Consider the following 246,708-nt stretch of genomic DNA (forward strand, 5'->3'; position numbering starts at 1 on the left):
CTTTACTGATCGCTACCCAAACGTCCAGTCGTATGACATTACAGCATGCACCTGGCACTGCTCCCCCCGCCCCCCACCCCCCACCCAAAAGGGTACGTTGCACCATACACCACAACCCTGTGTTATTTATGCCACAATCTATAAGGGCAACTTTTAATAGTTGCACAAGAACTGAGTGCTAAATGACAGAGATGACAAATGTTAGTATTATTCTCACCACGATAAAAATAAAATCAATAGCTGTGCTTTTGGAATCGGGGAAAAAATAACAGAACTATTTCAGGTCATGTGTTGTTCATATATCTCCTATTTTCCTGTACAGGAAAAAATTATCAAGCTGAGAATATTCATGCTCCATAATTACCAGATCTTTTGATTCATCTTTATTTAAGTGAGTGAAATAAATCACAGTGTTTTCTGTGATCATGCTGGGCACACATATGTGTATTGAAATGCCCGAGGCACTTTCTGTGAGGCCCTACTATGCGCCAGACTTTAAGTGAGGTGCGGGAGACTTAAGATAAACACGATTGCTGCTCTGGAGGCATTTGCAGTCTTGTTGCTGAGCACGATACTAAAGCTGTGTGGCAGCAAACTAGTTGCCTTCTTGACTCATTTCTTTCTCTTATAAGCCACATCCAGTTCATCAGCAAATCCCGTTAGCTCCAACTTCAGACGTATCCAGCCACTTCTTGCCACTTTTATTCCCTCGTCTTAGCCCAAGTCGCTGCCCGGTCTTACCTGGACTGTTGTCATAGTTTCTGTCTTCGGTAAGAGCACGTGCAATACCACACTGTAGGACCCCTATGGCAGGACCACTCAGTGCGCCTGAGCCCTTTGCTTTTCGGCATCCCACTTGAACTTGGCAGCTTTTCCTTTCACCCAGAAAATGGATTGGAGATATAATATACATATATATATATATTTTAATTCAGAGAGGAAAGATGAGGAAGAGAGAGATAGAAATATCAATGATGAGAGAGAATCATTGATTGGCTGCCTCCTGCACATCCCCTACTGGGGATCAAGCCCACAACTCGGGCATGTGCCCCTGACCAGGAATCGAACTGTGCCCTTCTGGTTCATAAATCAACACTCAACAACTGAGCCACATCAACTGGGCTTGCTCACTGTTTTATCCCCAGAGCCAGCCATAAGGCCTTGGGAACAATAGGTACTCGATAGATATTTATTGAATAAAAAATGCAATTAATTAATTGATTAACCTCAAGACAATAGAATTTCAGATGATTATGTTTGTCTTCATATTTTTCAGAATTGTTTCAAGCTGTTACAATGATCAAACAAAACTTCCATTAGCATTTAAAAATATACATGCCTATAATGTATACATATATATGCATATATATTTCAGTTCAGGCAGTTTTGTCTTTCTTATCAAGAAAAGTTGTCTTGAAGAAGGGGAGAAGGCCAGAGGATCATTTATTGATGTCTTTAAACACTGAATGCCCAATAAATGTTGTCTGAGAAGCCACATACGGTCATTCTCAATATTCTTCCGATGATGCAAGGACATAGTCAAAGCAGATGTGCAGAGTCAGATGTTTTAGAGAATGTGTGATATTTTTATCACAGAAAATGACATCGGTTATCTTCCTTTGCACTCAGGAATTTATCTCGTCTGTATTAGTGCTTCATAAACTCCACCCCCTCCACGCCCCCACCTCCCACAGGTAGTGTTGATGCTGTTGGTAACTCAGGGTCAAAATTTTATCACCAGGGACATTTTAATCACTTATGGCTGCATGTTGTTCACAATGGGCCTTCGTGTTCCCTTTAAAGCAGGGCAAGTTAATGAGATTGCATTTCTTGGGAATACACATCTCCATGGGAGCTTGGGTTGAGAATTTTATGATTCAGTTATTTACATAATAAAAAGTTTGAAATGAGGAACAATAGTCAAGCCAATATGAAGAGTGTCAGCAATTTACCATTTTGAAGGAGTTCTTTTATAACGATATAAAAATAGCTGGGGAGAAAAAGCAGTTATAAGATTATAAATAATCTTGGTACTCTGAACAGAAATAGAAACTGAATCATCATGAAATAACTTCAAAAACATTTTTAAAAGATTTCCAACCTTCCAGTCTCCCTATAAAGAGATCATTGGGAAATTATCTCATACGAAAATGATTTGAGTGTCAGCCCAAACCACATTCTGCATTATTTAAGCAATTTTATTTTGCATTACACATGCCCTTCACGGCTTCTCTTGGACTGACCTCAGCCCTGGGCTACAGCTTCTCTGTAATGCCAGGTCACCTAACAAGTAATCATTATGCTCGATGCAATGAAAAACACTTTTGGAAAACCTCTGTGTTTTAGTTGTCCTCTTCCAGTAAAGATAAGAGGAATCTATCACTCACCCTTAATCATCACCTTGAATCTTTTCATTCATTGCTTTAGTCAAATTCTCCTTGGAGAGAAAATGATGAGTCCAAATTAACCCAAGCAAAATGAAGCACAGCAAAACTTATGAAAAGCTGGCTCTAAACTGTCACTTTGCAAGCCTAGAAGGAAAACTGGCACCCTGTTTAGCCTCAGAAATCTTAAAGTCCAGTGTCTCACAAGTATCCTTCTCTCTCCCTCATCTGAAAATAGAGGTGTTCCTCTCCCTTCAAATGTTAATTCCTCTTTCTTGCTCTAGATTGCCATGGTCGCTTTGGTAACTCCACCTGTAGTTATCCCTCTATTTCAGTATTTTCTAGTTTTTCCTCTCTGTTAACTCCTTTCCCTCAGCCTAGTTATGCTTTTAAGTCTTCCATTCTATGCAGGAAAAAAATCCACGAAACCTATTGTTACCTTAAAACAATACTGTACCTGCCCCCCTTTCCAATTACACTCACTCTTTCCAATTTCTCAATTCCCATTCATTTCTCGGGCCACCAGGCATGTCATTTTCCCTCCATTGTGACATTAAATCTGTGTTCCAATGATTTTCAAATCATCTCAGCCAAAGAACACTGGTGCGTTGAAACACTTTTTCTATTTTAGCCTGGAATGCGTCACTCAGTGGTTGAGCATTGGCCCTACATCAAAGGCCGCAGGTTCTATTCCCGGCCAGGGCACGTGGGTTTCAGGCTCCATTCCTGGCAGTGGGGTGCAGGAGGAGGCCCATCAATGTTGATGTTTTTATCTCTCCCTCTCCCTTCCTCTCTTTCTAAAATCAATAAAAACCTATTTTTTGAAAAGAAAAAAAGGAACACTTTTTCCATTCTAAACATCTTTTTTCCCTCAGCGTCTCTGACACTACCCAACAGAGCAATTACATTCACTCATGTATTTGATCATTTCACTTCATGCGAAAAGGCTATCTCTCAGAAGCTTGCATTAGCCACAGTATGACATTTACATTCCTTAACATGTTGCCTGTCTAACTTCACCAGCAGCAGGGCCTCCTCTACGGCAGCTGGGGCAATGGCTGGCCTCTTCACAGACTGGCTCATACTTTAGAGACAGCGCCGGCCTTGAATCTGCCTCTAGGCACCTGCATGAGGCCCGGGGGAAAGGTGGGTGACCATGGTGCTGGTGGTGCAGAAGCAGGACAGACTCTGGCCTCCCGGGTGGCCTCTCTTGCCTCCTGTCATCACTGGAGCTCTCAGAGCCAGAGAAGCAAAGTCTGGGTTTGGGCACGAGGGATGTCAGAACACCCACCTTGCCAGCATCTAACCTAGTTCTTTCTTTTTTCCTTTGAGAGTATTTTATTTTATCTTAATTGTGGTAAAAGCAAACAAAATAAAACCTAACAAAAATTTACCATCTCAAACATTTTAAAGTGTTTCACAATAGATATAGAACTTTTTAATCTTGCATAACTGAGATTCTATACCTGTTGAAAAACAACTCCTCCTCCCCCCTCCCCTCAGCCCCCAGAACTACCACGGCAGGTTCTGTTTCCATGACTTGGACGATTTCCGATACCTCAAAGAGGTGGAATCACGCGGTGTTGGTGTTTTTGCCATTGGCTTGTTTCACTTAGCGCAATGTCCTCAAGTTCCACCCATGTTACAACATGTGACAGGATTCCTTCTGTATCAGAGGCCGAATAGCACTGCATTGTCTATGTTGACCACGTTTTCTTTACCTCCTTACATCAGTGGACATTTGAATCATTTTATCAAACTTGATCCCCGATGAGAAAAAAAGTCCTTCTGTCCCACAAGTGACTCAGTTCCCTGCTGGAATTGGGCTTGAGGAGCTAATGATAAAAGTATATTCCTCTGCAATTGTTTCTCTCTCCCCAGCACTTTCCCCCCTTTTACAGGGATAGTGGAGGAAACCAGTCTATTTGCTCAAACAGATACAATATGAAACATCCAATTTCATCTTGTCTTGCTTTTTAAAAAATTTTTAAATCAAGTTTTGCTTTGCTAATTATTCTATATTGACGCTGTTAAGGATCCAAAATGCATCGGCCACAAGAGTCCTGGGTTTTGCTGGGTTTGGTGCATTATTTCCCTCCGCATGCATGCTCGGGTCGCCTAGTCTATGCTTACTACTGGAAATACGAAGAAGACGACATTGCCCTGCCCTTGAGAAGCTCAAAATCCAGTAGTAGAAATCAGGGTGTGAACAAATCATTAAAATACCATCAGCCAGTGCCTAGATAGGAAGGAGAGGAGCCCTAAGGGAGGCACTTGTCCCAGCACAAGAGGGCAGCAAGAGGGTCACACATGAAGGGGTCCTGGAGGACGTGACACTTGAGCCCAGGATGCTAAGATGCATAAGAACCAGTGACATGTGGGGCGCACCAGTAAAACCAGCGAGTTAGACACTCCCAGAAATTTAAAGACAAAAATGGGCGTGGGAAGATTGGTCAGCTTAGGAAGGCGAGACAGAACTCTGACTTTGAGACTTGAATAGGAAGCAAGTAGGGGAAACTGGTTTCTTTAGGGCACACAATTTAGAGCAAAATAGTATAGAGAGATGACCTGATCCATCGAATATGTGGAGGGGAATCCTTCCAATGACAAGAAATCCCTACTCACCAATAAATTAGTGGCATAGTTATATCAACCCAAAATTATGCACTATTTGCAATGTTACCTTCAAAATACTTCCAAAGATCATTCAAACTAACCTATTTTTTTTTTTTTTTTACTTAAGGTGGTGCCATTTAAAGTCACGCCTTGCTAACTGGAGTGAAACAGAGTAAGAGGAAATTGAGCAGAACATTAAAGTGTTTCTTCTGAGATGACCAGAGAACAAGGAGAGAGTGAGACAGGCTAGTCCACGTAGCCGGAGCCTGGCGACTTCAGTCATTTGAAAGCATGGTGGGCAAACCTCTCAGGAATATGTAAACGAGGCTCCTCTCGGATTTTCTGGGAATGGATCTGAACACCAGCAGGTCTTTCCATTTAGCAGTCAGTAAAGCTGCAGCTCTCCCTGTGCGTGGGGAGGTGTGCAACTGCTGACTGGATGGGAAAGCAGGTGACGTCATCTGTCACCATGACAACAAGGTGATCATTTCCAGTCATTGTGCGAGTGGCCTGAGAATTCTTTCCATGCGGGAGCGCCATCTCAGGAAGAGACGCCAAGGAGGAGACCGAATAATTCATGCAACGTGCTGGTTATGTGGCTGCAAAACAATATTTCATGTGGAATTTTGTTTGTATTCCCAGAATTTCAAAAATAATGCGCATAATTCAAAGTAACACTTTTAGTTAGCAAAAATGAAATAAAACTTAATGAATAACGAATCAGAGCTAGAGCTGGGAGGTCTGACACACAAACATGACCAAGAACCTTTCTTCAGACATCACAGAGGAAACTTTTTTACATTTTTAACATTTAATGAATGTGAAAAAAAGGAGCAATAACTGCCTTTCAGTGGCATTAAATAGAATAAAGGTGCTGGGGTTTTGTTTTGTTAAATGGCTATCTACCAATGAAATAAAATTTAAACAAAGTGTCTCTCTTTTTCTCTTCTCCTCTGCCTTCCACACAGGGCGCACGGGGCTGGCCGTGGCTGAGCGTGCACACCCGGTCGGTATGATTTGTGACGCCAGGCCGTTTTACTCTCTGGCAGTGCTGTCTGTCTCCTCACCTTTGAGGAGTTTCACCCGTGCCTCACAGAGTTCAGCTCCAACGCACCTCATAGCTGGTTTCAACATGACACCTGATAACGTCTTCACATCCTAGACCTTCCCTCCCTCCACTCTTCCCTCCACCCTGAGCTTTGGCTTTATGCTCCTCTGGCAACCCGCGTGCAGGAAGCCACACATGACATGCTCTGCACACTGATCGATGCTGAAGGTGACACTCCAGTCTGAGAGTAACGCCCGTCCCTCCGCCCCGTCTGCCCCTTCTCACACCCACGCACCGTGCTCGGGCCTTTAGACTCGGGCTTGTCTCTAGACGCTTCCCTGCTCACTCCCCTTCCCTGGCGCTAGTCAGCTTCTGCCTTTGGTGGTCCATTTGTTTAGCGACTGGCCTGCTGGTCATCATCACCCATTTCTCCTCCTTTCTCCTCTCTCACTAGAGACAAGAGTGCTCTGACCATCTCCTCCTTCCTCTGCAGCTGTCCTGCCACCCCGTGCCCCACGAGTCTAACCCTACGACTTCCCTGCCCTTGTTATCTCGCCTCCCAGTGATACTGGAGCAAGTCAGGAAACTGCCAGTCGGCTCCACTACAAATTTATAACTGAGCTCAGTTGGCCCCTCACGCTGCTTGGAAGTCCTTTGATCCACAATGAAGTCTCCAAATTCTTCCAAACTTCCTCCATTTTCCTCAAACCCTTCAGGCAAATGTGATATTAAAAACCTCTTTCAGGCCTTCCCTACAACATCAACAGGATTCGCCCATGCCCCACTCCCGCCCCCACCCCCATGAGTGAGGCACCCCATCTTTTCAGCATTCTTGGTCCCTTGATTCCTGTACTGAGACTCAGTTTGGGTGTGACATCGCTATTGGTTTTTGTGTCTGTGTTCCAGAACAACTGCCACTCCCTCTCCTATCCCATATGGGACTGCAGCTTATCTGCCTCTGGCTTCATGCTCTGCACTAGGGAAAGTGACCAGATACAAGTAATCTATGAGAACAGCTCAAGAGGTGCATGTTGGATCAGTCCCCTAAGGGAAGTGGGTGAGAGAGTGAAAGGGGTTGCCTTACGAGTGTGGAATTTACAGGGAAGGAATTATAAAGAATGAAATTAGAATATGGAAAATATTTTAAAAGACTTTTTAAATTTGTGCTGAGTTAGGAAAAGAATAACCAAAGGATAAATCCACTAATTGGAGACAAAGGGAAAGCACAATTCCTATTGTGTCTCATTTATTCACTGATTCACCAAATGAACATTAAGCTCGGCCGCAGGTGGGCCTTATGGCTACAGAAGAGCGGCAGTGGCCCTGTCCTCAGGTGGCTCCTGTTCCCTGCCCAGGACATGGTCCTCGGACTGGAAAGCTTGGCAAGAGGCCCAGACCAACAGCAGAGGAATCCGGAGAGAACCCTACGAGTTCAAGCTCTCAACTTCAACCTCTCGACCTCAACACGTCCCGGGGATGAGTTGGCAGAAGTGAATGGCACATCCCACTTACTAAGTTTTGAAATGGAAGATGGCAGGAGGGATGCTAGAAATGGCAGCATACACGAGCAAGGCTTCAGAGCTTTTGTTCTTCACTGTGAGCCAATAGGAGCCAAGGGTGCCGCGCCATTGGCCCCGAAGCTAAGACAAGCCCACATTATCTGAACAGAGAGCCAATGGTCTCGTCCACCCTGACTGGTGCAGACCGTCCACCATCCCAGCGCATTGCAATCTATCAGCCTGAGCACAGAGGAGAAGAACAGTAAGGAGCGAATGCAGGAAAATGATCAAGAAAACAGGAGACAAGGAGAGCTTTATATCCTTGCGTGCCGGGAGCCGGTCCATGCTTGCTGTTTCAAGGGACCTGGCATATATGGCATACTGTTCTTAATATGTTTGCTCACCTTCTTGGCACTATGTATTTTAACCAAGGTCTCTGAGAAAGGGTGTTTCCCCAGGTAGGGATTTTCCCCTGAAGTTAGGGAGGGAATAAAACCTCTTAACTAAGTGCCAGGCGGGTAATTAATCACTTTAACTATGAACAATCATGCTTAAGCTACATAATCTTTACTCCCTGGAATGGAGATAAGAAACGCCCTAACCTTTGTAATAGAGATTGATAGGATTGAATCAACTGGTATAAATACAGATGTAATAAGACAGCAACACAGAACTTAGAATACGGAACCAAGAGAGACGGGACGTAGGCACAGAACCTACACAGAACGTTCTCTAGAGACAGAAGAACTTCGCTGGAGAGAACATGGCAAAAGATACTGGACAGAAACTGGCCTCAGAACCTAGAGACAGAACCTAGCGAGAGAACATGGCAAAAGATCCTGGACTGAACCTGACTACAGAAATTGGCAAGAGAACCTGACTAGAACCTGGTGACTGAACCTGGCTGGAGAACCTAGCGAGGGAACTTGGCTACAGAACCTGGCTGGAGAACCTGGAGAACCTAGCAAGAGAACATGGACACAGAACCTGGCTGGAGATACTAACCAGAACTTCGCTGGAGATCCGGAGATACTAACAAGAACTTCGCTGGAGATCCAGAGCAGAACCTCTCTGGAGATCCAGACCAGAACTTGGCTGGAGAACCTAGCAAGAGAACATGGACACAGAACCTGGCTGGAGATCCTGGCTAGAGATCCTGGCTAGGCTGCTGATCAACTGAACGCTGTCTCCATGTCATTCCTTCTTCTCCGACTCAGTCTACACCTTTGGGGAACCCTGGACCTGCTGGGGTTGGACCCCGGCACTTGCGGGGGCGGGGGGGGGGGGGGGTAGAAAAGTTTGTAAGATGCCCCCTATGGGCAAATTGTTAAAGAATGGCTTCCCAGGCAGACTCCACCCCAGGCACATTCTGCCTCGTGAGGAGAAAATGGCACCCCTTCTTCTGAGTGGACACATTCCTGCTGACTGGCAGAGCTGGAGCTCAGCCCTCGTTGCTCCCTCGCCAGGTGTCTTTGCAGGGGAGCAAGCTGCACCCCTACCTGTGTGCCGTCAACTCTCAGGTACTGTGGTGATGTTTCTTCCCATCCATTTCCACTGCTTCCATTTGTAAATCAGCCCAGGCCTCCTCTGGCCCCTCATTTGCACCTCAAGGGGTAGGGTAGGAGAGTCATCTGATTGGTGAGTTTAGAAGGAAAATTAGACATGCACAGCTCAGCTACTTAAAGGTAATATCCATTTGTCCGCAGACAGTGTAGACAGCTGGGCCAGCAATATGGCACCAAGTTCCAGGAAGAGATGGAAACTAATGCTCTCGATCTCCTCTGAGCTGGACAGGATTAACTGTAGGCACAATGCTGGGAGGTAGATCTGCAGGACTCACTCATCTGGGATGATGGAGACTGACTAAACCACCCCATTTCCCTGTTTTCCCTTCCCCCTGCCCTTGGCAGTCACTATGAGTTTGACTTTTTTAGATTCCTCGTATAATTGGGAGCAGGAGTATTTGTTCTTCTGTGCCTGTCTCATTTCACTTAGCAAATATCCTCCAGGTCCATCCGCATTGTTGAAAATGGCAGAATTTCCTTTCTTTTTTAAAAGGCTGAATAATATTCCATTGTATGTAAATACCGCATTCTCTTTATTCATTCATCCGTCAACGGACATTAGGTTGTTTCCAGGTCTTGGCTACTGCAAACTGTAAGTATACGCTTTAACTTCTGTAACTCTGTGTCGGCTTTTCATCATCTTTTATATTCAGCGTCTCCTGACCCAGGTCTCTTCAATGACATTAAAGAGGTCACACTTACTTACAGAAACGGAGAAAAGCTCTTTGCAGATTTGTTCAAGGAAGAGAGAGCAATAAGTCATCAGAACATCTGCCCCCACCACACAGTCAGGTGCCTATGCCACACCTGCGGGAATTGCTTCACTGTGTCTCCTCTGGGGCAGCGTGGCCTTTCCAGGGGCTGTGCTCTACCCTCATTGTGAGGTGGAAATGGACAGGTGCAGAAGAGATGCTCAGAAAGCGGGGAGAAGCACCTCTGGGTTCTTCCTGGCAGGTAGCTGCAGTGCTAAAAGCACACATTCCTTGGAAAACCTCAGTCTTTAAACATGACACTTACAAAGGTCATGTGACATGGATCTTTCTGGAACCATCTCAATTTCAAATATCTTACTACGTGTCTGCATCTGAAGTTCAAATAGATATGGATTAGATATATGTTAAATACGGAGATATAGGTGTAGACAGGCATAGATATATAGACGTAGATTATATATATATTAGGTATAGATATATAGATATAGCTATAGATATAGATACAGATACAGATATAGATATAGATATACAGATACAGATATAGATGTAGATATACAGATATAGGCACAGATATAGATATAGATACAGATATAAATATAGATTAGATATATAGATATAGATACAGATATAGATATAGACACAGATATAGATACAGATATAAGTATAGATTAGATAGATAGATATAGATAGAGATATGGCATCACATGCAGAAGTAAGAGGAGGAAAGGAAAGGGAAAAGATTCCTCTCCTCTCCTCTCCACAGTTTAGAGGCTGCCTGGAGGTTTGGTCTGGAATCAGAGCGGGCAGATTATGTCCCTCTCTCTTACAGCTCATGGTATTAACGGTAGGACTTCTCAGTGACCCTTGAGGAATCGTGGGCAGGAGAAATCTCTTATTTACACACATGGGCGCCAATGGCTCGGCAGTATATACACAGTTTCATTCTGACAGCAGAATAGCTTTTGAGAATTCTGAGATATAAATAAAAAATCAAATAAAGCTGATAACGCTCCCATTAAACAGAAGGCCAGTGCGCAGCCACGTCACGCGCAGTGCTGCCCTGACGGCTGGTGGCAGGTGGCTGGGCCCACGCAGAATGATCCATGACGCGCACGTGCGTTTATCAGCGCGGTGGTGCGGCTGCTCCCCGGAGGCCGCTGCCCGTCCCCCCTCTCCATCCTCCCGGGTCCGCAGGACCCCGCCCAGCGCCCGGCCGACAGCTGCCTGACCAGGACAGCGCTGTAACTCAGCGGAATGTGCGTGTCAAATAAACTGTCAGAGCTCGTCCTCGTCCCATAAATTCCAGCTGCTTGCGGCTCCCGCAAAGGAGGATGGAATGGACTGGCTTTTACTAATACACTTAGATCATGAAAATAGGAGTATGGCTGTAAAGCCGTCTTACATGCTCCTCGTGTTGAAGCATGTCAGCCACCACATGGGCTCTGTTCTTCCCACACGAGGCCTCTGTGCAGGAAGGAAAAATGGGCCTCACGGAGGAGAGAAAGGGGCCGGTGTCAGAGCCGCTAACACATCGCTGCGGCTGCTGACGAAACACCCAAAGGGTAAGACATGCTGTAACCTGACACGTGGCATTGTCTCCGCTCATTCTGTAATCAGGGCTCATTTATTCGGGACCTACTGTGTGCTCTACGCTGTGGGACCCGTGGAAGGCAGAGCAAATATTCTATAGGAGACAAGGCTTTTATAGGAAAAAATCAGCGAAATAGCCAAAGGCCACATAGAAGCAAATGGAAGATGGGCACCACTCACCAAACACCTGGGCAATGACATCAACAAGCACCTGACAGGGTGGTTCTGTGGCTGGGTCACTCGGGGAACCGAGGGCAGGTAGAGTCCAGCACATCCGCCTCCCATGGGAACTGGTGAGAAAGGAAGGGTCCAGACCCCACCCCAGAGCTCAGGAGCCAGGAACGCTGGGCTGGAGCCCCGCAAGCTGAACTTCCCGCCGCCACCACCCCCCCCCCCCCAGCCTTCTAGGTGAGCCCTGGCCCCCGAGGCTGAGAAGCCTGCAGAGAAAAGGAAAGCTCCCTGTGAGCGACACTCCCTCACTGGGTGACGCATCCGCAGGGCCGCGTGCAGGACAGGCCCATGAACCGGCCTTCACCCAGTGATTCCCGGCACTGCCCTGGGTACCCATGCCGGTCAGCCCCACCCTCCCCTGGAGCATCGCTAGGAGGAGAAACCGACCCGGGGCACTCAGCGGGTGTTGGTTTCTCCCAACACAAGGCCTGACCTGAGGGGCCGGCTGCTTCCTGCTGCCGGGATGCTAGTCGGCGATGGGCGATGGGCGTGCGTACACCGAGCCCGCTGCAGCTTTCCGCTCTGGAGAGATTTCAAGTCAGCCCACGATGATGTGTTTCCTAAATTCACACGGGCTGTTTCAAATGCTACATTTAAATCAGGTGGGCGTTGACCTAAAAGGGGAGTCTCTCTCTCTCTCTCTCTCTCAAACCCACCTGCACTGCACTTGGATTTCCTCTCTCTGCCTCAGATTATTATTTAAAACTCAAATTTACTTCCTTTGTGGAATTTGGAAGCTTTATGCATGCGTGTGTGTGTGTGTATGTGTGTGTGTGTGTGTGTGTGTGTGTTTAATAGACTTAGGCTATTACAACTTTATCTTTGGATCTGGGGTTGTTTTCCATTTACCTGAACCATTTGGCAATATGTGCTATGAAATACAAAGAGTTTCTTATTTATTTTATCTGGGCTCTTTGGACTTCCTGACTGGGAGATCTACCTTTAATTTAGGCTCCTGGTTCTCAATCAGGTACGACTTTTGCTCCCTGGGGACATGGGGCCGTGTCTGGAAACATTCTTAGTGAGGACAAATGGGGGTAGGACAAGTGGGGAGTAGGGGAGTGTGTGCCACTGGCATCCGGTGGGTGGAGACCAGGATGCTGCTAACATCCACTGTACACTGGCAGCTGTGTAGAAGACAAGACACTCTGGTTTATGTGGTTTCTACTCTGAATCAGAGAGAAAGCTGGCCTGGTCAATGTAGCTCAGTGGTTGAGTGTCGACCTATGAACCAGGAGGTCATGATTTAATTCAGGTCAAGGGCACATGCCCGGGGTTGCAGGCTCGATCCCCAGGAGGGGGCGTGCAGGAGGCAGCCGATCAATGATTCTCTCTCATCATTGATGTTTCTATCTCTCTCTCTCCCTCTCCCTTCCTCTCTGAAATCAATAAAAAAAATATTTTTTTAAAAAAAAGAGAGAGAGAAAGCTGAATGACCCCAAAAAAACATGTGGTCAGGCTGAGCAATGTGGGCGCTGCTGAGTTTTGAGGGGTTCCTTATGCGACCAATGTGGATTTTCCCCTGTTAAAATGGAAATCCTTTCTCATTAAAAAAAAAACTGGACGGACAGACTCATTACTGGACACGGGAAAGAGTTGGCAGTAAAGATTCTGGTCATAGAGCCACAGGGTCACAAAACATTCAAATCATAATCTTAGAGCTCCTCTAATCCGTCACCCCCACTATCACCTCTCTGTAGATTGAGAGCAAAGGTGAACTGTCCACTTAGACTCGCCTGACTGCCCGGTGAGAGGGTCATTCCAGTCTCTCCTTCACCTCGGTGCTCCTCTCCCTCCCTCCCCAATTTCTATCTTCTTGCCCCTCTAGCATTATCATTTCTCCTCTGCGCTGCCTCCTCTGTTATCTCCTTTGCCATTTCTTTGCTCTCTCCTGTCTCTCCCCTTTGCCCACATTCCAACATATTCTGCACCTTCTTCTCAACATCTACATGTCTTAACCTTTAGTACCACGCACTTTGTAGGCGGGCAGGCGTCTGGACTGGGCAATGCACAGGAATCCATCCTTTGTGTAAAGTAACACACTTGTAATACTCAAAAATTAAGATTATTTCACTCTGGTTCTCATTTTGAAAACTGATTGCTCTCTTGCTCCACGTAGGCTCCGGTCCTGGACTTGGAACACAGGGAAAGAAAACAAAGCCCAATCCTATAGAATAAAAGCCTAATATGCAAATCGACTGAATGGCGGAACGACCAGTGGAACAACCGGTTGCTATGACGCGCACTGACCACCAGGGGACAGACACTCAACACAGGCGAGTGGGTGGCGCCAGGCCAGCCAAGGCGGGTGCCGGCGGAGTTGTGGGGGGCAGTTGCCCCACAGATCAGCCCTGATCGCGGCCAGGCCTAGGGACCCTCCCAAGCACAAATTTCGTGCACTGGGCCTCTGGTGTTAAAATAACCTTGGATTCCCAGTTAGGAAAAAATTAGGAGGTAACTGAGCGCTTCTCTCTGTGCTCCACTCACTCTAATCCCAGGCCAAGAAAAACAAAAATGTTTAGATCCAAAGAAAATTAGCTTTCTGCTTGTTACTTGCCAGTGACAGTGAGGAGGAAGTTTGGGCGAGCCGGGCACCTACTGGTGACTATCGATTGAATACTCAACAAAGTAATTGGCTTCCATTTATCTGCCTGTCTGATTCCTTGATTATCATTAGTCTCAGCTAAATTCCATCGCGTTTTTACCTTTTCTGTGCGCTGTGCTGCCTGCACATTTAGGATTCTGCAAAGCCAAACACTGATAAAGATCAGTAATCCTTTAAATACAATGATACCATGTTACATGGCATGTGTTATATCCGCATTGGGTTCTGTGTTTGGACGCACTACATTTTCCATTTTCCATCGCTGCACACCATGCTACTCACAATGACACAGAACGTCGAACCTGCCATGTGCTGAATATTAATATTGACTCCACTGGCTTGTATTTGCTGGGATCATGAAGATTTAATAATTTAACAATAGGTCACTCGAGTTCTGTGATGCCATCCAATAAGTACGGAATTTCTGTTTGACCAGTGGCAAAAGCGCCTGTGAATTCTAACTCCCACTTAGCGCCCTTTAGCTGATGCTCACGGTGCCCCTGCCTCGCCGTGCTCGCCGTGATGAAAACGAACCCACCTCTACCTTTCTGGAAAGAAAACAAAGGGCTCCCCGGCCGAGCCACTCAGTACCTTCATGACATGTGATCTAACCGGAGCCCAGGCAAAAGCCCAGGCCTCTGAAGTGTGTGCTAATCTGATTAACACGCGGTTACATCCTGTTATGATGCACTTTGCCTTCCGCGTTTTAAATGGAAAATGCAGAGTGGCTTCCATTTGTGTGAAAAGCACAGCCCAGTACAGGAGCGGCCCTGAAATCATGTGTCATGACAGGCCCTGCGCCACAGTAAACACCCAGAAGGTTATGGTTTGTAGGTTAATGATCATGAGAGTTGTATGAAGATACATGCATGGTTTTACAATAATTAAGATGTCAATAAACATACCGGTGCGGTTAATTTGGCTGCCCTTCAAAATATTTATTCTACCAGGAATGTAAAAGTAATTCTGTAGATATCCCAATATAGTTGCCTAAGGTATGTGCGTATGTCTCTATGGGTGTACATAAGCAATCCATAAATTCTTAGGGAACAATTGCCTGAGTCAATCCTAAAATACTTACGGAGACAAAGGGAGATTACATTTCTACAAAGAGGCTCATGTTTCATGCTTATTTCTGAAAGGACACTTGGGCATTTCCGGGTTTGCTAGGTATGAGAGAGCTACTTTTGTGGGGGTTGTACTAAGATTCAGGGGCTCAGGGGGAGTTGATGAGAGGAAGAGAAAGCACTCATTTTTTCTCAGCCCGATTTTCATCTCTCCAGCACTGGAACGCTTGTAACACTGCATTCTCAATACGCATCTAATGAGGCTGCTGCTGACCTTACAGATGCATACACATGTATCTCAGTAACATGGCAAAAGTTGATGACTATCTTACACCCCTGTATTTGAAGACACATGCTTAACTAGTTTTCCATTTGGAACTTACATTGTGATGATTACAAAGGTTTTCCCCTTCCATGTCACTTTTTACAATGACTCATAGTGGTTTGCAATAGCTTACGGTGGCTTAAAATGGCTTAATCTCTTTTAAGTACTTTCATTCAGACTTTTTCGGCTCCCATGCCAACCACCCTGGACCCTGCACCCACAGCTATTGAATGACCCTGTGGCAGTTGGTTAAAATTCATGACCTCGCTCTCCACTGAGCCAGATAATCCGAGGGAGCCAAGGAAAGCGGCCAGCACTTCCATGAGAGCTCACCAGCTCTGCTGCCCAGCGATCGCTGTCTGTCCACCTGCATTTCTCACCCAGAACCGTTCAGAAGAGAGGAAATAGCTGCCACCTTTTTCTTAAACATAGAAATAGTTGCTGGTACTTAAACCTAATAACAACCAGAAGAAAACTTTCTGTCAGTGAACTTCCGTCTTATTTGTGTTCTGCAAAGTCATCCACAAAGTCATCTACTTTGAAGTGGAAGCAGAATCTTTTGTACATACTCCACTGTGGACTATTTGAGGTTGAAATACAGTAGCAGCGCGGTCCAGTAAAGTTTATGGGGCGTCATTAGCTTTCTATGTCCACATCTCTTATTAATCAGTTCTGTGGCTTTGGGGAAAGATAATTTTCCTAGACTTCAGACTCATTATTTTAATGGCTACCCATTAAAATGTATTTTGTGATGTTCTTTAAATATTTGTGACTACTGTCCACAACAAGAAATATATTTTCCATGCTGGCTAAGAACAAGCTAACACACACACCCATATGCAACTAAAGCAAGATTTTCACAAAACAGTACTTACTCTTACAAATTGCATTGACTGCTGCTATTTTTATGCTATTCTTTTTTTTTTAAATTCTGGTTACAACCCATTGGATTTTGCTCTTGGTGCCTGGGAAACATTGGCCTATAAAGCACAACCTCCTCTCAATGGATATGTGAACGCACTGTTGCTCATGGACCTGATAAGATACAGTAAGTCCTCACTCAGCATACTAGAGAGGTTCTTGGAAACTGCGACTTTAAGAGAAATGACATATAATCAAACCAATTGGACCACAGGCTAATTGATGTAAACAAGAAGTAAGTTTATAGGGCATATTTCTGATCACAAAAACATCACCAAACTTTTAAATAAAGACCCAAAACACTTCTAATATTAAACACTAAAATAAATGTGAGCTATACATACATTTAAGAATGATAAATAAAAATAAATAACCCACTTATTCCAGTTCAGGTCTCAGGTGCCTGAGCCCCCCGCAAGGTGCCTGGCAGGACCCCAACCTGGACAGGACGCCCTTCCACTGAACACATACAGGCACTCCCACTGAGACAATGTAGACACGCCCATTCCCCTACAGTGCACACCTTTGGGGTGTGGGAGGGAAGCAGACCTGGAGAAAACCCACGCAGACATGGGAGAACATGCAAACGCTACAGAGACGGGGCCCCGTGAAGTCGACGTTGTAATGACATGAAGTTGAGCATCATTCAAGGAACTGCTCTACTTGCTCCCTTTGCCATGGGTGACTTTGCACATGTCAATTCCTTTGGTTTGGGACGGGTTTTCCACTTTTCCATGTAGAATGTGTGTCTTAGCATTACAACTTCTTGCTCAAGACTGCCAACCCTTGGTCTCTGTTCATGTTGGATCATTTCTTTACAGAGCTTTGGTAGGCTGTATTGTGGGTTTTAAAGAATATTCCTTTTAAAATGTCAAAGGAAAAGCTGTTACAGACATTAGAAGCTGTTGATGTCATGGAAAAAATATTTCACGTAATAATCCACAGGCAAATAAATGACTGATCTGGGGTATCCTAAGGATTCAGTATTTGGCAACCACAGATCAATCTGAGTCTAATTTCATCATCACATTCTTCCCCAAGAAAAACCAAATATAGCACATTTGTTCCAACTATTGACAATTCATCCATTCCAACTGCTGAGATTTGATACAAGATTTGCCTAATATTCGATCCCCCTACGCTCCAGAAAAAACATAGCTAATACTCTCGGTAAAGTAGAAGAAAGGGAGAAACTTTGAGGGCTGATGTGAAAGTGCAGAGATGGTTAAAGCAAACAGATGCAGGCATGGAGCAGTCAACCCACCTAATTCATAAAGACGCAACTCTGTAGTGTCATATGTCCTTGACCTTGTCCCACCTATTTTGTTTAGATATACTGGGTCTAATAGATTAAATAGCTTCATGTTCTCCTATTTGCCACCTCCTCCGTAAAACATGAAATATTTTCATGACTCAGCACCTTGCACATAATAGGTGTTCAATGATCATTTGTTATTAAGATTTGATCTATCACCTGAATGTTTTCTCAAACATGAATGACTTCGCTTTAGCTCCAGCAAAACCATCTCCGAAATTTTCCCTGAACTAGTGAAAATCGCCTTTAGACTGTTTATGAAAGCTTATCAATTTTCTGGATAGTATGGTGTAAAGAGGGAAAAATGGATTCAAATAAAAATATCTATCACTTAATATTTCTGCCATTCTCTGCCCCTGCTCGGGCCACTCAAGCCACAGCTGCATCCTATAACCGCAGCTTAAGTCTGGGAGTCTCCTACTTCACTGTAAATTAGCATTACAATTAAATCAGGGTGCGAGCCCAAGCGGACCTAGCCTTCGGGGCGTTTAGGTTGCTGCTACCTGATAGAAAGATTCTGCAAGCTACATGTGCACTTTGTCTCGCTAGTCTGGTCTGATTTTCTACTAGTCTCGCTCTTAAAAATCTAAGAAGTCACAGTTGAAATTAATTTTAACACTATGTTATTTACTCTGATACACCCAGAATATTACGGATTTAGCAGGTAGTCCACGTAAAATTACTAATTGAGTATTTTATATTCTTTTTTATACTAAGCCTTCTAAATGCACAGTGCACGGCTCCGAGAGGACTGGCCACACTCTGAATGCTCAGGAATCATGTGTGGTCCGTGGCCCTCATTCTGGACAGTGCACCTCTAGACCATTCTTCCTGGTGACTTTGGGGGTGAACCAAGGCTGACCTCCTCAGTCAGAGGTAACAGTTCAAATGTTCAAAGTTTAAACGCCAACTTTCGGTGAGTTCTTGAAAGGCGGCGCACCCTTGTCAACACCAGGAGATTGTGTCCTCTCCCTCACACACTCACGTCCTTTCCAAATTCCCTATTGATTGCTTCCCCAGCATTACGGAGGCAGGAAGCAGGAATATCCTTTCATGGATGTGGTTGCCATCTTGACTGCTGTGGTTAGCACTAAATCCATTAGCATTAACACTCCCCCATAAGAAGCTTTGGATAAGTAGCTTTAAAATTCTGGATGATCAACAAAGAAATGGATTTTCTTGGAGGAGAATGAGATTGTTAGAGGAGAAAGAAGGCAGGAAGGGGGCAGAGCCGCTGAGTCACTGCACACAAAATTGATCCTGAAAAAAATACAGGGACCCAACCAAGGCTAATTGGAATCGTTGCCAGGTTTGGGGAAGCCCTGCCCTCCTATTGGCCTCATTTTCTTCCTCCCACCCTCCCTGCCTCTCTTAGACAAACTCAGGGTGTGAGCAGCCCCGGGAGCTTGATGGGCTGTGTCTGAGCCAGGGGCAGTCAATGTGTCCAAGGTAATACTAACCTTGATTCCTAGCATGTCACGGAGATCAGTATGGACCCCACAGAGCTTCTTAAACTTTAGTGCACACACGAATCACCTGGGAACACTTGGTAAAATGCAGATTCTGATTCTGAAGGTTTGGGGTGGGGCAGGAGACTCAGTCTCCCAGATGATGCCTGTGCTATGGCATAGCAGTGGCTGAATCTCCTCAAGGAAGATGACCAGTTACAAAAAGGAACTTGAAATATTGAAACCCAGGTAAGGTTGAAAGGACAGCAGGATGGAGGGGGACGGGTTGATACGACTTATTGGGACGATCTCCAGGGCTTAACAAACTCAGTGACACCAATCACAGAAAGGGACGCGGTGAGGAAGAGAGGTTTGCTTGGCAGGAGAACAGGATGAGCTCTGAGTTGACTATACCAGACTGGAAGTGCCCTCTGAAAGAAAATCCCCTGAAGACTTCCCAATATGTGAGACTGCACAGAAGATGTCAGGTAGTGGAGATAAAGAGTGCGCTGGCCTAAATCACTCCATGCGAATGATGTAGAAATGTGGACAGCAGGAACAATTACAAACATGAGACAGAGCCCTCAAATCCTGTGTCCTTTCCTTCTACTGAGAGGTAAATTCACCCTGTCCGCTGACTTCTCTACCTTTCCAAAAACTGAACATTAACGGATCCTGTGATCATTTGGGGTTGGCCTCCGAGACCCCAGGAGTGGAACACCTGGCCAACGTGGGCCAACACTGTCCACCCTGAGGAGGAGTTTCCAGGGGCCTCAATTCTGCAACTGAACCCTCAGCTTGTCATTCCCATTTTCCAGCTTGTAAATTTCCACAGCACCTTAAACCAGAGGCCAGCGTTCAGGAGGACGTTTTGCTTGTTGGTGAACGTAGCCACCAGGGTGTGTCCATGCCCCAACTGGCAGAATTAGTTCTATATCAATTCCTGGTTTTCACTTGACAGATGCAAGTGCTTTGGACTGACATTCGTCACTTCCTTTTCTCTGGTCTTTCCGAGGTGGCGGAGAAGACCTGTAGCCCACTCAACATCCTCAGTGGCGAGACGTGAGATTTGGTCGATGCCAACATGTCATCAAACTATTTCTTCGAACACGTCTAGCTGCGTTACTTCCGTGTATTTTTTTAGTGTCCATTATAGCACTTTTCCATGAAGATGTACCAGCAATAATCCGGGTCAGACTCGGGAACTGCTCGCTGGAGAAGGGAAGTAAAATACTTCTTTCTAGACAGCCTGGTTTTGTGGTGCCATTAATACAGCCGTATAGTCATGGGAGAAAACAGTGCGTAATAGGGTCAGATAGTGGTTAACATTTCAAATAATCCTCATTTTCAGTCATTATTGGTCCTCTCTGTATTGACACCATGCCCAGCAGCACACCGTGTGCAGAGGAAATCAATGCCTCCTGCGTATTTCTATGTAGTTTTATGCTCTAAAGAATATCTACGTGGCAGAATCATTTGTCCTTCAAAGAAAATAAACATAATTGAGAGAAAGACGTGTATAAATATTGAAAAATACAGAAAATTAATGCCAGTAAAACATCTGTAAGTATCTGATTGCAGCTGATACTGAGTTTCTGCCAATGACATAAAATTGCAGAAATGACACAAAGCACTGTGGGAGAAGCACACTGCTCACCAAGTGTGTCAATGTATCTTCGTGGCTGAGAGCTAACACGTAAGTACTGACCTAAATTTTACTGGAAAGCATTTTAAAAGCATTAAGCATACGCTGTTTACTTAGTTGATGCAATAAATATAAACATGCTTTGAGTTCACAGTAAATCTAAAGTACAGACCTTAAATAATTCCAGCATTTTAAATCAAATTGATTAATCACTAAAATACATTAGAAGAAACCATTTCAGCAAATTTTGGTGAAAAAGGTCTTTTAGTCAAATTCCGTTCCTCCATTTATACCCACTGCATGTGTAATTCATGAGCCTTTAAACAGTTGCGATTATAGATAGCACACTGACATGGGTGCTCCCACTTAGCAGGCCTGGAGAGTCGGCGCGCCGAGCTTTTTAAATGGGAAAGCAGTCATTGCTTTGAATTCATCTTGTGATGTCATTGCCACTAAGCACTGACATCATAAATTTGAAGTGTCTGAGAGCTGGGAAGGAGTATCAGGACAGGGCTCATTTTAAATACATAACAATTCAATGATGCGCAGCGAGGAGTATGTCCCGACCCATCTATTAATGAAATGCTCTTTACACGTGTGACAGATCATCGCTGTTTCTGTATGTCTGAGCAGGCGGGGATTTCCATGAGAATGTGCTGGGCTTTGTGGTCAGAGTCAGAAGGAGTAGGCTTCCTATGCACATGTGAGAATGTGTGCACAGTGTGACTGAATGTGTACTAACAAGTGTGTGCATAGGAGGGAGCTGCATTGGCACCTCCTGGAAGGAACTGCAAAGGCACGCGAAGTACTGGTAGATGCGGGGCCGAAGCTACACTCTCCTCCTCACAGACGGAAGGGAGCGGCAGTCTTTCATTATTATGCTAAAGTAACTCGAACTGGTAACCAGGGGCTTTTGCTCTTGAAAATGCTGTGTGTGTGTGTGTGTGTGTGTGTGTGTGTGTGTGTGTGTGTAACTTAGAAGCTGAATATATTCCTACATAGGAATTTTACCCGTTAAATGGGGCCACCCATGTAGTCAGTCAGGATTCCTCGAGCGAATCTGTTTATTTCTGCTTTTAAAGATGGGCAATAACCAGCCATTTGGAAGAGAAATATAACAGTCCCGTTTCCATTATCATCCGAGGTGTCTGGAGGACCCGCGTGGCTTACTGACTCTTTCCCAGCCCACGTGGGCCCGAGGAGGGCTTGTTGGTACAGTATTTCCTCCACTGGTCCGGGTCCCGATTAGCCATACAGGACCACCATGTTTTTGTATTGTATGTGTCACGGTAACTGGGTATCGAGGGAGTTGGCATTGCATTTCTAAAAAAGTTTAGAGATACTCTTGTCTGATGAGGTGATTAATTTCTAGCATGTCCTGCTATCCCATATCCCTAACATTTTAAGCAAATTGGGCCAATTGGCAAAAGCATGCAAACAACTGACCCAAAATAGCCACACAGGATTATGACCTTTCCTCCCGAAAAACACGAGCTACTTTGCGGAGCTCACCCTGGACGCAGACCGTCCTTCAGTGCCCACGCCTCACTCCAGAGCTGGTTTCAGATCGTATCCCTCCTCTAACTTGATATCCCATCATCCAGAATCTGTTCATCCTCCCACCCCCAGTCATTACACACTTTGATTTTTCAACTTTTTGACATAAAATTTAAAAGCTGGTGGAACGAAGCTGTTTTAAAAATGAACTGAGAAAGTAAACTCCCTCAAGCTGAAAGTCACTCTGGAATCCTGGCTACTTGGAAACCAAAGTTAAGCTGATTTAGAAGGTATATTTTAAAGTCTCATTAAGGACAGACTTATTTATTCTGATTCAGTAGAATACTATTCAAAATTCTTCCATCATTCTCCTTGATAAAGGTCCAAGTCTCTCTCTCTCTCTCTCTCTCTCTCTCTCTCTCTCTCTCTCTCTCTTACCTCCCACCATCCGTACCTCCCACCACTGCCCTAGCGGGGCCCCTACCCCTACATATATCCACCACCCTAACTGTACCATCTCTCGTTGTCCATGATATTTCTGCCAGAGCCTCTCCTACTGCACTTTACACAGCTGCCATACTTTTCCCATATTTCCATCTATATGTATAAAAGCCTAATATGCTAAGTGTCTGACTGATAGGTCAACCATTCGGTCAACCGCTCAACCAGTCACTATGACATGCACTGACCACCAGGGGGCAGAAGCTCAGACCAGTAGGTTAGCTTGCTGCTGGGATCCGGCTGATTGGGACTGGGGATATGAGCTGGACATGCCCTGGAGTCCTCCCGTGGTCCCTCCCCAGCCTCTAAAATATTTCTTTGAATTAATTTCCTTTCAATGTGTATGCATTCGTGCACTGGGCCTCTAGTTTTATAATAATACTCCGCACTCAGTTCTCTGCAGTGAGCGCCTACTTTATTCCACCCCAGGACTGGTCACGGACAAGGTGCAAGGCATACGGACTCTGGACACACATTGGCATCCACCACCACTCAGTACCAGCCACAGACACGGTCCCGGTCACCACTGTGTGTGCAGCACTGGCTGCTCCTGTCCTGAGGGTCACATGGTGGAGCACCTCGCTGTGCTCTCATCTCAGGAAGGTCAGCTGTGGCCTACCCTCCCCACAGGCACCTGAGGCCACAGCCTCTGCAGAACCGCTGTGTGTCATGATGCATAAATCTCAGGTTGTGCTTGGAGAAGCGCCATCTCATCCCCTCACCTCTCCTGCAATGTCCTCTGGGATTTTTGCTCTACACCCTCCCTCCCACCCCATCGGCACTAAATATCTTCTTCTCCTTCTACCTCTTTCCTATTTTCTCTCCCTCCCTTCCTCAGTACTTCATTTCTGCATGTATCAGAATAACCGGGAACGCTTATTAGAATCCAGTTTCTAGACCTCACCCTTAGAACTTTGGACTTAGTAGTTGTGGGGTGGATTCTGAGCTTCTAACCAGTTCCCAGCTGATGCTGAGGTGGCTGGGCCCCACGGTTCTACAGGTTACTGGTTGCAAAGGGAGGGGCTGCATTAAGCCTGAAGGCAGCTGGGTCTGAAATTTGGAAACAATATCCTCTCTAAACAGTGAAGGAAACCACTTTCTGAAGCCTCCAGTACAGCTCTTGATATGAGAGCTAAGAAAGAGCTAGAAATTAGGGATTACAGGGACAAAACATTTTTTTTTTTTTGCAAAAGTCCAAAAATATCCTCTCCCTTTACAGCAAGGCAAAGGGTCACTTGTGGCAGGACTAACGGGGCCATTTCAGCAGAAAGGAGGACAAAGGGCAGAGTCCAGGGAGTAGACAAAGGAACAGGCAGCGAGGAGGGGCCAAGACAGTGAGCATAAACAAGGCTTTCAGAACCTTGACTGTGAATGGGAGGAGGCGGGTGGCCTTTTCTCTCTCTTTTCATGGGGGTCGCTTGAAGAGGGGAGACTAGCACTCTTGTGGCAATGACTAGCAGGACGGGTTCAAGGCACAGAAGAGCATTTAAAATGGAAAATTTGAATTCCCTCCTGAGAGGAACGGAAGTAGACTGCAAAGCCCAGGGAGGGAAGTGCCCTGGGAGGAGAAAGACACCACACCCAGGTGACCGAAGTTGCAGGTGAGTTTGTGTTGAGTGAGGAGTTTAACAAGCCTTAGGCACCCCAGGATCTTGCAGAGCCATTCTGGAGAATCAGAGGAGACTGGCCACGGGAAGACGGGGTGCTGGGAGGTCCAGGCGCCATTCGTAAAGATTTTAGTGATTCTGTGCCTTTCCACGTTCTAGTTGGTCCCCGATCTCTTCCCAGGCTTTCTTTTGTTTTCGCAACAGCCGCCAGCCTTCCATCTCCCCAGCCTAGGGGCCCAGTAGCTTCCTGTTTCTCTGTCTCTGAGTTCACGTGCAACTTCAGGTGAGTGTTCAGTTCTTGGTCATCAAACTCCCCCTTAAATTCCCTTGTTTTAAATACTCAAGTGGGCTCCCCTTCTTTGGCCAGACCCTCACTCATCCGGCACTAAGATCTTTGGTTGTGAGATCCTCCCGTGTGTGTGGACAACTGAAATAGCCCCTGAGGTATTGCCAACAAGGAGTGATGGGGGGGCAGAGGGACAAGGGACGTGATTAATGGCGAGACACTGATTACAGTCATAGATCTTGCGTTTCCGGTCCAATTCAGGAAGGCCATGACAACACTGTGTAACACAAGAAAAAGGCCACAGGCACCCGGAAACCACACAAAATAAATCCTCCGCTGTGCCTCAGTGATTTAGAAATCAGGTATAAGTGTTTTCTAAAAACCCTGCAGGGGTTGTAATTGCTTAATACAATCATTACATGACTTACAGAATTATGTTTACATTGACCAGGCTCTGGAACTTCTGAGAGAAAAGGTTTTTCTCAGAGCTGACCTCACTAATATTCTAGGACTTGTGAGTGATAGGGGGGAGAAAAGCTCATTTTTTCTCTCTCAGACTTTCCGCGGAACGGCAAGATTAGGTGATTTATTTCTATCTGACTGCACAGCCCTGAAGCAGAAATCTAGCACAGTGCTCTTGTTTCCCAGAGCGTTAGGGCTGTCTGGGGTAATGGTGGGTGCAGGGGTTTAAATGACAACTCGAAGCCTCATCACCATTTCTCTTGGCTCCTAGGCAGCCCTTCGTCAGTCCTGCTGCGTGCGTGTGTGTGTGTGTGTGTGTGTGTGTGTGTGTGTGCGCACGCTACTCCAGTTTCTTGAGCCAGGATGTTGAGTAATAAGTGAGATAAAGTGGTGTGTGTGAGATATGATGAGACCAGCACAATCTGCTGGGTTGCAGAGCATGAAATCAGTTCGCACCGATAACACACATACATGCGCGCGTGTGTGTGTAAATTACAGCAGACATTTTGAGGGGGAAGAGAAACTCAAAAGGAGCCAAGAAAAATTCTTCACAAGGTTGTTTCCAATAATAACAATGGAAAAAATAAAAATGTCATTAGGTATTTCATACTCAGGGTTTGACTGTTTGTTAGCTTTCTAACCTGATAAATAATGTAAACGACAGGTGGTGATTCTACCTTCGCTGTGACTGGGAATTAATATTTGCTTAAGTGGTTTCTGCATGTTTGAGAGAATGATGTGGTTATAAGCTATAAAAGCCTGTCCCTGCACAAAATAATCTTCCATGGAAAAGATAAACAGTTATGCAGCTAGTCCTAAGTCTCTCGTTGCTTTGAATGGTACTGTGTACAAATATAGGTCCAACTGGCCCAAATAACAGGGTGTTCTTTTTTTAAAAGCTTCTAAGACAGTGGACACATTAAACAGATAGTTCTGTGTTTCTTAAACCAGAGACATTTTGACAGCCGAAGAGTCGCTTGTGGTTTTTGTATTTATTTTCTCCCATAATTCATTTCTTTTTTCCAAGATATTTATTTTTCCCACAAAAGCCCTTAGGAAGTACTCCATGGTGAACTTGCTCCTTCGTTGTGAAGGTTCTTTTCTCCCTGTTTAATAGGTAACTCATCTGCAGTAAAAGGGTAGCCCAAGGTGTAAATCCTTGGAGATTACTTGCATTCAGAGGGAAGCAGATGCCCAGTGGGGCAACTAGGTCCACAGAATGCAAATCCTATTCCTAAACACCTTTTCCTAGAAAATGAAAATGGTTGATTTCTGGCTAATGGTCATGACAGAAAGGAACATTTACCAAAATACTGACCATTCCTTGACTGATTGTGTAAAAGTCTAAATTTAGAAGCTAGGAACTTCAATCTGGGAGAAATCATTAGCAAATACGTGCATATTTGCAATTCACAAATATATTTGAATTTCCAAAGTCATTCCCGTCTCACCGGGGAACAAGACTGATGCTATGTGTTCTAGCTACTTTTGTACAGATAAAGAGCAGAGGTGCTTTTAAATAAGAGTTGTGAATGTTCTAGATGAACTGCCCCTGAGATCCAGCCAGGCTGGCTGCTGGGATAGCTAGGCATAAAGTACCCACCTCAAACTGCTCTCACACCTCCCTTCTCGATGCTTTTAGTGGCCAGGGTCCTATCAGGAGGTATTTGGTAATCCTTCAATAAGTGCTCAATCACCTATTTGGTTTGACCGTAGCAAGGAGGTCATGGGCAAGGACTAATAAGTGTCTGTAATTGAAATCTAAAGCTACACAAACATGTCCAAATGTATTTCAGAAAAGAAAACAAGACAGGAGAGAGAAATCCCCATGAGCAAACAAGAGCTCGACTCAGCAGCTGAGCCTGGCTAGCTGTAGGAATGGTGGGCGGCTCCTCTTGACCATCCTTGACCACCCCAATTCCGCCCTCTCCACCATCAGGGAGAGCCTGTCCCACAGAGAAGGTCAGCCTCTGCTAGGAACGGCCAGCATCCATCCCTGGAGGTCTACAGGCTCTCTCTGTGTCACCCTCTGTCTCCTGCCCCTCCCATCATAAACAAAAACAAAAGCATTTGTACAGAAGAGCTGACAGTTTCCCAGACACCAGAGAGAGGAAGGACAAGGTGCAGAAACCCGGAGGCGCATCCTAAGAGCCTTTGGAAGTGAGAGCTCATAGATGCCCGCGGCAGAGGTCCCTGCCCAGGTGGTCTGAGCAAAGTACTGAATCAACAGCAGGCTGTGCGGTGCCCCAGAGGCAACATGGAAGTCAGAGGCTCCAAAAGAAATTAACAACTGGTGCCCATGGTCCAAGATCAGCAACACACAGAACAATGGAATGAGAGATGTGGATTCCAGGAAAGTGCCCTGAGACCCTGAGAGAGGAAGCAACCATACCAGCCACTCAGTGACAGGGTTACGCATACACAACCCTGGGGCACCTCAGAAGCATTTGGAGAGAGGATATAATTTCTTCTCAAATATTTTCGGTGTTCCCAAAGTCTACTTGGAGCATCGGATATATTTCTTTGTATTCCTCAAAAGCCAAGCCCAGACACTGTTGTTTCCACACATCAAATCTTTCACCGCTTCAAGTTGTGGAAGAGCAAGAAGAAATAAAACTATAATGGACACTTCTCTAGGATCAGACTATAGAGAGAGCTAAGCATGACAGGACTCTACTGTCACGTGTGAGCCAAGCTGACACTTAGATGGCATTCAAAGTCTTCGCAGGAGACCCTGAAGTGTCTTAGTGGCTCAGAGGTACTCATTCCTTCAAGGGTTTTCCTATCAAGATACTGTGTTTATGTGACATGTTTTAATTTCCAAAGAAACTTACAAAAATTTATTTACAATACTCTATCAAAATCTGGGTTGTTATTGTTCACTATGTAGATTAAAAAAAATTTGTAAGAAGCAAAATATTCAACTCAGGCTATAAAACAAATAAAACAGATTAGTGTATGACAGTCAAACTACCCACTCTGCACTCTCTTAAACTCTTCTACTGAGATTTCTCTACGTATCTTTCCAACATCTTCGGAAATGTTTGAGGTAATGTTTTCTCTAATCTTTTAACAAAGAAAAAAGAAAAAAGGGGGGAGGGGGAGGGAAAGGAGAAAGGGGAAGGAAAAAAATAGAAGAAAGGAGAAACTACTAAACATTAAAATTCCATTTTCCCCTTCAGCACTTTCCTTATAGTTACTTAGATGAATCATTTAAATATTTGCCATTCATAAAACCCTGAGTTTCATTTCCTGAAAGGATAGTCCTGTTGGCAGCGACTCAAAATTTTTAAAAAGAGTAAATGGCCTTAATTTTTACAAAGAAAATGCAGTTCCTCTTTTATTCCAGGGGCAGTCACAGGCGGAGTGAGTGTGAAGCATGAAGGCCCTTCAGAGGCGCAGGGGCTCTGACTGCACCGCCTTCCATTTAAGTGTCACCCAGTCACAACTGGCAGCTGACTAACAACATTCTATAAACATGATACTAACAAGTTTATATTCTGTCATTTCCTTTCTGTAAGTTCAGTACAGTGTCCAATTCTTTATTTGACTCTTTTGTTTATGACTTTGGAGTCTTTTACTTATTTTTTGTTTTAAAAACCTTTAAACCCTCCATAGGCTTTGGGAAGAGCCTAGGCCAGGGGTTCCCCACCTCTTTCGGCCACGCCCCCTGAGCATCTCTAACGTCCTGATGCCCCCCCCACCCCCACCCTGACCTATGATTCTTATTATTCAAAAAGTGACTCCTATTCACATGGAGGAAGCCTAAAAGGCCATGAACTTGGTCTAAACAAGCTTCCGAAGAACATGGCATCCACCAAAGAAAAAATAAAAGAACAAAAGGACAGTGGAAGCCCTGAGGAAGAAATCACTAAGAAATTGTTAAATAATAATAATAATAATATGAAAAAAATAGCAAATAAAGTTTCAAAACATACAATAAAGAACTGAAATGCATGAATATGTCACTATATATATATATATACATATATAGACGGTACATGAGGCCCCTAGAACCATAAGAAATGCAAAAAATTCACTGTGAATAACTCATTCTCGAATTGCCCCCTTAAACATCAAATTGTGCCCCACGTTGGGAACCACTGGCCTAGGCTGAGCCTGATGGCTCTCTCATCCCTGGAACCACTGTAACAATGGACAAAACAGGAAGCCCAGCCATACACAAAGAATTTGTCAGCAGTAATTTAAAGGCCCTTTAACCCTAAAACATATTTCCTGGTGGTCATATTTCCTGGTGCTATTGGTGAAGATGAAAATATTTCTCCACTCTACCAGCCTCCGAGGGCATAAATAGATAATAAATAAATATCTGTTACCGACACTGCATTAACAAATTACTCCAAATTTTAGAGATTTAAACAATTGTAAACATTTATTCTCCAGTTTTTATGGGTCAGAGTTCTAGGAACAGCTTCACTGGCTGGTTCTGGCTTCAGTTTCTCTGAGGTGACAATCAACAAACACATCAGCCAAGGTCAAGGTCACCTGAAGGGTGACTGGGGCTGGAGAACTAACTCTCCTGCAAGGTGGCTCCCGCACATGTCTGGGGAGTTGTGCTGGTTGTTGGGAGACCTCAGTTCCCTGCACATGGACCTTGTTTTCCCACGGGCTCCTGAGTGCCCTCATGGCATGGCAGCTGGCTGCTAGATAAGATGATCCGAGAGAGAGCAAGGCAGATGCGAAATGTCTCTTAGGACTGACCTTGGGGGTTACATACAGTTCCCTCCACCATATTCTATTCGTTAAAAGTGAACCACTGACTGTAACAAACAGCCCACATCCAAGGGGAGGGGAAATAGTCTCCACATTTTGAAGAAATGATTGATGGACACATTTTTAACTACCACACAGAATATGTAAGAATTCCAAAAGCATTGTCCTTAATGAAGACAACGCTGAAACTCAGATCAAGAGAGGCTAAGAACTGTCATTTATTTCCATGAGCAAACACAAACCTGTCTGGAGGGTCAGAGACTCCATTTAGAAAAGAACCACTCATTCTTAAATATGCACATACATTTTTAAGAATGGAAAGTCTTCCTTTTAAAATAACACCAAGCTCAATTCTTCGGTGACCTTGGAATTACATTATTTTTCAATAATTTATGTTCATTGATCAGCTGAACAGTTTGACACTTTATTTATGGGCTACCGTGATGGATCACATCTGCTCCCAAAGTAAAGTAAACAACTTCTCGGTTTGGATAATTAGAGTAAAAGCCCGCAGTCTTTGATTATATTTTCTTTTATGCTGCAGGAATATTTCAACTTTGAGGGTATATTTTTATCTTTCGTTAGCTAAAAAAATTAGACACAAACCTTGAGTAGATCATGATATATATCTTTAAAAACCTAAAACATAGTTGATAATAATAAATGTATGAATTGCTATTTACGTATGTGTTAATGTTTTTACTTTTTTCCTAAAAAGCATCAAAGATTTCTTCCTAATTGGTGATTGCGACAATGTCATCTATGTACTATTTGTCTGAGGGACAGAATGAGTGTGTGCATTCATGCATGTGTGTGCGTCTATGGAAACAGAGAGCGAGGTCTCACCGTCCGTGCTTTGGACGTCATGGGAAATTTAACCCACTGGCCCCTTGCAGTTGAACTTCCAGCAAAGTGGCTGCATCAGCAGAACACTGACAAATGCAAGTGGAACTCCTCGTGTCCCGAGTTATGTCCCCGCACACAACGCAGCACTTTGCAAACACATACTGAGTGTGATGGAGCTTCTCTGAGAACCATAGCTTGTTAGCCCCTCAGTTACACAGAAAGGAACCCACCTTCACATGCCCTTTGGTTGGTAAGCATTCCCACCACATCATGACAGTAAGGCCCCTCCTGCCTATCCGAGCTCGCCGGCCTCTGAGATTGTTTAAGTACAGTAGGTCCTCGGGTGACGTCGGAGACCCGTTCCTATGGCAACATAAGGCGATTTTCGCTGTAAGTCAGAACCCACCTCCATAAGCACCTACGTCACTCACATGGAGCACAGACACAGCAGTAATGAAGAGAAACAGTAAAAAAATTAAAAGAAAGATAACAATTCCTGACCTTTAGTTGTGTGATAAGTAAATAATAAGAAACATAAAGCACATATGTACATACGTCGAAATGATGGAACTTTTTTTATAAATAAATGGGAGATGGCGATGTAACCACGAAACGACCTACGTTGAGTCCAACGTAACCGGAAGACTGTCTGTATACTTAACTTAAGGCCAAATATTTTCTTCCAAAATATAACACTGAAACATCTTAATGTCTTGAAAATTGAAAATTAAAACAGTTTAGTTGGCCCGGCCGCATGGCTCAGTGGCTGAGCGTCGGCCTGTGAACCAGGAGGTCGTGGTTTGATTCCCGGTCAGGGCACATGCGAGTGTTGTGGGCTCGTCCCCAGTGTGGGGTGTGCAGGAGGGGGCCAATCAGTGATTCTCTCTCATCACTGATGTTTCTATCTCTCTCTCTCCCTCTCTGAAATCCATAAAAATATATGTTTTTTAAAAGCACAATGGTTTAGTTGTAGGAAATTTCTATGCCCCTATTTTGCTCCTTTTTCTTCTCCTTCGAATCCATATCCAATAAATGGCTTGGCTGCGGGGGAAGCACTTGATTGAGGTTCATGAGCCAGAACTGGATACTTTTTGCCTCAAAAATGCTTGTGAAATCATCTGTTATCTCCATCTGCATTCTTGTGCCAGGTGCCTGCAAGGACTCCTGCATATCAAGTGCCAGATAATCTTTTGAAATGTTAATAATTAAGAGATTATATATTTATACACATATACACGCTTACATATATTATATACAAGGAGATAAGATAGAAAAGATCTCCTAGTCTTTAACATTATTTTTCATCTAAATCTGTCCTTCCATGCTTCTTAACTGATCTGACACATTAAACTACATTTTTCCTGACTCAGGCAATGGAGAGCAATGAGCCCTGCTTCATGAAGTACTGGGAGAGACAGAGACGATGCCAGGTGGTCCGTAAGCCAGCGGGGACTGCCCCCCGCCCTCCCCGTGGACAGCTATAGTTAACCCTTGCTCTTCAGAACACCATTCATCGATGCAGCTGGGAATGGACTGTTGAGCCCACGGGAAAACTCGGGTGCAAAGGGCAGCCTGAGAGGGCTCACTTGTCCTTAAAACAGCTCCTGCAGCAGGACTTTGCCCCGTCCTGGTCTCCACCTCCTCCAAGCTCTGCCCCGTTCAATGGCAATGGCCTATGTGTCAGCGCGCCCTGCGGAGCTTGCAGAGGAGGCTTTGAAAGCACAGACCGTCTGGTTCACTACTGAGCCAGGGGAGCCGACAGTGTACATCCTGGCCCACGTCCCAAGGCCTGAGAGCCGAGAGCACCGATGTCCCCACTCAGCAGACAGCAGAGGTGCCCTTCCCCCACCTGTTTGTTCTATTGAGGCCCCAACAGGCTGAAGGACGCCCACCTGCATTGGTGACAGTGATCTTACGCACTCTCTCTAGCCATTCAAAATGTTCACCTCTTCTAAAAATACCCTCCCAGACACACCCAGAAATCATGTTTTACCAGCCACCCGGGTGTCCTTAGGATAGTCCAGTTGACACATAAAATTCACCATCATAAATGCGAATTAATTAGTTAATAAATAAATGTTGGATCCTGAGGGGCAGTGCTGGACAAAGGGTGATGACCATGGCAGGCGAAGGGAGAAGGAAAGAAAATGGGAGAAAGTGTTGCAGGATTGCCAGCAGCGCGGTTCCTCCCCGCTTCCCCCCCCCCCCCCCCCAGAACCTCAGGGAAAGCTCCCCGAATTTGGTCGCACAGTGGGGCCATGCTCCCTCCACAGGTGCCAAGGAAGAACCCTTTGCCTCTTCTCGCTTCCAGGGGTTGCTGGCTATCCTTGCTGTTCCTTGTCTTGTCCAGTGACCCTGCCCCTTATCCGATGTTTCACTTTGCCATTTCAGTTACCTTCAGTTAGTGGTGGTCCAAAAATATCAAATGGAAAATTCCAGAGAAAAAAAGGATAACTGTAAACCGTGTGCCATTCAGAGCAGCCTGCTGAAATCCCGCTGTCTGCTCTGTCCCACCTGGGGTGTGAAGCACCCCTCTTCCAGCAGCTCCACCACCCTGATGTGCTATGCACCCATCAGTCCCTGAGGAGCCAAACCGGTTATCAGCTCCACGTGGTGTCACAGTGCTGGTGTCCAAGTCACCTTATTCTACTTAATAGTGTCTCGTTCACCTCCCTTCATCCATCATGGAGGCACTGTGTCATCTCACAGCATCGCAAGAAGACGGGCCAGTCCAGTCCAGTAAGATGGTTTGAGAGAGAGGCCACATCCCTGTTGCTTTTATTACAGTAGATTGTTCTAATTGTCCTACTTTATTATTAGTTACTAGAGGCCCAGCGCATGAAATTTGTGCACGGGTACAGTCCCTAGGCTTGGCCTGTGATCAGGGCCATCATCCCCGGCTATCCACAGCCAGCCCCGCCCCCACCACCACCCACCCCCAGGTCCCCATTCGCCACTGGGAGATTATAGCCTGCCGGCTGGGGGAAGGACCAAGAGGTCAGCTGTTCCCGCCCACTCGCTGGCCCCACCCCTGCTGCGGGTCACCTTCTGTGTGTGGGGTGACCGGTGGGGCAGGGGCCTTGGCCTGGTGCCATCCACGTCCCCTGCCACCCACCCCCGGTTCCCCGTTCACCATCGGGCAAGGAGAGCCTGCCAGCTGGGGAAAGGGACCGAGAGGTGGTCATGGCGTTTCATAGTGACTGGTCAAGCGGTCGTTCTGTTCGTTCTGCCATTAGGGTCAATTTGCATATTACCCTTTTATGAGATAGGATTGCTGTTAATCTTTTACTGTGCCTAATTTGTAAATTGAAAATTACTGTAGGTGTGTATACAGGGTGGGGCAAATGTAGGTATGCAGCTGTGAGCTTTGAAAACAGTTTATTCTTATATTATTATTTATTTATTGTTGTATTATTTTCCATATGAACAACTATAGATCAACTTTTGCCCCATCTTATATAAAGGAAACCTATAGTGTATATGGAGTTTGGCACTACCCTCAGTTTGAGGCATCCACTGGGGGCCTGGGAAGGTACCCCCCACCAATAATGAGGCTCTACTGTAGCTGCATTGCCCCAATCCCACCTCTGTCTCGTTGCCTCTGGGTCCAAGTCTCCCGCTTCTTATAACACACAAGTCATTGGATTTAGGGCCCATCCTAATCCAGCATGACCTCATCTTAACTGCATCTGCAAAGGCCAGATTTCCAAATAAAGTCACTCACACATTGTAGGGGGACATAAATTTTGGGGAGGGACACTGTTTAACCAGGAAGAGTAGATAAACCAACATAAAAACCAGCCTATGCTTATTGGTTGGCCCTCGCCATTTACAAGCTTCCCTGTGGTGGCCTATAATGCCTGCATCACCAGAAAGGGGGAATAATGCACATTCAAGGCAGATGTAGACTCCAGGGCAGGCAAATCTTAGAGAAATGGCCTTTTATTCTCTGTCAAATTATTGCAGCAGAGACTGATGAATAACTAAACCTGATTTAAGATTTTTAAATTCAAAATAATATTTCTCCAAATAAATGGCTACAAATGTTCATAAAGATTTGTGCTGTAGAACAGCTACATGGCTTAACTGGGGAACATGGCAGCCCACGGAGACCAGGGCAAGCCCAAGCTCTGCCACTTCCATTGGGCAACTGTCTCTCTGGGCCTTGGTTTCCTCCTCTGTTACGTGAGGGTAATAACAGAATCTCCTAACATTGGTATAGGATCTAATGAGTTGGTAAGTATGAAGTGCTTAGAAAAATGTCTGCAAGCAAGCAGCACTCTCTAAAAGTTAATCAAGCTTATTAAAGCCCTAGCCGGTTTAGCTCAGTGGATAGAGCATCAGCCTATGGATCAAAGGATCCCGGGTTTGATTCCTGTCAAGGGCACGTACCTTGGTTGCAGGCTCCTCCCTGGCCCTGGCCCTGGTCGGGGCTCCTGCAGGAGGCAACCAATCAATGTGTTTCTTTCACATCGATGTTTCTCTCTGTCTTTCCCTCTCTCTTCCACTCTAAAAATCAATGGGAAAATATCCTCGGGTGAGGATTAACAACAACAACAAAAGATGATTAGGAAACTTCAGGGGGAAACATTCATATTGAGGTCACCATCACGATGATTAATACCTGTGTGTTGCTAAGTTCTTTTATGACAAACATTTTCTTAAACGACAGTTTCCTTGCTAATCATTAATTTGGAGAAAAGAAGAATTCACCATTATTATAGCAACAGCTAAGCCCAGAGTGCAATTTTAGATTGAGATGGTTCAACTTTTTTGGTTTCTATGGAGATTATCTACTGAATAGTTTACTTACTGCCCGGAGCTGTCAGCGCATGCTGTTTAATTTATAAAGCTGATCTAAACCTCCATGGGGGGAAAAGCCACCAATATTTCTCCAAACTTACTGGGATTTATTTTCAGTGTCAGACGAGACATAATATTTATTATGATTCACCTCAGCTTGATGACATTTCATTTTTCTTCTTGAAGAAGATGTTCCAGAAAAAAAAGAGAAAAAGCTCCCTCCCTCCTCAGTCTTCTGGTTGCCTCTGAACAGATGAGGGGTCTGCTCTTTTTCAGCGTTTCAATAGCAAGAAGTGTTTATGTTTCAAGACGAAGCCCCCACCGAATATTTACAAAATTTGTTGCGAGGTGTTGAACAATAAATCTCAAGCTGGAAATCTACATCAAATATAAGAGAAAAACCCATTTTAAAAAAAGTGTAAAACAAAAAGTCAGAAGTAAAAGGGTAAATATTTTAAAGGCTTATTTAAATTCTTAAGTGTCTTTCTTATAAATAACACATAAAACTTATTTTATCAAATGTTCTGTAGCCTTGTCATTCAGAGTGTAAGATACTGAGTTATCTCAGGGATGAGGGACGCAAGGCTTCGATTATTAGAACTTTAAAGGTATCAGAGGGTTTAGCACATCAATAATGCATATGAAATTTTACAGTTTTGAAAAGTAAATCAGATCGTATATTTTGAGCTTTTATAGAGGAACTCATACCTGAAAATATTTTTTTATAAATAGTAGTGCGAAAAATCGGATTCCTCATTGTAACACCTCAATGAAGGTTTGAGATGGGCTTAGAAAATACCCACTGAATATTCCAAAGCAGTGATATTGAGTCAAATTTTCCATGTTAAATTTGTTGTATAGTGATCATATATTATAGGCATCATTCCCTCATTTTAAACTCACATTTCTGGTAAAACTGTACCCTACACACACACACACACACACACACACACACACACACAGCAATTTAAATACCTTAGACCACTATTTACTAAGTATTTTGTATTTTTAAACATTGTGGCTCTCAGATTATTCCAGGACTTGCATTTCTTCTGAACCAGGAAAATTAGTAGCTTTGCAGCAAACGCTTGTTGACACAATAAACTGATTAACAGTACAGACTCTCTTAATTGCCAAATAAATAATAAATGGATGGGAGTGAGCTGACACAAATGGAAACCTCATAAAAATTTCACGTTATGTCATGTTTCACATTTACTAAAAAGAGGGCGTGACAGAGAGAGGGAGGTTGGGGAGGGAAGACACTGAAAACAAAGAGGAAGGTTCGAAGCACATCTGTATGGAGCCCATTAAATAGTGTTTTATCTTTTTAAATCATGTTTTATCTTTTTACTTTTGTTTGTTCCTAGAGAACAAAACAATAGATAAAGAAGATAGTTTATCTGTATCACTGTCATCCCAAACTGGCCTGATAAGGTGGCCCTCCAAAAACTCAGTCCCCAGGGAAATGGTAGATTCCGAGGCTGAGCACAGCCATGGCCTTTTGTCTTGGCACACACACACCCCCGATCCCCCCACCCACCCCATCCCCCCCACCCCCCCGCAACAGTCACTGGGAGGAGTTAATAAATGACCACGCCATTTCAGCAACAACTTGTACATAATTCATTTCCTAAACAATAGAGCATGAAAAATTACACTCACGCTCCACCTTCCCTAAGAAGGAGTAAGTGAGGCTCCTATTATGGGTATTCAGAGTTGTTCTCTAATTAAACATATTTCTCTCGGAAATACATTTGTCACTTTCTCTGCACTGTTTGCTCATGCATCAGCTCACTCAAACTCGCCCTGCCAGGGTCAACTCCTATCAAAAGCGAAAAGTGAAACTTAAGCACGAGCTGGACGTTTTGAAAGCAGCCCAGGAGGCCCGGGCTTGCCGGGAGCAGGGAGAATTGGATGAGGAGCCAGAAGTCGGCTCTGGGTCTTGTGCCTGTTGTGTTTCCAACCAACCAACCAACCCGGTGCGGCTGCCAGTAGCTTGCTGGCCTTCTCTGAGGCTCCAGCTCCGAAGCAGTTTGCCCATGGAACTGGCTCGTGTGCATTAGCCAAGCCAAAGCACTGCTGGGAGGGGGAATGAGTTGCCGTTTGTGGAGACCAGAGGGCATGCACGTGGCTAAGAAGATCGCTGTGCTGAAGGACCAGAACCATGGACCCAAATGGCCTGTGTTAAAAAAAATAAAAATAAAAAAGCAGGCAGAACTTCAGGCATCCTTGATCTGGCATGGACTCGGGGCTTTTATGACTCAGATCCATATTTCCGGAAAAGCCAGTCGCCTGGGATGAAAAGCCGGGCTTCTCCAGCGCGAGCAGCCCTTTTCCTGCGGCTGCGATGGTGCAGACGCGGCTCCCGCTTGCTGAGCAGTGAACCACAGGCCGAAACACAGCAGTGACCTCATCCCAGCATCCCTCGGCCTGCTGGCAGCCGGGACGCCTATCGAAACTAGAACGTCTTTGCAGAAGAGCCTGTCATTTTTCTAGTAGTTACATTTGGAGTGAGTGTTTTCTCTTCCCTGAGTTATGGTGGCCTTGTTCTAAGCAATCCGCTAAGAAGTCAAATATTTAAACAAGAAATGGGACACACGGAGCCCCGCCTGCCAAGCGGGCTGGTTGTGGGAACACTGCAGCGAGCAGTACCTGGAAAATTCTGAGCTTACTCACCGAAGTGTATTTTTGGTTTACAAGTGCATGGCCAATCATGCAAACCAAACAAGGAAACTTAAGTGTAAGTGTCCCTTAAATAAATATGTTCAAGTTTGCCATCTCTAAAGCAGCCATGGACAAAACTATACTAAAATAGAGAATTCTTCCCAGTCAAGATGCCCCACAAATTTTGGAGCAATAGAGCAGCTTCCTAACTCCTGGGAGGAGCTGAGAGAGTGAAGTTTTAATCACAGTCTCAATCTGAAACGTGTTTTTACCTAGCCTGTATACTTAGACCAAAAAGACAGACGAATTCGAGGGTGTCCCCAAGCAACTTATATTTTATGCTTTCCATCTTTTCCTCTTTGAAATCTTATGTTCGAATTTATTTTTTTAACATATATTTTTTGAGTTCAGAGAGGAAGAGAAAGGGAGAGAGAAACATCAATGATGAGAGAGAGAATCATTGATCGGCTGCCTCCTGCATGCCCCACACTGGGGATCAAACCCACAACACTCGCATGTGCCCTGACCAGGAATCGAACCGTGACCTCCTGGTTCAGAGGTCGACACTCAACCACTGAGCCACACTGGCCAGGCTTATGTTTGAATTTATATAGTCTGCTAATAATGAGCCAGCCAGAGGAGCACCTATTTGAATGAATACACAATCCAAGTTAGTGGATCCAATTTCAATAATGGGGTTTTACCATACATTATTTTCTTTGAACAACTCCCTGGAAATTGATTAGGTTGTCAATGTAAAGAATTTGAAGTGATTCTGCTCAACCTCCTAAGAGGTGCTAAGGAGGTCCTTCATCTCCTCGCACTTGGGGGCCAGGACTCTGGGGAAGGACAGAGTCCAGCCACCTCGTCAGCTGGCTGTCATCTAAGGAATGGCGGGCACAGGGCCACACCAGAGGGACACGGGGCTGACACTGGGCCAACTCAGCATAGCTAAGGTGTGGGCTCTGCTTCCATTTCCATAAACCTGCTTCCAGAATGGCCCGGTGCTAACCTCACACTCTGCAGGGATGGCGAACCTTTTGAGCTCGGCGTGTCAGCATTTTGAAAAACCCTAACTTTGGTGCCATGTCACATATAGAAATTTTTTGATCTTTGCAACCATAGGCAAACAAAGACATATTTTTGATATTTATTTTATATATTTAAATGCCATTTAACAAAGAAAAACCAACCAAAAAAATGAGTTCGCGTATCACCTCTGACATGCGTGTCAGAGGTTCACCATCACTGCTAGGGCCTCCAGGTTCCACAGACCACGACACCCGCACTACCTTCCCGACCCAAAACAACCCGAGACACTCCTCTGCCATCCGCCGCCCATACAGCGGCCTCCTCGGGGCCCCTTTGCGCGGGGGTTTCTCTGTTGAAGCTCATCCAGGAAAAGAAGCGAAGGGATCCCCGCAAGGAGGCGCATCCATGGCTCTGCTGGACAATGCGTGGAAGAGAGTGGAGTGACTGCAGGCGCCACGGCATCCTGGTGAGAAATAAGGCGATGACAGTCAAGGGCAGGACAGGTATGTGTCCCGAGGTTCGTACCATCCACTGAAAATGGTCAGATGGCGCACATCATGGCAACTTTGATCCACAGCTCTGATTCCTTGCCCTCGGGGGTTGGGGGTGGGGGTGGGGGAGGGGGGTGTTGTGTTTAAATGTGTACACACGCCTGATTGACTGTGCACAGTGTGTGTGTGTGTGTGTGTGTGTGTGTGTGTGTGTACGCGTGTGCGTGTTGACCAAGAGCTGGTTGGATTGGAGTTTTTAATCAGTTACTTTACATCGTGTAAATACAACCTCACGCCACCTTCCCCGCCCTGCTCAGTCTGAAGAAGCAGATTGGCATCGCTGAAGGATTCTCTTGCTTTTTCTATGGGCAGTGCTAGCTAATTGCGGAAATGCAGAAAGAAAGGTGACGCCCATGTTAGGGCTAAAGGTCTGTGTCCTCCCCAAGCCCATAGGTTGAAACCCTCCATCCCCGCAGTGTGATGGTATCTGGAGGCGGGCCCTCAGGCCCGAGGGTGGAGCCCCATTAATGGATGCGAGGGCTGCTAAGAGACCTGAGAGTTTCCTGGGAACCAGGAAGAAGACTCTCCCAGACGCCAGGTCTGTGGCCTCCTTGGCCTGGGACTGCCCAGCCCTGGAACGATGAGGAATCAGTGTTTCTCGTTCCCGTCACCCAGGCTATGGAGTCTGTGACGGCAGGTGGGAGTGACTGACCCAGGGGTTACCTCTCCTCCCTCAGTGACCAGGGAAATCTTCAGTGCTCCCCGGTCGCTTCATTTTTATGAAGACATATCTCAGTAGAAAGTTCAATTCTGAAAAGACTGCTGACTTCAATCGGAACTCCAAACGTCCCGAGCAGACATTATTCATGGGCCCATGTTTGCAAACGCAGCTACCTACTAGGGACATATCAGAAAAGAACACACTCCATTTTCTTCTCAAATGTGGTAGCGATCACAGGAGTGACTTCAGCATCCAACATGGGGACAAAAGGCCAAATAATTCTGTACTCAGTGACTTAATTTTAGCAAAGGACCTAGGAGAAAATGCCAATTATGAAAATAATTCAGAAAACATTTGTAAAAAAGTTAAAATTTCAAGGGAACCTAATGATGTAATTCTGCCCTCCTATAACCTATTCTACTCAAAAAGATAGCTTTGGTAAGAAGCAAGTATGTCTATGTGAAGAAAGAGGAAATACTACAAAATGTGACAGAACAGGTGTAATAAAAAAATAGGTAGCTGAGAACATGGGGTGCACCTGCCCCCAGGATGTGGCCCTGCTTCTCCCTCAGGCATCCTCAGCTGCCACCATCTATGGCACCAAGACTTCTAGAACAAATAGCCCTCAAAATGTGTACGTAATCCGCTTCCACGGGAGGTAAGAGAGGCCACCACATCGCCAGAACAAGCACCCGCTGTTACGGAAAAGAACCAGATCGAGAGCTTGGAACCTGATCGGCAACGTGGAGCCACAGAGAGAGGGAAGCAGCGAGCAGGAAATTTGAGCTGAATAGTTTTCCCAAAAATAGACTCCACAAACATGAGTGAGAACACGACTGAGTGCTCATGTGTGCAGCATGTCTGACACAGGGCGTGCCAGGGAGGAGGCGGCCCGAAAGGCCAGGCTGCTTCTCCTTCCCTAGATCTTTAAATTACGTGGTCTAACTTGAGATGTTTCTCTCTCCCCTTCTCTCTCTCTCTCTCTCTCTCTCTCTCTCTCTCTCTCTCTCTCACACACACACACACACACACACACACTCACACACACCACAGACCTTCAAATGAAAGAAGGAATCATTATTCCCCCCTGTAACATATGAAGAAATAGAGAAAGAACAACTTATCGGGTTCATTGCAGTCACACAGCAAATGCTAGTGACAGCGCCTGGCCCAGATCTTCAGATTACTGCCTGTGGCAGTTTCCATCATTTTACACACATTAAAGCAGCTGCAAACATTGCACTCCAGATGGAAGAAAAATAACAATAAAGCCGAAGGGCTTCTTCAATTTGAAAACATTGGGGAGCACCAGTTGTCACAACAGTCCGGACGTAATTAACATGAACAAATCGCCCAGGTGGGAGGATAGCCATGTCAGTATTTCTTTAAGAAACCTTCGATGTGAAACTGAAAAGTTTTTATCACAATATATAATTTCTCATGCAAATCCTCACTGAGGTGCAGGTCTGATGGGTTGCCAGCACAAGATGCCATCTATAAAATGAATGTAGAGATAACCAGAGAGTTTTGCTTCAATTCTCAGTAATTAGAGAAAATGTGGTAAAATGCAAAAAAAAAAAAAAAAAAGTTAAGGGAAAGAACAAGTATCAACTATTAGGAAAGGAAGCGTGGAATGTATCAGGAGAAACCATGACTCCCTAATAAGGATGTATCTCTAGGAGGGCTGGGAAGAGGGGGCATTAGGAGATATAATTTAGGCAGATGCTTAAAGGAACTTCCGTACGAGCATTTAAAGAACACAGCTTAGTTACCAAGGGTGAATAGAGCATTGGCTTAGATTCTAGAAACCAGATCTATCTGAATTCATTCCTAGTTGAAAACTCAACAATCCCACAAGTCTTTGATCTTCACGTTTCCTCCCAGCTCCAGGATTCAGAGAAATGGGAAGAGTAAGTAAAACCGTGAGCAGCGACATGAAAAATGAGGTCACCAAGAGATCGATGATGGATTGTACCTTCTTGAACTTCGTTTAAATAATTTGTAAGAAGAGTTGCACGGTGAAAGCGCCGATCTCTGCGTTTATATTAGAACCCTGAGCATAAACAACTTCAAGGAATTGTGTTTAGGGGGAAATAACTTCAAATATATTTATAAGAGGAAGAATTCTAAGCTCTTAGCTACAAGAGAAAAAGAAGAAACAGGTGTCAGTGTACCCCATCCCTTACAAGTTTCAGCCACGGGACATCTATGCTAAAAATGGTGGTGACGAATATATTTTTCAGTCAGTAAGTGCCAGACATTGCGCTAAATTTTTGACATGCTTCCTCTGATTTAACCCTCTCACAGAAACCCTCTTAGAAATGGGAATTATACTTTCACAAAATGTAGGTGCATGCCTCTCTGAGCTAGTGAAAGTAATGTAGAAAATTCTAACATAAAATGTTAAACAACAGACCACTTTTATAATCAAGAGATGGAAATGCTTTCTTTGGGGACACCTAAATGAATTTGGCAGCTCCTTTCCCTGAAGAAAGATAAGGATTGCTAAAATGAGGAACTAAGATTATAAAATAAAATCTATGTGCTCACAGAACAGCAGAGTGGAGCATCCAAAGAATATTCAATTCAATTCAATTAAAACATAAAAGGACAAGCATACATGACAGTGGTAGGTATCAAACTTCACGATTTCAATATTTGGGAGCGGCCAAAGCTATCATCAATTTCAAAAATAATTTGGATGAATTAATTTTTGATAAAAGGCGGGGACTTTTGTGATTTTTTGATTTGCCCATTTTGAAAATAATTCTTAGACCCTCCCAAGGTCTGGGCACTGGGAGATAGTGGCACATTTGCAGTCTGTTGAAAGTTGGGCAGATGGTCAAAGAGATACCATTGTCACCAGGAGGGTGTAACTGGTCCTTGCTCCCCATAGCCCAGTGCTGATCCTCAGTCTCGCATATGAGAAATCAGACTTCTTAGCAAATCACAGTGACTGTCGGAGTAGAATCACTTGACCAAAGTCATTATGACCAACGTTAAAACCGCGGTGCCCGTTCTCACACACACTCGCCCACGTAATATGAAACATAAATGCTCACGTTGTCATAACTCAGTAGCTATGACAGCCATCAGTTACACTCAGAACGCTGCTCAGTAAACATGGAATCATCATGAAGGGAGTTGGGCCGGACTTTCCTCGGCCTGACTGGTGATTGGATGAGGACAAGTTTTCATTTGTGTCTCCTGCTCTTGTCCTCAGTTCCTCACGGGCCTTGCAGTCTCACCTGCGTCAGCTCAGAAGCCTTTCTGCCTCCTGTCCTTTTCTCGGGTCCATTCCAGCTGGGTTTGTAGCTCGTTATTCGGAGGGCAATCACTGTTGCTTATTCCAAGTTCTATTTATTAACTCGCTTCTGCTCACATGAGAAAGACACTATCCTTTGAGACCAAGAGGGCTTCCTATCATTCCTAAGAAAGAGACCACATCCCGGGCCAGCTGCAGTGTTGCTGCCGGGGTGGGTATTATCATCCTAGATATCAGGGCAACTTGTGCTCAGTGACAAAGACAAGAGTCCAGGAAGCCAGCTTGGGCCAGTGGAGCAGCTTTGCTCTGAAGTCAGGGTGCTGCCTTCAGGCTCCATCTTGCTTCCTCAGGAGCAGGCTGCCCTTGCAGCTCACAGAGCATCCCGTCCCCACCTCAGGGTCCCTAGTTACAGCCCTGAGCTTGGTGTAAAGAGATGCTACACCCAAGAATAGACCCCTTTACACATGACAAAGCAAATGGTCTAAGCAAAAATTACACGTGACTCCACCATATATCTCATAACTAGTTATACCCTTTCATGAATTTTAAATGGCGTAGAATCTGATATTGCTGAAAGGGACAGAGTTCTTAATGCGTGTGGAGATGCCCATTGTCTGACTGGTGGGTGAAGTGTGGTGAAGTTTCTGATGGGATTTTCTTCAGAGGCAGACAAATGGTCATGGGGTCCAGTGTGCCATCCGATGGCCCAGGGAGTGTTGCCATGGAAACCTGAAATTGACACCCAAACGAACACTTGCATCGACATTTTAAGAGTCTTAGAATCTAAAGTTCATCTTGTGTGGGGAAATTATGTAAAGGAAAGGCCTCGTGTGGAGGAAGCCACCACCAGCACCTAACTTCATTTTAAAAGATGAAGTCTCACTGTGCGCATTTTAATTGGTGCAATGACAGGATCATCTACACGCTCCATGCCGCTCAGCCACACTGAATCATGATTTAATCCGGCGAAGAAACCAATCAATAGACCAGCAAGGCCCACTAAGAAGGCGGAGACTATTCAAGACCAGAACTCAGGTGAGCATCATGGGGCCAGAGGAACCGAAGTAACTCCCTGTTGCCTGCAATCGGGGAGGGGGGGGGGGGGGGGACCATAGTGTGCCTGGGCTGGGCAGGAAGCATCTTGCAATGCCTGGAGGTAGAGGCTGGGAGACTCTTGGCACCACACCCCCTCTGCAAACTCTGGCATTTTTTTCCTCTAAATCAGTGGTTCTCAACCTTGGCTGCACATTAGAACCACCTGGGAATCTTGTTAAAATCCTGATTTCTGGGCCTCATCCTCCGGAAATTCTGTTTCTTTGTTACTAATGTTGTGGCCTCACCCCATAACAAAGAAACAGAATTTCCGAAGGAGGAGGCCCAGAAATCAGGATTTTAACAAGATTCCCAGGTGATTCTAACGTGCAGCCAAGGCTGAGAACCACTGCTCTAAATCCTAGGAAGGCCAAGGGCTCTTTGAGTCAGTCCAGAGCCTGCAGAGGCCCCTGTTGTGCCCTAATGAGGGCGGACCCTCCTACCTGCCGTGGTTCCTCTAAATGTCTGTCCTTTGCATGTTGGGCTATGGAGTCACCCAGGTAAGCAGATGCTGAATCCTGGGCTAGGAACAGAGGAACTGATTTGCTAAACAAATGGTCTGTAAAATCTGTGCACCTGGAGTGGCCAGTGACAAAGGAAACAGCAATCGGCCCTGCACTCTCCTTCCCGCGATTGGCAGCCCGGGTCCAGGAGGAGCTGGAGCATGAAAGGGGCGGACGGGTGCTGAGGTTTGTGTTGATTTCTAAACATCATTTATTAAAAATAAAAGTGCGTGTGCGCGCACGCGTGGGGTGGGGAGGGGGACGGGTCCCAGCGCGGAGGGGCCGGCAGACAATGCACACGGGAGAGCGCGCTCCCCGACCCTCCGCGCCCTGAACGCACACGCTCCGCGCTCAGCGGCCCGCCCAGGCCGGCGGCCTCCGGACCGGAAGGCGGCCCGTCCCCGCTCCCCGCTCCCGGCTCCCCGCTCCCCGCGAGGGGGCCGCCGCACCGCACTGGGACCTCCCGGACGCCAAGGTGAGCCGCCCCCGCCCGCCCCTCCCCAGGGGACCCGCCACCGGAACCAGAGCCCGTCTTCCAAGAGAACCCGCGCGCCGTGGGCCGGGGGCGGAAACCCTGCGGGGAACCTGGGGGACCCCCCCCCCACCGCCCCGGGACTGCGGCTGCAACAGGCTGAACGGTGGATGGAGCCACAGAGCGGGCAGCCCCGCCGCTGCTCTGTAACGCTGGGGTGGGGGTGGGGGCGCCCAGCGTCCCAGGGATGCCACCCGCCACCCTCCCCGGCTCCCCCAGACTCTCTCCCAAAGGCGCGTGCGTCCTGGGGACTGTGGGGAAACTGAGGCAGAGCCTCCGGACAGAGAGCAGAACCCAGAGCTTCCCTTTCGCTGCTCGAGCACCATCCCTGTCGCCCCAGGACCTCCTTGGCCGGAGTCCTGACACCCTCGGCCTGCGCCCGCCCTGGGGGGTCCCTTCAGGTCCCGGCCGCCCGGGGCCCTGACTCTGCGGGCCGGGACATGCGGGACGCGGGTGCCTCCTGCAGCTGCGGGCGCTCAATCCCATGCCTCCGGACGCTCTTACTGATGTTACATCTTCTCCCCCCCCCCCCCCCCAACCAACTGGCTTTTCTTTTCAGGCAGCATCTTTGGGGGACCACGAGGAGGACCCGGTATCGCTGATAATCATATCACCTGACTCCCTCCCCCGGGGACACTCCTGCCTCCTAAACCTCACACTGTGTGCCCCTCCCCCCCCAACCCCATGGCCCCGCCCCCTCCCCCCCCCAACCCCATGGCCCCGGCTCCCCCCATCCCTGCCCTGAGCCCACTCCGGCCAGTGCGGGCCTTTTGTGAGGCAACCTCAGACCTGCACACCAGGCTCTGGTTCTGGGTTGGGTTTGGGTCGGGGTGCCGGCTGCTTTTGTTGGGGGATTGGTGTTTGTTTAGTGATTGTTTCTCTTGTGCCCCGCACGCAGTGAAGGGACCCTCCATGTGTTAAGGAAACTTGCTATTTCTCCTCACCCTCCGGACAGGAGTTCCAGTCCTGACACCTCTGCTCCTCCCCTACCGGCAATTAGTGTCCTGAGGAGGGTTTGTCCTTGATCTTTTCCCGGACGCCCTGCCCTCCCCCGCCCCATGGCCCCGCTTCTTTCATTCGTCTTGTACGTTAGCGCTGGGTCAGCGAGCCTTTTGTGCTGCCCCGGCCAGCGGGCGGAGTGGTGCTTCTTTTGTTATTTTCTCCCCGAACACTGCAGAAATGAAACGCACATGCAGCTCTGTCGCCTCCGATTTTCAGATGTTTTTCACACGATTGTCTGCCCCAGCCCCAGGAAAGTGCAAAGTGAAAACAGATGCATGGGGGGAAAAAACGGTTTTGAAAGGGGACAGTCCTGGGCCGGGGACTGAGCCCTCAGCGAAGATAAGTAATAAATACGCTATCAGATTTACAACGTGCGCCCGGCAGCCTCGCTCCGCACGCAGGTGAGCTCCGGTGAGATTTTTATCATTTCCATGTGTCTGGACGACAAGGAGAAGCCCGTGGGGGAAGAGGTCTATAACTCAGCATTCGTGTCAAGACAAATCAAAATAATGCCTCTATTATTTCAATCAATAAACCATTTTTATTCCCAGCATCTGATATACACAGTGTGAGTCCATCTGTTTGTGGGTGGAATTGGCAGCTTCGCCTTATACCCACACACCCCTTCCCAAGATGTGTCAATAAGATTAAACATGTAGAAGGAGGAACCCGGTGGGTCCCACCTTGCACCCATTCTAACCCTCGCACCCTAAGTCCACAGGGGAGCTCTGCAAACGAGTGTGCAGAGAGGGGCCAGGGGCCAGGGGCTGGTGGCAGGCGCTGGTTGGTAAGACAAACTGAAAGCCACCACAGACCAGACCCGGGCTGAGGAGAGCCTGCCCAGCTCCCGGCTCCAGATCTTCCCGGACAGGATCCTACCCGGGTCGTGGGCTTGGTGCCATGGCAGGACCCCCTTCCCCCAGCTCCACAGAACACCAAAACCTCTGCCCTGAGCTACCAAGATCCCAGCAGCAGGTGTAAGGCCGGCTGGCTGCTGGCACTAATTGGGGAGGCGCGGGAGGAGAGGGGCGGAGGGCAGGAGGGAGGGAGGTGCGGGGAGCCGGCTGGGCTTTGTTAGTTCCAGGCAGATTTCAAGCCTGTGTCTCCACACGGCTTGCAGTTTGGGCTTCCCTGGCGCCGGGTAGATGGGCCCACAGTTTTGGATGGAGAGGAAACTAGAGGAGCAAAGAGATGATTCATTTCTGACTCAGCATCGCCAAGGCCCCGAGTGCTGGGGTCATTACAGCTTCCCTGGCTGTTCTGTTTGTTTCCTAATTTGCACACCCAGAAACCACATCTCAACCACCCCTGGTTGCCTGGCGTTCCTTCTTCCCTGCCCCGTCAGCCTGGCGCGCACGCATCAGAGCTGACAGCCTTCCTTCCCATGGGAGTGGGGAGAGGGAGGGAGAAGCCCCCCAGGTGGAACCCCAAAGGGCTTGGGAGCTGAAGGGTCTTTGTTTGGATTCAACAGCTGTCCTCCCACCACGCCCTCCTGTCTTCCCAGACCAAAGGAGACCAAAGCGCATTCTCCCGGTTTCATTTGGGCAAAGGAGGAAAAAAACAAACAGTAAAATAAAAAATAAAAGAATCGGTATTTTTACAAGCAGGATTCCACAATCATTGGAAACTTTGAGACGTTAACGGTGAATCTCTCAGGCGAAATGGTCACCCCAACAACTGTGCCCAAGGGAACCCCCGCAAATGGAAACGCAGGCCGGTCATCCGGCTGCTCGGCTTGTCTTTCACCCTGAAAACCGCGTCGCTTTTGTCCCCCTGCCTCCCTCCCTCTCTCCCTGCTCAGCCTCAGGGCGGTGTGCCTGGAAGGGGGCAGAGGAGGGAGAAGGGACAACTGAGGGGAAGGGAACCCCGAGGCCCAGAGCTTTCGAGAAAAGTGAAGTCAGCCAGGAAGGGGGGTGGGGAGTGCGCGCTCTCAGTTCATTCCTCTCCGAGCGCCTCTCCTGGGGCAGAGCTAATGCTGACCTCGCTCCTGCGATTAGGACTTAGGGCGCGGAGCTTTCAAACAAAGGGTGCCGGTCCTCTGGCTTTTCCTGGGTCTGGAGCCCCAGCTTCCCTGAACCTTCCTCCTCCTCCCGGCCACACACACCCACCCACCTGGCCCCAGAGCCTCCCTCCCCGTCCCCAGCCCGTGCGCGCTCCTTGGCCGCCTACTGTCCAGGCGGGATTCAGTCCATGATCTGGCTGCCCGGCGGGCTCCCTCGGATTTCCAGTCTCCTCTGCTCCCGCTCAGGGCCTGGATTCACAAGTCCACAAGCGACCCTCAGGCTTCTCTCCCAGCCGCTGGGAGGGGCACCTCCCAGGGCCTCCTCAGTCCCCTCAGCCCTCAGGGTGCCCACAGCGGCTTGGAAACTCGGCCTGGGCCCTGCCCTTCGTAGATGTTCACAAAGGACCCAGATGCAATGAAAGGACGGGTTTCCTTGGAGAAAAGTCACGGCGATGAGCGTGAATGTGGGGTGCTCTCCTCGCTGTAGGTTCTGAACGGGGACAGAGGGGGATCCCAGGCCCAGATGACCCAGTGCCGGCTGTGAAGGCAGGCAGGGCAGGCAGTGGCCCCCTGGAACGCCCCAGCCCGGGGAGGCTTGGCCACCTGCTGGTCCTCCCCCAAGGCCCTGGGCGGACTTTCCCCAACCCGGGTCCACATTTTCAGGCCCCAAGGCGACCCCTTCAGCCCCAGAGTTCACGGTGTGCCTGGTTTCCTACCAAGAAAGACAGAGGGGCTGGAGCTCTGTGCAGAGCTGTCTGAGGCCGTTGGAACTGAGCTGCTGGGAGGGGGGTGCTGGGGGCGCAGTTAGAAGAGAAATCCTCGGACAGGAACCCCTTGGCCTGCCCTTGCCCCACGCTCACAGGCGGCCCAGATGGCTCGGAGTTCCCAGGCACCGGTTGTGAGAAGCAAACCTGGTCCCCAAACCCTGACGGCCCTCCTTGGAAAAGTACAGAGAAAATTGCTGTCAAATTCCACACTGTTCCTGTAAGCAACTCGGGAAAGCTCAACTGTAAACCCTCCCAAAATTAAGGCTTTTATAGGTTTTTAAACGGAAGAAAGATAAAGGGGAGATTATCTATCTATCTATCTATCTATCTATCTATCTATCTATCTATCTATAATATCTATCTATCTATCATCTATCATTTATCAATCATCTATCTATAATATCTATCTATCATCTATCTATTTATAATATCTATCTATCTATCATCTATCTATCATCTATCTATCTATAATATCTATCATCTATCTATCTATCTATCTATCTGTCTATCTATCTATCTATAATATCTACATCCTAGAATTGCCCCAGGCAGCAATTTCTGGGAAAAGGGGAGGGGCGTGGTTGGAGGGAGTTTTACTTGCTCTTGCTTTTTATTTTATTTTATTTTGGTTTCAAATATTTTTCTCTGGGTTTCTTTGTTATTTTGAAGTGCATCTGAAAGACCCCGGACTCCACTCTAAATAAAGCTTTTTTTTTTTTTGGTTGTTGTTTCAAAATTTCAAGCTGACAGAAGTGTTGGGTCATCAGTTTCCCTCCGCCTGCCCCGGTTGTAAATAATGTCTTTGAGATTAGCTAATTAAGGGGCATTAATCACTGATAGAAAGGGAATAAATCAAACCTTGTTCTAAACCTCAAACTTGCCCGCATAGACTGCAGGCTACTCTATCTGGAGCAGATAGGTGCTGTTTGAATTACTGTTCTTCAGAGTAAACCAACTCCACTCCGCTTTTAAAAAATGAATATTGTATTTATACAGCCCGGTGGCTCCGTGAGAGTCAGTCTCCCTCCCATTCTTAGTCCATTTCATAAACAAAGTGTAGAGACGACAGCTATTATGGGTTAAAAGAGCCAAATCTCCACTTTTGCCTCGAATTATGCTTACCTTGTGGGGGGCGGGGGGGGGGCAGAAAAAGAGGAATAACCCCTAAGCGGATACAGATGGATGGAGTATAAATAGATTTGTTTTGAGGTTTGTTTTTTTATCAGAATGCAGTGTGTGGAGGAAGTCTTCGATGCTTGTAGTATTTCAGGCATAATTTTCTAGACTGCATTTCCCCTAGCCCTCTGCGTGAGACATTAGAAAACATTGGGGTCTGGTTTATGAAAAAGAAAAGCGAGCATTCAGGCCGCATGTGTGTGTGTGTGTGTGTGAGTGTGTGTGTGTGTGACTGTGTGTGTGAGTGTGTGAGTGTGTGAGTGTGTGTGTGTGAGAGTGTGTGTGACTGTGTGTGTGAGTGTGTGTGTGTGTGAGTGTGTGTGAGTGTGTGAGTGTGTGTGTGAGTGTGTGTGAGTGTGTGAGTGTGTGTGTGAGTGTGTGGGAGTGTGTGAGTGTGTGAGTGAGTGTGTGAGTGTGTGTGTGTGTGTGTGTGAGTGTGTGTGTGAGTGTGTGAGTGTGTGTGTGTGTGAGTGTGTGTGAGTGTGTGAGTGTGTGTGTGAGTGTGTGTGAGTGTGTGAGTGTGTGTGTGAGTGTGTGGGAGTGTGTGAGTGTGTGAGTGAGTGTGTGAGTGTGTGTGTGAGTGTGTAGTGTGTGAGTGTGTGTGTGAGTGTGTGAGTGTGTGTGTGTGAGTGTGTGTGAGTGTGTGTGTGAGTGTGAGTGTGTGAGTGTGTGAGTGTGAGTGTGTGAGTGTGAGTGTGTGTGTGAGTGTTGTGTGTGTGAGTGTGTGTGTGAGTGTGTGAGTGTGAGTGTGTGTGAGTGTGTGAGTGTGTGTGTGAGTGTGTGTGAGTGTGTGAGTGTGTGTGTGAGTGTGTGGGAGTGTGTGAGTGTGTGAGTGAGTGTGTGAGTGTGTGTGTGTGTGTGTGTGTGAGTGTGTGTGTGAGTGTGTGAGTGTGTGTGTGTGTGAGTGTGTGTGAGTGTGTGAGTGTGTGTGTGGAGTGTGTGTGAGTGTGTGAGGTGTGTGTGTGAGTGTGTGGGAGTGTGTGAGTGTGTGAGTGAGTGTGTGAGTGTGTGTGTGTGAGTGTGTATGTGTGTGAGTGTGTGTGTGAGTGTGTGAGTGTGTGTGTGTGAGTGTGTGTGAGTGTGTGTGTGAGTGTGAGTGTGAGTGTGTGAGTGTGAGTGTGTGAGTGTGTGAGTGTGAGTGTGTGTGTGAGTGTGTGTGTGTGAGTGTGTGTGTGAGTGTGTGAGTGTGAGTGTGTGAGTGTGTGTGAGTGTGTGTGAGAGTGTGTGAGTGTGTGTGTGTGTGTGTGTGTGTGTGTAGCATCAGGCTGGTGTCTGCGTTGCATTTTGCTGCGCAGTGATGCTCAGAGCCCTGCACAGGACTTGGGATCATTTCAATGCCCACAACAGAGGCTTTAAGTAAGTCCACGCCATAAACAACACGCCGTCCCGGGAGCAAGTAAAAATTTATGCGTTTCACGTAAAGCCCTCGGAACCCGTAAACCCGCAGCAGCTAATCCCGAGCCGGGCAGGGGCTCTGCAGGCTCGGCGTCTGCGCCGGTGTGTGCGCCTCCGGCCTCCGGGGAACCGCCACCGCCACCCCCTCCCCCAGCCCAGGGCGGGTCAGGCTGGTGCTGTCAGGTCCCCGCACCCCCTCCTCGTTGGAGGCCGCCTCCCCTTTTCGCAGCAGCTCTCGGGGAAAGGTTCCGATCCGGATTCGTGCCTGGGAAATGCGCGTTGGAGCGCCGAGTAGGGTCCTTGGGGTGCGCTCGGGTCGCCGCCCCCACCTGCCGGGAGAGCTCCCAGCCCGAGATGTGCACCCCAAGAGCGGCTGGTGGAAGGAAAGGCCGTCTCCAAGCCCCTAAATGTCCCCCCACTTTGGGGTCTCCCTCACCTGGAAACACCGGCTGCCACGGGCAGGTGCCCATCCCCGGAGGCAGAATCCTTCCAAGCCTCAGCCTGCGCCCACCCCTCCGTCTGCGCGGCTGCTCTTTCACTTTTATTTTTTAAGTCAATCGCTTTGTAAATAATGTCCAGGTACCCGGTGTGCTTTCAGCCGACAGGGCTGGAGGGCTGCGCGGAGCCCGCGATGCAGGGGGAGGGGGTCGGCGGCGAGGGGCGCCCGGGATGGGACGTCTGCAGCAGCTTTGTCCTCCCTGCTTCTGGGGCGCGGGGGTCAGAACGCTAATTACGCGAGATTAATGGGGAGATCGCTCCCCATTGCTCACCGAGATTTATGGGAACAGTGAACCGCTCGCATCCAGAGCCGTAAACCCTCGCACCCCGCCGCCTGCGCCGACTTTGTGCCCACGGGCGGGGAACTGTCTCCGGCACGAGGGGGGGGGTGGGGTGCGTGGGGTCAGAGCGCAGAAAAGTCAACCGCGGGGGCTGCGGTGCACACGAGCACATGGCGTGGGATTCCCTGCCTCTGCCCTCGCCATCCGCCTCCCACCGAGGGCCTCCCCTGGGTGCTGCCTCTGGGTTCAGGGCACTGGGTGCTCCGGGGACAAACTCGGTGCCGGAGCGCCCCCTAGCGCCTCCAGAGGGGAGGAGACACGGGACGCGCGCCTAGCGGGTTTCTGGGTCCCCTACTGTCCCTTAGCAACCGGAGGCGCCAGGAAAATGCTCTCACCTGCGGCTCATGTTGTGATCACCTGGGGAGCTGAATGTAGTCCAACCTGAAACACACACACACGCGCACGTACACACACACGCATGTACACACGTGCGCACGCCCAGATCTACGTGCAGGGGATTCTGATAGTGAGCAAGCTCATTGGCTGAACACGTAATTTTTATATATTTTACATTAACTATTTAATATTTACTATTAGAAATCGGGCGCCCATGGTTATCCCGAGCTGCTTGGGAGATGTTATTTCAAAGATATTTTCCAGATTATTGGGGAATGTTGCTCCGAAACTTAATACCAGGTTGTATCTTAAATAAATGAAGCATTGTGCAGACTAGATGCTTGTTTTCCTCCTTCACTTGTCAGAGTAAACATATGCGATGAGAATTCCGGAATGGTGAGAGTAAAGGTAATAGGAAAACATCGTGGTGAGAAGGGCTGGAGAGGACACCCTCGCTTCCACTCTGCAGTAGGTTGCTGTCTCGCTCTGGGACAATCTGTGCATCGAGATAGGTCCCGATGTCCTCTTCTGCAATTGGAGTCATCCCTCGGATAACTTTAAAGCACTTTCTAGACTTCGTGGATTTATAAAGCTGAGCGCAGCTAGAGAAACACACAGGGTGAAAAGTGACTGCTGGTCCTATTCCTTCTCCTAAGGACAATTATTACTGTGGAGCCAGATTCTGAAATGTGATCTTTTCTGTAATCACCACATCCCTAGAAATGTTTGCATGGGACCCCAAAAAATCATTATATATACATATGAGATATATGAAAAATAGTTCCCTAACAACACACTAAAGTAAGTGGCATACAACTTACTACCCCATTCACCCGATCTAAACCCCAATGCTACAATTCAGGGATAGTGTCTTTGAAAAATGAAAGTTTTACAATGATCCCCACAAATAAGTGGCTATAAAGGCGGGAACAAAGAGCTGAATTTCTGGGTGGTGAGCAGAGAGCTGTGGGCGCCCTTGGCAATCCCGCTACAGAAGATCTTTGCAACTTTTTCTGGGTTTCAGTTCTCAAAAGGCAGATCAGTGTCACTGAGAGAGAAACTCTGGCAGGGGAGGCGCCGCTGATTAGTCATGGCAGAAGGATGTGCTGGGAGGAAGCAATTAGAGATAAAGTATCTCGAACCCCCCCGCCCCCCAAAATTGTAAACAGCCCCAGAACGTGAGGTTTTCGCTTCATCCCAACACAGTGCTGCATTTAGACGATCTGTAGTTGCATTAATATGCATATTGCGAGGATCTTTTTAAGTATCAACCATATCAAATGCAGATATTTTTCACCGTAAGAGATATTTCTCAAGGTCACCATAAGAACAAACATTTCAAAGACACGCCATGGAAACTGCTCACACCCCATACGTCATCCAAGAGACTGACAGCAACGTCAGAACTGCTTCCCGGGCTTGTGAAATTTCCCGAGTAAATAAGTACCAGCTTGATCGAGGGCCTTGCTTTGAAGTCTTGCTGCTATTTAAGATTTTCACAATATCCTTGGCAGCTTGGTGTTTTAAAAAATGTTATTTTTCATGGTTACTTTAAAAAAAATCTCATCCGTGCCCGGCTGGTTTGGCTCAGTGGCTGAGCCTCACCTATGAACCAGGAGGTCACGGTTCCAATCCTGGTCAGGGCACATGCCTGGGTGCTCGATCCCCAGTAGGAAGCGTGCAGGAGGCATGTGATCAATGATTCTCTCTCATCATTGATGTTTCTATCCCTCACTCACTCTCCCTTCCTTTTCTGAAATCAATAAAAGCATTTAAAAAAAAAAAAAAAAAACCTCATCTGTAACATTTAAGCAAAATAAGAAGTGCCCATGAAGAATTTGTTTTCATTTCACGGTGACTATATGATCATCTGAGAGACAAGAAGAAGACTCTGTGAGGGCGTGTGTGAATGTGTGCAGTCTTAGTGTTAGTAGCACTCACGGTTCAGAGTGACAGTCCACTCCCTCTGAGAACGCTGCCTCGAGCTACAGACGTGGCACAAGGCAGCTTGTTTCATGGCGGAACCCACTCAGTTACCCCCATCTCCCTCCACCTCCCCACAACTGACTGGGAAAGGCTGGCTCTCCTTTCCAGGAATTCAGCGGGAAATCAAAGTCTCGCACTCGGGAATAGGAAATCAGATTGAGGTGGTGGTCTCTGTGGCTGGGACACAGGGCTGTGGCCAGCTTCACGTCCGTCATCTGCTCAGCCCTGCTGTCAGCATCCGCCTTGGCCACACCACACAAGTCCCCAGGAGATTTTGCTCCATCTGAAGGCAGAACCATTAGGAATGTTCGACATGGAGGCTGTTCATGAAAGACGTTTTGGAGACATCCTTCAAAATACCTCCACACCTTTGGGCATGTTCCTGAAGAAAGAAGCAGTTATGACTTGACTTAATTTATACGAGGGAAGCATCTTGATACAGGGTCTTATTGAATCCTCACACTGCCTGGCGCATCCACTTTACATTCAAGAAACTGTGACTCTGGAGATTTCATAACTTGGACAACATCACATAGGGTTGCGATGGCATTTGGAACCCAGTGGGTGTGGTGACAGAGCCTAAAATCCCTCTACTGGGTGCCTTCTTTCTTGGTTACTTTAAATATCTTGGGAAACACTCGCCTCCATCCCTTAGTCCCCAGTCTGATTGGACACCAGCTAAAACAGATAACATCCCAGCGGAGACGCGGATAGGTCAGGTGTGGCCTTCTGCCAAAACCCATCTTCTAGGATCCTCACTGATTTTCCTGGGAACCTCGAAGCTGGTCCTGATGCTGGAACAGCTCTGACATCTGCTTGTCAGAAGATCCCCTGTGTTATGAGATCCACAGGTCATACCCCCCTCCCTCTCCACCACACGGATGCATCCTGGTCTTGGTAGTATTTTCATCCTCCCTAAGTTCGGATCCTTCAAGAAGACCCAGGAGTTCTGTGCTTCTATTTTGTTCTCAGGCCATTATCACATTCTCGAGGAGCCCACCTGCACCGAGTGCTGCTGTAATGTTTTCTTTGCTCATATCCTTTCTTCGAAGGATATAAATGTCCTTCCATTTAATATTTCTTCTGAGCCGACACGCAAATCGCCTTCCAACTGGCATATTTCCACGCAGGTCTGGATGATCACTTTTATGATAAATATTGCATGCCATGTCTTACGACAAACATCTCTCTGCGGCATAAATGTCCATTTTGTAAGAGGATTAGTTGGGCTCTGCTGGGGGATACTTGTGTTTTCACTAAGCTTTTTTAATCCTTTCATTTCGTCGGAAGGCGATTGAAATGACAGAAAAGCATTTAAACCTGGTTATCAGGATCGCCCTTCCCAATAGATTTCTTTCTCGCATCATGTGCTTTGCTTACAAGAAAGAAATCGCCCTGCCTGCCTTCTCTGCAGCCACCCTAACAAGGTCTCTACTCCTCCAAGTCAGCTTCTCTTACAGGAGCCTTTGCTGCCACCTGCTGTTCGACCTGCGGTTATGACAGCTGTGCCCGCTGCCTGTCCTCCAGGGTGCTTTTGCTAACCTAAGGGGTGGGTGCAAAGAGAAAAGCTGATTCATGCTCCACCTTTCACATGGTCACACTTGGGGATGCTCTTTGAACCATTTAACATCCACGTCAGTTGGGTTTTCTGTGTCACGCCTTCTCTTCCAAATTGACAGGATAATAACAACAGAACCCCTATTTCTTTTTTTCTTTCAAGCACATCAGACTGGTCAGGAAATGGTCTTTAAAATTTCCTGAGTATCTACTATGTGCAAGGCCAGAATTAGAATCTGGGCCCACCATTTGTAACTGTAACAATCATTAATTAGTAGCATTTGTTTAAATATATATATTTGATTTCAGAGAGGAAAGGAGAGGGAGAAACATCAATAATGAGAGAGAATCATTGATTGCCTGCCTCCTGCATGCCCACTATTGGGGATCGAGCCTGCAACCCAGGCATGTGCCCTTGACCAGAATCCAACCTGGGACCCTTCAGCCCCCAGACCAACTCTCCATCCACTGAGCCAAACTGGCCGGGGCAGTTGGTAGCATTCCTTTTGTCCCCTGGACCCCGAGCTGCCCTGTACACTGGGCTCTCATCACTTTGACCGGAGACGTTGGGACGCAGCAACTGTCCATTCCCTGCTGCCCCTTGCGCCCTTTGTGCTGCTTTAATCCTTCTCTAACTGCGGCGTTACAAAACGGGTTGATAATAGAGACTGAATACTCGCAGTCCCCAGCTCCGTTGTGCTGGCGCTAGCTGGCTAACCGTATGAAACGCTCCTTTCCCTTGTCACGCTGCCCAGCCCCAGGGATTCATGTAGCAGAGCGGTCTCTGCCCAGCGTCGTGGGAGCCCTGCTCACATTTCCAGTGCGCCTTCTAGAGGCGAATAAAGCACTGGAGACAGACGTCGCACCGGCAGGCTGGCCCCTGCTTATGACACTTCACACTTCTAACTAAACGAGAAGGCACCGAGGCGCTGGGCTCACAATGTAGAGAACGGTCTCTTGCGTTCTTCGCTCGCCACCTGTCGCCAGGCTGCCATACAGAGTCCACCCCTGGCTGGCTTATCAACAGCAGGCATTTGTTTCTCACGGTTCTGGAGGCTGAAGTCCAAGATCAAGGCGTCCCAGATTCGGGGCCGGTGAGGACCCGCTTCCTGGTTCATAGACGGCCGGCTGTCTTTTTGTTGTAACCTCACCAAGCAGAAGGGTCAGTGGAGCTCTCTGAAATCTCTCAATAAAGGGCACTAATCCCACTCCCAAGGACTCCACCCTCGTGACCTAATCACCCCCAAGGCCCACCTCTAACGCTCTCATGCCCGCGGGGGTGAGGATTTCAGTCTATAGCACCATCCTTTTCCATCAAACTCAGCAGCGGCGGGAACACAGTGGTCCCTTCTGAGAACGCGGCGGCCGATGCCTTCTTGTATAAATGCTCACTTTTTCATGGAAGAATCATGTTTTTCTCAAATGCCATATTCAGGCTCACAAAAGTCACCCAACTTACCGAAGCATTTCAAAACCACCGGGTATCCTTCACTGTTCCTGTGGCCAGGCCTCCAGCACCCTGGAGGGCAGACATCCAGCGGAGAGAAGCCCTCCAAAGAGGCACAGTTCTCTCTCATGCAAAAAACTCCGGATCCGATTTGCCTTTCGAATTTACTGCAGCCTTTCAAGGGGTGGTTTTGGCAACGCCTGGGGGTGATAACAATCAGAAAGCTGTGAAAATGATCGAGTGGCCCGGGACTTTGAAGTGCCCATTAAAGACATTAAACCAACTTTGTCTTCCTCCTGCATTTTCTCCAAAAAGCGTACGCGTGGAAGTTTTCCAAATTGCTTCTCCGCAGAGCAGGACCATGGTTTTTATGTGGGAGGCAGGAAATTTACGGCTATCCAGGTCCCTTGCTTCCATGTGTTTTTCTTCAGAGCTCACCCAAGTCACTCCTTTTCATCTTTTGCTAACAAATTAAAAGAGCTGGTTTCCTTGATTTCCTTTTGATACGTTATATTGTGAAGGCGAGCCCTCCTTCCCTATAAATCTCCCTGAGACTCAAAGTTCAACAACAGGCTTAGGAGTCTAAGTCAGGGAGCTGGGGAGGGAGGGAGAGCTAACGTTTTAATCGCTTATCTGATGCTGAGCACTGACCCTTCATTTCATCAAGATGGGCTCAGTGCAAGCATGTGCTCATTTGGTAAACTTTGATTAAGAATAGACTAAGACCTGGGCATTTTTCTTTTTTTTTCCTTTTTTTTTTTGTTAATCCTCACTCAAGGATATTTTTTCCATGGAGTTTTAGAGAGAGCAGAAGAGAGAGGGAAAGACAGAGAGAAACATCGATGTGAGAGAAATGCATCGATTGGTTGCCTCCTGCATGAGCCCCGACCAGAGCCTGGGCTGGGGAGAAGCCTGCAACTGGGGTACATGCCCTTAACTGGAATCGAACCCAGGAGCCTTCAGTCTACAGGCCCACGCTCTATCCACTGAGCCACACCGGCCAGGGCCTGAGCGTTATTCTTGGGGCTGAGCTCAAACCATCAATTTATTCATGTTCCAGTAGGAAAAACGTGCAAGTAAAAGGTAAGTATCAATGCAATATCCGATGCTTCTTGAGAGACCGCTCGAACAACGTGACTGAGAACGTGGGCTTTGGGAGGCAGGGGTCTGGGTCTGAATGGAGCTCTGCCACTCGCCAGCCCTGTCCCCGGGTGCGGTGACTCCCCCTCTGTGCCTCGGTGTCCCCGTCTGTAAGGAGGGACAGGGAAGAGTCTCTCCTTCGGGGAGTCGTTGTGAGAAGGAGGGGAGTTGATACACATCAGTGCTCACACGAGGGCCCAGCGCTGAGCACTGATTCCCACTCAGATGCCCGGTGCTCGGCTGGCATGCTCCCCTCTGCCCAGGGCTGTCCTGAGCGTGTTGTTGGTTCCCTGTGCCCGGATCACTGTGTGAAATCACTTTTCCTCTTGTCAGCTTGTTGGCCATCGCCTCTCTGGCTCCACCAGAGGGTACCAACCACCAGAGCAGAGCCCGCACGATTCTGGTCACTGCTGCCTTTCCGGGGCTCGTGGAGGATGCGGCGCATCATTTGTGTGGCTGGAAGCCGGGAGCTTTGGCAGGAGCTCCGGAGGCCCCCCCCTCCGGGGGTCTCCCCGGGAGGGCGTGGCAGAGACGGTTGACCTGCAGGGACCCGCAGACGGTCCCTGGTCAGGGCCAGGAGGGTAGGGGAGTTCGGGGGGCCCAGCGCACCCAGGGAGGAGGGCCTGGCACCCTCGCTGTGCCGGTTTGGGATGCATTTTAATGCCCGTTCCCTGAGGTGAGAAAAGGAAGTGGAGGGAGAGCTACAGAAGCCGCCGGAGGCCAGGATCAGGGTCAGGCCAGGATGCATCATTCCTGCCCTGACCCTGCACAGACCGTGGCGGGAGGCCCTGGGAGCCGGGGTGCGACCTCACGCCTGGCGTGGTTCTCAGGGACCAAACTCGCACAGGGACAGGGACGCTGCGCTGCTGCCTGCGCCGCAGGGACAGGGCCCACGCGCCCTCCCTCCAGAGAAGGGCGTCTCCTTTGGTGCCACCTCACCCTCTTCACACTCTGACTCCAGAGCGGCAGCTTTCTGAGTTCCCCTTTAAACAAAGCAAAACACCGGTTTCCCGAATTCCTGCGTCCGGGCATGCTTGGTCCTGTCTGAGTTGGTAGTATTCCTCCGACGCCCTCACGACGGGCGATTTTTATGTTTGGCGCGTGTGCTTGCACACACACGTGTCCTTCTGAATGATCATCCTCTCATCCCGCACAAGGACAGCCACGACAGCCGAGGAGGGCGATGGCTTGCACATGGTGATTAATATTAGGAAAATACGCCTAAAGGTAAAGTCGCCAGGGTCCCGCAACCTGCTAATTGCCATCTCCGGGGCTACGCAAAACACTAAACGCACATAATTACTGGTAATTTTGTGCGACAGTCATTAATCTTGTCACAGAATAAACAAGCTGAACTGGAAAGCCTAAAACAATAATTTCAAAGACAAAAGAGAAGAATAATTACACATCAATGAGAAAAAAATTTATCAAAGAACAAAGAGCACTTCGCATCTCTCCCCTCTCCCCAGGCTGCCATTTCGGGTTGTCATTCATTTAAGGGCACTGCGCCTCGGATGCGTTTACTCCACCACAGCCGCCTGTCTCATCATTCCTTAAAATCTGCGCATCCATCTCTGTACCCATCCGCGCTTCTACCAGGTAACTTGAAATATGTATTGTGGGACAGGGACCTCCCCACGCCAGGAACACCGGAATTCTCACCACACTGGCCCTAGAAACCGTAGCTGCTTCCTGAGCACCTGCCGTTCTTGGTTACATGCGCGCTCTTCAGGTTGGCACCAAGCTGTATGCACCTCTGTTCCCCCTGCATCTGCTGTGCTTGCCTCATTGCTCCCTGCGTGTCAGGCCCCAGGTGCTTGGACGCCGGGTTAGGTAATGAGTAAAGCACCGGTATCCCGGGCCCTCACCCTCTGGAGCCCCCATGTGGACCCAGGGCCAACACTGAAATGGAATTACACAAGTGAGCATGTGCTTACAGGTTTGGTGAGGGCAACAGAGGGAGAACACAGGGCATAAAGGAGAATGAGCCTACTCGGGGCGAGAGGAGGCTGAGGCGGAGAGAGTGGCATTTAATTTGAGGCCAAGGAAAAACGTTTCAAGTCGAGGGAAACGCAGGGGTATGGGGTATGGGTCACACATAGGTTGATGCGTATTGAATATTTGGTTATTCCAATAATGATGAGAGTGAGGGTGGTCCCTAGCGAGGTACTCCAACCCATGTTTAAAGGCCCACTTCAAGCGCCAACCCATTCGACATTGATCTTCTGCCTTGTTTAAAACAATTCTCAATGCAAAAGATAGCCCTGGCTGGTTTGGCTCAGTGGATAGAGCGTCCGCCTGTGGACTGAAGGGTCCCGGGTTTGATTCGGGTCAAGGGCACATGTCCTGTTTGCCGGCTCCATATCCAATGGGGGGCATGCGGGAGGCAGCCAATCAATGATTCTCTCTCACCATTGAAGTTTCTACCTCTCCCTCTCCCTCTCTCTTCCTCTCTAAAAATCAACAAAAATATATATTTTTTAAAAAGAATTGTTTAAAAAGTGCAAAAGATAGCCTTTATATCAGTATATTGTTTTCAATCATTTGTAATTGCTTCCATCAGTCTGCAGATTGTATGATCTTTGAGCACAAGAACCATGGTTTTATATCTTCTGTGTCCCAGTCCAAGGTCTAACACTTTGTTGAGCAAATTTGGTCTCTGATTGACTTTTTGCTTACATTTGCTTATATTTGTAGTTTTGTGGGTGTTTTTTTTTTTGTTTTTTTTTATCAAATTGGTTCAAAACTATCTCTGGAAATGAAATAAATAATAAAATTTACTGTGTGAAAAATAAATGTAGTTTCCATATATGAGCTGTGAAACTATATCATATATATGAGAAAACTGAAAATATCATCATGGAATAGAAAATCAACTTAGAAACTGGGCCAAAGAAGCTAACTCATTTCCAAGTGATCTCAGTGAACAACAGGCCCAGGTTTGTTGAGAGACCCTGTGAGGTTTAGGATCTCGATGGTGTAGACAGCTGAAGAACCACAATGGTGTGCGTGAGGACCAGCTAATACCTCTTTCTTATTTCCCGTAAGAACCATGGGAATAGCTGGGCAAAGCAGAGATGTTTCTTGTCTCTGGCTAAAATAAACCACGGGGATCTAGAGCTACATCATTTTTACCTGCGTTTGATTTAAACTCAGCTCTTTTCCTCTTTAAAACAAATATAACAATGAAATCTCTTCAAAATATAATAACTGTTCACATTCTCAATATGCAGGGTAAGAAGAAGGTGGCCAGGAAAGAGTGCTCACAGCTGAAAGTTCAGGGCCAAACAAGTTGAAGAACCTATGCATATACTTAATCCTTCCTTCAGAGGAGATACATTCAGCAGCAGCATCATTGCCATAATAATACGATTCCATTCACTGAGCAACTGTTGTGTGCAGCGCCTTTTGTGAAACCCTAGCGTGAACTTCAAGAAGCAACACACATTGGTTCTGCTGGCCAAGGACGGACGGTGCTCTGGGTTGAAGCAATAAAGCCTGCAGAGCACACCGCCAGGAGAGGCCCCCCACAGAGAACGCCACGCGAATGGTGCCCCCCGAGTTCTGCAATATGATGACCCTGGACAGGACACAGTCAGAAAAGGGACAGGTGACTATATCGCATATGCCCAGAGCCCAGAAATACTGCAGAGGCGCGTGGCCCACAGCTGAAGCTCAGTAGCCACCCAATGACTGCACTGTGACGCGGAATTGTCAGAGACAACTGACAATTGTCATCCGGAGTCGGTGAGGTGAGGTGAGGAGAGTCTTCGAGGAAAATAGACTTCTATATTCTTCGGCCAGGAGCCCTCCGACCAACAGTGTTGCCCTGAGGTATTTGACTCAGACTTGGGGGCGGGAGCCTGTTGGCCGGAAGGCTGAGTCTGTCTTTGCACTCTTACCCAGGAAACCTTTCTGCTATCACCTCACTTTCTCCCTGAACCTCTTTCTGGGAATGAAGCACTTCCCCTGTGTGTGAATATGGGGAGTCATTGGCCCCAGCGCAGAGGTCAGTGCAGACCTCGACCTCAGGACATCCGACAGCGGACAGTGGCTAGAAATGAGCAGTGTCTGCAGGAGAATTTCCCAGCAGCCTACTCCAGTCCCCACACTGACACGGCTTGTACACGCATGTCCTTCCCCACGAGGAGGACACGGCCTTCCGAGAAAGCAGGACACCCCCGCAGGGGGTCTCTCTGTAGGCGCCACACAAGCAAAACCTTGACCTTCTTTTCCCTGGCTCACCCAAAAGAGCCTCCACATCCACCATCAGACCTTGCTCTGAGCAGCTGCTGGCTTATTTTCTTTCCATTTTCTCCCTGGGCAGGCTGAGCCAGCCAGACCGGCTTGCTGGGCACACGTGTTCCTGTTTTGCTTTGCTTGCATAAAGGCAACTGGGCTGTGGGTACACTTCAACCATTGCTTTCAGGCCTTCGCTGCTTTGACCTAAGTATTTCCCAAGCTCTACTAGCGTGAGTCACGTGAGCGCCACATCGATTCCTTTACAGCCCTCACCGACTGAACTAAACAGATTTGTTTTTATAAAAATATTAGTTTTTATCTAATGTGCCATGAAAAATCGAAGTCTTTGTTTACAGATATATAGTTCCTAATCCAGTATTTACACATCAACAGCTTGAACTGTGATAACCATGGTCCCAATCATAGTGCTTATAATCAAGACTTTTTTCTTCTTCTGATACTCTCTTTCCTTCAGGGAAGACCCCCACTTGAGTCATGTTCATTCCACAATCTCATACTCCAGCTGCCTTGGCTGGTGGACATGTCATGTGGTGTCAGAGCTGAGAAGAGGCGGGCTCATCAATCAGGCACCATGGGCTAGCCCAGGGGTGGGCAAACTTTTTGACTCGAGGGCCACAATGGGTTCTTAAACTGGACCGGAGGGCCGGAACAAAAGCATGGATGGAGTGTTTGTGTGAACTAATATAAATTCAAAGTAAACATCATTACATAAAAGGGTACGGTCTTTTTTTTTTTAGTTTTATTCATTTCAAATGGGCCGGATCCGGCCCGCGGGCCGAAGTTTGCCCACAGCTGGGCTAGCCCCACCCCAGTGAGCAGACTCAGTCCTCTGCCTGGGGACCATGCAGTGGTCAATCACACAGCTGCTCTGTCCAGCCTCATCATCTCCCGGTTCTCACAGATTCCAGCATCATGGCCACCAAGACAAAAAGCAAGAGAAAAGGATCGAAGTCCACAAAATCATGTGTCCTGAAAGAAACACTCATGTGACCAGGACTTTTCATCTAATTGACTTGGTATTAAAGACTATTTGCATCCAATACGTGACAATCAAATGCATATGGTTATAGGAAATCAGAAGTTGAATGTTGCTGTTGTTGTGATGGTGGTTCTTTCTGGTTGCTTTGGTCTCCATTCATAATGTATAGTAACCTTGCCTTTTTATGTTAAGGCCAGTTCTCTAATCCTCCATAAACCCATTATTTGTTTAAACCTCATTCTCAGAAAGCAGTGACTTCAGAAACAATTATTGTTGCTCTACTCATATGTTCAACATGGTTTTGTTTTTAAATATATTTTTATTGATTTCAGAGAGGAAGGGAGAGGGAGAGAGAGATAGAAACATCAATGATCAGAGAGAATCATTAATCAGCTGTCTCCTGCACACCCCACACTGGGGGTCAAGCCTGTAACGTGGGCATGTGCCTTGACCAAGAATCGAACCGTGACCTCCTGGTTCATAGGTCGACACTCAAACACTGAGCCACGCCAGCTGGGCTCAACATGGTTTTTACTCTGAGGCTGATGTTGACTCAATAATTTTGCAGGAATTATTTATCAATTTCCTGCCAATTGATTTACACAGTAACTGGAATCATCTGGTATTTGGTTACACTTATCAAATTGCAAAGAAATATAATACGACATTGCTCATTTTAATCATCTTCATTTTATTTACAAAATATTTGTTGAACACTTTGATGTGTGTGATAGTGTCATGAATAATACTTGCAAACATCTTACTGAATTGAGCTGATGACAATCAATATTTATTACATAAGGTAATGTGAAATAGTATTTTCTGTAAAAGAATGGTAATGTCTTTTGAAATAGGTTTCTATAAAAACTTTATTTTTGTAATCTCCTAATCTTGATGAAAGGAAATTTTCAAGCCTAGTAGAAGTATTTGCTATATCTTTCTCCCTGATGATAAAATGATACCTACAAAGGTGGTTTTCAAACAAAAATAAAATTTAATTTTTCATCACAACTTCTCAGTGGTGTATTTAATCATAATTGCAAATCATAATGAAAAGACTTGGAAAGTCATTTTCCTACAAAGAAGAGTTAAATAAAATGAACGTCAGTTAAAACTAATTTACTAGTATTCACAGCCAACCCACTTGGCCTTTCCTTTACATCTCTTTCTCCTGGAATTCCAGCTTCATGTTCCAAAGGAGCAGCTATGAGGATGAGATTTATACTGAATCTGAAAATCTCTTCTTCTTTTCCTTTATTTCACAGTGAAAAAAAAAAATGGCAGTGTCTTGAATCCATGTGACTTGAGGGGATAGATGGCTCATTCTCTCATATGTGAACTTCTTCGGGACATAAGGAAGGTAGAGAATAATGTTTGGTCACGTTCCTGATAGTGACATGCCTTGGTAGTAAAGAACATCTTGGATCTTTCCTCAGGATAAGATTGGAGAGTTAACAAGATGGAGCTATCAAAAGGATAGTCAGTACCTGTGGGGCTGACAAATGTTTACACCAGGCGGATATGTATGTGGAATCAGGTAGCTGTTGTTTCTAAATTTCATGTCTTTATATAAGACTAGAGGCCTGGTGCAAGGATTCGTGCACCAGTGGGGTCCCTCGGCCTGGCCTGCAGGGATCGGGCCAAAACCAGCTCTCTGACATCCCCCGAGGGGTCCAGATTGTGAGAGGGCGGTTCTCAGGTGACACACCCCGGAATCGGGCTCCCTCCTCTCTGGTCCCGGTGTGTCACCTGAGAACCGCAGCTGCCAAGTCACCGCAGCTCAGCAGCTCCTGCGTTGAGCGCCTGCCCCCTGGTGGTCAGTGTGTGTCATAGCCACTGGCCTGGACCGTCTGCCCCCTGGTGGTCATTGCCCATCATAGCTACCGGTCAGATGGTCAAACAGATGGACGATCGCTTAGACTTTTATATATATAGATTAGCCATTTTAGATGTTTCCTGAAACTGGCTAAATTCACATTTTTAACTTGCTAACCTCTCTTTTAATGCCCCTCTCACCACAAATGATAACTTTGCTGTGGAATAGACAGTGTTGCGTTCATTATATTGTTTCCTGTGCCTGGGCTTACGGGGAGGTATTTCCCAGTCTTTTCTGTATGAGGTGGACAGTGAGACCAAGCTCTGATCAATGGGACATGAGTGGAGGTGACCCATGCCATGTCTTTTGGCAGAGACCATGGCTGGGCACCATTTGAGAAGACAAAGCAATAAAAGGGAAGCAAGCTGGTTTCCTTTGCTAACACATGGACAAAAAGTGTCTCCAGAGTCACAACCTACTTGGCAACCTTGTGTGTGAGAAACAAACCTTATGTAAAACCATTGAGTTTTTAAGATTTATATGCTACCATGGCATAGAATATTCTATCCTGCCTAACATATTTGCCTTCTATTTTAATTTTTTGTTGTTGGACAAATTCGACATGTAACATTGTATAAATTTAAGGTGCATATGACATTATTTTTGTACAGTGACATAGTGGAAGGCCTATTTGCCTTCTCTGTTTAACATCCTTATCCATGAACTTATGTTTTTATTCATAAGCTTAAAGATTCACCTCTCCCAAGAGATATTCTAATTTCAATCAGATATTCCTAAGAAGCAAAATAGCATCAAGCCCTAAAATGTAATCTCTAATAGTAAAAACTTCATTGCTATGACAAGGGAAGAGAAACTCATTTATGGACAGATAACTTCTGAGACCTTCTCCAGCAACACCAGTGACTCCGGTATTGTCTAGGCTGTCGTTTAAAAGTCATATTTGTTCTCCAAGTTTCTATAGTTGCTTTCTCCTAGTCATCAGAGAGCTATTTTAGCAGGGACCAATAGAAGAAGAAAGAATAGCTTTTTTTTTTCTTGTCTAAACATTTTTGACAGTTGTAATTCTATCAAAAGAAAGGATTATAAAGTGATTTATTCTAACAGGTGCATGCTCCAAATAACTTAGCTTCTTAAAATAGTTCACATTGAAATCATTCAGATAATAGGCATTGTGTGAGTTCAGTAATATGCTCAGAATCCTTTTGTGCTTCTTTCTGTAATATACTAGAGGCCCAGTGCATGAATTCATGCACCAGTGGGGTCCTACGGCCTGGCCTGCGGGGTTAGCCAAAACTGGCTCTCCAACATCCCCCAAGGGGTCTCGGATTGCGAGAGGGCACAGGCCAGGCCGAGGGACCCCACCCGTGCACAATCAGGGCAGGGGAGGGATGCAAGAGGTTGGCCAGCCAGGGAGGACTGCAGGAGGGCTCCAGAGTGTATCTGGCCTGTCTCATTCAGTCCCGATTGGCCAGACCCCAGCAGCAAGCTAACCTACCAGTCAAGAGTGTCTGCCCCTTGGTGGTCAGTGCATGTCACAGTGAGCAGTTGAGTGGCCTTAGCATATCATTAGCATATTATGCTTTGATTGGTTGAAGAGATGACTGGATGACCAGACACTAAGCAGAATAGGCTTTTATTATATAGAATAAGTCCTTACAAACAACATTTCAGATTTCCAGTCACAGTTTTTGAGTTGTTTTTCCCACAGCTCTATCTATGTTGGCCGCATCTACAATTCCCAGGACTGTTTATTTTGTCCTCAGGGACTGTGAGAAGCCTTGATTATGAAAATGTGACAGTTTGGGAAGACTGGGTAGGTTTGGCACCAGACCTTGGCTTAAATATAATTTCTGTCATCACTAGCCATATAAGTTTCATGGAGTTAATCCAAAGAGTGTCAATTGCCTCATGTGTTAAAATAAGAAGGAAAAAATAGCCTATCCCAAAGGATTAATAGATTTATTTATAGGTACTCCTTATGAAGCCACTAGCTCAGTGCATGGTAAATAATAGGAATGCAAAATATAAGAATCCACTAGAGAATTATTTTTCATTGACATAGAATCAATGAGAGAAATCTCTACCTAAAAAGAAGTCTTCTTCTAAATGCATTATGCTACTGGGTTTTACATTTAAGTCTGTGGCCCGTCTTGAATTAACTTTTGAGTATGGGGTGAGATAGTAATCAAGGTATTTGTTACCCACACAAGTAAGGATGGTAATGACTTCATTCTGGGTTTACCAGCTTGGGTCTCACTATTTGTGCTTTGATACTAGACACATGAAAACATATTACATTGTCCTCACAGTATTTTAAGGCAATGTTAAAAGATTTCAATGGTTTTTTAACCAAGTTTAATTGTATTAGGAAAATCCTTCTTGAAAATGTTGTTAAAGAACCAAATTTAAGCAAAATTGACATCAGTGACGGTTTCCCTGGAATTTGCATCAAGTCCCTGCCCCAGTATTTTATATTCTACTAGGGGCCCGGTGCATGAAATTCATGCACGGGGGCGGGGGGGTCCCTCAGCCCGACCTCTTTAATCTGGGAGCCCTCAGGGGATGTCCTACTGACAGCTTAGGCCTGCTCCCCATGGTTCTCTGCTCTCTGCAGACCTGCCTGCTTGATGCCACCGCAGGCTCTGGTGTCTGCTCTCTGTGGGGGCCTGCTTTCCCTTTGCCACCGGGGCCAGGGGCAAGCATGGCCCTGCTGTCTGCTCACTCACTGTGGGGGACGTTCCCGCCTCACCTCCGGCTGCTTGTGCACATGTTGGCTCGGAGCGCCTGGGTCCCAGAGATGTTCCCGCCCCATCTCCGGCCGCTCAGCGCCTGCAAGTGTAGGCCCGGAGTGGCCAGGGGTGTTCCGGGACCCCTGCCGCTCTGGGCCTACATGCAGGCCTACAGGCTCAGAGCAGCCTGGGTCCCGAGGACACCTGTCCCCGGAACCCTGACCAGTTGGTGCCAGCGTGTGCACAAGCAGCCATCTCGCCCCCAGCCACTCAGCACCTGCATATGCAAATCAACCCGCCATCTTTGTCGGGTTAATTTGCATACTCACTCCTGATTGGCTGGTGGGCGTCACAGAGGGATGATCAATTTGCATCTTTCTCTTTTATTAGTGTAGATGCCTAACCTTTTAGAGCCTTCCTATCAAACAAGTGTCTGGGTGCTCTTGCCCTGTGTGGTCAGCAGGTCAGCCATGCAGATTAGTTCTCCAGGCAGCTCCTATTCCAGGTATTGCATACAGCGTGTCCCTGTCTCTCCAGGTCGGTGACAGCAAACTTAGCTGATAACTAATAGAAGCAAATATATTCGTGTTCATTAACTCACTTAGCTAAGTAACCTCTAGAGGAGCGGTTCTCAACCTGTGGGTCGCCAACCTGTGGGTCACGACCCCTTTGGGGGCCGAACGACCCTTTCACAGGGGTCGCCTAAGACCATCGGAAAACACATATATAATTACATATTGTTTTTGTGATCCATCACTATGCTTTTATTATGTTCAATTTGTAACAATGAATATACATCCTGCATATCAGATATATACATTCTGATTCATCACAGTAGCAAAATTATAGTTATGAAGTAGCAATGAAAATAATCTTATGGTTGGGGTCACCACAACATGAGGAACTGTATTAAAGAGTTGCAGCATTAGGAAGGTTGAGAACCACTGCCCTAGATAAAAGAATTATGTCTTCTGGACATGATGTCAGCTCAAAAATGGGAATTTAAAGATAGAATTTTCAGACCCCATGTAAGTTGATGGATAGAAAATGTGGGGCAGCGAGCTCTGTGATGGTCCTAAAAACCCTCTTTGGGGAAGGGGGAGCCCATTATTTGGCTTTGCCACAGCCTGGTCCTGATGTTGTAACATGGAATCACTCCTACTTCTGCCTGTACACTCACCACACAAGGGACTTATTCTTGATTTGATCAGAATGACACCAGTGTGATTATATGTTACATCATTTGCCATCACTTTTCTAAAGGCCACAGCCCTGCAAAGTAAAATAGCTATTGCTTTGACTGAGTTTATAGAGCTTAAAGTGAATTCGAGGACTGTTCATTATCTCCTGATTGCTTATTATGTGGTGAATGCAAATACATAAAAAGTCAACCTGGGTAATTTTGTACCTGTGCCAAAAAAGGAATTTCCAAGGTTCATCAACTTCAAAACGTCTGTGTGATGCTCACATTTATTGTCTTGATTTCACTACATTGCTCATAACCCTACATAGAGTTCATGCTGGTAAAAGTCACTGAAATCCACAATTCAATGCAAACTGGAATATTTCAGTATTTATTATCCCCTTTGCTAAATTTCCAATTCCATCTTTCATTTTAGTTCACAAATCCTATGTAACGAAAGGCTAATATACAATTCGACCGAACGGCGGAACGACTGACCAGTCACTATGACACACACTGACCACCAGGGAGCAGACGCTCAATGCAGGAGCTGCCCCCTGGCGGTCAGTACGCTCCCACAGGGGGAGCACCGCTCAGCCAGAAGACGGGCTCACGGCTGGCGAGCACGGTGGTGGTGGTGGTGGTGGTGGTGGTGGCGGGAGCCTCTCCCACCTCCACGGCAGCGCTAAAGATGTCCAACTGCCAATTTAGGACCACTCTCAAGTCATTCGGACATCCCTCGAGGGCTCCCAGACTGCAAGAGGGTTCAGGCTGGGCTGAGGGACCCCCACAAACCCGCCCCCCCAGTGCATGAATTTCATGCATCGGGCCTCTAGTGATTTTATAATTGAGTGACATTTTTGCTGAGAACATTTTCTTGATAAGCCTAAACTTTTCAAATTCTTTCTTTCCATGTATATTTCCTATTGCATTTTGATTGCTCAAAAGACGAATCCAGCAGCCATGTCTCCTCAGCAGCCTCCTTCTCATTATGGGAGATTCGAACGATGCACCCCTGGTTTCACTCTTTCTGCCTCAGACACTCCACCCTGGGTATTGCATCCTGCAGTGTTCTGAGGAAATTTCCCGTCAATCAAATTCTGCCATTGACCCCCTGCCTAATGCTCACATCAAGGGAAGAACAGGACAGGAACAGCTGCTTCGGTGTTCTCAGGCATTTGAATAAAACTCACTCTGACCTTCAAGTAGCAGCACCCATCTTTGGCCACCCCCACGCTCCTTCTTGGCCCCCTCCTCTGACTTTGTTCTGCAACAGACCTTACTCTATGCCCCGGGGATGCCGCTGCTCTTGAATATTACCACGTTCTTGCCACCAAGAAAGGAGCTGACCTATAAGCTGACCCATATGATAATGTACTTTGGGCATTGTTACTCCCCGAGGAAAGATATGTGCACGTTGTAAACTCCACTCCGTTTTAAGGGAGATCCTTTGGAGAGGGCACTCCTACCCTCAGAGCCGAGTGGTGGGAATTTCACCACCGGGAGCTCTCTATGAAGGAGATGTGTATGGACTGAGGTGCAGGGAGAGGGAGTTTTTTTTAAGCAGCCCTGAGATCCTTCAGACGACTCCACCTGTACAAAAAGCCACATTTAATGTCCACCCCTAATGAATGAACAAAGCTAGAATGTCACTTGCCTATTATCATATGAATAAATAATACTATTGGCTATATTCATATTGATGATAATAACAAGAACTATAGTAATAATAATAATGGCAGGTTGCACTTAACTGACCACTTACTATGTATCAAACACTGTTAGAATGCTTTTGACATATTTTTTTTCTTTTATCCTCATAGCACGTCTCTGAATCAGATAATGTAATTATCCCCTTTTTACAAATAAGGAAACTGAGGCACAAGGTGGCTAAGTAATTTGCATACGGTCACACAGATAATACTGGAAGTGTTTTTATAGCGGCCCCAGAAGTGGTACTTTCCAACCAAGATAGCGACAGAAATATAAAAGATAATTTTATCAGCTAGAATATGAGAGGACAAGGAATCTTTCTATTTACTTTATTACTGCACCCAACTGCCAAAAATAATATCTGGAACAGAATGATGTTTAAAAATGGTTTTGAATGGTCTTTCTAATTCTCAGACATAGCCCAAGAATGTAGAACAAAGGCTGACACATAGTAAGTGCCTAGTATGTATTTTTGAATGAGTGAATATCTTAAAATACCTATTGCATTGCCTTGTACTTAGTAACAACTTGATAAATATTTGTTGAATTATTACGTATTTTAAAAGTTTTCAAAAATAACTTTTTATTTTAGTTAATTAAATGATTATTTTCCTTAAAAATTGCACGGAATTTAACAAAAATTATTCTAGGTTGTTATTCTCTCTATTATTTTGATTTGTCTCCAAAATTAGATGGATGGTATTTCTTTTTCTTAATCAACCAACACCTTCAGAATTTATTAATGAAATTATAGCTAAAAATTGTTGCATTAAAATCACTTGGAGATAGCAATATTACCATGTGATATTGAAAGAATAAAAAAGCTGCTTCAGTTCGAAAAAAAACTGGAGATTCTAAAATAAGATAAATGGGCTTTCTCCCTAAAGAATGTTCCAGAAATAACAGCTGTTTATTCAGTCACATTAACGTCACCCTTTCTAGCCTTTTATTGGCTACGATGGTAATTCAGACATGAATTTACAGCAGCTGTTTTAAAGATATTCAATGAGAAAAACAGATTAAATTAATAAAATAAGTAACATAGGTTGTCTTCCTTCATTAAAAATCCTACTTATCCTGAGTAGTAAGTGCCTCAGGACATTCACGTTCTACTTCCTTGTATTTCTTATTAAAGGAATCATAGAAATGAAATAAACATTGGCTGGATTTGTTATTCCCTGTACAAAACAAGAAGGTACAGTCTATCCTATTGCTGAAATGCCTTTCCAGGGAACATATTGCTCTAAACATTTACCAAACCAATCCATTCACTCTACTGAAAGGAATTTATTTGGAGATGATATCTAGAAAAAATATGCAAGACCTGTGATTCACAGATGCTACTGAATGTCTATTGAGAACTTGGTGCCATCACGGAATTTGGGTTAATCCCAGTGTTCTCAGGGTCTCATTTAAAAGCTTTTCTGTGGGGAAAAGAGCCAAGAAACACAAGCATCCTATGGTGTAGTCAGAGAGGGGTCTTTTGTGTGTTTTACATGCAACACTACGAACAGCAATGACCTAGAAAGAGGGAGACTGCATTCTAAAATGCAAATGAAGAATGAGCAGAAGGAGCCACGTGACTTTCCCAAGGCACAGACATTGTTTCGATCGCACAGTTAGCCCCAGGTCATTGTTTAAAGACCCAAAAGAACAATAGAAAAAATTAAAATTCTCCTTCTCAACCCGCTCCCCACCGCCCCCGCCATCCCCATCCCCACCCCCACCTCTCCCACTCAACTTCCTTCTCCAACCTAACACTTGTATCGTTGGTCCTATATCCTTCTAGGACTTTTTCTACGTATATATTTCAAATCTTTCTTTTAGGCGATTTTATGCTATCTTATATGAAAGCTATTCCCAACCAATTCTTGAGCCCCAAAAGAAAATGTTTTGGCGGAACTCAGAAACCAAGTCAGCCAAATAACTCAGCAACTTCCATAGTCTACCCATCACTTTTCAAAAGAAGGCCGCAGTCACATATGAGCAACATTACCTGACAGCATTAAATGGTCAAAAAGAACATTACTCTTTTTCCTACATAAACAAAATTCACAGTATCTCCGTGCTGAAGAATTGCATGGAGCAAGTTAATGTCACAAGAATCCATAGTACGTACTCATGACTAGAACAACCACAGAGGGCGTGGTGCGGCCACCCCGCTTCAGACCCCTGACAGCTGGGGACATGATGAGTCAAAAAAGACTTGCTGTCGTCACCGGCCAAGTGAGATATATGTATTAGATCGAATATGATATAATAAAGAGAAGGCATTTCAGGTCATCGGTACTGATTTTCCAATCAGATTGGTTGTGCAGATTGATCATGGACTTAATAAACAAGAGGATACAGGGAAGGGCCATCCCCAACTGTGATTTTATTCAGCAACGGCATTTCTCTCTCTCCTCCAAATCCGTGTATCTGTCCCGCGCACCAGATTGTCTTTTAATTTAAAAAATGGCACAGCTGGTGGGGTGGCAATTTCCTGCTTCGAGGTGACAGATAGAACCTTCTCTCACTAACTGTGTTCCGACATCCGAGATTACGTGCAAAGAAATCTGAGCTTCCTTGACAATGCCTTGAGCACCGTGATTGGGGCTTGCATTTCCAAGATCCAATCACTTCCCTTCCTTGAGCTTTTGCTATGAACCAGGCTTTTTGATATAACTGTAACAACTGTCCTAAAAGATAAACACTGCTTTAAAGCCACTTTAGAAAGGGTGAAACTGAGTCTTCTGGAGGTTGAATCACTTGCTGAACTCAACACAACAATTAAGCAGAAAAGCTGAGACTCAAGACCACATCTTTCTGTTTCCAAAGGCCATTCTGTCCCTGGGCTATTTTCCCCATACGTTAGTATCAGATTCTCTGTCCAAAATTTCTCAACAAACTATTTGTAGATGTGTATCTGAATTACATTATTTTAAATTATTTTTAGATGATGCATTTATTTTGAACACTGTATAGACTCCTTGGGACAACTTTTCAGTTTTAAAAGTGGGATTTAATGACGCTCTAGGAACCTGAAATTCCCCTCCCCTTGCTCTCCCCATTAGTATTCCACGAACTTCCCAGCGCTTTTATTCATCTGCTCGTCCATTAGACGTTGAGCTCCTGGTGAGTAGCAATCCCATCTTGTAGAGCCTGAATAATTATCACAGAAGCTTACATGTTGTGCAGAAAGTGGCTGCTATTAAACGGACTGCCTTATTAATTGATTAACCCACGTCAAAGAACAACTATCACAACAAACATTACGCTCCTGAGTGAGCCTTACTTATTGCAAACTACATCCTGCAGCCATTTGTAATTCAAATTAAAGCCGGCGCGGAAAAGGAAAAAGAAAGTAAGGGCTCTAAGTCTTAGGAGACTGCGCTGTTAGGTACAAACTTTCTGATTTTCCATAGAACAAGTAGGCACGCTGAGTAATAAGCACACAGCAATGATGAATGTCTTATGGGTTCGCCCCTTAGTGGAGCTTTCCCTTGGAATTGAACTCTTTCCTATTTTTAAATGAACAACAACAACAAAAACACAAAAAGGCTCATTGACGACCTTTTTTCTCACGCTCCATCTCCTTTTGCACAAACTTCCCAAAATGCTGCCTGGATCGCACTCCCGCTCCATCCCCACCCTCATGGCTCCCCAGTTCTCTGTCAGAGCTCCCCCAGTTCTGTCAGAGTTCCCCCAGTTCTCTGCCAGAGCTCCCCCAGTTCTCTGCCAGAGCTCCCCCAGTTCTCTGTCAGAGCCCCCCCAGTTCTGTCAGAGCTCCCCCAGTTCTGTCATAGCTCCCCCAGTTCTGTCAGAGCCCCCCCAGTTCTGTCAGAGCTCCCCCAGTTCTGTCAGAGTCCCCCCAGTTCTGTCAGAGCTCCCCCAGTTCTGTCATAGCTCCCCCAGTTCTGTCAGAGCTCCCCCAGTTCTGTCAGAGCCCCCCCAGTTCTGTCAGAGCTCCCCCAGCTCTGTCAGAGCTCCCCCAGCTCTGTCAGAGCTCCCCCAGTTCTGTCAGAGCTCCCCCAGTTCTGTCAGAGCCCCCCCAGTTCTGTCAGAGCCCCCCGCTCTGTCAGAGCTCCCCCAGTTCTGTCAGAGTTCCCCCAGTTCTCTGCCAGAGCTCCCCCAGTTCTCTGCCAGAGCTCCCCCAGTTCTCTGTCAGAGCCCCCCCAGTTCTGTCAGAGCTCCCCCAGTTCTGTCATAGCTCCCCCAGTTCTGTCAGAGCCCCCCCAGTTCTGTCAGAGCTCCCCCAGTTCTGTCAGAGTCCCCCCAGTTCTGTCAGAGCTCCCCCAGTTCTGTCATAGCTCCCCCAGTTCTGTCAGAGCTCCCCCAGTTCTGTCAGAGCCCCCCCAGTTCTGTCAGAGCTCCCCCAGCTCTGTCAGAGCTCCCCCAGTTCTGTCAGAGCTCCCCCAGTTCTGTCAGAGCCCCCCCAGTTCTGTCAGAGCTCCCCCAGTTCTGTCAGAGCCCCCCGCTCTGTCAGAGCTCCCCCAGTTCTGTCAGAGCCCCCCCAGTTCTGTCAGAGCTCCCCAGTTCTGTCAGAGCTCCCCCAGTTCTGTCATAGCTCCCCCAGTTCTTTCAGCGCTCCCCCAGTTCTGTCAGAGCCCCCCCAGTTCTGTCAGAGCTCCCCCAGTTCTGTCAGAGCCCCCCAGTTCTGTCAGAGCCCCCCCAGTTCTGTCAGAGCTCCCCCAGTTCTGTCAGAGCCCCCCGCTCTGTCAGAGCTCCAGAATACAAGGGCTTCTGCAGACTCAGGTGGTCGGACTTCCCGGCCTCTCCTTACATTGAGGGCGCTGCCTCCTTTTCAAAGTTCTCTTTTCAAAATGGCCTTTCCTGGCTTCCCTGACCCGGTGGTGTCCTGGCTGAGGTGTCCGACGCCCGCGGCCTGGTGACTAAAAGCCTCTGGGAAACACTAGCCCGCAGAAGCCAAGCCCGGGGAGCCCGACGGCTCCGCTGTTCCCCAGGGCCCAGGCTTCAGTCACCCTCCCGCTCAGGCTCTCCAGGGCGCACCCCTGCAGCTCCGGCTCGGCGCCTGCGGCTCCCCACCCGGACCTCCCCTGCTTGGGCTGGGGCTTTCCTTTCCTGGTTCTCAAATCTGCTCGCCCACGGCCACTGCTCAGCTCCGGAGGAGGCCTCTTCCTCCAAGCGACCAGGCTGCATCCCCAGCGGGTTGCCAGACTCCCCGCCGCCCTCTCCACGCCCAGCCTCCAGCACGCCGCCGGGGTCATCGGTCCAGAAAGCAAAGCTGATCAGCCGCCATCCGCCCTCTTCTCGTCCCGCACACGTTACACACCCGCCTGAGGCCTCCCTGCTCCACACAGAGTCGCATCCCCGGCCTCCTTACCTGTCCAGGCGCCTCTCCGTCCGGCCTGGGAGCTGCGGCCAGCCCACAGCGCTCCCCTTCCCGGGGCTCCACTCCCGCCGCCCCGGCCTCTGCGCAGGACATCCCTTCATCAGCACCGGCTCCTTCCCGCCATCCTCTGGTGACCTCTGACCCCTGGGAGCATTTCTTGGCCTCTGCTGTGTGCACGTGACCATCAACACAGGGGCTGGAACACCACCAACTCATCGCCTCAGAGTTCAGGGTCAGGGTCTGAGTGCAGGCCAGCTGAGTCCCTCTCAGGGCTGAAGTCCAGGTGATGCTTGTGCCGATGCACGTGGGCGCACCATCCCAGCCCCAGCTCATTCCGGGCGCTGGTAGGATTCCCTTCCTAGTGGGGGTGGGGGTGAGGTGCTCGTTTCCTTTTTTTTGCTGGCCGTCATCAATAAAAGAACGGATAGGCAAATCACGGCATGTCCGTACAGCTGCATTCAGCTCAGCAATAAAGGCAGCGAACGATTAGGACCCACAGCGCGGGCAACTCGAACTAGTTGTTCTGAGTGAAAAACAGCCAGACCAAAAAAAAAGAACACACACTGCATGGTTCCATGTGTACACATGTATGTAAACAACTAGAAGACGCATCCTCTCGCGGCAGAAGCAGGCGGTGGGTGCTGGGGTGTGGCAGGTGGCCTGGGGGAGGAGTTACAGAAAGGCACACGGAAACTTGGGAGTAATGGATGGGTTTGAACCAACTTGGAAGGTCCAAATTCGTGCGGTTTATTGTCTGTTGATTACACCTCACTAAAGGGCGGGGGGAGGAGGAAAGAAGAACCAGCAATGGCTGCAGGTGTCTCTCACTGGCCTCAGTTACTGGCTTTCTCTCACCTGACCGTGATCGGGGCCCCTGGACTTCTGAATGCTTGCTGGGCCTCAGGCCCTGAGACGTGGTGTTGGAGGCCCCAGGCGCCAGATGACCAGCGTTTGTCTGAAATCCCAATCAGGGCACCGACAGGTATGGAGCCTGAAGACAGGGTGGAGAATCGATGCAAATGTTTTAAACCCATCCTCACACTTCCATCTCCACCACAGGGAGCCTTTTGTGCAGCCCTCAAACCAAAGGACACCTGGAGACAAACATGAAGTGTGCTATGAACCTCCCAGTGAGATCAAGTTCAACGTTTCAGATTTCTTACAGAGGGACCAATAAACCCATTTCACCTGAGCTGAGGCTTTTCCAAGTGCATGCCCAGTAAATTAATCCTAACTGGAGTCAAAGTTATACATGTTCCGAAACCCCTAAGAAGAGCAGAAATAGAAGCGTTAAAATGTCACTGCAGCACTGAACTTGAACCTAAGTTTCGTTGGTTCAAGTCCCTGCCCCTAACCTTGCTCCCCAAGTTACAGGTAAAACCGCACCCACACTCTGGGAACATCTCCGTGGAGCTCCCATCGGATGCTATCTTGGGAGAGGCGCGTTCCTATAATTCCCTGAGGTGCGTGGAAGAATTCCCTAATAACCACAACCGACTAAATCCCAGTGAGAGCCAGCCCGGGCCGCCAGGCATCACCGATAGAAATGTGCACCTTCACTCCGAAACCTGAGGCGCGTTCCTACCTCTCCGGCAGAAACTCGCGTTTCTGTGGACTGCACGAATGAAAGCACTCGAATGCCACAGCGTGGACTCCAGTAGCTAACAAACCAGCTCGGTCATTATCGGAAATGAGGAAAGCGGGAGGGAAAGGACGTGCTTCGTGCCAGGCACACGTTCCCCCCGAAAGCATCGCCCCCGGTGATGGGCACCCCGTGCTCGGGGAAAGGCCGCTGGACCTGTGGGCTAAGGACGTGGCTTCCAGCTGGAGGGGAGCCCGGGCAGGGCCGGTACACAGGGGGCGGGAGGTGCCGGGGGATGCGGGAAAGGACGACAGCGGGCGAGGGAAAGAAGGCCTTCTAACGAAAAGGCACGTAAAACACACTCCCCCGTGGTCCCTTCCCCCGTGGCTGTTCGTTGTGGAGAGAGAAAAGGGAAGAGGACTGTGTGGCACATCCCGAAGCGGCAGGGGGTGTGACGAAGGCTATTTTGGGACAATAGAAAGCCTGGTACTAAATCCTAAAGCGGCCGCTGCCTGGAAGCTCGCCACCTTCCCGGTTCAGCCTGTGACCTAGAAACGGCCGCTCTCGGAGCCCTGAGCGCCCTGAGGCGGGAGCCGCCTGCTCTGGCCTTTTTAATCAGGATAATGGATTCTGCACGAGTCAAAGATGCCCAACGGTGGAAACAAAGACGCATTAAAATATGAAATGAATGGAATCAAAGAATCGTAGACGTTAAGGGCTGGGAAGACCTTTACAGGTGACACGGTACAACTTCCTCTCATGCAAACAGGACAAGCAAAGGCTGAAAGGCACGTAGCAGCCCGGCCGGTGTGGCTCAGTGGCTGAGCGTCAACCCTTGAACCAGAAGGTCACGGTTCAACTTCCCGTCAGGGCACAGGCCTGGGTTTCGGGCTTGATCCCCATTAGGGGACGTGCAGGAGGCAGCCAATAGATGTTTCTCTCTCCTTCTCTCTCCCTTCCTCTCTCTGAAGTCAATAAAAACGTTTTATAAAAAACTACGTAGCAGAAAACCGTTACAGTCATGAGTTTCTACAAATGATTTAAAAGTTTGCCACACAGGAGACTGTCGATAAATATTTGCTGAGTGAATATATAAATAAGTGCTTTCACCTTCTCAAAGTCTGCATATTAATTGAGATTTTTAAAAATACATACTATCATCTATTGATTGACTTCATAACAGCCATTGCAAGTAGTGTGGCCAGGATTGGGGCCTCGGAGTCTAAGGGCAGCCACCACGACCTCTGCGATCACAGGAAAACGTGCCCGAGGACGAGGTTGTTCGGATCCAACCCCGCTGCTCCTGGGCCAGGCCCAACTCGGCATCTCTCTGCCCTCAGTGGCCCGGCCTCTGCCCTCCACTGTCAGTCCTCTTTTCAGTCCCCACCAGTGAACTGAGGGGAGCCAGGAGCAGAGCTCACAAATCTGGGGCCTCAAGGGGAGCATGTCAGATCCACAGGCACAGAAAGCGAAGAGGAAGGAGTGGGAGGCTTCGGAGCGCGTGGATGGACATGCACTGGCACGGGGATTGAGGGGCCTGGAGCGGGGGGAGGGGGAGCCGGAAAACCACAGCTGGTGCATCTTAAAGTTCCTTACACGCTGCCGGACTGGCCTGGGAGTCCGCTGCCAGGTCGGCTAGGACTGTGTAGCATGCACGGAGTGACTTCCGTCACAGAAACCTCCTCTCTCAGTTCCGGGGCTGGACCTCTGAGCGGAGACCAGGAGGGAAGACCTGCTCCGGCCACGCTCTCTGGCTCGTAGACGGCCGTCTCCCTGTCTCTTCATATCATCTTCTTTCCACCTGTGTCTGTGTCTGTCTCTGTGACCAAGTTTCCCCTTTTCATGTAAGGACAGCAGTCATTGGTTAGGGCCCTCCCTAATGACCTCATTTAAACGCGATTGTCTCTGCAAAGACCTTATCTCCAAATAAGGTTGAAGTGTGAGGTTCAGTGGGGAGGGGTGCAGGGGGATTCCAACCTCTCATTTTGTGGGGGATATGATTCGACCCATAGCACATGGATTACATAAAAAGTAAGATTCTGTTTTCACTTTTTTCAGCTGAAAGGTACAAATGAAATTGTCAAAGAGCTAGGAAGTAGCGCCTTTCCTTTTGGAACTAGATATTGCGCTGAGCTCGTGGATTGGGTAGGGAGGCTGTGCCTCGGAAACTTGCTGGTGTTTAACTTGGCACTGACTTGGTGTCGGCACTCAAGAAAGCAGCTCCATGTGGTCCAAGAAGACGAATCTTCAGACAATGGCCAGAGAGTCTGGTGTTTTAATTGCCTGCTTGTTTCAGCAGAGCTTGGATTGACAAAATGGCTAAAAGCATCTTTCTTCTGCTGTTAATACTTGTGCTTGTATGTAAATGAGCACTTATTTGTTTGTAATGGTGAGAATCTTGATCTGCAAAAAAAAAAAGTGTTTTCCAACATTTTACAGAGTGACTAGAACTTGAGAAAGTTGTCACATTTATTTGTTGAAACATTTGTGGAGAATTATAAATAGGGTAGCACCGTGGTTCAGAGGATGGCTGTGGAGTCTGATGGATCCAAGTTTAAACATCTGGCATTTGCTAATTGTATGCCCTTGAACAATTATCCACCTCACTGTACCACAGTTTACTGCTCAATACGTCTGTGATAATAATACTAACTTCATATGCATACGGTGAGAATTAAGTTATACATGCGCACAAAATTCTCATAATAAACACCTGAGTCCTTATAAGCTCCTCCTATTAAATAAGGGATGAGAGTTGGGAAACTAAATCACTATTTCAGTCTGAAGCTAATATTATATTAATCAAAAACTACTTGACTCAAAACTTGTGATGATATGCAAAAGGAAAATAAGATCTAGATCCTTCTCACTTCACATTTCTTTTCAAATTGCAATCGTTTGCTCAGTCAGCACACACATCATTTTTACCTTGACAGCCAATGTGAAGCCAGCCGGTTCTGTTCACTCTTCAAGTAAAACGTCTTCGCCTATACTCCCCTCTCTGACTGGTAATTTTTATCACAAGCATAGCAATGCAAAAATCACATATTGCCAGAAATTAGTTTTAGAGATGATTTTGTCCAACCAATTTTATTTTACTGATGAGAACATTGATATCCAGAAGGGTTAACTGGTTTTCTTAATGTTTTATATTTAGTTCACAGCCACCTTTTGGTTTCCAACCCAACAGTCATTGAAGGGCAGTAACTCTTCCAAATAATCCGTGTTAGCGTTCTATTGAGCTCCACAGCGCTGAACTTCCCAATGTTCCTGCTTACTTTTCTGCTGAGGGAGGTTTCATTCAACTCAACAATTGGAAATCAATTATAACAGTAATTCCTGATAGCACTTAAAACGTCTTCATACAGCCAACGTTTATAAATAGCTACCTTGTGGGCACATAAAAAGATATAAATTATTCTATACAATTGAAATTTAAAATTAAACCATTCTAACCTTGATTTGTTTAAAAAGTAAAGACACTCTTATAATGACAGTATAGCAAAATAAAATTACGTTGATGCTGCAGCCCTTGGCTAAATTTATCTAATTGATTGACATGACAAACTCACTAAAAGATAAAGAGACAAGAATGATTTTTAAGGTAATTGGGTCTGGCCACATCACCTCCTCTTGGAGAAGCCAAACCCACAATGCCTTGCAGTATTTGTTTGTTTCTTCACCGATCAAGAGATTAGAAAAGGAACTGATATGATTTCTATTGACAAGATTTCTAGAAACTCACATCTCTGTGTTCCCAAGGGTTTTGAGGACAATAGCTGGAAGAACTCCTCAAACGATGAAAATGTAAGTGGTGATGCCACTTGGTCTTCTTTGGGAGAAGGAGGGAGGCGGGAAGAGCCTGGTTCTCGTCAGAGACGTGGTTGGCCAATCGGTGCCCTTCAGACACTTTCCCATGTTAGTGTTGCAGAGGCAGGCTCAGCAGGGCAGTCAGTGACATGAGTGACACGGCAGGAGAGTCGGAGAAAGGGCCTCTGAGGAGGGACACTGCAGGTGCCGAAGGATCACGGGACCTGTCACAGCTCTAACTCTGGGCTTACAGCTGTGGATGGGCACATGGGCAGTGGGTTCAGGGAAACACAAATAAGAACTTCTCGTTGAATTAAGAGGAACAACCTGCATTTGCAAAACAAGAGCTCGAAGGGGCAGAGCTTCACCAACCTATTTGTTTTGTGTTGCGTTGAGGGTTAGCCACGTGTCACGTTTACCTGCAGTTGTTCCTAGTGAGTGTGTAACAGCCTAGACAGCAGCCACCAGACATGGAGCTGAGTGTGCAACAGCCTAGACAGCAGCACACCAGACATGGAGCTGAGTGTGCAACAGCCTAGACAGCAGCACACCAGACATGGAGGCTGGAGGGAGCCAGTGACAGCTCTGAGTTGTGGCGAGCTGATGTGATCGGTTAGGAGGCAGGAGCCCCAGGAAGTGCCTTTTCCAGGCGAGGGTGGTAAGAGCAATAGGGAGACCGAAAAGTCCCAAATGAAATGGCGATGAGAGAGGAGAGAACATTGGGGAGCGTGCAGGAACCCCAGAATCTAAGGTGATGTGTTAGGCATCATTCTGTTCCTATAAGATCCCTTTATTTATTTATTTAAATATATTTTTATTGATTTCAAAGAGGACAGGAGAAGCAGAGAGAGAGAAACATCAATGATGAGAGAAAATCATTGATCAGCTGCCTCCTGCACGCCCCACACTGGGAATCGAGCCCGAAATCCGGGCATGTGCCTTTGACCGGAATCGAACCAGGGACCCGTCAGTCCGCAGGCTGATGCTCTGTCCACTGAGCCAAACCAGCCAGGGCTGTAAGGGACCTTTAAAAGAAAGAATGATATTAAGATTCATCAATGTCCTCATGAGAAATAGAGCATTAATAGATTGTCCGAATATTCCTGAGAGAGACAACAGGATGATACACTGATGATAGCAGCATATTGATAAAGGCTTATGTCAAGGCCGCCGGAAGAGAGACTACTCCGCCACTTTGGAAGAGAAAACCTTTCCACATGCAGACAGAGCCCCCACCTAAGTTCCCTGCGCCCCGCAGAGAAGCGGCTCTGAAACAGCCGCATTAGGAAAGTAGGTTGGGCTGCGCAAAGCTACTTCTTTTTTTTTTTTTCTTTTTTTTTTATTTTCCCCCATTTTTTTTTTAATATATTTTTTATTGATTAAGATATTACATATGTGTCCTTGTCCCCACGTTACCCTCTACCCCCCACCCCCCCCACCCCCACTCATGCCCTCACCCCCCCGTTGTCCATGTCCATTGGTTAGGCCTATATGCTTGCATATAAGTCCTTTGGTTGATCTTTCCCCCTTACCCCCACCCTCCCCTACCTTCCCTCCAAGTCCCGACAGTCCAATCAATGCCTCTCCGTCTCTGGATCAGTCCTTGTTCATCAGCTTATGTTGTTCATTATATTCCACAAATGAGTGATATCCTGTGGTATTTATCCGCTCTCAAGTTCCATCCATGCTGTGGCAAATGGTAAGAGTTCCTTTTTCTTCTTCCTCTTCTTAAAGAATACCTTTCAGCATTTCATATAATGCTGGTTTGGTGGTGATGAACTCCTTTAGCTTTTTCTTATCCGTGAAGCTCTTTATCTGACCTTCTATTCTGAATGATAGCTTTGCTGGATAAAGTAATCTTGGTTGCAGGTTCTTGCTATTCATCACTTTGAATATTTCTTGCCAGTCTCTTCTGGCCTGCATGGTTTCTGTTGAGAAATCAGCTGACAGTCGTATGGGTACTCCCTTGTAGGTAACTGACTGTCTTTCTCTTGCTGCTTTTAAGATTCTCTCTTTATCTTTTGCTCTTGGCATTTTAATTATGATGTGTCTTGGTGTGGTCCTCCTTGGATTCCTTTTGTTTGGGGTTCTCTGCGCTTCCTGGACTTGTAAGTCCATTTCTTTCACCAGGTAGGGGAAGTTTTCTGTCATTATTTCTTCAAAAAGGTTTTCAATATCTTGCCCTCTCTCTCCTTCTGGTACCCCTATAATTCTGATGTTGGTACGCTTGAAGTTGTCCCAGAGGTTCCTTACCCTATCTTCATATTTTTGGAATCTCTTTTCTTTTTTCTTTTTCGGTTGGGTATTTTTTGTTTCTTTGTATTTCAAATCTTTGACTTGATTCTTGGGATCCTCTTTTCTGCTGCTGGATCTCTGTAAATTATTCTTTATTTCAGTCAGTGTATGCTTAATTTCTAGTTGGTCCTTTTTCATGTCCTCCATGGTCTCCCTATACTTATTGAGGGATTCATTAAATTTATCAGCAGTTTCCATAAAATTCTTGAAAAACCTTATAACCGTGGCCTTAAACTCTATATCCAATCGTTTGCTTTCCTCCATTTCTGCCATTTGTGACCTGTTTCTTTGTCTCCGCATTTTGGCAGCTTCCCTGTGTTGATAGAGTGGCCCTGTGCGCCAGGTGTCCTGTAGGGCCCAGTAGCTCAGCCTCCCCAGTTACCTGGGGTGGACACTCTTGGTGCACTCTTGGTGCCTTGGTTGTTGTAGAATCACTGGGAGGAATTGACCTCCAGGCCAATTGGCTGTGAGAATCAGCTGTGTCTAAAGTGGGAGAACTTCTGTGCTGAAGACACCCTTCTGGGGCAAGACTTGCTTCAGTGGGGCTTTGGTGCTCACTGAGTCTGCTCCCTGAGTGCGTCCCTTATGGATCTGAGGAGTTGCAGTCTGGATGGACCCCCTCTGACCACTGGGTACAGTGGCTCCTGGATCTAAGGAGGTGCTAATTCAGCCTCTGCCTGAGGCCACACAGCAGGAGCCACGAAGAGGCTCAGCTGTGAAGCAATGCAAGCCGCTGCGGGGCCTTGGGCCTTCTCTTGGAAGTTCCAGGTCTGCCTGGTTCGGCTGCAGTTAGGTACATTCACATGCAAAAGCCTCTGCCGCAGCCTGGGTGGGGCGGGGTCTCAGGGAGTCAGAGGGCGGAGAAAGCGGCCATGGCCGATTCTCCGCCCGGAGTCGCGCGTCTCAGTGTTCCGGTAACGGCTGCAAGCACCTCTGAGGGAAAGCCGCCCTCAAGTTCGCTCGCTGCCGGACAGACCAGCTTCTCCCCGTGTGAGACCTAGGTCCCCAGAGACTTCCCGGAACCGGAGTTCAGAGCCGTAGGGAGTTTGTGATTCAAAAAGACAGCCGCGTCCTCAGGCGCCACCCCCTTTCCTCGCACGCGCCGCCGTACCTCTGCACTTCACCTCCGCAGCGCCTCTGGCTCTCAGCGTGCTTTTCTTTCCTTCTAGTTGTGGACTTTACACTCAGCCAGCCTTCCTGTTGTTCTGGATGATGTTTGCTCAGTCCTTTGGGGTAATTTTCAATTGTTGTGTGAGGCAATAATTTCCCGGTGTTTACCTATGCCGCCATCTTAGTTGCTCCCCGCAAAGCTACTTCTTAAAATGCTACCCGGCCTAAGAAGACTGATGGCTGGTCTAGTTTCAGACACGTGGCCATTGTTCAATAATGCATATTTGATGAAATGTAAAATTAAATTGATAATAATTAGAGACCTATGCTGGTTTTATAACAAAGAAACCCATTTGAGGTTAGGCATATTCAAGTAGGACAAAAATGGTGAACAATTATAGGAAGTTTTTTTTCTTGGGTTTTGTACCTTTGGAGATGTTCAGCGGAAAGTCCTCATGCAGGTGTAAACGCGAGCTTTTCTTAAAATACACTTCACTGTAGCCGAACTGAAGTTTTTCACAATCAGGCCTGCTTCTCCATTGGTGGGCGAGAGGGCATCTGCTACTCACCAGCTGCATGTGGAGAGAGTCCTAGGTGCCTTTAGCCGCGGGGGGGAGGGGGGGGGCGGGGAGGGGCGGTTACTCAGCTCCTAGGCAGAGTCACATGGAATTTACGCTGGAAAGAGCCAAGAGCGAGCTGTGATGGTGGCCAGTTACCGGTCAGCATCGCCCACTTCCTCCCCCGTCAAGCCCCCTTTGTTAAAGGAGGGACATAGTTCACTTCTCACATCAACCCCAAAACCTTTCTTCCTGGGACTTCTCTTTTGAAAAACAGCAATACGTTTTCACTTCTTAAAGCGTGTCATGCTATCACCTCGTGTCTGGGATTAAAGTTCAAATTTATTCTCATGGCCGAAGAGGCCTGATCGTCTGGGCGGCCCCTTTGCTCCCGAGTTTGGTCACTGGGCTCTGGCCAGACGGTTCCTCGCTCTTATTCTGGGCTCTGTGCGCCTTCCCACCGAACAGGACAGCGCCCCACCCGCTGCCACGTGGCCAAGTCTTACCTCCGGACCTGGGTCTACGCCCCTTCCCAGGGAGGGTGTCCTTCACTTACAAGTTCAGATGAGATTCTGCTAACGTGTCCTCGGGCACACTCTCCGCAGCACTTAGGGAAACGGGGTGATGCGGCCATTCGATATATAGTCGTTGGCTTACTGCCTCTCTCACTCTGTGCTAGGCTTCATGAGACAGAGCAGGGGTAGTATCTTCTTGGTCACTACTGCACCCCAAAACTCAGCAGAGTGCCCAGCATACAATCACATAATCAGTGCTCAAAAGTAGCTGTTGACGTTAGGGTGCCACCAAATCCCGACATTCCTTACCACACACCACAGGGACAGACATCGTGTCAATATCCAAACATCCTTTCCCACCTCAGAACCCAGCTCCCTGCACCCTGTGTCCAATGGCTTCCTGAGCCACGCCCTGTCCTGAGAGGAGCGGGGGGGACCGAGGCCAGACCCCAGCTGCGCGGCCATGCCTCCTCCCAGCGTGCGGACCCCATGCGAGAAATGGGTACAGGGGTGGTTTGCAATCATTTCACGGATCTGTTGAGCTGGTGCTTTCTGTATTGTTTTGTTCTTCTTTTGGAAAGAACTCCAGATGTGAAAGCACCCACATTTTTGGTAGATTGTGTGTGCGTGCGTGTATGCACGTGTGCATGTGTGTGTGTGTACGTGCGTGTGTGTGCGTGTGTGTGTGCATGTACGTTTGCATGTGCGTGTGTGTGCGTGTGTGCGTGTGTGTGTGTGTGTGTGTGTGTGTGTGTGTGTGTCATCACGCTGGTAGGTCGGGTCAACCAACTCTGATTTCAACCAGAAAGCGGGAGCTCGTTCTAGCTGTATTCCGAGGATGCAAAGCTTGGGAATTTTCAAGAACTTTCAGATTTCTTTCGAATCACTGTGATAGCCCGAGATGCAATGGGGACGGCAGCCCTGCGGCCATTGCCATAGGTCAGTGTGTGACCTCAGTCCCCCTGAGGTCTGCCATGGAGACAGCACTCCTTCAGGGACAGGCTGGCAGGCAATTTCAATGGAGCTGGGAGAGGAAGGGTCACTCAAGGGCCACCCCCAAAGGGACAGTCCTGATGCCATACGTGTAGGTCCTTGAGGATCAGTGCTCCTAGGAGGGATGTGGAGAGGGGAGACACAGCGGTGCGTGCTGTCCTCATCCTGCCAGCTTTGGCTCTGGCTTCTCTTGGTCAAAACCGCAGGGAAGTCCAAGTGCTCTAGACTCGGCGTCGTAAACCTGGGCCTGCCGCCACTGGCCCGCTGTGACCTCAGGCAAGGTTAAATCAGGTGCCTCCCGTGTCACAGGGGCAGAGCAATGAGATGATGGGTAAAGAAGGCGTGCTCTGGGACCAAGCCCACCGAAGCTCATGATCACTGATGATCACTGGGATCCTCCGAGGGGGTGTCATGGTGGAGAGGAGGGCATTGACGCTCAGAACAAACATCAAGTACAACCTCTCAGATTCAAACCCCCATCTTCTAGACTCCTACATCCATACCCTACCCACTGGGTCAGTGGTTCTCAACCTTCTGGCCCTTTAAATACAGTTCCTCATGTTGTGACCCAACCATAAAATTATCTTCGTTGCTACTTCATAACTGTCATGTGGCTACTGTTATGAATCGTCATGTAAATATCTGATATGCAGGATGGTCTTAGGCGACCCCTGTGAAAGGGTCGTTCGACCGCCAAAGGGGTCGTGACCCACAGGTTGAAGAACCGCTGCACTAGGTAATCCTGTCTCCTTCTCCCTCAATGCATTGTTTAAAAATCTCCATTCTTCTCCCAAAGGAAGAATGTTTATTTCCCATGATACTCAGCCTTCAATGTAGTCGCAATGGTAAAAATTCCATCACATTTATGAGCATTTCCAGGAGAGTGCCGGGCACCTTGCTGGCATTCTACATTTTTCTTCCTTCTCCTTCTTCTTTCTCTGTCGCCCTCCCTTCCTCCATCTTCTGCCTTAATGCACGGAGTTCTTAAACTGTCATCACATGTATGTATTTCTATAAAATACGTGAGCATGGCGGCTCCAGCCAAGAGAGTAATTCAGAAACATTGGAGCACTCTCATTCTACAGCACGGGGTGCGAGTGCCCGATTCCTCCCTGAGCCACATCCCTTCGCCCAGGATGCTACGGTAACACTCACACACAGTCACACCGGTGCCGGAGGCCAATTCCAGCATGTACAGCAGGGCTGCATCGGGAATGGCTAAAGGCACTTCCCCAAAGCTGCATAGGATACATTAAATTGATTCTTGGCTGCCAGACAGCTAAAAGGCATCTTAATCTACATCAGTGGTTCTCAACCTTCCTAATGCCTCGACCCTTTAATACAGTTCCTCATGTTGTGGTGACCCCCAACCACAAAATTATTTTCGTTGCTACTTCATAACTGTAATTTTGCTACTGTTATGAATCATAATATAAATATCTGATATGCAGGATGTATTTAGGCGACCCCTGTGAAAGGGTCGATGGAACCCCAAAGGGGTCGCGACCCACAGGTTGAGAAACGCTGATCTACATGTTATTGCCTCCTACTGGCTAAACACCTGAACAGTCGCAGGTTAATTCCCTCATTCTGACAATGCTTGTGTATACCCTTTGAGGTGTATATCTCTGCCTCGCCTCAGGACAAGTTGTGTTAATAAAAAGCATGGGGTCCTGGGGACGGGGAGAACCTAAGACCTTAGACTTATGATCTTGGATCTTAGCTCCTTTAGCTAAGCTCCTCTGACCCGGACTCTTCATTAATCCCTGGACTCTTATTTAACATCTAGGCACAGCCTTCTCCAGATTCCTGAACCCTTCTAGATGCCGGAATAAGAACCCTGGCATCCCGGGGAAAAGGAGTCCCCTAGTCTTAGGGCCCAGTGGAGCTACTCCCAAGCACACTTGGCCTCTTCCAGGTTTTCCCAGGGCTGGTGCTAAACTAGCCCCCTCATTCCCTGAAGGACAGCCTTTACACTGTGTCCGATTCACTTCGTTTCTCCCCTAGAAATGTTTTGTTCTGCATCCTTGTGTCTCGACTTTTTTTTTTCCTTCTGACTCCGCTGCCAAGCTCGAATTTATGATCCCATAACCTTGCAGACAGAGCCTATTGGAGACGTAGCTGAATTCCTCCTCCTTCCTTTTTCACGGCGCCCCACACTCCTCCATCCCCCCTCTGTGGGTGCTCTCCCACCACGGGCAGAGCCGGGAAGGTCTCCACTCAGGGCCCTGGAAGTCTTCAGCAAACACACCGGGTTTGCACAGCCGCCGAATTCCTCTTCCCAGTGCTCACCGCTGACATCTCCCAGAGGCGGGTTTATAGCAGCTCTCGGGCCGGCGGAGAGAGGAGGCTCATGTCAGCACACGGCCTTCTTATTTATTCCAGACTGAAACCTCCTGCTTTGAAATTCTGCCTTAAGAAAATTCCCCACTTGCACTTCAGCCTGGAAGAAAGATGAGAACAAATGTTGATTTATAATGAGATACAGACAGACAATCAATTCTAAGCTCAGGGAAAACAAAATAAGTGAATCAGCTGCCACAAAATATTTTTTGCCCGCACCTTTGAGGAGCAAATAGCAGGTATTCACGCGCCAGAGAAATACAGCGGCCGACCCCGGAGCCGCACACAGATTGCTGTGCTCAGGCACCTCGCCTTACAGACGAGCAGCGTCCTGCGGTCACTGACGCGGCCAAACACTTCCCGGGCACGCGCCGGCGAAACACCTGTGAGTCAGTGCCTACAGCTTATCCTCTATTTACTGGGCGACCGTGACCGCCCATGGTCGCCCAGAGGGGAGGTCTTTTCTCTCAGAATTCGGGTACCATATGGCTGCATGTTCTACTCTTTCATTTGAGGCAGACCTTTCTCCGTCCACCCACCCAGAAAGCTGGCACGGGGTGCTGGGCTCTGCCTTCCAGCGTGGGCTGGGCAGGCCGGTCACCTCTTCAAGAGAGGAAGACTTGGGAGAGCAATCCATCCCACTTGCTATAAACCATGAAAATGCAATTGTGTGATCTGCCATGAAAATGAGGCTTCCAGTCTTTAAATCTCAGTCTTTAAATGCTGAGTTACGGGGTGCTTACCTATTGCCTTATATAGAGGGCATCCCCAAAAATGTATACACACACTTTACATAATTATAAAGGCAGTGTTTATGAAAATACATTTCATTTTTAAACTTGAGCTGTCAGCTGTGACAGTGTGTGTACCTTTTGGGGGGAACATCCTGTATTTTATATTTTCTGTGATTGTGTCCTCTGCCCGGTGATGGCACAGACCGTGCATTAGACTTTTTTAATCTTCTGCAGCAATTTTTACGTTGCCTTATACGTAGTAACATCTACTGGCTACTGACTTAAACTGGGAGCAGGCCCTGATGTTTCAGTTGCATCTTCTAGACTAAATTGGATCCTCCCACCGCACACTGGAGGACATGGGCACCAGGCTTTGTGCTGTTCTTTATTTGGCAGAGAGTCTATTGCAGATTTCGAATGATCTTCATAAAATAATAAGCCTCCAGTTTTCCACTAAATCTAAAACAGTTCAGGTAAATAGCAGACGGTGGCACACTCAGTCAGATGAGCTTTGCTTTTCATTCTTCAGACTGATCAGTGAGGAAGAGGAGCGATGCAGAAATAAGGGGGTGACGTTACAAAGAGTTTGGAGGTCATGCACAGGAAGGTCGTACATGCCAGAGCAGCAGACGGGCTGGGGGAGGAGCGGACAGTGCAGAAGAGGAGGAGGGGTGGAAGGAGAACCCAGAAGTAAGACGGGAAGATAAAGCTGGGACAGGCAGGCAATAACTCGTGTCCATTTTAAGTCCAAATGCTTATTAGCACGGGAAAGACTGGCAGTAATTTCATTTTGTGTCAGGCCAGCAGTTGAGGCCATATTTCCTGCTTCCAAAATACAACCATCGGTTCACTTACAGATCTTCCAACCATGCAAGCAAATGGTCGGGCGCGTTTCATTTCATCCTGTAGGGGTTTATGCTGAAATGTACTTCAGGCAGAGAAGTTAGAGGCACCGGGACATGTCAGATTCCCTAGTGACGTCTGAGGAATTCCTCCCCGTTGTTTCCAGCAAAGGGCCTTGCAAAGTGGGCTGTGCATTTGAGAACTGAAATGAACGGAGCGCGCCTCTCAGTGGGGCCTGTGTTTGGTGACTGAGATTAGTACCTATGTTGATCCACACTAACTGAAGAATGGATGGTGGCCAGAGAGGCTCACAAGAATGGGTTGACTGTACCTTAGAGAACTGCTATTTCACGAAAGCTCTGGCCCAGGGAAACCAAGAAATCCCCAAAGACCCCCAAGCTAACAGCCTAGGACAGTGGTCGGCAAACCGCAGCTCGCGAGCCACATGCGGCTCTTTGGCCCCTTCAGTGTGGCTCTTCCACAAAACACCGACTTCTGCGCATGGGCCACGAAGTTTCAATCGCACGGTACATGCGCGTCCGCACGTGGTATTTTATGGAAGAGCCACAGTCAAGGGGCCAAAGAGCCGCACGTGGCTCGCGAGCCGCGGATTGCCGACCACGGGACTAGGATAGCATGGCTTTCGCCGAGGGATGCCATTAAGTCATTAATAATGGCAGGAGGTGAGTCACCAGTTCACAGTTTCTATGAAACAGCCCACAGCGTAGAACCTGAACTGCATGGTGTAGTGTATCTTTCAAGGGTTTTTATGCTCCAAGTGAAAAACTGAGCACTCACCGTGGGAGAGGACCATAAACTCGGAAATGTCATCAATTTATAGAGAACTGCATTGGAAAACGCACCTTGAAAGTGACACGGCTACGATGGATGAGTAAAATCTCAAATGCATTGCAAGCAGCTTCTCATTAAAGATGTTTACACCTCATGATTTTGTTTTTAACAAAAGTGCTGCTGCTTTTTAAAAGGTCTCAGAGAGGAGGTGTTTAAACAGCAACTTTCCAAATTCCAGAGAAGTTGGATTCAAACACTATTTTACCTGAAATTGAACTCAGCATAAAATGTCTTATTTTTGCCTTATCCCATGGAGAGCCTAAGAGAGTAGAAGGATCCTGCATTTCTTGATGTTTTAAATTATAAACATTTGCGAATACTAAAGTTTTTCAAAGTATAATTAAAACTGTATAATGGAAATGAGAAAGCAAAACCTTCTTTGCCTGCAAATGGCAGCTTTAGCTTATTTGAAACGATTTTATGTAGCATGTATATGATGTTTATTGACAAGGAAATTGGGGGCGGGGCTTCTTGGGGAAGAAGACAAGCCAGAGCAGAAAACAGAGGTGCTCTCTCTGCCTGTGAGAATCGTTTCTTCATGACATATTTCATATTGTGAATACATATTTCTCGGCCATTTCCTGGTATTGGTATAGTTATAATACAGAAGAAACCCATTCTCCAGATTGTAAAACAAAGCACTCAGGCGATGAGTCAAAATCCTGCACCGTAGCTCTGTCCCTTGTGAGTGAACTCCCACCTGCTCTCCCTCCTCTCTGTGCCACTTTAAGTAAGTTGTCAGTGGAGAAAATATCCTGTCTCAGGATTTATTGAGTTGAGGAAAGGAAATCTGAGAGCCCTAGGCGGTGGCTCAGTTGGTTGGAGCACCGTCCAGAACACCGAAAGGTTGCGGGTTCGATCCAAGGTCAGGGCTCATACTGGAAGGCAACTGATCCATGTTTCTCTCTCTCTCTCTCTCTCTCCCTCCCTCCCTCCCCTCCACTTTCTCTAAAAATCAATGGAAAAAAATATCCTCTAGTGAGAATTAACAACAACAACAAAAACTCCAATGGAGACAAGAAACTTTTCTGAGAGGTTCCTGGATTTTCTCATGTTCTATCAGATGAAGGTAAAATTGCTTCTCTGAAGCCCTGGCCCATTACAGAGAGTGTCCCCAAGGTCTGGAGTGAGAGCTGGTTGGAGAGCTGTGTTCCCATGTCTAACAGCACGGACCCCAGGAGACAGAGGAAAATTCCCACTGCAGCCTCATCCATTAGGGCCTGTGCACAGCTTCCTTCTAGAATCCAGATCATCTCAGCTCATCAAGTAGAGAACAAAGCCAGAGCCACGTCGTCTCAATCGAGGTGGACACGTTGTCCAATGAGGGAGGCAATGCTCCCCCGCCAAGTCCAGGGCGAAGGGCCCGAGAAACCACTAGTCCCGTGGATGCCAAACATTTTGAGCACAAAGTCTCTTTTTCATCGAGTGACGTCTTCCCCCGGACTCTCTCTGATGGACAGACGGTCTGTCTGTGGCTCTGTCTTGGCTGAAAAGGGAAGGAGGCGTCTACCTCCCAGTCTCCCATTTCCCATCTGGGACCCTCGTCACAGGTCACACCATGAAGCTCTGGAAGAAGCTGAAGAGAACGGTCCCCTCTCTCATTTTACAGGTAAGGAGAGTCCACTTCTTTCCTGCTCTCATGTTCCTTGCCCTTCTCAGTGTCCTAGGACGGGCAAGCTTTCTACAGTCCCAACAGGCAATTGCTGTGAGCAATCTGTTTCACCCAGGGAGAAACTGGACTCGCACAGGGCGCTGTGATTGGTCGCAGCGTGTGACCGTGTTTATGGGCTCCCCGCCAGGCATGTGACATTCAATCATCAGCCTTAGGGTGACACAGGAGGCTGTCAGAGAGGCACTGTGGGCTCTGAATGCCAACCCTCCTACCATTCGCTCTCTTTTCAAAAATGGGTGCATCCTGCGCCACTTGTCACCATTCTCTTAATGGCTCCTTTGCCTGCTCCCCACGTCCAAACTGTCAACGCTGTGCACACACACGTGCCCACACGACAGCCTGGGGAGGTGTCTGCAGGGCAACAGGTCATGAACAACTCAGGCCAGGAATGCCAGACTCATTCACACACACACACACACACACACACACACACACACACACCAGACTTAGCCCCAGGAAGCTTTTGTTTTGTGTGAAGGATGCTTTCCAAAAGTGCCCTTGGTTCAGAAGTACAACCATAATGCATTTTAAATCATATATATATGATGGGATGGATATATATATATATATATATATATATATATATATATATATATCTCCCACTGTATTAGAAATGCAACTTATACATCTCTAGGTAAGAAAAAAATGAACTGTATATATCCATACACATTTTTCAACCTTTCATTTTAAATGCACTGCAAATAATAAATTGTAAATATACGACAAAGAATATCTTGTTATGGGAAATAAAAGAAAGACAGAGGAAAGAATAAAAGAAACCAAGAAAGAAGAGTGGGAGAGGGGGAAATTGCTGAGATAAAAACTTCTTTAAACGCAAGCATTTCCTTCGCTTCTACCCTCTGTCTTGGTCAGACCCGCACCAGCCAATAAAAAAGTGAGTCCTTCTCCAGGGGGAAGTTTATGAGATACATCTTCATGCTAACTTCTGAGGCCTCACACCTTCAGCGTCTGGCTCACGATTTGAATGTTACTGTGGCAGGTACAACATCGGCGTCTGCAGCATCTGATAGAAACACCAACAGTGGAACAAGGCAAGTGCCTGCAGAATAGAAGGTCCCCATGCGAGGACAGGGCCAGGTGAGCGGTGACACACACCAGAATACCGCTGGCATTTCGGGATTAGCGTAATGTGGAAAAACAGTGAGGCAAGCAGGGGAAAAAATTAGGTTGGGTAAACGCGTCCCAGAGAAATACTAGCCTGGAACATTTACATTACCCCTTTCACTTCTCTAAACTGAACATGCCTCGTGTGGTTTTACTGGGAACGTTCGTGCGCCTGTTTTAATAGGGGGCACTGGCCTGCCGGGTAAACGACCCATCGGGGACCCGAGAAGAAAGGACCAGCCGCGGAGCTGAGGTGACCTCAGCGGGAGCTGCCACAGCACAGAGGTGCGAGCTCGCCGCTCTGTCACTGTGCTCCCTGAGCCCTGCCAGGGCCACCCCTCTCCCGGAGCCTGCAGCAAGGCCATCAGAGAGGCCTTGACCTAAAAACGTGTCCTCGGATTCCCAGCTCCGTGGTCCTAGCCCAGGTGGCCTTGAGCGAGCCTGGGAGCCGCCTCGTCGCCTCTGGGAGCTGCGATGCTGCCGCAGGAGCACTGAGATGAGGCCCCGGGTGCGAGTCTTTCCTGAGAGGCCTCGTCCTCGGGCATCCTCTGGTCGTCAGTTGAGTGACTCGGTGGTTTGCACATGCACATCCCCAAATTCCCACAGAACTTCGTTAGGGTCTTCGCCAGACACGGCCCCGAAGGGATCTGCTTGATGCGCAGATGCTGGCTCCCCCACGTCAGCTCTGCTGCACGGAGAACTGACCGCTGTTCTCTGACCACACAGGACTAAGGCCTCCTGTGGGCCAGGCGCTCTGCTTCCCGGTCTGCTTTCTGTTTGTACGTTGCTTGACCCTCTCTTGCTCCCAAGGGCTCCTGTCTTTGCTAAATTCTTCTTAACACCACTCTGCCCCCGAGGTCTGTGTGTGAGGGTTTGGGCCAGCACCTGTACTCTTTTTCATCTTCCCGGTATTATGTATGAAGTTTCCATTTTGTCATGTAATTCTTTTTTTTAATATATTTTATTGATTTTTTACAGAGAGGAAAGGAGAGGGATAGAGAGTCAGAAACATCGAAGAGAGAGAAACATCAATCAGCTGCCTCCTGCACACCCCCTACTGGGGATATGCCCGCAACCAAGGTTCATGCCCTTGACTGGAATCGAACCCAGGACCCTTCAGTCCGCAGGCCGACGCTCTATCCACTGAGCCAAACAGGTCAGGGCTGTCATGGAACTCTTTACCTACATTTCTGCTCCCAGCATGCAAATGGCTCTCGGGCTTTGCTACCCATCCCTCTTGTAAACATGAAAGTCAGCGTCCTGAGCGCCTCCCTCCCACCAGCATCGCCCTCTGGGCACGGAGTGCTCTCGGCTCTTCTGCCCCAGCGGTTCGGGCGACTGGAGCTCTCGCTGGCCCGAAGGCAATCCTGCCTGGCTTCCTGGCGGCGGCCTCTGTGGAAAGCGCGCCAGGACACGGGCCTGCGGTGCTGGTGCTTTCTGGCTTTGTGGGTGTGAGCACCCCTCACAGCCCGAGGGACCAGCGCCGTCTTCCCTCTCGCCCTCCCCCCACCTGGGCCTGCGGATACAATAACGCTGAAAGGTACAAAGTGCTGTAGCGTTTGAGTTATTTTTAAGGCACCGCTGGGTTGTGTAGCCATAAAAATCCAGGCAACTCTCCATAAAGCGGCATGTGGCTGCCTGGGGCCCAGCCTACGTCCGCCGTGATTGGCAACGACTCCCGGAGCCAACCAGCACACCGGTACCCCACTCGGGCACAGCGCCCTTTCTTCATGAATAAGACAACAGAAACAAACTGAGGACACCTCACCAAGGTGCCACGCGGCTTCAGGTGTGGGAAGAAGAGCGAGAAAACACCGGAGAGCGACTGCTGCCATCACGTGTGTGTTCTCTAAGGCTGTGAGCACAGTGAGCCGTTTCCGACGGCGCCCCTCCGTTTCACCCCAGCAGCACAGGAAGCCAAGCAACAGCCACTGGCGCAGCCCTGCCCGCGGCAGAGTAGACTTCCATCCCCGGGGTCCCTGCTGGTGGAGTCAGAGGGCACCGCGGAGAGTGGGGGGGTTCTAGAGACATCACGCAGGGAGCTCCTCCCTCCCGTCCACATCCCTCCCGTCCACATCCCTCCCGTTCCCATTCCTCCCGTTCCATCCGGGCCTCTAAGGAATCCCTACCGGAGCAGCCCGGGGCAGCCGAGGAGGCCGATGGGAGCCACACTCCCACCTCCATCCATGTGAGCAGAGGCCCACCTGCCCAGGTGTCTGCGGAAGCTGAGGGGACCTGGCCGTTGGCGCCACCTGTCAGCGGGGAGAGGCCTGTCCAGCGTGTCCTGTGGATTCTCAAGGGCCGGGGACCTGAAGATGTTTAAACCACAGCATCTCCTCAATGACAAGGTCACTGCTGTGCATCCTTTATGCTGGCTTTCCTCTTGAAGACGTTTCCTTTCCTGTTGGGGCAAAGGAGACCCCGTGGTAAGTTGGAAGTGACCGGACGTCACCAACCAGGTGAGATCTTACCCTGTAGATTCCTGTTGAGTGTGAGCTGCTGGGAGTGGGCAGCTGAGGAAGAGCCGGTGAGCAAACCCCAGGGAAAGGGCGGCTGTAAGGACTCGGGAACGTGCCAGTGTCATGGAGCAGGTTTGTGTGCCAGGCAGGTCTTGCCCCAACGTGTGTGGACAGCGAGGGGATGGCCGAGGTCTGTGTCTGAGCAGCATCGTGTCTGACAGGGAAACAGCACATGTCAGGGCCCAGGGGCACAGGTGACCTGCCCACAGGAGCGGTCACAGCAACCTGGTCAGGCTTTAGGTGCCTACGGTGCTGACCTCGGCATGTCCACTTCATGTGGGCCTTTGTGTGGCCCCCTGGCTCCACCCAGGCCCCCATCACCCTCGCCATCCTTGTTGGCCCAGGGATGTGTTCTGACTGGGCCTATAGGGGGATCTTCAACACAGGACCACGTCCCCTGCTGGCCCGGAGGAGGGATTCCTTAGAGGCCCGATGTGAACGCGAGCCCGCACTCATTCATGCACTTCTGCGCGGGTAACCAGCTCACCCACTGGGGTATATGGGATACCAACGGGGCCCAGGCTCATGAGACAGGGTGATAACTCCAGGGCCCCAGCCTCAGACAGAGACATCAACATCAGCCCACAGTGAGGTGAGTCAGTGAGACCACAGGCGTGTGGCTGGGTGCTGTAAGGATGTAGGAGTGACTCAACGATATTCCATAGCATTTTTCTTGGCTGCACAGCCACCTTTTTTCAAACTAACTTTCTCATCCTCTTAGCACTCAAAGAGCTGGTCAATTCAGTTTGTTGAGTCAGTTGTTGCTTATTGAGTACTTGCTATAGGCTGAACTATGCAGAAACCCAACCTATAAATAATCCCTCCCCGGCCCACAGTCTTTACAAAATGTTAGGGAGACGAAACAATCCTCAGGGGGCACTTCTCACAGGTGCCGCCTGGCAGGAGGTCCCGGAGCCCAGCCCGGCCCTGAGAGGCGGATGGAGAGCCCTGCCGGGGAGACGGAAGAAGGGACCTGCTGGGCAGGGAGGCGGTTGGGACCTCACAGGAGTGAACGGGCTCTCAGGGAAGTTGAAGGAGCAGGAGAAGAGGAGGAGGGCGGGACTCAGGGTGCTGGGAGGGGAGAGGTGGAGATGAGGGTGGGCTGATGAATCCCAGGACGAAGGAGCCTGAGGAATCGGCGTCAGCCCTGCTCTGTGCCAGCCCCATTCTGAGCTTTCGGAGGAAACAAAGGCACATGAGTGAATGGCAGGTTTTCTTTGGCAACTGAATGCACCAGCCAGTTCTGTTGTGAAGAGAAGCCCTCTTGCAGCCTGGACTTGATATTGAACTTCTTGCCGTGGCACCAGATTCCATGTCAGCCCGTCACCGCCCTCCATAGGCTCGCTTTGATCCCGGCCCTTGAGGTCCGTGCATGGTCCCAGGGACATCATGGTGACCTGCATTCCTACACTGTGCTCCTGCTGCTCACCTTCTAAGAGGATGGCAGCTGGTCAACAATGTCACCACCCGGCAGGGGCCAACCTTTCACCTCTCACCTCCCAGGCTGACCTCTGAAAATGTGTCCACGTGTATGGCTCGGCGGACGGTTCTGGAAGGGGGTGTGGGTAAAAGTGAGGTTGCCATCCTGCCGAGGAAGACGCTGATTTCTGTAGATCAATACAACGAAAAGCAGCAGGCAAATAAACATGCATTTTCCACCTGAATAGCTTGACGCCTGGAAATAACAGCCCAGAGCTGGTTTAAAATGTTGGGAAAACCCAAGCGAGCATTGGAACGGATGGTGAATGTTGTTTATACAAAGCAGCCTGGGAAAGAAGTGGTTGAGAAATAAGTCTGTCTCGGGGTTCTTGGGTGCAGCAGGCTCCCAGCTTCTGCAAGAGGCCTCCTCTCTTCCCGCTGTCCTTTGCTCTGACCTGGGCCCTCTCCTCTGTCGGTTGTGGGAGGAATAGAAGGCAGCCTCGGGCTTCCCCCTGTGTCCGCCTGCAGCTCAGCGATGCAGGAAGCACATGGCAGCCCTGCCAGCTTCTGGAAGGCTCCGACATCGTGTGAGAGGACTGGGGCTACTGGTGACCCTCCCCAACCCTTTCTTCTTTTGCTTCAGAAAAAAAGGAAATCACGGGTCACCCACAGGAATAGAGCAGCTTCACCCACTCTGTCCAAGGACATGTCTGTCCCTGTCAGTATCCTGGGAATTTCCTACCCGAAGCTGAAAGGGGAAGTGAATGCTCATGGAGGAGGAGGAGGAGGAGGAGGAGGAGGAGGAGGAGGAGGAGGAGGAGGAGGAGGAGGAGGAGAGGGGGAGGGGGGGGAGGAGGAGGAGGAGGAGGAGACAAGCCCGAGGGACTGCAGGCCACACAGCTCCAGGGGAAAGGAGAGTTTAAGGCTCCCCCTCCCCTACCCCAGCCAACAAGCACAGCAACGCTGACCAGGCCAGGCAAAGCCTGAGAAACAGGGTGTGAAGAGTGTGTGGACGTAGCTGTATTTTCAAGAGAAAACAGGAAACCATAGAGGACAACCAGGATTCCACATAGAAGTTCAATGGTTTCCTTTTCCCCAGAGGGACTTCTAGTTGCTATTTGCACAAAAGTCACCATATCGCTACAGTGAATTTGGAAAACAAGGTTTAGATATATTTCCCCTCAGTTTACAGTTCAGGACCCTTGGGGCGAAGGGCAGAAATCCCTTAAGGACGTGTCACTGGCGATAATACTGCTCTTCCTGCAAAATTTTCAAACTCTATTTCTTGGTTTTGTTTTGGTTCATCCTCACTTGAGGATATTTTTCCATTGATTTTTAGAGAGAGTGGGAGGGAGGGGGAGAGACAGTGAGAGAGAGAAATATTAATTGGTTGCCTTCCATACACGCCCCAACCAAGGCCGGGGATCGAGCCTGCAACCGAGATACATGCCCTTGACCAGAATCAAGCCCGGGACCCTTCAGTCCGCAGGCTGATGCTCTATCCATTGAGTCAAACCAGCCAGGGCTCAAACTGTATTTCTTCATCAATTCATTCAAAAGTATTTGTGGCTAACTTACTCAGGGTGGCGGTGAATATCAAAAACAACACAAGCGCAGCTTTTGTGTGTGTTTATCTGCAGGAGCACCCGGTCTAGGGGAGGCACTGAGGCAAGCGGGTGCTGTGACCTCCAGCAGACGGTGGTGGAACCGCCAGAAATGCCCAAGCTCACGGCTGCGAGATGGCGTGTTTGACGGGAAATGAAAGTTCTAGGCAGTGACTCTGTGGCATATAAATGAAGAGGGAACGTGCTCAGTTTCTTCCCAGAGGACCTGCAAGCCAGGCCAGGATGTGTGGGCCACAGAGTGAGGAGAAACCACAGGGCCTTTGAAGTGAGACGCTGCCCGGTCTTCAAGGCTCCGTGAACCACTGTATCACCTGCCTGTGGGTCGTAACTGCCTCTGCCTGTGCTCTCCTCGACTGTAGACTCTTCCAGGGCAAGAACCACTTCTTTTTTAAATATATTTTTATTGATTCTTTACAGAGAGGAAGGGACAGGGATAGAGTTAGAAACATCCATGAGAGAGAAACATCGATCAGCTGCCTCCTGCACACTCCCCACTGGGGATGGGCCCGCAACCACGGTAGTTGCCCTTAGCCGGAATCGAACCTGGGACCCTTCAGTCCGCAAGCCGGCGCTCTATCCACTGAACCAAACCGGTTAGGGCAAGAACCACTTCTTGAAGGCGAACCCTGAGCGTGTAGAGACACCTTCCCCAGAAACTCGCACATACCATGGGCTAAACCAAAGAGTGTGCTGAAGAGATAAATGACAACATCAGCGCAGTCCACAGCAGCAGAGATACTTTGGAGACTTCTCCCCCCCTCCCCCCAACATTTTATTGGCGACAAAAGAGCTTAAAACAAATTGCCCCCAAATCAGAAGTGACATTGCCTTGGTACAGGTGCTCCTTAATTTGGAAAACTCAAGAGTAACTGCTGCTCTAGGGTGAACAAAAGCCAGCAGCACAGAGGGAGGTAGAGCACTCCAAAGGCATAGGGCAGTGGGAGGCACCCGGTCACAGCAGAAGCCTATCAAAGCGCAATGCCTCTAGGTGGCCTCCCAAAAGCCCTACAGCCAGGGGATAAGAGACTTGACAGTTCTTGAAGATGGAGCGGACATAGTGGGCAAGAGAAATGGTTTTTAACCTGGTGACTTTGGGAATGGAGGGGACTTGAGCAGAGATAAGGCAGCCAGCAAGCCATCAGCATGGCTAGTTCACTGGGAAAGGCACTGGTGCCCTCTTCCAAACCCCCATTCTTAGAGGTATGCAAGCTGAAAGTTTTTCTGATCCCTGTAAACAAACGCCAATCAGACAACATTTTAAACCAGCCAATATACAGAGTGGGACAAAAGTGGGTTCACAGTTGTTCGTATGGAAAATAATACAATAATCAATACTAATAAAAGGGTAATATGCAAATGGTCATGACGCCCTCATGCTGTAACGACTAATCAGCAGGAGGCTGCGAACACAGCAAGCGCAGGTGGGCAGGGCTGTGTGCGTGGTGAGGTGGGGGGACATGAGGATGTATCGCCCGCCCAGCGCCGGCCGGGGACGTGACGCTGTTATTGTTTATTTATTAATAAATTTATTCATTATTTTCATATACATTTTCCTAATTTTCTTTCATCTCTGACACTTCTATTATAGAGAAAGGGCACATAGCAATATCAAAATATTTCCTCTAATTAATTCCCTTTTAATGTGCACGAATTTTGTGCACCGGGCCACTAGTTAATAAATAACAGTACAAGAATAAACTTTGTTTTGTGTACCCACAACTGTAGACCTACTTTTGCCTCGCCTTGTATTTATGAAATTTAATGTTTTACACATTTTAAAAACTTCTTTATATTGAAAAGTGAATCATGCATTTTTCAAATGATTTTTCAGTGTCTACATGCAGCTTCGTATCTTCCTCACCTCATGTCCAATGTATGACCAGTCTCTTTCACGCTCAACAAATTAAGGAAACTCCCATAATGAGGATGGAAAGTGATGAATCTATTATTCATTAAACTGCTGTGTAGCTAAATGGTAACACTGCCCTGTTATGTCCCCCAGGTCATCCTGGTTTGGTAACAGAGGTAGACAAGGTATGGAAGAGTTGAAGAGGGACCTCAGTCACTTTCGGACCAAATAGTTTGACTCTGTCATATTCTCCAATCATACTAATAGAAATTTAAAATGCTATTTTAATGATATTAACACATTAAAGTCATGAAATTAAGCATAACATTAGCAAAGAGAGATTACTGGTGTGGTAGGTAGAGTGTAATGTTCAGGAATGCATTAAAATGCATTCATCATCATCATCGTCATCATCATCACCATGGGCTCTAGCTCCAGCTCCATCACCTGCAGAAAATGTGGGAACCCTTAGATCTTGGTATCATCTACCCTGTCACCCTTGAAGTCTATCTTTTCATCTTCCCATTATTCATCTTGACTTTGGATCAAGCAATACCTGGATTGGAAGGTCATTTTTTATGCAAAAGAGCACAAAGAAAAAAGTGGTAACTAAGTCAGTGCTGCAAGAGAAGGACAAAGTACTGCAGGAATTTGGAGTAGAAAAACACCGTTTATGGCCAGGTGCTCCAGAACATATTCATGTACTTGAGGGTACATGAGCTTAGCCTTGAATTACGGATAGATCTGCAATAGGCAAGCACTCAAGGAAAAAGATTCTGAGTAATAAATTGAAGAAAGCTATACTGCTCCTCCGCTGCTATATATCAGAACCACAAAGTTGTCTATGCTGTAAGCCTACTACTGTGAAGAAATACGGGTCCCAGAAGTTAACCAGAAAATACATAAAGAATAGAAACGCTCCCAACTACACAGCCGCAAAGAGTAAGTTAACGTCACAGGCTAGTACTTACGTGCAGTGAAATTCAGGTCTGTTGCGATTTATGCCATGCGAGGAGGATGCAGGCTCTCCGGAGGCAATTTATTTCCCCATTGACTTGTAATTGTAGGTGTACTTAGTTCCATCACTGATTTATTTTTATTGGTAATGAATATTAGTACTTTAGCTTAAAGTATCATCTGCCATGTATGTCAAGTAGTTAATGCAAATGAACTCTTAAATATGCTGAGGGAGCTCATTATTTAAGGTAATTATTTAGCAAAGCAATGATCCTTTGGTTACGCAAATTACTGACATTAGATTGTAAATTGTTAAGTATCCAGTTTTATGTTTCGTTCCGGGCCCTCAAAATGACCTTTCAGTCCAGGTATTGCTTGATCCAAAGTCAAGATGAATAATGGGAAGAGGAAAATATAAACCTCAAGGGTGACAGGGTAGATGATACCAAGATCTAAAGGTTCCTGTATTTTCTGCAGGTGATGGAGCTGGAGCTGGAGCCCACGGTGATGATGATGATGATGATGATGATGATGATGATGATGATGATGATGATGGCTTTGGCTTGTTATATACCCCCTGCTAGACACTTGTTTAGATTGATTATCACTTTATTTCAAGACCACCTTCATCAGATAGACATTTACGGCTTATTTATTTGTGTGTCTACCAAGCACCAAACATTTATCAGGTACCGGAAGTCACCTGTGTCTGGTGGCTTGGAGGAGGGGTGATGAGGGAAAGCAGGCAAGTCAGCCAGCCTTTTCTATGTCTGCATCTTGCGGTAGAGACAGTGTTGCCGGCCACTGCCTGTCAGTCCTCTCGCCCCCGCGTACTAAAGGGACAGAAGAATCCTGACTGATCTCCAAGAAAAAGCCCAGAGGGAAGTTACGCAATGCGCCATGTTACTCCTCTCATACACACTGGGCCTGCTTTCCTCATTCACCGCTTCGTCCTAACCCGTCTCTTCCACCCACGCCTTTTCCTCGGTCCCCACCCAGTCCTGCGTATCCTCCTCAGGATGGCAAACACCAGAACACCAGTCTCTACCATTTCTCGCTCCTGCCAGTCTTGGAAATCCTCCTGAACACAGCTGCCAGCACGCGCCCAGCCCCACCGCCACATCCCTCCCCGAAGGCTGACAGCCCCCATCGCCAGGCACAGGAAGGCAGACTCAGCTCCTTGCAGGCTCTAAAGGAAACCCAGCCAGCCTTGCAGAGGCGGCTACCCAACCCCCCGGCGGAGCCTTCCGCGCCATCAGACCTGTCTCTCCATTGGCTCGCCCGCCCAGCCTGCTGTCACTCTTGTATTTGCTGTGTGTGTGCTGCCAAGCTGGGATGTTAGCGATAATAAACATGGTTTATCCGACAGGACGGAGATGAGACTCAGAGACCCTGACCCTAGTGACATTGACCCCCCTGCAAGCCACTTAACTTCTCACCTGTAAGAGACAAAGATATCTGCTAACACATTTCACAGTCATTTTGTCGGGAAAATGAGACAATCTACAGAAAGTACTTTCTAAATTATAAACTGCTACATAAAGCAAATCCTATCTAATCAAAATTTTATCTTACCTGAAATTCAAGAAGACATCATTCTTAAACCACGTATTTGGCACCTTTGAAATTTCCATTCTTCTTGCATGAAGTTGCAGGTCACTACTATTTGAGATAATTAAACAGAGGGACCTGGAATTGGAGAGCAGACACAGAGGCCAAATGAATATTCAACAAATTCTCGGGGGTCCTGGGTGTGGGCGCCCCACAAAACCAGCCTCTGCAGCTTTGGGTTAACCTGGGGCCGGGCCCACGCTCCCGCCAGCACGTTCCTTTGAGGACCAGAGCCGTGTCCCAGGACTGACAGGTGTCGATGTCAGTGAGGTTGAGCCACGAAGTCAAAAAGCTGTCATAAAAAATTTGGTCGAGAAATCAAAAACTAAAACTTCAAAAAACTAAGCGCATTACATATAGGGCGAAGGCAGATGGACAAGTGAATTGTTGGAACTTTGTTGCCGAAGGATTACGCAAAGCGGTGTCAATAGAAATGCATTTGTTTTCTTTTCCCAAGTAGATGGAAAGCTCCTTAAGGCCAAGGCAAAAGATGAATCATCTCTATGTAAGGAATAGAGTCCCTAGACCAGTGGTTCTCAACCTTCCTAATGCCGCGACCCTTTAATACAGTTCCTCATGTTGTGGTGACCCCCAACCATAAAATTATTTTCGTGGCTACTTCATAACTGTCATTTTGCTACTGTTATGAATCGTAATGCAAATATCTGATATGCAGGATGTATTTTCATTGTTACAAATTGAACATAATGAAAGCATAGTGATGAATCACAAAAACAGTATGTGATTATATATGTGTTTTCCGATGGTCTTAGGCGACCCCTGTGAAAGGTTTGTTCGACCCCCACAGGGGTCTCGACCCACAGGTTGAGAACCGCTGCCCTAGACTAACTAGACCTTTAACAAGCATTTCTGGAATAACTGAAATCAAGTCTCACAAACAGGCATTTGCAACCTCTGGTTTCCTCGCTGGAAATGTAACGGAAGTAAAAAACTATTTTATTTATGACAATAAACTTAGCTCCCCATCAGCATTCAGTACGTATGTGTTCAGAGAGCTATATTTAGTTATGGATCAATGTCTTATTCAGTTAGTGAGCTGCGTTAAAAATCATTCCCCAATTACTAACCAAGTCAGAAACGCTTAGAAAATTCAGGAGGGCCCTTTGAAAAGCTCCTTTTGCTATTCTGCCAAGGCGTTTGTGAGAGCGCGCTGACACAATACAAAAATCTGTCTTTTCAATCCTGTGTTTCTTGGCATAATCTGAAATTAAAATGGTACTCACGCGATCAATAAATCTATGGCAACTATTTGGAGAAAACTGGCAAAAAGGTAATTTTCTTTTATTCCCTCTTATTTTAAAGGTGTTTTTATAAGCAAACAGGGCAGCCTCATTGTTAGAGTGTGTCCAGAGCGTCATGTATCTGGCCCCCAGAAGCAAGATTCATCCTGCGGGGGCGCTAGCTGAGCCTGAGAGGGCTTTCAAAGTACCGCCCACACACCGTGCGTGCTGAACAAATGCAGATTTATTGAAAGTAAACATTTACATTGGCTACAATGTTAGGACTGTTACAAAGCTGGATAAAAGAGGCTTACGTAGCAATAGAAAGCAAGTGCAATAAAAAGTGAATAGAGAAAATATTTGGCCTTAGGATCTCTTGGCAGTATTTACAGTATGTACATATCGATAAATATTTATAATAACTCTAAGGCACCAAAGGCTACAGAGCAGGTTGCAATACTATTTTGTGCACAAAAGTCAAGAAATTTATTGTAAAGAAAGGCTATATAGTTAAAGAAACACAGGCATATCTTCGTGTTTACAGAAAGGAGTGGCTGCATATTTTAAAATCTCAAGTGATACATTAAGTATTGGGCAGATTGGAGAAATTATTTTTAGAACATTAAATTATGTGGACTATGTAAATAAGCACTATTTTTTTACTGACCCGCTGGTAAATGTGTAATGGAATCTATTCTTCAACACAGCTTCTTCACACTCGTGGATATGTTCTGTCTAAAAACTACTTGAAATTCTTTTGACCTGCAAAAATGTATCCTAATATACCATGGTGTTTACAAAATCCCCAAGAAAAATTAACTGGGCAACAACGTACATCAAATTGATATATAATGGACAAAAATTTAGCAGGCATTCAATGCCAAAAATACTTGAATATTCCATCTGCCATTCTGGCATAGGAATTGGGTGTTTTAACCCTTTCACTATTTAGGGTGGGCAAATCTGTGGCTTTGGGTGAATGGACATAAAAGTGGTCCATGTAGAAAACCAATCTTAAAGAGAACTAATTATTTTCAATTGTTGCAGCTTTAAATCCCTTCTCATAACCCATTGGGTGTTAACTACGTCATTCATTCCCAGTGATTGAAATATCTGTATTACTGTGTTGTCAAGGGGCCATCGACAATATCTATGGCCAGTATAGTCTCTGACTATTGAATAGTTTGATGACTTCTATTTGTAAGACTCCTTTTCTTTCTTACCCTGGAAACCCAATTTACCTTGACAAACAGTCTGTCATTTGTCTTGAGGTAGTGTTATGATGAAGAATTCAGTGAGACAATAGAGTAACATTGTAATATTTTTAAAATGTGCTTCAGGTGCCACCATGAAATCCATCCATTTGGACGGTAGACAGTCCTCAGTTGAGTGACCTGTCAGACATCAAATCACTGCGGATGAAGTCACCCCAACTTAACAAGGATGACAGCTTTTTGCCTTAAACCTTTCGGAAACCCCACGCCCTGATTAAGTGGTGGTATGTGGCATCAAGTACTGCGAAACTTCTTTCAATGACAATAGACTTGCGTAGGAGAGGTTTCCTGTCTTTTAAGCAAAGGGGAGCACAACGGAGGATTCCTTCTCTAAACTCTCCCATGAGAAATATTCAGAGCATCGACAACAGTTTGGGTTGGTTTCTTACATCACATAGCATTTGATGGTAAGCCCTTAAGCTTACTATCTTGTATTGAAATCTTGTACTCATATTCAAAATTTTAAATTTAAAAACCACCTTTGAGGCCAACATTTGAGATTTGCTGAGCAACAAACATACAAACCATTTCAACGTAATGCAGTCTAAGGCACCACTACAGTACCTTACCATAGTGTGTCCTATAGTAATAATAAATTATTGCTTTTTCTCTTCCCCAATGTTCAATTACTTTCTTTTTTAATACACTGAGTGATAAAAGAGGACAAATTATTCATACTGAAATGTTTACAAAATCAGTAATGGCAGAAAAGAAGTAGAACTAATAAATGAGGCTCCTCTTCCCCTACTGCAAGAATGAAAATAAATGACTACCTTTGCCCAGTGGGTTCATATTAAGTAGTAATGGCTACACAATTAATAAACTATTACAAAGCAGCAGAGAACAGACTTCCAATAATCATAAAAATACAATACAATATCATGTCTGGAATCATCAAGTAAGTCAATAGATAGTATCTTAATGGGGCGACTGAATCAAGGCAAGGTAACAATAATGTTTAAACTTCTCCATTTTAGTGACCTGCTTGGATTCTGGAAGCATGGTATTCATTTACTCATGGTATTTCTTAAAATTAGATTCTTTAGAAATCAAGGTAAGCATCAGGATCCTGCAGCATACTTTATCATCATAAGAGATGCCTTTTGTCTATGATAACGTTAGGCACTAAAAGGATCAAACATTTTCCTTGCTCTGAGAGGTGAACCTACTTTCATTCTTAAGTTGGCAGAAGTGTGTATGCTGCTAGCTTTTCCTCTCCTCCCAAAGTCCTTGAAGCTACGCTTGCAGGTCAGATCCTAACACAACACACCTTCCAGGTCACTCAGGTGTTCAGTAAGCCCATACTGGGTTAGGTCAGTGGCTTCAGTCATGCGTGGAGGCGCTGTAGAGTTTTGGGAGGTGCCTCAGTGGTCCCAGTGGCCAAACAGTGGGGCTCCAGGACCTCAATTTCCAGATCCTGCTATTACACCTTCATATTTATGTCAGATAGACAATGTCCCATAAAAATAATTTGGAAAAAAAATAATCTTGTTGCTTAAAAATGTTTTTTAAAACACAGTCCAAGGGACTTGGGAGACTTACGCAAGGATTCCTCTAGCCCTGCCTAAGTCCTCCAGCATCTGCTCACAGGACTAAACAAGATGCCGCCCCTGGGCCCTTGAATGCCAACAGGCTCACTTTGGGTTCAACACAGATCAAGGTCTTAAGTGGATGGTGTCACAAGGATTAATAGCCCAGCCACTTCAAGTTCTTTTTGTAGAAATCAGTTAGTTACAATATAAGAAAACAAAAGATCCGTACAGACTTCCTCAGCAGCACCCCTTAACAATATGGAGGGCCTCTTCTCTCTCACCTTCTATGCCAGAGGAAACAAACACAGAAGTTGTAACATTATACCTGCAAATGACTATACGTGCTTATTTTTTTCTAAGTAAATTAGAATCAGATATGAGCCTTGATTCAGGGTTTGAACAGAGTGGCAGACACGATAATTAAACTGCTCTCATGAATGGCCTATTCCCAAGACATCGCACGGGAAAATGAAACACTGGCAACGACAACCTGTAATGACTGAGAAAAACGTTAGGACCCAAAGAAACCAGACATGCTGTTGGTGGTCACGTGACCAGTGGCAGGAGGATGGGCGCTGGTGTTATTGTTCCCTATAAACTTATTTTGTGTTCTTTTAATATAAAAGAAACTTCAAAGTTTATCTTCTTTCTCAATATGAAAAAAAATATGCAGAGGTATTAGATGAAAAAATACAAAAATGCTGGTGTGGTCTAAATAAATTTTAAAAATGTTCCATTGTAGGAAATAAAAAATAGGTACTGTCTGTTATAATTCTGAGACCTTTTTTGAATACACGTGATCATTTCAATGTAGACTTAGTCCACCAGGGGTGTCTATGTTTCCAAATTAAGACTTTTACATAATATTATTAATGAGTTGAATTTTAACCGAAGAAAACATTCTTTAAACAAATAGAGAAATTGTTAGCAAATACTGTCAGTGAATGAACAATGGTAAATTTGGCTCATATCTTGGTTTCTGTCCGGATTTACTGCTTATGGAATATTATTTATTGTCACTGAATGGGAGAACTGTGGAGCTACACCACCTGTTGTCACAATACACATGTGCATATCTACACACACATGTGCACAGTCACACATTCTGATGCATGATCTATAGATATGTATATTACAAACTTTTGGGCAAAGCATTGCATCTAAGACTAATTGCTTTCGTATAAGGAAAAATAACAGGAGAATAGGAAACGTCCCTCCTCAAAATAGTTGAATGTTCATACCACTAAGTATATATATAGATATATATATAGCACGTCAGAATGTGCGAACATTTTACTTATTGCAAAGTATCTTAGAGATTTAGACATCATTATAAAACGTTCTCAATGCGATTTTGGTAACCTAAAGTGTTGGTATATAATACCAAACTTCCAATTAAAGAGTTTAATATAAAAATATCAGCACAAAACTGCTTTTTCAATCTGTTTATTGTGTGAGCAACCCAAACTTCAGTTTAAGTGCTGTTGTAAGTTTATTCCTAGATTCCATAACCCTACAATTGATAAATTTCATACCGTTTTAGGTATTTAATGAGATACTTAGAAATACTAAGAAAAAAATCAGTATTCAAAGGATTAATTTTGTTTATAATAACAATAAATTATTTCATCATCTTCTTCAGTTCAAAATCCAGCTTTGAACCCGAGGAAGGCTTTCAGGACCCCGTTAACGAGATGGTGGTCCTTCAACCGGTCGCGGTCTGGTTACCGATTACGCGAAGGATCTCCTTGTGGATGCCTCCTTCTTGTGTGTTAATATTTGCATCTCCCACTTGGCCATCTTCATAGCTAAGGCACAAAGCAGAAACATGAAACGTGAACAAAGGGGAAACGTTCCAGGAAATTCAGAAAGCATTTCCAACAGCTGAGAAAGGCTGTGTGCTACCGAGAAGACAGCCCAGGGTTAGCAACAGCGAAAGACAGCGAGTTCTCGGCTGTATTCTAATGATGCCTGTGCACCGGGAACCACAGAGGAGCTTGCACTACTCAACACCCGATGATGCCTCGCCCTCGCCCTCGCCCCTTCCTTCCTGTGACATTTTAACTTCAATCCCCCACAAAGCCCGCCTGAGGTGCAGGGAGCTCTCTGTGCAGACATCCCCACAGCGGTTCATGCAGCCCGGGTCAAGTTCATGCTCCTCAGACCCTGGCTTCTCCCGCTTCGCTCACTTCCTCACCAGTGGCTCTAAGAAACAGCCTCACTTGTGGCCGTGCGCTCCAAGCCCACCTCTAATTACTCCTCCGCGGTGACCAGTGAAGCACTTCGTCTTATCACCGGCGGGTGCCTGGGTCTGAGATAACAGATTCTCATTTATGCGCTCCTTCCCGTAAGAACACGCGCGCGCGCTAAGCTTAGCCAAGCAACCGCAGGGACAATGCCGGCTGAAAGACAGCAATTACCGAGGCCTTCAGAAAGACATAATGACATCCTAGATGATCATTCATCTCCTCACATAAACTTACTGGGGCAATAACCATTTCCCAAGAATGACTGTTTAAACTTCCACGATAATATTCAGAGCAGAATAGGCACTGCATTAATTTTTACTTCATGGGAATGACTTCAAGACGGAAGCTGTAGAGAAGCGCTAAGTGCTTCCAAACAGATAACCAGGTAGGCCTGGTCTCAGAGATTCATGTCTTTCCCTCGCCACACACAAATCCCCCTGAAACAGCACAACACAGGGAAATGAAGCAGATGACCCAGCAATGGGAACTCGGGGCCCCCCTAACCCACTGCTCCAGCACCCAGGGCAGCCATCGGTGTCCGGTTCAAACTCCCAAGCACTGACTCAGGGGTGCCCGCCAACACTGCTAATTGTGACCACACAAGTGTGTGCACACACATGTATGTAGGAATATATATATATGTAAATACAGGACCCTCCATGCTGAAATACGACTGCAAGGAAAAGAAGGGCATAGGTGGTATACAGCCAGTTACAAATACTTCCTCAGATCAAGCAGTGCGTTCCCTGGGAAGAATGTGTAAAGGGAGATGCTTTAGAGGTGTGGAAATCTCGTCAGGTGCTCTGTGGAAGAATAGGTAAAGATGCATATTCAACTGGGCAGAAAGTCTGTCATCCTGGTTTCTGAATAAATCCTGGCTCCCCACTGGGCTTCAGGTCAGCTAAGCACCCAGAAATCTGAGCCCAGGCCAGGGAGGCGACCTGCTCACTGGAGACAATGCGGTTTGACCAAGCCAGCCTGGCCAGCGCCACCAGGACTCAGACTATGGAAAACAGCGGAGAATGACGGAAAGGGAACAAACCAGACGCCAAGAAGACACGGTCTGTGAGAGAAGTGGGAACAGGGGAAGGTCTGAGAGCTGTTTTGGTTCTTCTTCTTCTTTCTTTTTAATATGTTTTTACTGGTTTTTAGAGAGAAAGAGGAAAGGAAAGGAACGCTCAGACATGTAATGACTGGTGGCACTAAGGCATTGACTTCAAGGGAGAGAGATAGAAACATCCACGGGAGAGAAGTGCCAACACTGACTGGCTGCCTCGTGCCCGCCCCCTACTAGGGATCGAGCCTGCAACCTGGGTATGTGCCCCGATTGGGAATCAAACCGTGACCTCCTGGTTCATAGGCCCACGTGCGACCCCTGAGCCATACCAACTAGGATGCTTTGGTCCTTGATGGCTTCCCGATGTCAAATACCAGCCCACTTGCATCTCTACTGTGAATTCCTTAATATGCACACATCTGTCCTAGTTCCATGGTGCTGTGGGTACAGTCAGCACACCTACTGTGTCCTCCCTGCTTTGGACGCCATATTGAAAAAGGTACCGAGTATCCAGACGACCATCTGCGCTCCCTCTAGAGCAGCGGATCTCAACCTGTGGGTTGCAACCCCTTTGGGGGTTGAACGACCCTTTCACAGGGGTCGCCTAAGACCATCGGAAAACACATAGATAATCACATACTGTTTTTGTGATTAATCACTATGCTTTAATTATGTTCAATTTGTAACAATGAAAATACATCCTGCATATCAGATATTTACATGATGATTCATAACAGCAGCAAAATTAGTTATGAAGTAGCCACGAGAATAATTTTATGGTTGGGGGTCACCACATGAGGAACTGTATTAAAGGGTTGCGGCGTTAGGAAGGTTGAGAACCACTGTTCTAGATGAAAGCTGGCCTTTGCTTAAGATTTGTCTGTCATATAAACCTGTTCCCTTTTCCCACCATCCACTGCAGTCGCTTATCTAACCCTCACCTCTACTGACAGGCACTGACACCTCAGACCGGCTGCCCATGGCCGCCTCGGGGATGAATTCAGGAGATTTTATCTGCTATAGGCTCCAGTCTGCAGGAGGTGATATTGCTTGTTTTGTTTGTATTTTTAATTTTATTTTTCAGTTGACATTCAATATCATTTTCTATTGGTTTCAGGAGTGCAGCATAGGGTTAGACCAGCCGTGGGCAAACTACGGCCCGCGGGCCGGATCCCGCCCGTTTGAAATGAATAAAACAAAAAAAAAAAAAAAGACCGTACCCTTTTATGTAATGATGTTTACTTTGAATTTATATTAGTTCACACAAACACTCCATCCATGCTTTTGTTCCGGCCCTCCGGCCCAGTTTAAGAACCCATTGTGGCCCTCGAGTCAAAAAGTTTGCCCACCCCTGGGTCAGACAGTCATGTACTTTACAAAGTCCCCCCCCCCGCCCCCGCCCCGGTTATTTCCAGTACCTGCCTGGCCCCATACACTGTGATTCCGATAGATTGACGGTATTCCCTGTGCTGCACTTTCCGCCTACACAGAGCACAGGGGGAGGGAGAGCGGAGAGAAGAGCGAGGTTGAGATGGAAAGTATTAAGAAAAATGCCCACTTTCCCACTGTCAACGAAGCATGAAGGAAGCCCAACAGCTCGAGAGTGAAACTGGCCCAAAGCAGTCAGTGCCTTAAACTCTGAAGCAGACCGAACACTAAAGGGCAAATGATGACCCCCGCCTTGGTGGACTGGCAGAGCCAGACACGCGGTTATGGTGGCACCAGGGCACCGGCCTCAAGGCAGACACAGCCCTGGGTGGCTATTCCTTATCACTGCAGACAAATACTGGGTTGCTCATGGGAAGTTCAAGTCCAGAAAGCAACACCGTTTTAAAAAGAAACAGAGCAAGATCTCCACAGGGAAGTGAGACAATGACTGGGGTTTTATGAAGAAGGAAAATGAAAGCATCTAAAAGGAAACAGAAACGGCGAATGTTCCCAGGCGTATAAAAAGATTACGAACATTTTAATTGGAAAATCAACCAATTTGCTTCAAAAGTCAGGAGAGAGAAAATAAGGCACCAGATGGAACGTAGCTGTTGGGAACTCCCTGGGGAATGAGAGGAAATCTCACAGACAGAGACTTTTGAATGTTCCGACAACCTTTACTGTCAACCCGGTGTCGCAGCTGTCACAGCCTCAGGTGGCACAGGTCACTCGTCTGTCTCCCTAAGTCTGGAACCCAGAAGCGATAGCACCGTTTTCCACCAGCAACAGGAGGACACTCACTGTGAACGGACGGATGGCCCGCTCTCACCAAGTCCCCGCAAGGAACCCGATGTGTCCGCCCTCTCCATTAAGTCACAACATGGGTCTGTGCTCATTGCACCCACTCACTAGCATTCAGTGTTTCTGCACAAGACAACCGGAGGGTCCCAAGTAGGAACATAATTTGCATTTTACTAGGGGAGATAACAGTCATGCAAACGACTTTAGGACAAGGAGCCGGGGAGGTGCAAAGACAGGGCATGCAGAATTGGGGGTGAAGACCGAGATCTCATCTGAGGGGAGCGTCTGGAGAGGCCCAGGGGGACCACCATGTGGTCAAGACTTGGGAGACTGGCTGCAGGCCGGGCTGGTGAGAAGGCCAGTCACCTGGACAGACTGAGAGTGGAGACAGTCGTGGGAAGAGAACTCCAAGCTGCTGGATAATCATTCTACTCCATCGGTGGCCTGTAGGGTAAGTGAAGTGAGTCAACGGGCTCTACGTTGCAGAAGGCCACGTTTGTAAAATAACTGGCAGCCTGACTGAGCAAGGAATCATCGAAAGTCTGCTTTCGGAGAAGTCATCTATGATAATAAAAGCGTAATATGCTAATTCGACCAGACAGTTGAACAACCTTCTGGACAACCTTCTGGACGAAGCTGGGGGCTGCGAGGGCGGAGCCCGGGCATGAATTTCGTGCATCGGGCCTCTAGTGTGATATGAACAGCATGATCTTAAAATTGTATCTGCACAGAAATGCAGGCTACACACCAAAGAACAACTGTGAGTGGGGACGTTACAGGTGATTTTTCTCCTCTTCTGCTCACCGCTGGTTTGGTTTCCGTAGATGAAACAGGTATCTCAGGTGTGATAATGGTAATGTGCGTAACGGATTGGGAGCAGCGAGGAGAGCAGAGAGCGGAGAATAACTGGTGTTCGTTGGTGTGCCCCGGGGAAGAGAGTGACCTGTCCATGGAAACAAAGGTACTGACGGGAGAAAACAGAAAAGATGAACTTGGGAGCGATGACCTCCGTGAGCAAGGTCACAGACATGGAAGCTGCAGCTCGGGCTCCAGGTCTCTGATGTGCGGAATCACTGCACAGACTGGGGAGCACGGACGTGATCAGGGCACTTAGCAGTCACGGGCTCCCCTCTGTACACGCTGACTTTAAGGCGTTCGCAGACTTTCTGAGGGGGAACACGCAGCAAGCAGTTATAATGGGGCGTTTCACTCGTTCCTCTATCTGCCAAGCACTGTGTTAGGCACACAAACCCCAACCCGACCTCAGGAGGTACAGAGTCACGAAGAAGACCACACGGGTAAGAAAGGCCCACAGAGAGCCGTGCCCAGGGCATTCCACAGTGACCGGAAGCCGCAGCACCAGGGAGCCAGGGAGGCTTCTGGAAGGAGGAACAACAGGCACTAGGATCTCAGCGAAGAGTGGGGATCAGCCCTGGCAGGTGGGTGCCCTCCGTGCGCTGGCTGGAGGGGTCTGGAGGGCGGGTCTCTGACAGTGATAACAGTCAGGATGGTCCAGAGTGAAGAAAGAAACGATGTGTAATGAGAGCCTTTCTGCAGAGACCTGCCCGGGCTCACTCTGTCCTCACAGTAACCTCAAGGCTGCACACACACACGGAGGCTGCACACACACACGGAGGCTGCACACACACACACACACACACACACACGGGGGCTTCACACACACGGAGGCTGCAGACCCATGGAGGCTGCACACACACACACACACACACACACACGGAGGCTGCACACACACACACACACACACGGAGGCTGCACACACACACACACACACACACACACACACACACACACACACGGGGGCTTCACACACACGGAGGCTGCAGACCCATGGAGGCTGCACACACACAGACACACACACACGGGGGCTGCAGACCCACGGAGGCTGCGCGCGCGCGCGCACACACACACACACACACACACACACACATACACACACAGAGGCTGCAGACCCATGGAGGCTGCACACACACACACGGAGGTTGCACACACATGGAGGCTGCACACCCACGGAGGCTGCAGGCCACACGGCACCGCCTCTCCCTTGCATCCTGCCCCGGAGTCTCCCTGTGACTCTGACCAATGCTCCCCTGCCCTCTAGTTCCTGGGGTGTGACCACGGCAGAGACATGGGCAGGAGGGTGAGGTCAAGGTCTCTCAGTTCCAGCCCCTAGGGCACCCTGGCTGCCTCCGTCCTTCAACCGGAGGCCATGGCTCCTGACGAAGCCGCTGAGGCCTCGCGCCTGGGCCTGCTGCCTGCTCCCCGGCCTTGTCCCTGCGTGGGGTGCACCGTCTGGTGACTCCACGGGATGCGCGGGCCCCCGGCACCAGCACCGGTAAGGAGCCCACTTACAGGGACAGAAACGCTCTCGCTCTCACGGACCCGGCTCCTGCGGGAAGCCGCCGACAGTGTGTCCCGCTGGGTCACTGAGGCGCCCACTGCACCTGCCGCCGGAGCTCGAGGGGCCCTGTGGCCACCGGCGCCGCTGCTGCCCGCGGCCTGGACACGCCGTCCGGCCAGCGCGCTCTTCCCTCGCGCTCACGCCGCCTCGCCACGAACAGGGACACCTGCGGACGTGTGTGTCTCGGATGTGTAACCGGAGTCAGCAGGCGTCACACAGGCCACACAGCTCAGAGCACGTGACCCTGCATCTTACGGGACTCGGCGCTCACGCCGCCCGCAGGAGCGCGGCCGCCGTGCCACCGGTGCCAGCCCCCCGACGGGCCGCGGACGGCAGGCCGGGCACCGGGCTGCGCTCTCCTGACGCCGTCTCGGTGCAGCCGCTCGGACCCGGCTCCGGAGGAACAAGCCAGTGCCTCTCCCAGCTTCTTTCTCAAGGACCACAGACACGTCCACCAGGGGTGCCCTCCCGCCCCAAGCCCTCGCCGGGACAGGGACGAGGAGAAGGTGTGTGTGTGTCGGGGGGCCAAGCAGCAGCGCCAGCTCGCTCACGTTTCCTCGGGGTGACAAGGAGCGCTGCTGTACTCCAGCTCAGCTCGTAGGGAAAGCTACCACACTGGGCCCGGCAGCCACCTGTATTCTGGGGAACGTAAGCCCGCTTCTCAGTTTTCATTCCACGCCCTCCTATTTGTAAGTGCACAGAAATGACGCATGCACATGTCTGTGTATGTGCCTGTATATATCTACACACGGAACCTGTGTATATGTATATGTAGCCACATATACATATATACATGTACACACATGTACACAGACATAAACACAGATAGATGGCTAAAAAGATACTTTTCTTCAATTCTCCCAGGTTAATAGCATTTAAATATCACTGTTTTCTTACAGGTTGTTAAAATAAAACGGAAATACGAAGTTGATAGAGATGACGTGTGTGACACACTGACGGCGGAAGCAGTCACCGCGACCTCCCCGACGGAGGACGGTGACACAGGTGGGTGCCTTGACACTTACACGAAGAAGAACCGGGTGCAGACGTGCTCGGTGTTCGGGACGACCCATATCTCCCCGTGTCTGTGCAGGTCCGGCGAGGTGATCACTGTTGGCGAAAAGTCACGTTAAAGAAGGATTTTATTCGAAGTTACGACATCCCTCCCCTTAGGAACCTCAACGCAAAAGTACGTGAAACATTAACCCATGAAAGACGGTTAACGTCGTTAGTGATGGAGAAATGTAAACAAGAACTCTCAGAGGCCACTCCATACTACCAGGCGTTGGGTGACAGCAGGTGGGCCCTGGCTGGTGCGCCATCTGCAGGACGCAGGGCCTGGCTGCCTGGACTGTGCAGGCAGCGGCCCGGGTCCCAGAGAACCAGCAAGTGGCCCGAACCTACCAAACAGCTCCCAGTGGCCAAAACCCCCAACACAAGAGTGAGTTCTCGCCCCCAGTCAGATTTTCCATCAAGAACAGAGAAAAGTAGATGGTCGTGCAAACTGCCTGCAGTCACTTTTCTGTCCCAAGTTCAGAACAGAAAGACAAGTTCAGTACAGGAACAGAAAGGCCTAGCGGACTATCTCCTCGGTCTGTCTTCACAATTGTTCATAATGTCACACATTCAAGGCCAACTAACGGAGAAGGCGGCACCTTCACACAGAGATAAGCGATCCGGGTCAGGCAGCTGTAGCTGCCATGCTGAGGTGCCCGCCGGGAATAACGCAGCACTGTCCGAATTCTGCCAACCCTGCTCCTTCGCTCTGACGCTTCCGACCTCTATGGTAGCCGTGTTCCCTCTGTGCCCTTAGAGACAGCCCCGAGGAATAATGCTTTCGCTACTCAGCTACGAGCATTCTGTTAACCCTTTGCGGTCCAATGTTATTTCTGGAATTTAAACAGTCTGGTCCAAATTAATTGACGGGATTGAATGTTGAACTTTTTAATGTTCTTACTGCTCAACATCGGTCCTGCTCCTAGCGCCTGGTCTGTTGAGTCAGCCTCAAGGTTGGACCGAAAAGGGTTAATACATTCTCATTCCTAGATGCAGATACGACAGAGTGCTACACGGCTTGCAAGAACCACAACTTACCTTCACATAAGGCTATGCATTTTAGGTTACGGCTTTGCAGGAACTGGGATTGCTGTCCTTTTTTCTGTGACTAAATTCCAAGAGAATTTAAAAATTAGAGCGAAAATGGGGCAGTCACTAAACTCAGTGATTAATTAAAAAACAATAGTCACTAAGAAAGCTCCCAAAAGGCCTCTCTAGGCTAGCAGCAATGTCCTTGCGCTCTTCCGAACGGCTGCTATATTTGCTATATCATTAAATATTGTACACAGTCACTATTAAAGCACTCTCCAAGTGAACAAGAAATGCTAAATTACACTCCAACAGCCTCACAGCAGAGCATTCAAACTTGTTTCCACTGGAAGCCTGGCATCTCTACTCCCTGGGGCATAAAATTAAAGTAGCAGGAGCCTCTCAAACATTAAGCTCAGTTTTTCCCAGTCACCTAACTATGCAAAACCCATGCTTGTAATCTCACTCAGCCACAGGGTGTCAGATTTGCCTCATGTGGAAGATCGGGGGTTTTGTTTTTAGATATTACATTAGCTATACTTTTTTAAAAAAAAAAAAATTAAGGTCACATTATTCATCCGATGGATTTCAATTTGTCCGGAATGCTTGTTTTCTTTGAAAAACAAGGGGTTTGGCCCGAGCGGCATGGCTCAGTGGTTGAGTGTCAACCTATGAACCAGAAGGTCATGGGTTCAATTCCCAGCCAGGGCACATGCTCAGATTGAGGGCTTGATCCCCAGTGGGGGCGTACAGGAGGCAGCCAGTCAATGATTCTTTCTTGTCATGGATGTTTCTATCTCTCTCCCTCTCCCTTCCTCTCTGAAATCAATCTATATATATAAAAGCCTAAATGACTGGCCAGTAGCTATGATGCTCAATGACCACCAGGGGGCAGACACTCAACACACAGGCATGGAAACATGGAACAGACTGATGAATCTCAGAGGGGAGGGGCAAACGGGGAGGGCGGGAAGAGATTAACCAAAGATCTTATTTGCATATTAGAGGCCTGGCACACAGATTCGTGCACCAGTGAGGTCCCTCGGCCTGGCCTGCAGGGATCAGGCCGAAACTGGCTTTTCAACATCCCCTGAGGGGTCCTGGATTGCGAGAGGGCACAGGCCAGGCTGAGGGACCCCACTGGTGCACAAATCCATGCGCGAGGCTTCTAGTAAAATTATATTTTAAATAAAAGAAACAAGAATCTGTACTTGCTCTGCTCTCTGCCTGGAGGTGTCCTCCCACAACCGAAAGCATGCACCCGCCCCCCACCCCTCGGACTTTTAGTCAAACCCCCTGACCACCGCTTGCCACTCATCCTCGCTCCACCTCCCACACCACCACATTCAACCGCCCCTTCCCAGCTTCTCTCTGCAGGATTTACCATCCGCAGGCTCTCCACCTCAATGTATAGCGTTTACTTCTCCCCGCTCAGCAGAACGGAGGCTCGGAGAGGATGTGCCTATTTTTAATCCTCACGGTAGCCTAATGCCTTGGAGAGCCTCCAGCATTGCCGGAGGAGCTCGATACAGACTTGCTGAGTATTTATTGAATAAAGGCATTTGGGTTATTACATTTCAGGGTGAGTTTCGTTCCCTTGTGAGTAATGACCACTTAAAATAATTCTGCAGACTTAGAGAGCCCAAGCATTTCTGGGAACCCTGCCGGCTAACGGGGGGGGTGGGGGGTGGCACTCATTGGGCGCGGCCACGCAGGTTGCTAGACACCTGTGATGCATTGCTGCTTTTACTGCTGGATGCCGGCTCATCCTTGGCTGACACCTTCTGCTTCTTGTTCATCCCTGAAAACATCAGCAAGACAATCATTTAGGAGCAAAGCTGCACGACACAGCTCAAAACGCACTCTGTCCACATGGCAAAGTTCCACTGCAGCAAAGGTTGGGTCGCGTGAGGCCACTGGCAGGGACAGTGACTGTGTCCTCGGTACCCGGAGTGGAGGGTCGGGGGGGGTCAGAGGCCCTGGTGGAGGTAGGAAGCAGACAGGCCTGCGTTTTTCTTTGCATTGGACCAGGAACAGGAAATTCTCTCGCATACATTGGAGACAGTAAGAAAATTCTTAAAATTTGGTTTAAAGGGCTTTTAGACCCGTTTTTTCATTCTTACCATCTGGTTCGCAGAAGGAGACGGTAAGGGGTTGGAAACACGAACAATATGAAAAATAGTTATAGCCCTGGCTGGTTTTGCTCAGTGGATAGAGCATCGGGCTGTGGACCAAAGGGTCCCGGGTTTGATTCTGGTCAGGTCACATGCCGGCTGGCGGGCTCTATCCCCAGTGCGGGGCGTGCAGGAGGCAGCTGATCAATGATTCTCTCCCATCACTGATGTTTCTATCTCTCTTTCCCTCTCCCTTCCTCTTTGACATCAATAAAAATATATTTAAAAAGGAAAAGGCAACCCAAGGAAAAAATACGTATATTTATACTATAAATATATATATACATATACATACATACATATACATATAATACTATATATGTCCCATCCCATGAAGAATGTACTACTTCTCCTAATAAAGAACTATGGAAGTCCTTTTGTCTACGACGCTCAAAGCCTTAGCTTTGACTGTTCACTGTGAAACACTTGAGACATAACCGCAGCGGGAGCCCGTCTGTGTGCGACGCGGTCGACGGCAGCTAGAGCGCCTCTGAAAATGCTCATCCGCTGTTCTGGGAGAGGATGCGTGGTCGCGGTTGGTGGCTGCTGTTTCAGAAGCTTCAGGAGGAGGGAAAGCCATGGACCAACTCCCACCGGGGCGGCTGCAACCTCTCCAGGAGCCTGTCTCTCTCTGCCCCCAGACACTCGGCCCTCAGACCAGCGAGGAAGCCCCTTCATCTCACTGCCATGTTCCTGACATTTTTCCTGATCAAAGACACCAGGAATTTGCTGACAGCTCTGGACCCCCTACACAGACAATGAACATTCTCCTGGATTTTACATCCATTTGTACCCCCACGGTCCTGTCCCTGAGCCCATCGAAGGGGCCTACAAACCAGCTTAAGAAGCAGAAAATCAGAGTCTTTGATGATTTGCTGTGTTTTTCTTATCTATAATGAGGCTGTCTTATGTAAAGTGGTCTCACATTAGTTTTATTGTGTCCTGCTTCAATACGATGTAGAGTCGGGTTTCTACTGGTTTTAATTATTTCCTCCGTTGAACTAGGTCACTGCATTGCCCATGCTACCTTATTCTTCCTAATATTACTGATTTTCCTGGTGTTATTTTGGCGCATTGTACTTTCCAAATTGCTGCAACAGTATTTCTCAGCCCTGTGCTTTCCTGCCATGTGGTCTGCCTCCCTTTCCTCGGGAGATGGAGGCTAATCCCCAACCTGGACCACAGAGGGCTTGTGATGCTCTGACCAACAGTGCAGGCAGGAAGTGACGTCACCCAGCGGCCGAGGCTGCGCCAGGAAAGGCAGACGGGGTCTACCTGGTGCTCCTAGGAGACGTGCTCTGCCCCAGGTAAGGGCAAATCACTGAGCACAACCTGCTGTCACTGAAAATGCCTGAACCAGGGCAAAGGAATGAGACCGGAGGCCTGGCCTACGCTCACCTGGTTACCAGACCCTCCATATACCCTTTCCTACCAGGGGGTCTTACCATCCAGGCACCCAGAATGCACTCCTGGGTGGGTTAACGTAATCATGTAAACACACACACACACACACACACACACACACAGAATGCACTCCTGGGGCGGGTTAACGTAATCACGTAAACACACACACACACACACACACACCCAGAATGCACTCCTGGGCGGGTTAACGTAATCACGTAAACACACACACACACACACACACACACACAGAATGCACCCCTGGGCGGGTTAACGTAATCACATAAACACACACACACACACACACACACACACACAGAATGCACCCCTGGGCGGGTTAACGTAATCATGTAAACACACACACACACACACAGAATGCACCCCTGGGCGGGTTAACGTAATCACGTAAACACACACACACACACACACACACACACAGAATGCACCCCTGGGCGGGTTAACGTAATCACATAAACACACACACACACACACACACACACAGAATGCACCCCTGGGCGGGTTAACGTAATCACGTAAACACACACACACACACACACACACACAGAATGCACTCCTGGGGCGGGTTAACGTAATCACGTAAACACACACACACACACCCCCAGAATGCACCCCTGGGCGGGTTAACGTAATCACATAAACACACACACACACACACACACACACACACACACACAGAATGCACTCCTTGGGCGGGTTAACGTAATCACGTACACACACACACACACACACACAGAATGCACTCCTCGGGCGGGTTAACATAATCACGTACACACACACACACACACACACACACAATGCACTCCTGGGGCGGGTTAACGTAATCACGTAAACACACACACACACACACACACACACACAGAATGCACTCCTGGGGCGGGTTAATGTAATCACGTACACACACACAGACACACACACAGAATGCACTCCTGGGGCGGGTTAATATAATCATGTAAACACACACACTCACACACACACAAACACACACACACACACACACGAACACACACACACATGAACACAGAGGCAAAACCAACTATATGTGCAGGTATATGAATGTAAGACAGGAAACATATCAAACACAGGTTGTAGACCAGGAGGAGAAAATTTCATTTGTTACTAATGACTTTATATTTAAACAGAACAAAATATTATTTTTGAAAATGACACTGATCCCTGAAACATATTCCAAAACAAATTAAAAGAAAAAGAAGAAATTACCCCGAATTCCACCACGTGAGGGGAGTCATTGCTAACAACTTGGTGACCCTTCCTTCTGTATTCTGAACTGACCACACTCCTCTCAGCTTGTGCTTTCGATTGCTTCTAAGACAGTTTTTCCCCCAGAATTTCATCAAAATAGTACCAACAAGTTGCCAACGAGTAGGATGATTTTAAGGGCATTTTTTCTAACCCTACAATTTCCATACTGTTTAAAACTTCTCTATGGGATATATAATAATGCAAAGAAAAGAAGTTGGCATGTTATGGACTTATACTCAGGGATCGTGAAGTGATATGTCTTTAATTGTGGACAGAATACATATAGAAACTACTGATCCAAAATTAAAATTGATCTTGAAATTGACAGAATACATATAGCTTCTTGGACCTTAAGGGGATTATTATACATTCATCTTGAAATGCACACTTTCTTTTGCTTCTGACATTGATTTAAAAAAAGTAATCCAAATACGTCAAATAAGATTCAGTCACTTGTTAGGAAATCGTGCCTGGCATATACAACAATAAGGAAATGAAAACCTAGCCCATGGTGAGGTCAGATGTGAAATACAAGCTCACCTGAGTAACCAAATGATATGCTTGACATTGGACTTAGGTAGATTCCGCTGCCGTACATGGCACCGTGGAGCTGCAGGGGGGAGATGGGAGAGAAAGCGATGGTTTCCGATGTTACTATCTTACGAAAGGGGCCATCGATCTCAGGGGGGAGCACTGGCCGTTAGGAAATGACAAAGCGCTTACGGCCAGGTCTAATGTGAAAAGAGCAACACTGAGAGCCTTGTCCTTAACGTTCAGGGTAAGTGACATCTGGGAAATGCCGGCCAGAGGAACAGCCCTTCCCATCGGCGGTGACAGAGGCCGCTTCCTGTAGACCATGGTCGTGGGCTTTGGTGCTAATGAGTCTAAAATTCTGAAAACGATCCAGGCTGACACACGTGCGAGGATCTGGACACGAACCCACTTGCTCGTAAGCCGAAGGGCCCTGCTCCGATGTGCACTGTGCACAGGGCCTCCCACTTTAGCCTGCGCGTCTTCACGTCGCCGAGTTCCATCCGCGGAAACTCTAAGTGGTCGGAGAAACGCCTCCGCACGAGGAACGTCTTTCTCAGTGTCGGTACGTTCTCGGGCCTTGGCACCCTCTTCGGTGCGAACTGAACCTGTGAGCGTGACTGCAATCGAGTCATCTCAGCTGATCAGCGCGTGGGGTCCGGCGTGTGGGACCCGGTGCTGGGGCGACCCCCTCGTTTCCTGACCCCCACATCCTCAGGTGAAATAGCCTGGGACAGTGGGGATGCGGGCTGGAGGGGTGAATGACGAGGCCTGTACCCCGTGTGCTGCCCGCACCAGTGTTGCCTGAGGCTGGACAGCAGGCCGAGGGCCTGTGGCGTCCACGCTAGCCCCCCCCTTTCCTTCCCTCGCTCACCCCGAAGCAGTGCTCCAAACACGTGTGTTACACAGACAGAGGATGCACGGAGGCTCTTACTGGTGCAGGAGAGCTGTTTCTACCTAAGTTCCAAGCGATCTTCTCATGGGCAAGCCAACCTTTCTGCTTGCTCAATTATGAAGACTACTTACGCCTCCTACGAATCCCACGGACTTTAAAAATATCCATATATTTTCTCTCTTTCCAAGTAAAACCTTAGCCCCGGGTTGCTCACCAAGCTGCAACCCTGAGGAATGATGAGGGCGCACTCGGGGAGGCTCAGAGACTCACCTGCAGCCTCGTGTTAGACGCCACGACCAGGCCGTTCCTCAGGATCGAGTGCCAGTTCTCAATGTGGGAGCCGCTGGAACGGGGGGGGGGGGGGGGGGGAACAGACATAATCAGAAATCAATGATCTTTTAAAAACAACAATAAAAAACACAAGTCATGGCGCCTTCTGAAAGTCATGCGTTTCCAGGTCGAGTGTTATGTGTAGCTGGCTGCTCAGAGTTCAGAGTCAGTGTAGCCAGCTCCGCACAGAGGTTCCTCCCCACCCAGGGCGGCAGGAGCCCCCCCACCCCCCCACCCCCCACTGAGCACTGAGCCCCAAGCACTCACTGAAACGCGAAGGTGCTGCCGAAGAGCTTCTTAGCAGCTCTGAAGTTGGATTCTTTGGCTGGTGGGCTGCTGAGAAGCAGGAACTGATGGGGCGTGTGCATGAACTTCAATTGCTGCCAGTGAGAAGGAGGACAAACGGGAAAATGCTCAACGCAACACGCAATCGGCTGCTGACAATTTCAAAGTTTACCGGTTTCAGAACTAGCTAGCTTCTCACCACCAAGAATTTAGGTTAATCACATTAACAGAACCATTGATTAACAAAAACAAAAACCCAACCCTGTATACATGACAAGTCATGGAATTGCCCATACAGAGGACAATTCTTTAGGCCAGAGGTTCTCAACCTGTGGGTCACGACCCCTTTGGGGGTCGAACGACCCTTTCACAGGGGTCGCTAAGACCATCGGAAAACACATCTATAATCACATATTGTTTTTGTGGTTAATCACTATGCTTTAACTATGTTCCATTTGTCACAATGACATTGGGGGTCACCACCACATGAGGAGCTGTGTTAAAGGGCCGCGGCGTCAGGAAGGTAGAGAACCACGGCTTTAGGCTAACAGAAAAAAGACCAGAAGCCAACACGTCATTTTTGTTTAGATCTGCCTTCCTAATTACATTCCTTCTTAAGAATTTTAGTATTGAATTCCCTACGTGCGCACTAGCTACTCAACTGGGGAAACCGGCCGAGAGTTTGCTAGGCAAGAAAGAAGTTAGGTCAAGCGGTTTAAACAGCAAAAATGACCATCATCATGCTGCGTTTGCATATATTTATGAAATTGGAAATGGCCTACATTCAAATATTGCCTCCTGCTTTGTTCAGAGAAAATGCAAAACGGAACATTTTGGGATAAGTTGGTCGCCTTGCACCGAGGAAGAGAGGGATGCAAGAGAGGGCTCTGCAGGTTCGAGAGTCACACACGGGGAGCTGAGAGTACGGGAACCACTGCTCTCGGGGACGGTCAGAGCTGAACGCAGTCTATTAGCTTGCACGCTGTTTTGTAAGCGGACGGGGCAGGTCAGAAAGGTACCCGGAGGCATTATCTTCTCCAACACAGAAAAGCAGGGCTGCGCCTGCAGGAGGCCGACCACGAGAAAAGGCAACGGCCTCCTTCTGGCCCGTCCCCAGGGGACAGTCTTCCTACCACCTTTGGAATAACTGCCTCAAACGGACTCTGATTTACTTAAAAGGCCAGGGCGTCAGCCGGCACTGGACGTGGCATCTGGGAAAAGCTTGAAGATGGTGCCGATACGGCGGCAGCTTCACCCTGCAGCGCTGGCCTTGACCCGAGTCTGGTTTAATTTCCCAGGGAGGCTGCAGACTCCCACAGGGCCAGCCCTCCCCGCCAGCGCGGCCTCCCATGCGTGGGGACATGCGAAAAAGCAACTTACCCTGTTGACTGGCAGTTTCACAATATGTGACCTATTACTTGAAATAACCCTGAAATCAATTAAAACAATCCATCAGTCAAGAACATTTGCCGAATATATTTAAAGTTTTATTCCTGAGTTGGCGAGTGATTGAAACGTACTTTTACTGTGACATAAAGTAAACTGGGTAATCATTTTATTTAATTACATCATTTTGCTTTGCTTCCTGAAGCAATTTAAAGAGCTTACATAACAAAATGATATTTTAATCTGGGAATACGTTAGTCATTTCTTCTATAAAGCTTAAGAAATAATTTTTAATAATCACAATCTCAAAAATCAACAAAATTAACACCTCTGAATATACTTCAAATAATGATAATCTGAATATTACAAAGATCAGAGGCTGATCCATCATCTGCTTCCTTTGTCCCTCCCAACATTACCTAATTAAAAATACATTTTAATGAAGACCTTTTTCCTTGAGTACCTGAGAATCTCTTCAGGCTGACATATACAATGATTTACATACAGAGTGTGACTCAGCATTAGACACTGAAGCGGAAAAGGTTAAATTCAGGTATCCGAAAGAATTGGTTCATGTACACAAAATAATAAGCAGGGAAAATGGCAAAACATTTTGGTAACATTTTTTAACCTTGAAAGAGGATTGACAACTAATGAAAGGTTATTAATCAGGCTGACTTCAGGGGGAAAAGAGGTGAGGCAGCTGAGATCTGTATGTGATATGACTAATGCGAGAACTTTAAAAATTAAAATGAAAACTATAGGTTGTTTTACTGAACTCAGGATTTTAATAACGGATCATAAAACATTCAAAGAAGGGAGATTTCTAAACTTAATTTTTGTCCCAGTCTCATTAGACTAAACTCGATGTGTCCTGTAAAATTCTGACTAAGTGAAAGTGAAGCCATCAGAATCCTGGGGTACCCAGAGTCTGTTGCCTTCTCCCATCTTTCCATATTCTGTAAAGACTTTCTGGCTGGAGATGGAGTGAATACTACTCGCACCCACCTCTCAGAGTGTATGCTTGCATTACTGCATGGTAACTGTGGGGAACCCCGCAGTCTGAGTGTTCAGAAACCTTGAAGAGACACGTACGTAAACCCTTCCACGGATGGTGAGCAGATACTACTGTTTTCATTGTAAAAATGAGAAACCAGCCCTAACTGGTTTGGCTCAGTGGATAGAGCATCAGCCTGGGGACTGAAGGGTCCCAGGTTCGATTCCGGTCAAGGGCATGTACCTTAGTTGTGGGCACATCCCCAGTAGGGGGTGTGCAGGAGGCAGCTGATTGATGTTTCTCTGTCATTGATGTTTCTAACTCTCTATCCCTCTCCCTTCCTCTCTGTAAAAAATCAATAAAATATATATTTTTAAAAATGAGAAACCAGCGGGCAAATGATTTGAATGGCGCTGTGCAAGGTGGGTCGCCCACCGCCTCCCCTGGTAGCCTGGCCTCCTTCCAGGGTCCCTGACCAGCCTCCTCCCCTGCTGTCCTCAAACGAGGAGCTCATCCCAGGTGCACGGTCCTTGTAAGGGGGCAGATTCCACCCACACACATTTCAGACAAGCGGTCCACAGTGAGCGAGATGTACCACTTAGTCCTCAGCTAGAAAGTTAAATAAACCGAAAACTGCTTCCCCATCACCCGGTTCGTGGTGTTTTTTACACGACAGTCAAACCGCTGTCAAACTGGCTGTGCGTCCACTCGGCCCCGACTCAGTGAGGGGCGAGGTCTAATGACAGCGAGCCGGGAGACTGGCGGTGAAATCACAGCCCCAGAGGCCTGCACCGGGAGCCCTGCAGGTTCCGTAACACAGGCCTCCCCCCGAGCAGGTGGAGGAAGGGCGGTTTTCAGGAAGAGAATGGAAATGCGATACCATTGCAGCAAGGGGTGCGCCAGCGGGTCCTGCTTGTCCATCTGCTTCTTGATCTCCAGATACGGGGCCTGAAAAAGTCATTGCACGGCTTGATCGTCCTTAAAACTCCCTCTCCTTCCCTTTTCACAAAAGAAAACTCAGACTGAGCAGGCAGGTATGCTTCCATCTAGCGACGCTTGAAAGACTGCGGGTGACATGGTGACAGCCACCATCACCCAAGCCGCTCCCCTGCCACCGCACTCACCGCACATCCCGCTGAGACCTGAGCCTGGCTTCCCTCACTCGGCCAGGTCCCTACGGGGGACCCCAGGCCCCGCTGGGCCTCCGCTCAAGGACACCAAGGCTGCCACGCCACAAACCCACGAGGCCTAACTGTTCAGTAATTCCCCACTGACCCTCCTAAACCCCCTGCCCCCACAGTCCTCTTTCCACTCCCCATAACCCTGGCCCCTGGCTGTCCTCTGTTAAAGCGTCAGCCCTCTGTCCCCGGAGGTGAGCTGGCTCCTCCGCAGGCCTCCAGTGACATCTGCCCTGCGCCTTCAAGGGTCCCTCCTGGCCGGTCCTCTGGGACAGTGACAGTTCTCAGCTAACATGGAAGCAGAACCTGCAATAGCTACGACTCAAGCTCAGATGTGAGGTAGCAACTTAGGTGTAGATCTTTGCATGAAAAAAAAAGGCAAAATCTACCTAAGAAGAGCCCTTCTCTTACGAGCATTTAAGGGCATTTACCGGTCACAGAACCAAGGGCGATCCGTCTGGGACACGGTAGGTCTATGTGGAGGACGTCCATGCTAGAAAACAGGCGTGTGGTGTGATGGTTATGCGGAGAGGTTTGAAGAAGGTGCCCACGAAACCTGACAGCACCCCACGAGGTGCCCGCGAGAGAGGGTGCAGTTACGTTCACTATCTTGACGGGAGTGGAGGCATCAGCGACAGAGCGACTGCCCGAGGTCACGGGCCACATCACTGATGAGCAAGTTCTGCAAAGCGGGCCTCGGACTGGGCCTCCTGGGCTGACTCAGCCGTCTCCGCTGCCTCCACTGCCAGAATAAAGGACGCCACTCCCGCCGGAGCCGACCCGGAGCCGACCCGGACCCGACCCGGACCCGACCCAGACCCGACCCGGAGCCGACCCGGAGTCGACCCGGAGCCAGGGGGCAGTAATTTTTATATCCAAGAGTGACCTGGGTCCGGGGTGGAGTGTAAATATCCCGCACAGAGTCTCTGGTGACCAGAGCTGCCCTTTGAGTGAAATGCTGCAATAGGTGGAAATGCATTTCGTTTTATTTTCCTTCTGCAAATATATTTGTTAGAACCGAATCCACATAATACATAAAGGTGGGGGCATGGAGAAGCAACTGCCAAGGATGCCGAATGAGCAAGGAACGCGCCGTGGGAGTTCAAGGCTCTTGTTTGCCCAGGCCTGGCACGGACCACTTGTGAATGAATGGAGGCATGTTTGCCTGCATGAGTAACTAACTATCCAGAGCACCCATAATCAAAGTTGGGAACGCAAAGGCGCACTTTTGAAGCACGTGCTCATAGACTACAGATGATGGGGGCGGGGGTAGGGGGGGCGGAGAGTGGAGCAAAGCCCGTCCCCTCCCCACCCGGGACTCCCTCCTGGAGAGAGGAAGTGACCCAGGTAACAACGCTCATCAGCCCACGGGCGTCTCTGGGTGTGCCCGCCTTGAACCTGAGCCCATCACGTGTGTGGCTGTCCATCTGAGATGATTCATTTCTATTTAAAATGATGAGTTTGAAACCTCTCCCCTAATCTTGGTCAGGGGACCGGGCCCCGTCATTCACGGGCATGCACTTTTCCAAGTGCCGGACCGCACACAGCCCGGTGACATGTCAGCCTCTCACCACGAACCCCGGTCCTCGCTCACCAACTTTCCCACCAAAGCCTCTCTCCTAAAGGCCAGAAGCAGAGCTCAGACCCTCAGGGGTCTGCTGTCTTCCAGAGCTGTTTGGAGGTTCCGTATCACGTCTAAAATATTTACCTACAATTTAAATTTGGTAAAATATTTGTTTTTACCATTGAAATGACGTTTTGAAATTATTCCCACTGATTAAAACTGACCGTCTAGGGCAGTGGTTGGAAAACTGCAGCTCACGAGCCACATGCGGCTCTTTGGCCCCTTGAGTGTGGCTCTTCCACAAAATACTGACTTCTGCGCATGGGCCATGAAGTTTTAATCGCACTGTACGTGCGGGCCCACACGTGGTATTTTGTGGAAGAGCCACACTCAAGGGGCCAAAGAGCCGCATGTGGCTCGCGAGCCGCGGTTTGCCGACCACGGGTCTAGGGAGAGGGTGCCAGACTTAACCTCTGACATCCCGCCACGCCTCCACGTACACCAACAGAGGCAGCACGCCACACACCGGTGCGGTTTAATGAAAACGCCTCGGCACAGCACCGCTTCAATGTCTCTACGGCTTTAACTATGTCCCCAGGTAACAGAGAGTCTGCGTGGCACTCAGTCTGTTTTCCCCTCTCAGACATTTTTCAAATAAGATTTTACTCCAGCAAAGCGGAACTGCCCAAGCCCACAGACGACACTCTTACCTGCGTCATTTCTCTAATAGAAGTGATGCTGTCCAGTGCTTTCATTACTCGATCATAATTCTTCTTCTGTGGGAATGGAAAAAAATAGTATTTTTGAAAGTCTGCACGTTACTGGAGAAACATACGATCTCCGTGCACGGATTCTCCATAATGACCGCGCTGTGCACGTAAAGGGAAGGCTAAGAAGATGGCCCAAGGATGCAGGACTTATCATGAGACGAGAGGGAAGAAAAGGAGAAAGCAACGCCAGGCCCCATAAAGCACATGAAACCATGCCCAGCCCAGAGGGGAGAAACTGTAAATACAACAAAGACGCTGTGTTCCTGATTCTGCCTTTCAACTCCAAAAAATGACGGCCCGATGAATAAATTAAGCATAGAATCCTTCTAAAATACAAAACCCACTTGGAGTTTCACAATTTCATTTTGCTTTTATTTCCGTTTGATCAGAAGATTGTTACCCAAAAGGGATGGCTGACAGGTGTGTAAACACCACCATACACGCCACTGATCATTCATTTGTGAGCATAATGCAAGTGTGTAATGTACGCTGCTTATGAGGACAGAAAATTTTCCCCCGGAAATTTTATATGGTCCTTGTTTCTAGAAAATGCTTTCCATATGAATAGTTAGAGAAATTAAGGCAATTTTAGCTGTCGCACAATTTGAAATTTTTATTTCAGGAGGGTTCTGCCTCATAGCCATTAATATTTATAAAAGAGTTTTCTCAAGAAATGCCAGCAATCGACACTATGAAATGCATTATCACTAACCTTCAGATAACCTAGGGGTGGGGAGGGCAAGGAACTACACCGAAAATATAACAGAAAAGGGGACATTTGTCCTTTTCATACATGATTCTCATAAGGAGTTATGTAAGTTAGAATCTCAAAAACTATGTAATGGAATTAAAACAATCCTATTGACCATTATCACTATCAACCAATGTCTGAGCAATATTTACTACAGCTGTTCACCGACCTGCCATGCCCATTTGGGAGTGTAAAGGTCAAACTGTGAGAGAATTCACGGGCTTACTTCCATGAAGATGAAGCTCTGGAAGTGATGTGACAGGGAGCAGGACATGGGAAGGGTGGATGGATAGGGAACGGGACATGGGAAGGGTGGATGGACAGGGAACGGGACATGGGAAGGGTGGATGGATAGGGAACAGGACATGGGAAGGGTGGATGGATAGGGAACAGGACATGGGAAGGGTGGATGGATAGAGAACAGGACATGGGAAGGGTGGATGGACAGGGAACGGGACATGGGAAGGGTGGATGGATAGGGAACGGGACATGGGAAGGGTGGATGGATAGGGAAGGAGTGGGACATGGGAAAGACGGAGCAAATCCCGTCAGCAGAAAAGGAACCGGGGTTCCGGAACGGATAGAGTCCCTGCGGTCACGGGCCTGCTGGGGGAGGCAGCGATTAGACGGGAGAGGACACGGAGGAGCCGGCATTCTCAGCCGTGGAAGGAAGCCGTGAGCGTCGGGGCTACTCACCCTGGGGTTGAAGGCCAGCATCTGAGGGTCGTTGGGGTCGACCACGGAAGGGTATGGCTCGAAAATGACCACTTTCCTGGGAGATTCCAACGCAGACCTGCACATGGACACCAGCAGGTCCACCACCTTCAAACACACACAGGGGACGGTTACCAACCTCCCGGCTTTGCCAGGCGCCTGGCCTGTGGCTCCCTCTCACGGTGGTCGGTCAGGGGAGATTCAGGATTGCTATCGGCCCCTCAAATCTGCCTGTGAGACTAGACCAGATTCAACCACAGCTGACCATTAACGTAAAGCAGCGGTTCTCAGCCGGTGGGTTGCGACCCCTTTGGCAGTCGAACGACCCTTTCACAGGGGTCGCCTAAGACCATCCTGCATATCAGATATTTACGTTTCGATTCATAACTGTAGCAACATGACAGTTATGAAGTAGCAACAAAAATAATGTTATGGTTGGGTCACAACATGAGGAACTGTATTTAAAGGGCCAGAAGGTTGAGAGCCACTGATTTAAAGGAATACCACCTGTTGTTTCCAATTACTCAGTCCTCATACCCCTTCAACAGTGTTAAGTATACGTATGTAACTTTAAGTTGTGGACCATCTGCCACGCTACTCCTTGCCACCACTGTACGTTGTTAAAATATTATAGGACTGCAGAGTATGTTTTTGTACAGGGATGGCCTAGCCTCCCTTACTTAGCTTTTTTTCTTTTTCTATGACTTTTCCTTCTGGATTCATTAGTAATTTAGTTACGCTCCATAAATGAATAAAAACACAAAGCCAATTGAAATTCTGAAGGAACTGCGGGCAGTCATACACTTAGGCATCTTCCTAATTCATTTTCCTTCCAGAAACAGGGACGGCTTCTCTGCCTCCGCACGGCCTTTTTATCGGCTTTTCGACTTTTCTTCCTCTGCCATAAACCCCGGGACTGTCAAACCGAGGGCTCTTTCTGACAGGCTCTGCCCATTTTCTTCTGGTCTGGTTCTAAAAACCAATAGCGCCCTGTTTATGGCGCCACAGCCCACAGGTAAGTCTCCCGTAAGGCCTGTGGCGGCTCCCGGGCCAGCGTCACCCCGTGGGAAAGCATCGCACCGCTTCCCACGCCACAGGCGCGGGCCAGGCCTCCCTGGGCACCTGCGACACGACCGTCAGGCTCGGACGGACAGGACAGGCCGTGCCTCCCGGGGCCAGCGGCCAGTCTGCTTCACCCGCAGCCATCAGACACGCGCCCGAACAGCAGGTGCAGACAGCTAGCGAACCGGAACCAGGTCTGCGCATCCAGGTCAGGAGGGACCGGGTCCCCGGCGGTACCTGGGCCCCGGTGGCGATCTCGTCGGCGGCCTCGTTCATCACGCCCAGCGTCTGGAAGGCGAACACGCACAGCTCGCGCTCGCACACGGTGGGCTGCAAGGGAAGGGGCGCGTTACCGCCTGCCGGCCCAGCTCCCGGCTCCAAAGGGACGGTGTCCCGGGTGGCACGTGGGAAAGGGAAAGGCTGAGACGGCCGAGGAGAAAGGCCTCACAGCGCGTCACTTCATGGAGATGTCTCCGCTGGAGTCACAACCGGTAAGTAACCGCTGGCGGATCCAGTCACAGACGGGCTAGGAAATCCGTGTCGGCGAGGCGTGGGCACCTGCACCGGGAATGCTTGAGCGGTAGACAAAAACATCCTTCAACTGCCCTGGCCGGTTTGGCTCAATGGATAGAGCATCAGCCTGCAGATTGAAGGGTCCCAGGTTCGATTCTGATCAAGGGCACAGGCCCTGGGTTGCGGGCTCAATCCCCTGGGTGGGGCGTGCAGGAGGCAGCCAATCAGTGGTTCTCATCACTGATGTTGCTCTCTCTCGCCCTTACTCTCTGAAAATCAATAAAAATATATTACATACATATATATACGCACATACATACATATATATATCCTTCAATTGAAAAGCCCATCTCTCCTGCCTCATATGCACTCGCACATGAGATGTATAAAAAGCACAGCCCTAAGCTGCACTGACAAGTACAGTGAAACCCCGAATCCCGTAAAAGGAATAAGAAAGGAGGCCACCTTCTCCTAAGTCAGTGGTCGGCAAACCACGGCTCACGAGCCACATGCGGCTCTTTGGCCCCTTCAGTGTGGCTCTTCCACACAATACCGACTTCTGGGCATGGGCCACGAAGTTTCAATCGCACTGTACGTGTGCGCCCGCACGTGGTATTTTGTGGAAGAGCCACACTGAAGGGGCCAAAGAGCCACATGTGGCTCGTGAGCTGCGGTTTGCCGACCACGGTCCTAAGTCATTGTCTTTGGGAGAAGCACGACTCTGCTCACTTGCTCCCCAGCTCTTGAAAGATGGGTTTTGTCGCCAAGATTTTCGACTTCCATAACCTCCCGACGTCACGGCCCTGAGACATAGGCCGTGCCACTGCTCCGAAGAGCGCCCATCTCTCAGGTCGGACGCAGTGTCGCGTGATTTATCTTTTCTCCGAGTCACGGCGCGTTAGGCAGCCGATGGGGCCGAACGCGGTGCCATCCCCGGCCGCCGCCCACTCGGCAGAAAGGCATCGTTAGTGCCGCTGCCCCTCTGCCGGCTCCTCTCAGAGGCCACTGGCCTCCGCTCGCGGCCGGGAAGGCCGGCCCCACTCGCAACACCCTTTCTGGTCGGAATGCGCTCCTGGGCGGCTTTGTGGACGTGGAGCGTAACCAGTCACAAAGGTTTCTGGCTGATGTTCCCCTAAGAAAATTTTTTAAAAAACGATCTATTTCCTTTGCCAGTCTTAAATGTGCAGTTTGATTCCATTTCAGAAACATTGATTTTAGAGAGAAAAAGTATGGGAGGGGGTGGGGGAGAGAGATAAGGGGAGAGGAAGAGAGAGAGAGAGAAGAGAGAAGAGAGAGAGAGAGAGAGAGAGAGAGAGAGAGAGACTTGTTGTTCCACTTATTTATACATTCCCTGGCTGATTCTTATATGCGCCCTGACCTGGGATCAAACCCACAAACCCTGGCGTATCAGGACGATGCTCTAACCAATGAGACACCCAGCCAGGGCTTACTATTACCTGCCTTAGTGTTCTGTTATGATAGTGCCTTCAAGCAGTGAGGTCCTATGATCTAAACTGTAAACCTAGGGCCAGGGCCTCTCACCACTGTACATCATATTTGCAACTTAGTTCTTAATTCGCTAAAATCTTTCTTGCTAAAAAAGAAACTAGAAACACAGAACCCACAGGCCTTTGGTTCTCTGTCTTTCTGGCTGGAGCATCCATGCTTCGGGCTCTTCTCCTGTCCTGGAGGACAGACACATTGGGGCGGAAGAGGTTTATTGGACCTTGAGAGAGACAGGAATGCCACAGGGACAAGGACCCCTCCCACTGAGACAGGACCAGGACGGGACCCTCGGCACCTGGCATCCTGCTGTCTCCGACAGCTAGCTACTGAGCAGAGCTTAATTTCTACTGTTTGGATGTAAAAAAAAAAATCACATTTTTGAACTATTCTTGGTATGATTTTTACTTAGTTTAGCCTGTATCTCAGACCTTGAAGTCTTAACTTTCGCATGTGGGGAAACAGGGAAGGTATAGAATGTGCTTCTCCATCCATTTTTCGAATATTAAAGTCAGACCTCACACAGACCTGGTTATTCTCCTCTCGGGAGGTGAAAGGGGCCACACCCAGGTCTATCCATGGGCTCTGTTTCTTAAGAGTTTTCATGGGACGCCTTAACGTAGGACCACATCGTCACCGGTTAATTTCACCCTGAAGATAAGAGCTTCAGGGAAGAACTCGGTCTAAGGCCCACACTAAGGTTGGATACACAAGACGATAGCGTCTCAGGTTCCTCAGTTGACTCGGCCTTGGCAGGACCGGGCCTGCTTCTCACGCGAGGAGAACGGACTCCCAGCGCGGACCGGTCCCCCCAGGGCAGGGGATCGCCCCGGGCACGCGGCCGGAGCCTGAGCGAGGTCAGTGCTCCCATCAGGAGCTGCTCTGGAGAACGGAAAGGTCCCCGAACCAGGGACACACGGGATGCACGTGTCCACGGCAGGCTTCCCCCTTCGCAGGACCACGACCCACACAGCCACGCGCTTTCCTCCAGGAGCTCAGCAGCTCGCGTGCAGGGAGCCGAGAAGAGCCACCGCACTGACCCCGGGCTGGCGCGTGCGACAGAGAGAAGGGCACGGGGAGTTCAGAGGATAACACGGTGGCCGACTCGGTCAGGGAAGCTTTCCTGCTTTGCAAAAACACGAGCCGTGTAGCTCGACATTTGAAAGCATCTTTAAGGCAGCCGCCGTGTTAACACTCCAGTTGGTCCCAAAACGTCCAGAACCAATGATCTGGTTTGGGTTTGGTTTTCTGATCAGGATCCAAACTTCGATGCCAAACTGGGCAGTCGGGCATCTCTGGCCAGTCCTCCTGGTGTTGATGTGGGTGCAGAGCAGAAGTGCTACCTGGCAGAGTGCAAGCCCGGGAGTGGCGTTTATGAACTTCGTAAACAAAGAGAAAACTGGCGTTCTGGTCTTTCTAAGGAGGAGGTCTAGCTCCCCGTGAAGTAGGAACTGTGACCTGCTGGCCCAGGCCGGAGCAAAGGGGCAGAACAGCACACGAAGATTACACTCTGGGAATTTTTGAGAGACTTTTGTCATATAATAAAAACAGGTTTGGAGAAAAGAGAAAAATATGTAAGCAACAGGGTAAATGGTGAAATAGAAATAGCTAACACAGATGAGATTAGATCTATGAAAACCCAAGAATTTTATCTAATTCTAGTGAAACTACTGCAATCAATGTAAGAAAGAGAGAAAATGAGTGACCCTGAGTTAGGAGAAATCTTTAACAGAATCAAAGGGCAGAGTTCTTCCTCTCTCGTTCTCTTCTTTTGAAAATGAAATGTTTGGGGGGGGTTTTGTTTTTGTTTTTTTTTAATATATTTTTATTCATTTCAGAGAGGCAGGGAAAGGGAGAGAGAGATAGAAACATCAATGATGAAAGAGAATCACTGATCGGCTGCCACCTGTACGCCCCAAACTAGGGATCGAGCCTGAAACCCAGGCATGTGTCCTGACCAGGAATCGAACCACGACCTCCTGGTTCCTAGGTCGATGCTCAACCACTGAGCCACACCAGCCGGGCATGAAAATGAGATTTTTTTAAAATTTTCATTTCGTGATCTGATTTCATAGGTCACTTACCTTACTATTTAAGAAACCAACGTAATTTTCCTGATTTCCTTAGATACCAGTCTGAACTACAGCAACATAAAACCAAGTGATAGCTAGCTATGCTGGTGAAGATGTGGAGAAACTGGGACCATCATACTCTGTCGGTAGGAATATGAAATGGTCAAAGACGTTTGGTAGTTCCTCAAAAAGTTAAACTGAGTTAACATATGTCCCAATAATTCCAGTAACCGATGATAGAAAAACAAATGTTGAACATCCATATACTACATTATCCCTCTCTATATAAAAGCCTAAGTGACTGGTAAGACCAAATGACTGGAACAACGGGTCGACCAGTCGCTATGATGCGCACTGACCACCAGGGGGAAGACACTCGATGCAGGAGCTTCCCCCTGGTGGTCAGTGCGGTCCCACAGCCAACCTCCCGCAGCCCCTCCCCCATGCAGGCCTCCTGCGGCCCCTCCCCCCCAGCTGGCCATCCCCCTCCTGTGGCCCCTCCCCCTGGCCAGCCCAGCCCTGATGTGCCCTGATCACTGGCCAGGCTGAGGGACCCTACCTGTGCACGAATTCATGCACTTGGCCTCTAGTCCCACCACAGAAGGAATAAAGTACAGATACGTGCCATGTGGGTGGACCTTGAAAACATTACACTGAGTTAGAGAACCCCAAACAAAGGCCATGGAACACAAGGTTCTATTGACATGAAAAGCCCAGAACAGGCCAATTCTCAGAGATAGAAAATAGACAAGTGGTCGGCAGGGGGTGAGGGGAGGGGAAATGGGGAGTGACCACTAAGCTACAGGGTTTTTTTATGGGTGGTGGGAATGTTCTGGAATGACACAGCAGTAATGGTTGTACAACAGTGTGAATATACTAAGCACCACTGAACTGTACACATTAACATAGTGAATTACATGTTATGCATTTCTTACCGAATTTAACCTCAATAAAAGAATTATAAACAAAGCTTGAAATTGGGTAATTCTCCCCAAAATGCACATGGATTCTTATTTCTATACCCCCTCAACCACCCCCTGAATGTGTCCGTGAGTTGCATCTTTTGAAATTTTACTGATTTTCTGCAAGCTCCTATACAACTCTTCTAACTGCAATACAGGCCACCGTCTCCTCTCTACAGTGAGCATCTTAAATTGTGTGGCTTTGAAGAAATGCTGTTTACAATTCTGTCTCCCTGTTCACCCACATGTGCCTGGCAGGTGACCTATGAGACACACACAGATAAACGAGAGAGGCGACAGGCACATGCAGGAGATATAGGCACATGAACGAAATATGTTCCTGACATGATAGGACTCGCTCTGACATGGATTCCTTCAGACACAGTGACTCCTTGGTCCAAATTATACCCCTTTACCTATGAGATAATCTACTCAACAAAGAGTATTTCCTGTCAGGCAGCTTTTCAGGATTCTGTTTTCTGCCTTCCCCCTTTCCTGACATCCCCACCCCCCCCCCCCCCGACCGCCCCCGACACTGACCCTGAGCATGGGGCCGTTCAGGAACACGTGCCTCTCGTCGCACACCACGCAGTGCTCATTCAGCACGGGGATCCGCTGCTCCGCGAACTCGATGGTCTGCGGGGGCCACAGGGAGGGAATGAGGTGGGCTGACAAGGGGTGTGACACCCACTCCCGGCAGCCAAAGCCGCTCTCCAGCGGGTGGGTGCTGGGCTCTTACCTGCACTAGGAAGCCGCGGTCTCGGATGGGAATGCATTTGGCACCATTTGGCTGTAAAAGCAAAGCAGAACAACAAAACAATTCTTTAACATGGGGAAAGAGGCAGGTTACAGCCTTTTGCTCTGCGCAGCCATGAACGGAAGCAGGCGTGCTCTTTCTAAGATCACCTCTGGCGGGAGCTGAGTCGCTGATCTGACACGGAGGTGGCGGAGTCCCTGTGTGACAGGACACTTTCTGCCATGACCCTTTGTCTGAACTGAGTGAACATGCCCCTTCCTGTTCTAGTAAAATGACTGGCATCTTCCCATAATCACTCACACTTATTTCCTCTATTACTTGGTGTCCAACGCTCCCACCTCCTCATAGTGCATCTCCATCTGATTTTACAATCAGACTAAAATTCTTCCTCCAAAGACAGTGAAGACGGGCACTGAGAAGCGGACAACACTGACCTCTTACATGGTGCTTCAGCTTCACCAGGCAGGAGGCCATGCAGACATCCTCTTGTGCGGAATGTCTGCGATTGTCTTTCCTGGCTGTGACTAACATGCGAAACCTTCTTCTAAGTAACTCTTTGGCATTAAGTCCCAAATGCCCTAATAAGTTTTGGTAAGAAATGGGCTTTAAGGGGCGTCTACATAAAATTACCAATATGTCCCAATACATTTCCTTAACACAAGTATAATCTTAGTAGAGGCCCAGTGCATGAAATTCATGCACTGGGTGGCGGGGTCCCCTCAGCCCAACCTGTACCCTCTTCAATCCGGGACCCCTCGGGGAATGTCCGACAGCTGGTTTACGCCCAATCTCCTAACTGCTTGCCTGCCTGCCTGCCTGCCTGATCGCCCCTAACTGCCCCCACTGCCAGCCTGATTACCCCTAACCACCTCTTCCTGTTGACCTGATCACCTCTAACTTCCCTCCCTGCCAGCCTGGTTGCCCCCAACTGCCTCCCCATGCTGTCCTGGTCACCCCCAACTGCCCCCCCTGCTGGCCTGGTTGCCCCTCACTGCCCCCCCTGCTGGCGTGGTCACCCCTTACAGCCCCCCTTGCTGTCCTGGTCACCCCCAACTGTCCCCCAGCCATCCTGGTGGCCCCCAACTGCCCCCCCACCGACCTGGTTGCTCCTCACTGTTCCCCCTGCCGGCCGGGTTGCCCCCAACTGCCTTCCCCCTCCCCGCCACCAGCCTGGTTGCCCCATGCAGCCTGCTGTTCAGTCGTTTGGTCGTCCCTCACTAACCCCCCTGCCCACCTTGTTGCCCCATGCAGCCTACTGTTTGGTCGTCCGTCTGGTTGTTTCGGTCGTGACAGCCCCTGGCTTTTTATATATTAGGATGGTAAAATGTACAATTTAATTGTAGAAATAAATCTATACAAGAAACACAACTTTCTAAAAACAAATCTTTTCTTTCTGCCATTTCATCTATTGCTAGGTGTTTCCATGTGCACAGTCAAGAGCTAAATACAGTGGCCCCAACACAGATACACACTCGCCAAAAGCAAACAAAACATGTGTCCACTATTTTAAGTAAATTAAATACATAAGATAGGTCTGTTTCTTTACCTGAAATGGACTCTAAGGCAGATCCTTCCAGAGGTAAATTTTGTGTAAGACTGACTCCCAGTGAACACCACCCAAAGTTAACTTTTAATACATTCATCTCCCCCCCTTCCTCGCCACCCCCTCCCCCCCCCGCCGCAGCCCCCCAATAAAGCAGCTTCAGGATTAAGTGACTTGGGGTTTACAGACACCAAGAGCAGCTTCAGGTGAGGCAGAGCTACCGCCACGAATGCTGCTCCTCGCTACAAGCAATGGTGCTAGTAACCCAGCTTTCCTTAGACACGACAGGAAGGACATCACCTGAAGTTCATTATTAGACAAGCCTTGTCCTCCACCACTTAGGTGAGAAAACTAGAGATCAGCTCCACCCACTTCACAAAACATCAAACTTTCAGCCTGCGTAAGGAGATGCTCTGTGAACCCCCTGACATGATACCCTACAGGCCCTAAGAAGTTTTGGTAAGAATGGGCTTGAAGGGACGTCTACCTCAAAGTACCAATATGTTCAAATACATTTTCTTAAGACAAATATAATCAACACTAGGGGCCCAGTGCACAAAATTCGTGCACTGGGGGTGGGTCCCTCAGCCCGACGCGCACCCTCTCCAATCTGGGAGCCCTCAGGGGATGTCCTATTGACTGCTTAGGCCTGCCCCCCGCGGTTCTCTGTTCTCTGTGACCTGCCTGCTTAATGCCACTGCAGGCCCTGGTGTCTGCTCTCTGTGGGGTCCCTGCAGAGGACTGTTTGCCCCTCGCTGCCACGGCCAGGGGCAAGCAGGGCCCTATTGTCTGCTCGCTCACTGTGGGGGACGTTCCCACCCTGGCTTGCTTGCGCACATGCTGGCTCAGAGCGCCTGAATCCCAGGGATGTTCCCGCCCCGCCCCCAGCTTCTCAGTGCCTGCATGTGCAGGCCCAGAGTGTCTGGGGGTCATTCTGGGACCCTGGCCGCTCCAGGCCTACGTGCAAGCTTACAGGCTCAGAGCAGCCTGGTCCTGAAGACGCCCATCCCCGGGACCCAGGCCGCTTGGTGCCGGTGCGCATATAAGTGGCTGCCCTGCCCCTGGCTGCTCTGCACCTGTGTATACAGATTAACCCGCCATCTTTGTTGGGTTAATTTGCATACTCACTCCTGATTGGCTGGTGGGTGTTGCGAAGGTACGGTCAATTGCATCTTTCTCTTTTATTAGTGTAGATGGACATCCCAGCACCAGTTGCAAATGCTCGCTATGCACAACAATACTTACAAAACCCACGGATTTTTAAAAAACAACAGGATTGCACTGCTTTCCTCTACCAGCTCCCTGCCAATGCCCAGAACCCTCCCTGCCACCCTGATTAACCTTTAACTAAAGATGAGAGTTACGCACAGCGGGCTGGGAGGAGGAGGGCGTGAGGATGCCCATGAGCCCTGAGGTGAGGGAGAGCCGCCTGCCCTCGCTGGGCTCCGGGCCGGACTCAGTCCGGGACGCCTTGGGGGCGCCAGCGGGGGCCTTGCCGAGCAGCCGGTGGGCCTTGAGGCCGTACAGTTCCTCCACGCGGAGGCCACTGGGGTAGGACCTGCCCAGCAGCCGCTGGGGCTTCCCGCCAGGCTCGCAGCGCGGGTCCCCCGAGCAGGAGCGAGTCAAGAGCTTGTGGGGCTTGAGGGGGGCGCAGTCCTCCGGCCTGGGGGTGGCGGGGCAGGGCCGGGCCAGGAGTTTGTGCGACTTGAGGGTGCTCACGGCCTGCTCGGCCCTGGGGTCGCTGGACAGGGAGCGGCCAAAGGGCCGGGGCGCCTTGGGGGCGCAGTCCTCGGCCTTGACGGCGCTGGAGCAAGTCCTCCGCAGCAGCTTGTGCGTCTTGGAGATCCCGTCCTGCTCGGCCTTCAGTTTGGACTTGCTCTTCCCGCAGCCGGGGGGCGGGTAGCTGGGCGACCTTCAGAATGGAACCGCAGTGAGTGCATGGCCCAGGGGAGACCGGACCACGGAGGGCCCTGGCCAGGCCCCGTCAGCCCAGCTGCGTGACACACCCCACCTTGTGTGCACACCCCACAGCCCCCCACACACAGCCCCCACCACACAGCCCCCCACACACAGCCCCCCACACACAGCCGCCCACACACAGCCCCCACCACACAGCCCCCCACACAGCCCCCACCACACAGCCCCCCACACACAGCCCCCCACACACAGCCCCCCACACACAGCCCCCACACACACAGCCCCCCGCCACACAGCCCCCCGCCACACAGCCCCCCGCCCCACAGCCCCCGCCACACAGCCCCCCACACACAGCCCCCCGCCACACAGCCCCCCGCCACACAGCCCCCCGCCACACAGCCCCCCGCCACACAGCCCGCCACACACAGCCCCCACCACACAGCCCCCACCACACAGCCCCCCACACACAGCCCCCCGCCACACAGCTCGCCCAGCCACAGCTGTGGAAAGACCACAGGAACTGGAATGTGTTTTCCCTGAAAAGCAAAACAGGTTACCAGGACTTCCCTCTCCTACTTATCCCAGAGCCCTACACGGAGCTACTGTAGGTGGAGGAAACTGCGATTACAAAGCCACGGATGCAATCTGAGTCCATTTAAGAAACAAAACTCTGGCCCTAGCCGGGTTGGCTCAGTGGATAGAGCGTCGGCCTGCGGACCGATGGGTCCCAGGTTCGATTCCTGCCAAGGGCACGTGCCTGGGTTGCAGCCTTGATCCCCAGTGGGGGGTGTGCAGGAGGCAGCCGATCAATGATTCTCTCTCATCACTGATGTTTCTCTCTCTCTCCTTCTCCCTTCCTCTCTGAAATCAATAAAGAAATATATTTTTAAAAAAAGAAAAAGAAACAAAACTCTGATGGATATCTGTGTGCCTGGCCCGTTCTTGGAAGTGTCACGAGAGAGAACAGAAAGGACGCTGGGAGCTGAGTGCCAGAGCGGCCAGCCCAGCCCTTCGCCCCGGGCAGGGCGCGGTACCCACCTGCGCAGGGTAGAAAACAAGTGCAGGGGGGACTTCACCTTCCTCTCCGACAGCTTCTTGCCGTGCAGGCAGCTGGGCTTGTCTTTGCTCTGCTTCCACTGCTGGGTGACGAAGGTCTGCATGATCCTGTCAACCAAAGAGTCTGTTACCATGTGCCGAGGCCACTGACGATGAGATCCGGGTGTTAATTACGTAGAGAATGCGTTTACCAAAGGGAAACAGACACGCAGCAATGACTGGGGAGATGCCATGTTAGAATCACACAAGATGTTTTTGTATGTAAAAAGCATCCTACAGAAATTTTTATGATTTTATGAATTATTATTAATAAATTACTGTGATAAAATTAAAAAATATAAATGACAGAAGAACTGATAAAAGAAGGAGGGTACATAGAGATTTATAAAGACTACTAGAGGCACGGTGCACGAATTAGTGCACGGGTGAGGTCCCTCAGCCTGGCCAGCGATCGGGGCCAATCGGGGCTGCATGAGGTTGGCCAATCGGAGGGAGGGGCCACGGGAGGTTGGCCAGCCATGGGAGGTTGGCTGCGGGAGCACACTAACCACCAGGGGACAGCTCCGGCATTGAGCATCTGCCCCCAGGTGGTCAGTGTGCATCATAGCAACCGGTCAACCTGTCTTTCTGGTTGTTCTGGTCATTTGGAATGACTCGAATGACCAGTCGCTGTGACGTGCACTGACCACCAGGGGGCAAACACTCGACACAGGAGCTGCCCCCTGGTAGTCAGTGCGCTCCCACAGGGGGAGCACCGCTCAGCCAGAAGCTGGGCTCACAGCTGGTGAGCACAGCTGTGGCGGGGGCCTCTCTGGACTTCGTGGCAGCGCTGCCAAGAGGCGGTGGCAGGCGCAGCCGGCCAGGATGAGCATCAGCAGCGCGCGCCCACCCCCGCTCAGGCTCCTCCCAGGCCGCCTGCCACTTGGCAGACGGCTACAGCCCCCGAGGGGTCCCGGATTGCGAGAGGGCACAGGCCAGGCTGAGGGAATCTGAGTTATTTTGTTGTTGCCAGGAAGCAGTTTGAAAAATCTTTTGTTAATAGTTACAATTCTATTTATTAAGGTACGAGAAACGTCAATTTCTTTTTACTGGAATTGCTCATGTGGTTTTCTTGCAGTGGTTCTCAACCTTCCTAACGCCGCGACCCTTTAATACAGCTCCGCATGTTGTGACCCAACCATAAAATTATTCTCGTTGCTACTTCATAACTGTAATTTTGCTACTGTGATGAATCGTCATGTAAATATCTGATATGCAGGATGTATTTTCATTGTTCGAGACCCACAGGTTGAGAACCGCTGCTTTATGGGAAGTAAAAAACAAAACTGTCGGGTCCCAAGCAATAAACCAAGCCGGTGAACGGACTCCCGGAGGAACCTGAAGTCAGCCCGTCACCGTCAGCACCGCTCACTTCACCGGTAAACATGGTTGTTTTTTGAAAAAACCCGAGTGGCCATCATGAGGCGGGAATTTGGTCACCGATCTCAGCGCGTTTGAGCAGGATCCCCCGCCCCACCCGCGGGAAGGACTGCACCGGTGGGCATGGGCGGCCTGTTCCGGAGAAGGGCCCACAGCACCCTCTCTGCGCCCACCCCCGGGGGCAGGGGGGCCTTCAGGGCGGATATTCACGTAGAAGGAACCTTGACAGTGAAACGTTATGTGAGCAACAACCGAAACACTTTGCCCTTCGGGTCAATTCGGCATTGCTTGTTGTTCAGGTTCTTTTCGGTGATTTGTAGCACAGGCTGCTTGGCAACAGGAAATGGTACCATTACTTGCTTATAACTGACAATATTCCAGGAAGTAAAATATGAACCTCAAATGCAGGTATTTTCTCTTTAATTCGCAGGACACCCGCAGAAAGGAGCTACTATTGCACATGGTCACAAATAAAGTGAGGAAACATCCGCTCGTGAGCCTGGGTAATGAAACGGCAGAGGGACCGTACCTGCGTTTTCAAACACAAACTGACATCTGTGAGCGTGTGATGTTCAAAAAGACAGGTGTGGCTCTTGGCACTAAGCCAATACGAATTTCTCACTGCCCTTCAGATCTTACCCAACTAACTCAGCTGACCAGAACGTACAGCACTCAGACCCACGGCCCCACCCTGGCCTGCCAGTTAGCTGAGGTCAGCTCAGGCTGCCGCGGACAGGAGGAAGTATTTGGGGTCTTTTCAGCTGTAGAGGTGGTGAGAAAAGAAGGTGTAAACCCGTGGCCAACGGTGCATAATTCCAATTTGTAGTAAATTCACCTCTGAGCTCAGGACAAGGGAAGATTTTCATTTTACACTTAATTTTTGAAGGTTTTTTTAATCCAAGATTGCAATAAGATTTAAACCAAAGAACTTACATACTTATATACATTGTCCATGGACACAGAAAATAGTGTGGTGAAGGCCTGGGTGAGGGGGGGTCGGGGCTGGGCGGAGGAGGGATGGGGGACATCTGTAATACTGTCAAAAATAAATAAATAAATATATATATATTAAAAATAAGTCAATGCAATAGCATTATGAGAGCCACCTGGGGAGCAGCGGGAGGAGCCGGGGTTCCAGCATCGCGCTCTGCCAACCTAGTGCCCACTCAGCTCCAGCAACGCGGGAAGCTCCTCCCCAGGTGCCTGGGGAAGAGCGCTTACTGAACACACGGGGGCAGCGACGAGCAGGTGAGAACCCGCTCCCTGAACAGACATGGAGCTCTCATTCTGCGGAAAACTCACTTTTTCAGCTGGTGCCCCAATCCGAATCGCTCTTTGGTGGAAATCTGAAAGACATCGACAGTGGGCACTGAAAAGAGAAACATCAGTCACAACGTGAAGGTGAAAGTCAACCAGCCAGGAAACTGGGAAGTTATAGATGTAACTCCGTGTGTGCGTGTACATGTAAGAAATGCTGGATACATACATGTGTATACATTGCATAACATGTAATAGACACATTTAAAAAGAGGGCACACAGTGCTATCCATCTCTTTATGCTTTCTATACAGATGCCTTGAAGACCATTCTTGATCATTATGCTATATACTAAGGTATAATATGTGTATATACAAATGTATAATGCGTATAATAATGAAGAATGATCTTCAAAAAAACATATTAATTGTAAATAGCAATGTGTAGGAACAGTGAACACTATTCTTTCAGTGGAAGAGAGAGGTACATACACCTTTTTATTATATCCTCACCCAAAAATATGTTTTTATTAATTTTTAGAGAGAGAGAAAAGGAGATAGAGATAAACAGAGAGAGAGATCAATGTGAAGGAGAAACATCAGTCGGTTTCCTCCTGTAGGCACCCCTACCAGGGGTTGAACCCACACCCGAGATGTGTGCCCTGACCAGGAACTGAACCGGCCACCCTTTTTGGTATATGGATGATGCTCCAACCAACTGAGCCACCTGCCAGGGCTACACGTACACCTTTTTCTGGAATAAAATAACAGAGCATGAGAGTAAGGCACAGGCGACTTCTGTTCACTGCAGGCCCTGTCATGGGCTTCATATTTTTACCAGATACACGCAATTCTGTGCGTTAATAACTGTGCGTATGAAATTAATAACCTCTCAGAAAAGTCACCCACCACCCATCATTCAATGGTTTTAAGGAGTATTTCACAGATAATATCCGTAAAGTGTTTTCATATTTTAAAAAAAGTGGAAGTCATTCAATTTTTCCTTGTCTCTTATAATTTTGGTTGGGAAGGGCTGCTTAAGATACGTGGAAATTATTCTAATACCTTGATCATGTAAACACAAGAGGCACAGAAAAACATTTTCAAGTTAATTGTTTACCTCTTTAAAGTAAAAGCTTCCCTGCCCTTAAGGTCAGAAACTAGACTTATGTTCCAGCAATTCTGGAAGAAACATACAGCATTACAGAAATCATAACACTAGTGTCTTTTTAAAGTGCATTTCCCTGTGCACAATGAAAATAATCCTTATTTTTGATTTCAAGGAAGTGCACCTCTTCAGTTCTTCTCATTCCTGTTCACTCCCAGATACAGCATCAGAGGAGCTCGCACGGGTATTTTCATACCTTCCCAGGGCCTGGGGATACACGCTTTTCAAAAGGGGCTCTGAACTAGGTCAGCCTACACCTCGATCAGCCCTACCTTTCCTGCCAGCTAATTTTACTCTAAATGCTGAAACCCTCAAAGACACAATACAAAACAGCCAAGCGATGCTTCCTCGCTTTTTTATTTTTCTGCAATAATCCAAGCCATAAAGTGAAATGAAACCTAATTGTTTTTCTGGAATGATAAGCTCTATGTTCCTTTTTAGTATCGTTGCCTCTTGCTGATGTCCTGTATTTCACATTAATGCCCGTTTTAAATCATGTTGCCTCTCAGGGAGGGAAATGTGCTGGTCCCAGGGCAATATAAGGCCACCGTCTGCACCCGCCTCACCATAACCGGCACAGGAGCAGAAGCCTGGAGTAACGCCACCCCGTGTGAGATGCTTCCAGAATTTTCCTACAAATAGAACGAATGGACCCATGTTGAGGGGCCCTGACCCCAACGCCTCATTCTCTGAAGGAGGAGGAAGCTAAGGCTGCCACCACGAACGCATCTCAGAAAAAGGGGCCGGTGGGGGGCGGAGCCATGTGCCCAGGGCAGTGCCCCGAAGGGCTGGGCTGGCAGGCTCCTCCCAAAGCAGACGCTGACCTCTTCCTTCCCCATGACGCCCATCTAGACCCTGAGCGGAGACTTGGGGGTAAGGAGTCCCCTATGGCATTGCTCCCAGGAGAGAAACCAGTAGGGGGGGGGGAAGGAGGGGGAGGAAGGCAGGCAGAGGGTCAAGTCTCAGCTTGGGCCTGGCCTGAGGGTAACGCTGGAGCATAAACCACACCACGCAGTTCTCCAGCCTGAGGCAAGGACCCTGGGCCCAGGCATCCCACATCCACCACACCAAAGGGCGGGCACAGGTGGGATCCAGGGGGAGACAGCGGTTCTGTGTCTGATGGGGAAGCCCAGGTGAGCGGTCAGCAGTGAAGCCTGAAGACGCCAGGGAGGGCAGGTGCGGGGGGGGGGGGGGAGGGGGGCGGCATCAACAGAGAGAGTCACAGCCCCCTCCACTGTCAGAGCTGGTGTACCCACAGGACAGGGAGTGTGGATTCCCTCTTCCGTCTTCTTAATGGAAGAAATTAGGCCCAAATCACACTAATTTCTGAAAGAAGTGCATTTCAACACCTGCTTCAACACTGAGCAAAGCAAAACCCCATCTCCGGGAATAAAATAATCAATCTGGGAAGGCTCGTGATTTATGCTCCCAACAACATTCAGGGTAACGTTGCATAAATAAAACAGATGCGATTAATGGGAAAGAGGGAACAGGATCGGTAAGGATGGGAGTCAAATTGAAAACAGAGGGGACATTCAATCAAAGGCTGAATCATGAAAACATTCGCTGAGTGAAATAAAGTTATAAATTCTCGGGGTGAAGGACGAAGGACTAAGACAGACGATGAAAACAGGGAAGACAGAGGCGTCAGACCCGTCTACGCTCATCAGGGCGACCAGATAGCGGAGAAACAGCCAAGAACTTCACCAAAGTTGTTCAGGTGATTTAAGTCTATCAATTTGAAAACCATATGAAGAGAAAAAATAGCCCAGTAAATACATATAACAAACACAAACAAAGCCAAAAGAGTTTTCTTACAAAGAAACAAAATTCAAACACTTTCAGATAGAAACTGGCGTCATTTTTTCTGGGGCATTTTTGCTTTTGGGGGGAAGTGTTAGGACCCGAAGGTTGTACTTGGTCAAGCTGCTCTTGTTCACAAGACAAGGGGTCGTTCTCAGGTATGAAAAGACAAAGCATAACCCTCATGTTCCTTTGGTTTACAAACGATTAAATATGTAAATCAACTAACAGAGATGAAAAAATTAAATGATGGAGGAGTTCTGACGCTAAGTAAGTGACACTGAACGGTAAAACCACTTGAACATGAACTGACATATAATCGTTACAATGTTTATAAAACCAGGCAATCATGACAAGTCTTTAAAGAGATAATGTGAAGGGAAATCCCTGCCTAGAATCGAAGATTATATTTAAAAATGAGCATCGGCGGTAAGACTACATAAAGGCATGCCCGTTCTCCTCTCAGCGTGGAGTTAGGGGAACAGGTGAACTGACCCAGTTTTGTTCCTAACCTGGTAACTCAGAACCAAACACGCTCTGAGCCCGATAACTCAGAACCAAACACGCTCTGAGCCCAATAACTCAGAACCAAACATGCTCTGACAAGGGCTTCTCTTCCTTTCACCACCATCGGAGTACAACTAAGTGGTGCATTTCAATCGCTAAAGAAAGCAGAACACGCCCTAACCGGTTTGGCTCAGTGGATAGAGCGTCGGCCTGCAGATTCAAGGGTCCCAGGTTCGATTCCGGTCAGGAGCATGTACCTGGGTTGCGGGCACACCCCCAGTAGGGAGTGTGCAGGAGGCAGCTGATCGATGTTTCTCTCTCATCGATGTTTCTAACTCTCTATCCCTCTCCCTTCCTCTCAGTAAAAACTCAATAAAATATTTTTTTAAAAAGAAAGCAGAACACAGCGACAGGCTGGAACACTGCAGATACTACAAATCACCCCGTTTTAGAAGGTTTAATGACTGGAGGAGAGGCTCAGGACATGGCGATGCATAACTCCTTATCGACGCAATGCCGATTTATGCAAGCCAACCAGGCAGATACGGAAAACAAACTATTTACCGTTTTCTCGGCGTAGCGGGATTATGAGTAATCATTTTTCTTCTTTATTACCTTTATATATATTTGAAAGAAACAAAATGAAAAAACATCTATTTGTCTTTGCCTAGCATTAAGTCACATAACTTACTCTGTGACTTGTATTGAGGATTGCTTATTTACGTAGAATACGTCATACAAATATGGAAAAGAGGTGACCAGCCCGGCCGGTGTGGCTCGGTGATTGAATGGAGGCCTATGAACCAGGAGGTCACGGTTCGATTCCAGGTCAGGGCACATTCCCAGGTTGCAGACTCGATTCTCAAGTGGGGGGCGTGCCGGAGGCAGCCGATCAATGATTCTCTCTCGTCACTGATGTTTCTATCTCTCTCCTTCTCCCTTCCTCTCTGAAATCAACAAAAACATTTTTTTTTTAAAGGAAAGAGGTGGCTATGGAAGCATTTTCAGAATGAGAGCTGCTCCTGTGTACTGCGTCAGCTGGAAAGGGCGGCTTCCTATCTTACGTGGAAAGGAACAGGAGGTGTGAGGTCCTGGCGTGCCTGAGGGACACGGTGCAGAGGCCACAGCGGAGCCTGCGTGGCAGGTGAGGGACGGCGGGAGCCTGGCCAGCGGCCATCTCCGCCCTGGCCCTGGGCTCTGGGAGGGCTCTTCCTCTGAGGAACAGAGAACAGAGGAAGATCCACCGGGCTTCTGGCCAGGTGTCTCTGGGATCACTTGCACTGGACCCATTATCAGGCTACAGCAGTGGTTCTCAACCTTCTGGCCCTTTAAATACAGTTCCTCATGTGACCCAACCATAAAATTATTTTCGTGGCTACTTCATCACTGTCATGTTGCTACTGTTATGAATCGTCATGTAAATATCTGACATGCAGGATGGTCTTAGGTGACCCCTGTGGAAGGGTCGTTCAACCGCCAAAGGGGTCGCGACCCACAGGTTGAGAACCGCTGGGCTACAGGAAGCCTCACCCCCATGAAGAATCACAGGCAAGGTAGTCAGGAGCCCCAGCTGAGCTCCGCAGGGACACCTGCGACAACTGCTACGTATCTGAAAGGCCAGCGTCCTGAGCATCCAGCCTAGTGGAGCCTTGAATGACAGGCGCCTCACCCACCATCTATCTGACTGCAAACCCTGGGGGACTCCAAGCAGGGGCTGCCCCGCTGAACCCTGAAGAATGGTGAGAGAGGAGCTGTTTTAAGCCACTACGTTTGCAGTGGTTTGTTAGGCAGCAGCAGCAGAGAACTGGTGTGTGTGTGTGTGTGTGTGTGTGTGTGTGTGTGTGTGCAGGTGCGCCTAAGTTAGTAGGCGGGGAAAAAGGAATTTAATCCAGTAAGTCTCGCAAAGATTTATAGCAGGGCCCTTTGTCGTAAACAGCTGTCAGTTGAGGAACAGCAAAGTCATCGGTTAAGGGACCACAGTACAAAAACTATTATGATGATCTCCATTTTTGAAACCAGAAATATGTTACACTGAGGCTGAGTTCATCAGGATTCAGAGGTGAGAGAAACGTACATTAGCATTAAATCTCAGGATCAGAGACAGAATTTGAGCTTCTCCTATACGCAAAGTTCTCTTTTCGGTACTAATGTGCTTATTTCACAGACGCTTGTCAACTTCTGAAATCTATAGAACTAAATGGTACATGCTTCTCTTTCTAGTAGTCACACTGGCGGTAAACCATCTTTGTCAGGATGCAAGTGTACTTAAATGTCATTACCAAGATAGCTGCAGTTACTCTCAGAATTACCAAATGCACCGTCATCTTGTTCAATGCACAACGCACAACTAAATACTCAAATAATAGAGAAAGAAAGTCAACCTGGGCCATTTAAATACTGGGTGAGTGAGCAGTGCAGTCGGACAGTTATAGGTTCTGTTCGAGTCACTTCCCAAGCCACAGCGATCTCCTCCTGTGCGAATGAATATATTTTAAAGACGAATTAGTCGCCTTGTAGAGCCCAGATGTATTTCCCCAATTAAAAAATATTTTTACGTTATTTTGAAGAAATGCATAAATCATTAAGGCCTACAAATTATCGTAAAGCCTACGGTTTGTGAAAAGAAAACCAACGTACTTTTAATCTTTGCCTTTTCACATGAAAATAAAAATGAAAACTTAAGAAATACTCAAGTACTGTACTAAGAGACTGCAAATTTCAGAGGATATTTAAAAACCAACACAAATATATATATACACACACACACACACACAGACACACACACACATATATATATATAATCTGTTTCTTCAACCAGTCATAGCATTTTTTCATAAATCGCTCTGAAAAAGCCAATTCATTACTAATAGCATTATAGCAAAAATTAGATTTCCTCCCATAAAAATAAGCATTTTTTTAAGGGTAGCGGTCACGTTGCATGAATTGATACTTACATCAAGAAAGCTGACATCGACATGCAGATCAATATCTACGTCGTCAATGGCTCCATACTCCCTGGAAGCAGAGATTAACGTCAATATTTTCAATTTCCTTAAAAGACGGGGTGTCCTAGGTTATTTTATATTAAAAAAATTAATCATGAGCTCTTGTCCCTGACGTCCAGAGAGCTCGGACATGCCTGTGGACCTGAATTAACTGACTCCATGTGGTTGGACCGCCTCTCCTAGACCTACTGGATCCATCTAGACAACTTTCCACCTTTGGCCACCGGAACATGCGTGTGTCAATCCAAGAGCTGTTTGGTTCACAGGTTCGAACGGCCTTGTTCTCTGGAGCAAGTTAAAGCCTTCCCACCTGGCTCGTCTCTCTCACTGTGCTCCCTAAGAGCGCAGAACTGCTTCTAGGGACAGAAAGGAGTTTCGGACAGGTGAGGGGGGGGGGAGGGGGGGGAGTTTACTGCCCCAGTAGTAATGTGTCTAGGAACTTTCCTTCCGTGTTAGACACCAGTGGCTCTGAAACCGGTCGAGGTGTCTGCCATGTCACTGTCACTGTTCTCACGGGCAGCTCTGAAAGTCTGACACATCAACATTAAAGCAAGTAAGAACAGGGATGTGCCACACTAAGCTGTTATGAAGACCAACTTTTTTCCAGCCCAGGGAGAGACACAAGCCAGCGTATTTTTTAAGTTAACAAAAGAGTATAAAAACAATGGTATATACTAGTATATAGTAGTCTCTATGTTTGGTATATACTAGTATATAGTAGTCTAATGGTATATACTAGTCTCTATGTTTTATATTTTTATAAAATTCTGGTTACACATGCTGCACCCAGTGAGGGAGCCAGCTATAAAGAGAGCAGAAATGACAGAAGTTAATGGTCAGGTCCTCGTGAGCGCTTTGGGCCAGAACTGCTCTCAGGACCTCACACGCACGCGATCACATGCACTCACTCACAGAGGCACGAACCGCGGCCCAAGTAATGGGGCCGGCCAGCCCCCCTCACGCCGCACAGAGCTGGGACTTGACTACGTGTGTCCTATTCATTTATGCAGGTGCTTCATCAGCTCAGTAGTCAATCAACTACCTTTTGTGTTGGAAACCAGGTGGGTCAGTAGGGGAGGATCCTATTAGGGCCTCACCATCGCCTTCCCACAAGCATCCCACGACCGTCCTTGTTTGCAGATGAGAACACTGAGGCTTAGGGAGGGACAAATTGCCAAAGGGCAGGTAAGAAGTCAGAGGAGGCCTTAGATGCACCTCTGCCGAACCCATGGGCACAGACAATGGTGTGGTGAAGGCCTGGGAGGGGTGGGAGCGAGGTGGAGGGGTCAGTGGGGGAAAGGGGGACACCTCTAATACTTTCAACAATAAACTTTTTTAAATGTCAGTGGGAAAGCCAGGTACTGAGCTCATGCCCAACCTCAGCACTGCTGAGCACAGTACCCAGTACGTAGTTAAGTACGCGATGAAAATGCCGTGTATCACACGTACATCCGGGTAACGCTAATAGAGCACAGCACTGCAGCGCTGTCACAGGATTCGGAGAAAGCGGTTTTTTTTGTTTGTTTGTTTTTTTAAATATATTTTATTGATTTTTTACAGAGAGGAAGGGAGAGAGATAGAGAGTTAGAAACATCGATGAGAGAGGAACATCGATCAGCTGCCTCCTGCACAACCCCTACTGGGGATATGCCCGCAACCCAGGTACATGCCCTCGACTGGAATCGAACCTGGGACCTTTCAGTCCGCAGGCCGACGCTCTATCCACTGAGCCAAACCGGTTTCGGCAAGGAGAAAGCGTTTTTAATGACTAAATGGTTCATGGAATTCAACGAATGACAGAGTCCAGGCAGTCTTTTCACTTTTGAGGTGTAGGACAAATTGCAGCATTTTACGTATAATAACTTAGCCTCTCCGCTTCCTGCACGCTCCCCTTAAAAATATATGCAAACACTGCGCACGTTTTCATTATTTAAAAAACTGAACTTTTCATCCTTTCCTAGTAATCCTTTTAAAGGTTAAAAGAAAGGCTAACAATTATTCACGCAGCGATTTTTTAAAATAGCATGGGTCACAACATCTGTGTTTTTCAGAGTAAGAACCTTGATAACCATATGCAAATTTAGATATAAAAATATGCCAATTTAGCTATGAAATTAGACAGAAACGAAGACAAGACTAAGGCGCAAGCACATGAACCATTCTTTGTGCCTCTTGTTCTGGATTCAGCAAACTTTCCTGGAAAAGCCAGATGGTAACTCTTCCAGGCGTCCAGGCCACACAGACTCGCGGCCACGCATTCCTCTTGCTGGCCGGTGGGTCCCCCCCACACCCCTTTAAAAAGCGCCCACCATTTGTCGCTCAGGGGCTGTCAGGCAGGGCCCGCAGCCAGTGGCCGTGATGTTCTGACCCTGACCTCCGGCCCGTTCTCCGTAAACACAGGAAGTGAGTATGCACAGTGAGGCGTGAGAGCGCCGGGAGATGTGATGAGGGGCACAGACTGCCTGCCGAGGCCTTTCCAAGGCTCTCCTGCGGGGGAGGGAGCCGGGACCACAGCCATCCCCCAATCACAGCGGCGCCCACTCCCACCTGGAAAACGTACGTGACAGCAGAAATCGGGGGGAGATGAATACTGAAGAATAAGGAAACACTTAAAGAACAGCACACACTGACGCAGTTTTTTACAACTGCCCGTTACTAACAAAGTGGATATGAAAGTATTTCCTATCCTGCGGGAAATGTTCAAATACACTACTTACGGAGCAAGTGGAGCGCCAAAAAGCATGGGGACTAAAATAGCTTTTAATAACAAAACACAAATAGGAAAACCAATAAAGTAAGAAGAGTACGTATATATCAATTGTAAGTCGTGGGTAAAATTTACTTTATAAATGTGTTATGTATTTTCTAAAAACGTGTACTTTTTCTGATTACAAAGGTCAGAGGCTCATTATATTAGATGAGAAATAGAAAAGCAAACAAAAAGGAACTTGTAACACCACCATTCAGAGATCGCCCTTCTGCTTCTGTCTCACTCCCGTCTCTCCCATATGCTCTATATCATACAACACATAGACTATATTAAGAGTAATACACTATGTCATATAACACAGAGACTATATTAAGGGTAACATACTATATCATATAACACGCACAATATATTAAGGGCAACATACTATATCCTATAACATACAATATATTAAGGGCAACATACTATGTCATACAATATATACTAAGGGTAACATACTATATCATATAACATAAAATATACTGAGGGTAACATGCTATATCATACAACATATATATACAAATATTAAGGGTAATATAACATGGAAAGATTTTTGTCCTGCTCTTTCACTTCTTCTATGAGTGCTGTTTCTATATTGTGGAGTATTTTTCTAAACCACTCTGAATTTACATTTAAATGGCTCTATTTGTATAAATAAAATTGAATAATACATCATTAGGTTGCTTTCCATTCTTTTTTTACACTAAAAATATTGACAAATAGCTCCCTGGATAAAAATCTGCACGCATCTGTCTTCTCCCAGAACGATTTCCAGGACTATTGAGCAAAACAAATGGTCTGACTATACTTGGGAGTCTTGCGCTACATACAGTGTTTAATTGCTGTTTTAAGGGGTTACCACACTTTATAATGAAATCAGCCAGGTTTTCACACGGACCCTTCCCCACAGCCCCATCATCGAAAGGCATTTTCTCTTCTGGCCCATCTTTGCCAGTTGCGCAGGGAAGAATAAATTCTGCGTGGACTTATTGCTGATGGCAGGCCTGGGATGCTGAGAGGCAGACAGGGGTAAACCAGAAAGAAAGACCCGGAAGGACCCGACCCACAGTCCTTCTCATCGTAGAGAGATGTCCAGACACTGCCGCAGACATTTATCCTGAAGAAATGAATCGGAAGGCACACAGCCTTTTCACAACCTTTCCCATGCAAACATTAAAGCATTCCTTATATTTCTTAAAAGCCAGTATCCTCCCAATTCCTAACACTACCAATTTCTTACAAAAAAAAAAGAAGAAGAACTAAAGATTTCCAGGCCCTCCATCCGCGCAGCAGAGCAGGCGGGGTGTTAAGGCGGGCGTTAGGGGTTCGCCATTAACTGGACGCTGCAGGTGCCGACCCCAGACCTCCCCTGGTTTCCAGGCCTCACTTCAGAGCATCACCAGGAAGGGCGCCGTGCTGCCCTGCTCTCCGAGGCCAGCGATCCCTGTCCCCTGCGGGAGCACAGAGGGGGTGCAGTCGGTCCAGAGGCCGCCGGTCACCAGCCGCTTCTGCATCCAAGTCGCTTCCGGAGCCTCGCACACAGCTGACCTGTGACACCAGGGGCCTGACTGTCTGAAGGCCGGCGTGGGCTCACGGGGGCCCACAGCACCTCGTGCGCGCCCGCCTTTATCCCCGGGGAGGGTGACGGCAGGAGGGCAGAACACGTGTGCAGACGAGGGGGACACAGGAGGACCCGCTGCGCCCTGTCGTCTGGAACTCGGGGCCAAGAGGACCTGCCCGCGGGTCTGTGACCCAGCACAACATCCAGGCTGCCCCCTGACGCGGGCGTTCAGTGGCCTATTGATCCAAGAACAGGGTGAGCAGAGTAGGCTGATGGTTGTTCGGATGGAAAAAACGACAATAAGGACTAAATAGCAACGCAGGAATACACCGTGTGTCACATGCTCACACTGTAAGCCTCCTTTGCCCACCGTGCATGTGGAACGTATTTTTCTGTGAATGTGTGTTTTTGAGGGCACTTTGTGGTAGAATTCTTGCCCACTCATTCTCCTTTTACTGGAACTGAGGGGAGGTGGCAAGTCACAGAGCACAGCGCACTGTATATGGGGTGCGAGTCTGAAACCTCGCGGGCAAGTGATCAGGATCCCTTTCCTCCCGGCCCACGGAATGCCGAGGCTTGTAAGTCCTTCCTTCCTAAGGGTATTGATCAGGCTGTTCTCAGACGGCACGAAGCGAGGTTTTTTTATAAGTACCTGCCTATGCGGTAAATTCACTGAAAAACACGAAACGTCCTCATTCTGTAGCAGGGCTCCCGGGGAGGCCTGTGCGGGCTGGTCTCGGGTTAATCACGTTCACACGGACCTTGGTCCCACAGGAGCCGAGTCAGAGCTGTCACCCGCTCACGAGGGTGACTCCGCACAACCAGCGCTGCTAGAGACACGGCTGGGCGGGGCGGAGAGAGCGACTCTCAGAGATGCATCCTCGGGCGCTTTTCCTGTCCCCCCTTCACCCTTTCCCGACGGGTCCGCCTCCATGGAGGCGGCTGGCGCTTACAGGGAACTCAGAAGTGCTTAGCTGCTCCTCATTAGATGTCGCATTAAAAAAAAGACACCAAATAGCCTATTATGCGTATTGAGGTACTTTTGCTCTTCAAACTCCATTAAGTTCTTATAAACCTCAATTAAGTGAAAGAACAGCTCATTAGAACAGCCTGTGTTCAACAGACTCGGAACCTCGAAAGGAAGATGGGTCCAGACCTGAGGCCTGACCCTCCCCTTCCCACGGGTCCAGCCCTCAGTGTCTGGGACCAGACGGTACATCCCTTCTCATCTGAGCAAATCACACTCGTCCTGCGGAGTCATCAGGCCTCTGGGAGGCTGTTTATTCTGGAAACACCCTCTGAGCTGGAGAGAATCTAGAGGAAATCTGGAGCAGGCGAGAACAGGGCCTGCATTCGTGGAGATGTGAATGGGATCAAAATGGATAAGTGACATAAGCAAGGGGGGGGGGGGTTAAGCACAACCATTTATGACTTCATTTAAATAAAGTTCCAAATACTTATCTAATTTCAACAGCTGATACAGTATCCATAACCTCATCAATAACGGGAAATACTGATAGAGACTACCCTAGGTGTTTCATAAATGCTGTGGAAAGAAGACACAAACAACACCATCTGTGTGTGACAGTATAACTGAGGTCTAGGCAGCGTGGAAATCAGGTGTTCTCAGAGGTTCTGACCTATGAAAGCAGTCAACACAGGCCAAGGTCATCCTCCAACAAGACCGCATGCTTCAAAGGAAGACGCTGAAGTCCCTGCCGTCTCGTTTGGTTAATCCTAGCCCCCCAGCTTTTTCCTTTCAGTGGGGGAGGGGTTACGTTACTGCAATTAGAGTTTTATGCTTTCAAGCAAAGTTCAACTGACGTTAAGAGATTAGCCATTGTTTTGGATGACTTGATAGTTCCTACTGCCTCCTTCGCTTACTCGCTCTGAAACACTCACAGAACAGCCCTCCCCGGAGCCACAGGAGGGAGCAGCAGGGAAACGATCGCAGCTCATTTGCTAAAACTTGGACCATTGTAAAGATCTGCTTTTCCCATACAGTCACTCTCGCTCCATTTCGGCTTCCTGGGCCTCAGGAGGCGGGAAGGAGGGTCTGGGTGTACGGCCCAGCTCCACGGCTGCAGGGGGACTGGGCTTCCGCCTCTGCAGTTCAGGTGAAGCATTTGGAATTCGGGAGCAACTGCAGCTGCTGCACTTCCCCACGGAAAGCGCTCGTTCGATCTCAAAACCTGGCTGTGTCCGGAGAAGAGAATGGAACCAGGGCACGGAGGCGGCCACTGAGAACCGCCCAGCACCCACAGCCCGAGTTCCAGACAGGCCCACGCTACACCAAATGCCAGGATGCAAGCAGGACTGAAAGCCAACCAAAGCACAGCAAACACCAAAAGCAGGTATCGCTCCAGCACCCACCGAATTCAGTCTCGAGGGGAGGAGGTAAAGCAAAACCTTGCAGGCGTGAGAAGGACAGGGAGTGAGGGCCGAGCCCAGTGCGATGGGAGCGCCCAGGAGGCTCCAGGCAGAGCTGCGTGCTGGCAGGGGCCCGAGTGAACACTATAGCGGGGCTGAGAGGGAAAATGGCTGTGCAAATGGCCGGAGTCAAGTGGAAGAAGTGAGGCTGGACCAATTAGGGTTCAGGGGGGAAAGGCCGGGGAGGCCTGGAGCCCACGGGCCTGGGAGACGAGCCTTTGGGCAAAGACCCGGAACCTGCAGCCGTCGAGCTGGCTCGTGGGAGGGCACCCCCAGGGTGTACAGGGGGGTCTTCTCACATCAAGGAGAGAAAAGAGAGGCCAAGAAGGAGGTGGGCTCTTCTGAACGATGAAAACGAATAAACGCGGTCCACAAATGTATCACCAGAGAATATATTAGTGACCGCAGAATAAAATGCATACCCTTCAGATAAACACTGTGCATGTTTAGGAGGGTTTTCCCTTCCTGGTTTTGAGGGGCCAGGTAGCAGAGTCCGGTGCAATCTGGTTACCAGTGGGCATGCGTTATTTCCTTGTATTGTTCGCACGGAAGTGTTATGGTAACGGCATGGGCCCAGCTGGCCCAATCTATCATCGGAACTGACTGACACGACTAAAGACTGAGGTTTTATCAAAACTAGCTCTCCTAACTAACGAATTTGAATGCAGTGTATGTAATCTTAAACTATGTACAAAAAATGCACACCCCATATCGGCATGAAGATGCTATCCTGTACACGCAGGAGCACGCTAGAATCTCACCAATATTTTCCAATATCATTGAGCCCAAGAACACGTCCGCTGAGATAACTCCCACAGAGGCTCCCACGCCTTACAACGGGTGTCGCTTTCATTCCCCGCGGCGTCGGTTTACCTGAGAGAAACCGCGTGCGGCCCATAGATCTCCCGGACCGCCGACAGGTCGGCCTCGAGCTGCGGGTGCTTGTGCAGCTCCCCGTCGTAGTTCACCTGCGGGGAGGGGGTCAGAGGGGCCAGGTGAGGATGCGCGTCAATAGAACCCCCCCCCCCCCGAGCCGTCCACCCCTTGGGCAGCTCTGGGGGTGGCCCTTCCTCTGTCACCTTCGCTGACACATACAGGTAATTCGGCCGCATATCCTCCGAGGTTCTTAGGCTCACATACGTCTAGGGCAGTGCTCGGCAAACTCATCAGTCAACAGAGCCAAATATCAACAGTACGACTGAAATTTCTTTTGAGAGCCAAAATTTTTAAACTTAAACTATATAGGTAGGTACATTGTTATTAACTTAATTAGGGTGCTCCTAAGGCTTAGGAAGAGCCACACTCAAGGGGCCAAAGAGCCGCATGTGGCTCGCGAGCCGCAGTTTGCCGACCACGGGTCTAGGGTAATTTACTGTGCTCAAAGGTCAAATTAGCCTACTCTGATCTGAAGAAAGTGCAAATGTTCAAAGGGCTGAAGCGAGTGTCTGGCAGGTGATCTGAAAAGCTCCTAGACGGGACTTCTAGACTGAAGAAGGCGTGCCCTTCCCCGGCACGGAGCCGTGTGGCAGATGTGGACCGGGAGGAATGGTCTTGCCCAGCGTCAGTGCGACAGGGTCACAGAGCAGCTCTGCTGGGAAGGCAAGCCTGTGAGCAGACGCTGCCTCACCTGCGTCCCGTCTCCATTGCCTGGCAGGGGCCTCGTGGACAAACTGCTGATTGTTCCTCCTGCATGACAAGCTGACCTGCATTCCTTCGTGTAGTAACAACACTGGCTTTAAAGCGCCTTTTTAACACGTTACCGTCTCACTATTCTATCCAAGTTCCGAAGTCGACTGATGGAGAAGTTGACAGAAACACAACGAGCCACCTTTATACAGCCATGTCCTAACCCTGACCGCCCCGTGAAAATTCTGACATTCTCCTGGAACAACAGAACGAAGGCTTTTATCTATGCGCCTAGGTGACCGTGCCATTTCCATGTCCATTCGTTATGAGCTTTCTTCCTAAGTTTTCAACAAGCACTGGACATCCGTGTTAGAGAAAAAGGAAGACAAGGGATGCAAATGCTGGGGTGCTCAACCCTTAGGGCCATCGATTTCTACAAAGGCTAATCCTCTTCTACTTAAAACTTCCAACCCATGCTTTGTTAGAGCTGTCATCGTCTCAAAATACAGACCGAGCACCGTGTGCTTAAGAACCGTAAGTCAAAGCATAAGGAAGTGCTGTGTGTAAAGTCACAATCGAGAAGTAAGACAGTGTCAAGGTCAATGAACGATGACCGTCGAAGAACGGCAAGAGCCACCTTAGCTTCTGAAAAGTGTCGGACAGGAGAACGCGACGAGCCGTACGGATGCCCTCGTCAGCCACAGACCCTGAAGGCCACGTGGGCCTCGCGGAGCGCAGGCACAGACGTCCACAGGACACGGGCGGAATCACTACGTGGAGAGCGGGTGCCGGGGACCCCGGGCGCCTACCTGTCCTCCATAATAGAACTCCTCAGAGTCGTTATCCCCTTCCGAGTCTTCTTCCACTGCACTATTCTGTCTCGACTCCTTAAAAAAATAGAGCAAGAAGACAATTTATTTCAGTGGTCAGACGAGTTTGCCTCCTGAAAAGAAAGTAGCAAGTGGCCACAGCAGGCAGGTCTCTGCACGTCCCCCGGATTTTACACGAGAACATTCTTACTGCGTATGAGCCAAGAACACGACAGACGGGAGGAGACGGTGTGGGGAGTTCACGAAGCTCTATGCACATGTTCTTCTAAAGCTCTACTTTGCTTATCCTGATGTGTACAATTTAATGTGTTGCATCTATATAAGAAACTATATATAAGCAATTACAACTCTGAATTTGTTCTGATAAAACAGCTGACAAGCTCATGCTGATTCAATTTTTTAAGTTTTATTTTTCAGTTACAGCTTGCATTCGGTATTATTTTGTATTGCTTTCATTTACACTGATTCAATATTTTTATTAAAAAGGTTCTCAGCATTATTATCGCAGGCGGTCCTCACTCCCACTGCCAACTCTACACAATGGTGTGAAAGAAAAGACGCTTTGAATCCAATAATTAAAAAATCAAATTATGAAAATAAATATGAATCACATTATAAAAAAGACCTTTCAGAATACAGAAACTGCTTTCAATTTCAGATGCAAAAGGATATTTAATTAAATGTGCTTGAACTTAAAGGTTGAGTTTCTAATTAACTAAACCACATCTGTAATGTGTCTAAAGTACAAACAATGGAAATTCATCTGAATGAACTCATGGTTACCAATAGTTACTATCCCTATTCCCAGCTCCGTTAAAATAATAAGAAGGAAGGTGGCTTCCTTCAGACATAAGAGTCTATTAACCCAATGTCTTATAATCATCCCTGAATCTCCAGGCCAAATTTCAAACTCTTTAGGAAAACAAAAACCTGGGAATGAGCACCTGGGTTTGATGAAATGCTCCAGCTTGTGGTGTTAGCCACCGTATGGCTAACGCAGTGGTGCGCAGGGTGGATAGGGACGAACAGGATGAACCCTACAACTTCAAAAGCATTGTGTTGAGTGCATAGTTTTAAAAGCCAAGAACCGATGGCTCCATTGCACTCAGATTGTCTGTTTAATGCCCCAGTATTCACAGCCTCAGGTAACATTTTCTAAGGGTGAATTTGTTGTTCGCTGCAGTTAACACTGGCGAGAATAACAGGAAGCCCGTACCCACACTCTCTGCTACTTCAGCTGAAGAGTCACTTTCACCCGTGAACCATGTGTAGTCCTTGAAGGAGGGGAGAGTCCTCATCTACTTCGTCGCTGGTGGAAGTGGAAATCGTGCCATATCCCCAGAAAAAGAGTTTTTTGAGACTCATACAGGAGAAGGAGTGGTTTCTATTTGCATGGAATTAAATCCCTGAGGTTCCTAAGTCCCATTCCCCTCTGTCCCCCGTAAATTAAGTTCATTTAGGCCATTCCCCTTCCCACACAGTAAGTCCCGAAGACCCGGGGTTTGAGCTTCATTCACTATTTGCAACCTTAACCTAAATAACAATGATGATGCTGACTACAAATACACAGCAAATTTAAAATAAATTTTATGTTTTAAAATAAATACAAAATATAATTTACATACCTCCCCATTTTCCTTCTGTAATTTGGATTTTATGGACAAGCAACAGTTAATGTCATTTGTTTTCCTTAATTCTGAAAGTTATAAATTAAAAAAATCATTTTAGTTTTTAGTATACTATTAACACACATTCATAAGTTTCAGCATAAAAATACCTCTTAGGTGATTCCTTTGCAAGAAGATTCTGAAATTACATTATGTTGGGGAGTTACATAATAACAAGCTATTCTGATTTTTCATTGCTCATAAAAATATGGTCAAAGTAAAATGCCAATATACAGATGCTTTCAGTTCTCTCTCTCTCTCTCCCTCTCTCTCCCTCTCTCTCTCTCTCTCTCTCTCTCTCTCTCTCTCTCTATATATATATATATATATATATATATATATATATCATGTGATCTACAATGCCTCAAGTATGTTTGTTAAATAAATATTCAGTTTGTCTAGCAGTGTCATTATGCATGAAAACATTTTCAAATGAACAAATATCAACATGACACCATTAAACAAGACTTTTTTAAAGTACTATAAATGTATGCACTTAAACAACTGTCAAAAAAACAAACTAAAGCGCTTGAGATAGAAAATTTGGATGGACAACCAGATTTCTAAATGCTAAAGATTTACTATCTGTTACATGGGCTCAAGGAAGCCAAAACACAAAGCTACCTAATAACCAAATAAATATTAACCTAAGATAAAAAATAGTGTATTCCTATTACCTGTTGCTATTCGGTGAAAAATTACTGGAATTGGCTCTGTAGTAACTAACACATCTTCATCATTTTCTGAACTTGACACGTAGGTGTTATCTGCAAAGAAGTATAGACAATTAAAGGCATAGTAACTTGAAAAAGTACATCCTTTATAAAAGTATAAAGTTATATCCATATCACCTCTAACACTCATGAGGCACACACTATTGTTCAGAAAATAATTAAGTAAATTACCAATGAATGTGTAAACGCATTGTGAATGGCACCTCCTAGGGAAATACAGACTTTGAGACAGACACTGCCCACATACACATCTAAAATGGCCCATCTGTGGCAACGAAGCATTAGGATGCAACAGGTTGCCCCAACTCACTGAGCAGGGGCCTTCCCGGTGCCACTCTCTATGCAGGAAGCAGAGCGGAGGGAGGAAGCTCACCAGGACCCCACATGCCCCCAAAAGACTCCACATTACGTCACTACCGAGTCTGAGACAAAGCTTCTGTTCTAAACCAGATCCCTCGTGTCACTCTAACGTGTGTATTGTTTCTTTTCCTTAATTTTTATTTTTCAACGACGGTTTATTTTCATATTACTTTGTACTGGCTTCAGCTGTACAGCATAGTGGTTAGACAATCATATGCTTTACGAAAATAAGGTATGTTCTTGAATTGGTACGAAGTCTCCCAATTCTTCTTCCACAAATTAACTTCATCTAAATAGTACAACACAAGTTAAGTGCACAGGACACTTCATTACTCCAAAGGTCTCTGTTTCTTATGCATTTTTTGTTTCCTCTGGGAAAATATTTTTTATAAATTTAGGACTTTTCCCTGATAAATCCTGATTTTCAAGTACATGCTAATACAACCGAGCACAGAGCTGTTTATCCTGCTTTGCTCACTGACAATCACAGGACATAAGCGAGACAGCTATTTAACAAACACGTTATCAATTCAGTAATAATGGCCCCATACTACGCTGAATGACGTATAAAATATGTGAGTAATAAATATAAAAACAGGTGCAGAATACCCCTTACACACAATAAATAGAAGCCTGTATTAATTTTTGCGAGGGGAATGACAATATGACGACTGTCTAGAAACACAATCAAAGATCTCCAGCCAAGTTTTCATAATATTGTGTCAGTGCAGCGAGAACGTGATTTTTAGTTGACAGATATTTAAGTCATCGCTTTCTTTCCAAAGAAACATCTGGACTGTTTTTAGACCCTGAGCAGCGAGGAAAGATAGGATAGTCCCACGTACTCACAGCCCAGCCACACAAGACTCAGTAGACATGAGGCTGAGACGGTTATTCAGAAAGGAGAGAGGCAACCTGCGTGCGGGTGGATTTAGATGTGAAACCAAAACGGTTTGCCTCGCTACTTCGATTTGTTTTCATGACAAATGCTGCCTTATTTCATTTTCACGCAGCATCATGTGAGTTTCCTGTTTCACAAGTGGAACCACAGACTAAGGAACAGATTCGACACAAATCTGTTTTTTCTCCTCATTAGTTGAGACCGCTTATCTGGAGTCTCTTCTGCCCAGAATCTTGGGCTTTCAGGAAAGGATGCAAAGAGCCCTCTATTCAAACCAGTGTTTAAATTTCTTTAACCCTCGTGAAGAGTCCTACTGACTCAAAGCTAGCTGCCTCTGAATAGACTTAACTAGTTCTGCCCTGTGCACAGCGGACTCCTTGAAGCAAACTTGTGGAGAAAAGGAGACTAGAAAGGACGCATTAAGGCAACGGAAGGAACCACTGAGCAGCGACCAGGGGAGACACAGAGCCATCTGAGAGGCGGGCACAGCCACCGGCAATATCTCAAAGTTGCAGAGAGAAGAAGGTTTGCCTAAAGCAGTGGTCGGCAAACTGTGGCTTGTGAGCCACATGCAGCTCTTTGGCCCCTGGAGTGTGGCTCTTCCACAAAATACCACGTGTGGGTGCACATGTACAGTGCGATTGAAACTTCGTGGTCCATGCACAGAAGTCGGTATTTTGTGGAAGAGCCACACTCAAGGGGCCGAAGAGCCGCATGTGGCTTGCGAGCTGCAGTTTGCCGACCACTGGCCTAAAGCATCAAAAGGCAAGTAAATCACAACTTTGTTTCATAAAACGGGGACATAAGGATGGAATGGCTTATGCAAAGTGTTGTCACTGGAAGGCAGTCAGATTTGACCCAAGAAAATACAGTTTGGCGCTGGCCGGTGTGGCTCAGTTGGTTGAGCCATGTCCCGGGCACTGAAAGGTCGCTGGTTGATTCCCAGTCAGGGCACATGCCCAGGTTGAGGGTTCGGTACCCAGAATGGGTGTGTGGGAAACAACCAATTGATGATTCTCTCACATCCATGTTTCTCTCTCTCTCCCTCTCTCTCTCATTCCCTCCCTTATCCCTCCCTCTCCCTCTCCCTTCTTTTCTTGCTAAAGTCAATAAAGACATATTTTTTAAAAAAGAAAATAGAATGCAGTTTAATGAACACACATTGCATCATGCTGAAGGACAGGATGACGTATTAAACATATCGTTTTCTAAGAGATTGTCAGCAGTTTGTATGCGGGGTAGTATGTAGGCACTAAAACACTTTTGATTTCTGGTTTTGGCTGCATTTACGCAAACCAACCACGTGTTCAGGTTCCACGACAATATATATTAAATCGCCTTTGCAATATAATAGGCCAGCTCACAAAGGTACGCCCAAGTCAGAAACAGACAAAGCCCCTGCCACACTGTCTTCATCTTGTTCAGACGTGGAAACGTGGGACGTAAAAGGGTGAGGGACCGCTCAAGGCAACAGAATGGGTCAGTGGCAGAGGAGAATGTTTCCCAACTCAAACCCCTTCCCGGGAATTCTCCCATATGACTCGAGACCTGCCAGCTGTTTTATCTTAAAACTGTTGTTGAGAACCGTGAGGTTCTGTGATGTGTACATGCTGAGGTCCATGAGGTTCTGTGATGTGTACGTGCTCAGGTCCATGAAGTTCTGTGATGTGTACGTGCTCAGGTCCATGAGGTTCTGTGATGTGTACATGCTGAGGTCCATGAGGTTCTGTGATGTGTACGTGCTCAGGTCCATGAGGTTCTGTGATGTGTACATGCTGAGGTCCGTGAGGTTCTGTGATGTGTACGTGCTCATGCCGGAAGCCGGTCCATCCTTGCTGTTTCAAAGGACCTGGCATATATGGCATACTGTTCTTAAAATGTTTTCTCACCTTCTTGGCACTATGTGTTTTAACCAAGGTCTCCTCTCTGAGAAAGGTTGTTTCCCCAGGTAGGGATTTTCCCCTGAAGTTAGGGAGGGAATAAAACCTCTTAACTAAGTGCCAGGCAGGTAATTAATCACTTTAACTATGAACAATCATGCTTAAGCTACATAATCTTTTACTCCCTGGAATGGAGATAAGAAACGCCCTACCCTTTGTAATAGAGATTGATAGGATTGAATCAACTGGTATAAATACAGATGTAATAAGACAGCAAGAGACAGAACTTAGAACTCAGAACTTAGAATACAGAGCTTAGAACACCGAACTAAGAAGACAGAACCTACACAGAACCTACAGACAGAAGAACTTCGCTGGAGAGAACATGGCAAAAGATCCTGGACTGAACCTGACTACAGAAATTGGCAAGAGAACCTGACTAGAACCTGGTGACTGAACCTGGCTGGAGAACCTGGACAGAACCTGGCTGGAGAACCTAGCGAGGGAACATGGCTACAGAACCTGGCTGGAGAACCTGGAGAACCTAGCAAGAGAACATGGACACAGAACCTAGCTGGAGATCCTAAGCAGAACCTCTCTGGAGATCCAGACCAGAACTTGGCTGGAGATCCTGGCTAGAGATCCTGGCTAGGCTGCTGATCAACTGAACACTGTCTCCGTGTCCTTCCTTCTTTGCCGACTCCGTCTATGCCTTTGGGAACCCCTGGACCTGCTGGGGTTGGACTCCGGCATGCTCAGGTCCATAAGGTTCTGTGACGTGTACGTGCTCAGGTCCATGAGGTTCTGTGATGTGTACGTGCTGAGGTCCATGAGGTTCTGTGATGTGTACGTGCTGAGGTCCGTGAGGTTCTGTGATGTGTGTGTGCTGAGGTCCATGAGGTTCTGTGATGTGTACGTGCTGAGGTCCGTGAGGTTCTGTGATGTGTACGTGCTGAGGACCGTGAGGTTCTGTGATGTGTACGTGCTCAGGTCCATGAGGTTCTGTGATGTGTACGTGCTGAGGACCGTGAGGTTCTGTGATGTGTACGTGCTCAGGTCCAAGAGGTTCTGTGATGTGTACGTGCTGAGGACCGTGAGGTTCTGTGATGTGTACGTGCTCAGGTCCATGAGGTTCTGTGATGTGTACGTGCTCAGGTCCATGAGGTTCTGTGATGTGTACGTGCTGAGGACCGTGAGGTTCTGTGATGTGTACGTGCTCAGGTCCATGAGGTTCTGTGATGTGTACATGCTGAGGTCCGTGAGGTTCTGTGATGTGTACGTGCTCAGGTCCATGAGGTTCTGTGATGTGTACGTGCTGAGGTCCATGAGGTTCTGTGATGTGTACGTGCTCAGGACCGTGAGGTTCTGTGATGTGTACGTGCTCAGGTCCATGAGGTTCTGTGATGTGTACGTGCTTAGGCCCATGAGGTTCTGTGATGTGTACGTGCTCAGGTCCATGAGGTTCTGTGATGTGTACGTGCTGAGGACCATGAGGTTCTGTGATGTGTACGTGCTCAGGTCCATGAGGTTCTGTGATGTGTACGTGCTGAGGACCGTGAGGTTCTGTGATGTGTACGTGCTCAGGTCCATGAGGTTCTGTGATGTGTACGTGCTGAGGACCGTGAGGTTCTGTGATGTGTACGTGCTCAGGTCCATGAGGTTCTGTGATGTGTATGTGCTCAGGTCCTATAGATCCTTGTGAAAGGCTGTTGGGAGTAGGGCCATTTTCTCTTCCCTTCCCCCCAGATCACGCGAGCATGACCGGGATGTACGCAGATGAGTGGAAGCTATGGAAAAGGATCACTTAAACGGTTGCTTTTATTTTATTCCAACTGCAGCATCATTAGGCCAAGTCATTCCATTTTTCATCCCTATGTGATTTAAGAGAAATAATTCTAAATGAAATTACACTGTTGTTATAATATGGATATTTCCCCTGAATATAAGATGTAACATTCAGGTCAACCCCCAAGCCAAACAATGATTATCCCTCCTATTTATTCATGTTTTTTAGCTTGATCAAAACCCAAGTTTCTTAAACAGGTGTAACTGCTGTAACAAAATCTGCATGTGTATGTGCGAGGCCAGTGTATTTTGATGCAAACAAGATGATGCTGGACAAGGTATTATCCCTCTTTTAAAGATGAGGAAACCAAGGCTCAGAGAAATTAACTTGCTCAAATTATGTAAGTAATTAAAATAGTAATACTACAGCTAGTAGTGGTGAAACTGACTGAATCCAAAAATCAATGCTTTATCTTTTAGTAGCAAATATTGTCCCTCAGCGATTGCAATACCCTGAGGAACATGTAAAAGGGACAAAAGAATCCATAAGCCTGGAGGGGGGCGGGGGTGATGAGAAAGAGTCTGGTGTTCTGCTATAGCAAACCCACCACCCAGGGCTGACATTAACCTTTAAAACACAAGCTACAATGCAGACTCCACAGAAGAGGACAGTGAGCCAGAAGGCTGCTCTATTCCTTCCCTGTATTTAGAAGAACCAGCATAGCCTTTAGTATTCCACTAATTGACATGCGATTATGTACACCTAAGACTCAGTCAAGACCCTCCTCAAGGTTCATTTTCTCTAAACTATGAAAGGAGTTTCAAACATGGCACAGGTTACTTAATATATTAATATTATAAAATGACAAATCTGTTCCTAAAGAACACACAGGGTCGCATAACCCTGAATGTGAAGGATTCTGTGGACACATTTCCACGGGGCAAAGAAAATTCCCTATTTTTACACTTCGATGACGAGCTAATCATTGAACCAGATAACCCAGGAAAGGGTGGGGAAAGCCGGAGGGAAATTAGGAGAAGAATTGGTCAAAGGGGGAAAAAGACGAGAACAAACATAAAACAAGAGAAAGGAGAAATAAATGGAGAGAAGAGGAAGGCTTTAGATGGACAGGCTGCATGCTAACAATCTTCTTGCTAAAAAATCTGGACATTTCACCAATACAGTAGGCTTTCGAGAACATGTGTTAAAAAATGACCAAGAAAGAGAAAAACAGAACAGATCAATGGTCGGTCATGGCAGGCAAACAAGACAACTGCCCTAGAACCATCCTTCAAAGGGTACCAGGCTCAGAAAGAGTTGCTTGCAAGTCCTAGCAAATGCCAAAAAGAGTTTATTTCCTTTATCAATTCAAAGTCTTTAATAACAAACTACGTGACAAAATGCACATAATTCTTATAGATCCATATTAAGATATCTGCTAATATAACTTGCCATCTTGTTATTCAAAGCAGAAAGCATATAGGATCTCTCAATAAATGACAAACCAGAAGTTGATAAAAATTTAATACTATAAAAAAAAAAAGCTTGGTAAATGAGGAAAGGAACACTTCCTTTTCTGAAAGAAAGCAATTGCAAGCACGCTCCCTAATTTTAAGAAGAAGGGTAAAGCTGCCAACATTCACATCTATTATTAAAAATAATTCTGGATGTTCTAGCCAGAGCAGAAGGAGAAAAAAATACAAATATGGGTAGTGGAAAGGAAAAGCAAACATATAAATTTTAAATAATGTTATCTATCTGAGAAATCAAGCACATTAACTGTACTCATAATGAAAATCAACGTAGATTAAAATTTAATGATTGGGAAAATATGACCATACTGATATGCATTTTAGAGAAAGCTCCGTGGAAGTATTACGACTAATTCTCCAGTACTGATGGGACTCAGAGCTTAATTATAGCCTTGGTTTTACCACCAAACAGCACGTCCTTGGGAAACACTATTGAACTTCACCCAGCACATTTCTTCAAGTATAAAATGTCCTGATAGTTCTGTCTCTACAAAGGCTGACATTTCGAGTCAATTCAATTACGTGTATGAAAATACTTGACATTCGGTGTACTGGCTGCGTGACCCAATTCAAATTTCCACCCCAGAACACACTGATCCCTCCCATTTGCGGGCTTTATTTATACAGTTTTCCTTTTTATAAATGAAATGAAATTCACTACAAACTGCCCCAAGGAAAAACAAATTCAATTTTTAAAAAGCACACATGAAAACCAATGCTTTATTTTTTTAATTTCAATTTTTCTATATTGATTTCCAATATTGTGTTTCTAATACTCTATAGTGGGGTTCCATTTGGCGAGAAAAAGAGAAATACCTCTTGGCCACAAGAGGGAGCTAAACATTTGGGTCCCTTGATTTATTGAAGGCCTCTTTCACATTTCCTATGCGACAGAAGACTTCCCTGTCTCCAACTTGCGACTTGATTTGTGGCATCATTTCTATCCCTTGAAATAAGGTCCTGCACTGCTCATGGCTGCCTCAGATGAGAAGCACAATAATTACAATATTTACAACCAACAGTGGGGCTTTTATTTTCCTAACATGCTTAGCGAACATTGAACATCAAAAACATTCTATATCTGTGTAAATAAGGGCTGATTGCAAAATCATCTACAAAAAAAATATTTTTTCTTTATAAATATATCTTCTCTTGGTTCTTCCACTAAAATCTTCCCAGAATACTTTTTATACGACTATTAAAAAACGGGTGTATCTTTAATAATAAGTAACCCGACCCTTGTAAAAATGGTACAACAGATAAAATACTATGCTCAGAACATGGAGATCATACCAAACAAAAGGCAATAAATAAAGTATCTCCTGTTCTCAGAAAGGAGTTTATGATTTACAACATTGCAAAAGGTAGCTTTGATCTTACAAGATTAAAACTCAAAATGCATACTGCAAACCGCCACCGAAAACACACAGCTTAAATACCAAGGAAATGAGTGTTACATCATCCTCATACACATTATAAACGAATTATTTTTTAAAACACTCAAAGTACACATAATCAAAGTCACTTATATCAACTGGTCATTTTATACTGAAAAATGTGATCCCAATCACACAGAGTCTGTGAATAAAATGGCTAGGTGTGAAAAGGAATTGGAATTTTGTTCCCAATTTATGACCCTGACAGATCACCACAGTGACTTTGTTAAGCATTTGATTGAACTCAGTAAGAATACGGAAGTGAGATATACACAGGGTGGGACAAAAGCAGGTGTACAGTTCTGAGTATGCAAAACATGGAGTTTATGCTTGTATTCTTATTTATTAAGTATTGCATCATTTTCCATACAAACAACTGTACACCTACTTTTGCTCCACGCTGTATACGTGAAACACAGGCAGTTAAAATGGGCTATTCTTTGCATTAGATTCTTGCATTACACCCTTTTCACTGGGGTAAACGAATCCAGTCATGTGATCTACACCAAGTCAACAGTGCTTGCTTCTGCTCCTGTTCAAGATAACAGTCTGGGTACCATTCGTGAGAAGCATCTTGTTGACATCTCCCAGTTATCGTGACGTGAATGTCAGCGCCTGTACCTCGGGCCCTGCTGAGCTTACAGGGAGCCTGGAGAATCGGCTGCCCTACAAGGAAGATGCTCGTTTGCTTTACTGAAATGTGGGTCTGCAGGGCTCTTACAACCTGTCTCCGGGGACGAGCATGTGGGGGCCCGGTCACGTGTCTCAGGACAGTGAGGGCAGCTATGCCTATGGAAGATGCCTACTGCAGGGCATCCCGGGCTCTGGATTATTGGGTTCAAACCCCAGTTCTTCCTTCACTACATGGTCATCGTTCATCTGCAAAAGGGGGAAATGATGGGAACAGTCGAGTAGCAGCGCTGGGAGAACTGTTTATGTATCTACTCAGTAGAGAGATGAAGAAAGGTTTATTATTTTTAGCTACTACTACTGTTTTAGCTGTTACATTTTTGTCCATTATTTTTACATTATGAAAAGTCAAATGATGTTCCAAAACCAACAACTAAACCAGGTCTTAAAACGTTTAATTGAAGGAGGTAAACATTGAGGCTGACGCTATCACAGGGCCCAGCACCTTCCTTCTCATGGGGAAACTATCTGGACTCCAAACTGCATCCCAGGACAGGATGCGCGCCTCACAGGCATCGGCAGGCTTCTTCTGTCTGTACGTCGCCCCTGCCAATGCTTCCCCCCTAAGTACAGTGATATACAGTTTCCGTCTCCAGGAGAAAGAAATACACAAAGGAATCATGACATAAGCATTTGTGATGAGAATTAAAAGAAGAAAATCATACCTGGGTAGTCTTCAGATACATGTACTGAATAGGACACACTGTTAAAACAGAAGAAAAGAGAAACAAGGTCAAGTTACTGCTATGGAAGAAATGCTTTCCTATATAATAAAAGCCTAATATGCTGAGTGTCTGGTCATCTGGGTGTCCGTTCAACCAATCAAAGTGTAATATGCTAATGATATGCTAAGGCCACTCAACCACTTGCTATGACGTGTACTGATCACCAAGGGCAGACAGTCGACTGGTCGACCAGGTGCTATGATGTGCACTGACCACCAGGGGGCAGATGCTCCAACTGGTAGGTTAGCTTGCTGCTGGGGTCTGGACAATAAAGACTGAGCAAGACGGGCCGGACACGCCCTGGGGCCCTCCCGCAGTCCCTACCTGGCTGGCCCTCCCCGGCCCATCGTGCACCCGTGGGGTCCCTTGGCCTGGCCTGTGCCCTCTCACAGTCCAGGCTGAGGGACACCCCCATGCCCGCTGCTGCCAAGTGCACAAATTTTGTGTACTGGGCCTCTAGTTACAAAATAAAAACCAAACCCACACACCCATTCATCTACATAGATACAAGTCTATACGATAACATGCAAACAGACCAGAAATCCCCACATTAAATCGCTCGATTCATCAAGAAGCACTTCTTGGTAACTTGCTATGAGTCAGACACGAGTTAAGGCCAAACAGGACTTAAGTGGAAAAAAATCAGGAAAATGCCTTTGAATGATTGCTTCGGAGGAAACAAAGATGATGAAACAGGATGACTGACTATGGTAGACAAAGGAAAGACAGTACCTTTTAAAAAAAATTTTTATTTTAAAATAGGTTCACACAAAGTTGCAGGTAGCACAGGGAGGTCGCACGCTCCTTCCACCCAGTCCCCGCACTGATCGCACCCACGGACCCACAGGCCAACAGCAAAGGCAGGAGCAGGTGACAGCTCCACGTCCTTTTAGCACCCCCACCGCCAATCAAGATGCAGACTATCCGACCCACATTTCCCTTGTCCGCTCACCTCAGTCCCTGCACCCACATCCTTCCAGCCGACGCTCCGTCTCTGTAACTTTGCGATTCCAAGGAGATTCTATAAATGGAACCCGGAGTACGAAGCATGACAATATTTTAGGATTTGGGATTTTTGGAAAAATGACTGAGCCTGGCGCTATTTAGAATACACTGGAGAAGGATCGGAGGAGGAGGCCGGTGCAGTAAAACAGGAGCCCTGTCCGTGGGGAGGTTTGTGAGGGGGGAGGAGGCAACACCAAAAGGCAGACATTGCCCACCCCCCTCCCCTCTCCTCTATAACCCCCTCCCCACCTCCCTTCTTCCCCTAATCCCCCCACCCCACCAGCCTCACCACCCCCCTCCGCCCAGGGCCCAGCGCAGGGCGTCCTGGCCCGAATCCCACACCAAGAATCACAGGGGAACACAACCACGTCACTGCCGCCTCAGACAGGCTGCCCCAGGGGAGTCGTTTTCCCCTGATTCCGTCCTCATGCAGGAGACTGGGCTGCGCAGAACGAAGTCATGACGAAGGCAGCCCTCACGCAACCCGGGTGACACAGCTGGGCCCCTGCCAGGCCACACGGCACCAGTGAGTCAGTGCCCGGCAGCCCAGCCTCCCAACCGCCAGCGGCCGCTTCCTTTTCCCCAGGCCCGTCTCCGTCCGGTGGCAGCCTCACTGCGTTCGCAGGCCCCCCCCCCCCCCTCCACTGGGGGAGCCGCTGCGGTGGGAGCCACGGCCGCAGGGGTCGGGTGCCAGCTCCGGCCTCACTAGCCCGGGGGCCTGGGGAAGTGCTCTCTCTCAGCCTCCTGCAGTAAAACGGCAGGATCCAGACCCGCCTCCCAGGCCTGCCGGGAGGACTGAACGGCTAACAGGTGTCCGGCCGCAGGACGACGCTAGACACACGGGCGCCGGTGCCAGGCACACGGTGCAGACGCCGGGCATACGGGCGCAGACGCCGGGCACACGGTGCAGACGCCGGACACACGGGCGCAGACGCCGGACACGCGGGCGCAGACGCCGGACACGCGGGCGCAGACGCCGGGCACACGGTGCAGACGCCGGGCACGCGGGCGCAGGTGCCGGACACACGGGCGCAGACGCCGGGCACACGGGCGCAGGTGCCGGGCACACGGGCGCAGACGCCGGGCACGCGGGCGCAGACGCCGGGCACGCGGGCGCAGACGCCGGACACGCGGGCGCAGACGCCAGACACGCGGGCGCAGACGCCGGACACGCGGGCGCAGACGCCGGGCACGCGGGCGCAGACGCCGGGCACGCGGGCGCAGACGCCAGACACGCGGGCGCAGACGCCAGACACGCGGGCGCAGACGCCGGGCACGCGGGCGCAGGTGCCGGACACGCGGGCGCAGGTGCCGGACACGCGGGCGCAGACGCCGGGCATACGGGCGCAGGTGCCGGACACACGGGCGCAGACGCCGGGCACACGGGCGCAGACGCCGGGCACACGGGCGCAGACGCCGGGCACACGGGCGCAGACGCCGGGCACACGGGCGCAGACGCCGGGCACACGGGCGCAGACGCCGGGCACACGGGCGCAGAAGCCGGACACACGGTGCAGACGCCGGGCATACGGGCGCAGAAGCCGGACACACGGGCGCGGATGCCAGCCACACGGGCGCAGGTGCCGCGTCCTCGGCAGCTCCCAGGACCCGCGTGAGAACGTGCAGGAGAGAAGTTCCGCATGACCGAGGGTGCCCGGGGAGCCCAATGGTCTCAGGATCACAATGTCCAGGTCACATGTCTCACCGGCCGAAGCCGCCCTGATGACCTCATTCCCGGCTGTGCCATCCGAGGGGGGACCGCACGCATTTCCCACGCGCAGCGCAGAGGCGGAGGCGGAAGCCCCAGGAAAGACCCCCGCAGCCCGCACCGCAGGGGGAAGCCGGCTCACTCCGGCCGTCCCGGGCTCTCGGGGGGGGGGGGGGGGGGGGGGGGGGCGGAGCGATGCGCGGGGCAGACATGGTGATGAGGCCGGAGGACCTGCTCGGTGAGGCAGACGCGGGGCGGAATGCCTGTTGGTGGCGGCTGAAGGCGCGCAGGCCTCCCCCGGGCACGATGCTGTGAGGGCGCGTCTCAGCTCTGCGTCCACTTGCAAGACCACAGCTCAGACCGGAGGATGAGGGACCCAGGCCGCGCCCAGACCACGTGGGCTTCCTGGAGCAGAACCCCTCAGCACACAGCGTCCCCTGCCCCTCCTGGTCCCACGGCGGGAAAGAGACGCCGGGCGCCCACCTCCAAACCAGGCCTGCGTCTCCTGCGGGAGGGGTGTGGGGCGGCTGGACCTCACATTTGCTGTTTCACTGCCATGCGCTTCCCAGACACGCATCATCCCTCATGATCACTTGTACCTTCCACATGTCTTCTCAGCAGCCAGGTCAGCGAACTACAGTGCCCTCCTCCTTCACTGCTATTAGCCACCAAGCACCGTGTCTCACGTAGAGGGAGGGATTGCCAGGGCCCACGGGGGACACGAGGTCTCAACACCAGCCACTCACAGCTCAGCTCACTGGCCCCAGCACCCACCCTCATGGATTTCTTTGCTTTTGCTTCTCAATTGTTTTCTCAAACCCTCACACCTTTCCAACACCACATACCATGCCCTTTCGCTGTCTGCATTCGGGTAAAGTAGATGATCACACGGTTCCTCCCCCAGGCATCCCCCAAGTCTGGCTCCCACCGCCCCCCCACTCTCCCACCCCCCCAACCTATAGGCTCACACTTCTCTCCGGGCACCAGAGAAAAGGAAATGTCTGTCCCTTCGTGTAAAACTAACCCATCTACATGGCTTATGGGTCCCAGAAACCCACACTGCATGGGGGACCTCGCTCTATTAATTTAATCTAACTAACGGTTCCAAACTTGAAACTCATCAGAAATCGGTAAGCATGGAAATCCAAAAAGACAGACCCACACTGATATTAATGGCAGCACAATTTAAAGGGAAAAACCGTCCAAGCAGCAAGGGTGCCAATAATACAATTACAGAAACCGTTAGACACGCACAGTGTAACACAAGGTAAGCGGGAGAAAGGGATGGTGTGAGATACTATGGAATGGAGGAATAGGTGTTTCTGATACACTGAGGTACATACAAAAATGTGGACAGCTGTAACATGTTTTTATTGAAAGTGTGTACACACACATCTACCACTCTATACTGGCAGAAACATGACTGAAGAAATAATGGCCAATTTTAACACTGGTTATCCCTTGATTATTGGATAAAGGGTATCTTTACTTTTTGCAAGTCTGTACTATTTCAATCTTTGTAAGAAGTGTGTATTGTGTAAAAAGGATAAAAAGCCGGTAATACAGTCTCCCTTCACCTTGCAGCCTTTTCTCATGATCACCTGACTTTCCTTCCTCTGAAAGTTGGGTTTTGATGGAATATTCTATCCGTCGTCACTGCCCCTGCCGGAACGTGCACCTGCCAGTCTGCCCCCCCCCCCCCCCCGCCCTCCACTAGATTCTGCTTCTTCAGTCACCCTGCCGGTCTTTTCTAGTCCTTTCTCGGATGCATTTAACAAAAATGAAGACTTCGTGCAACCCTCCTCCTTAATCCCTGACCTCCCCCTCCCCGGGGCCCCTCCCGCTTCTGGGGGTGCTCTTCCTCCTCTCTTGACTTTGACATGACACCTGTCATGTCTCCACATCTCAATGCTGTTCTGATGCGCGGCCCGCTCCACACAAGTAATGCAACTCCATCCAGGAGTCTGCTACCAACCGAGAGCCTCAGAAATCCCGAATCGCCAATCCACGCAGGCAGCTGCTTCTGTTTCTTCACATTGCCAACAGGACATTCTACAAGCAAAATAAACCCAACACACAGAAGACGGAGCTCGTTGCCTTCTTTACATTCAGGTTCAACTCAGCAGATTAAACGCCAAGAGGTTCGGGGTCGGTGACAGCAGCGGCGGCGGGCAGGCACGATAGGCCTGCTGACCCGGGACCACTCACTCACCCCAGGGCGCAAGCCCTCGGCCACCTCCGGGCAGGGACACGGCTCTCGCAGCCGTGAAGGGACCTGGGGACGAGCATTCCTAAGAAGCACCTCAAGTGATTCTGACGAAAGCAAGCCCTGGACCTGGTTTCGCAAAAACACAGCTGCTGAGTCGCAGAATGAAATTCTAAGTCCTTGGCGTGTCCTCCAAGGTCCTTCGTGATCTGACCCCCAACTGCCCGACAGCCCCGGCCCCAACAGTCACCGCAGACCCGGCGTCCCGCCGTCTCGAGTGCTGCCATTCCCGCCACAGCCCATTCTTTCCACACGAGGAAGAGGAGCCGACGGTTTGGGTCTGAGATCGGGCTCTGCATCGGCACCGGTGTGACGGCTAGGGAACAGCCACGCTCTTCCCAGGGCCCCTCACCTGCAGCACCCACCCCTCGGGGCTGTCGTGAGGAATAGGCACGTCAATACGCGTAAAGCGCTTAGAAGAAAAAACACATCCAAGTATCAATAAACACCAGCTGCTTCATGAATAACTTTCCTATCATTCTTATTGCTCCTGCACACAGGCTGGCTTTCCTACATGCCCTCTGCCCTCAGGAAGCCAGCTCAGGGGCCATGCCCTCTGAACCTTCTCCAACAACCCAGCAGACCTGGCTGTTTCCCCCGCCCCCCCCCCACCCACTCACCTGGACATTCACTGTCCTCCTGACTGAAGGTGCAGACCAAACGCCATCCTCAAATGCCCAGGGGTCCAACACAGTCAGTCACTCACCACTCAGGGAATCATTTCTGAACAAATCGTAACTTTTTCCAAAATTGCCCACGGCATACCATGCGGTCCTTGATAGAACACCTACTACTCAGACAAGTGTTTTAAAAGGTGATAAAAATCAGCAAATGTTGGTACCCAAGAGCTCACCTGTAGGAGCACCCCCGCCTTCTCCTCGCGGCCTTCTGGGGAGGACAGAAAGGACGGGCTCTGAACGCCCCATCCATGGGTATTCTCTGGATTTCTATTTTCTATTCTGCACAGTGAGAGTGATACTTGCATTATCACCAATCCTCATAGAATGAGATGAAATTCAATCACACGATATAGGGGAAGAACATGGAGATGTTCCAAAAAATAAAATGAACTGTCCAGCTGGCATGGCTCAGTGGTTGAGTGTCAACCTATGAACCAGGAGGTCATGGTTTGATTCCCTGGCAGGGCACATGCCCAGGTTTTGGGTGCAATCCCCAGTGTGGGGTGTGCAGGAGGCAGCCGATCCCTGATTCCCTCTCATCACTGATGTTACTATCTCTCTCTCCCTCTCCCTTCCTCTCTGAAATCAATAAAAAATATATTTTTTTAAAAAATGGAAGCACCATTTTCAATACAAAAGAGTAGAAATGTTAGCATTTCAAACTGATGAGCAGTTTACCAGCTGACTCGTCAGGAGAGCTCTACATATGAAGGTCTTCATAACCTACTCCTACTTTGAAAGTAGAAAGGAAGGTCAGTTCTCCAGACAGAAGAGGGCAGTGGTGTGGAACATGTTTGATCAGAAACTTGAGGCAACGTCACATATTCCATGCAAGGAACACGCATGTTTTTTCCACGGTCTCTACGTCCACTGTGCACACGCACCCCCTTCCTTACTCATCGCGAAGACAGGACCCTCCACAGGAGACGCGCATCGTCCCGCCAACAAGATCCTTACACTCCCCTTTACGAAGGTACAGGGTGAAGGCGCCAGCCCGTTACACACTACGCTTCTCAATGATGCATGAAGTTCCTATTTTCAAAGCGTGTTTGGTTCACCCTTAAAGTTACACTTTCAGCACGTGAAGTGACAGGATCGAAAGCAATGGGATTCGTTTGTTTGATTTTTCGGGAAGTGGCCAGTCAGCAACTTCAGTGCTTAAATATTACACTGCAGGTCACATGCTCGGCTTTTTCAGCAAACTCTCTTCTCAACAGAGATGAACTTGGAAGGCCTACGCCAACCGTGATCCGAAACCTAGATGCATGCTCTATTTATGGTATTAATACACCATATGGTCTGAGCACAGTCTTCCAATTATCCTGCCTTGGTCGGAAGCAAGCGCCAACAGTATATTTAAATGAGTAAAGTTCCGCTTCCTTCTCATCCTTTAGTCATAACCAAAGAGAAAAGGAGGTCACATGCAATCCCAAGGAGCTGCGAGTAGGGTGGAGCGGGCCAAGCACCCACACTACATTCATCACTTACAAATATTATTCCTATATTTCTTCCTCAGGAGCTTAATGTTGGGACTTCTCTGCACAGTTGGCAACTATAACTAACCCAGCATTGTTTTGACAAATATTCACTAAATGTAGATGCCCTTGCCTCCTGTTTTACATTGAAGCTCAAGTTATAAATGGAGAGAAAAGTGTTTACAGCTGCTGCAGAAGATTCACATGGCATACCATGGCTGAAAAGCTAAATGTGATGAAATGATGCATAACCGCAGCGAGGTTCTGTTGGGGCAAGAAAACACCTTTTAAGAAAACACTATAAATATTCACAGATAACTGCAATAGGTACTAAGCTATTACCTCAGCAACTTTCTCAAATATTTAAGGTACATAAAAGCAGTTCGTCCCAAAATAATCTCTTGTGAAATGTCAAGCACAAGTGTGTGTGTGTGTGTGTGTGTGTGTATTTAAGTTAAATTTATTGTGGTAACATTGGTTAATGACATTATGTAAATTTTAGGTGTACATCCAGCGTAATTCTTAATGCCGCCAAAGACCATAGGATCCAACCGGTCTGCTTGTCTGGTGTCTTCCGCACTGTCCTGCGCTCGCTCTCGGAGGCAACAAAACAAAAAGGCCCCCTCCCGCTCCTGAGCACGCTGTGTGCCTGGCCTAGAATTCTCTCTCCCTCGCTCCCACTCCTTTCTGTCCTGTTAACTCAAAGCCCAGGAAAAAGCTTTCTGATCGCCCTTCCCAGAGCTGGAGACACCTGACTAGAGAGCAGTGACACTGTTGGTAATTATACACATTAATATTTGCTTCCCTACTAATCTACACTAATAAAAGAGAAACATGCAAATTGGTGTCACTCCGCTACGCCCACCAGCCAATCGGGATGAGTATGCAAATTAACCCAACAAAGATGGCAGTTAATTTGCATATGGGAGGAAAGACTGAAGTCTCTGCCCAACTGAAGGCTGAAGATGACTGAAGACTGAAGAGGCTTGGCTTCTCCGCTGTGGCCGGAGCAAAGGCCTGGGTCCCAGGTGCCGGAGGAAAACCCGTGCCAGCAGCCAGGGGAAGGAAGGCCTATTGCACGAATCTCTTATTAATATTTGCTTCCCTACTAATCCTAAATAATAAAAGGGTAATATGCAAATTGATCCTAAGAGTGGAACGACCAGTCACTATGACGCTCAACGCAGGAGCTGCCCCCTGGTGGTCAGTGCACTTCCGCAGGGGGAGCACTACTCAGCCAGAAGCCGGGCTGACAGCTGCAAGCATAGCGGCGGTAGTGGGAGCCCTCTCCCACCCCCAAGGGCTCCTGGGCTAGCAGATGGATGTCTGACTGCCAGCTTAGGCCCAATCCCCCGGGGGAGCAGGCCTAAGCCGGCAGGTGGACATCCCCTGAGGGGTCCCAGACTGTGAGAGGGCACAGGCCAGGCTGAGGGACTCCCCCCTCCCTGAGTGCATGAATTTCCGTGCACAGGGCCTCTAGTCTATTATAAGATTAGAAGGCACCTCTGCCATCTTCACCACAGTATCCCAGCAGCTACCATAAAACTAGCACATAGTAGGAAGACTGGAATTATTTGTAGAATGAATGTTTATTTAAAATGTATAAATCCGCCTTTTGACTCGGTGGATAGAGTGTTGGCCTGTGGACTTAAGGTTCTGGGTTCAATTCCAGTCAAGGGCACATGCCCGGGTTGTAGGCTGGATCCCCAGTGGAAGGCATGCAGGAAGCAACCAATCAATAATTCTCTATCATCATTGATGTTTGTATCTCTCTCTCCTCTCTGAAAATAATAAAAAATATGTTTTAAAAAATATAAATAAATAGTGTAAATCCTGTTATCTTCCAACTCAGAATAATCTCTCTCACAAAGTTCCTTAGCAAAGATGATGTGGTTCACAACCTGAAAAATGAAGAGCATGGACATTGGAATATGAGGCCTTTACAAGCGTGTGAACCGGAGAAAGTGGAATTGGCTAACTCCTGCTTATTTGTTTAATGAGACGGCTGCTACTTCCTGGCATTGTCAACAGGATTAAAGGGAAGGTGATGTGTGGGAGAAAGAGCTGTGTAATGATAGGAGATGATCAATGAAAATTTCTCAACTCCCTCCCCTCCCCCCAAAATTCAAGTGTGGGAAGAAGCAAAACAATTCTGCCAGGGACCTCCACAGGCCTCTGGCCTGTCCCTCGGCGCTTCCCTCCCTGCTGCGGGGGAGGGGGGGGCGGGGGGGGGAGCCCTGGGTCTGCAGGAGACCCCTCTCCCAGGCAGGGGCTAGGGGGATGGGCAACCCGACAAGCGCATCAGAACAGCAGTCTGTTTCCACCTACCTGTGGGCCTGTGGGCTGCTGTGGCTGGTGGAGGGTGGTCTGTTCAGAGGAAAGCTTGGGACTTCTACTTAATGGTTTGGGGAAGGGACACTCCCTCCTCCTAACCCCCTCATCGCCTCCACCCCCCACCCCCAGGTAAACAGAGAAAGGCAGAGCTTAGAAAATTTCAGACAGAGGCAGACCAAACCAAACCCAAATCTCATCTGCGAAGCTTTCCTCGCGGGAACAAATACCTTTCCTCCTACTCGTGAAGACAGCATGAAGTGTCCTTGCTTCTTACAACCGAAATCACCCTTATTTGTACACAGACCTATTAAGCTGCTTGAGGTACTTGAATGTAAACATCTATGAGCCATTTAAATTTAAAAACTAACAGCTATCTAGCCTTGATTTAATCTCATAAGTTTTGCCTAGTTATCTTAAAGTAGAGAATATACTAGTGATTTATTTAGGTTTGTCAGTAATATTCATGAATTTTATGAAGCGTGTGACCTAAAAACGATAATAAACTAGATCCTGCACAGCTAAAGTCGCAATGTCCCTAGTCTGATTATTTTTCTGTTTGCCAAAGAGAAGTTCATTTGTTTAAGGGGCAACACTTTTTCTTCCTTGTGGTTCAATGGTGTTGTAGCCCTTCAAAGGCGCTTGAGTCATTGTGCTGTCTCTACTGTATGGACATGGACGTGGGCTTGGGAGGCTGTACCGTCCCCCACTCTCCCCGTTTCTTTCTGGGCCACAGCCTCCTGGGAGGCGAGCGGCTAAGCCAGAGAGGGGGCCACTTAGCCTCCACAAGTCTTCTGAGCGCTCGCTAAAAATCGCTTGCCTTTCACTCGTCAGCAAGGCTTTGAAAAAATGATTCATCCTCAGAAGATGCGTGTGAAAGGTGTAATTATTTGAAAGCAACTATTGAGGGACAAGGACTGACTTGACATGTGTTACTGGCCCCTACAACTTTATTTGAAAACAAAGGTACTGTGCTTACATCTGACATATTTTGATCACAAAGTTCATCGATTCCTATTCAATTAGCAAATGCAATTCATTCTCAAGCCAGTGAACATGTAGCTAAGAGACAGCCCCGCACACCTGCAGGAAGGCAGCCATGCAGACGGCTCCACCAGGGGAAAGGTGGTGGTTGAACAAAAACAGTCACAATCCCAATGCCAGGCCTGAATCTGTGTCCACCCTGGACACCAACGTGCCCATTTCCCCTGTGCGTGCAGACAGCTCCCTCAAGGCACGCTCTGCTGGCGTTAGCGCCAATGAAACAAGAAGTACTGAGACTGAATTCACTGATGCGACACTTTTTAGTGCAGCGATGTGCACAGATGTTGCTGTTTTAATATTGTTTTCTAATGGACATACAGGGAAGACTCATCTCTTTTCCTTTTTTTTCAGCTACATTTTCAATTTTGCAGACACTGCTTTTATAAACTAAGATGAACTGTTTCAAAAGAACACCTAAATCTCACTGGTCCCCCAGAATTCAGGAACTTCCGATGTGTCCTCACTCTTCACGCCGGATCGTTATTTTCACCGGTTCAATGAGAAACAACCCCTCTGCCCCCTATTTTTATTTTTATTTTTATTTTTATTTTTATTTTTTTGGCCAGGATATTACTGGGCACATCAACTGTGTAACCTAAGTTATGCCCCAAATGGCATATTTGAAAATGATTTTCATTTCATCAGAAATGACGAGCAGCTATTGAGGGACAAGGACTGACTTGACATGTGTTACTGGCACCTACAAATCTCTCTCGAGAAAACAGGCCTGGTACCGGCCGACAGGTTCCCAGTTCCCAAGGGTGAGCAGGGCCACTTTGGGGAAGGACCCCTTGCAAATGCTGGCAGCTCCACCAGCCAGAAATTCACCCCATCGCATGGTTCCCGGGAGTGCAATCTGCTGGAGACAGTTTCTTGGTTTTTTCTAGCCTCAAAGAAGCAAAATAAGAGGCTTTTGGAAGTCCAGTGCAAGATTTCTTATGGAAATTTCTAGAGAGAAGCTAATTCTGTCACCTCGATAGCTCATGGTTTGAGATCTGCAAACTCAAGGAGGCTTCTATGGCCATTGATACTCTCATGGCAGTTTTTTCCTGATGAAATTACTTATGATCACAAGAGGACGACTACAAGGAAACACTGTCAAGAACTTGAAAATGGGGAAAAGGGATTCTAGCCATATCCACTGGAATGCTGGGCTTGAATAGCAGACCCTGCAGTGACCAGCGATTCTAAAGGGGCTTCTGGTTGCCTGGCGGCGTGGCTCAGTGGTTGAACATCAACCTATGAACCCGGAGGTCACGGTTAAATCCTTGGTAAGGGCACATGCCCAGGTTGTGGGCTCCATCCCCAGTGTGGGGCGTGCAGGAGGCAGCTGATCAATGATCCTCTCTCAGCTTTGATGTTTCTCTCTCTCTCTCCCTCTCCCTTCCTCTCTGAAATCAATTTAAAAACTAAAATAAAAAATAAAATAATAAAAGGGCTTCTGGTTGTCTCAGTGATTACTCTTTGGGGATAAAAGCTAAAGTTGTAAAGAACTGATCATAATGTAAATGATTCTTGCGCATGGCATTACAAATGAGTTTTTCTTCTAGTCAAGAATATGTATCTCAGTAAGTTAAATGCCCGTACCTCCAATTCTCATTTGAACTCTCGGTAGTATGCAAATATAAGCCAAGCAACTCTGGAAATGATAAATAAATGCCTCCTTATTTAAGATTAATCTAGTCCCTAAACTGATTAAGTCAGCTTTATAAACACTGTAGAATTTGCTGAAAATCCTTTTGGTTTGTTGAAACATTAGCGGTAACTAAAAAGTTCACAAAGAGAGATTGTTTAATAAGTAACAGTGCATGTATGACAGGCATCCTGCCGTCACTAAAGGACACATGTCATGCCCTGTAGTCTCAGAATGCTATGACCCTGCTTTTGTTAAAATTTACATTTATATGTATTTATTAAAATACGGATTTATAGTTGTATAGGGGCCTTTTGGGGGGAGAAGGGGAGAAGGGTATGCTCTTCGCGGGGAAGGTTTCTTGGATCATTTATGATTGTTATTGCTAATGGTATTTACTCTCTTCTATTTTTTTCTGGAATAAACTGCATTAATAGTAATCAAGTGCATAGGGGAAAATGATTAGGATTAACTTTAAAATGATTCCAATAGGAGTCTATTCATTCATGAAACAGGGACTCCTCTGCCTCCGGGCTGGGCCCTCCACATCCTTCAAGAGCCAGTTCACATCTTCACCTTCTCAAGTCCTCCCTCCCACTCAGCTTCCGGCCTCCCCGTCCAGCCGGGCCCAGGCCAGGTGCTGGCCCCTTCCTATACGAACCCTCCGAAAACGGCTCAGTCCTCATTTGCGTGAATATCTGAGCCATGCCTCCTTCTCCCATTACCTCTAATTTCTCTGTGTATGTTGGCCACCAGGGTGTCGTCGGTGCTGAAGACACATGCATGCTGTCCCCTAAGGGGGGCTCAAAATATACACACAGCTCCCTGGCCAGGTACACTGGATGGTGCCTAGCATGTGGGAGAATAAGAAGTATTCATGTCCCATCAAAGTCAACCTAAGCCAGTGGTCAGCAAACCACGGCTCGCGAGCCACATGCGGCTCTTGGCCCCTTGAGCGTGGCTATTCCACAAAATACCATGTGCAGGTCACAACATACAAACCTGACTTACCCAAACTTTCCAAGGAGATGCAAGGCCATTGTTCACATTAGTGTTTGTCAGTCATTGTCATGATTTAATTTTATGGATACTGTAAGGTAAATTGTAAGGAATTTAATTTTATCAATAAATAATATCGTTATTAAGTATGATATCAAGTTTTATTCAACGTACCTATAGTTTAACTAAGACTTAAAACTTTAAGTAAAGTTTATTAAGTTAATTTTAGAGACCATTGTGGAGTGAAAGAAGATGTAGTGTTGAGGATTGAGAAAGGTATGTGGAGATGGTTTGGACATATAGAGAGGATGAGCAAAAGGAGACAGACGAAACAAGTATACAAGACGAGTGTGGATGGGAGAGTTGGAAGGGGTCGACCTCAGCGAACGTACCTCAATCAGATTGAGGATGTTTTTAGCAAAGGCCAGCATAGGAGTACCCCAATTAAGTTAATAACAATGTACCTACCTATATAGTTTAAGTTTAAAAATTTGGCTCTCAGAAGAAATTCCAATCGTTGTACTGTTGATATTTGGCTCTGTTGACTAATGAGTTTGCCGACCACTGACCTAAGTCAATGAGCATGACTCTGTCTAGAAGTCAGATTTTAGAAGAGATAACACTCAGGGAACACATGTTTTACACCTGTAATGTTTTAGGGGATCGAACTGGTCACTGTAAGGGAATTTCATGTGGAATGCTGTGAAACGAGACCACCGGAGTCACACGCCTGTGCTTCCACATTTCACAAAGAAGGTTTGAGTACGTTCATCTGTCGTTCAACATGCTCCCCATCATGAAAATCTCACGCGTGCTGTCTGCCGCGCTCATGATAAAAGCTGAACAAACAGCAAAGGGCACGTGACGTTCCTGAAATTTCCATATCTGCAGCCACGCGAGTGTGTTTCAATAAGTCACGGAGCGCTCTGTCCCAGGAGCCCAGCAAATGCGGCGGGAACCCCCTTCCAAACCAGCGCGGAGAGACGCACAGCAACTGCTGGTGAAATGTGCCCTCACGGCAAACCTTGTCCAGGGTGGCTTTCTATGGGAGCCATGCCTCAGTGACAGCACTGGCACCGAGGCTCAGGGCTGTGGTGTGTCTAACTGGCTCTGCAGGCATCATCTTGCTATTGTTTGGAATTAAGGGGGACATCAGTACCCCAGTGCCTCAGCTGCCCTTCCTAGGCCATGCGTGTCCACCAATAAGCTGTGCGTTAACACCCTTGGTTTGGGCACAGTGGATTCACTCCACATCCTGGGAAAGGCGCTTCCCTGTCTCTGAAACTAGAGAAACCTGTTAGCTCCGAATTCAGCCCAGGGAGGAACTTCCCAGGGTGCAGCACGCAGAGAAAGGCGGGGAGGGGCGGGGAGAGCAGGTTAGCTGTCACGGCTCAGTCCCTTTGATATAGGAAATGTGTACTAGCAATCCTGGGACATTCGCACTCTGGTTGGGAGTCATACAGTTCTAAGGACATGAAGGTGGAGAGAAAATCAATTTTACCTGATAGTCAACACATTACTGACAAATGGACTTGCTTAAGATGATTATGCAATTTTCAGCAAGCGGCTCGCCAACGTGCTGCTGTCGTGTAGGACTGAGCGTGTGTGGCTACCATCACTCTCCTCGCGCAGTGACAGCCCCAGGCACGTGGAGACCCGGACCTTCTACTTGTCCCCCAGCACAAAGGCCTCTTCTTCTCCTACCCCCTTTCCCTTTCTTAAAGGAGCCCGAGAAGGAAAATGATGGCATTTCCTTCATGAGATTCTTCAACTTCCATCTCTACCCTCAAGAGACCCTTCATAGGTGACTATGAATTTCACACGTACCAAGTGAAAAAGATAAATATCCATATGGGATCTTAAATAAAACCTCCAGGAAAGGGAAGGTAGAGTTCAACATGAAAGGCCTTTACTAGCATCCCTCTTATCTTGTATTTTGATTGATTGATTGATTTTAAGAGCGAGAACATCCATTTGTTGTTTCACTTATTTATGCATGCATTAGTTGTATGTGCCAGGATGGGGGATCGAACCTGCCACTTTGGTATATTGGAACAACGCTCTAACCAACTGCCCTACCTGGCCAGGGCTATGTTTTTATATTTAATACTAGAAGCCCGGTGCACGAATTCATGCACTAGTGGGGTCCCTCAGCCTGGCCTGTGGGATCAGGCCGAAACCAGCTCTCCGACATCCCCCGAGGGGTTCTGGATTGCGAGAAGGTGCAGGCCAGGCCAAGGGACCCCACCAGTGCACAATTGGGGCCGGGGAGAGACGCAGGAGGTTGGCCAGCCAGGGAGGGCTTGTGGGAAGGCTCCAGGGTGTGTCCAGCCCGTCTCGCTCAGTCCCAATCAGCCAGACCCCAGGAGCAAGCTAACCTACCAGAGTGTCTGCCCCCTGGTGGTCAGTGCACATCATAGCGACTGGTCAACCGGTTGACTGTCTGCTCCCTGGTGGTCAGTGCATGTCATAGCGGGCGGTTGAATGGCCTTAGCATATCATTAGCATATTACTCTTTGGTTGAACGGACGACCGGACACTTAGCATATTAGGCTTTTATTACATAGGATAATTTTATCATACCTCCCTCAAGATTTTCTGATCCTCCCCACATTATTTTTCATAAAAAGTCTGTCACTGACGCTGATCTTCTCATTAGTAAAGTTACCAGTTCCTGTGCAGAGTGTGAGAAAAGCAAGGAGAGGTGCCACGCGGGACAAGGCGACTGAGGAAGGCCTTAGTGTGTAACACTTGCGACCCACCAGAAGCTGCTGACCACTATGGGCTTCAGGAAAAGGTGAACACATGTGAGATCCAGGTCGGAAGGGGATCCGACGTGGCAGGAGAACAGGCAGTCACACTGAGTGTTAGCATGAACCTCACACAGTAAGAAGAGATTGAAAATGGCAATGAAGACATCAGATTCTACCACAGACGTTGACAAAACGCCTTTAAAATTTTAGGTGTAACAAACTGTGTGGCTGAGAATCAATTATTAATGAGCCATTTTCTAAATTATTTAACAACCACTATTTCTGTCTCTGGATATAGTTTAATTGAAATCGAAACATAAACACTGTTATTGCAGCTTAATACAATCTTTCAAAAACTGCCTTATGATAAAATAAGAATATTAAGTAAAAGTCAATCAATCAGGAAATCAATAAAAAGCTTTTTAAAAACTATCTCAAGAATTTTTAATTATAAAGTTCTTTTAAGCAAGAGAAAATACTTTTCGATCGTTATTGGTGCTAGCGATTTGAATTTTCGGTTCTTTTATGAAAGTCAGTTGGAGGTGCCCTGGCCGGGTCGCTCCGTTGGTGAGAGCGCTGTCCGGGCACACCAAGGCCAGGGCACGCACAAGAGCCTACCCATGAGGCATGAGTCAGTGGAACAACACATCGGTGTTCGTGTTTCTCTCCCTCCCTCCTCCCTTCCCTCTCTCTCTGCCAAAATAAAACTTAAAAAGTCAAGTGGACCCGAGAGCCCCATGCACACCATCTGTTACGCCAGAAACAAGTGTTTGATCCACTTGGAATCAGCGCCTAGGACCACAGACAAAAAGTAAAAAGCACTGTGACGTGAACATTATTTCGCCTCATTCCTGTAGCCGTCACCAAAAAGAGATACAATTCTGCAGAGTCAAAACTGTAGATCATTTGCATTTGTCATTAAAATAATTTTTTTTTACTATTTTGCTTTCAAAGCCACATTACTCAGCAAAATGTTTCCAAACCAGTCCGTTCATTCGCTTTTATGCAAATATCACTCTGCATAGCAACGATTTCTGCTTGTAATTTCCTTTAACCATGTTTAACACGTCTGTGCAACACGCTGTTTGCAGCCAGAGCTAACAGAAGGCCGGGTTTGAAATTCAGAGGCTCGATGCACGAATTTCTAGGGATAAGTACTCTCATTTGTTTCCTGTCTGTTAGCATCCTCTCCCATAATGCATGTAGTTTATTTTTCCAGAATCTAATTCCCACTTTTCTCCGGAGCAAGCACCAAATTGCTGTCTACTTATTGCACTGCATTTCCACTGAGGACAATAAGAAATAAAAAAACATTATTCTTATGCTTATAGGGCTAACCCTTCAGGAAAATGGATGATAAAGATCATACTCGCTTATCTGGATCCCCAGTGGGTACATGTGCTTTGAAATTCAAAGCTTTTCATATTTTAGGAATGAGCCAGGGTGCATATTTCACGCCTTACCCTAATGACCAATGACACGGCAGCAGAGAGATGCGTGAGTATTCTCCCCACTACAAATAACCCCCTGTCCATTCCTATCCATTTGCCACTAAATATGGGCCCAATTTATAAAAAAAAAAAAAAAAATGTTTACATTTTCAGAGCTTTTTAGATTCACGAACTCTGGGTAAGGAACTGCATATAATCTATATATTTCAACTTCTCCTGCCTGGAAGTATGGCTCATGAAGTCATGTCCTGTAATTAAGCAAGTACAGAACTGATTATAACAAGAAAGGAGCGCATGAGTGCCTAAGCCTGGAGCCCTGTCCCTATGCTTTCCCAGTAACTGTACCCAAAAGAACATGACAACATCTGGAGGGGAGAATGAGCATCTCCCGTCACCATAAGACGAGGATGACTGACCTTCGTGCTGGGAAGGACAGAAAGTCGTCTAGAGAACCTCCACCCGGGTTCAGCAAGCCCACCGCCTTCCTCGGCTGACAGACAACCAGGAACGCCCCGCCCCCGGGCCCGCGAGCCAGGCCCGCGCAAGCACAGCACCTGCGGCGCGTCTCCTGCTGCCCGTGTCCATCGGGCTCCAGGGCCGCGGACGGAGGAGCGTGCGCCTTCTATTGGGCAGGGGAGCAGAAGAGAAGTCCATTGAGAAGAGAAACTCAAAATGGAGAGGCTTGTTCTGATCGCACCCTCTGAAGGCCAGCCGAAGAATAAAAGGCTTCGGGAATGGGGGGGAATTATTCACCCAGGAAACAGGACCTTGACTTCAGGGTGTCAGAGCGAAAGAGAAGTCAGTAACCGCCGAGGCACGCCCTCCTCTTAGTGATGGAGAAACCACATCTACTGGATGTGAGTTCCTCATGGAGCAGCGGTGAGCGAGGCTGACATGTCCCCCGTCGCTGGCTTCTGGTGAGGGTGCCCCCGGGCTGGCGGTGGCAGGAACTTCTGATTCCTCTGTGACAAGACCTAACCCTTCCTCCTCAAAATGCTCCTGGCACAGAGCCGGCAGCGCAGCCAGCCCCGTGCCCCGCCTTCAGGGACCCCTTGTCTCCTAATGAAAGGCCCCGCCCGTGCCGCTGTTTCATGTTATATTTCACCTGCGATCATTACTCACAAAAGAACTTCATATTCTAAAAGTTCAAAGTCGTCCTCGAAGGAAAGCACTTCAACTCTAACAAAATATCCCCCAGATCTCTGGCACGGAATCGGTATTTTATCAGCGGACGTGCCGGGTGGTAATCGCGCGGAGATGCAGTGCTGTCGGGTCAACGTCTCTCAGGAAATAAAATGGCTTTGGCATGTATAGCGCTACAGAGACGAACAAGGAGAAAAGTTATAAAACCAGCAAAATCCAGTTGAAATTCTTCTGCCACCTGCATGGATGACTATACGCTTTATGTTTTTTAGAATCTATTTTAATTTTAAAAGAGGAAATATACCCAGGTGCTTGCTCTAATGGTAGTGGACAAGCAAAAACGTGTCTTAATACCTTAGCTAATAATTGCCATATGCGTTCGCTTTAAGAAGCATGTAACGTATCTGTTTGACTACACTTGCATTCTCAAATGCTTCTAGCTCTTTCCTTTCCCCACATCACGTTCTAAAGGAAATTGTGTTCAGGTAAATTCTGTTCAGGTAAATTCTGTTCAGGGACCGTTAATAAAAGACAGGAAACGTTTCAGAGTCCTCGTGAGAACTTTCCCCGCCTCTTCAAGCCCATGAGTATCCCCCTGTTTGAAGCTGCAAGGTGACAAGAAGGGTACGGAAGCCGTCATCAGTGTCAAGGAGTCCGAATTTATCGGGAAGAAAAGGGAGGAAAAACATCTGAGACGACTAATCTGCAACAGACTGATGGACGGTGAGGTACTCAGATCCAACCACAAAGAAATCACTCAAGAAGAGTTCACTTTCTGAACTGAAAAGAGAAATAAATTCATTCCCAAGACACTCAGAAGACTGTAGTCAAAAAAACGGGCCATCTATCTGGCCTCTTATTTTATCGGTAAGGAAACTAAGGCCCAGAGAAGTCTATTAATTTTCCCTTCGCTACACAGCACTTGGTCCACAACTTAGTTCTTGTTTGGTGCAGATGCCTCTCGTGAAATCTGACCATTTTCACAATTATGTCACTGCATTTGTGTAGCACATTTATTAACATGCATATGCAGCAGAACACTAGTTCTTGATCCAAATCAGCAATCAATCGATAAATCAATCAGGAAGTGTATTTAACAGCCAAATGTGAAGAAAAAATCATGTTCCCTCTGTATACTGTTTCCTTAGCAAAGCGATTTATGCGAATAGAGACACTGATTCTATTTGGCATCAGTTTTGCAAACCAATGTTAGTTAACAAAGGACGGCGCCGATAATGACCAGGTAACTGTTGAAACTGTTTTGACGTGGTCCCAGCTGCCAAAGCGAGGACAGCACAAACCTGTCTAATTTCATTGTTTAAAGAATGGGGTTTTCACTTTAGAAGAGGAGCCATTTTCAGCCACTACACCTTTGTGTGCGCACCGCGAGACGGGGCCACAAAACTGCCACATACTTTCGTGCATTTATGAGAGAGAGAAATGTTTGGACATCCAGTCAGTCTGAATGAAAAGGAGCCACTGTTTACCTTTTTCTACGTCAACGAAGATCTTTGACTTGTCTCGTCCCATTACTAAATATCTTTCAAAGTTAGCAGACAGGTATCTCCAATATGAAAGCATATGGGAAAATTCTAAAATACTTCACATAAAATTTTATTTTGAGTGCTATCAAAATCACACTTTATAAATTATGCAATATTTCATTAAACTTTGCTGGAGGAGACATCCACTCACAAATATTTAAGTTCCTTTACATTAAAGTGTCTCAAATATTGAACTATCGGTTTCACGCTCTCTTTTGGAAGCATTTCCATATCAGCCATCCTCGGAATAGGAAAAGCAGCCAACTCTGGGAGGGGACTATATGAAAGTCTCACAGGGGTGCCCCCCCCCGCCCCCCCCCCCCAAAAAAGGAAAAACTAGTCTGTGCAGTCAAGAACTGAGGAAGTTGCAGGACCTTAATTTTGAAAGTGAGATTCCTATAAAAGCAAAAGCCTGCTTGGCCGGTGCTGCTCAGTGGTCGAGCATCAACCTATGAAACAGGAGGTCACAGTTTGATTACCGGTCAGTCCTACACATGCCCAGGTTTCAGCTTGATCCCCAGTAGAGGGCAGCTGATCAATGATTCTCTCTCATCATTGATGTTTAGCTCTCTCTCTCTCCCTCTCACTTCCTCTCTGAAATCAATAATACACACACACACACACAGAGTGGCCAGCTTATGACCACCCCATCAGTACTTTGTTGGGCCACCTTTTGCCTTCAATACTGTGGCGATTCTTCTTGGCATTGACTCCACGAGATGTTGAAAGGTGATGCGAGGAATCTGACACCATGCCTGATGACTAGCACTGTCCAGTTCTGTGAGATTTGATGGCTGTGGAACCAGCTGCCTGATGGCTCTTTTAACTTCATCCCGCAAATGTTCAATTGGATTGAGATCTGGTGATTGTGGGGGACACCTAAGCAAGGTAAAGTCTCCCTCACGTTCTTGAAACCAGTCTGCACAATACGAGCACCGTGGCATGGCGCATTGTCTTGTTGGAAGAAGCCATCTCCACTGGGATACGCCATCAACATGATAGGATGAACTTGATCAGCAAAGATACTTAGGTATGTTGTGCTATTTAGACGTTTATAATGGTCTGGCCCTCTAGCAACTTCAGCATGAAATTATAGCTAATTTGTCTACAAATGTCAGGTGGTCATGATAATCTGGCCACTCAGTGTGTGTGTGTGTGTGTGTGTGTGTGTGTGTGTATTATATTTTTTAAAGGCCCAACATAAAAACAGTTTGATCAATAGCAGAGGAAAAGCGAGCTAACCATCAGTTAAATTAGACTCCAAACACTAGACAGGAAAAAGAATGAGAATGTCAACTCTGAAGACAGCATGCAAATATCAAAATGACAAGTTTCTCAGGACTCAAAACGCTATTATCAAAAAATCATTTATGAGTTGATTCATACTAGTAGATAATTCCAAATCGATCCTTCTTTAGGTCACGCTCATCGCGTCCTCCGGTCACCTACACCCACTCTGACGCCTGGACTTGCAATGCCCATGCAGCCTTTACACTGCATGCTGTCAGTTAATAGAGGAAACAAGACAATGGCTCAGCAACGTTCATTAGGATTGAAAGGGAAATTAAGCCTTCATTTACTTGCACCGAGAAAAACGACGCGGCACTGATGAATGCTGACAATGTTCACGCCTGCCCAGCTCCCTCCCAAGACCTTTCTTCTCAAATATGCCCCGTCCTCACCCATCCCCACGGCAAAATGACCGAGGCAGCAGCCAATGGGTCCTCCGGTTCCGGCTGAAAATACTCCCAAAGCGGCGAGCGGCTTTATAAATATGACGGATCCTCAGCCCAGGAGGGAAGTGGCCTTCACACTCCAAGGCCAAGAGTCAGAACATGGACTCCACGATCAGCTCCCACCAGTTACTCACAGTCCGACCCCACGTCCGACCGCGCGCGTGGAGCGAATGGCGGCTGAATGGACCAGACAGGCCCTGAGCTCGGGCGGGTCCAGCGCAGGGAGGGAAAACAAATGACAATGAACCTGCCATCGCGACAGGAGAAGGAGGACTGCCCCGCGCCCGGAGAGAGCGAGGCCGGGGACGGGAAGGAAGTTCCCCAGGGAACGCGATGCGGGGGCCGAATCTGTAGCTGAGTCAGAGCAAATAGCTAGAGCCCTGGCCGGTTTGGCTCAGTGGATAGAGCATCGGTCTGCAGACTGAAGGGTTCCGGGTTCGATTCCAGTCAGGGGCATGTACCTTGGATGCAGGCACGTCCCCAGAGGGGAGTGTGCAGGAGGCAGCTGATCCATATTTCTCTCTCATTGATGTTTCTGACTCTCTATCCCTCTCCCTTCCTCTCTGTAAAAAAATCAATTAAAAAAAAAAAAAGCAAAGAACTGGAGGACTTGAAACGCACCAGCCTCACGCTCCAAACTTCTCATTTCTTAGCCTGAAGCTCTCACCCGAATGTGGAGCCCAGACACCCTCCTGGCAGCGACTCATCTACTCCTCCAGGTGCCTGTGGCTCCTGCGGCCCCCTGTGGCCCCCATCCGCCCGCATGGCTCAGCGCGCACCTGATCACCCTCACAAGGCGTGCAGACTGCCTGAAGGATTTTCCTTTAAACATCCAGCCCAGTCCGGCCGGCGCGGCTCAGGGGCTGAGCATCAACCTGTGAACCAGGGGGTCAGGGTTCGATTCCAGTCACGGGCACAGGCCCGGGCTGCAGGCTCCATCCCCAGCGGGGGGCGTGCAGGAGGCAGCCGATCCACGATCCACTCTCATCATGGATGTTTCTATCTCTCGCCTTCTCTCCCTTCCTCTCTGATCAGTAAAAATATAATTAAAAAAGTAAATACCGTCCACACGCACCGTTGCCCAAGTTTGCTGGGAGCAGCCGAGGCAGAGCCCACACAAGGAGGAGTCAGCTGGGGGATGGGGTGCCTCCTGCAGGGAAGCCCCGCCGTGGGAGGCGGAGCTGGGCCGGGCTGGGCGCACTCCTGGCGCCGGAGAGCCACGCCGATCGCGCGTGTCCAAGTGTGCCTCCAGCTCCGTGTACAAGGCAGCAGCTCCAATATTCACCGCCAAGCGGGAGGTGGTGGTAAAAACACTCCGTCCAGCCTGCCGACAGGGAGCTCAGCCTCCAATGACGGCCAAACCTTCATGAAGGCCAGGCAGTCGCTCACAAAACACTACCACAAAGGCCCTGAGAAGCCTTGGACAGCTCTGATTTTTGGCTATAAATGCCACCCTTGCCACGCAGCGTAGGCTGGCCGCGTCCTTAAATGGCAGAGAGGTTTCTCATGACACACTCTCCCGGTATTTCCACAAAAAGATGAACTACAGGAAACCGAGGCTGTTCTTCTAGACGGAAACTCCCTCCCCAGGCACCTCCACTGGCCGCGTCCTTAAATGGCAGAGAGGTTTCTCATAACACACTCTCCCAGTATTTCCACAGAAAGACGAACTACAGGAAACCAAGGCTGTTCTTCTAGACGGAAACTCCCTCCCCAGGCACCTCCACTGGCTCTGCCCTGGGGGAAGACGGGCAGCCTGGGACAGAGCGACTCAGGCGATGAGATCCTGCACCACATGTGACCAGCCCGCCAGCCTTGGTGGCCCTGCCCTCCTCGGGGAGGGAACACTCGGGAGCCAGCGAGTCTACATGAGACAATGTGCAAACCAGCTCCCGCATGGCTTCCCCACGGTACAGACGGAACTTTCCCAACCACCACTGCGCCCAAGCCAGCTTCATTATGGAGCTCTGTCCCCAGGGGGTTAAATGGAGACATCACTGCAATGTGCTTTACAGCGGTGAGCGATACTGACCAATGCAGTGCAATGAGAACGATGCAGCCTCCCCTTTCGGATTCGGAAATCCAATCTGAGCCTTCACCTTAGGAAAAGCATCAATATATATAAAAGCCTAAGCGAACAGTCGCTATGATGCGCACTGACCACCAGGGGGCAGACACCCAATGCAGGAGCTGACCCCCAGTGGTCAGTGTACTCCCAAAGCCAATCTCCCGCGGCCCCTCCCCGCAGCTGGCCAGCCCCCTGATAGGCCTAGATCGCCAGCCAGGCCAAGGGACCCCACCTGTGCATGAATTCGTGCACTGGACCTCTAGTTATTTATAAACTAGGAAAAAGGAATAAAGCTTGGCAGGTAACTAATGAAACAGTTTCCATGTCCTTCATTCATTCAATAGATTTCTACTGAACACCTTTTCTAGACCAAGCACTTAATTATGTCATTAATAAAACACCAAAAATTATTATTGTGCCATTGAGGAAACAGAGACACCCACGTTTAGATACACCCCCAAGTGACGCTTCAAACCCAGATCTGTCTGACACACAGCCAGTAAGAGAACTTTTTTAAAAAAAAGGAGAGGAAGAGGAAGAGGAGGTGGAGGGAACAGGAGAGGAGGGGAAGGCGTTAGTAGCAGGGAAGGGGTGCACCTTGAAGCAGAGCTACGGGGAAACCACATTCAAAGCAAACTAAACTGTCAGTTTCTGAAAAGAGGATGGAAATCCAACAGTTCGGGGTGGAGGGAGGCTCCTTCAGTCAAGGTTTGGGGGAAATCTTGCAAAGATGCACAGAATTAGAAAAACTACCTACGGGGCATTGCTCACAGACGGTGAGCCCGACCTCGGCAGTGCCATTTTGAATACAAGCACCAACAGAAAAGAACACACTGGTTATGTTTTAGAAGAACCGGCTGAGACCTAACAGCACCCCCGCTGTTCCAACTTAACTCAGCGGTAAAGACTTGCTTCAGCCGCAGTGTCGTGCAAACAGCTGACAGTGTCTGCCAGGGAAAAACCAAGCAGTAAGTCACCCTTTGTTTTATGTTATTTAGCCCACTAATTCTGCTTTAAGTAACAGCCATTATTAGCAGTAAACACGTGAAATTAGGTTTGAATTTGGCAGATACGCCCTGACTAAACATGTATTCATGGTAGGGAGTAATAGTGAGCCAAAACTTTCCCAGACTAGAGTGATGATCAAGTCTGAGATTTTCATTTGAACCTCTGCTTAAGTATCTTATTAAAGTGTAAAGACGTAAATAGTTCACTAATCATTTTTTCTTACTTTAGGTACTAGCATTAACCTCTAGGTAACACACACATGCACAAGCATTAGCTAAAATGGTTTTGTGAAAAACAACTAGCTTCATTTAACAGGTATTAAACTACTTCTCTGGCCAAAAAAAAAGTTCAGACATTAAAACTACAATAATAATAATAATAATATTAAATTCGAGTATCATACAGCCCAATTTTTAGGATGTACTGCTTTTACCAATAATTTATAAAATAATAACATAAGTACTGTGTTTTCCATTCACAAAACAATAAATTATAGATAGATGGGAAGAAGAGGGAAGAGTTAGCTAACATTTCACTTATATCATGAGCAGTTTTGTCTGACAGACACAGTGTGATTCTCATTCATCTACACGTCCATCTGTCAATCTCAATTCACGTAGCTGCAAATTCATTTCTGAATCAGTGAACTGCTTTTTTCAGTAAAGGACAACCAAAGTGATTTTTCCCTTTCTGTGCCGACACACACGCTGTGTCAATTAAGAGGAAATAGAGTGACACACATGATTAGCTATAATTTGTCTCAAATGAATCTACTGAAAAGTTAGCAATTTGCGTGCTTACCAAGGTGGGAGAAAGCAAAGAATCCATTTTCACGCGTACAACGTAATCTCACCGAGCCGTGTATCTGTTTGCTCGCCCCCAAAGCAGAAAGGAAAGGCATGTAATGCGAACAGGCAATCGCTTTCTCAAGAATTTCTACAGTTGTTCCCGAAGCAGACTGCGGGCCTGTCTCCGCACAGATGGATGCCGGCCCAGAGAGAACCAAACCCGCCCCTTCACATTCAAAAGGGAAACTAAACTTCTCATACATTTTAGAAAATATTTCAATGTTTCTAGGACTTAAAACTTTGAGAGGAGACTATTTAAGAATCTCCCTCACGTCTTAAAAGAAGATTTTTAAAACATCTAATAAGGAATCGAATTTGGGGAAATCTAAAAATATTCCTCACCCATGTAGGTTTTCCTTATGTTTCCTTTATTTTTCTAAATTCACTGTTCTCTTTTGCTATTTTCCTACTTCAAAGCTTATTCTATCTATCTATATATATATATTGATTTCAGAGAGGAAGGGAGAGGGAGAGAGAGATTGAAACATCAATGGTGAGAGAGAATAATTGATCGGCTGCCTCCTGCACACCCACTACTGGAGACTGAGCCCGCAACCTGGGCATGTGCCCTTGACTGGAATTGAACCCCGGACCCTTCAGTCCACAGGCTGACGCTCTATCCATTGAGCCACACCGGATAGGGCTCAAAGCTTATTCTTAACTGATTATAGGGTCACTATCACCGAGGGTCAAGGTACCACCTGCCACACGTGGATCATAAACTCAATGGATCACGTTATCACAGAGCGCTGAAGGGCTCCCCAACTTTTCATATTATAGATGTGAATGAGCCAGAAAGAAAGAGGAAGAGATTTATCTGACGTCATACAGTAAGAAAGTGATAGGATTAGCACAGGAATCTAGTCTTCATGCAAACCCACGCGACCTAAATTCAATTCAGTATTAACCTGCCAACAGCCAACAACCACTTCTTTCAGAAAAGAAAGGCTCCCGGCCTTTGCTACCCAAACACTCCATCATATTATATTAATATGATAGTCGTCATCTTCTTCATCATCATCCCCAACGCCTCGAGAAGGCGGCCATTTGATGCAGAAAGTGAGAACAGTCTGTTCCTAGTAGAGAAAACGCTGAATTAAATACTTGGGCACAAGCAGAAATTTAGTAGCTTCCCACTGCTTCCTAAAAGAGGGGCGATAGGACTTTGAAGTAAGATTTTAAAGTAAATATAACTTACTAAAATAACCATCTGAGAAACAAGTGATATTTTTAAAACTTATTAGCCATTGAAGGCATCTGAGAGTTGATTCTCATGGGAAAGGAATTTTTAGCTTATTGCCAATATTTGCCTGTAAAGGAAAAGCTATTACCATATTAAAAATATACTTCAGCCCTGACCGGTTTGGCTCAGTGGATAGAGCGTCGGCCTACGGACTGGAGGGTCCTGGGTTCAATTCCAGTCAAGGGCATGTACCTTGGTTGCGGGCACATCCCCAGTGGGGGGTGTGCAAGGGGCAGCTGATCGATGTTTCTCTCTCATCGATGTTTCTAGCTCTCTATCCCTCTCCCTTCCTCTCTGTGAACAGTGGAATATATTTAAAAATATATATATACTTTAATATTCGACCCATGCAAGCACTGAGCAAGAATTAACAACTATCTCTGATCAGTCGATGACTTCCAATGGCTTCTGATTGCTGCTGGCGGGTGCCAAGCCGCATTCAGCTCGCGCCAGCGGGCTGGCCACCGGACAGAACCATGACCAGCTCTCCGCCCAGAGATGTCGCAGTCCCAGCGAGCTGCCGGACTTCCCACAGTCCCCTGAGGACAGCGCTCACGGCACTGTGCAGGGCCAGGAAGGGCGGGGGTGACAGGAGACAGACCTGCTCCAGCACACCCACACCCACAATGGAGGATGCTGGCCGTGACCTCTGACCCAGCCGCTTCCCGCGTGCCCCAGCTCCCAGCTCCGCACACAGCGCAGCTGAGCCCACGGTCCAAGGAATCTGGGAAGCACGTGCTTCTGGTATCAATTCTTTTTTTGTTGTTGTTATTGATTTCAGAGAGGAAGGGAGAGGAAGAAAGAGATAGAAGCATCAGTGATGAGAGAGAATCACTGACCAGCTGCCTCCTGCACACCCCCTACTGGGATCGAGCCCGCAACCCTCACCTGTGACCTGACCAGGAATCAAACTGACCTCCTGTTCATGGGTCAACACTCACCCACTGAGCCACACGGGCCTGGCATGTTTTCTGGAGCAGAGGCCCCGCGGCTGCCACCTGCTAACAGCAACTCTGCTGAGAGAGGATTGCTCTCCAAGCAGGGAGCAGGGAGAGCCGCTGAAAAGCCCTTATGTGGGGGGAGAGTGAAGGGCTGGAGGTGTGATCCCCCCTGGCAAGCGTTTCTACAGAGTCCCTGTGGGAGGGAAGAAACCATCCCCGCCTTAATTAGGTCACTAGACTGTTCTCTCCAGAGCGGGAGAAGGGAGAGGGGAGAAGGGAGAGGAGACAGGGGAGAGGGGAGAGAGGAGGGGGGAGGGGGGAGGGAGGAGGGGACAGGGGAGGGGGAGGGGAGGGGGAGGGGGGAGGGGAGAGAGGGGAGAGGAGCAGGAAGCAGGGCTGCGGATTGGCTGTGGGAGGCGCACTCGCAGGGCTGGGGCTGAGGGCCGGGAGCTGGGGCACAGCTGGGCTCTGTTCAGGGAGCCGGGCACCCAGCGCAGCCTGGTCACCCGCTCAGTCCCCCAGTCCCTGAGGAGGAGGAGGGAGGACGAGAGACGATCCCAAGAGCCGCGTCCATCGGGGAAAGGCCCGCTGCGTGGTGTCAGCGGGTGGATGGCGTGGCCAATGCTGCTCCTTGATGCCCATATTTATTGGCACCTTTTTCTATAGATGCTTAGCTTGGAACACAGTTGCCCTAAATCCACTCCTTCCCGGCCTCCCCTGCACCCAGGAGCTAGGATCTGCTCACATCTGGTCAATGCGGCACAATCACATCTGCAGCACCTGGGGATCGACCCCTGAGAGGAGGTGGGCACGGGTCCCTCGGCGCATCCTCCCTCCCGCCCCCTCTGGAGGCTGGGACTGGGACAGGGACAGCGCCCTGGCCCGTAGGAAGGGATGGGCTGCAAGGGCCTGGGTCCACCTCCTCTCAGGGGTCGGTCCCTGAGCCCAGCAACCAGGTGGGCCCCGAAAGGCGTCTCGAGTAACCAACCAACCGACACAGCCTTTACGCCAAGGCTATCACGGGCTCCCGGTGGCCTGCAGCCCATCTGCCAGGCGAAGACCTGGAGACGGAAGAGCTGAGCACACACCGAGGGGAGGAGGCCCGTGGTCCCGGCCCCCGCGGCGTGCCCACCGCTGCCTCCTGACAGGGACACAGGAGACGCCCCTGATCACGGGAGCCCCCCGAGCACACCCTTGGAGCCATAGACAGAGACTCCCTAAGCACATAGCTTCCGGAAGGTTCTCCATTAATGGTCACATTTGAGGTGATGGGGTTCATAACCGGAATAGAAGCACGTCAAGTATTTTCAAGTAATTTCGCCTGAAGATTTCATGATTTTTAACAGTTATAGACAGGACACTATGGGTTAGGCCTCCTCAGAGTCCGATCCCCGCGTGAGACCCACCCAGGCTGCTCTGACTCCCCTGATGGAATCGCTCTGAAGAGGGACGGCAAGCTTTGCTCCCAAGGGACCGTCTTTCTCCGAGGACGCTGGGAAATTCTCTCATCATTTCCCTTTTGATCTTTCAAACTACGTAACCTCTGAGATGGATGAAGGACACATATTTGAATACGATTCTTCTTAAAACCCTCAACAGAGGACTGAAATACTGACAATATTCTCGGCCGAAATCCCTGTCGGCACAGGTCCAGACAATGTGTATACAGGCTTTCTCCATGGTTTTAGAAGCACTGCCTATTCATTCCACAGTAAGTTCATGAGTTTTATAAAAAGACATTGTACGAGATTCCTTCTCTGAGAGAAAGGAGTTACCAAAATCAATGTACCTGGGTATCACTTTCAAATTTTGGGATGCAGAGATATCAACATTCCTATATGGTCAAATTCCTAGCTTTTAATACGAATTTCAATTGGTCACAACTGTGTCATTTCTTGATGATTATACTCTCAATTTTTTTTTTACAATGATTGGTAGATAAGTTAGATTTCTGAATTTTTATTTTTATTATATGTACTTAGTACAGTATTTGTTTCTCATGTAGCATGGCTGCTCGCAACCATAACGCAATCTGAGCAACACTGCACACTGTTACACCTCAGGTGAAAAACCATTAAGTGCTGAATTGGTTTCTTTTAAAACTTCATTTGGGGAGGCATACCGCTACAGTATCCGCTCCGTCGCTGCCGATTTTAAGACAATAATGCTTAAGGAGGATAAACATGCTACAAAATTACATTTGAATTTGTAATGTATTTCAACCACTAATTTACCCTCTATGTTTATTCATTCACACAAAAGAACAGCATCTCATTAATGATGCAAATAAGAGCGAAACGCTGGGCCTCAGTTAGATATTGCAGTGTTTTTAAGGTTTAATTTAAAAAAAACAAAGGTAAAAAGCTGTTAATTGATAAATAGCTTACTCAATTCTAGTATAATTTTATTTTTGAAATTGAATACTGACATTAAAAAACCATGAAGCAAATCATACACCTTTAAAATATTCAAGAATGTAGTCCTTTGCTTACAAATTTTCCTTTTTTTTTTTTTTTTTTTGCTAATACAGGTGACATGCTTCTTAAATAATCTCTCTTTTCAGTTTGTGTCTATAAAGATAAAATTGTCCTCAATATTCCTAAATTCTTTCTTTTCCAAATGAGGCCATAGCTGTAAGGTAAGAAGTTACTGAGTCATAGGTCTGATATGAGCGGCACAAATCATATGCAGAAGACGTAACAAATTCACTGTTAGGTAAGGAACCGGAGTACAGAACAGCAACTAGTCCTTCGGAAGAGGGAGAATTCTTCTCTTTTCTTTTGTGTTTCTTTTTTTTTAACTTATTTTTGTTTGTTTGTTTGTTTGTTTCCTTATGTTTAGAGGTAGAATTCTGAATCACAGTTCTGTAGATAAATGCAGTGGTTTGCATCTGCGCTGCTTTACGGGCTATCGGACTGTGCCTCTGCTTCTCAGTACGAGGTTAACAGAAGGGGGACGAGGTCTCCTCGGAGACCATGACTTACTGGCCCTTATTTTGCATGTGACCCGGGGACTATTCACGGACACTTCCAGCACTTTCTCGGCCAGGGAAGGCAGCTGATCTTGCCTGGCACGCATCTCATTTTTTAAAAGCTCCAGAGCAGGGAAACTGAAGTCTGCTCTCCCCACGGCAGGAGGAGGAGGAGGAGAAATCTCGTTTTGCACCACTTGGCGTGCAAGTCATACATGAAGCCACTCCCTCTAGACATCACTTCCTGCTTAAGAATTCCAGCAGCACTAACCCAGAGTGCTAACCTGAGTTGACTGCTCCTAGCTCCTATTTGCCATAAACAATAGTGCAAATGGGTATAACCTAAAAAATCCTATTCAATTTGTGATGTAGCTGAATTTCTTGGGTTGGAGTAAGACTCCACAGACTTTATTCATATAGTTACTCCATATGGAGTATCCAACCTGGGATCCTCTGGGTTTCCGATCTTACTTCAATGTCAATAAAATGATCAGAAAAGTAACCTTATGAGAATTATAATAAAAATTGCAATAAGTGTGCATACTACTCAGTGCTAAACTACAGTATGGCTCATCCCTCATACCATGTACCTGAACACAGAGGTAATTCAAAACAGAATGAAACAGTTGTAAAAAAATAAAACTCCGAGCCAGGTAATGTTCCTTCCAGCTACCTGGAAACATCTCGTGGTTTGTATTCGGGTTGGGTCATCATGATGAGCCAATCAGATTACAGGTACCTACTAGTAAATTCTTTTTTAATTTATTTTATCCATTCCTTTTTACTGATTTTGAAAACTCAGAAAAGGAGCTATTTATTTACGGTAGGCCCAGATCCTTTTAGAAATATGTCCTTCACAACCGCTGGTACTAATGTATCCAAGCTGATAATCATGTTAGAATTAACACGACACTGTTGACACAGAACATAAAGCCGAAATGATGTCCCTCCCATTTAATTTTAAAATCCTGCCCCTTAGTTAAGGACTAGACAGAGTGGGTCCTTACGGAGACTGAGTAACCTTCAGCTCTTCGCTTCAGAGACAATTCGTCCTAATTTTCATAAGTATGCCTTAGCATCTTTAAGAATGATCACCATGTCAGCTGTTGGGAATGTAAGGTAAGGCCAGAAAATGAATGCTTTTTGCTGGTCTTTAAACTGAAATATATGTGGCCATAAACGTCTCCCAAATCTGTTCCTCACAGCGACGCTCCCCTTTACACTGGAGCCGAGGCGGCCTGTCCGAGCGGGGAGCTGCGTCGCGCCCCCTGGAGATGACTCCCTCGGGGGCCGGTCGCTCTCGGGCCCACAGGCTCCCTGGAGCGCTCCGGGCCTTCCGAAGCGCGGCCACGCTCCGGAAAGAATCACTGGGCGGGCAACGCGCCCTGAATTCCAGCTTCGTGCCGCAAGGCCAGCTCCCCTCACTCAGACCCACTCCCCCAGCGGAAGCGGAAGGGGCAGCGCACTCAGAGTTAGAGAGGGAACAGGAAACCTGAAGCTCTGAGCGCGTTCGCCTTTAAAGAACAGATGAGGAAAGCCGGAGTCACTGTGCCTTACGGGAGAACCCGGGGCAGCTCTGAACGCACCCGCCCGTAAAGACCGAATAGAGACCACTTCCAAGTCCACACAGGCTGGAGGATTTGCTGCTACAAGTTACAAGGTCAATAGACTATGGATTATCATTTAAACCCCGGTTTTCCAAAATACTCCCCTAATTAATATTTACGTGCTCTCCTCGCTAATATTGCCTGTGATGCGATCTGAATAATTGTGTAAAAATGAGCATTTTAAAATTCTGATTAGTCGTCTGGTCTTTTCCTTATTGAATAGCCAGCCTTGCTCCTCTTTCCTCGCAGGGTTTCACTCCCACAGAAGGTCTGTGGGGAGATCAGGACAGCGACGCAGCCCCCAGGAAGGCTCGGCCCTTTCCCGCCCTCTCCCAGCCGCCAGCAGGAGGAGGACCTCGGATAATTCACAAGAAATCAGTGAATTCAGAGAAATTCCTCATTAAGAAGATGAAGGTCTTGGCAGGCATGAAGGGCCACCCGTCCCTGTCCCTGCCTCTCCGTGCAGGGCACTCTCACAAGGCCACGGGGTCTTTACCGTGGTCCCCCCGCTGGGCCGAAGCTATGTCTGCAGCCCCCCGAGGGCACCGCGTGAGCACGGCCACGGCCACAGGTGGGAATCCACGCGCCCGGGCTCAGCGTGGCTGGCTGACCACCGAGTCCTGTTTCCCTGGCTAATACGGGTAAAGGAATTTAAAAAAAGGGGCAATGCATTGGCAAGGACAGGAGGAATGGGGACCCACCTGTGGGAAGGAGGTCCGGTCGCTCCTGGAGGAAGGGAAGGAGCTGGAAGGAGTGCGGTGACCTGACAGAGCGGAATGCGTCTCGGGAGAGAGCCAACGTGCCACCTGCGTGCGCGGCAGGCGGCTCCGGACCTGCAGGCCCAGGAAGGGCGGGGGCCACACCAGGGCCCGCTGCGGGCACAGAAGCGCCAGCCCGGGCCCCTCCTGGGACGGCCCTGCTCACACCCAGAGATCCCACTACCCCTGCCAGTCACAGGGCCGCGGAGCTCACAGCTGCAGCTGTCAAACAGGCCAATACCCACCTGCTCCGGCTTCCGACCCTGCTGTAACGCATCACCATAGACTCCGCGGCGTCACATGGCTCCGGTGTGTGATCTTACAGCCCTTAGGTCATACTCCAAAAACGGACCCGGCCAGGCCAACATCCGGCTGACAGCAAGTCCTCCCCGCCCCCCCCCCCCCCCCCCCAGAGGCTCAGAAGAAACTGCCTCCTGCATTCCCAGCTTCCGGGCTGCCCACACCCCTTGGCTCAGGGCGCCTCCCTCTGTCCTCACAGCTCAGCATCTTCCAATCTCCAAGCGGACCCTCACTGCCTCTATCACGTCTCCGACCCTCCCCCCCCCTCCTCAGGGTCCCTGTAATCGCTCAGGGCTCCCCGTGCTAACCCAGGGTACCCCGCCCGCGTCCCAGCTTCTCCACAGCCCCGATGCCTTTGGTCGCGTCAGGGAGCTCATTCACAGGGTCTGGGACTGGGGTGCGGACACCTGGGGACCCGCGCTCTGTCCACCACATCCCTATCAGGGCACCCGCCAGGGTGCAGGCTCCATCCAGTAGGGGGCGTGCAGGGGGCAGCGATGGATGACATCCTTCTCCAATCAATGCTTCTATCTCTACCCCTCTCCCTTCCTCTCTCTCTAAAAATCAATATAAACTGTTTTTTTAATGCCATGGTACAGATGACCAGTAACAGCACACGATTCACTTTAAAAGGTGGCTAAACGCTGAGGCTAGGACAGGCTTCAAATGAACATATGAGTGTGCCCCTCCCCCCGCACACATATGTGTATGTATACAAATGTATGATAATATAGAGACATGTGTGTTATGTCATTCAAACTGCACCCGCTTAGATACAATAATTTTATACAAGATGCAGACATGGAAACACACTGTGTTCTTTTTAAAAAGCCCAGCACAGAGCTGCATTGCTCCATCTGTCACACGTGAATACTGCCGCTCTGGAAACGCAGAATGAAATCCAAGAAAATCCACACCGGGGAGGAGCGTGCACACACACACACACACACACGCACACGCACACACACACGCTACGTCTCATCTTCCTCTATGACGTTCCCAGCAGAACAAAGGAGTAAGCCAGGGGTGAGACTTAGCAAACCTCTGTGAGGTTCCGGTACCGCTGGGAGCTGAACTCATTCTCATCCCCGGTTCTCCTACAGAAAGATTTCCCTTGGAAAGAATATAAATAAGAAGCTGCGAGTGCTCCCCTATCATTACTGCTGATGAAGTGCCACGGCAACAGCAACCACTGCCTCATAAACCATCTCCCAACAGAGACGAAGAGCAGAAGCGACAGAATCAAGCCAAGGCCCACGGCACTACGGAACCCCCTCCGTTTCTACGGCAGTTGGACCAGGCGCACAAACGTGGCGCCTCTGGTGATGGGGCAGAATCGTGCCGGGAAGGAATGAGCGGATGGAGGTGCTCATTCCATCTCCTCTCAATAACTGGCGGCAACTGCAACCCCTGGCAGGGAAAATTTCTTTCCCCGGGATTTGGGACACGGGAGGTAAACCCTGGCTGATTATACACTTATGTTCATTAGTATGTAGTGTAAGCATAGTTCTCTCTCTAAAGAACTACGCTTACATGACATATAAACAGTTTACACCAGCCGTGGGCAAACTACGGCCCGCTTTAAATGAATAAAACTAAAAAAAAAAAGACCGTACCCTTTTATGTAATGATGTTTACTTTGAATTTATATTAGTTCACACAAACACTCCATCCATGCTTTTGTTCCGGCCCTCCGGTCCAGTTTAAGAACCCATTGTGGCCCTCGAGTCAAAAAGTTTGCCCACCCCTGGTTTACACTGTGGCGTGGTTGACGAGTGTCTGATTTACTAAATCAATAAACGCTCTTATAAATGTGTGTGAAAATAGTTTATATCGGTTTACAAAGAACATACTGATTTAGTGAACTACATAAATATATGCACATCTAACCCTTAGACAAGACGACCCAATACAAAAGTAACAATACAGATTGCTGTGTAAATTATGAAACCCCTGAAAAGTGTTTTCATAAGCAAGGTGTATGTGTGCCGGCATGTGACAACTGCAGAAGTCAATCATTCTGTGCTACTGGCATCACAATGGGCGAGTAAAATATGAATTAGGAAATGCTCAGATCAAGCAAGTTTTATTTAAGTAAAGGTGCCCTGAAAGCATAAGGTACTTGGCATAATGAAAATTGTTGGTTCTTTGTTTTATTAGTAGTAGTAATAATGCTGTTATTGCTTCCACTTACTGTGGGTACAGTTGCAAGCTCTGAGTTAATGCTTGTGTGTGTATATTGTAGCAAGTTATTATTCCTATGTACAAATTGGAGGGATTAAGTGAAGACAAGATCATGAAGAGCCAAACTGAAGCGTTTAGACTCAAAACCCTGATCTTAACCACTAAAATTATTGCTATGCAGGCTTGTTTCTGACATTAACCATCACGAGTTTACAATCAGGAGGCCCCAGGTTTAGTCAAGTGGGACAGGAAGAGGATTAAATGATTTTTAATGGATGCCAGGCATGAGAAGTTTTGCATCCCATAAAGATTTTTTAAAATTATTTTTAAATATTTAAAACCCAATAAGATATAAGCAAAAGAATAAGACCACAGAAATAAAGTTCCAAACTTTCAATACTTTAAAAATCCCCCAACTCACTAACACACAGTAGATACAAATTAAAATAACAATGGGATGTGATTTAATACCATAATTACTGGCAAGACTGTTGGAGATGGTAATTTCCAACATTTCTGCCTAGAATATAATGACACGACTAATTTACAAAGCATTATTGAGCATTAGCTTATCTTAGTCCTACAATTCCATTTTTAAAATATACCCCAGATAATCGAGTTCAAGTACATAGAGACCTACACAAAGATGCCCAATAAAATTAGTACCTATACCAACTTGAAATAACCATAATAACGAAATGTGTTAATTTCACAACAAAACTGATATAAGGTAATCCAATGATTTAAAGTAGATATATACCATGCTTTATGAGAAAGGTATATTTCTAGTACGCTATACTCAAAATTTGTGTTTAAGCTGAATAATACAGGGTCTTCATTTTGAATATGAAATTATTCAGCCCTAGTCAGTGTGGCTCAGTGGATAGAGCATCGGCCTGGGGAATGAAGGGTCCCGGGTTCAATTCCGGTCAAGGGCACATGCCGGGGTTGCGGGCTTGATTCCCAGTGTGGGGCATGCAGGAGGCAGCCGATGAATGATTCTCTCTCATCATTGATGCTCCTATCTCTCTCTCCCTTTCCCGACCCTTTTTTACAGCAAACGTATCTCTTTAGCAACCTCAGAAATTTTCCAGATTTTGAAAGAGCCAGTCTTATTAACCAGTCACTTCAAAAAATGATTACTCGATCTGTAAACGTAATTACATAATTAGAAGGACTTATACATTAAATGCCACTTATAAAAACTATGGCGAGGAAAGTGAATTAATATTTATAAAAAGAATTCCAATAAAAAAGCATATTCTTTTTGTTAGAAGAACGAAAGGCTCTATCCCCAGGTAACCAAATTCACTACGCTTTGAACTTCCATTAAAGTTCAATCCCCACCCCACACATCCAATCAACGCCAAATACTGCTAATTCTGCCATTAAATATCTCCTCAGTTCCTCTACTCGTGCCCATCTCGTTAAGAGTCTCCTGGTATTAAAGATAATTCTATAAAACGCTTTCCATGTTATCATTCTACTAAGAAAAATGCGGGTGAGAAGGAGACAACAGGGGGCTGCCAAGTCTTCCATGGCAGGGTTAACTGAACTCCAAAGATTAAAAACTATGAAACTTCAACTTCCGTCAGTCATTAACAATAAATCACGTTTAAAAGTAGAACGAGAGCATTCAAACAGTGAAAGACTTAAAACGTAGACTCGACTATAAACAATTCCCCATGGCACAAGCTGGGAGACTTCCATGGTCTCACAGATCGGAAGCTCATGCGTCATCAAAAGTATTTTAGCGAGTATCAGATGGAGGATTGTCTAGTAACTGCTTCAGGGATCAGCGGGAGGATTACTAAATGTAATGATCATCCAGGGAGAAAGGTTTCTGCCACATTAAAAAAAAAAAAAGACATGGAAGTCCATGGAACAGTCGCTGAATTAGCATCACTACATTAACTTAATCCTGCGTTCGGAGGGGAAAACAGCGCTTCAGGAAATGAAGTGCTGACACAGAAACGCAATTCAGCACAAGCACGTCAGGAGACTACACACACAGTTGGAAGAAGAGAAAAACCAAACACATATTCCCACCCTTATCCATTTAAGTACTTGCCTGAAACCATAGTTTAGTAAACTGAGGTCACATTATGTTTATTTCCTTGAAACTGATCGAATTAAGTCTCCAAGTTCACTGCGTTACAGAAGAAGTAAAATAAAAATTCATGCGTGGGAACCGCAGGCTTCAAGGAAAGAAGGGTTTATGTGCAAGCGTATTTCCTGGCCCCCGGCTGGGAGGGAAGTTATCTACAGAACAATCACGAGTCAGCTGGGACTCGGCTTTCTGAGAGCGGCTCTATCCTCTCAGAATGTTAACGAGAAAACCGGAGCAGGACAAGCTCTTTCCTGCAGCATCGAGGCAGCAGAGGAAAAACCCCAGCTCCTCCTCCTCCTGAGGCTGCCTCCGGCACGCCGGCCCTGGGCACAGTGGGAGGAGGAAAGTCATGGTTTCAGCCGATCTTCCTGACTAAGCCAGCAGCAGTCTCTGAAAGCTTCGTTTTTCTCACCCAATGCCCACGGTCGGGGTTTTAGAGATGGATGCGTATTTGGTCCGGTTTCATTCACTAATTTCCCATGCAGACAGGTGCCAGGGGTCATGCGGCACCTTCTGCGTGTTGATGAGGCCAGTGGGTGGCGTTATCCTATCCAGAGTGTATCAGCCAGAGAAAGACAATGCCGGGTCTGGGTTGCGTCCAACACCGGCCATGTCCCAGCAGCGTGCTCCTGCGCAGAATCGGCCCACGGCCCAGCTCACTTAGTGGCCCCGGGCCGAGCCCCCGAGTCTGGATCGACACTGGACAGGTGCTGCCGGGACCCGATGACACAGTCTGAGATGTAATGCCCAGCACACTGATCCTCATCACCTTGGTGATGGGCGTGGCACCACCAACAATGGGGGGCCCACAGGCCTCTCCAGGACCCCTCTGGGGGGAACCCTCGGGCGGTGATGTCATCATGAAGACGGCGGGGTCAGGCCTCCTCCTCTGACCCGACCGCCTCTTCCTATCGACCTGCTCTCAGGCCGACGGGGAAAGCGAGGCGGCCACGGGAATGAGGCGAGAGGCATGAGCACCGTGGACAGGGAGAGTCTGGAGGACTCCAATTCCACCCAGGCCCGTGCTCCTCAGACAATGGACTCCGCCAGGCAGGAGCCACGGGGTCCACAGCCCACGCTGCCTGCCCTGTTCCAGTGACTGGGCCCTCCCGTCCCCCAGCCACCGGCCAGTCACCTCCCAACACGTACCCCACCCACCGTCCTGCGTGTCACGGATGGGCACACATCAGCGCCGGGTAAGAGAGACACCAGCTGCCGCACACGGTCCTGTCTAGGACAGACGTCACCCTCTTCCAATGAGGCACAAGGGCCCAGTGACACCCGAGTCCTCACTTCCTGATTAGAAAGGTGTGGGGAACACCTGTGCACTGTGGTTCCGGAAAGGGCGGGTAACCTTTTTTTAAGAACTTTTTTTCCTGTGGGACTAAGGGGAGTCCTGATTCGTTTTCCCAGTGGGGGGTGGGGGTGGCATGTCTTGAAGGGACTCACTCTTCAGAAGCTAAAGATCGCCTGGGCCAGCAGGTCTGACATCACAGGAGGCTCCTAACCCTTTTCCTTCCCGGGGTTTTCAAGGAACTCCTGCCCAGGGCTTCTCCCAGGTTTCCTCTGCCCTTTCATTCCCTCCAGTAACTTCCCCTCCAATCAGAGAGGGGGAGGCAGACACCTCCAGGCTATGGCACTGAGTACTCTTTGCTTGGGAGAAGGCCTCTGCTCTCTGTCCTGCTGCCCATGGTGCCGTGGGGGCAAGAACTCCATGTCCACTGAGATTCTGCCGCATAGAAGACAAAGAGTCGTTTGATCACAGGGATAAGAAGCGAAGAAACCAAAGAAACCTCTAGGAGGTAAGGATTTCACTTCAAATGCAGATGAGCTGGGATCCTAGGAACCCCGAAAGCAACAGGGGAAGCTTCTGGTTACTATGGACACCGGAAGCGCAAGGGTCCTGTTAGCCATCGGCTTCCTGCCGCCTGTGTCCACTTGCTCGAGGGTGGATTTCACACATTTTGCACTGGGAGGTTTCCTTACCCAAATCTCCAATCTAACCACAAAGCACCAGCTCTTCCTTCACTATCATGGATTCAACTGAGAAACAGACACTGAGCACCCATGGGCGCCAGGCACCGTGCTGGGCCCTGGACCATGTGACCCGCTGACACGACATCAAAGCCCCGGGGACCGTCGTGGTCCACGGAGACACTGAACTCTCATCCTCGCCCCCGCATGTACCTGGGAAAAGCTGCAGCAGCAGGACTGCGCGGAGCCTCCAACAGGAGGGCGTCCCCGAGTGAGAGAGGACGGGGAAGGCGCTGTGCGGAGACGCCAAGGTGACCCCAGGGACACAACAGAGAAGAAGGGGAAGCAGCGCCACTGGTCCCGCCCGCGATGCTTCTCATATTAGGAAAACTGGCCACAGGAAAGCGGAGTTTACAGGCCATTTGCTAAAACGCATGATGGATGACAAATGAGAGCGTCACTCATGCCGACGCCAGGCATGTCCCAACCGACAGACTATTCATCAGAGCGCATCTGAGCCCAAGCTGACACATGCAGAGGCGTGAGCTCCCGGACGCCCTGGCGGCCAGGTCCGCAGTTCCCTTCTGCCTCTGGAGTCAAGGAGGGCAGGTAAGGGGGACGGCCTGGAGACGGGAAGGAGCCAGGCGGGGACTGGATCACAGGGGAGATGGAGGGTGGTTATGCCTTCGAGGGGTGTTGCTTCTGGCATCTCAAAGGTATGCATCAGCCTCGATGCACAAGAATCATTGGCAGGGCTGGCTTAAAGCACGTTCATCAAAGAAGTTATAGGCCTGGGGCGACCTGCCCCGTAGGAAATGTGTGATGACAGCACCCCTTTTTCGTCCACTCTTACTTAAGAGTATATAGCTCTGAGTATCCCCCAACCTCTATCACCGCCAAGAAAATGGCACACATAACTTTGGCTTTTTCTTTTCTCTGGAATCCATAAGGCTTTTAAACTTACTAGAATCTTGATTTAAGGACTGGTTTTCTGCTTTCAAATGCTATTGGCCAGGATCTCAAATAAAAGAGAGAGCCCTAACCGGTTTGGCTCAGTGGATAGAGCGTCGGCCTGTGGACTCAAGGGTCCCAGGTTCGATTCCGATCAAGGGCATGTACCTGGGTTGCGGGCACATACTCAGTGGGAGATGTGCAGGAGGCAGCTGATCGATGTCTCTCTCTTATCGATGTTTCCAGCTCTCTATCCTTCTCCCTTCCTCTCTGTAAAATATCAATAAAATATATTTTTAAAAAAGAGAGAGAGAGAGGATTTCCAGGTAAAATTCTGGCATCCTCTTCAATCCCTTTCCAAAAAACCTAGACTTCTGATGTTGAAGGATGTAAACATCATGTGTTCAGACCTGCTCTGAAATTCCCGAGGGGCGGCCTCCTGGCAAGCTGGCTCTCACGTCCTGAACGAGAAGAGCACCCGTGGCAAGAGAAGCAGCCCCAGCATGGAGACCGGAGGGCTGGCTCCTGGGGGCCAGCGCTAGATGTGCAGCAGCCCGAGAATTCCAGAGCGGCAGCCGATTAGAAAAGGGGCAGGCGGTTGGGGCCACGCAGAGAGAGACGTAGCAGGCGGACGTGTGGAAGCCTGAAGAGCGATTCAGGGGAAAAACAAAACTAAACGAGGAGTGTTGGGAGGAGTCAAGCGGGAAAAGACTTTAGGAAAAGACACAAAGTCAAAGGTGATGACTTTGAGTGAGGCAGTGGTTCTACCTTCCTGACGCCCCGGCCCTTTAACACAGCTCCTCATGTGGTGGTGACCCCCAGGTTCATTGTTACAAGTTGAACATAATTAAAGCATAGTGATGAATCACAAAAACAATATGTAATTATATATGTGTTTTCCGATGGTCTTAGGCGACCCCTGTGAAAGGGTCGTTCGACCCCCAAAGGGTCGTGACCCACAGGTTGAGAATCGCTGCTCTAGAGCGACTGTAAACCCATGAAAGGCAGACCAGCCCACAGAAGGAGCTGAGCTGCTGTCTGACTCCTCAACCCCTTGCCGCCTTATCTATTTGACATCAACTCGGGGCAACGGCTTTTCTTCTCCTCGTTTATAACAAGTCTGCCGTCTCTGCGGCCGAAGCATCCCATCACCCCCTCCGAGCGCCGGGGCACAGGTGTAATTTATAAGGTTTACATAATTCCGGACACCGAAGAGCATGTGTTTCTTTCATCTAAATCATGTCCTTGTTCAAAAACAAACAGTACATTCAAATTAAAATACATCAGAACAATGCCATGGTGGGGAACGAATCTCAATTCCCCCGAGTGAACATTCTTGAAATTTACAATCCCCCCGGCAACGCTAAATCAGAGAAACACCGCTCAGCACACCACACGTGGATTCCGCCTGTTCCACCGTCCAGCGCCCGCCTGCTTCTGGGAATGACCGTTCCCCAGCTGCCGGGTCAGCTTTCAATCAGAAGAATCCGTTACTAGCAAAAAGGTTCCGAAATGACCCATCTCTAAACTGCCCAGCGAAGCAGAGATCCAGGAACTAGACAGAAGGACACAGAACCCGAACCAAATGAGAAAGGGACCACGTGTATGTTTTAAAAGCACCGTGAGCCCTGGCCAGTTTGGCTTGGTGGATAGAGTGTCGGCCTGTGGACTGAAGGGTCCCAGGTTCGATTCCGGTCAAGGGCACATGCCTGGGTTGTGGGCTTGATCCCCAGTAGGGGGTGTGCAGGAGGCAGCCAGTCAATGATTCTCTCTCATCATTGATGTTTCTATCTCTCTTTCCCTCTTAATTCCTCTCTGAAATCAATCAAATATATTAAATTTAAAAAAATAAATAAAAATAAAAAAAGCACCGTGAAAAGGGCTTAGAAAGCGATTTGCTCTTTTCTTGACAAAGGTAATCATTAACCAAGGAGTGCACAGGACTAGTGCACTGTGTTAGTGCAGGTTACAGAACCACCCGTTCGCCTTTAGGAGGTGAGCTAGTCAATAGTCAGTCCGCTGCCCGGGTCAGCCTGTGACCACCATTAAAGCTGGCGAGCAGGGACCTGCATGAGGTGGTCTCTGATTCATACGCTAAGCGCCACGGCCTGCGGGAGGTCCTGGTCACACCCAACGCCCAGGCCCACCTGACATTCAGCCTCAGTGTCAGAGCACTTGGCACCGTTCTCCCTCCGTTCATATACATGGGGGCATATCAATCCATAGACCAGACAGAGCTGAGGACACGTGGTCCCAGTTTCAGACTCACAGTTAAAAACCGAGGTTCCTGAAGGCCCCCTAGGAAATGCCTCAAGAACAGCACATTGATACACACAGGACGGGAGCCCTCCGTGGGAAAGGGGGTCCCAAGAGCCTCTGAGGGGGATTTGATCAAATCCAGGAGCGTGAACTGAACACGAAACATATTCAAGCTCATTATTAATTGAACTAGAGGCCCGGTGCACAAAATTTGTGCACGGGTAGGGTCCCTAGGTCCGGCCGGCAACCAGCGGGGCAATCAGGGGGCCCCCGCTGGCACCCACCTTGGTAGGCCTGGCGCCGGCCGCTCGCCAGCCAGCCCCGCCGCAGCCACCAGCTGCCTCCCTCTGCAGGGCAACCAGCAGGGTGATTGGGGGGTGGGGGGGATGCCCGTTGGCACCCACTTTGGCTGGCCTGGGGCCTGCAGCCTGGGGGCAGCACCTGCATTGAGCGTCTGCCCCCTGGTCATCAGTGTACATCATAGCCACCGGTCATCCCACCGGTCGTTCTGCCGGTAGGTTGATTTGCACATTAGGCTTTTATAATATAGGATACATGCACGTTAAAGCCGTGACAGGTTCAACTCGGTGGGTGTGGGACTGGCAAACGTCAAATTCTACCATCCTGCCCGAGCCCAGGCAGGAGAGGCTGCACAGGTGAAAACTGGTGTCACTATCGCAGGGCGATTCCACAACACAAAGACTCCGAATTCTCCCTCGAGGGATGTATTATGAGTCAACAGGCAAGTTCAGGAAAACGCAATTACGAGGAGCCTTGCTCACTGCCGCATGCTGAACGCGACACAAAGGGTTCCCAAACAGTCGCTTCGGACATAAAGCGGGTGCATAAAGGGGCCGTAGACATTTATTGCTGCTGTTAAGTGAAAGGGCTTCTGGCGACACACCATTTAGGAAGTTACGATAGTCCTTTAGACATCACACACATATGAGAGAGGGAGAGCAAGTGTTCACTGTTCACACACTGTCTCTAGGTGATGAAATTAAAAGCAATTTTACTTTCTTCTTCATACCCTTCTGCATGTCAAGGTTTTGGGGATAAGCATGCATAACTGAACTCAGGGGTCATGTGATGGGGACATAACAAGCCACAGATGTCTAGAATTCGAAGCCATATTGGTCCAGACACGTTTAAACATAATGTTTCCCATTTGTACAGGGCAACTCGCTATATTCAAACATGTAAGGCCTCATCTAGTATCTACATGGGCCTGATTACAGAAACGAATGCAGTATTCTGTAAATAAATAAAAGTGTGGAATTCTGTAATGCTACTACCCTCGACTCTGCACGTCCTGGTGTAAATGTAGTTACTGTCTATCCTCAGGTAGGTCCCGGCCTCCTAAGAAAACCAGCACCGTCAGCAGCACCAGGCAGGCAATTTGCTAGCAGCCTCTAAGATGCCAACTGCCAGCACACCGCAGTCCTGCCTGCCTTCGGCTGCTCCCAGCCGCAGCGCTACACGACTAAAGTGAGGCTGAGAAAACACCAGCCACTTCCCATCCCACTCGAGTTTCACTTGTGACAGTCAGAAATCAGTGGGGGAACCTAGGATCGATTGTAACAGATCCCTAAAGGCAAGGGGGAAAGGCATTTAAAACACTCCTTTTATTTAAAAAATGTATCGTTACTGCTGCAAGCGTTACAGAAGATGTGCCCTTTTCTTCCCCGCACTGACCCCCTCCACCGCACCCTTTCACTATCACCTGGGAATTTGGCTGAAGAGCTACCAAGGGCGCTTTGGTTTTAGGATCATCTTGAAAACCTCTGTTTAACTTACGTGAAGGGTTCCCAAGGACTGTCCCCAACACCCTTAGCATAAAAATTTTAAGAGTTCTCTTTCCCTGGGCCAGCCATTTAGAGACACAGATAAGAACAATATACAGTCCTGCTTCAAAGGATTTAAAGTCCAGGCGTAATACGGGCAGAAAAACCAATGATTATCAGCCACTGTTCTACGTGTTATGAGCACAGATGCCAGGGGAACACAGAGCAAGTATCTCTAAAACCAGGGGAGGGCGGCCCCGGTGTGACTACTGAAGCTGAAAAGGTAATAAATGTAGTCAAATGGGTAGAGAGATGAAGGGTATTAATTTTGCCACCAGATGGAAGTAAGAAAGAGCAATGTTGGGGACACAGAGAATTTCCCATCCATAGGCCTGTCTAATTAGGTTCCAGTAACAGTTACTCCTTCATTCAAACATTCTGATCATCTACTTTAACTCAGGCACTGTGCTAAGTGGCAAACACACACACACACACACACACCCCTGTTCCTGCTGTGCAGGCGACTAGGAGACAGAGTCCTGAACGGGGAATTAGAACGACTCTACCTACGCTACGTACTAGGGGCTATGGTAGCACCTGGGAGAGACTTACAACCTGATCTTGAAGGTTTCGGGGAAACGTCTTAGAGGCAATGACATCTACACCAAAAACAAAGCAAAGTGGAGTAAACTATGCAAAACAGTAATACGTCTCAAAAGCACACGAAGGGGTGGGGGGGGGGCCGCGGGTTTGGCTGAAGAGAGGCCTCGGCACAGAGGCGCGCTGGCCGGCAGGACGGGTTCAGGTCTGCTCTGCGTCGGGGGAACCAGAAGGGCTGCCGGAGGAGGCGGGGGTACGATCGGACTTACACTTCACAGGGGTGATCTGCGGTGGTGGGGATAGTGAAAGGAAGCCAGACTGGAAGAGGAGAGAGCAACTGGGCCAGGGCCTTAGAATAACCAAAGGAACAAAGGCTGTTGGTGATCGGAACTAAGAGGGAGTTGGGATGGAAAGCAGCCCGCTGGCTGATATTAAGGAGTTAAAGGTCACCAAGAACTTGGTGATTAAATCTCGGTAGGGCGTGTGGGAGACAAGGGCATCTGGGATGCCACCCACGTGTTTCACATGGGGAACTCCGGTGAGCAGGGGAGTCACCCAAGGGCACGGAACTTGGGGTGGGGGAGGAGAGAAGTTTCATTTTTGACATTTTTAGTCTGAAGATTCTTAAAATGTCCAAGTGGTGATGTCTAGTAGGCAGGTGGGTATGCAGAACACGGATCTGGGCTGAAACACACAAGGGCATGGGGATTGGGGAGGCCTGGGCCAAAGCCAGCAGCCGGTCACACAGGCCCAGGCAGGCGTGAGCACCTGTCACAGGCTGCGCTCAGGGCCAGGACAGTGAGAGCAGTGTCGCCGCAGCCCTGGAGGCCTCGCCGGGTCGCTGGGCAGCTGGGGAGGAAGGCTGAGGGTGGAAGGGAAGAAGGCAACTCGTGTGCCAGGGAGCCTGGCCCTGGGAGGGAGGGATGCGGGCACGAGAGGAGGGGAAACTTACTCAGATCTGCAGCACTCCCCCAACCCCACCCATTCCTCTGGTGCAAACTGGAAGCAGCTCTGAATGGTCGAGTGTCCAAGATCAAGAGCACCAAACTGATCATTTTCTTGCCTGAGTGCCCTGGGCCACAGCTCAACCGATAATACAGCCTGATGAGCTTAATTTTCTCAACTGACACGGCTATATAATAAAAGGAATACAAGATATGCAACCACTCATCACATATAGACGCCCTTCTCTCAGTAAAGAATTTACATGCTACTTGAACACTTGAAGAGTTGACCTAGAATTAGCTTCTCGGCATTATGTAAACATGGAAAAGTTCCATAATTGGATTTTGGATAGACATGAATGAGAATTACTTGATTTTTAATTCCTATCACTGTTGGTTTAAAGCATTAATACATGCTCTACGTCACATAGGGGGTGTGAAGCCCACGTCAATCACCGAAGTTCACATGAGCGGTAGCGTATTCTCCAAAGGCACAGCAAATGCCCACACTGCACCCACCATCTGCCCTGGCGTGGGTGCTCCACGTGACATGTTCCCATCTATTTCCTAATGACTCTGCCCCGTGCGATGCCTGCTCCAACTTCCTCCAGGGACCTGGAGGTTCGTGGCAAAGCCCGCAGAGCAGTTCCAGACGCGGGCCAGGCGAGGCCTCCTCACACAGCACGCCGATGTGCGCGCTGAAGGGAAGTCCAGCTGCTCCCTGCATTTCCCAAGGCCAAACAGGAAAACAAACAGGAAAGGGAAACGGAAAAACTCTCTGGTGGACTTCGCGGCTGCACCAACCTGTGTCCCCTCTTTCCTAGAAACACAATTCTCTGGGGTCCTCCTCGGGAGCGGATGCGGGGACCGCTCATTGTGCCCCGACTCTAGCGATGGGACGGAGAATTCAGACCTGGAAGGGTCAGCTCCTGGGATCAGCTCTCCTGCCTGGACATGGGAGAGGGCAGCAGTGCGTGTGTGTGTGTGTGTGTGTGTGTGTGTGTGTGTGTGTGTGCAGCTGCCGCGCACTCCCAGGAGGAAGCCGTGCTGGCTGCCGTGGAAAGAAACCAAGTCCTCGAAGACGTGGCCAGTCTACACTGAATGCCGAGTTAGATAAACTAGAAAACCCGCTCTGAGTGAAGCCCACCTGAGCTGGCTGTCCCGTCATTAGCAAAGGAAGGCATCCTGGCTACCGATGTCACAGCCCTTGTGTGGTCGGTTCTGCAGCCCAGGGACGGCGAGCTGAACATTCCAGAAACCCTGGCCGGCTTACCCCCGCACTCTGACCAACTACAAGTAACAACATTAAACCAAGTGCTGGGGCGATGACCGGGAGCATCAGGAAACCTGCTTCTCTGGAAGAGGAACCGACTAGTCCCGAGCAACTGTCAGAAGTGGGACCACGGACGCCACAGAGATGTTACACGACTCAACCTTCACCAGATGGAAATGCAGCGGAAACACGGGCCCCCTGGTTGCCCGGCAGGCACACCACCTGCCAAGACCTCTTCCCACCCTGGCTTCTGGGGAGGGAACAGGAGGCAGGAAGAGAAATACACGCCACGGGGACACCAGGCTCCGGCTTCCAAAGGAGCCCCACTGGCGAAAGCACCTTTAAAAGTCCCTGCTCTAAACGCGACAGTCGAGGGGGCCCCGGCAGTCACTCCCGACACTGCTCACAGACCATCAGGTCGCCTCGAGTGCTGCCCAAGGCTCTCCGGGGCCCCCAGGCCCCAGCAGCGGCCGAAGCTGCTGCTCTCTCAAGCCCACACTCAGGCATCTTATTTTGATGCTATTACGGAAGTTGGAAAGAACTGGAATATATAAATACATATAAGACTTTAGTTTTCCCTTCTTGTTATTCTCAATCCGGCATTCTCTCAGCCCACACTGCCCATGTTAGTTCAACACACGTATGTCTGTCTGGATTTTTAACCAAGACTACCTGCCTATGGTAACTCTTCATTTCCTACACCCGCCCAAGACATCCACATCTCTCTTTCGTATTTGGCAGTGGCGAAGGCTGCTGATTCAGGTTATTTGCCTTTTCCAAAAAAACAAAAACACACAGACCCACATTGAGAAATAAGCCAGGAGAGGAACTCTCCTTTCTGTACTAATTTAGGGAGTCAAGACGCTCTTTCTTTCCCAACCCAAAGGACAGACTCAGGCACGCGCTGTGGATTCATCTGCTTTTCCTGCTCAGACTGAAAGGGAAGACGAGCGCCGTCAGGCTGGCGGTCAAGGCCACGCACGCGTTACCCAGTGAACTTCGAGAGCCAACCAGCCCGCAGTCATCGGAGCCAGGAAACTTCCACCAGCCTCTTCGGAAAGCGGTGCGCACGTTTCTGCTAAAATAGCCTTTAAACGGAAACAGCCTTTAAACAGCCTTGATTGGAAATATCTAAGTTTATGTCTTTGATAAGCAATATATTCTAATTCAAACTGTGGAGTACTGTATGCTTTCTTAATGCTAATTAAGGAATATATTAAGGAAACTATTAGAGGCCTCCTTTTTTAAAATTTCTCTTGGGTAGTATGTCACAGACAACAGTGTAAGGTTAAAATGACTCTCAATGTGCCATCTAAGATACAGCATTTTAATGGAAAAAGTAATGTGTAGGGAGTTTACCTCGGTTGCTATGACAATTTGTGGGGTTTGCTAGTAAGAATAACGGTGCATATAGCAGTGACTATAATATAGGAAAACAAAGTTATGTTGCGTCCCTCTTACAGTTGAAGGTAGAGAGTCCTTTTAAATTTAGAAAGGAAAGACGAATTTACAAAGTAAAAATGCATATCAGTGATGTTAGCCAAAGATCAACTCCCACTGAGATTAGCAATGTTACCTGCCTGCACAGTAACTCATATTATAACGGAAAATTTAAAAATAAGATTTGAGCAAATAACATAATGAGGCCACGAGTCGCCCTCATGGCTCCTCTTTGTATTCCCAATAAGGACAGTGGGTATAGTATCTTCATTCTAATTGTTGTCCAACAAATATTTATGAAACGAACGAGTAAGAAATGAATGACCCAAAAAAAAAAAAAATGATAAAACAGATCGTCCATCTCCTGGGAATTCAGTGCCCTGCTTGCTTTTAAATTTAATTAATCCTCAACGCCCTTGTAAGATAGCCAAAGGGGAAATGTGTTTGCATCACATCTGAAAATTGATGGACTCTGTGGGAGGGACCAAACATTTTCCGCAAGTAACTGGAGCACAAACACTGCAGCGAGGACCAAGGCATTCAGATGGCGTCCCCTGTGAGCCCCCCACGCCTTCACCCGGGACCCCTCCTCCACCTCACCAGGGTCTGCCTGGGATTGAGTTTGGCCGTTAAGTTGTGCTCTGGACCATCCGACGGCTCTTTAAATTCCTTTCCAGTCCCTCTCCCTCCTAACCCACCACGTCTTGTCCGGACGAAGCCCTCTACCTTGTCTGCCCCCAACACACACACACACACACACACACACACACACACACACACACACACACGTATGGGACCACTGGCTCCAGGAAGGAGGAAGGAAGTGATCACACGGGTGTCTGAGAGATCACGGGAAAGCAGGTGGCTAACACTTGAAAATAGCATCACAGCCCCATATTCAGCTCTGCGGACGCACAGCTAAGCAATTATGCGGCCCCACGCCTCAGGAGGACACTCTTTATGAATTGGAAGTCTGACACAACATTTGTGTGACCTGATTCTGAAAATTTAAAATAGTAGAAGGCCTCCAGGCTTCACTTTACACGGGAAAGATGAGAGAGACACAAGCGAGCACAGGTTGTCTCTGCGCGCTGATATTTAAAATGCCCAACAGTAACAAGGTAGGGACCACAGTAAATAGCATTCCGGATTCCTCTCCAGGAGGAAGAATGAGCATTAACACAGGAACTGAACGTGTTAAGTGTCTATAAATAAACCAGATGACTTCATTAAAATTTAGCAAAGCAAAATGTTCCTTTCATGTTCTCGGTAGAACGCCTTTCTGTTCATATTCAAATCCAGTGAACGATGCACACGCAAAGTGGTGGCTTCAGATGGCAGCCACCTTCCTCCCTCCATTGATGCCCTAAGTTATGCTCAGCTCAGATCTCGGACAAGAAAATGTACTGATCGCGGGGAAAACAAGTTTCTGATGGCACCGCCTTGATCAAACAGCAAAGGCCAACCATCCACACGCTGCCATCTGCCAGCGTGACTAATGGGCGCCACATGACACACTCGTATTGCTGCCGCCAAAGCTCCGAGTCAGAGGATACAGAGTAACAACCATAAAATCAAGCACAGAAGGAAACAAAGCACACAAAATAGGTTTAAACCATAGAAAACATCGCCCTGGCCAGTTTTTCCCAGGGGTTAGAGCATCAGCCCTTGGACTGAAGGGTCTCGGGTTCGATTCCGGTCAAGGGCACGCACCTCGGCTGCAGGCTCAATCCCTGGCCGCGGTTGGGGTGCGTGCAGGAGACAACCAATGACTGTGTCTCTCTCACGTTGATGTTTCTCTCCCCCTCCCTTCCACTCTCTCTAAAAATCAATGGAAAAAATATCCTCCGGTGAGGATTAAAAAAAAATCAAAAATGCCACCAGGCCACGTCCTCAGGGTCCCTCGGGACCCAGTACAAAGTCTGTGCCGCGTTAAACGGGATCCCAACACGCGTGGTTATTTGGCCTCCGATGACATCCAACTGGAAAAGGAGAACGGGTGTGGGGAGACAGACGGAAAGCGGGGCTCGGGGTTAGAAGGGTGGGCCACGGTCCCAGCTAGCACTGGACTAGTCCCCCCGAGGGATCACACTGAGCCGGCGGCTCTCCCCTCCGTCCACGCAGCCGCTCAGAGGACGCCAGATTGAACGAAGCTCTGCTCCGGTTCCTGACTCTCCTCTGCCACCTCCGAGCAAGGACTCGATTTTGGATCAACTGCTCAGTTCCTGGAAACTGCAACTGAATTGCACGGGGCGCGCTGACACACCACGTGGGGCTGGACGAATAAAGAGTCGGCGATCTGCCGCCCTGGGCCTCGGGGAGTGCCCGCACCTCCCCTCCCAGCTCCCCAGAGCGCATCGCTCTCACCATACGGAAACGGGACCTAGAAGGCGCTCACCAGTGACTTCCCACACTAAGAAAGACCCAGGAACCCCACACACCCCAAGATTGAAGGGCCTGGATTCAAAGCCAAACTCCATTTTCAGACCAGAACCCCCTACAGATATTGGAGAAACAAATCCCAGTTGCTCAACAATGTTTTACTGGCACAATTTTTTAAAAATAAAGCAAGATACTCAAATTATTATTTAAAAATTTTTTAAGTAATATTTTCTAACGGGATCAAATGTATTGATGATTCTTATATCTATAGTAACACATTCTTTTTAGTTGCAACTCCAATTCCCTTCTGCCTTATTATTAGGGAAGTTATCGATGTAAATTAAGTAAGTAAAATAAGGCCTATCTCTTGAACTCATGAAAAATGATGAAATTCAGCATTTTATAAAATTTTAACTATTTGCAAAATTTCGAATGCACCAAAAATAATGCACGCTGGCTTGTTCGGATGGCAACTCCTGGCTGCTGTGAAAGCCAGGCATGCCCGAGGCCTGTGCCGCATACATCCCGATTTTACTTTTTGGTTAAATCTGTTTGGGTAATTCTGTCCTCTGACCACAGGCGCCCAGCATGGCCTGGAGACTAATCCTTAGAAGGGGAAGCCGGAGTGACGGGCGTATGAAAGGCAGGGAGCAGGAAGAGCCGTTCCTGAGCCAGCCATGTTTTCCTTTGCTGAGTGTGACTGGTATCTCCTCCACATCACCCACCTCCCCCAAGTCAACTGTGGTCACAGCTGCCTATCACACGTGCAGACCTGTGCGCATGAGATACACACTGTAGACAGACAGACACACTCAGAGGCCGACACACACAGTGAGTGGAGGAGCAGGGGGAACACAGTTTACGGATGACACCCCGCCGCCCAGCTCTGCCGGGTCCCACTCCACAGGGGAACTGAGGAGGACGAGGAGGAGGGTGAGAGGTGGAAGGCGGAGGAAGCTGGGAAAACGCTGACACGGGGCGCCGACCCAGGCTAAGGAAAGGAAGGCCACCGAAGAGGCAAGCCTAGTGACAAGTGTCCTTTCCCACAGAATCTGAAAAGCATTCTCTTTATTATGACGCTTAAAATTTATTTAAATGATCAAGCAGACACTTTAATTAAAAATGTGAGTGCTGCGGCGACCCAGGCTCTCCGTGTGCGTACATTGTCCCAGACACCTCTCCTCCCAAAGGCTTCGCCATGGCCCGGACATGATGAGAGTAACGGAGAGGCCGGCCAGCACACTCAAGGCCCGGGCTCACTGTGCGGGCACCCCGACAGCAGGACTTCGAGGTGATCTGTCTGTCCCAGGGGCGTTGCTCCTGTCAGCTACTCGCCCACGGAGTTTCAGGAAACTTGGTTCAGTTCTTGAATTTTCTTAATAATAAAACTCAAGTGTTTTTACTCATGTCCCTAAAATATACAGTAGTCCCCTTTTATCCATAGTTTTAGTTATGGTCAATTGAAATATTAAACAGAAAATCCTAGAAATAAACAGTCCATCAGCTCTCCACTGTGCGCTGCTCAGAGCAGCCAGGGACCCGAGCCACCTTCGCCGGCCGCCTCCCCCTGCACTCACTCCCCACCCATCGGTCACCAGGAGCCAAGTCCGTTGTCAGATCAGCTGTCCTGGCACCTCCGGCGTCTGCGCTCATGACTCTCATTTTACTTAACAACGGCCGCAGAGCTCCCCGGGAGTGCTCTTGGCAATTCAGATCCGCCACCGAGGACCCATAAAGTGCTGCCTTACGTGAAAAGGTGATTAAGTTCTCGACTTAATCAGGAAAGAAAGGAAATTGGATGCCGAGGCTGCTAAGGTCTACGGTGAGAACAAGTCTTCTACCCGTGACATTGTGGAGGAGAAGGAAGTCGGTGCCAGCGTGCTGTTGCCCCTTGAGAATGCAGGCACAGGAACATGGCAGCGTGGCCGGCGCGGCCAGCCACTGGGGTCTTGGGAGGTGTCCCCTGACTACTGTCTATCCGGGGAAGCCTCCAGACCACTCGCAGGAGGGCGCAGTGGCAGTCATCGGCCGGTGTCGGCAGAAGTGAGGATGGAGCCTCCAAAGAACAGGTCACGCACCTGAGTGTCCCCCCTGCCACGCGGTGGAGCCGCCCCCTGCCTGCTGGGTAAAGCTAGGATGCAGCCCGGAAACAAAAGATTTTTCCTCCGACGGAGAGGGGTGCTGTGTCAGACGATGCGAGAACAGCTGGGGAGCTGCCAGAGGCACCCGCAGGCGTGAAGGCCTCTCCGGCTGGGGGGCTGATGATGGGAGGGGCCTGCCGGGCGATGGGCCCTCGTAGTGGCCCCGAAACACGTTGGAGCTGAATCCATAGATACTGCGTCTTCACCATCACACAATTCAATTTCAGGGAAAAAGAAAGAGCCCTGGCCAGTGTGGCTCAGTGGGTTGAGCATCATCCCGGGCACCAAAAGGTCACCGGTTCGATTCCCAGGGGTGTTTCGGGTAATGTTTCTCTCTCACATCGATTTTTCTCTCTCCTTCTCCTTTCCTCTCTCTCAAATCAATCAGGGGGGAAAAATTTTTAAGAAGAGAAAAAATACAAGGATAAGCAAATAAGAAATACAGCCCGAAACCTATCATTTTTCAAATTTAAAAAGAAAAAAGAACCCTAACTGCATCCACAGTCACAGGGGAAGAGGGGACCCAGGACCTGGGGAGGCGCGGCAGCGTCTCGGGCGGAAGCTGGGCCCCTGGGCGCGGCCCGGCGTGAGTCCGGAGAAGCTCTGGGCTGTACACAGACAAGGTTTTCCCCTGGACTCCGTGACACTGAAAACACAGGACAGCACGTGCTGTGTGAATGCCGTGGCTCTCCTTATTTCCACTTTTGTGTGCATTTCATACAGTTTTTGGAGAAGCTGGTACTCAATGATAGTGCATCTTTTCAAACTGAGAAAAATCTGCGTTTCCAAATCCATCAGAGCAGTTGTTCTATGCAAATGAAAGAGGCTGTTTTTCTCTCCTTCTGCTCGCTCACGGGGCCCAGACCCCAGGAGTCAGGCTCAGGCCGGGCCGTGACCACTGGCACCGAGCCCCGGACATGGCCAGTGGGCACAGGAGAGGGTCAGCTCGGGCCTCGGCTGCTCCAACCCTGCACATTCCCCAGAAAGGCCCGTCTTCAGGCCGGGCCCTGGGCCAGTTCCTGGGAAATGAGCTCCGAGCCCTGAGCCTGTGCCGCCGGACGGGAGAGATTTGTGTGCCCGCGGTCCTGGGCCGGGCGGCACCGGTTGGCCAAGAGAGTTAATGCCAGCAAGTGTGATTTACGGTGAACATCTGCTTTGGTTCTGCAAGGCCAGAGCCTGGGCAGCCACGTTCCCTCTCAAAGGGGCAGCACATGCCTGTGGCTGTCCCCTAACAGGGCCCTGGACAGCAAGGCTCACGGGAGCTCCCCTGGTTGGCAACTTTGCGTGTTGTCACACGTCCCTGCTGGGGAAGTACGCGCATCCACGCGATGCTACTGACAGGACACGCGGAAGCGTGGGCCCGCTTCTCCTGGACTTCGCCCGATGAGTCCTGGCCTTTTGCTGATTTTCATCATGTTCTTCTGTCGTCATAAAACATCACGGAGACTAAGTTCCTTCTAGAGAACCATCGAGCCTCGCGTGGTCTCCAGGACCCCTTCCAAGCAGACGACCTAATTCAGTCCCGCAAACCCTGCGGTATCCTTGCTGCCATTTCACAGATGATAAAATCAAGACCCGGGGAGGTTAAACTATTTGACCCATAAACTATGTGACTGGCTCCCTCCACTCTGCTGTACCATGCAGCAATGTTATAGGTGGTGAGGAATTTTTTAAAATGATCTTATTACTTAATACACATTTGCAGTATGTCCTTTGGAAAATATAAAATGCAATTTCATAAACCCTGGAAAATATTTAGACTATAATTCATCTGTAAAGACAGCCCAACCTCTGTGCATTAAGAATTTCATGTATCTCTGTGGTGGTTCTAAAAGCTGTACTGTGGTATCAGAAGTTTTTAAAATTATAGACTGTCCCTTGCCTATGGACTCCTCTCCACCTTAAAAATTTTTTTCCAGGGTAACTCAATTCTCAATGCTTCCCATCTTTGAGGACGGTCGGTATGGGCATGTGTGTATGTGTGTGTATGTGTGTATGTGTATGTTAGAAAGAAATAAAACGTTAGTTTCTTAATGTCTGCATGTATCGTTTAAAATGTAATCTTTGTATGTTTCAGGGGGGACTTAAAATTTATCGTCATTTCAATTTTGCAGGTTTATGCATGTAAAGATGTGAGCAAGAGAGAAATTTCTCCAATATGTTTATGTTTAAGCTCAGTATTCGGCCACAGAAATATCTGAGGGTACCAACTCCTATTGTTTTTATTTGAAAAGTGCAATGACATTAAACTTTGTTTCTGTAATAGGCATAGACTTTTCATAATAGTTCTTAGTATTTCTTGTAATATAAAAAAGCTACTTTTTAGTATAGTTTTTATAATCTATATTTGAATAAAACTAATAGATTTCTTACTTAAGATTGCAATTTTCTTCTGTGTAATTAGCTATATTTTAAAACCATAATATAGGTTACCAAGGTACCTCAGTTGCAGGTTTGATCCCTGGCCCGGCCGAGGCACATGTGGGAAGCAATCAATCCATGTGTCTCTCTCACATTGATGTTTCTCTCGCTCTCCTTCACTCCCTCCCTCACTTCCACTTTCTCTAAAGATCCATGGGGAAAATATCCTCAGGTAAGGATTTTAAAAATAAATAAAAAAAACTCCTTCAGTAAATTTCTCATTTGGTCACTGGGAGGAGAATGATTTTACAAAATGGATACCCTCATTGATTTTCTAAATGTACTTTATCAAAGAAACAAAACATTTGGAGAAAGCCCAGATTTCCCTCACCATGAACTTCTCCAAGAGCATCTCCCATCACAGCTCCCCTGGGTCCAAAGGACAGACTTTTCGAGGACACAATGATCACACAGAATCATGATCTGTCGCTCACACTCCTCTGTGAGGCTGGCTGTGAATTGTGTGCCGGGGAAGCTGCTAACTTCGGGGCTTTGATGAGTAAGCATGGCTGAGAGCCCTTATCATAACTGGACGCAACACGACAGGAGAGGGAGAGAGGGAGAGAGGAGAGAGAGAGAGAGAGAGAGAGAGAGAGAGAGAGAGAGAGAGAGAGAGAGGCAGGCCCAGGGAAATGCACGCTCATGGGAAGAAGTCAATGGCATGAGACGCCAAATGCCTTTGACTGAAGCTTTTCTTGCTACAAAGCAAGTTCTATACAAATTACTGAAAATAAATTCTTCAGGCCTCAATGTGAGTCGGCAATTTCCATTTCTATTATAGTGGACTGTTGACTCAGAAACTATTTTCAACGAGTAAGACTTGGAGTTCGCCAAAGCGTTTTCCACAAAACAACTCTCTCGAGATGCCCCAGACCTGTAATCAAGTGAGAACCCCGAGTCCTCCTCTCCCCTCTCAGATATTCGTGATCCACGCTGACACAGAAAAGGCTCGGAAAGCCAGCCCTGACCACTGTTAAAAAAGGCTTCCCTGGACATAGTGGGGCGCGTACCTACCATCCAATTAAACCGTTTGGGAAATGCTATCACATAATGCAGGAAAAATATTCCTGCCCTTTAAGAAATACTAAGAAACATTCACTGTACTTTAGGCATCCTCTCCTTTATTTTTTTTAATATTTTTATTGACTTCAGAGAGGAAGAAAGAGGGAGAGAGAGAAACATCAGTGATGAAAGAGAATCATCGATCTGCTGGCCCCTGCACACCCCACACTGGGATCAGGCCTGCAACCCGGGCCTGTGCCCTGCCCGGGAGTCAAACTGTGACCTCCTGGTTCGTATGTCCACGCTCAACCACTGAGCCGCGCAGCCGGGCCTTATTCCCTCTTTCACACAGCTCTGTCGGTGATCGAATTTTTGTCTCTTGTTTTCCAGTTGTGTCTGAAATGTTCTCCTTCTTGGCTGCGGACGCCTGACAAATGGGTGGTAGCTGTATTGGTCCCTGGCTTGGTTCTATACTTCAGGTACTAAAACCTGCTCCAAGTGATTCTCGGATAACAATCTACACTTGGTTTTGAATCCAGATAACTACAGCGCTTCCGAGGCGGCTGAGACCCTCCGCCTCTGGCAGGCCACGCGGAGAGGCGCCTGGCATTTCCCAATGGCAGACAGAACCCGCCCTCGGGGCAGTCGGTCAGCAGCGAGCTAACTCCTTTCTGCCACTAATTTCTGTCCAGGGGAAATTGATCTGACCGCACAAAGGTTGAAGCGAGTCCCCTATTAAATTTAACACTGACTGATTCGTCACCCTCCATTAAATACACCGGGGTGTCGGCCACAAACTAGGATGTCACTGATATGCAAATAAGCCATCCTCCCGATTTACTGTTGCTCTATAACGGCCTGGGTATAACCTATTATACGCTCATCCTCCCCCCCCCCCCGCCCTCCTCCTCAGATGTCACTGTCCTCACCTCGCTCTATTCATCCTCTCACTCTACCCACTCCTGGAGCATAAACCCGTCATATGTTTTCCAGAGATGCCACTCTCGATCAAAGGCAAGTTTAAGTGAACTGGTCTTTGTGATAATAAACCCGTGATCTTGATATTCAAAACCAAGTGTATTAGCCGACATAGATGTTACCAAGCAATGAGCCTTGAACAGCTGTGTGTGCTTAAGGCACTAACTTACACAAACCATTGTTGAGCGCAGAGAGGAGGTCAATGAGCAAAGAGTCGGAAGCTGGTGTTTGGAAGCTTGAAAAATATACGTCAACGCGGGGTGGGACGGCGGCTCCCGAAAGCCAAGGATAGGGTTGGAGTGTGAGATGGAGGAAACCATGGCTGCTCTTGAAGGTTTCTGAGCCGATAAATGCTGTGATTAAATCCGTGCTTAAAGAGTTCGGGCACAAATACACTGGTGGGAGAGAAGCTGTTCACCGAGAACGGAAAGACGCCGAGTCATAAAGTGATTGACCTCCGTCAAGTGGCGGCATGGGGAGGGACGAAGATGCCAAGGACGATTTCAACAACAGCCGGCGGGGCTCTGAAAGAGGTGGAAGAGCTGGGCCGCGAAACCCCAGACTGGGAGCCCCGCACCTGGCCCAGGTGACCTGACGCTAACCAGGGAAAGGCAGGGGGAGAAGCTGCTTTTAACGAGAAGACGATGGGTTGTTGTAATGCGGCATCCCCAGCTGTCTGGCATTGCAGTGAGACGACCGAACAGAAATCCTAAATTATGTCACAATAAAGCAGAATGACAAGCATTATCAACAAAAGCCTTGCTTCTTTAAGTCTTTCCTGGGGTGCGTGGAAGATGGGATTTCAGAAACAGAGAGAATAAATAAAAGAGAGATGAGATGGCAACAACTTGACTGAAATGTCATCGGAAGTCCGTGGCAGCGCCCGTAAAGCAAGATTTATCTCCGCCACAGTCTATATCCCAAAGCAAAGCTGTGCAGAGAATTACAAAATACGTGTAGGACTGAGGACATGTCTCTGTGTTTCTTTCTTAACGCTGCAGAGAGAAATGACGGGGAACTTGAACAGATGGGCCCAATATTTGCACAAGGTTGCACAGCCGATGTACATCGTTTTCTGACTATTGATGCCAGCCCTGGGCTCAGGCACTTGCCTGACAACCGGCAGGTTTCCAGTCCTGCCCTGGCATCCGTCAGTCCCTCCCATCCCCAACATTCCCAGCTACTCCAGTTCAGCCTATGCCCCTTAAACTTACACTGCAACTACTCCTCCTAGTAACGGCGAGTTATTTCAATCACCCAGGCCTCGTACCTGTCGCTATGAAATGCACAACGGCTGACAAAATACCTACTCGATCTTTTTGCAAACACAGGATGTCAAGTAGGCAAAAAGGACAGCAGAGTATGCCCAATAAACACGGCTGGTAGTCGTCTCTTAATCAGTGAAATAAATGGAATTTAAATATGCTGTTAATATAGAAGCCTCCAGGACAGCGGTTCTCAACCTGTGGGTCGCGACCCCTTTGGCGGCCGAACGACCCTTTCACAGGGGTCGCCTAAGACCATCCTGCATATCAGATATTTACATGACGATTCATAACAATAGCAACATGACAGTTATGAAGTAGCAATGAAAATAATTTTATGGTTGGGGGTCACCACAACATGAGGAACTGTATTAAAGGGCCAGAAGGTTGAGAACCACTGCTCCAGGGCCATGCAGGAGGCAGCCCGTCAATGATCCCCTCTCATCACTGCTGTTTCTCTCTCTCCCTCTCCCTTCCTCTCTGGAATTAATAAAAACATATTTTAACGAACACAGAAGCCTCCATAAAGCTATACTTGTGCTAAATGTGGTGTTATTTTTGGCCAGTGGTTTTAAAACTCATTTAACAGTGAAACCTTTTTCCAAAAAAAAAAAAAGTTTCATACAGAACAGGAAAGAGGCAGAGCAGCTGTGCTTGAGAAAGGGGTGCGAAGTCGGACTCACTCATCCAGCTGCCGCCAGCTGCCCACGGCCACCCAGCTGCCCAGGCAGGTCCCCAGGCCTCCAACGAATGCACTTTGTTGTAAAGTCGTTATTTTGGATAATAACTGATATGACAAAATTACAATGAGCAGGTCCCCACTGTCAAGAGGAACAGGCTACTTTTTAATTCCTAAATGATCGTTCTTTTCATTCCGAAACCGCAAGGGTACTGGAGGCTCCAGGTAATTGCCTCTTTCCAGATTTCCAGAATGAGCATGCGTCCCTTTCACAGTGGAAATCCCTCCTCCAGGCACCGGGATTTCTCCTAAGAAAGTCAAAAGGGAACAAATGCACTTGGCAACCAACTAAGTTCCCTCCACGGCATCCCAGGGGCAAGAAATGACACGCTGGGGAGCCCCGTGGATTAGCCCTCCCCCCACAACTCTGCTTGATCACCAAGCGCTGATTTTTTAACCCTGAAGTAAATACTTTACAGAGTCCACACTCTCCACTGAGCCCCAGTCCCTGTCACCCTACACAAGGGCCTGTGGCCCAGACAACAGGGCTGGTGACGCGCTGGGCAATCTGTCACTCTGAGTCCCGTCACCGGCCCTCCCCCTCCCCCCGGGGGGCGTTGGGAGGGACTCGCGTCTCTACACCTGGTCACGGTGTTTAGGCAGCTGCCTCTCACCTGCCAGAAGCCCTCCTAGCAGCCACCGGGGACGCGTTCAGCATCTGGTCACTGAGAGGGGACACTGTGCTCGGCAGGGAGGGGCTGGGGCGCTGCACCGCACGGGACAGGCCCGCCGCCAAGGGGCTCCCCCACGGCTATCAGTGAGCAGGCGCTGACAGGGCCTGGTGACAGCATCTCAGAAAGCCCTGCCGGGAGGCGGGAGAGGCTGCTCCAGGGGAATTCAGCTCCGGGAAGATCTGGGCAGCGCAGGCTGCCGAGGCCTGAGACAGGGAGGGGAGGGGGCAGGGTGTGGATGGCTGTCCCAGGCAGCACGGGCAAAGGCCCCGGAGAGGAGGAGGTGGCCAGCCTCAGTTTGCACATCCACAATGTGAGGACTGGACGGAGAGCAGTGCACTTGCTGTGTCCCGGGCGCTGCTCCAAAACATCTGGTGGACAGAAGCTCCTGAAACTAGGGGCATGCCTCCGAGATGCCATGCTCCCCCCGACCACCGGCGGGACTGTCTTTTCACACAGCCAAGAGGGCACCTCTGCAGCGATGCCCATGTCTAAAGTATCGATCATTTCTAATATAAGCATGAGGTTTCCTGGGCAGAGTCCCACCCCTGGACTGGAAAAACTCCCAATTTAAACCTGAAGTAAATACTTTCTAAAAAAGAGACCTGGGTATAGTCTTGGGTGAAATGCAGCGAGGTCTCAAAGGAATATGACACAGTCTTTGGACACATCCACCTCCTAGCCCAGTGGTCGGCAAACTCATTAGTCAACAGAGCCAAATATTAACAGTACAACGATTGGAATTTCTTTCGAGAGCCAAGTTTTTTAAACTTAAACTATATAGGTAGGTACATTGTTATTAATTTAATTAGGGGACTCCTAAGCTGGCCTTTGCTAAAAACGTCCTCAATCGGATTGAGGTACGTTCGCTGAGGTCGGCCCCTTCCAACTCTCCCATCCACACTCGTCTTGTATACTGTTTCGTCTATCTCTTTTCGCTCATCCTCTCTATATGTCCAAACCATCTCCACATACCTTTCTCAATCCTCGACACTGCATCTTCTTTCACTCCACAGCGTTCCCCAAAATTAACTTAATAAACTTTACTCAAAGTTTTAAGTCAACTTCGCACTGTACGTGCGCGCCCGCAAGTGGCATTTTGTGGAAGAGACACATTCAAGGGGCCAAAGAGCCTCATGTGGCTCGCGAGCCGCAGTTTGCCGACCACTGTCCTATGCACACAGACAGATAAAAATTCTGAAAGAATAAACCCTAATATATTAACAGGAGATGGAGAAATCATCTTCTTGGTTTCCCTGTTTGTGTGTTTACAAAACCTCCGCGCTGATCAGGCCCTCCGCAGGGCGGGGCCGGGCCCCGGGGTCCCCTTGCTCTCCTGTCTGTGTGAGGCGCTGGCCCCGAGACCCAGCCGGATGTCCCCTCCCCTCAGCAGCTGTCCCGGCCCCCTGGATCCCTTTCATTTCTTCCGTCGCTTACTGCACGTCTGACCGCCAGTGACAAGAAGGGCCAGAAGCCCTAACGTGTGGTCTTCGTGCCAATGACAAGGGACCAAGAACGAGTCAGAGATCCCAGCAGGACTGAGTCCAGGGAAGGAGCAACTTTTGCAATAAGCTCACAAATCATGTGCCGCTGAGGCCCCTGGTTTGCGGTCTTGGCACAACACTGAAATCAGGAGGCCGCCCCGGTGGGAGCCTGTGGCAGGCCCCGACCCCGGGCGGCCGTGGAGTTACCCCAAGGAGAGACCAGGAATCAGAGGGGCTACACGGGCCATCGCTAAAATGGATTCGTCTTGCCGAGCATATACAAGTTCTCGGGCATATGTAGACGGCATTAACAACCAAGTTCATCACATTAAACACTTCCTTTCTCATTGCTTCTCCATCAAAGACACTAACACCACTTCTTTCTCAAGTACGCCTCGGCCTAATTTTTGGATGTTGCAGGGCTCCATGCTCAGAGCCTGAGAACACGCGTGTACAGAAAGGAGCCCGGGTCTCAGGCGGGACAGGGCAGGGGTACGAGGCACTCTGTCAGGTAACAGAGTCCATCTGAGCGTGTTTCTTAAACTCTCTGAGCCTCGGTTTGCACATCCCAAGGTGAGAACAGGAATACCATGAGCCTTCCGATTAGAGAAAAGGCCATGAACTCCGTCTTCCAGCTGACCGTCTGCCCCCGCCCACATCCTCACCGACAGTCAGAGTAACAAACATTAGCAGGCCCTGTGTCCCTCTGCTGCCCTCCAAACGCAAGGCCAATGCGCCCGGCCACCAGCCAGGCCTGACACTGTCGCCTCCTGGCCTTTTCTCTTAACCCACTGAAACACGCAAAAAAAAAGCACATGGTAAAAAAAATGCTCAATGTTACTTTTTTTGAGTGGGAACATGGAAGATCAACCCTCTCGGTTAGAACAAAGTGGAACTCATGCTGGGAAGGTGACAGAAAGGAAATGGTATTTTAAGTTTTATCTACACGTAACTTGAATTGGAAATTATTCTTGAAATACGTCCACAATGTTTTAGATGAAATGATGGTTACATATAATTAAAGATAATCATGTCCTATCTCTCCATAAAATTCCTTTAATGGTGAAGTAAGTCTAATTTACCCAAAATGACTCTATTAATTGAATATTTTTGGTTGATAAGCACATTAAACCAAAAGAGAGCAAGGTCATTTTAATTTTAAATGCTCCACTGACACATCGCAATGAGAAATACATGGTAAGTATCAGGTTCTAATGTAGTTAAAACAACATATATTTTTATACTTTTATTTTCGGGGCAGAAAAAAAAGGTCTTCTCTGCTCCTAGCCACAAACCCCTAGAGGGACTGGCATGAAAGGGGCTCCTGCGACTCCACTAGAACCACCTGGGACACAGGACTGCTTGGCAGAATGAGCTATGAGCAGACCAAGCAATCAGGTCACCAGGCTTTGCGCCTTGGCCCACAAGCGTGTTTCTCTGACTGCAGGTCAGCTGGAAGACCGCGGTCACGGCCTTTTCTCTAACCAGAAGGCTCATGGTATTCCTATTCTCACCTTGGGATGTGCAAACCGAGGCTCGGAGAGTTTAAGAAACACGCTCAGGGGCACAAGCAAACACTGTCCCTCAGTGGGATTACACAGAAAGGAACCACCTCTTCCTTCCACAGCAAGGATGGCCCGGCTCCTACAAGTGAGAACGGATGGTATCTCCAGTAGTTAATTATTCACCCAGCCAGCCGCCTCCCCGTTTCCTGAACACCGTTCTGTAATTTGCTGATAAGACTCTTTCTGCGGCACCTACTCCCAGGTCTTAGAGAGACGAAGTGGACAGTGCATCTCCTCTCATTGTACAGATGAGTAAACTGAGGCATCTAATTGAAAATAATTCAGCTAATACTGTCCACAATAAAAAATATTAATAATAATAATAAAGCTAGTGCGTTGAAAAGCTTACCCGGGGCTTTACCCAACAGACCGCTGGAGCAGGTGCTGACTGCTGGGGGGGGGCGGGGGGGGGGCGGGGGGTGTTTTCAGTGCAGGGCACACAGGCATCCTCAGGCCACTGCACTTCACAGACACTGAAGGGAAGACCCTCCGGGCTTGCTGACAGCTCAGATGTCAATTGGTTAACATTTTTTATGAATAGAGTAGCTTTTTAATTAAGGTAGATACATGGTGTTTTTAGACATAATGCTATTGCTCACTTAACAGACTACAGTAGAGTGTAAACATAACTTTTATAGGCACTGGAAAACCAAAATATTCCTGTTATTCGCTTTATTGCGATATTCGCTTTATTTTTGGTGATTTGGGGCCAAACACACAATATCTCAGAGGTATGCCTGTATTTTAACTGTTAAAGCAATCCAGGAAGCCCTAGCCAGTTTGGCTCAGTGGAGAGAGCGTCAGCCTGCGGACTGAGGGGTCCCAGGTTCGATTCCAGTCAAGGGCACAAGTCCGGGTTTTGGGCTAGAGCCCCAGTGGGGGGTGTGCAGGAGGCAGCTGATCAATGATTCTCTCATCATTGATGTTTCTCTCTCCCTCTCCCTTCCTCTCTGAAATCAATAAAAGTATATCTTTAAAAATATCCAGGAAGATATTAGTCATACACCAACGTATCTCTGGCTAGTAAGTGTAGGAGCAGTGTTAATTTAGTTGAATCTTCTCTAATTTATTCTTTTTTATTCACAATTACAAAGATGATGGTAAATTAAGAACCACTATGATTTTATTCTCTCCCAATACTATATGTTATATTTTCAACTAGTAAATCAAATCAACACTTGGGATGCTGAACACAATACAATATGCAGATGTTGTATTATAGAACTGTACACCTGGGATCTGTATGATTTCATTAACCAATGTCACCTCAATAAATTCAATTTAAAAATGGGGGTGGGGGGGAGACCAAAAAAATAAAATGAAAAGACAAAACACAATCCTGGGGCTGTGGGAGACCTGGCCACTGTTTTCACCGCAGCTTTCTGGAGATGTAGACTGCAGCCCAGATCCCAAGCGCCTTCAAGATCCACATTAATTCCCAGCTTTTAAAAGCCCCATGTACAGAAGAAAGCCTCTTCTGCAGTGAATGCGTTCATACGTTGCCATCAGCTAAGAGACATTTTGGGACGTGATCAGGTGCGACTGAATGTCAAGGCCTCAGAGCCAGGCGGCATCTGTGACAGCTTCCCTAGGCGGCCGCTGCTCTGTGAAGCCACCGTGTCCCCCAGGGGCTCCGGGGAGAAGACCCCAACTTAACAAGTGAGGACCGCCAGGCCCGTCCCCACGACGACCTCTCATGCTAACTCCACCTCGGAAATACACAGTTGGATTTTGCCGGCTTTCGCACTGTGAACAATTCAGGGTTCATACATGCATGTGCCATCCTCCGCCTCAAGGAAGAAGTGATGATAGCTCCAGCTCCATGTGCCTGCCAAACGCTTTCCTCCAGCCAAGTGTGGAAACCAGAGCACCACTCCTCAAAGCCCAGACACACACACACACACACACACACACACACACACACACACACACAGGAGAGTATGGAGAACTGGCAGGCTGCGTGCCGATGTCCACGGTAGTCAACACGGGAACCTGGAGCAGCAAGCAGCTCGCCAGGAAAACCATGGCCTGGGACCCCACTACTGCGTGCCACCCCGTGTCTCGGACCCACTTCACTTCCCACCCAGGATCGCAGCGCTGCACCCGGTTGGCTGCATCAACCCCCAGACACCCCGGGAGCCAGCCGCTGCCAGAGCCGCTGGAACGTGACGGGCGGCGGGTTCTGCTCCGCTGCGGCCTGCGCTTCCAGCGCGGGCATCACACGTCCACTTCCCCTTTGCCATTTAGAGCCAGGACCTCAGACTTGGGATGTGGTTAGAGGACAAGAGCAAAAAAAGAAAGAAAAAAATCCCAGACACGGAACAGTGAGAACAAAGGAAACGCAGGCATGTGAACAGGAAATGAAGCAACTGGAGACACTTACATACCTTTTGGGGCCGCCAACGTACGTGAAGGTAAAGGTGGAGTCCGAGTACCTGAAATCTGACCGAGAAAGTCCCGTTAGGAGCTGCCTGGGGGGGGGGGGGGGGAGGGCAGGGGTGTACCCGGGTCGGGGGTGGGTCCCAGGCGGTGGAGCCAGAAGCCCCACCCCCACCCCTTCCCCCCGGGAGGCGAGGCTGGGCAGCCACCGGGACCCCCTGGACGCGGGAGGGATGCCCGGGGCCGGCGCCGTGGGAGCCCCCGCCCCACCCCCCGCAACAAGTGCCGGTGCCATGGCAACAGCGCGAATTGGGAATCGCCGGGTCCGGCAGCCGGAAGCGCCCTCGCCAATCTCCCGGCTGCGAAAGCCAAAAGCGATCCCTCCCCCGGGAGCGAGGTGGGCGCGGGGCGGCCGCCGGGGAGGACGCCGGGCCCCCGGGCCCCTCTCCGCAGGCCCCCCTCTCCCCGGACCGCGCACCGCCAGGCGGAGCTGCGGAGCCCGAGGTCTCCCGGCGCTGCCCCCGCGGCCTCGGTTCCCGGCTGCTCAGCCCGCGGCGCAAACCCGCCGGTCCCGCCGCCCGCTCGGTCGGTCGCGGCTGCCGCCGAAACCCCGAGGAGCTCGGACAATCGGGGCGCGCACGGGGCGGGGGCAATAATACAGCGAAGCCCCCTCCCCCCCCGCCGAGCCCCCGGGTCCTGCCCCAAAGCTGCGGGCTGCCCCTGACCTGGGGGCGGGGGGACCGGCCTCGCCCCCTCCCCCGCGGGCTCCCGCGCCCGCTCCCGCCGCAGCAGCTGCTGCCAAACGAACCCCGAATCGGGGACGCGCGCCCCGGCCCGCGCGCCGCGGTCCGCACTCGGGCGGGGAGCCGGGAGCCGGGGGCCGGGGCCGGGGCCGGGGCCGGGGCCGGGGCCGGGGCCGGGGTCGGGCGGCGCTCACCTGCGAACAGGCAGTCCGTGTCGGCCCGGGACCGCTGGAGCACCACGTCGATGTCCTTCTGGATCCGCTCCTGCCGTGAACACATCCCCATGGAGCCGCCCCCGGGAGAGAAGCCGCGAGCGCCCGCCCCGCCCCGCTCGCCCCGGCCTCGGAAACGCTCCGCTCGAAATGGAACCTCTGGCCGCGGCGGGGCTGGAGGCGCAGCGGCCTCGGCGGCGCTCCCGGCGCGGGCGGGGGCGGGGCGGGGCGGGGGCCGGCGCTGCCGCCAGATGTGCCGCCCAGCTGCCGCCGCCGGACGCCGCGGACCCCGGCCTGGCTTTCTCCCTCCCGCGCCCGGAGCGGGGGCCGCGGGGGCCGGGCGCTGGCGGCGGGCGGAGGGCGAGCGGCGGCGGGGCGCCGGCGAGGGGCGCACCCCGCTCCGCCTCCCGCGCGCACGCCCCCCGCGGCCCGCACCGCCGCGCACACTCGCGCCCGCGGGCGGCCGGGGTGCCGAGGCCGCTGCAGCGCCGCCCGCCGCAGACCCTGCCGCCCCCGCCGCCCGGTCACCCGGTCACCCGGTCGCCGGGCTGCGATTGCCGCCGCCGTCCCGGGCGCGGGCCGGGCTCAGCGGGGAGGTGGGTAGTGAAGGCGCCGTGGGGCTCCCCGCCCCCTCCACCCCCACTTTTATGAATTCCACTCCACTTCCAGAAGGAATTATGAGTCAGATGGAAAACCCAAATCGGAGTGGCCGGGAGAGGGGGTGGAAGGGAGAAAGGAAAATCCTTTAAAATGGGAAATAAATAAAAGGAACAAATCTCTCCTTGTGCCCCGTCAGGCGTGATGGAAAAAGCCTGAGATCACTCCAGACGCGCGTCCTCCTAGGCCCTTACTGCCTGAGTCTTTTCCTCCCAAATGGAAATATTGGGGTGCCCCTCGGAGACGAAGGCCCCGCTGGGGGACTCCCTCCACGTCCGGAGCCTCACCGTTTCCTCCCTCCTGAGCATTTCTGTTCAGAAGGACGTGGCTGACTCAACCGCATGGGCCAGGGGCTCCCTAAAAGGGGGGCCTCTGCTTGGCTTGTTTTAAAGGCCGCCCTGTGCCAATCCATCAAGGGACGGCTCCTCCACGCCTTGTCCGGCTCAGAAAGGAGACGCAGCTCTGAGCCTCCGGGGCTGGTGCGGGCCCTGCCTCCACACGCGTGGCCGGAGGCCCAGCACAGCCCCAAGGGCACCTCCCCTTGGACCGGTTGGCTCCTCTGGGCAGCCCCTGTCTCCTCCTGTTCTGCATTCCCAGGGCCTGGGGCGGTGTCTGGAACACGGGAGGGAACCTGAATGCTGGCTGGTTGCATGAATGTCTGTGCCTTGCAGCCTCTCATCTTTATAGGCGCCCCGGTGTCCATCAGCTTCCTTATGGGCATGAGCACCTGAGCTGTCAAGCAGGTTCAGGCCCTTCCTGGGTCCGGCTCAGGTGCTGACTGTGGCAACACGATGTGTAGGGGAATTAGGAACAACTGTCATCCCTGACAGATTGGTAAGATTCCAGAGAGACACAAGCCATGTGAGATGACGTGCTCCAGTTCCTCCATCTCGCAGAAAGGAAAACATGGCATTATCGGCCGCACAGCCCTGAATGCAGTGCACTGAGTGGGGATTGCACTGCAGGAGCCCCGCGGCAGCTCCTGGGCCTGCGGGCTCTGACCTGCCACAGCCACAGGGACAGCAGTAGCTCTCTCAGCCTCTCCTGCAGAGCTTCCGGCCCGGGGCAGGGCAGGGTCAAGGCCCCCCTGGGGTGCTGCTGGGCTACTTTCTCCCCTTCCACGCGTCGACTGACTTCCTCCTTCCATCCTGCGCTCTAACTTCTCCAAAAAGCTCTAAACCTATCCCATCACGAGGGTTTATCTTCCCGCTGCCTCTCCACAAAGCCTGCGTCCTCAAAGCAGAACCTTCCTACGGATACATCTGGGCTCGTTTCAAAGCGACCAGGTTGTCTGCTGTTGTCCCGTCGCCTCCATAAAGTAGGCCTCCGTGTGATTGGTGCCGCCTTTGATTTTTCCCCCGGCTTCACAGACCGTCCTGTTTTTGTTCAACAAAGCCAGCCTCCCTCTGTTTGCGCCCTTAAGGTGTGATATATTTAAGTACTTTTAAATGTTAAGGGATAAGATTTTTTAAAAAATGAAAACCAAGCTTTCCCTCTAGTACACACTTCTGCAAGCTAAGTTTCTCCAATAAAAACTACACAGGTACTAGTGTTCCACGCTGGGTCCTTACGGCTTGATTCTCTCAAATTCGGCCCAGACCCAGGGTCCCACTGACTCGTCTCTTCTCAGGCTCTTGGTTAGGCATTTAGGTTATTTGTGCTCTTGTTAAAAACTATAGGCACCTTTGAGATGAGGAGGCTACATCCTTGCCTCAGTAGTCATGGGTGTTCATGCGCGTGTTTGTGCATGTGCACACCACACACACACACACACACACACACACACACACACACGGACACAGGCAGCAGGTGTTAGGCCCTGGATAAGTTTGTTGAAGGAATAAAGCCCATCACTCACGAGAGACCTCTGTCGGATGCCAAGTACCCTGGAGACCATCTGTATGCAGGACAGCTGAGCCCAGTCAAAAGACCCACCAGTGTAGAGAACGTGGTCCCAAGCCAGCTGGTAGAACCTGTTAGCCCAGTGGTTCGCAACCGTGGCTGCACATTAGAATCACCTGGGAATCTTTTTAAAATCCTGACTTCTGGGCCTCATCCTCTGGAAATTCTGTTTCTTTGTGACTAATATTGTGGCCCCACCCCATCACAAAGAAACAGAATTTCCGGAGGATGAGGCCCAGAAGTCAGGATTTTAAAAAGATTCCCAGGTGATTCTAATGTGTGGCCAAGGTTGAGAACCACTGTGTTAGAGGAAAACTGTGAATTCCTCACCTGTGCTGGCAGACCCTCTGCAGAAGGAAAGGTATTGGAAATGTGGCCTGAAGGTGGGGTGGGGATTGACCCGCCCTTCTCCAGCACCCAGGAGAGCTGGCTGCTCCTGAAGGTGGGGTGGGGATTGACCCGCCCTTCTCCAGCACCCAGGAGAGCGGGCTGCTCCTGAAGGTGGGGTAGGGATTGACCCGCCCTTCTCCAGCACCCAGGAGAGCTGGCTGCTCCTGAAGGTGGGGTGGGGATTGACCCGCCCTTCTCCAGCACCCAGGAGAGCTGGCTGCTCCTGAAGGTGGGGTGGGGATTGACCCGCCCTTCTCCAGCACCCAGGAGAGCTGGCTGCTCCTGAAGGTGGGGTGGGGATTGACCCGCCCTTCTCCAGCACCCAGGAGAGCTGGCTGCTCCTGAAGGTGGGGTGGGGATTGACCCGCCCTTCTCCAGCACCCAGGAGAGCGGGCTGCTCCTGCCCCCAGTGCTCTACGGATAGCCACTCATTTCACATGTTCGGTCGCCCTATATGCGAGCTGCTGATTCTTCACGTTGTACAAAAGAGGGAACTGAGGCACAGAGGGATTCATGAACTCATCTCAGGCTTTTCCTCTCTCCAAACCTTTCAGCAGTTGAAAGAAACAGGAAGGAAAGTAAATGTTCCCAAGTCTCAGCGGGGAGGAGAGTGGCCGGCCAATGCAGCAACCCCGAGCGAAGGCAGGAAGAAGGAGAAAGGGTTCCCAGGGGCCCACCCATGCCCTCTCCTGGCCTCTCCTAGCGGCAGGCACGACTGCCCTTTCCTGGGCTGAACTGCTTTCCCAAACAAGTCCCCGGGGATGAAGAAAAGGGATGGGAAGCAGGAAGCAGGGCTAGCAAAGGGGACAGCCCCCTTTCCCAGACGCTCTGGGGGGCGATCAGTA

At 48.5% G+C, this 246,708-nt stretch overlaps 1 protein-coding gene across 6 annotated transcripts; it reads right to left on the reverse strand.

Moving 5' to 3' along the window:
- Nucleotides 1-105,928: 105,928 nt before the first annotated feature.
- PARP8 (poly(ADP-ribose) polymerase family member 8) lies at nucleotides 105,929-243,112 on the reverse strand. 6 transcript variants are annotated; one of them, XM_036308685.1, is made up of 26 exons: nucleotides 242,897-243,111; nucleotides 241,968-242,022; nucleotides 175,842-175,879; nucleotides 166,535-166,624; nucleotides 165,816-165,886; nucleotides 164,170-164,247; nucleotides 162,608-162,702; nucleotides 154,947-155,007; nucleotides 154,374-154,464; nucleotides 148,561-148,627; nucleotides 145,822-145,947; nucleotides 144,235-144,778; nucleotides 141,306-141,356; nucleotides 141,107-141,202; nucleotides 135,754-135,846; nucleotides 134,437-134,562; nucleotides 132,930-132,995; nucleotides 130,358-130,425; nucleotides 128,475-128,523; nucleotides 127,077-127,189; nucleotides 126,750-126,822; nucleotides 125,594-125,663; nucleotides 121,922-121,995; nucleotides 120,204-120,273; nucleotides 119,135-119,219; nucleotides 105,933-106,186 (listed from the first exon to the last, which is right to left on the reverse strand). In XM_036308685.1, the coding sequence occupies exons 1-26, from the start codon at nucleotides 242,985-242,987 to the stop codon at nucleotides 106,069-106,071; spliced, it is 2,559 nt and encodes an 852-aa protein (XP_036164578.1). In that variant the 5' UTR covers nucleotides 242,988-243,111; the 3' UTR covers nucleotides 105,933-106,068. The 6 variants fall into 6 exon arrangements, 5 of the variants coding, with proteins under 5 accessions (XP_036164582.1, XP_036164580.1, XP_036164578.1 ...); XM_036308686.1 differs by lacking the exon at nucleotides 105,933-106,186 and adding an exon at nucleotides 107,576-111,963 and having other exon boundaries at nucleotides 242,897-243,109; XM_036308687.1 differs by lacking the exon at nucleotides 154,374-154,464 and having other exon boundaries at nucleotides 105,932-106,186; nucleotides 148,561-148,604; nucleotides 242,897-243,112.
- Nucleotides 243,113-246,708: the final 3,596 nt, after the last annotated feature.

This window comes from Myotis myotis, unplaced genomic scaffold (assembly GCF_014108235.1).
Source record: "Myotis myotis isolate mMyoMyo1 unplaced genomic scaffold, mMyoMyo1.p scaffold_m19_p_5, whole genome shotgun sequence".
In the NCBI taxonomy this organism is placed as follows: domain Eukaryota; kingdom Metazoa; phylum Chordata; class Mammalia; order Chiroptera; family Vespertilionidae; genus Myotis; species Myotis myotis.

Excerpts from the sequence above, each read along its gene's own strand:
- PARP8 (XM_036308685.1), bottom strand. The coding sequence starts at position 242,987 with ATGGGGATGTGTTCACGGCAGGAGCGGATCCAGAAGGACATCGACGTG. Across the intron at positions 166,625-175,841 it reads TGTATCTGAAGACTACCCAG|ATAACACCTACGTGTCAAGT; the intron begins GTATGATTTTCT and ends ACTTCTTTGCAG. Across the intron at positions 130,426-132,929 it reads CTATTAGAGAAATGACGCAG|GCCCCGTATCTGGAGATCAA; the intron begins GTAAGAGTGTCG and ends TGACTTTTTCAG.